At 32.4% G+C, this 288,358-nt stretch overlaps 11 protein-coding genes across 19 annotated transcripts; 7 read left to right on the top strand and 4 right to left on the bottom strand.

Moving 5' to 3' along the window:
* Positions 1 to 51,221: 51,221 nt before the first annotated feature.
* LOC134714615 (secretory carrier-associated membrane protein 1-like) lies at positions 51,222 to 71,740 on the top strand. 5 transcript variants are annotated; one of them, XM_063576003.1, is made up of 10 exons: positions 51,222 to 51,429; positions 56,085 to 56,192; positions 56,750 to 56,776; positions 58,057 to 58,194; positions 58,763 to 58,829; positions 60,637 to 60,765; positions 61,843 to 62,002; positions 63,245 to 63,343; positions 66,728 to 66,845; positions 68,803 to 71,740. In XM_063576003.1, the coding sequence occupies exons 1-10, from the start codon at positions 51,370 to 51,372 to the stop codon at positions 68,965 to 68,967; spliced, it is 1,071 nt and encodes a 356-aa protein (XP_063432073.1). In that variant the 5' UTR covers positions 51,222 to 51,369; the 3' UTR covers positions 68,968 to 71,740. The 5 variants fall into 5 exon arrangements, with proteins under 5 accessions (XP_063432073.1, XP_063432072.1, XP_063432071.1 ...); XM_063576002.1 differs by lacking the exon at positions 66,728 to 66,845 and adding an exon at positions 66,561 to 66,678 and having other exon boundaries at positions 51,223 to 51,429; XM_063576001.1 differs by lacking the exons at positions 63,245 to 63,343; positions 66,728 to 66,845 and adding exons at positions 63,080 to 63,178; positions 66,561 to 66,678 and having other exon boundaries at positions 51,223 to 51,429.
* A 3,952-nt stretch (positions 71,741 to 75,692) lies between these two features.
* LOC134714614 (N-acetylgalactosamine kinase-like) lies at positions 75,693 to 86,080 on the bottom strand. Its single transcript, XM_063576000.1, has 9 exons — positions 85,922 to 86,080; positions 83,341 to 83,429; positions 82,635 to 82,758; positions 81,938 to 82,175; positions 81,146 to 81,244; positions 80,167 to 80,319; positions 79,631 to 79,841; positions 79,047 to 79,248; positions 75,693 to 76,699 (listed from the first exon to the last, which is right to left on the bottom strand). Exons 1-9 carry the CDS (start codon positions 85,966 to 85,968, stop codon positions 76,495 to 76,497), a joined length of 1,368 nt encoding a protein of 455 aa, XP_063432070.1. The 5' UTR covers positions 85,969 to 86,080; the 3' UTR covers positions 75,693 to 76,494.
* On the top strand, positions 86,038 to 91,371 carry LOC134714613 (large ribosomal subunit protein mL65-like). The gene is made up of 4 exons (XM_063575999.1): positions 86,038 to 86,890; positions 88,199 to 88,310; positions 89,988 to 90,161; positions 90,943 to 91,371. Exons 1-4 carry the CDS (start codon positions 86,081 to 86,083, stop codon positions 91,320 to 91,322), a joined length of 1,476 nt encoding a protein of 491 aa, XP_063432069.1. The 5' UTR covers positions 86,038 to 86,080; the 3' UTR covers positions 91,323 to 91,371.
* A 1,387-nt stretch (positions 91,372 to 92,758) lies between these two features.
* Positions 92,759 to 170,755, bottom strand: LOC134714612 (serine/threonine-protein kinase ATR-like). The gene is made up of 68 exons (XM_063575998.1): positions 170,733 to 170,755; positions 168,840 to 168,902; positions 168,306 to 168,385; positions 165,968 to 166,147; positions 165,277 to 165,450; positions 164,855 to 164,970; positions 164,172 to 164,263; positions 161,993 to 162,110; positions 161,423 to 161,556; positions 160,568 to 160,883; positions 160,022 to 160,161; positions 155,192 to 155,303; positions 154,517 to 154,620; positions 153,956 to 154,137; positions 153,374 to 153,441; positions 152,697 to 152,778; positions 152,359 to 152,453; positions 151,793 to 151,896; positions 139,381 to 139,476; positions 138,157 to 138,233; positions 137,534 to 137,641; positions 137,144 to 137,276; positions 136,084 to 136,233; positions 135,457 to 135,553; positions 134,752 to 134,826; positions 134,194 to 134,313; positions 130,442 to 130,537; positions 129,732 to 129,833; positions 128,383 to 128,478; positions 127,473 to 127,556; positions 126,937 to 127,029; positions 125,759 to 125,916; positions 124,817 to 124,936; positions 124,145 to 124,249; positions 123,572 to 123,686; positions 123,000 to 123,068; positions 122,752 to 122,840; positions 122,388 to 122,523; positions 121,868 to 121,989; positions 120,269 to 120,386; positions 119,662 to 119,799; positions 119,054 to 119,222; positions 118,498 to 118,679; positions 117,478 to 117,583; positions 117,116 to 117,266; positions 115,737 to 115,827; positions 115,338 to 115,400; positions 114,792 to 114,907; positions 111,231 to 111,372; positions 110,881 to 111,014; positions 109,426 to 109,648; positions 108,591 to 108,769; positions 105,017 to 105,221; positions 104,589 to 104,768; positions 103,810 to 103,862; positions 102,972 to 103,005; positions 102,475 to 102,590; positions 101,976 to 102,105; positions 101,376 to 101,465; positions 100,892 to 100,999; positions 100,229 to 100,386; positions 99,736 to 99,831; positions 97,630 to 97,783; positions 97,177 to 97,242; positions 96,757 to 96,842; positions 95,229 to 95,361; positions 94,697 to 94,828; positions 92,759 to 93,745 (listed from the first exon to the last, which is right to left on the bottom strand). Exons 2-68 carry the CDS (start codon positions 168,881 to 168,883, stop codon positions 93,686 to 93,688), a joined length of 7,995 nt encoding a protein of 2,664 aa, XP_063432068.1. The 5' UTR covers positions 168,884 to 168,902; positions 170,733 to 170,755; the 3' UTR covers positions 92,759 to 93,685.
* An 88-nt stretch (positions 170,756 to 170,843) lies between these two features.
* LOC134714611 (archaemetzincin-2-like) lies at positions 170,844 to 182,849 on the top strand. Its single transcript, XM_063575996.1, has 4 exons — positions 170,844 to 170,951; positions 178,109 to 179,061; positions 180,527 to 180,529; positions 182,561 to 182,849. The coding sequence occupies exons 2-4, from the start codon at positions 178,142 to 178,144 to the stop codon at positions 182,778 to 182,780; spliced, it is 1,143 nt and encodes a 380-aa protein (XP_063432066.1). The 5' UTR covers positions 170,844 to 170,951; positions 178,109 to 178,141; the 3' UTR covers positions 182,781 to 182,849.
* Positions 170,844 to 184,969, top strand: LOC134714610 (archaemetzincin-2-like). Its single transcript, XM_063575995.1, has 2 exons — positions 170,844 to 170,956; positions 183,529 to 184,969. The coding sequence occupies exon 2, from the start codon at positions 183,538 to 183,540 to the stop codon at positions 184,681 to 184,683; it is 1,146 nt and encodes a 381-aa protein (XP_063432065.1). The 5' UTR covers positions 170,844 to 170,956; positions 183,529 to 183,537; the 3' UTR covers positions 184,684 to 184,969.
* A 10,160-nt stretch (positions 184,970 to 195,129) lies between these two features.
* On the top strand, positions 195,130 to 198,360 carry LOC134714609 (uncharacterized). Its single transcript, XM_063575994.1, has 2 exons — positions 195,130 to 195,352; positions 196,244 to 198,360. Exon 2 carries the CDS (start codon positions 196,244 to 196,246, stop codon positions 198,281 to 198,283), a length of 2,040 nt encoding a protein of 679 aa, XP_063432064.1. The 5' UTR covers positions 195,130 to 195,352; the 3' UTR covers positions 198,284 to 198,360.
* Positions 198,361 to 209,558: 11,198 nt separating this feature from the next.
* Positions 209,559 to 222,012, top strand: LOC134714606 (putative ankyrin repeat protein RF_0381). Of its 2 annotated transcripts, none has more exons than XM_063575991.1 (5): positions 209,559 to 209,630; positions 215,724 to 215,853; positions 216,581 to 216,721; positions 217,673 to 218,350; positions 219,450 to 222,012. In XM_063575991.1, the coding sequence occupies exons 3-5, from the start codon at positions 216,595 to 216,597 to the stop codon at positions 220,463 to 220,465; spliced, it is 1,821 nt and encodes a 606-aa protein (XP_063432061.1). In that variant the 5' UTR covers positions 209,559 to 209,630; positions 215,724 to 215,853; positions 216,581 to 216,594; the 3' UTR covers positions 220,466 to 222,012. The 2 variants fall into 2 exon arrangements, with proteins under 2 accessions (XP_063432061.1, XP_063432062.1); XM_063575992.1 differs by lacking the exon at positions 209,559 to 209,630 and adding an exon at positions 209,635 to 209,696.
* Positions 222,013 to 222,234: 222 nt separating this feature from the next.
* Positions 222,235 to 236,771, bottom strand: LOC134714607 (N(4)-(Beta-N-acetylglucosaminyl)-L-asparaginase-like). Its single transcript, XM_063575993.1, has 8 exons — positions 236,590 to 236,771; positions 232,651 to 232,789; positions 231,739 to 231,871; positions 231,450 to 231,525; positions 230,916 to 230,996; positions 230,619 to 230,710; positions 223,066 to 223,164; positions 222,235 to 222,740 (listed from the first exon to the last, which is right to left on the bottom strand). Exons 1-8 carry the CDS (start codon positions 236,702 to 236,704, stop codon positions 222,681 to 222,683), a joined length of 795 nt encoding a protein of 264 aa, XP_063432063.1. The 5' UTR covers positions 236,705 to 236,771; the 3' UTR covers positions 222,235 to 222,680.
* LOC134714605 (peptidyl-glycine alpha-amidating monooxygenase-like) lies at positions 235,418 to 268,513 on the top strand. 4 transcript variants are annotated; one of them, XM_063575988.1, is made up of 24 exons: positions 235,418 to 235,586; positions 240,236 to 240,482; positions 242,034 to 242,088; positions 247,352 to 247,439; positions 248,530 to 248,612; positions 249,269 to 249,346; positions 250,617 to 250,668; positions 251,512 to 251,579; positions 252,243 to 252,326; positions 253,110 to 253,192; positions 253,738 to 253,788; positions 254,349 to 254,401; positions 254,634 to 254,914; positions 256,088 to 256,253; positions 257,065 to 257,175; positions 257,610 to 257,682; positions 258,103 to 258,242; positions 259,197 to 259,279; positions 259,798 to 259,998; positions 261,369 to 261,481; positions 261,763 to 261,889; positions 262,296 to 262,499; positions 263,248 to 263,313; positions 265,557 to 268,513. In XM_063575988.1, exons 2-24 carry the CDS (start codon positions 240,354 to 240,356, stop codon positions 265,733 to 265,735), a joined length of 2,568 nt encoding a protein of 855 aa, XP_063432058.1. In that variant the 5' UTR covers positions 235,418 to 235,586; positions 240,236 to 240,353; the 3' UTR covers positions 265,736 to 268,513. The 4 variants fall into 4 exon arrangements, with proteins under 4 accessions (XP_063432058.1, XP_063432060.1, XP_063432057.1 ...); XM_063575990.1 differs by lacking the exons at positions 235,418 to 235,586; positions 263,248 to 263,313 and adding exons at positions 236,739 to 236,857; positions 264,979 to 265,025; XM_063575987.1 differs by lacking the exon at positions 235,418 to 235,586 and adding an exon at positions 236,739 to 236,857.
* Positions 268,514 to 282,605: 14,092 nt separating this feature from the next.
* On the bottom strand, positions 282,606 to 286,280 carry LOC134713716 (uncharacterized). The gene is made up of 4 exons (XM_063575005.1): positions 286,195 to 286,280; positions 284,458 to 285,144; positions 283,682 to 283,786; positions 282,606 to 282,777 (listed from the first exon to the last, which is right to left on the bottom strand). Exons 2-4 carry the CDS (start codon positions 285,090 to 285,092, stop codon positions 282,624 to 282,626), a joined length of 894 nt encoding a protein of 297 aa, XP_063431075.1. The 5' UTR covers positions 285,093 to 285,144; positions 286,195 to 286,280; the 3' UTR covers positions 282,606 to 282,623.
* Between the last annotated feature and the right edge of the window lie 2,078 nt (positions 286,281 to 288,358).

Below are 288,358 nucleotides of genomic sequence, written 5' to 3'. Positions count from 1 at the left end.
CAACTATGTCCTTTACTATTGACAACGAGTAAATATTACATTTTCCCAGAGACATATAATACAATTATATGTCTCTGATTTTCCCAAATTAACCCTTGGAAAAAATACGTATATTTGTATATCTTCAATTTTTTTTTTGTATCATTTTTTTTTTTTATAAACAAGTGTGGACACAGATGAGTGTGGATAGTGTGTTTGGATGTTTGACAGTGTCTTATGACAATAAAGTTCTATGTTTTTCCTATATGGTGTTAATAACTGTGTTGCATGGTGACAACCGATCTGAGCATTAGGAGTGTTATTTATTTGATATTTTTTTATGTTCAATACAGACATGGGGAGACAGTAATTACATTAGTTACCAAATGATTATGATAGAACATGTTCTACATCTTTGGTTTTGGATACATTTTGTAGCTGGGAGAGCAATTGTTAATTTCTGTCTCGATTTGGTCTCTTGTGGAGAATTGTCTCATTGGCAATCATACCTCATCTTTTTTTATATGTATTTGCTTACTATTGGTATGGTTTTATTTACATTACTTTGTGGTGGATCGTCAGTATCATTAGTAATTTTTTTTGTTAAAATGTCGAATTTCTTCCTCAGATTAGAATACATTTATTGGTTTTAATTAATGACAATGGCTTATGTCTGACTTGATTATTGGGGCTAAATGAGATAGGAAGTAAACCTCTGTGCTGATTTATATAAATTCTTTATATCTCCTCCAAAGCTGGTCGAAGCAAAGACAAATTTTGACCAATATAAAAATGATTTCACCAAAAGAGCCTTTGTGAGCATGCTTCAAAGACTCATAACTGCTCCAAAAGTAATCTGATCGAATTTGAAGCATGTCAAGCAGATATCATCAACATCTACTTAATAAGTCTTAATATGTCTAAATACCTAAAAAGCTATTTAGTACTCAAAAGGTATTTTTCCTTTTCCTTTTTTGTTTTGTTGTACCAATACAGAATTTGTTGTGGTATGCAAGTATAGTAATTAACATTTACTGTAACAATGTTAATTCACACAAATTAAGAAATCACAAATGAATGGAACAGATACTCCGCAGGGTGCTGCTTTATACCACTGCAGAGTTGGAAACCTGAACGGTTGGGGCTAGTATGGACACAACATTCAAGCTGGATACAGCTCTGAATTTGGATTGTGGTTAAACAACACTAGAACACACCCGTGATATCGCGGGTCCGTGACTGAAATAAAGTATAGAACTATGCGCAAGCCTTATTTTAGTATAACATGTAGTATTGTCATCTGATAAAGTCATGCCGATTATAAGATACACAGTTTTCTCTGCTTTCAAATCTTTCTGTTTTAACCCGTCGAATCAATTATTGGTAATATTAATTATTTAGAAAACAAAAGGTCCTTGAATGGAGTATTTTTTTAATCAACAGCATTGTCCTAGTATTAGTTATAAATGAATTTGAATTCTCTGATTCGTTGTGTTACGTCATGCCTACTAACAAATTGAAAACTGTACCTATACGCCTTATTTTTAGTATTCGTATTGTTATCTTAGAAAGTCCCACTGATTAAAATACTACAATAGGTTACAATTTGACAATGTAGTAGTGTCAACCCCGTGATTATGGCTCGTGTATATAGCATATTAATAATGAATACACCGTTTGGTGGTGTGCCTTTCAGATGCGGAACGTACAGATAAGGTAATAGGTAACAGGTGAATATACTATTGGTATCGGTATCGGACTCGACCCGGAACTTCTTAATTATTGGCAATATTAGTTACATGGAAAACAAAAGGGCCAGGAGTGGTGTAATTTTTAATCTACACCTTTGTACTATATTAGTTATATATAAAGTTGAATTCGTTGATTCGTCGTGTTTACGTGATGACGGCTGACAAATTGGACCTCGTAATTTTAGTATTATAGATACGTTTCTGACACAGATTGAATGTGGTCCAAGGCCTAAATTAAAATAGTTTGTTTCCCCAACCCCGACCCTGCCAAGCCAGGTGTGGATAGGTAGGTAGGGAAATAATTTTATTTTTCCAAAAAGCTTGAATATTATCGGCAAGCCTGAAAATCCAAAATGAATGAAATAATATTTCACTTAGTTTTGACAATAAAATTTTATGAGTAGCACCAATTTTGAAGGGTCGGTCGGGATTGGGGAAACAAACAATATTTTATTTTAAGGCCTAAGAACTTCAACTTAAAAATTTTAAATTGGACATTTACCTATTTTGGTCCAATATCCAAAATCTAAATACATGGTTAAATTCAGAATATCATAGAACCCGAAGATTTCAATTTTTGATGAAATCAAATAATGTTTAATTCTAGACCCTTTAGTTTTATAAATAATATTCTTTACATCGTAAATTTTATTTATAAACAAGCGTATGAGTTAAGTAAAGACTAGTATATTATATCACGTTCGGACACGCAAGACAGAGATGTATATTATACATGCACCTGATAGTTCAAAATGGAAAGTTATAAGTTATCGGCCGTGTACACTGATCAATACCTACAGAAGTGAAACGATGCATGAACTTGCAAGCCCGACAGGAAATCGCTTGAATACCTGGACGTGTCACCTTACACCCCTCACAATACCTTTGGGAGTAATACCTTAAGCCATGCGGGTGATCAGTGGAGCGAAGATCCTAATTTATTTGAATAAAGTATATTACTTTAAAGAATTATGAACGAATTAGATTTTCGAAAACAATTTTCACGGAACACTTATTTATGATTTGAACTTTGACTTTTTAACTAATTCCAATATAAACAGTTTAAAAATAACAGACTAAATGGTTATTAAAAAAATAAGAACATTTTCCGTATCAAGTTAGTTAGTCAGATAAAACAACCGTACGATTGACAAGATATCGACACGTATATTAAGACTACATCGGTTACTGTAGTTTTGTTTCTTTGTGGTTTATAGACATATCGTGATTTTTATTTGGACAAGATAACAAAATGGCGGAAGGCAAAGAACTGATACTCAAAATTTAAAATCGATGGTGATCTCTTATCTAGCGGAATAAAACTTTAATATTTATAAATTTGAGCATTTTTATACAGAATGGACATAATATCAATTTTTGATTTTTTTGCGAAGTTTCCCTTTAAAAACAAATGTTGATGTATTTTTATATTAGGTAGCAATACACAGTTAGGAGTTTAGTTTCGCATTATGGCCCCTGTGGATTTTTCAAATAGGAAAGTTATTGTGAAATAAAATTCATTTTTAGACAGATGAGTGCTAATTTAGCCTTCAAAGGTGGTTTATAAGAGCATCAAGATTATTTTTTACATGTTTTATGGGCTGTTTTCTGTTTGACAGTCCGTATTTTCATAGCTAGACCGGCCATCGGTCCAGAAATTAATGTACTGTTTACAAACACTCTTTTTCTACACGAAGTTTTTGACGCAATTTTACCAAAAAATGAGATGAAAGACATATGATTTTCATTGGATTTGCTGAATGATATATGTACACAGTTTCAGAAAAGGTATTACTTCAAGCAATTGAAATGCTACTTTTAGTCAAATTTTGGGGAAATATGTGACATCTTTCCCCCCCTTTTTGCAATATTTTATAACAAATAAATGCAGATTGTTGCCATGGATACACCAAAAAGAAATTATATTTTACCATTTTATATACTGGAAATAAAATCTATGAAAGATTCTGATTACATACATATGCCCATATATGACACAAACAGTAAGCTTGATATTGCAAGAAAGCAATGAAAAGGGAATGGTAAAATTCATAAGGGCAAATTTTATTATTTTTTCCTAACTGTTTATTGCTACCTTATGGCATACTTACCAAGCTCAGAATTGTATAATTTAAGACTTTTCATGCCACAAATCTATTGCTATTTAGATTCAAAATCAACTTCTGAGTAAATTAAGTGTTTAACAATGACAATATGTGTCAATTTTATTGTTTACAGTCCTTAGCAACCAAAATTAGACATTTTGACACTAGGCTTATATTTGTACTCTATCGGCTTAACGCTTGCTTCTGATGGATTGGGCTGCATGTGGTAGCCCAAGTATTGAACGCGTTGGTTTTTTTCTTGCGAATATATCATATTATTGTTTTTATCAAGATTTCATGTTACATTTTGGCATATATTAGATGTATAGTTAAATCAGATGTAAGAAATTGATTCCCTATCACCAAGTTTTTAATCAAGTCTTTGGTATGCAATAAGCATAAAGATTAACATTTTTATGCTTAAAATTGCTCAATTTTGTACAATGGTGCATCATCAGAGATCTTATTATGATATTCAACATTAAAAAACTGACAAAAGAGGTACAATTTTTAAGATTTGGCTAAACATTGAGGTAGAGACAAGATTTTACACTTTGACTTGGCCCCTTTCTTAAAATCAGTTTTTGTCGCGTTTCAGTATCAAGTGCTAACCTTCATAAAATATTCATTACTCAACCAATTTTCAAAAATAAAAGGCCAATTTACTCGTTTTAGCTAGCAGAACTCAGAAAATAAGTTAAAAGGGAGAATTTGAAAAAAATATTTACTATTAAGGTAGCAATACACAGTTAGGAGTTTAGTTTCGCATTATGGCCCCTGTGGATTTTTCAAATAGGAAAGTTATTGTGAAATAAAATTCATTTTTAGACAGATGAGTGCTAATTTAGCCTTCAACGGTGGTTTATAAGAGCATCAAGATTATTTTTTACATGTTTTATGGGCTGTTTTCTGTTTGACAGTCCGTATTTTCATAGCTAGACCGGCCATCGGTCCAGAAATTAATGTACTGTTTACAAACACTCTTTTTCTACACGAAGTTTTTGACGCAATTTTACCAAAAAATGAGATGAAAGACATATGATTTTCATTGGATTTGCTGAATGATATATGTACACAGTTTCAGAAAAGGTATTACTTCAAGCAATTGAAATGCTACTTTTAGTCAAATTTTGGGGAAATATGTGACATCTTTCCCCCCCTTTTTGCAATATTTTATAACAAATAAATGCAGATTGTTGCCATGGATACACCAAAAAGAAATTATATTTTACCATTTTATATACTGGAAATAAAATCTATGAAAGATTCTGATTACATACATATGCCCATATATGACACAAACAGTAAGCTTGATATTGCAAGAAAGCAATGAAAAGGGAATGGTAAAATTCATAAGGGCAAATTTTATTATTTTTTCCTAACTGTTTATTGCTACCTTATTTACACAAAAAAAAGGTGCGGGAAATGGACATGATTACATTTCCGGATGCGGTGAGCGGGAATATTAAAAAAACATCAGTTTTGAGAAAAATAGGTGCGGGCGGGTCCGTCGAACAAGGAATCAAATTGGTGTGGCCTTACTGTCATATTTACAGTTTACATATCGTAAATTATGTGTGAGCCACAACGTCGATGTCTATAAACGTACGAAAAATGCAAAGACGTTTCGCACGATGTTCGTACCTCATTGGCAAATCGAGGTTGTTGGCAAGATGCAAGTCGAAAAATATATAATTTTGTGATATCATCTTCATTGCTATTTTACCAGCCCAGTAGTCAGCACTTCGGTGTTGACATGAATATCAATTGTATGGTAATTTTTTTGTAAATTTTCTGTTTACTAAACTTTGAATTTTTCGAAAACTAAGGATTTTCTTACCCCAGGAGTAGATTACCTTAGCCGTATTTGGCACAACTTTTTGGAATTTTGGATCCTCAATGCTCTTCAACTTTGTATTTATTTGGCTTTTTAACTATTTTGATCTGAGCGTCACTGATGAGTCTTATGTAGACGAAACGTGCGTCTGGCGTATAAAATTATAATCCTGGTAATTTTGATAACTATTTACACCACTGGGTCGATGCCACTGCTGGTGGACGTTTCGTCCCCGAGGGTATCACCAGCCCAGTAGTCAGCACTTCGGTGTTGACATGAATATCAATTATATGGTCATTTTTTTGTAAATTTTCTGTTTACTAAACTTTGAATTTTTCGAAAACTAAGGATTTTCTTACCCCAGGAGTAGATTACCTTAGCCGTATTTGGCACAACTTTTTGGAATTTTGGATCCTCAATGCTCTTCAACTTTGTATTTATTTGGCTTTTTAACTATTTTGATCTGAGCGTCACTGATGAGTCTTATGTAGACGAAACGTGCGTCTGGCGTATAAAATTATAATCCTGGTAATTTTGATAACTATTTACACCACTGGGTCGATGCCACTGCTGGTGGACGTTTCGTCCCCGAGGGTATCACCAGCCCAGTAGTCAGCACTTCGGTGTTGACATGAATATCAATTATATGGTCATTTTTTTGTAAATTTTCTGCTTACTAAACTTTGAATTTTTCGAAAACTAAGGATTTTCTTACCCCAGGAGTAGATTACCTTAGCCGTATTTGGCACAACTTTTTGGAATTTTGGATCCTCAATGCTCTTCAACTTTGTATTTATTTGGCTTTTTAACTATTTTGATCTGAGCGTCACTGATGAGTCTTATGTAGACGAAACGTGCGTCTGGCGTATAAAATTATAATCCTGGTAATTTTGATAACTATTAACGGATTAAAAAAATAATGTTTTTTTTTAAATCAAAATGAAAAAAATAATTGTTGAAACTATGTTTTACTGATGCTGCATGCGACAAGCTTCATTTTAACAGTTTTTAAGCTGTCCCGCGTAACATATTTCATTTATTGTAACCACTAAACTACGATTTTCTTCTAAACAATTAAATAATTTGAAAAACATTTTTTTTCCATTATCTAACAGAAAGGTTCTTCCAGTCTTTTATGCATTTTTTATGACGTTGTGATGACGTCATAGAAAATAAAGCATCCCATTCTACAAGGGCAAATCTGTCCCACGGGATTCCAGATTTGAGAATCAAAAACATTTATCTAAAATGAAAAGGTTAGTATTTGTATTTACTACATCAATGTTAATTTGCTTAATTCAATGAATTTAAAGACAAATATCCTAAAAAAATTATATATGGTAATTTATGAGCGTTTTTTCAAAGGCTTACAAGGTTGTCGCACCGCCATTTTTTGACGTAAAAACGAACTCAACTAAAATTTACGTCAATTGTTTGCTTATCAGTGCTTTTATAATGGTAGAATTTTATGATTATTTAAAATATTTATTTTTTTATTTTTCTTCAGCTTGAAATTTATTCGTATTTCGTTAATACTGCAAAGTTACAAAACTTGAATTTTTCGAAAAACTAATGATTTTCTTACCCAAGGCAAAGATTACCTTAGCCGTATTTGGCACACCGTTTTTAAATTTTGGATCTTAATTGCTCTTCAACTTTGTACTTGTTTGGCTTTATAAATATTTTGATATGAGCATAGCTGAGTAGTCTTATGTAGACGTAACGCGAAATATGCATACGGTCGGACTGTACGCCTACTCTCTTTCTGGTTTTATGAAGTTGGTCAAGATTATTAGATACAAATGTTATAAGAGAGGGACGAAAGATACTAGAGGGAGAGCTTAAACTCATAGATAGAAAATAAACTGACAACGCCATGGATAAAATTAAAAATTCGGTTTTAAAAGCTCTTCAGAGCTTATGTTTGTAATTGCTTGCTTATACAGACTCTAAATAAAGCTTTATGTCTGATGTCTAATGTCTTATGTCTAAAAAGATAGGCAAATAATAGTACAGAAGACACAACATCCAAAACTAAAGACTAAGCAACACGAACCCAGATCAACAGAACTGAAATCTTAAAATTATACAAAAAGTGCAATGACAATTGAAATAAAAGACATATTATATGAACACGCTGATTTTCTGACAAATCGATGATCACGAATATGACGGTAAATGTCCAATTAATCGTTATTAAGATTTGAACATAGGTGAACTACTGTTAGATTATTTTACAATACTTACACATTTTAGACAAACCAATTAGCCATGTTATTAAAGTAGCTCTCGATTCTTTGGTCATCGTCATTTTCTTCTTGATGTTTTCGAGGAAATTGAGTCTATTATCAGCCTTTGGAAATCCGTCATCAAAACATTGATTTTTTGCAAGGGCTTCTGCAAGGATTTTAACGTTATCGGGTGTAACCATATATCCTGAACGTGTTGATATCTCTAAAAAAATAAAATCTATAGTAGCTCGCAGCTGATTATTTGTACATTTTATAGACGACTTTGACTGAGTACCTTCACACCTTTCAGGTGACGCCATTGAATCCAAACTGAAATATTGCTTAAAGTTTTAAAGCAGGTCAAACATTAAATGTGGTATGCTCATCCTTGACAACAATGAATGTTTGAATATCGTAGTTATTACCTGTTTTACCGATTCAGTAAACATGTTAATAATGTGAAGAAGTAATCATTAAATCCCAAACTTGTCTTTGTACTTTCAAATTTAGGTGTATTCAATAATAAAAAAATAGGATGTTTTTGGAATAACGTAAGTAAAACTTTTGTATGCATTTCATTTGTTTTACATCATTATTTGTTTGTTATTTTTTCAACAAATCTAATACATTCCATGATTTTTTCAATTAATAATAAATTAATGAATGTGAGTTATTTTTTTTGATGGATCGAACAATCACACCATTCAAGTATATAATTTAGTGTCTGTGAGAATAGTCATTCATACAAAAGACTATCTAACCAATGCGTATGATTAAATTATTTAAAAAAAATAATCCGAAAACATATTTCAAATACTTATTATGAACCCCAGAGCACTTAAAAAAAGAAGGAAGTTAGTTAGTTTAGTTATGATTATATGTTGTTTCACATCATTTATTTTTGCAGAAGTACAGTATTGAATTAGTGAGTATCGCTAGATTCTGAACTAAACCCATTTATATTTTCTCCTCGATCGATCAATAATCTATTGATCAATTCATCGAGAGAGAGAAAATAGGGGGAAGAGAAAATAAATTGTCACAATAAGAATTGCTGGGTTTTTTCACTTAAAAATCTTAAAGATTAAGATACAATCAGAAATTTAAAATAGCTTGTTGACTGAATTTCAGTCCGTAATTTTTTTCTGATATAAACGCTAAAAACAGTACTAAAACAACCAAATGGACAATTTGTTTGTGTTGCACCAAATTGCATTCATCGGTTAACCTCGCAGAGACAACCCGACTCATTTCTAAATATAGCAGTTATGATAAGACCATTTTTTTACCCTTGAATTCGGAAAAAAACTTCATAAATCAAAGTATTCATAATTGTTTGAATTTTGTCTTGCATTTTCCATTAGTACTTTAAACATGTTTAACTGATTAAACTGAGGGAAAAGCCTCCTTTTCAGAACGTTTCCACTTAATAATCGTCTGCATCGACTCGATTACAGTTGAAATAGTGATGTATGATATTTTATTAAAATGTTCTGAAAAAAGAACAGGCATACAAGTCAACATTTAAATGAGTATTGTCCTCCTTTTAATATTCATCAATTAAATATATAATACAAACATGCATAGAAATGTTGGCATAGTCCTTTTTGTTGGTTCCACAAATAATAAATCCATTTTCGGAAAAATACAAATTTTATTTGTGGAAACTTAATGAATATTTTTCTTATTTATATGAAACTCCAATGATTTTTCAGGGATTTTACAGGATTTAAAAAAAGAAGTTTCCATAGCAAATGTGTATCCAACATGTATTGAGAGAGGCACAGATGATCAACACAGTCCTTCGGTTATAAGTACCATTCATAGAAATACGAGGAATAAAGACTTTGCAGTATCAAGATCTCGGAGCAATACCAGGGCAGATTTGGAAAAAGCATGTATCAATGTATTTATTACTTATTTGTGAATTATGGTAACTTACCTTTAAAACAAAACAACTGCAAAACAACAATTGTTTTGATATTTCGTACTTAAATTTATACTTTGACAATCATGATCCGACAACAAAACATAAATTGTCTTTCTGTTCCACCATAACACAAAAAGATATCAATAATAAAACTGAATTGCTTTGTTCTTTCGAACTGTGGGGAACAACGCTTTGTAAGATACTTATTTACAGTACATGGGATTAAATACATCTGTGATTCCATATCGTGTATCACACTGGTATGTGTAAAGATAGTATTGAACTGCCTTCAAACTTACGTACTAATGGTTAGGGGTTACGAAGGTCAGACAACATATAAGTGAGACTAAGCAGGTGACATGCTGTAAAACAACATTTTGTCGCTGGTCGAAATGGTCTTTTTACCAATGGCATTCAAACTTTCCCTTATTATATCAACCCTTATACGATACAAACATACCCAGTAATAATACATTTGTTATAAAGGACAATATTAACTATTACACACTATCTTACATAAAAGGCCATGGGCGAATGACATCACACAATTCCTTAACAATAATTCATATATAGTGGGAAATTGCCTAGCAACCATTTATTTATATTGGAAAACTGCCTAGCAGCAATAAAGTTTCTGTTTCATTGGAAGAAAGATCAGAAAAAAAAATGCAGGTTTCTTTTACATTGGTATCCCTTTTGGAGAACACCTGTATAATCCAGAATAGCACATTAAACGGTAAAATTGATTTCAAGTTTGAATAAAAAATAAGATTTTAATAACAAATCCACTTACAAGAATAAAAAGATGTTGCATGTGAGTTTTAAAATTGCCATTTAATTATGATTCTAATGACATAAAAAAAACCATGACATAGTTCGTTATTGAAATTTTATATTTTTAATACTTTTTCAACTACATAGTTATGTTGGTCCTCAAACTGTTTTTTTATAGAAAAGAAAGTAAGAAAAATTTTACACGATGCGTCTTATGTAGACAAACTCGCATACCATATAGTAAGCCAGGTGTATTTGATGAGATCACCACCCTAATGACTATCATGTACGATTTATTATTTTTTTTATTTTCATGAAAGGTCCATACACAATAAGGATTGAAGTTTCATATTTATTACTAAAACAAATTAAATTCAATGCGAGAAAACAAAACTTATGTTCAGTTTACTCCCCCTTCTTTTTTCACACAAGATATATATAATAGTTTACATTATTGTTTGATAGCTATGTACTTTTATGTCATGTAAGGGTCGTTGCTAATTTATGACATGACCTTGACATCTAATAATTTGCTTTATCGTCCTTCCCTACGCCTATATCACCCTGCTCTGTCGCTCAGTAATTCACGTATCAAGACTTCAAAACGAGACCAGGCATTATCAGCGACGTCACAATGTGAGAGGAGAAGTTATCAGCGACGTCACAATCCGCTCACTCGCCAAAAAGGTTCACATTGTGGCTCGCGGCTGATATTTTACGATATCAATGTGTAGAAAACCCGATAATCTATACTTATTACCAACTTAAAGCAAATATCGTTCAGAATACTTTTATGGGCATTATTTTTTCTGGTCTGTGTGTCCGTTCGCTCGTCCGTTCGTCTGTTTGTCCCGTTTCAGGTTAAAGTTTTTGGTTAATGTAGTTTTTGATGAAGTTGAAGTTCAATAAACATGTTCCCTATGATATGATCTTTCTTAATATGTTAATGCCAAATTAGAATTTATCCACATTTCATAGTCTACTGAACAAGGAAAATGTGCGAGTGGGACATCTGTGTACTATGGACACATTCGTGTTTCTACTTAATATATATGAGTCAATTAGTTCCATTTTTAAAATGAACTTAATGTAAAAGGTCAAGGTGATCAATAACATTTGACCTTTGGGTCAACACATAAAGATATTGTAAAAATGCGCAAAATTTTTCAATCGATGATTATCATTTATGTGTCACTGTTATGACATATTTTAGTAACATAGTCAATCAACAAAATTTCAAACAAATATGAGACAATGCGTGCCCAAACTGTGTTTATAGTTACAGAGATTTTTTATTAATTATTCTACTAGAACATGCATTGGCATTGTGTTATGTGTGTATTTGTTTACAGCGTCATAACATTTACAATTATTCAGACATATGGGAATTTAAGTGTAAAAATACCATTATCTTCCAAATGACTTGGGGTTCTCTAAAAAAATCTTTAACGAACATGTATTTTATTTAAATGGTCTAGTCTAGAAAATGACAAGTTGTGATTGCATGTACAGGATAACTTGTCCAATCTAAATGTAGTACTTTTCCTGACTGTTTTATAATATAAATAAATAAGACATGGTATGACGGCCTAATTACACTAATCAGATGGATACAAATAGAAATAAATCTAACAAAAACAGAGTGAACGTGGCCTGGTACTTTTTTTTATCCTTACAACAAGAAGACTCTTAGTACAAATTTGAGAGTACTCGCAGTTCTTACAGCTAGTTCGAAGCCGCTAACAACTATTTAAAAAAAACATGCATCTAAGACTAAATAAGCAGCCTTTCAACGTTTAGTCATTTAAGTGTAAACGGTTTACTAATTTAAAAGAAAAAAAGATTGCTTTCATACACATTTTACCTAATATGATGCATATGATTCAATCAAATGGAAATAAAACCTTTTTTTTCGAACTAACTTATTTTTGTAACTTATACAACCCAATAAGCGATCATAAACAGACATGTTCGGTGCCGCCATTTTGCATAGGAAACACATTCATTCCTTAATCATTTGCATTCAGTACAAAATAATAAGCTATGCAATTTTCTCATGGTTTATTCCTAATTACGCTAAATTAAGGATTTTTATTTTACACGTGTTCCTCCCTTCTAATATATTTGTTCTTCAGTTTTCGGTTTAAAAGAAAATCTCACCGAAATTAACATCAAAATTTGTCAGACATAAAGTTTTTACAATTTTATTTTTGTTAGACAGAAAATTAAATGGGTTTTATAAAGGTGTAATATTACTAGGTAATTTGACAATATGAATTTGATGATGAATGTCAACGACGCGTTATTTCAATTATTAAATAAAATTTATATAGGCCAACTTCATTATATAAACTCCAAAGAGATCTTTAAATTTTAACTACAACAGAAAACCATTAAATTTTAAATTGATCTTCATCAGAAATAAAATTTAATAATGTGAACTTACTTCTTACGTAAATTTAATTCTCAGAACCATCGACGGAAGTATATATCCATATGTTGTAAAATCAAAATATGTAAACCATGCATAGATAATGAGTTATTAAAAAAAATGGGGCAATTCCATAAAAGCAGATAATACCAAATACTAGACTATATCGAAGCAAAGGTGAAATTTATAGTTTACTTTAGTAAACACAACAAAGTCAAGGTTATCATACTCTTACTTCCAAAATACGTAAGGGTATAGTAGTATAATTGGGAAAGGGCGATACAGTATTTCAAGTACGTCGACAAGTAATGTGACAGAGGAGCAACCGTTAAAATGTGCAAATGTGCTTGTTATATTATGTAATATGTGCGTACTGTTTGGCAACAATCTTTAAGCACCAAACAGTCAATCAAACAGTTTGATTCTTCTTTTTCTTTAAACAACGAGAAGTACTAGTATAACTTTTTGTCTGTTCTACAGTTTTCATTTGCGCAAAAACTTAATTCCAAAACTGATCTTTACATCTAACAAATTGTTGTATGTGTCGATAGGTTGATGTCTGATTGACAAATAGCCCACATATATCTTTATTTGATTTAAATAAACAATAATTATTCCTCTCAGTCGAAAAAAGAAAAACGTAAAGATTCTATTTTGTAATGAGTAAATTGTATATACTTTTTACGTCATGTACCTCAAATTATTTCAATTGGGTTATAATGGTTAATTTTTTTTGGATAGGTTCAATCTACGAACGCTCAAGACAATGACTCTTTAACTAGTTTTATAATGCTGTATTTATACGACATAACAAATCTTTCTCATATTGTCCGTTTATAGATTTTGAAATTATACATAAAACTAAGATTTCAAATCCCTCAGATAACATTGGCCTTAGATGGATTTTGGCTTTTTTAATTTCCTGTTTCGAAGTGTGCCAACAGTTAATCGATTAAGTTAACCCTGGGAAGTACCGAATATCCCATACCAAAAAATAACCTAACCGGTTAACCAGTTCATTTTCAATTTTAATATTTATATATATTTTTTGGTTCTTCCCTCGCCGGGATTCGAACCCATGCTGCTGTGATATCGTGACACCAAATCGCCTGCACTGCATATATATATATAGAGGCAACAGTAGTATACTGCTGTTCGAAAGTCATAAATACATTGAGAGAAAACAAGTCCGGGTTACAAACTTAAGCTGAGAGAAACACATCAAATATAAGAGTAAAACAACAGAAACGATTAAGTCCAACAAAAAAACACATAAATCTATATTGAAAGCATTAATAAATTTTGTTCAATTCTGAAAGGATCGTCGTGGTAATTAATTTTAGAGATTAATTGTCCAGTATGTTGATTGTAATTGTTAATATTGAAAAGATAACACTAATCATCACAAAGAATCAGTATATATGTATTTGAACAGTGGTAAGCGGATTTAATTTAAAGGTTAATATAAAAATAAGAAGATGTTGTATGTTTGTCAATGAAACAACTCTCCCAAGAAACCAAATGACACAAAAATGTTTCTGTCACCACGCGGCCTTTACAATAAATTAATCCCATACCGCGTAATCAGCTGTTGCGTAAACATACACCTATAAATGTCATCTCTATCGTCCAAGGCTTTGTCATACTTTAGGTTGTGATTTGTAATTACCGCTGTTTTTCAAATCACGCCTCTTTTGTGAGATATATAATATTCATGATTTGTTGGTAGTTATCAAAGGTACCAGGATTCTAATTTAGTACGCCAGACGCGCGTTTCGTCTCTATAAGACTCATTAGTGACGCTCATATCAAAATATTTATAAAGCCAAACTAGTACAAAGTTGACATACTCGTTCCCAGATATGATCTCTATGTTTCATCTCATAGTCTAGAGATATACTTTGAAACTGTTACCAGTATATGAACATACTATTGCGGTGAAAATAAATTCTGAAGTAGGCACATCTTAAATGTAGGGTTAATATATAATTTTAGTATACGTTTAAAGTCTAACACATTCAGGGCCTATAAATGGTGAAAATATACCGTACAGTCCTATGTATTGACCTTTGAACAAAATAGTAGTGCATATCTGCTTTCCATTCTAGGATATAATTTGACATTATGTTCGTTCAATGCACAGACATACTAATAGTGAGTTGCTCATAGTGACTAATCTTGCAATCTCCGTGTTAATAATATGTTTCTTTCTCAACAATTTGCACAATTTAAAGAAAAACAATTAAAAGAGAAACTTCATTTTGATGTGCTATTTTACCTGTGTCTTCGTTAATATAGAATTCTTTACAAAATATTACATCTTTCAATCATAAAAGTTATATGTGTGTATATATTCATCAACAACAAATCATTTACAAATAAAAAAAAAACAGAATGCCTTTTGTTGTGTAAGGTCCTTCAATGTACCGGGTATTTGCGTTTAAACCTTTTAAACAGGGATAGTTTATACACCGTGGGTCTGCTCTTGAACATGAACATTCAGTGTAAAAAATATTGTCGTTTCATGGATAAAAATTTTAATGTCGAAAATTAAAGATACACATCATTATACAGTTGGAATCTTATTACTAGATTTTATACAATTCCGTTTCGATTGTTGAACTTCTCGTTCAATTCACATTTAATGTTACATCGGATAAATATTTGACTTTTACCGTTTGAATATGCTTAGTAATTCAACTTCGGAAGTGTTAATCTTTGCATTATGATTCCTTTAGAATTTTGGGCAATACATTTAAAATGGTGCTCCGGATTTTTTTTCGAAAAGCAACATATGAAACCAATTTAACATCAAGCTCCTACAGCATACAGCATATTCAAATTGTCGTCTGATTTTTAATGCGGGAAATGATAACATTTTAATTGTGTTTTCTTTTAATTTCAACTTACTTCTATTTTTCTATTTACAAGAATAATATGGGAGGTAATATCTTTACACTAGATTTCCCACTGTTTACTTTGCACCTAGCTAACAATGTGCTTGCAAGAAACATGTTAAAATGTATGAAATTCTAATCAATGCAATTTGGTTTTTAACAGTGAAACTTGGTTTTTATTACTAAGAAATAAATTAAGTCGTCATGAAATGTTTTTGAAACTTTTTGATTTTTTCCATGAATATCAATCATATTGTGGCTGTCAGCATAAGCTTATAGAAATCTGACAAATTGGGTGATGCAATATTCGTCATTTGAAGAAAAGATCGATAATAAACTGATTGTCCTTTTACATCAATTTATAAGCTAAGATGATAAGTAAAACAACAAAAACACTGAACTCCGAGGAAAATTCAAAACTAATTCCCTTATCAAATGCAAAATCAAACGCTCAAACACATCAAACTAATTGATAACAACTGTCATATTCCTGACTTGGTACGCAGATGGCAGTTAGGTCCGCTGCTGTATGCCCTGAGGTAATCGGTGCCCTCAGGTAATCTTGGCAATAGTGCCCATATGCGTAGTAATAACATGATCTAAAAATAGAATAAACTAAAAATACATCATTGTACTTTCTATTTCAACTGACAGTATAAGTGCGAAAAATAGGAGAAAACAGGAACACATACATTTTTTTACAATAAGTTACGACAAATAATTCACGAAAAAAATCCAAATATTTGGTTTATTTGTGATCATTGCAACGTGAACAGATATTTATTTAGTGAAACGTAAAAGACTTAAAATAATTAAAAAGAAAAGACTTTTTGAATGGCGATTTAAACTTTTATAATAATAGTTGTCAAAAACTGGTTTCATAGAGATTTATGTAAATAAATGTATATACAATTATTTAAACTAACTATGAAAGAATAAAAGTTATCCACACATGCCTAAGGCAGCAAAAATTTGATTTTCGGGGGGGCTATGGATTTTTTTCCTTCGGCGAAAGACAGTATTTTTTGGAGACAGGTCGAAAACATTTTTTTCTTTCATTTCAATTTTAGCATTACATATAGTGGCAGAACAATTAGAAACAAACTTTAAAAAAAAAAACATAGCCCCCCCCCCTAATGGACAGATTACGCATATATGACAGTGAGAGTATGGTAAAGAAAGCATACAATGAAAACTTAAACTTTCCTCATGGTTTTTTGTAGTAAATTAAAAGTGTTATTAAGTAAACTTGGTTTTCAACATGTCTGGGAAAATCAAAATACTATGTCAAAGAAAAAATTACTTTTTTCATTTCAAAAGAAATTAGAAGAGGAATTCATAAAATACTGGAAACAAGCTCTTTTTTTGTGACTCAAATAATGGTAATAGTCATAGTAATAAACTAAGAACATATCGCAAAGTTAAAAATAATTTTGAATTAGAAAAATATCTTCTACTGGACCAAGTGTTATTTCTAAAATGGTAAAAATCAGAATTAGTAATAGTAAATTACTAATAGAAGTTGGTAGATATACTAGAACACCTTTAGAACAGAGAATTTGTCCAATTTGTAAGGATGGAATTGAAGATCGAGTTCCATTTCCTCATTCAATGTAAAGCGCTAGAAATTAATAGAAATGTACTCTTTTGTAATTTAAGTGATATAGTTCCATCTTTTGCTAATATGTGAGAACAAGATAAGTTTAGTTTCATTTTAAAAAGTAATGATACAGACATTAGTACTGTAAGTGTAGCTGGAATAAGCGATATGTATGATTTGAACATTCATTTAAAGCAAACATAATGTTGTTAAGAACTTTTATAGTATTAAAGCTAATTGTTAATGGCTTGAATTAATAATTTTGTATGAATAACACCTCCACGCAATGTAAATATAAAATATGTATCTCTTATCATTGAGAAAATATGTTTGGTTTGTTTTTTTGTTTTTGTCTGTTTGTTTGTTTATTTTTGTATTTGTATTTGTATTTTGTAAATGTCGGCTGGTATCATTCCTGTATAGGAATTTACACCAATAAAATTATTTGATTTGATTTGATTTATATTGATTTTGGTTACTTCTTTTAAAGTAACATAAGTAGAACATGATAACATTTAATAGATAGGTTATTAAAATCAGTCCATCTTGTAAATATAACTCAATATGCAGACATCTTATACGTTCAGGTATTTCACATCCATTTTTTTATGGAAATATTCTATGTAAAGAACAAAAATGTCAGTATTCTCCTCAGAAACTAACAAAACCTTTAAATGGACTTATTGAAAAGGGATATAGTAACGATACTGTTGTCAGGTCATTAAAGATTGCATATTTTGGCTTTAATATTGATTCACTGATAGAGTCTTTGAATCGGAACTAAACACATCTATTTCTAAAAATCAGTTGTTGGCATGACACGGGTTATGTTCTTCTCATACATTTTATGATAGTATGATACTAAACCCCTAACGGGAGGGATTGTGCCTGATATTCATATGATGAACACATAATCTTTCAATCAGTTTAATTGAGGTCTGAAGCTGGCATGTAAGTTAACTGCTAGTAGTCTGTTGTTATTTATGTACTATTGTAATTTTATTTATTTTCTTTAGTTACATCTTTTGACATCGGACTCGGACTTCTCTTGAACTGAATTATAATGTGCGTATTGTTATGCTTTTACTTTTCTACACTGTCTTGATGTATAGGGGGAGGGTTGAGATCTCATAAACATGTTTAACCCGCCGCAATTTTGCGCATGTCCCAAGTCAGGAGCCTCTGGCCTTTGTTAGGCTTGTATGATTTTAATTTTAGTTTCTTTTGTATAATTCGGAGTTTAGTATGACGTCCATTATCACTGAACTATTATGCATATTTTTAGGGGCAAGCTAAAGGACACCTACAGCTGCGGGAATTCTCGCTACATTGGAGACCCATTGGTTGCCTTCGGCTGTTGTCTGCTCTGTGGTCGGGTGGTTGTCGCTTTGACATATTCACCATTTCCTTTCTCAATTTTAATAACTATGTTTCTGATCTAATTTTGTATTCTATAAACGGCATCTATATATTTACACTACAAATCTACAACTCTCAGTCTTATCATACGCGATGATGACCAGCCAGTACACACTGTAAGGATTTTATTCACCAGTATTAAAAAAGGGAAACATTGCAGTACGAACAGTAATCTTTTTTTTTTCATTTGACATTACTTTGAAAGTAACGTAGTTTCAAGCACAGGTTCTATAGTATATAACTGCTTTTTTAAAATGTTAATTGTCTTATTCAATCTTATTTGAGAGATGTTGGATATTTTCAAGGAAAAACCTCACATCTCCAGTGGACTTTTGTACATGGTCAGATAACCTTAGGTCATCTCTAAATTACTGTGTATTTCCTGTATCTCAGATCATATCTATGATTGCTCACATGGTGAGGTTACCTCAGGTCACCTCTGTATGATTGAACATTAAGCTGTGAGGTTACCTAATATTACCTCTGTATTGCTGTACATGGTGAGGTTACTCTGTATTACTGCACATACTCGTATTACTACACTTTGTATAAACTTTACAAAACACTATTTTTTTAGTTTTACTCAGGGCACTTCTGCATTTCTATACATGGCCAAGTGCACATGTTAACTAATGTCATTTCTTAACTACTGTATATAAATAAGTAACCTCAGAATACCTCTGTATGTTAGAATATGGTGAGGTTACCTAAGGTATCAACTTCATGGTCATTGTACCAGCTGCATGTTACCACAGACAAACTTTGCAAAACGCTAATTTTCTACAAACCTCAGGTTACCACAATTGAATGTTCATAACTCCCTTCGTCAGCTTAGTCAGTCCAGATTACATCTATGTTCTTTTTTCACGGACAGGTTACCTCAGGTCATCTGTAAATTACTGTAAATGACAAGGTTACCTCAGGTCATATGTAAACTACTATACATGACCAGGTTACCTCAGGTAACCACTATACTACTGTGCATGGTAAGGTTATCTCAGGGAACCATGGTACTACTATGCATAATCGAGTTACTTCAAGGAACCATTGTTCTACTGTGCATGGTCTGGTTACCTCAGGGATCCATTGTATTACTGTGCATGGTCATGTTACCGAGGGAACCATTGCACTACTGTGCATGGTCAGGTTACCTCAGGGAACCACTGTACTACTGTGTATGGTCAGGTTACCTCAGGGAACCATTGTACTACTGTGCATTGTCAGGTTTCATCAGGGAACCATTGCACTTCTGTACATTGTCATGTTACCTCAGGGAACCATTGCAATACTTTGCATTGTCATGTTACCTCAGGGAACCATTTTACTACTGTGCATGGTCAGGTGTCCCCAGGGAACCATTGTACTACTGTACATGGTCTGATTACGTCAGGGTGCCATTGTACTTCTGTGCATGTTCAACCATACCTCAGGGAACAATTGCACTACTGTGCCTGGTCAGATTACTTCAGGAACCATTGTACTACTGTGCATTGTAGGTATCCTCAGGGAACGATTGTACTTCTGTGCATAGTCAGGCTACCTCAGGGAACCATTGCACTACTGTGCATTGTAAGTTTATCTCAGGGAACCATTGTACTACTGTACATGGCCAGGTTACCTCAGGGTACCATTTTACTACTGTGCATGGTCAGGTTACCTCAGGGAACCATTGTACTTCTGTGTATGGCCATGTTACCTTAGGAAATCATTGTACTACTGTGCATGGTCAGATAACATCAGGAAAGCATTGTACTACTGTGCATGGTCAGATAACATCAGGAAAGCATTGTACTACTGTGCAGGGAACCTTTGTACTATTGTGCATGGTCAAGTCTCCTCAGGGAACCATTGTACTACTGTGCATTGTCAGGTTTCGTCAGGGAACCATTGCACTTCTGTACATTGTCATGTTACCTCAGGGAACCACTGTACTACTGTGCATGGCCAGGTTATCTCAGGGAACCATTGTAATACTGTGCTTTGTCATGTTACCTCAGGGAACCATTGTACTACTGTGCATGGTCAGGTTTCCCCAGGGAACCATTGTACTACTGTACATGGTCAGATTACTTCAGAGAACCATTGTACTTTTATGCTGTAATTACACAATTTTTTAATTAAAATGTAGGACTTCATAGATTTGTATTGTTTATGCGATTATATGTAAATGTTACATGAGTTCACTTGAGTTAAATTGTTTGTATTTGGTGTTATAATTGGGGTTACCTGAGGTAACCCTGTCATGGATGAATACTTCGTAGATACTTTGCTAGTCTTTACATTAATTGTAATAAACCAACTTATTCATTTTGAATGTAGGACTTCATTGAAGTTATATTGTTTATGGGATATATATGTAAAGGTGATCACAAATAACTTCAGTTTAGTGGGTTATTTTTGCAATTATATTTGGGGTTACCTCAGGTACCTCTGTTATGAAAGAATGCTTATTAGATACTTTGCTAGTGTAAACATTTATGTTGTAATCAAACAATTTCCTTATTTTACATGTAGGACTTCATAGATGTAAATTGATTACGCGATATTTAGAAAATGCGATCTGTCTTAACTCGATTTAAATGGATTATACTTGTAGCTATTTTATGGGTTACCTGAGGTAACCCTGTCATGACAGAATACTTAGTAGATACTTTGTAAGTATATGTATTTATGGTGTAATAAACCAACTTTTTTATTTTCAATGTAGGAATTCATTGAAGTTATATTGTTTATGTGATGTAAATGTAAAGGTGATCTGAATTAACTTAAGTTAAATTGGTTGTAATTGCTGTTATTGCATGGGTTACCACAGGTAACCCTGTTATGAAAAAAATATTAGTAGATACTATGCAAGTGTATACATTTGTATTTTAATCACACAATTTCTTAATTAAAAAATCTAGGACTTCATAGATTTTTTTTTATGTTATTGTTATGGTTACCCGAGGTTATCCTGTCATGTAAGAATACTTTGTAGATAGTTTTCAAGAATATACATTTAAGATGTAATAAACGATTTACTTTTTTATAAATTTGAACTTCATAGATGTGTATTGTTTATATGATATTTAGGAAAGGCAACTTAAGTTAACTTTATTTGAATTGATTATATTTATTATAACCCTGTTATGAAAGAATACTTTGTAGATACTTTGCTGGTATATGCATTGATGTTGTAATTACACAATTTCTTAATTTAAAATGTAGGACTTCATATATTTTGTATTGTTTATGCGATGTATAGATATATGTTACCTGAGTAAACTTGAGTTAAAAGGGTTGTATTTGTTGTTATTATTAGGTAACCTGAGGTAACCCTGTCTCTCAGGTAACCCGGTCTCTCAGGTAACCCTGTAATAAATGAATCCTTCGTAGACACTTTGCTGGTGCTTACATTAATTGTAATAAACAAACTTCTTTATTTTAAATGTAGGACTTCATTAAAGTTATATTGTTTATGTGATGTATATGTAAAGATAATTTGAATTAACCTGAGTTAAATAGGTTGTTTTTGTTGTTTTTGTATTGGTTATCTCAGGTAACCCTGCTATGAAAGAATTATTAGTAGATACTTTGTAAGTGTATACATTTATATTGTAATTCCACAATTTTTTAATTTGAAATGTAGGACTTCAGAGATTTGTATTGTTTATGTGATGCATATATATAAAGGTGACCTCAGTTTACTTGAGTTAGATGGGTTATCTTTGTAATTATTGTTATGGTTACCTGAGGTAACCCTGTAATGAATGAATCCTTCGTAGACACTTTGCTAGTGTTTACATTAATTGTCATAAACAAACTTCTTTATTTGAAATGTAGGACTTCATGCAAGTTGTATTGTTTATGTGATACACATGTAAATGGGACCTCAGTTTACTTCAGTTAAGTGGGTTATATTTGTAATTATGTCTGGGGTTACCTCAGGTACCCATGTTATGAAGAATCCTTTTGAGATAGTTTGCTAGTGTAAACATTTATATTGTAATCGGACAATGTCTTTATTTTAAATGTAGGACTTCATAGATGGGTATTGTTTATGTGATATTTCTGAAAGGCGACTTAAGTTAACTTGATATGAATGGATAATACTTGTTTCTATTTCATGGGTAACCTGAGGTAACCTGTCATGACAGAATATTTAGTAGATACTTTACTAGTATATCCATTTATGGTGTAATAAACCAACTTCTTCTTTTTAAATGTAGGAATTCATTAAAGTTATATTGTTTATGTGATGTATATGTAAAGATGATTTGAATTAACTTGAGTTAAATAGGTTGTTTTTGTTGTTTTTGTATTGGTTACCTCAGGTAACCCTGCTATGAAAGAATTCTTAGTAGATACTTTGTAAGTGTATACATTTATATTGTAATTCGACAATTTTTTAATTTGAAATGTAGGACTTCATAGATTTGTATTGTTTATGTGATGTATATATATAAAGTTGACCTCAGTTTACTTGAGTTAGATGGGTTATCTTTGTTATTATTGTTATGGTTACCTGAGGTAACCCTGTTTTGAATGAATCCTTTGTAGACACTTTGCTAGTGCTTACATTAAGTGTAATAAACAAACTTCTTTATTTTAAATGTAGGACTTCATTTAAGTTATATTGTTTATGGGATGTATATGTAAAGGTGATTTGAATTAACTTGAGTTAAATAGGTTGTATTGTTGTTATTGTATTGGTTACCTCAGGTAACCCTGCTATGAAAGAACTTAGTAGATACTTTGCTAGTGTATACCTTTGTATTGTAACTCCACAATTTTTTAATTTGAAATGTAGGACTTCATAGATTTGTATTGTTTATGTGATGTATATATATTAAAAGGTGACCTCAGTGAACTTGAGTTAGATGGGTTATCTTTGTTGTTATTGTTATGGTTACCTGAGGTAACCCTGTAATGAATGAATCCTTCGTAAACACTTTGCTAGTGTTTACATTAATTGTAATAAACAAACTTCTTTATTTTAAATGTAGGACTTCATGAAAGTTGTATTGTTTATGTGATGCACATGTAAAGGGGACCTCAGTTTACTTCAGTTAAGTGGGTTATATTTGTAATTATGTCACGGGTTACCTCAGGTACCCATGTTATGAAGAATCCTTTTGAGATAGTTTGCTAGTGTAAACATTTATATTGTAATCGGACAATTTCTTTATTTTAAATGTAGGACTTCATAGATGGGTATTGTTTATGTGATATTTCTGAAAGGCGACTTAAGTTAACTTGATATGAATGGAAAATACATGTTTCTATTTCATGGGTAACCTGAGGTAACCTGTCATGACAGAATATTTAGTAAATACTTTACTAGTATATCCATTTATGGTGTAATAAATCATCTTCTACATTTTTAATGTAGGAATTCATTAAAGTTATATTGTTTATGTGATGTATATGTAAAGGTGGTCTGAATTAACTTGAGTTAAATAGGTTGTATTTGCTGCTATTGTTTGGGTTACCGCAGGTTACCCTGTTATGAAAGAATTTTTAGTACATACTTTGCTAGTGTATACATTTATATTTTAATAACACATTTTTTTTAATTTAGAATGTAGGACTTCATAGATTTGTATTGTTTATGTGATGTATATAAAAAGTTACCTCAATTGACTAGAGATTAATGGTTGTATTTGTTGTTATAATTGGGGTTACCACAGGTAACCCTGTCATGAATGAATACTTCAGATCATTAATTGAACTTTTATAAAAAAAAAAAAAAAAAGTTTATAATTTTACAAGCCATCCCCACCCTACACGTACATACGAAATGAATGATCGGTGAATACAAATAATAAAATCATTTGGGAAGTTTGTTGACATCTTTGGTATTTGGTCACATTAAAATTTGGTATTAAGATCTATCTTAATAAGAACTATATTTTCGTGCGTATTTAATCAATGGCGCATTACCACGATTACCTCAGGGCATCGATTACCTCAGGGCATACAGCAGCGGACCTAACTGCCACCTGCACTTGGTACAGGTATTTTCATATGGAGGATATGGAGGATTTAACCTGGTTTTATAGCTAGATAAACTTCTCAGTTGTATGGCATTCGCATCAAATTCCACTGTATTGACAACGGTGTTTGAACAAAACAAGCAGACATAAATAGGCAAAGATTGTTTATATAGATTAGACCGTTGGTTTTCCCGTTTGAATGGCTTTACACTAGTAATTTTGGGGCCCTTTATAGCTTGTTGTTCGGTGTGAGCCAAGGCTCCGTGTTGAAGGCCGTACTTTAACCTATAATGGTTTACTTTTTAAATTGTAACTTGGATGGAGAGTTGTCTCATTGGCACTCACACCACATCTTCCTATATCTAAAGAAGCTACTTCATGATACTTTTAAAAAAGTTTCTGTTGGCGTACAATTTTAAGTTTCTGATTAAAAAAACACCATGTTTAAATATACTTTTATCTGCCAAAATGAAGAAGATAATTTGCAATTTCCGGTTTAATAAATGCCATTAAACTAATTCCGGTTTGTTCATGATCGCATCTGGCATAAAAAAAATATGCATATTAAAAAAAGAAAAATATGTATGGTTTTTATGTAGTTTTTTCTTTCAAAAAATGCAAAAATGGTTACTTCTGGTTTACTCAAGGTCACTTTCGGTTGGATTTTTCAAGGCAATTTTGCACCAAACAATTTGCAAAAGACCCTTTGGCTTTATAATGCACCAAATTGAAGTTATGATCAATAAACCTTAAATTATGACATTTTAGGGGCAATAAATCCAATAAGACATTACAAAAAAAGATGTGGTATGATTGCTTATAAAACACCTCTCCACAAGAGACCAAATGACACAGAAAATAACAACTATAGGTCACCGTACGGCCTTCAATCATAAACAAAGACCATACTAAAGGTCAGCTATAAAAGGCCCCGTAATGACAAATGTAAAACAATTCAAACCAAATAAAATAACGACTTTATTTATGAACACAAAATGAAGAAAATACAATTATGTGTACATCTCCTTCGTAACAAAAAAAAAGATATTGACAAAATTCTAGTTCTAAATTGTTCGTTACATTCTCAGAATTTTTTTAGCTGAATCATATCACAGCAATCTTGTGAAATCTCCTAGGAGCTATCTACGTTTACCAAATACATTTGTCGTTATGTTATTGTAACCGATAAACCGTATGCCGTATAAACCTAATTGTTTTGTTTGATGTCCTTGGTTCCTAACTTAAAAAATGTGGTCAAGGTCAAGTTCTCAAAAAGTAAAATCACAAAAATACTGAACTCAGAGGAAAAGTCCATAATCACATGGCAAAATCAAATGACAAAACACATCAAAAACGAATGGACGAGTACTGTCATATTCCTGACTTGGTACAGGCATTTTCAAATGCAGAAAATGGTGGATCAAACCTAGTTCTATAACGCTAACCCTCTCACTTTAATGGCAGTCTCATTAAATTCCGTTATATTTTCATTGATGCGTTAAATAAACAGACACAATAAATAAAAAAGTCAAAATATGGGTATATAAGTCATAATACACATCTGATCATGAAATTCACCCAAAGAAACTCATTATAAACGAATCACACATAAACGGAAATAAGTGTCCTTCCCTATATTTAGACATTTCATCCTTACACATGAAACTCAACAATAAAATTTATGATAAATCGGCCTATTGTTAATATTCCTATTTTGGATGATGATGTTCGTATGATTTCATTTTACGGTGTTTATATATTACAACTCGTTCGCTATGCAAGTGTCTGTTGTTTTATTTCGGATCTTAATGAACGTTATCAGTCTATGTATTACAAGAAATATATTCTTAAATCAGGGCGTTCGCTACCACAAATTACTTAAAACCTTAACTAAAGTATTCGATAGATATAAAGATTTTGTTTTGAAGTTTGGTTGTACCTAAAATTTATTTCAAACGGGATAGCACATTCTCATTTTACGGAGATTATATTTACCATGCCCGAAAATTTTAGAAACGATTCAGGTAACCTTACCGATCCTTAAATAAATTCATTCTAAAAGGCTGCCAATTAAACAGTGTAATTTGTTTATTGTTTGTACAGTTCTTGTCTTCTTCTGTTGCACCACTGTCCTAGAATAAAGGGAGGGTTGGGCGCCCACTACAACGATGAACCACGACACATAATGTATGTACCTGCGTCCTAAGCCTGTAATTCAGTGGTTATCGTTTTTTGCTTTGTTATATATTTGCTTTCGTTCATTATCTCGTACATATTTTAGGCCGTAAGTATTCTTGTTTGAATTGCTGTACATAAGTCATTTTGAAGTATTTATAGCTGAATATGCGATATGACTTTGCTCATGGTTGAAGGCCGTACGGTGACCTATAGTTGTTAATTTCTGTGTCATTTGGTCTCTTGTAAATAGTTATCTCATTGTCAATCATACCACATCTTTGTAATGAAATGAAATCTTGAAGCTTACTTAACCATTTTCGTTGTACCCAAATATATCATGTGAGGAACACATAATAACATTTATATTATTAGACATGATTGTCTTCATAATCGTTTTTTCTTTCTTTATTACTTTTTTATATTACAGAGTTAAACATAGCTGTAAATCTGTTAATATTTATGCCGAGGAGACCCACGTAGCCTCTGTTTTAAGGCAATCCCCCTTTGTTAACAAATATTTAAATAAATTCGATTATATTTTTATTTTCATATTTTGAATAAGTCTTTGACATATTTTCTAGTGTCAAATATTATTGGTGCTAAAGACAAAGAATCAGTATTGATGATCAAACTAAGACGGTTATTCCTACAAGAGCCAGACAAAATGAAAGAATTAAAACTGCTACTCCGTCATCATCTTCCAAGTGAGATACTACAACCGGAAAAGGAATTTCTAGATATTTTTGATGCTTTAACATTTCAAAGCAAAATAACACTTGGCGAATACAGCTTTCTCTGTGACATCTTTTCTGAAATTTGTTTTGAGGCTGAAAAGATAACTCGTGAATATCAGACAATAATTATCAATCTATTAGGTAAGCAACAGTTTCTTCGAATTATTTATGAAAATTTAACACTGCTAGCCATCCTATATATTTAAATTGATAGGATTTATAATTATGTAAGTTATATGTTCAGGATACTATTTAAAACAACCAAAAACATTGTTAAAGAGTCCAATGTAAAACACATGAAAATAAGTTATCAGCAATTCCTATATTAAATGTGGCATACTGTTGATTCATTTAATTTCGTTGGTTTTAAATTTAATAATTTGAGAAAAAGGTTGCATTTTCGAGGATATTTCATTTCCTGGTTTCGACAAGTGTGCATACAAGCAAAAAGAAAAATTGTAATTCGGGGAACATTGAAATTTAAGGTTCATCTGTATTCACGAATTCCTCGAAATTGTCCTACGAATAATTGTTAATCCACAGTAGCTTCCGTTACCCGATTTTTTTTTACAGTGACCAAATGATAAGGAACATTCGTGTATTTCATACCAGAATATGAAGAGATTTCTAATTATTTACCCTATATTTCAACTAACTATACACCTCTTATAATCGCTATTTTGTATTAGTTATCTGAGAAATATTTCCTTGATCATCCAGCTATATAATCCAGCTATACATCTTGACAAAATCATGAACGTATAAAGTTAGAATCAAGCTTATCTCACTTAAATATCACCAAAATTGTACAAGTTTCTTTGAGGTTAGCATGTATATTCTGCATGATTCTGTAAGTTTATTTTTGAATACACTTAGGTCACATTAAACTGCTTAATTGATTTACTTGTAATTGGCGGTGAAAAAATTGTATTCTTAATGAAAAATTACATTACAATTATGTTTCATAAGAATCCGAACCTTTGGTTTCGGGTATTAATTGAAAAGCATTCCAATATAAGATTTCATTTCCTAATTCCCAAATAAATGCTACATGCATAACAGCATTTGCTTCACTTCACAGCTTCACAAAACTGCATAGGGAAACAAACTGGAAAGTTGATATAATTATATACATTATTTAATGCATGGTTGTAGCATAAAAATATAGAATTGAACTCTTCTTTTTGTAATTACGTATATGATTAGTTACATGTATATACGATATTTTAACTATGCTTGGTTGAATCATTTCGAAAATTATAGTTTTATTGAATCATCTATGATGAAACGTGCTTTTTTTAGTTTCATCGTAGACGCATGAAATTATAATGACTAGTATATGAAGTTAAAATTTTTAGAATTGAAATTTTGTTTTCTAAACTATTCACCTTCATAAATCCATATATCAGTCCACTCGCCGCAGGCAACAAACCAGAAAAAATAATTATACCCCATTGACAACCTGACACATGCGCGCCATAAACCTTATCATGTATTCCTTGAAATTCCAGGCACAAAGGGGGCAAATAGGAGGGAGGCGGGACCTCTGAGCTATGAAAGTTAGTATTTTATTTTTAACTAAATTTGGATTAAAAACATTTAGATTCCATTTCATTAAATACCTCGTCTTTAAAATTTGGATAACAAAATTTAACGAATCGCTGAATCCGCCTCAATAGGAAGAGGAAAACAACCTCTTGAGCAGCAACTAAAGGCCCTAAAGAATAGAGGATGTCATAATAAAGATGCATAAAGCGTAAATAAAGGTTTTACAAAGGCACTTTCTGACCTCCAAAAACCAGCTGACATACATTCCAACATAGAGGAGGAATTAAAGGTTTTAATAAAAGAAGAAATGTGCTTTAACTTGATGGTTTGATAAAACTTCAGATGAAGCCAAATAAAAGGCCAACATGACGGTATTGCAAATTTAGATAAATATGGTTTAAGCAGAAATGTAACAAATTCCCTTTTTTAATATGAATGAACAACATAGAAGAACCAGCATGTCTTAATTTGCTCACGATACTAGGTTGCAAATTTCTTACCTGATTATCTGCAGAAGCAAGTAAGACAGGAATAGAAATCAACTCCGAACCTTTATCAGGAAATTGATTCTAAGCTATAAAAAAAAAAGAATCAGTGAGACGGATAACTTATGACTTATCAATCGGAAATCGGACACAAAAGTCAGAAATTGACAAGACATGAATATCAAATCTTCTACGACCAGAAGCAAAAACAATAAGAAAACAACATGTATACGATTAATATTTGTAGGAGGCTGGATGCAAAGATTCAGAAGGAGGAAACAGAAGAACCTTCAAGACTAAAATCCAAGCCCCAAGATGGAACCCAACCCCTTTGATAAGCTTCCCAAACCATCAAATACGCATCTGTGAACAGAGATAGACTGGGTTCTGGGGGATCCAACAAATCTCCCTTCAGAAGATGTTTTTCCTGAAGATGAGGTAACAATCAAGGAAGAATTAGAACAGGTGGTTCCAACATCTGAGAAATTGGGTGCAAAAACTACTATGACTGATACAACTGGATTGAACGAAAGTGTTGACGTCTTAGTTGAATGATTGAAACAAAGAAACCTACCAGCTGAAGAAATTGCCTCAGAGCACTGACTAACTGTCGTACCTTGATTACCTTTGTTTTTGGAGGAAGCACTAAACCCATATCTGTCCAAAAATGTTCTTCCAGGAAAATGAAACTCTGACCGGGGAATATCTCTGATTTATCCCATGAAATAAAAAACACAATCTCTGGAGTAAAAAGATAGAAAGATCGGTGTGTTTCACCAGCATAAATCGGCAATAATTCTTGATAAGAGAATCGTCTATGTAGAAGTGCGTGAGTACTGCATGAGTATGAAGATAAAACACCACAGCTGGGGAAAAAACTAGGAGTGCTATAGCAAGGCCAAAAGGCATGACCTTGAAACTGTACACTTTGTCCAAACCAGTCTCAGGAAATAACGAAACTTGTTTGAGAGGTTTTCCAGATTCCTGAAAGAGGAGTCGACCTCATTGACCTATTGGTTTCCATTTTGATATTTTGGACCACCAGGTGCTGATTAAAAACAGAAAGGTATAGAACCGGTCTCATATACAGTTCCTCTTGGGGACCAAAAACAACTGGGAATAAACTCTAGATGAAATGGAGAGGGAAGAGGGTGTTCTAAAACCTGAGGCTATAATCCCCTCCGTAAAATCTAAAGTACCTACTTTTCTAAAGTTATCAGAAACAATTGATCTAGAAAGTCCTAAAACATCCTGACCCCACTGGAAGATGAGGAATATGAAAAGTATACATTTCCTCTTCCAGTGGGGAAAGATTTAAAGGACGGGACAACACTTGCCATCGTCATCAATCTCCTGTGTTTGAGCACTATCTGCTCACACTGACGAACTGTCCGCTGGAAGTGAATGTTCCTTGCATAATATGTCTAAGTTTGTGGGTCATTACCGCATTTAATTTGACCAAAGCACGTTCATATTATCACGTGCCAATTGATTCCATAATCCGACTTCAAAAGTAGAATTAGCTTTTTCGGGCAAATGTCCTTATTGTCATACCATGGAAGTTTATATTGACAGGAAATACAACGATTAATCAGCATTTATTTATAACCCGGGTAGCCCTGTAGAAAAGATATGGAAACTGTCTAATTAGTACGCTGTCGTTAATTTCTTTTGTGACTATCTACGATGCCGCGGTCATAAACTGACCAGAGATACTTCTTATCAATCACGTGGTTTTAATCGAGAAAGCTTATCAATATTACCTGTCGGAATAAGGGCGCAGGACATTTGAGGGAAATAAATAAAACTAATAGAGGACATTTTAGCGCCAACATAAGAGCCCATTTAAGCGCCGGATTAATCCGCTCACCTGAATTTTCGATAGGACATTTTAGCGAAAATTTACCAAATTTATTCGGCATAGCATTTCTAGACGATCAAGATGTATCTGGTTGTTTTGTAGAGGAATTCATGTCCGTTGCACAAGCAGATAAGAGATGAGTCGAATTCGCTGATTATATTACCGAATATTATGATTCTGGAGATTCGATGTTCCCACCTAAGCTTTGGGTAGAAGTTCCGTGCAATTCAAAACGATCATTTAATGGTCCAGAGTCGTCCCATGCCCATTATAATGAGCAATTTTATAGTTTTAACCGAGCAATTAATGTTTTCCTGGAAACTATTATATAATTACAATCAACTGCAACATATATAAAGATACGAAGTATAGAGGAATATTCACCACAATCGAGACAAGATAAAGAGAAAGCGCAGTTCCTAAGGCAATTCTATGAACAGAATTGTACAGGGGGTATATCTAGAGCTTTGACAATTTTATTGTCGCTAAAATGGGTTAAAATTCTGGCGCTTAAATGGGTTCTACTTTGGCGCTCGATTGTCCTATTTTTTTCGCTAAAATGTCCTATCAATGCGCCCAAATGTCCTCCGCCGCGGAAAACACCTTTATTCTTTCAATCGCGTCGGTAGACCTTTAATTCGTGAACAACTTATTTAAACAAATCGACTGATGCATAAAAAATGAAAATTGGCCCAGAATTAATTATTCTACAACGATTTGAAATAGTGAGTGACATTATTTTATTAGTTTGTGGGTGAAGTTTAAATGGCGATTAAGGTGTGTTCCGGTTACCGCCGGTTAACAATAAATAGATTTGATAAATATTAAAACTGTGAAGCTTAGAGTAATATATATGGTTAAGTTACTGGATAATCCTGGAAAGTAGAAATTTCCAGTTTACAATACGAAAATTATTATAAATTAAGGAATGTATCTCCCTCATGCAAAGCTCTGATTCCTTTCACGGATTTGGCTTTACTTTTTTGACCTTTTGGATTATAGCTCTTCATCTTTTATATAAGTTTTGGATTTCAAATATTTTGGCCACGAGCATCACTGAAGAGACATGTATTGTCGAAATGCGCATCTGGTGCAAGAAAATTGGTACCGTTAATTTTATTAATCGAACAAGTATCAATCAACAAAATACAGCAGAAGAAAACAGATTTAACTTCGTTATATAGATATTTATATAATACATTTCTGTCCCCTAAAATATGTTATCACTATCCGACCAAATGAAACCGTCCAAATGACAGTGGTAAATATTATTGAACAGTCGCACAAGAATTTGTATAATGTCACTAATATCAGAACGCAGTACTAAAAAAAAACCAACACATCGTGGTTCAGCTGAACATTCGTATATACAAACCAATGATCTAATGACCCTGGATTTAGAGCGAAGCTTAATAATTCCTACATTTATTTTTGAAATCTCTTTGATCTTTGGATTTTATCAGAACGATCATTTACAATCGTCTTTAATATGCAGGAAAGGTGTGAAACTCATTGGAATTTATTATTAGAAGTTATTATATTCTCACAACTTGCGATATATATATTACATATACATGATATAGTGCAATTTCTACCAAAAAATAAATCAATTATAAAAGGAGAATTTATTCAATAAATTTGGTACAAATTTCCATCGTCAATATGTTTTTCTATAGAATTAATTATGACTCGCATTAATCCATCAATCACTCTATCGGCACAGTTAGGTAACGGAATTTGCCGATTGCTGTTTCCTAAGAAATTATCACAACTTTAGATTTCTTCGTTTATTTCCGTAAGCCCAAAAGCAACCAAGAATGATGATATTGTAGGGCACCACACGCTGGTATGTAAAGAACGTGCCATGTTTCAAGCTAATTAACATGTCATTTAATTGGGCGCGGCATCGCAGATGAAACGTTTGAAGTCGGGTCGTAGTAGTTCCTGTCAATATAATACTTCCATGTTCATACTAATTTATGTATTACTGAAAAATAATTACACCAGGGTTTACGATATCACAAACTGGTCAAAACATTTACTAAATTTTATCACCGGTATAAGGAAATAATTCGTAAATATAACTCAACATGCAGACATCTTATACGTTCAGGTATTTCACATCCAAAATTTTATGGAAATATTCTTTATAAAGCACAAAAATGTCAGTATTCTCCTCAGAAACTAACAAAACCTTTAAATATACTTATTAAAAGGGGATATAGTTACGATACTGTTGTCAGGTCATTAAAGATTGCATATTATGGCTTTAACATTGATTCACTGATAGGGTCTTTGCATCGGAACTAAACACATTTATTTCTAAAAAACAGTTGTTGGCATGACACGGGTTATGTTCTTCTCATATATTATATGATAGTATGATACTAAACCCCTAATGGGAGGGATTGTACCTGATATTCATATGATGAAGACATAATCTTTCAATCAGTTTAATTGAGGTCTGGAGCTGGCATGTCAGTTAACTGCTAGTAGTCTGATGTTATTTATGTATTATTGTCATTTTATTTATTTTCTTTTGTTACATCTTTTGACATCGGACTCGGACTTCTCTTGAACTGAATTTTAATGTGCGTATTGTTATTCTTTTTACTTTTCTACATTGGCTAGAGGTATAGGGGGAGGGGTGAGATCTCATAAACATGTTTAACCCCGCCGCAATTTAGCGCCTGTCCCAAGTCAGGAGCCTCTGGCCTTTGTTAGTCTTGTATGATTTTAAATTTTAGTTTCTTGTGTATAATTTGGAGTTTAGTATGACGTCCATTATCACTGTACTATTATGCATATTTTAGGGGCCAGCTGAAGGACACCTACGGGTGCGGGAATTCTCGCTACATTGAAGACCCATTGGTTGCCTTCGGCTGTTGTTTGCTCTATGGTCGGGTGGTTGTCGCTTTGACATATTCACCATTTCCTTTCTCAATTTTATAATATCAATAAGTGTGTCACCTGGTAGTTTGCTTGTTTGTTTTTATTTTAGTTTTATAGAACTGAGATTCAATGATAGTTTTAATTTCATTTCTTAGGTGGCAACTAAATTTTTCTTTACATCTTTCTTTATGTCGCTGTCAACCAATGTAACACTGTAACCATTACCAAAAGTTTTCTTCTGAATAACATTACACTAAACATATACAAGGGTCACAAGTGATAATATTCCTAATCAAAATATCCAACTAACGATTAAATACTACGCCTGCTGTCAAACACACTAAACTTTCGCATCAGTCTAGATCAATTTCTAATGTGTCTTATATATATCATTAGCCACATCAATGCAATTATTTGAATTGATTGTATTCGTTGTCCTTTAGTAAATACATGTGTTTTTATATTTTAGGACAACACAATTCTGGACAGAAACGTAATAGCTTAGTTGACAAAGAACAGAAACTGGATAGCTTAGTAGATAAGGAACAGAAACGTGATAGCTTAATAGATAAACGTGAAGTTGTAGGGGCAATGTCTAGTAAAAAGATTAATTGTTCTGAAATTGTTGGAGATGTTGCGAATAAATATATATATGAATTAGACAAAGAACTGAACGAAGAACTAGAATGCCGACAGAATATCAAAAAGATGGCACAGGTAGCAGTGCAGGAAGAAAAAAACATGAAAGCGAAACAACATTAAGCAAAAATTGTCATATATAAACAAAGTTGCTGAAAAGAACTTTACCAAACATAATAACTTATTGGTTAAGATACGTTTATAAAGTGAATGTTTAAATGTGTTCTTCAGTATTAAATCTCTTAAACGCACAAAACTTATCAATGTTTTAATCAATGCCATTTGTACAGTGAAAGCACATTAATCTTTACACAATAAATGACGGTATCATAAGGTGTGTGTACTTGAAAGTTAAAACAATGCAATTGGTGAAAAGATATTAACGCCTTAGTGACCTATTTTTTTTTGGTGTACCTAGTAAGATGCAAAGGAGGATCATTCTTAAACTAAACCAAAAAAATTTAAGGAAGTATTATTATAAAAATTTGGACTGATATAAGTTGGTTAATTTCTAGTAAAAAATGTCGATGTTATACATACGTAAATTCCTCATCTCCGATTTTAAAGAATGATAAGGATTAAACGCGTTTTTAAATTAATTTATTTGTATATAAACTGGACCAAGTCACTCACACACATTTTATAAAAGTCCTTCTGACTGGTAGTATTTGTTTGTGAGTGAATTGGTCGAGTTTAACCAATAAAGTCCTTTTTAAAGGCAAAATTCTTGCACTCAAAGTATATTATGTTAACTAACATTGCTATTGTTTTTTACTTGTTAAAGTATTCATAATTTGTTTGTGACTTCAGGAATTTATTGTAGTGCTATGCATTTGCGCCAATTGGCATTTTATGAACGTCAATCAAATCCAGAAGATAACAAAAATTTACAAAAAATTGTGAAAATTGACCTTATAGGGCAATAACTCCTTATTGGGTCATATGATAATTTTGGTAATGCTATTTTTGTAGAGTTTCCTTTGCTGAACAATTTTGCTGTTTACAGTATATCTTTATCTATTATGATATTCAAGATAATAACTAAAAGCTGCAAAGTTTCCTTAAAATTACAAGCTCAGAGGCAGCAACTAAACAACGGGTTGTCTGATGCATCTGGAAATTTCAGGGCAGATAGATATTGACCTGATTAGATATAGGAAGATGTGGTGTGAGTGCCAATGAGACAACTCTCCATCCAAATAACAATTTAAAAAGTAAACCATTATAGGTTAAAGTACGGCCTTCAACACAGAGCCTTGGCTCACACCGAACATCAAGCTATAAAGGGCCCCAAAATTACTAGTGTAAAACCATTCAAACGGGAAAACCACTGATTTGGAGCAAATCTGATAGCGTAAATATGTTTATCAGGTCAAGAACTGCATTTACTACTATGTTCTTTTTTTAGCCATTGCGGCCATCTTGTATAATTTGCGGAGCTACTGGATACCTTTTTTAAATCGGATGTCCTAAGGGTGATTAAGCTAAGTTTGGTCTGATTTGGGCCACTAGTTTCAGAGGAGAAGATCTTTGTATAAAGTTAACGGACGACGACGGCCAACGGACGACGACGTATAACGGACGACGGACGCCAAATAAGCTAGGTTAGCAAAAAAAAATTGTTTGTGCAAAAAAAATACTAAACCAGGTTGGTGCCATATCATTTTTTCAACTTTAAATGAAGTAATTATCACATAAAAGAATCGGAAAATGCCTTTAGTCACTGGGTTTAGGGTCAAAATCATATTAACTTAAATTTTATTTCTCTTACATATTCATGATATTATGACTGCTTGAAATGATAATCAATATTTACAATATATGATTCAAAGGACATTCAATGTACCGGTAAAGCATTAGACTGAGGTGTTACGAATCTGAGCCGATTCATTCTGTTTATTTGTTATTTAGTCAATAAAGTTACACTCTATGTTCATCCCAATTTACTCGTTTATTCCTGTTTATTCAGAATTCAACTGAATACACAGTGAACATTTTGCCAACAAAGGTCTCGATGGCGTCAACCTAGGCAATATCCTTCATCATAAATTAGTTCAATCCGAAATACCTCCTTTTCAAAGACCAGTCTGTACGGTACCAATAATTTCTTATACCTATACCAACCTATTGCAACTAAAATTTTCAATTACAAACGCGTTTTGCAGGATCTCGATATTGACGACTTCAAGTCTAAACCTCCTGATTGCACTTGTGCTAGTTCCCAATTCACATATAATCCTGCTGGCCACGTTATTACCGGTGACCTTAACATTGTTAATAACACTTCTCTACGAAACGTGTTATCGAAAGGTCCGAAATATCGTGAGCCTAAATCCATCAATTGGAAACACAACTTTAAAATTTTGATGGATTCAGTCGAGGATTATGCCAGGCAATGGGCTAAGCGCGAGAAGGAAGGCGTAGACACTCTATCCGAATGGATTAAGGCAGTGAAGTCGTTAATACAAATCAGAATTAAGAAACTGAATGGGTCCATCAATGCCCATGCTACGTCAATCTTCAAAGATCCAAATGTTGCTAAACACCTATCTGACCTCACTGATAAATATGTTGTTGTCCCCGCAGACAAAGCCCCAAATAACATCGTTTTTGTCTGTAAAAGTCATTACATTAATTGCTTGATAAACGAATTAGGTATAGACAATTCACTTGGAAACCCAACATATACCCTCACGATACTTACCAAAGAGGAAATCCTGGATAATCATAGGTCTGTTCTTTGTTCCTTTGGTATTTCAACCAAAGATGAAGAACTGGACCTTCCATCACTGTATTGGATACCTAAACTACATAAGTGTCCTTACAAACAACGGTATATTGCTGGGTCTTCTAAGTGCTCCACGAAACCCCTTTCTAAATTATTAACATCAATTTTATCAGCAATCAAAGATTGGCTTCAAAGTTATTGTGAAACTGCCTATTCTAGAGGTGGCGTGAATCAGATGTGGATACTTAAAAATTCCAAAGATCTTTTAGAGTACATACAATCTAACTCTCTTTCATCTTGTAACAGTATTAAAACATTTGACTTTTCTACTCTTTACACAAGTATTCCACATTCCAAACTAAAAGACAAATTAAAAAAGTTGGTATTACTTTGCTTCATAAAAAAGAATGGCCAACGTAGATACAAGTATCTTGTCTTAGGGAGGGATAAATCCTACTTTGTAAAGAATCATTCGGATTCAAACAAAAAATTCTCTGAAACCGATATTATCAAGATGCTTGATTTCTTGATTGACAACATATTTGTTACGTTCGGAGGGCGTGTTTTTCAACAGACTGTCGGCATCCCAATGGGAACAAACTGTCCCCCTCTACTTACTGACTTGTTTCTTTATTATTATGAGGCTGATTTCATGCAGGAACTTCTTAGGAAGAAAGATAAGAAGTAAGCAATATCCTTTAACTCTACTTTCCGCTATATAGATGACGTTCTTTCATTAAACAATTCAAAATTTGGTGACTTTGTGGATCGCATCTATCCCATCGAATTGGAGATAAAGGATACTACAGATACAGTTAAGTCGGCTTCATATCTTGACTTACATCTAGAAATTGACAATGAGGGTCGGTTGAAGACAAAACTTTACGACAAAAGAGATGATTTTAGCTTTCCAATTGTGAACTTTCCATTTCTAGGTAGCAACATTCCAGCAGCACCTGTATACGGGGTATATATCTCCCAATTGATACGATATTCCCGTGCTTGCATTTCCTATCATGATTTTCTTGATAGAGGGTTACTGCTCACAAAGAAGCTATTAAACCAAGAGTTCCAAATGGTGAAGTTGAAATCATCCCTTCGTAAATTTTACGGACGCCATCACGAGTTGGTTGACCGTTATGGAACAACCGTTTCACAAATGATATCGGATATGTTCCTTACGTCGTAACTACAATCCTTTTCCCTTTCATGAATTTGACCTACCGAATTAGAATATTTACCGAATTTGTAATCACATAAGCAACACGACGGGTGCCGCATGTGGAGCAGGATCTGCTTACCCTTCCGGAGCACCTGAGATCACCCCTGGTTTTTGGTGGGGTTCGTGTTGTTTATTCTTTAGTTTTCTATGTTGTGGCATGTGTACTATTGTTTTTCTGTTTGTCTTTTTCATTTTTAGCCATGGCGTTGTCAGTTTGTTTTAGATTTAAGAGTTTGACTGTCCCTTTGGTATCTTTCGTCCCACTTTTAAAGCGAAAACGATAGCAAACAATGTTTCTAGAACTGAAACAAGTAAGACATCCAATTTTCGCAGCATGTTGACAACATATGATACGCTTTTCTGACCAGCATTTAGTTCAAAACATCTCTCGTTAGGGGTCGATACTACGGCTGAGTTTTCTTACCCTAATAACTGTTTAATATATCAGGCCTGAAAGTCAGGATTCAGTTTTCTTTTGGAGTGTTCAAGTCCATACTGGTTTTTATTATTTGTTTACTTTACACCATCCATTACATGTTCATTTATATCATCAATTTTATATTTTTTATATCGTCCATCTCAGGTTTATTTAACATCATTCATTTCATGTAAAACACTGACTGGAAAAAGAGCTTCAGGCGACTGATGAATGTAGTTGAGACCTATGCTAGAGAATCGGTAAAGTACAAACCAGACGAACCAGAACTGTACACTTTGTCTGAATGGACCAAGCTATTCGATCGTGCATTCAGAAGCAAATTCAAAAACTACAATGTACTATGAGCACAAAGGTTTCTAACCCATTCAAGAACCCGGAGGTTGTTTATGATTTGCATGACAAATATGTCATTATTCCAATAATATTGTCTTCGTATCTTAAAATCGTTATTTACAATGTCACACAAAAGAGCTTGGAATAGACAGCACGAATGGTTATCCTTCATATTTTTTAACATCGTTAACAAGGAAGAAATTTAACAAAATCGAAAATTCGTCCTTCTTTCATTTTGTACTAATACCAAAGACAACTTAGAAAAGCTACCGTCATAGTACTGGATGACTTCACAAAACTCCATATAAAGAACGATATATTGTTGAATAATCATGATGTTCGACTAAACATATTTCTAAAGTGTTGACTGCTATTATTTCTAACGTAAAAGATAGCCTTTAAAAAATATTGTGATATATTCAACCAGTGGGGTAAATCAGATGTGAATTCTCCAAAATTCTTAAGATCTTCTGCTAAATCTCATATCTTTTTTACAATTTTGCAGCAACATTAACATGATTAAGACCTTTGACTTTTCTTCGCTTTACACCACAATTTCCAATGCTCAAATGAAAGATAGACTCCACCTCCTCATTGAACTGAGCTTTTTTTTTAATTATAAAATGATAATCGTTTTTTTAGTTTTGGGTTATAATAATTCTTATATTGTAAAGAATCACACTGATTCTATCAGAAAATACAGTGAACATGATTTTTATCAAAATGCTAGACTTTTTAATCGACATTATATTTGTTGAGTATGGAGGATTGATATTTCAACAGACAGTCAGTATTCCAATGGGTACTAATTGTGCACCCCTATTGGTCGACTTGTTTTTGTACTCGTATAGATCAGAATTCTTTCAGAATCTTCTAAAAGGTAAAAAGAAAAAGCACTTTGCAAAATTTTACTTTCAGATACCAGTATATGATGATGTCTAATCACTGGATAACCCATATTTCAGTTTGTACTTGAATCCCAAATATCCTAGTGAAATTGAAATAACGTATACTACTGATACAAGAAGAACTGGTTCATGATATTTTCTCAATATTGACACAGATGGACAACTTCACACTAAAATCTATCACAAACGAGGTGATTTCAACTTTCCAATTATTAATATACCATTTCTCAGCAGTAACATACCCTCTGCTCCGTCGTACGGTGCTCACATGAATCAATTGATACGTCATGGTCGTGCATGTTCACACTAGTCCACGGACTTCATATACAGGAGTGTGCTCCTTACGCAGATACTGCTCCATTGGAGTTTTGAGGAGGGAGATTAAAAATGACACTCTGTAAATTTTATGAACACCGTCACAAAATGGTTGATATATACTATGTATCTGTGCCTAAAATGCCCTGTACCAAGTCAGGAATATGGCCATTGTTGTATTATAGTTCGTTTCTGTGTGTATTACATTTTAACGTTGTGTCGTTTGTTTTCTCTTATTTTTGAGTGTAAATTCACATTGCGATCAGACGTGTCACGGTACTTGTTTATCCCAAATTCATGTATTTGTTTTGATGTTATATTTGTTATTCTCGTGGGATTTTGTCTGATGATCGGTCCGTTTTTGTGTGTGTAAAATTTTAGTGTTATGTCGTTGTTCTCCTCTTATATTTAATGCGTTTCCCTCGGTTTTAGTTTGCTACCCTGATTTTGTGTTTTGTCCATGGATTTATGAGTTTTTAACAGCGGTATACTACTGTTGCCTTTATCAATCCATAATTTTCTACATAAGAAAATGCCTGTACAAAGTCAGAATTTGACAGTTATTATCCACATGTTTTATGTGTTTGAGCTTTTGATTGTCCATAAGATAAGGGACTTTCTGTTTTGAATTTTCCTCGGAGTTCATTTTTTTGTGAAGTTACTTTTGATGTATTATTTATATCATCAGTGTTATGTTCATTTATATCATCCTTTACATGTTCATTTATATCACCCTTTACATGTTCATATATATTATTCAGTTCGTGTTTTTATTATCCCTTTTACTGTCAATTTATATCTTCTATTTCATGTTTTATTTCATATCATCCATTTAATGTTTATTTTTCATCATCACTTCCATGTTCATCTTATATCAACCATTTCATGTTCATTTTATATCATCCTTTTTATGTAATATTTCATATCATCTATTTAATGTTCATTTTTATTATCACTTCCATGTCCATTACCTATCAACCAATAGACCACTTTCGAGTTCATCCGTCACCGGCAAAAACTCGTCAATTATGCACGCCTTTATGACGTCATTTACCAGATATAGGGGTTCGCCTGTATCTCTGCACTATTTCCGTTCATCAAGCGTCTTAGTGATCGTCTTTGTGCAGGATAAACTAGAAATAATGGTTGCTCTGTGGGTACTTACTGACAATTCCCTAATGACATCAGTGTTGAATTTGCCGAATAATTCGTACAATATAGAATTATAGTTTTCCAACCACTCGCTCAACATTGGAAGGAAGTGACGACGCCCCTAAAGAAACAAATGACGGTGATAAAGGCGCGTATAATTGACGAGTTTTTTCCGGTGACGGATGAACTCGAAAGTGGTCTATTCATGTTCATATATCATTCACCTCATGTTTATTTGTTATCATCAATTTATGTTTCGTTTTATATCATCCATTTCATTTTCCGTTTCATATCATACATTTAATGTTCATTTATTTCATCAACTTCAGGTTGATTATCCATATTTTGTAAAAATCAATCCTAATTCTATCTTATTTTTTAGTCATTCAAATGTGACGTCATTTTGTGTGCTGTTTTAGAATTTCAAATGTAACGTCATTTTTGTGCTTTTTTACAATTTCAAATGTGACGTCACTTTTTACGTTTATGCTTTGGCTATAAACTCGGCTATGTATTTTTTGTGTTGGATTATGTTGGTTTATGTAATGTATCCGGGTTTTTTTCTGTAATTAGTTAATACTTCAGTTTTATCATATCTATTATATAGTCATTTTATAAAATTTACTGTTTGCAAAAGTATAAATTATTTTAAATAATAAGGATGTTATAATCCCAAGCAGAAAACCCTAGCCGTATTGGGTACAACTTATTTAAACTTTTGTTCCTCAGTGCTGTTCAACTTTGTACTTGTTTTGGCTTACTTACTTTTTGTATCTGTGCGTCACTAGTTAGTCTTGCGTGGACGAAACGCACTTCTGACGTATTCATTTTAAACCTGGTATCTTTTGTTAGCTATTATTCGTGTGTTTCCTTGTTGAATATGTTCTTCTATTTTTTTGTATTGTATTCAAGTAATGTTATGTTGTCATTTTAATGTTTTATTTAACTTTGCCATTAAAGCAGGAGGTTTGGCATGCCACAAAACAAGATTCAACCCACCATTTTTTTCTTTTTTTTTAAATTGTCCTGTGTCAAATCAGGAATATGGGAATTGTTATATTATAGTTAGGTTCTGTGTGTGTTACATTTTAACGCTGTGTTTCTGTTGTGTCGTTTGTTTCATCTTATATTTAAGTGTGAATACGCATGGCTATAAGACGTGGCATGGTACTTTTCTATCCAAAATTCATGTATTTAGTTTTGATGTTATATTTGTTATTCTCATCGGATTTTCGTCTACAAAAGACTCATCAGTGACGCACGAATCCCAAAAAGTTCAAAAAGGCCAAAAGAAGTAAGAAGTTGAAGAGCAATGAGAACCAAAATTTCCTAAAAGTTTTGCCCAAATACAGCTAAGGTGATCTATGCGTTTCCCTCAGTTTTTGTTTGTAACACTATTTGTTCTATCGATTTATGAGTTTCGAACAGCGGTATACTACTGTTGCATTTATTTATGTTCATATTATATCATCTATTTCAAGTTCAATTTTTGTCATCAGTTTCAGGTCCATTTTATCATCTTATTCATGTTCATTTTATATTCATAAAATTGTTTGGGCTGGTATTTTGAAAAATAAATTGTATAAATTTTGATATTGCATGTTCGTTACTTTAATTAAGTGCGTCACTTTTTGTGATGTACTGTTGAGACTGTCGTTGATGGAAGATGTTCGTTGTTGTTTTGCGGTTTGCGTGTTTGCATGTCGACTATGATGACCCTATGATGTTATTTGTTAGTTCGTTTCTCTGTGATGAATGTCCCTGCATGTGTATGTGCTGTATTTCTGTCAAGCAGTTTTGTCATTTTACCGATGATATGTTTTAACATTGTTACATAAACGGGAGGTTTGACTAGCCATGAAACCATGTTCACTCCATTATTTTTCTTTAAAGTTACTGTAACAAGACAGGAATATGGCAATTTTTATCATTTGTTAGTTTCTATGCATGTTTTGGCGTTTGTTTTGTTGCCGTTCAGTGTTCCTGTTGTTCCTTTGTTTTCTTTTTATAGTCGATGTGTTTCCCTCAGTTTAAGTATATAAACCGGATCTTTTTTCTCTCAATCGATTGGTGAATTTTGAACACCGGAATACTATTTTTGTCTTTTTTTTTATGATTTATTTCATATTAATTTTAAATCATTTATATTATGCTAATTGTACATAATTAATATTGCGTTCATTTTATATCATCCACTTCATGATCATTTCATTTGATAAGGATGAGATTTTGGCGAATCATAAGTGCCTTATAGCTCCAATGAACATCACGGCTCTGCTCATTGTTGAAAGCCGTACGGTGACCTATAGTTGTTAATTTCTGTGTCATTGTGGTTTCTTGTAGAGAGTTGTATCATCGGCAATCATACAACATCTTTTTTGTTTTATATTATATTGATAAGCAAATCTGAGAACTTAACTTGCATGTATGATTTTGATAACTAAACGTAACAAAATTCCTTACAATCAACGGTAATTAATTTTGCATTTTCTACAAAGGTATTGTCCATTGGATTGCCAAAAATCATTGTGTCCGCGTTGAAAGAGGATCGTCAGACAAAAAGTGAAACTGTTTACTCGCATAGTGGTACTAACTATATGTGGATTCTAAAAAAACAACACTAAAAGAATTTCTGGATAATTTTAAATCTCCATCTTTCTCTGAAATTAACTCTATCAAAACTTTTCAAACCTGTATACAACCATTCTCCATGTAAATTTGAAAAAAAAATTCACCAATGCTTTCCAATATAAAAATGGTAGCATAAGCAATGCATTTCATACCTTATTGGTTTACTTTTTTTTAAATTGTTATTTGGATGGAGAGTTGTCTCATTGGCACTCACACCACATCTTCCTTTATTTATTTAGGATACAATACGGCATATATTGTTAAAAGTTATTGAAAAAAGGTAATACACGCTACACAGAGAAACAAAAGATAGCATGCAGTATGCAACAACAAATGGAAGTTTTTAACGACCTTAGTATACAACATATTTGTTGAATTCGGAGGTATATTTTTCAACAAATTGTCGGTATCCTATGGAAACAAACTGTCGGATTTGCTTCCATTAGTATATCCTCTAGAAAAAAAAACAAAAAAAGAATCAACAGAAACGGCTACCTCTGCATCATTTCAAATTTATACCTCGGAATTTGACATAAACGGTCATCTCAGTATAATTTTTGACAAACGAGGCGAATTTAATTTTGAAATTAGCAACTTCCCCGACTTAAGTGGCAATGTATCAACTTAAACTGCGTATTGTATATATGATTCCCAACTTAATTAAGTACTCAAGTGCTAGCAGCTTCTACACAGACTTAATAAAACGTCACCAGTGTATAAGCAGAAAGTATTTTTACTTAAAAAAAGGTTCGTTGGAAAATACCAAGACCTTGTTGGTAAATATTCCTTGTCAACTTCACGCAAAATACATGATGGTCTTGAAATATAGAGTCGAAGTACTGACGCTGTTAATCAATTTTATTACATGTAAGTATTCATATTTCTTTTAGAATTGATTACCTTTCCTTTAAGCCCATTTTTGGTTATTGTATCCTTTTCGGTGTACTTATATATCCCGCAATTGTGTTATTGAGTTATGATATTATTTTTTTTTCAATTATTGCCTTTTTTTCAGTTTTTGCTTATGTGCATTTTCTGTATTAATTTTTTTTTTCACTTCATCCATTTTTTATATTCCTTTTATATCATTCATTTCGTGTTGATGTCTTATAAACTAATTCCTGTTTTATTTTATTAAATCCATTCTATGTTTTATTCTCTATCATCCATTTCATGTTCATTTTATATCGTCCCTTTCATGCTCATTTAATTTCATTCTTTTTAAGTTTTTAGACTATAACATCCATTTCATATTCACACTACATATTTTATGTTCATTTTATATTATTAATTTTACGTCCATTTTGTACCATTTATTTCATGTTCATTTTATATAATATATTTCTGTTAATTTTATATCATTTATTTCATGTTCATTTATATGATCCGTTTTATGTTTATTTTCATATCATCCATTTCATGTTCATCTTATATCATCCATTTCATGATGATTTATATCATCCATTTAATGTTCATTTTTATATCATCCATCAAATGTTCATTTTTATATCATCCATTTAATGTTCATTTATTATACGATCCATTTAATGTTCATTTTTATACCATCCATTTAATGTTCCTTTTCTATCATCACGTTAATTTTTATATCATTCGTTTTTATTCATTTTTTATCATCACTAACATGTTCAATTTATTTCATCCTGTTTATGTTAATTTCATATCATTCATTTCATGTTCATTGATATCATCATTTTCATGTTCATTTTATATCATCACTTCCATGTTCATTTTATCTCATCCATTTAATGTTCATTTTCTACCATCATTTCCATGTTCATTTTATTTCATCCTTTTCATGTGCATTTTTCTTTCATCCATTTCACTTTCATCTTTTTATCATCCATTTAATGTTCATTTTATATCATCACTTCCATGTTCATTTTATATCATCCATTTAACATTCATTTTCTTCCATCATTTCCATGTTCATTTTATTTCATCTTTTCGTGTTCATTTTTATATCATCCATTTCACTTTCATCTTTTTATCATCCATTTCACTTTCATCTTTTTATCATCCATTTAATGTTCATTTTATATCATCACTTCCATGTTCATTTTATATCATCCATTTAATGTTCATTTTCTACCATCATTTCCATGTTCATTTTATTTCATCCTTTTCATGTGCATTTTTCTTTCATCCATTTCACTTTCATCTTTTTATCATCCATTTAATGTTCATTTTATATCATCACTTCCATGTTCATTTTATATCATCCATTTAACATTCATTTTCTACCACCATTTCCATGTTCATTTTATTTCATCCTTTTCATGTTCGTTTTTATATCATCCATTTCACTTTCATCTTTTTATCATCCATTTCACTTTCATCTTTTTATCATCCATTTAATTTTCATTTTATATCATCACTTCCATGTTCATTTTATACCATCCATTTAATGTTTATTTTCTACCATCATTTCCATGTTCATTTTATTTCATCCATTTTATGTTAACTTTAAACCATTCATTTCATGTTCATTGATATCATCCTTTTTATGTTCATTGATATCATCCTTTTTATGTTCATTTTTATATCATCCATTTAATGTTAATTTTTATATCATCCATTTAATGTTCGTTTTTATATCATCCATTATATATCATCACTTCCATGTTCATTTCATCCTTTTCATGTTGATTTACTACAAGCTTCTAGTAAGTCTCTCACGATCAAATTATGTAAAAGTTACATGGAATGTTCGATCTTATATAGTCTCATAACTTAGTTTATATGTCATTGTGTTATACTATTGTTTTCTGTTGTCTATTCGTGTTTTGTATAATATGTAATATATGTTGTTAATTTTGCCATAGCATGTCTATGCTTTGCAATAAAGATTCATTCATTCATTTTCATTTTGAATATAGAATCATAGCATCTAATGTCTTTTGTTATTTATATGAAAAACTACACAAATAAATCAATCAATCATTGAAAAATTTCTTATCATGGAATCCAGGACAAAATTTTACTTGAAGATTTGTTATTATAGGGATTGATTTGAACATCATCAAGATCTTAAATTTGGATGTAACTATATGTTAAAATCTTACTAAAAATTTAACTTCAATAATCAAATTCTAACGGACAAGTTCCATGTGGTATTTCGTTTAATCTTTATTTTATAATGGACTTTTGATAAGGACATTCCGTTTTGAATTTTCCTAAGACTTCGTTTTTTTTTGTTATTCTACTTTTTACTTACAAAATTTGGCAACATTAGAAAGAAATAATCTCCTATAAATGAAGGCTCGCTAGAAACTGAAAGGAGAAGAAATTCAAACAGTTATAAAAAGAACGTGATACATCATTTAATATATAAAACTAAATTTTAAGACATTATTTAAGCGTAACTTTTGTCAAAACCTTTTGGAATTTTTGGCTCTATAATTTTATACTTTATTTTTGTTTTCGAGTGTCACTCGGATGAATCTTTTAAAGACGAATTACAAAACAGGGGCGGATCCAGCCATTCAAAAAAAAAGGGGTCCAGCTATATGTCCCCATTTTGCACGCATTGATCGGCTAAAAAAAAAAATTATTTATTTTTAGTTCTACTCCTTATTTCTATAAAGAAAAACATTTAATATGGAATATCAGATTTAAGAAATGTACAATTGAGAGAACATTGAGCAACAAATTAAGACACTGTCCGGGAAAGGTCTTTATAATTAAAACTCATTATAAATTGATGGACTTACCATTTTGGTTGAATTAATTAAATAATTCAAGAAAAGGTGTGGAACATATTGAAATACCACTATAGTTATTTCAAAGACAAAAGAAAATCATATTTTAAATATATATAATATTTATATATTTCGTAGCTTGTGCCCTTCAAACATGTTAAAACAAAGCTTGGACACAGGATCTGTATTTAGTCAGATTGTGAAAGATATCCGCCTCTCAACTATTTAGGAAACTTAAACTTAAAGATTAACCGACCACAAACAAAAATCATAAATTTGTAAATTATTTTTTTTTGTCTTTCAAGTGTTTGGCGTTAATCTTAACATTGTATTAATTAAGACACCACTCAGACGTTTGATAAGATATACGATAAAAAAAATAGGGAAATCATTAAAATAAAAATACACACAAAAAAAATATCGTATCGCATTATTTGTTTTATTTGATATGCATACACGTATATTCATAAATGTATAATGATCAGGCAAATGTTATGCTTACTGAAAAGTATATCTAGACATAAATAAATAAATTAAATGAAATAACGAAGGCGTTCGTATGAAAAGCTATTTATTTAAAGATGAAAAAAATGTCGTCAAATTATCCGGTTTTGACAATTAACAATAATTAAAAAAAAAATCGTCATTCAATGTCGTTCTCTGGACTTCTCAATCATCATTAATAATTTGGGAAATTCCACGGAGCACCCCAATGTTACCCTACCCTTTTTGTTTTCATAACGCATACTTTCCTTTTTTATTTATTTTTCTCAAAGTTGTTAGTTTCTTATTTAAATTTTTTTATTTGTCATATCGGTTTTGGTTTTGCTCGGTGCTGCGTCTGTTAGTATCAATCATGAGCAGCAAATTTGACACATGCTTGCCTGTTTATTTGGTTCTTGTTGTGGAGCGTAACTATTCAGTTTCTGATGAAATATCATTAAACACAATTAGTATTAGTTTTGTCAGAGACATATTATATATGTATATGTCTCTGGTTTTGTTGATGAATTTGCTACATGCTTCATCCAAATTCGATTGAAAAAAATATATATTGCATGCTAACTCATATTGAAGAGAGAAAAAACCTTAATGGTGACAAAGCTTTGATCAAATAAACAAATATACTTTAGAGTTTAGACGTTTCATCGTCTTCTATCAACACCTTGTTTGTTTTAAAAAAGTGAAAGATGCATGCGATAAGCACATTCAAACTGATAAGTGCACAATAAACTGACAATGCCTTGACAAAAAAAATTAAGGACAAGCAGTTAAATACAACATGCAGGAAACACAACATTTAGAAATCTAAAGACAGAGCAATACGAACCCCACCCAAAGCCAGGGTAATCTCAGGTGCTCCGAATAGTAAGATGATCCTGCTTAACATAAGGCAACCCGCCGTCTTTTGCTCATGCAAATACAAACCTGGTGATAAAATTAAGTCAATTTCGGTAGATAAGTTCACTTTATGGCGGAAGTGGGTGAAATGTAGATGCCCGGCAAAATTAGAACATATCCATCGTCATCTGCAACCGCAACTCTAATAATCATGGCGTCCGTAAAATTTACGAAGGGATGGTTTCAACCGCTTTAAATAACCACTTGGAACTCCTGAGCCGATGATAGTGTAAAAGCTCCCTTGTGGGCAGCAACCGTCTTTCAAGGAAATCTTGATAGGAAATACAAGCCAATGAGTTTGTATCAAATGGGAGACATATACCGGCCCCGTGTACATGTGTGCACTGTTAGAATGTTACTACCTTAAACAGAGAAAGGTTCAGAACTGCCGGGAACTGACCCAAATCATTGCATCTCATTTCGCGTAAAGTTTTACTTTTAGCTGAGAATCAATGTCAAGTTCTAGATGTAATTCAAAGTATGAGACAGACTCAAGTGTATCTGGTGTATCCTTTATCTTAAATTCGATAGCATTAGATGTGTCACAGTCAACATAGTCACCCGCCGAATTAAATCATCCTATTGAATTCAATGATTATTTAATGATATAACATCATATATATAGCCAAATTGACGTTAAATGATACTCCTAACTTGCTTTCTTTCTTTTTTTAAGAAGTTCTTATATGAATTCAGCCTCAGGTGAAAGGGGCAAATCGGAAAGAATTATTAGGGGGCACAGTTGGTTCCAATGGGAATGGCGATTGTTTCTGAACCGAAATCAAGTTCCCCAAATCGTAAAAAAAAAGTTGGCAATCAAGATATCAAGCCTTTTGATAATTTCAACTTCTGAGAAATTTTTTTTAAAGAATAATTGGAATGATAAAGTATGATGATTTCATGTAGTCTATCCACGACTGAGTCCACCTGTAATTTTTTTTTATTAAATGCCCAACATATAAAATAACCTTGCTTCAAAATTGCGAAATTAAAGATCAGCATTCAGACCTTCGTGAATCCTTTGTTTAGTTGTTGTCTATAATTTATTTAGGCTACTCAACATCACATGGCACGGTGTAATATAAATGTACAGGATGACGTCATATTTCATGTGATAGTGTCAACTGCGCATGTTTCACGGAAGCTGTCAATCGGCCATTATAATTTTCCACCTGTAAATAAAGTAATTTTTCGCAGATGACATCCGTATAGCAATCTCATTTGGCAATTAAAGTAGAAAACAGATACTGCGAAAATGTCAGATTTTGACAGCAATCCATTCGCTGATCCAGAAGCACAGGCAAATCCTTTTACTGTAAGTCGTTTTCACAGGAATTCTATGCCAACACACCGGAAAACAGACAGCACATCCCCTATTTACATTTTGTAACTTTACAAGGGTTAACACTATTCCTTGTGACATTTTGAGACATCTTGTGCTTCATTCATATAAGAATTTCAAAGTCTTGCACTCGTGGCTTTTTATAAACTGATCACAGTGTCAGTGACATCAGATTCAGTCATCACTTCACAACTAACATGACTAATAGTAATAGAAAAAAAAACACCTTACATGTAATTTTAAACTAGAAGTACTTAGAAGAATTTAATTGTTCAGTAGGCTTTAGTATGACCCACTCCCGTCCTCAACATGCTCAAAGGGAAGATAAATAGATAATCAATGACCTTACAGCCTCTTGTTCGAGTCTTGTCAACATCCACCAGACAACAACCTGATCGTGAATTTGATAGTCTTTTAAGAGCTGGTTGACCGTAATGAAATATCTGTTTTCACAGATGTTCTTACGTCATAACTACAATCTTCTTTCCTTTTCATTAATGTAACCTACCATTTAATACCTGGTTTATAATTATAACATGAGCACATGATGTCTGGGTGCCACATGGGGAGCAGGATCTGCTTACCCTTCCAGAGCACCTGAGATAACCCCCAGTTTTTGGTGGGGTTCATGTTTCTCAGTCTTTAGTTTTCTATGTTGTTTCTAAGTATTCTAATTTGTCTGTTTGTCTTTTCATTTTAGCCATGGCGTTGTCAGTTTATTTTTTTTATAATGTTGATTATTGCTTTGCGTTGTGTATTTGATTGTAAGCTAACTAAGGCTTTAAAGATAGAACTACGTCTGCCATTATATGTTTCTATTCAATACAACATTATTTTCAATTGATGAGTTTTGACTATTCCTCTGGTATCTTTCGCCCCTCTTTTATTTAAAGGGAAGAGTAAACCTGTATTTTTTTCAGATATGTCAGAGGTCACTCTTATCATTATTGGCTACACTTTACAGGCACCTTTTGTACTCTCTCTTAAAAAACATTGTACAGGATTATTTTCACGGAACATTTTCAGCCTTTTCATTTCACAAGTTTTTGTGATTTGATTTATTTCTCTTTTTCTGGTGTTTGGTTCCAAGTGCATGCTCCATGTTTCCCCTTATTTAGAGATGCAGCTAATGATCGAACCTGTCTACCCTAGGGAGCAGAATTTGCGCAGGTCCAGCAAATGGGGCTTTTGTGCAAGATCAAGTGACTGGAAGGTGTTTTGATAGCCTGGGTCTGGCAAAGTTAAATATCATCAGCCCTGAATAACATTATCAAGAAAGCAATTATCTTATCCAATTGTTTTTAAACTTTAGAAATTATCTGGTAAACATGGTAAACATTTCTGTTCCCATCTTGGTCGCTTTATCTGGGGATACAGTTTATATTTTGGATATTTATTTCATATCTTAGGTAAAAATATGTAGCATATTACTATTGTTGCTGGTAACATAGCTATCAGAAAGACTTTGCCTTTCTTAAGGTTGGCAAAAAAGCTATCAATACTAGTATTGACCATGCCAGGAAATACTGGTCGATTGACATTTTGAGTGGTCATTACTATAAAAGCCACTCTTTAACTGGTCAATTATAATTGCTATTGATAATGAAATATAGAAAGTGTTCAAATTATTTTTAATGCTTTCATTTCTATTGTAAATTCAAACAGGGATCTATTTTGATTTAATGAGTACATAATATTATAGTAAAAAATAAAAACTTTTTGTCCCTGTTTCAAAATTCCATTTCAAGGATGAAGAAGGTCTCAGTTAAATAGACAGGAAATAATTTATTGTTTAAAGGAGTCTTCATGTATCACTTTTTGTCGAGCCTTCGACTTTAGTCGAAAAAGAGAGACTAAGCGATCCTATATTCCGTTGGCGTCGTCCACAAATATTCACTCTGTGGTTAAAGTTTTTGAAATTTTAATAACTTTCTTAAACTATACTGGATTTCTGCCAAACTTGGACAGAAGCTTGTTTATGATCATATGATAGTATCCAGAAGAAAATTTTGTAAAAAAATAAATCCATTTTTTCCATGTTTTACTTTTAAATGGACTTAGTTTTTCTGCGGGGAAACATTACATTCACCCTGTGGTTAAAGTTTTTAAAATTTTAATAACTTTCTTAAACTATCCTGGAATTGTACCAAACTTGGACAGAAGCTTCTTACAGTCAGAAGATTATATCAAGAGGAATATTTTTATTGAGTTTTCTCCTCTTTTTTGTTGAGCCTGCGATTTACAGCAAAAGTAGGCGAGACACTGGGTTCCGCAGAACCCTTACAAATTTTATTACTTTCAACCCATGTATATTGTATTGTCAACATTTTTTCGAGGCTGTTGTTTTAGTAATTAAATTTTCACACCTACATGTAGCAGTGCTTTGCTTTTGCCCCAATTGGCATTTCATTTGTGCTAAAAAAAAATCTTTCATTTGCGCCACAAACCATATTTCATTTGCGCCAAATATAAAACCTTTCATTTGCGCCAATATTACAGGTAAATGCAGGTAATGGAATTAAAAAAGGTATATTACAGGGAAATGCAGGTAAAAGAATAAAAGAAAATATTAATAAAGGTAGTTTTTTTTTGCATAATTAAACATATTCCTCAGAAATCATTCGACCATACAAGTAATTTCGAAACTTGATAAAACACTGTTCTGTTATAAATCAACGCGATCACAAAACCTAAAGCTTTCTACTCGGTGTGTGCCAAGGCTCCGTTTTGAAGACCGTACCTTGACCTATATAATAATATATGAGCTGCGTCGGATAGAAATCGACCTTATGCAAGTGTACGACGTACGCACATGTAGATATGTAAATGCATAAGACTGGTTGGTTTTGGAACATTTATATACAAAATACAGTGAAAAAAAATAATGAAGTTTGGTCTGTTTTTAAGCATTCCATAAGTAATTCAACTATAGCACAAAGCCCTAGACTTTCTGTTGAACTTCTTTTAAAAACGGAATAGGTTAACCATGTATTGTGTAAAATTTTAAGGTCGATTTCTATCCGACGCAGCTCATGTAATGGTTTACTTTTACAAATTGTGACTTTGATAGAGAGTTATCTCATTGGCACTCATACCACATCTTCTTATATCTATGTGAACATTATATAGTTCTAAACCTAAGTGACTCTCAGCTTTGAATCAAACATTTGTATGAACTCACTCAATTATCTAGAAGGAATACTGTAGAAATTAAACTTTTAGAGCAATGAATATTTTGACTTGTCCGTTATATAGTACCTGTATTACCTGAAATATGGCTCAAATGAAGTTTTAAGTTTTTGGCGCAAATGAAATATAACCTTGTGGCGCAAATGAAACATTGTATTTTTCAAAAATTGGCGCAAATGCAATGCGCCTACATGTACATGTAGCAATGCCAGGTGATAGGTAAATAGACACATGTGACTTCATTTACCAGTAGTTTTATTTGCCTTTGATTTTATATAATTAATTAAAATGTACCTGTAAAATCATACATTTTGAATAAAAAATATATTGCTTTTTAAATATTGAAATAATATGTAAATTTTCATATATCTTTAGTATGCAATATCATAATACATAATAACTGAATTTTAAATCAGTAGGAATAAGTGTTATAAACATGATAAATGAATAAAACTTAAGTATATTTGACTTTTTATCAAGTTTTTATTTCCATTGATAACAGTAAAAACAACCATAAAAAATTAAATCGACCAGTATTTGCCAGTATTGAACACATGGGGAGTATTGTCCAGGGCAGTAAATACCACTGGTAAATACCGGGGATGATATTTACCGCCCAACCTTGGCCTTTCTAGTTCCATGAAGAAATGATGTTATTGTACTGTGAAGTGAGAATGGAAGAGTAGCAACAATTGGCCACTTAAATTTACAGATAGGTCTAAACCTGGTAAAAAACTAATATTGTTTTAATTGAGAAAAATAATAATGCAAGCAGGGGTGTGGAAATGCTAAATGTATGTCCTACTTGTAAATTATATCATCTGGACAAGTAACTTTTTTGTCTAGGTTGCCTGTGTACAAGTAAAAAATTATACTTGACAAAGTTCAATTCATACAAAAATATATCTTTGTTTTCAAAACTTATAAAGCAGTTTAATTTTAGGAAAAAGAAACCAATGATAAACAAGTAAAAAAGGTGTATTTAAGTCAATGAATACTTAATAACGCTGGAAATTAATCTGTAACCTAATTGAAAAAAATAAGAATGCAAATTTTTCTAGTTTCCACAGACAATAATTGGTGTTTAAGAGTATAGATATCTCTAAGGCTGGGATCGAGTATGGGGATAAATGCTCACAGGGGGGGTCCAATTTTTTAAATGGATTCCAAAAATTTTTTTTTTTTATCACAATCCAAATTCAGACAGGATCAAGCTTGAATATTGTGTCCAAATTTGCCCCATCAGCAGCTGTTCAGGGTTTAACCTCTTCGGTCATATAAGGCTACGCTCAGCGAAGCAATTAATTTTTTTTGCCTCATAATAATTAATATGATGCAGACCACTTGCTTGTAAATGACTACTAAAATGTACACAGATTCATGGTTCTTTAAATTTTCTGTGAGGTATTTTTATCTATGAAGTTTGGTTTATATTACAGGATCCTTCTGTACGTCAAGCTACTGGTGGAAATGTTGGTACAAACCAGGGTACCATGGATGAGTACAATCCATTTGAAGATGGTAATAAAACCCGTCCTGCAGCAGGAGTAAGTTTAACTTCAGTTCAAATTTAGATGGATTTGACATATTATAAATATATGACATAATTAACATAGTTATAATATACATGTAATTGATTAACAAAATTAAAATAATTTTAATATATTTCACACATGAACAGAATCAGTGCAAGTTAAACATTTGAATACGTAAGAATTTCAATGTCGATTAAGGTAATGGTAGGAGATAAATTTGGACTGCGTCTGGGCTGTGGATGAATATAATTTTATAATCATTAATGATACTTGTACATTTTATGTAGGTCGAATGATTGGTATTTTGGAAATGTTTATTTATATCCAGATTCCTCTTAAAAGGGGTTTAACTTTATTCCCATATCATTTAAATTTGGATTATTTCAGTTATGAGTTATAAATAGTGCATTGTGCAATGGAAAACCAAAGTACCATGCATCTGCATTTAGATATAATCTAACAAACATATTTACATAAATAGTACATTGGAAGAAGATAACATAATCTAGGTATATATTTTGTAGGGATTAAATTGTATAAATTGATAATATTCTATTTATAATTTGTAGTCAATGACTGAACAGCCACTGTTAGATGTAAATATATGCAACAGTCCCTGACTGTTACTATACCTTCTTTATATAAAGCACACAAAAATCCCTTATAATTATAGTTTTAATTACACGCTTTTGTTACTCTAAAATTAAATTGAGTTACACATGTTAAACATGCACTCTCTTGCAAAACCCTGCTTTAAACTTCATTTTTAAAGGACAGACCGACTGTCAAAAGTAATTTAAAACAAAGTTGGATAGAAATCTTTTATGTCTATGGGCTATTCCAGAAAAATGATTGTGGTAGAAATGTTAAGTGTATGGTAGGAATGTTAGAATACATCAACAAATTGTAGGAGTTAAGTTTTTTTGTATGGAAATTAGAAAAGATGAAATCTGTATGAATTTGTGAAGTTTAAAAATATGTATTTACATACTTAGAAAATTAAAACACATGCTATAGTGACTATCAACTTACACATGCTATACATTTGCTATAGTGGCTATGAGTGAAACCTTCATCAACTTATCATCTAACAGCTTTTTTTCTGGAATAGCTTTATGACAGTTTATGCAGCTTTTTAAGGTTATTGCCATATTTAAGTATAGAGTCTAATTTTATTATTGAGTACAGTACAATACAGTGAATACACTATATTTGTCATTTGCATTAGCAAGGTGAATCTGTATGGGGAGTGTTTACAATTCATTATATGTATATTGCTAGTATTTGATACAACTGATAGCTTAACATTTGAACTGTCAACTCATTCAAAACTTATTGGAAGCATCTGAAGAGATTCTGTACACAATTAATGTTTAATTTTTTTTTTAACATGCATCACATTAAGGTGGTACCCAACACCTTCACTAAAATTAATTTGGCTCGTTTAATTTTCATAAAATTTTGGCAAAGTATTTACTTTGACCAAAATATTAGAATTTTAAAAATTGAAACCAACCAATTTATCAGAAAAATTACACTGGTTATATAGCAGTTTGACAAACACTAATTTTGATCATTGAGAAGCTTAACATTCCCTTAACAACGCCACATAATTAAAATGCATATCTGATTTTACAGGGTTATCTCCCTGTAGTGTTAGGTACCACCTTAATATGAGATATCTGTATGTTTGTTTCAGTGCTTTTGCAGGTAAGTTATCTGTACAGTTTCCTAAATGTTTTTAAAATTCAAATTTTGACAATATTTACTTCTATTGTTCAGGAGTTAAATTCGTAGGTGATACAATGTCTACCTGATTCTAACATACATGTAAATGCGTTAAAAATGTTTACATCCATTATTTCCTAATTTGCAGGGAGCTGGGCGTGGCTCAGTACCTCCCCCACAACCAGCTACTCAGCCTGCTATAATGCAGCCATCAGAAGAACCTCCACCGTACGCTGCCTCAGGGGCACAGAAAATTGATACATCAGATCTACAGAAAAGACAAGAGGTTAGTATAAGTTGATTGATATAATGGAGAAGTTTAGTAAGAAATCAAAATTAACTTTTAACAAATATATGTGAGGACTTTTCTAAATGTTTAATTATTTCATCATGTTCATGTAGTTGTTATACTTTTTAAATGGAACAAATGAAAGTAATTAAAAAGAAATGTTTAGTATGACAGCACAAATTTTTGTAAAAATTCAACATGCAGACTTTTAAATTTAAGTTTCCTGCTGATGTACATATACCAGTACTTAGTCAAAACTTTCAACAGAAAGCTGTCTTTATGAATAACTTTTGGTAATTGTAGCTGATCTAGCCAGAATGTTTGTCTAAGACATGTAAGATATTTATAAATTGAAGGAAAAGAGTAACATTGGAACACTGTTCTTTTATTGTGACTTTCATTTACTTAAATTTTGAAAATGAATAAGCTAAAATTGCTTTCTTTGAATAAATGAATAATTCATTAATGATCATGTTTTTTAGTCATCTGACCTGTTCTACAACTGTTTATATTAAGATTCACCTAATAAAATGATAACATTGATTTATGTTAATATCTTTATTAGGAATTAGAGAGAAAAGCAGAAGAACTGTCAAGAAAAGAAAGAGAAATGAGAAACATGCAGTATAATGGTAAGTCTTTTAGTGGTAACTCTCATACAATAGAATAATTTTCCATGTGAGGCACATACCCGTAGCCAGGAATTTCCAAAGGGGGGTTCGTTCGATTCACAAACTCGACTTTAACAGTCACAATTCGAACAGAACATTGACTTTAACAGTGCTTATTTGTTTTCAAGAGGGGGTTCGTCCGAACCCCTCCTGGCTACGGGTATGAGGCTTTAAATTTTCAAGTAGAATATATATTTTTTTTATTTTGTAATTTTGTAATTGTATAATCAAAGGGTTGCAAAATAAAGCTATAAATAAGTTACAGTGAATGTGTGATGGACATTAAAATTTAAAGTCCAAGGAATTATCAGATCCAGGGGCGTAGCTAGAAAGAAACGATGTGGAAGCAAGTTCTGCCGAGCGGAGCGAGGCTAAAAAATTTTGGGACCCTATTTTGCAGATTTATTTTTTTTGGTCATAGGACGGCTAAACGAGGAGCTACATGTATATGTAGATAAAAATTTATGAATGTAAAACTATTAATAAATCTTCTGAATAGAGTAACAAATAAACAACTCATATTTTTTATAAGAATTTACTCAAAATTGTCCAAAATCTGCTCTTTGGGTCTTGAAAGAAAGAAACTTCTCTATATACTTTGTAAATATTCACACTGAAATCGCAATGAATATGCAGTAATGCTATGTAACTGTCGTTGTTCATTGTTGATCGTACATTTGTTTTCAATTACATATGTAGTACCGTGACTGAAAGATCTCCATCATGGTATGGTAGTACTCGCGAGATGTTATAAACAGCGTACGTGTCCGGCATCGAGCGACCTTCCCAATTGAATTCGTCAAAATTACATGACAGGTCAGTTTCGTATGTCATATTTCCTACATTATGATGAAGCAGATACAGCACAAAGAAGATAATACTTGAAGCGACTCCACCTTTCAGTTCCCTTATCATATGGTCTAAAAACGCAAAAAATAATAAGAATTTCCAATACTGTTTTGGCGTGGGTGCAGGGAGATTGGCTCCGGTAGTCTGTCGACCACTTCGCCTCGGCATATTTTCAACGATATCGAAGGGATCTAATAATTCTAATGCCGATTGGTACATCTCATTCCAAACGGATGAATTGTACACTGTGAAATATTCTCCAAAACTACATGTCTTAGACTGAATATAAATTCAAATCTTGTAAAAGATACAAGTGACCTCCTGATCTTGTCATTTTTTTAAATTTTGAAACCAAATGTCGTTATTTAATGATATTTCATTAATTAAAAAGGGGACAACATATATAGTTGTTTCCTTTAACATTCAATTTATAAATTTTGATTTTGCCATTTCTTTTTTGCATGTCGAATCAATGTACACGCAACTGAGTGTAAGTGTATATGGAGCCACGATCTTTTTCTGCATGACTCGAACAGCTTCATCAACACTTGTAACTATAGGTTGTCAAACTAATATCCGGGACACCAACAGTCTCCGACGTCAAACAAATATTATAATCATAATAGTCTAAGATAATACATGCATCACGCGTCACTGTCCGATTCCGATTGACAACTCATTTCTCTCTCTCTCTCTCTTTATTTTTTTGTTTTGTGAACACGACGTGGATGCACGTGCTGTCGTGCCTCCGGGTAGCTACGCCCCTGAGATCTGTTCCAGTCGGAAAAGATATGTTTGTAAAGATGATCATGTAGAAAGTTTTCATCACTTGGAAAAACAGTGTTCTCATGATTAACAAGTGTTAGTCTAGAAACTCCCAGAGTTCATCGTTTAATGTTTATGTATCTTTTTTTTCCAGACCGACAGAACAACTGGCCACCGTTACCTGGATTTTGTCCTGTTGGTCCATGTTTTTATCAAGATTTTAGTGTTGATATTCCTTTAGAATTCCAGAGGACTGTAAAATTTGTATACTACTTATGGTGGTGTAAGTGTATACTGTTATTTCATTACATATGAATTACATAAAAATATTGTTGAAGAGAAATGTGTATTTACAGTACATTGCATTCAACTGAATATAATGCCAATGATAATTTAAGCACCTATGGAAATGATGAGTCCAATCAACAAATCTCTGTTAAGTGGAAAAAATACTAAGTTAAAGAGGAAAAAACTCTTTAATTGATTGAATAGGATTGAATTCTACATTATTTTTGGTGATACATGTACCTGTTATTTTATTTTGTAGTTATAAGGATTAACATTATCATGTTTATATTTGGATTGTATAACTCAACTTATGTTCAAATCTGTGTTTACGTTTTTTCATGTCAATAGTTTAAAACTATGTCCTTTGAATATGAAACTTTTAGGCATTTTGAAATAGTAGTTCATAATACAATTTTCAACCTAATTTCATGCTTTTCCTTCTTTGGTGTATTTTTATGCCCCACCTACGATAGTAGAGGGGCATTATGTTTTCTGGTCTGTGCCTCCATTCATTCGTTTGTTCGTCTGTGCGTCCGTCTGTACGTCCGTTCGTCCCGCTTCAGGTTAAAGTTTTTGGTCGAGGTAGTTTTTGATGAAGTTGAAGTCCAATCAATTTGAAACTTAGTACACATGTTCCCCATGATATGATCTTTCTAATTTTAATGCCAAATTATAGTTTTGACCCCAATTACATGGTCCACTGAACATAGAAAATGATAGTGCGAAGTTCAGGTTAAAGTTTTTGGTCAAGGTAGTTTTTGATGAAGTTAAAGTTACATCAACTTGAAACTTAGTACACATGTTCCCTATGACATGATTTTTCTAATTTTAATTCCAAATTAAAGTTCTGACCCCAATTTTCACGGTCCACTGAACACAGAAAATGATAGTGCGAGTGGGGCATCCGTGTACTATGGACACATTCTTGTTTTTAATAAATGACATAAGGTTTTCATGACATTTTTTTTACAGAATTTTGAAAGGAAATGTAAAATTGTTGAAATTTATATTTACCAATATAATCCAGCTGAATTCTGACTTATCAATCTAATCCAATGTCTCTTTGTTTCAGTTTATGTATTAGTATTACTTCTAAATGTGTTGGCGAGTTTAGCTTTTTTCATTGTGGACGGTGATGGAGGAGTAACGTTTGGATTATCTATTGTTTGGTTTGTCTTATTTACACCATGTTCTTTCTTATGCTGGTATAGACCTGTCTACAAAGCTTTCAGGTAAGATTGATGGAAACATTACAATTATCTGACTTTAAAACACACTCACTCATTTTGTTAAATTACCAAATCTGTTATCTACAACAAGGAAAATTGAACAAATTCTATATTAGAATAGGAGATATAAGCACCTAAAAATAAAAAATAATCCAATTATCACATTTTAACTTCACATGAATATGAATGATGGCTGTTAAACTTCCAGTTGCAAGTTAAATGCATATTTAGATCGGAAGATTTGAATGTGATTTGAATGTGAATCCTGCTGTAGACACGTTTTTAAAAAGTCCAACAAGATCCTGTAAGACATGTCACCCTAACTAGACACAATATTCTAATAAGTCTTACTTTTTATTGGTACATGTTAACTGATGAAGTATGAGACTTTTTATCAGACCCACTGCCTCCTGCACTAAAGAGGAGCGCATGATCACATGGGCAATTTAAATTTCATTTCAGCCTATATATAATTTTTCACATATTTGTTGATTTGTACCTGAAACTATGTAAATGTCAACTATCAATAAAACAAGTGAATAAATATAAGAAGATGTGTTATGAGTGCCAATGAGAAAACTCTCCTTTAAAGTCACAAACTTTATTATATGAGAATTTAGAATGTATATTATCCATGTTATCTATAATGTGAAAACTTCAATTCTTATGCAAAAATATGGTTGTCGTGTAAATGATTTTAAAATGTACAATTTAATAGGTTTTTTTTTATCGTTTATTTTGAATAGAATTGAGAATTGTATTTGAAGATGAACAGCCATTTTACTATCATAATATTATGAATTGATGGTTTTGAATATCAGTTTTGTGTGTCACTTGTTAACTCCATTTGTGGCCATCAAATCATAAATTTGAACCAACAAATTTTAAAATATCCTTAATCATCACTACCAAAGAAGACAATTTCGATACTATAAGAAAAAAATTACAATAAGGTGTTAAAAACTTAGTTTCCCTAGCCTCTAATGAATATTGAAACTTTCAAAAAACATAAAAATATATAAAACACATATAGGAATTATTGATACAACCCTAATAGACTTATGATGTTTTATATTGCAGGAGTGATAGCTCGTTCAACTTCTTTGTATTTTTCTTCATATTCTTTTTCCAATTCCTTGTGTGTATAATCCAGGCTTTAGGAATTTCTACTGTTTCTGTGTAAGTATACATTATTTGATTGTTGTTTTAAGATTATTGCATGATATTTTTCTTTTTTGTTTTCAGGAGTGATAGTTCCTTCAACTTTTTTATTTTTTTCTTCATTTTCTTCTTCCAATTTCTTGTGTGTATATTGCAAGCATTGGGAGTAACTGATGTCACAGTGTAAGTATCTAATTACCAACAAAGCACTTGTATTGTCCTCACAAGCTAACACTGAGGCCACATTTGAGCATTATCTCAATGGTAACCATATCCATTGCATAAGACTTTCCAACACTGTTCTATGAAAACATTCAGGGGATCCATCAAAGGTGTCGTTGAATCAATCTGAACTTTTATTGTGTGTCAAATTTATTAAATGCAATTGCCACTAAGGGAGAGGACATTTACTGATATCACTTGACTGTCCAAACTTCTGTGCACCCTATTTTGTTAGTTTAAACATATTTATTTAGAGTGGATTGGGAAACAAGTTTTGCAACTTATATTAGTCCCTTTCCAATTTGCGGGTTCGAGTGCTGCCTTGTAGCGGCATTAGCCTACTCTTTTTTCGAAATCTACAAGGGTGTCTTTAACATGCAAGAGATATGGCTCTCTCTTAACACGGGTCAGCCATTTCTTGTCCCCTTCCGATGGACTATCATCGTTTCCTTAGACCATACTCGCAAATGGTGTCAAAATTCCCATTTTGTTTCCTCATTCTAACAAAAATATCTTCATCCAAATTTTATGAAAAACTCATAATGCCTAGAATCAAAACTTTAAAACAGAGTTCAAATTTCAGCAGTGATTCAGTTACCTTTATAGAGTTGTACCCCATGACAACTAAGAAATTTGCAAATTTTCATTCTGCATTCTTAAGTTTGACTTACAAACTTTATGAAACTCATATACAATTCTTAGAACCACAACAAGCAAACAGACTTCAAATTTGGGCTGTGTGTAATTGACCATTGTTAAGTAATGTCCAGTTATAGGTAACTTGAAAAATTGCATAGGTTGAGCGGGTGCATTGTTGTCCTGAAACAATCATCTTTCATTTTTTATGGTGAACCTCAAAATTTGACTTAGTAGATGGTAATACCATTGTAAAAGTCCCTTCCCTGTGCACCTTGAATGTTGGTGTGGAACAGTCATTGGTATAGTCACTCAAACCTTTTGCTGGATTTCAACTTTCAATATAAAAGCAAAATCCAAATTATATTCTTATTAACCCCCAAAAGATATGCTTACAAGACTTGTACAATAATGCTTAAACATTGCTTTTTCATGTTGGAAACATTAATTTGCACAGTTTAGCATGATTTATTATGAAATAATATTATATTTCAAAAGATTCTTATGATAATTTTTCTACATGTGTTAGACCTTTAAAAGTGAATCAAATTGAGATTGAGATTTATTCACTTCACATTTTTTTTATCAGTTTATCATTAGAACGAAAGTTAAATTTTCTATACAGTTTTTGAGGTTTTATTTTAATTTGAAAAAAAACATCACCATTTTATCTAAATTTTGGTATAAGAAAGGATTAAAGAAAATAACACCATTTCAATAAAGAAGCTACTGAAATTTAATGGAGATTATCAAATTCATTTAGTCTGAAAAAAAATTACCTATCTTGTTACCATGATATATCCAGAAATACTGTGAAGCCCATGTGATAAATTCTTTGGTTCATGAATAAGAATATAATTCTGATGTCTCTAAAATTATGTCTGTGCATAAAATGATTTAAAGTATTTAAGCAATTATATTTTTACATTTTATTTCATGGTGATGGGCTTAAAATAAGTATCTCAGGTTCCTTTTGTATTTTATTTGAATTAATTTTGTTTGGTGATGGATATTTTTGCTTGTTCTATAATAATTCAAACATAGATTGTAGTATATTTGAATGGTTTAACACTAGTAATTTTTGGGGCTGTTCATTTAATAAACACTAATTAATTTTAATGCCCCATTTATGGGCATTATGATTTTTTGGTCTGTGCATCCATCAGTCCGTTCGTCTGTCCATCTGTCCTGCTTCAGTTTAAAGTTTTTGGTGGGAGGTAGTTTTTGATGAAGTTGAAGTCCAATCAACTTAAAACTTAGTACACATGTTCCCTATGATATATATGATCTTTCTAATTTTAATGCCAAATTAGATATTTTACCCCATTGTCAAGGTCCACTAAACACAGAAAATGATAGTGCGGATGGGGCATTCGTGTACTGGGGACACATTCTTGTTTACATATATGCAAATATACATGTATAAGAAAGGAAAAAATACCAATATTTTATGTATTGATAATATATTTTGAAAAAAGGATTCTGTTTTTGAAGTTTTATTGTTTTGATAACAATGCTTTTCTGATGCCATTTTGACAGAGAAGTTTGTTTAATTTCAGTGGAATGATAAGTGGACTTAAGCTGATAGCCAATAATGTTGCAGCAGGACTAATGATGATCTTCGTTGGCATTTTATTTGGTTTTATTGCAGTTTCTAGTTTTATTGTCTTAATCAAGGTAGATGGTGCCACCTGGACAGTCCCTGCATCAAATGTTTTATTTTGTTATGCTTACAGAAAATACTACAAAACAAGCACTAATTTTTTTTTACAAATCTATGAAAAATTTGTGTATACTTTTAAGTCACATGTAATTTTAAAGTCTTGTTGAATTTGTAGTAGTTTCTACATTATTTTAGTTTATTTGCTTATTGAAATAGGAGGGAGGCCAACCTTTGCATGACATCAGATTTTGATATACTATGTATTACAGATATAACTTTTCAGTTGGCAGATTTCACTATATTTGTGATACTAACAGAAACATGAACAATTGTACTTGTGGAAATTAAATCTTTAGAAGAAAGCATATAATTCTCTAACGACTAAATAAAAAAATGTATAGATCTGAACTAGTTTGACTATTTAAAAAAAAATGAAATTTTATAAGAACAAATATGTGAAATCTGTTCGGACAGTGAAGTTGTAAAATAACAACTTTGTATTGACATCTGTACATCTAATCAGAATGTGACAACCTTGGAAAAAAGAAGTGTGTAATTTAAGACTAAGTCTTCGATAAGTTGTTATTTTACACTTACCTGTCTTCTAATGGTGACATTATACAGTAGATTCCTGGGATAACTAGGTTGATTTGAAGAATACCAAATTATTTTATGTTTTAAATTAACTTGGAGCCAGGTCATATTGATTTTAATCTCAATATATATATCAAAGTATTAACCACAATTTGGAAATGTAATACCAAAAGTACCATTATTATATACTATGACTGGCTCCAAGTTCCATTGGTAATAGGAAACCTCATCTTTTACATTTTTGTTTTCTCCTTAATTCTAGAACCTTTCCATATTATATTTTAGGGGCTGGATAAATGGTCTAGGAGTTGTGGGTAAAAAACCCGCTGCAGGGGCCATTATGCTATTTATAGCTTTATTCTTTTCCATATGTGCTGTTTTGCAGTTAGTTTTACTACTTAGGGTATGTACATATTAAAGACTTGTATAATTATGATTTGCTTTTCCAACAGTGGATGGATAAATGGTTTTAAAGTAGTTGGAAATCATACTGGTGCTGGTGTGATGATGCTATTTATAGCATTCTTCTTCTCCTTGGCAGCTGTGTTTGAAATTCTCTTACTGATCAGGGTAACGATGCCTCATCCAAATACCCTAAGCTTGTATACTTTTTGCTGCAGTGCATTCAACGACATGCACACTTCTTCAAACATTTCAAAGAAAAGCCATCTACACTGCATTCAATGACATGCACAATTCTCAATACATTTGATAGTAAAATAATCTACACTCCAATACTTCTTGCTGCAGTCCATTCAAAGACATGCACACTTCTCCAAACATTTCAAAGAAAAGCCATCTACACTGCATTCAAAGACGTGCACAATTCTCAATACATTTCAGCAATTTACACTCCAGCACTTAAAATAAACGCATTTGTAAGCTCCTCAACCTCAAATGAAATATTAGAAATAGTATTAAAGTGAATACTCTGTGAAAATAATGTCTTAAAATTATATCATTGTAATTTTGGTACGTGTTTGGGGATGCCTTTAGTTTTCCAAAAAACTATAGAGTTCGATCAAGGAGTGTTGAAAAGTTTTAATTAATCTTAAATTTCATGAATTTCAAATTGTTACCATAAAATTCACAGCAAATATAAGTTATGTGGTATAGAGAAGAAATGTCCATAAAAGTGATTGTAATAGTTATATGATGAATTTGAACGCTTGGGCACTTACACTACAGTGATCCTGCATGTTAGAGAAATATGTATATCAATCTTCCTGTTCACTATCAAATAATCTTGTAGCAATCACAATTTCAAACCTCTGTTCCGTTTTCCAAAAGTTCTTTTTATTGAAAAAGTGTTCAAGATCTGAACCAATGTTATCATATTTGACAGTTATAAGAGGAAATTGAATTTATATTACTTTTCAACAATATTTAATATGATATAACTATTTTATAAGAATGGTAAGAAACAGTGATGTGAGTTTTGTATTTGAAAAGTAATTTAAGTAAGTATTGGAGGTCAAAGTTTAGAATTGCTATAGTCAGGGTTTCCGCTGGCGGTCGCCATTTTCGCAATTTGCGAAAAAATAATAATTGTGGCGATTAAAATTCATCATTGGCGAAAGAATTTGGCGATAGAAATATATATAACGATTTATTTTCAGCCATCTTGTTTATTTACTTTTTTCTGGTTTCTCTGACTTTACCGATCAGACAATACTCGGAACTCACCTTGAACTCGTTAAGTTTTTGACAGAGAAAATCAATAATCAGCTGATTGCATTCATAGCTATCGACATCAAAGGACTAATTAATAAAGGTGTTGATTGTATGATATGACAAACTGATATGGTTAAATGGCTTCTGTCACATGTATGACCGTACAATTTGGACAGTGTAATGAAATAAGGTTTAAATTTGTACGCTTCCTCTCCTTCTATTTATGATAGTCCAGAAAAGATCATTGATTTGATTTTGTACTTCAAAGTCGTTCATTTACACACGTGTTTCAAGATAACTTTTGATAACTTTTTCGAGCATATAGTTTTACTTATTTACGATGGTCTAGAAAAGAAAACTGTCGTTATGAAGTGGTCTTTTCAAAAGGGTGATGAGAGTTACTCTTCAATATAATGACTACTCCTTACACCAAGGATCAATTCAAAGTGATAAGATGCTTCGTATTGTTGTAAAAACCACGTCTTATTTAGGGGGGGGCTGCAAAAAAGGAAAATTTTAAAAGAAATATAAATTTGTTTAACTTGCGAAAAAAATAATAAAGTGGCGAAAAATATATTGTTTTGGCGAAAGAGGTGGCGAAAAAAATAATTGACCCAGGGGAAACCCTGGCTATAGTAATATACTTCAATTTGAAATAAATGCCTTTGGCACAAAATGACAGATGATTTTTCTTTGTTTCAAGTAACTGCATATATTTTGAGAAAACAAATGGTCTACTTTCTGTTTACCATATAGTATAAAATTAATGTTTTCTTTGTATCACTTGATTGATTATGTTTACATTGATGTTATAGTTTACAATAATTTTGAACTTTGTCTGTTTCTTGTTTAGGTGCACAAAATATATAGAAGTACTGGAGCCAGTTTTGCCAAAGCTCAACAGGAATTCTCCACTGGAGTAATGAGGAATGAACATGTACAAAGTGCTGCGGCTAATGCAGCATCAGGGGCAGCTAAAGGAATGGCTAGTCAGTATGGATCAAATAATAAATACTGAACTCACTCAGAGTTGTTCCAGCCAAAGTTCCTCAATTAGAACGCTTGAAAGTCATGTGATAAAAAAAAAAGAAGTTGGATGGTGCAGTTGTGAGATTTTGTTATTTATTTGTTTTAATCATTTTGTTGTTAAGAACTTATTTAGTTTATAATGATATCATATCATGTTGCACATCATATTGTAGTACAGCTGTATGTATAACTACCTGGCAATTAATCTGGTCAGATCAGAACTATTATAAAATATAAAATTTACAAGTCTTACTTAGGCCATAGTAACAGTATTCCTATCTTTCACCCCAGTCTTGTGTAAATTTTTATTCCACATCTTTATCATACAAGAGAAACATTTTCATTGATAATTAATTTCTATATCAGAAACAGTTTCAATTTTTTTCCCAAAAGTCTCATCATGGAAGTAGAGGTATTAATGCACAAAAAGGCATAAGGTTTTATATAAATATTATAGATACTTTATGGTAATGTCTTATTAGGCATATTATTTCTTTTAAAGAAATAACATTTCAGTAGATTTTTATGTTGTATGTTTTTGTTAGAGCAATGTTGACTTTCATAGTTATAGTTAAAATAGTGACTTTTGCATAAACATTTGATTTCAAAATAAATTTTAATAGTTGTTTTAATTATAATCAATTCCATAAAAGTTCTCATCATAACATTGTTTCAAATTTCCTAAAAGGAAAGAAAATACACAAACCAAACTTCAGAGTATTACTGATGGAAAGTAATCAAAGAATGATATTATTTGGAATGAATCTCTGAGCAGCCATCTTGATTTTAAGAAAAAGTATTATCCTGGAAATGTTTTTTAACAGGTTGGTGACTTTTAAAAAGAAAAGGTTCAAATGAAGAACATGATTTATTAAGACCCAAGTCTTCATTTAGCATTATTGGCGAGGATTACATTGTAATGCATCTCAATATTGCATTAGTTTCATAAAGTCTTCAATGACTTGCTATAGAATATAAAAGTTCTTTAACAATAAAACACACATGTCATTACATCCTGATATACAAGCAAAATAATTGCATAACTTTGTTGCTGTGCAACTATTGAAAACCATTTTTATTTTTTCAAACTAAAAACTAATGGTATTATAAACTTAATATATTTAACATCATTGCATATATATTTAATGTGATATAACATGTATATCAGCATATTGACTTGAGGTTAGGGATAAAAGATATAAATAATGTGTAAATGACATGTTTTGCAGAAAACATATAACTATTTCAGATGTGACACTTTTTCTTTAATAAGTTCTTTCTAGTCAACTGTATTTGTGTAAATAAGATGGTAGGACATACATAATTACATATTTTCTTTGCACAATGGAAGGAAGAATTATTTTTGTTTCATTATATTTCCTCATTTTTATCATTTCACTTGTCCATTTCATATTAATCTTGATTGAAAGAACCAAAAAGTAAATAACTTGGTCATAATTAAACAAATATGATGATACATAATCGTGGATACATTTGTAAATTATTCTGGATTCATTTGATGTAATTATTAATGATTGTATAATCACGTTGCTCATGTGAATTGCTTCTAATAAGTACTTATAATATGTTAACTTCCAATTATCAACTAGGCTTTGTATTTTTTGCAGATACTTTATAAACTATTTCATGTGCAAAATGAATTGAAAGTGATATTGTCAAAAGCTTGCTTGTACAAAATGGCTGCCTGAGCAATCTGTTGTTTATTTTTCATGTTTAATTGGGAACAACTACAGTATATTTCTTAATTTTATGTATACATGTATTCAGTGTTTATATAAATCATTTTTTGTTACTTTGGGTATGTTGTTAATTCATATATATATATAGTTTATGTTCAATATTTCCTTTTTCTTTCTAATTTCAGTTGTCTTAGTATACTAATCTAAATTTGTTTCCAATATTCAAAAGTGAAAAATATGCAAGACCATTTCACAAAACTAAATTCAAAATACCAGTATAAATGAAAAAATGCAACAAAAACGATTGTAAAAATGAGAAACAAGATTTTTTTTGCACTGATTCAATGTTAATGAGTTGTTGTAATTGAAGGGTAGATATGTGTTATTTTCAGTATTAATATAGAATATGTTTTAGTGATTGTTAGGGATGATTAAAAGACTAGACACTTTTTCAAGAAATCCTGGAAGGAATTATACTGGAGGCAACATAATAATAAATTACTTATTGATCCGATGTAATAGATAAACCATTAATTAACAAGTTATGAATTTGTATAATTTATGTAGTATAGAAAAAAAAGTCCCTTTGTTGTGTTCTTGAATAAATAAGTTAGGAAGAGTACTGTCGTAACATTCCAACTACATTATAGTAAAAATCATAGAGATTGTAATATGAAAGGAAAATGTGGGGTTTCATGTATAAATGAAAAATGGGCAAACTATGAAAAAAATGTTATAATATATTCATACCTGGAAATTGAAAAATGCCGTATAAAGATGTATTTTAGCTTAATACAAGAAAATAACATTTAGATTTGATGTTTTCATGTTATGCACACATTTGATCAAAACTGTCATTGTACTGTGTTTGTTAATAGTTGTTTTTTGGAAAGCAATAAACAAAATTTTACTCCTATCTTTTAATAACATATGAGTATGTCTGTTATAGAAGATTATACTTGTTGTAAAGAGGGTTTATATGTATTCATTGTAAGATTGTAGTATAAATTATAATTGTTTTGCTGTACTAAGCCTCTTAATAAATGTAAATTAAGAAAACAATTGTCTTTTTCGTGATGCCAGTCAGAGAACATTGATTATATCACTATCTGAAAGACAGATGCAGTTTTATAATATAGAAGATTAAACACCTGGATGCCTAATACCTTGTATACAGATGCCTTACGTTCTAAAGTTCCAATTGTCATATGACCATTGTCCCTGATCTCATTTGACTGATTCAGCAACTGCTATGAGAAACTAGTTTACTTATTACATGAAGTTTTTACTTTAGAGTAATAGGAAAGCTTTGGTATATAGGATCTTTGAACAGTCTTCATGTCCATCAGACACACTTCATCTGAACTTGACCTATCTTGATTGATCAGTGAAAAAGTTGAAGTTTTTGTGGTCCATTCCATTTATTTAGATACTATAAGCAATAGGTTAATTATTATATCTGAATGAAATAATTGCAAGGTTCATCTGACTCTTACATCATTTTCATTGTTAATTGATGGATGTCAGGTTTAATCTGTTTCTCAGATACTAGAAGCAATAGGTGGTTTATAAATAAATGGGTCTGTTTGGCAGGGTTCATCTGATATTGTTCAATATTTAAAATTGACCACACATATCTCAAATATAGCCAAGAAAGCCAATTCGACACTTGGCTTTCTAAGAAGAAATCTACGCTTCTGCCCAAAAGATTCCAAAAAGACTGCACATATATCATTAGTACGATCAACTATGGAATATGGTGCCATAATATGGGACCCATATACACAACATAATATAAATCAATTGGAAAGAATACAACGCATAGCAGCTAGATTCATTACAGGTGACTACAGGTCTGGAGAAGAGGGGTTAGTCACTAAAATGCTAGCAGAGTAGAACTTAATCCTAAAACATTTGTAAGTGCCAATATAGTGACAAATTCATCGAAGAACAATACGAAGGCACTAGAAACTATTCCTAGCAACGCTGATCCGTATAAGAACTCTTTCTTTGTCAAGAGCATACTACACTGGAACCAACTGGAAGGCCGTATTGTATGCGCAGATACAGTTGAGAGCTTCAAGGCTGCTCTCAAACATTACCAATAGGTGTCTCTCTCTCCCATTAATTAAAAGCCAGAATTGGTGTCCTCAATGTATACATACAGATACAGATTTAGTTTTAATTCTTTGGTTAGTACATGTATATAAAAGAAGATGTGGTATGATTGCCAATGAGACAACTGAACTGTCCACAAGACGTAACAAGAGACCAAAATGACACAGACATTAACAATTATAGGTCTGTTTCTCAGATACTATATTAAGCAATTAACTTTCTGAGGACAGAGGAAGAAACTAGAGAGAATGGGTTGCTCACTTTGTTAAATGCATATTATCAACAGTTGCCACTTTGCAACATATTTGAATATATCAAACTACTTATTAATTAAGTTCCAAAGCATACAGCCAGTTGTATTCATGAATTTCAGAATTACTTTCTTTGCATTTCAACTTGATCACAATAAGAATTATGTCAGTGTGGTAAAATGCCCATTTCCAGCCAACATCAATATGCTGGTGGTAAGGTTCTTAATACAAAAAAGTAATTACATTTTACCCTGTTAGTCCTTCAAGAAAAACAATTTCACACTTTTTCATGGAAACCACTTTTAAAACAGAATCACTTATTATTTGGTCAGCACTTGTCAGTCTTGTTTCCTGCTAATCTGAATTTTTCTATTTGTTGAATGAAATTTAAAGTTTTCATCACATTTCTCCAATACTTCTTAACTTCATATTTTGACACCGCTCAGTAGGAAAGAATAGTATTGAGTGCACTTTGTTTACCTGTTGAGAAACTTTCCCCTATTTTTTTATACTTTTAATTGTTAGACCAAAACATTTTTTTTGTGTGTTAATATTTTCAGTATCATTGAAAGCAATGTTTAAAGGTTTTCCAGTCTTTGAATGCAATCACTTGTATTTCATGATTTTAATGTGATATAATTGTACATTTTGATGATGATTATGACTCTGAACCATAATCTAAAATGCTATGTCATGAGTCAATAGTTCATAGGAAGCCAAGTCATATCAGCAAAAGACAATCTGATTTTACTCCTACTGTAAATAAATATTACTGCAATGTCATGCATATTAACTGAGAGAGAAGCTTCTTTCAGTAAACCATAGCATCATCAATGAATCATAAGAAATTGGTTGAAGGTTAAGTACAATTCCTGGACAATATGGTATCCTTATGAACAACACTTAAACAAATCAATCTGTGGTTGACTCCCTCAAGTGGAGGTGGTTGGTTTTTTTTTTATCCAAATCTGGGTTAAAAAAGTTATGTTTAAAACTGTTTTTAGTTGTGTTTCTACCAGTAAATAAGCAGCATTTTGAAAAAAAGTCTCCCCAACTGCACTACATTTCTATGTAAGATGAAATTTTTCAACTCTTGCTTACAACATTTAGAGTAAATAGCTTATTCTCCTTTGCACTTAACAAATACACAACTGGTAAAGTTGACCCATTGATTGCTTCTTTAGTTCTGTTAAAACCATTTTGGTTTTATTATCAAGCCTCCATCTGTCACATGTCCATTATCCTTGACCTCGACCTCATTTCATGGACCAGTGAACAAGGTTAAGTTTTTGTGGTTAAGTCCATATCTCAGATACTATATGCAATAGGTCTACTATTTTTGGTGTATGGACTGATTATAAGGTGAACACATCTAGCTGGCAGATGTCATCCGACCTTATCCTCATTTTTATGGTTCATTGGTCAAAGTTATGTTGTTGAATTTTGGTCTTTTTTTCTAATACTATATGCAAAAGGTCAGCTATATCTGGTGCATATAAATATTTTATGATGAACATGTCATTATCACAGGTTTTATTTGACCTTGACCTGATTTTCATAGTTCATTGCTCAGTGTTATGTTTTGGTCTGTTTCTCTTAACCAATAGGTCAAACATATATTTGTTGTGTAACCGGAGAGCACGTATCTACTCTACAAATTCATATTGTCACCACCGGGATTCGAACCCCGGTCGTCTGCATGACAGTCAGTGCGTTAACCCACTGAGCCAAAGAATCGATTCCCTAGCTCAGTTGATTAAGACTGGCTTTATATGTTCTACCTGTACTGAGGGGAAGCAACCCCGCTACACTATTCCCCCACCACAAGAGTCATCATATCTTTATATATGACTCTAAACAACACAAACCCTGGCTATACTCCAGATAACCATCGTGGATTTTTTAGTCGGGCGCCAAATGTAACTGTAGAGCACGTGTCTACTCTACAAATTCATATTGTCACCACCGGGATTCGAACCCCGGTCGTCTGCGTGACAGTCAGTGCGTTAACCCACTGAGCCAAAGAATTGATTTCCTAGCTCAGTTGATTAAGACTGGCTTTATATGTTCTACCTGTACTGAGGGGAAGCAACCCCGCTACAGTTGTAAGGAAGGATTGAAAGGTGTAAATGTCTGTCTGGCATTGTTTATCTGACCTTGACCTCATTTTCATGGTTCATTGGTCAATGCTTAGTTTTCATGTTTGTCTGTTTCTAAGAAACTATAAGCAACAGGTCAACTATATTTAGTGTATTGAATGATTGTAAGATGTACATGTATTTATAGTTTGGTTTATATGAACTTGACCTCATTTTCTTGGATGATGTAAAGATTGCTGGATAGTTGTAGTAAAGCTTTATATTAAGGACTATCAATATAATATCTATGATTAGTAAAGAAGGCGAGACATTTCAGCGTGTGCACTGGGAAGATGTTTTTTTTTTCTTAATTGATTTAATGTTCTAAGGTGATTCAATGGGTTACATTTTTATTATTCAAATGAATATTGCTCTTGTTCCACAAAGTTTTTTCCCTTTGAACAACTATAATTTGAACTTCCAACCCACATTAGCTTCCAGACAAAAACACTATCCATTACATCACAAATGCAGAAAATAATTGAACAGGAAAACATTTTGAAAACAAAAATTAGAAACATTAATTTTAATATATAATATAAATGTTTATCATATAAATATATGGCATAAATCAAGTACATATAATTATTACAATTTACAGTACAAAGTCTAAAATCCATAAGTACATTCAACATCCACATCTAATTTCATAAAACATTTCAAGTTTATATGAAGATAAACAATACGAAATTGGTTTGTGCTGATAGACCTGTTGTTGACTGATTAAACAGTACAATCAATTTTAACGGCAAATTAAAAAAAATAAATTGTATTACTGTGGATTCATTAAAATTCGTTGGATACCAATTTTCGTGGATTTCGTGGGTAGAGGAGAACCACGAATTCAAATGTTCAACGAAATACAAATTTTGTAAAGGAATGAGTGTACTTTGCCAAAACCACGAAATTGAATATCCACGAATATGTAAGTTTTCCTCAAACCACGAAAATTGGTACCCACGAAAATAAATGAATCCACAGTAAATTGAAAACATATAAATAAACTTTAACAGAATAAAAGTATATAAAAAGTCAATATATGTGTATAATATGTTTATCTAAGTAGGTTAATTGTCCATCACCTTCTCATTAACACCATAGTTCCCTTGAAGTTTCAATCCAGTAACACAGACAAAACAAAACCCTCATGGGTTGTTATACACCACCTAGTAATAGCACTAACTTATAATGATCTTAGCATGTATAACCTCTAATAAATGAACCCACATTTTATTGTCCTTGCAATTTCAAAATTAGACTAGACACAATTGTTATCACAATGTTATAAGTAGTCAACTTCTTATTAATTTCATTCTACATAAATAGCAGCCCCTCCACCTGGTTGTGTAGCAAACAGATTTTCTGTAACTTTTTCCTTCAGTCTGTCATCCTTTCCATAATACTTTTCTGTAACTGACTTTATAAAAGAATCAACTTGATTGGCCGGAACCATGGAAACAGCACATCCTCCCCATCCTGCACCTGTAAGTCTTGATCCAAGAGCACCTGATTGGCTGAAAAAATACAGACATTAAAAGGTATATTGTGTCATAAAGATTTACAATAACTAAATTTCAAGATAAAAAATAAGGAAATGTATAATAAAATATCAATCAAACATATTGTATTTACTGTGGATTCATTCTTATTCGTTGAGTACAAATGTTCATGGGTTTCATGGGTACAGGTTAATAACAAATTCAAATGTCCAATGAAGAACAAATGTTCCATAGGCTTTGAAAGAAAAGATTGGCAAAATCCACGTAAATTGATACCAACAAAAATAAATGAATCCACAGTATCTAATAATGTGAGGCTGGCAATGGACAACTTGATTTTACCATGCAACACTTTGGGAATATATAACCATGCAGGATTTGCATTGAATTTTTACAGCATATTTTATAAGACAATGATTAAACAAAATGTGCATGGGTCCCCATGGTCAAGTCTAACAACGCTGGTCTTTTAAGTTTTATCCAAAAATAATGCTATTGCTAGCAGGAAGCCAAATATGTAACAAAATATAGGTTATACCAGCAACTTATCATGGCTTTAAAACACAATGGTAAACTCTTTGGAATCATATGTAGAAATATTGACAGTGATTTAAAGGTCTTGGTGGATGTTTCCTGTTCTGCTGACAAAACAATTCTGTTAATTAATAACTAGTGTTCATGGATAACCACTTGAGCCCTATTTTGAAGTTCTTTTAGAAAATAAAGTCAATTTCCCATAATAAGTGAAGTGCATCAAAACATGACAGAAGCATGCAAGTACTCATTTTAGACTAAAATGCACTATTAGTTTTTGTGATATTCAGAAAAATATTGTTTGATTCATAAAAAAAGTTCAAAATGCAAGTTTGAATTATTGCAATTATAAAACGGTGGCAATTTCGCAATAATAAAAATATTGCAATAATTTCTTAATTTTCAGTATTTCAGATTTAAACCAGATGCTCTGCAGGACACAGCTTTATACGACCCCAGAGGTGAACCCTGAACAGTTGGGGCAAGCATGGACACAACATTTAAGCTTGATACAGCTCTGAATTCGGATTGTGATTAAATAATTGACACAACATAGGTTTCTGACACAGAATGAATGTGGTCTAAGAACTTAACCTTAAAAACTTAAATTTTTTAAATTGAACATTTACCTATTATGGTCCAATATCCAAAATCTAAATAGATTCAGCATGTCATAGAAATCCAAGAATTCAATTTTTGATGAAATCAAATAATGTTCAATTTCAGACCCTTTAGACCAATTTGATATCCAGGCCCAAATATCAAAAATCTTAATACATGGTTAGATTCAGCATATTAAAGAACCCCACATATTCGGACCTTGTTTATGGCCCCTTATTCCAAAACTGTTCAGACCAACACTCCCAAAATCAATCCAAACCTTCCTTTTGTGGTCATAAACCTTATGTTAAAATTTCATAGATTTTGTTTACTAAAACTAAAGTTATTGAGCGAAAACCAAGAAAAATGCTTATTTGGGCCCTTTTTGGCCCCTAATTCTAAATTGTTGGGACCAAAACTCCCAAAATCAATCCCAACCTTCCTTTTATGGTCATAAACCTTGTGTTTATCATGAATCTACCAAGGTGACCCTCAAATAAATATTTTTCTCTGGATTCAACAATATATATATAATACACGATATTTTAAAGGAGAATTAAGTTGAACAGCATTGATTGAAAAAATAAAGCATCATCATATTTTGGAGAAGATATCAATTAAAAATAAATGTTTTGACAAGTTTAATCAAGCTTTTTTTTTTTTTTTTTTTTTTTTCCTTTCTTTTTCTTTATCATCTTTTATTTTTTTATTTATTAATTCTCTTTATTTTTTTGTATGTCCTTTTTAGAAGATACAATTATAAAATCCAAACAAAAAGTTATTTTCAAGTTCTATACATTTTCTAATAGGTTGTATTATATTACATTTATATATATGAACTTACTGTTTGATAACTGTACTGTTGTATATGTTGGATAAAAAAAAACCTTGTGTTTAAATTTCATAGATTTCTATTCACTTATACTAAAGTTATAGTGTGAAAACCAAATGTCTTCGGACCATGACGAATGTCATATCAATTTTTGCGGTCGTATAAAAATAACAACATGTTTAATAGTTTCTTGTGTCCGAAGTGATTTTCTGAATTTACCTTCATAAGGAACGCTCAAAGCCACTTGTTACATGTGTAGTAGTAATTTCAGTGAGATTGCTTAAATGCTATATTTTGCAATTTCTATGCTATTATTGATTGTGTTCATAATTGAGCTTTCTTTAATAAAATATTTCGTATTTAGTATTTCATAAGAGCCTGATAACTTATTCTCACCAACAAATATCCACCAATCTATCTAAATCGTCACAGCTACATTGGTACAAATCTCTACAGCTGGTATGGCTGTCATTCATTAGGTTACCAAGGACAACCGAAGCATCAGTTGGTTTCAAGTCACATGTTTTCTTGAACTGTAATACTCTGTTGGCCTCACTAAACACATGGGTGGCTCTGTCATGTAACTTAAATGTTTTAACTGTAATGTATAATTATATTCACTTCTTATAGTATAGTCAAATATATTTTAGCACAAGCTGTCATAATTTTGATTTAATCAATTATCAACCCTATCAAACAACTTTTAAACAAAAAATATATTTTGAACATCAAAGTTGAAGATTATTCATGAAGTATTTCAAGTTGCTTTAGCATATGTTTAATAACAGATATTGTTGGGTTACTGTACTAGGCAGACATTTTTGTTAATGGAGCTCAAAAGCTCATGATAGAAAATAATATTGTAAGAATTTTCAAAGTGGATTTTGGCAGAGGTTGAAATAAAGTAACTGGAAAAGTTTGTGAAAATAAATTCAACTGTTCTTCTCCCTCAAAATATAAAAAGCTTGTTTAGTTATTACCATCAAGTGTGTTTGCACTGAGACTAGTTTGAGCAAGTTCATCAGCAGTAACCTCTAGAATTCCACAAACTTCCTCTTTTGTGTATGGCTCTTGGTGTAGTATTTCCTTAACCACATTAACAGCTTCAGCTAAAGTTAATCCTAATGCTTTCTGTACATCAGCAAATCTTTTAAATTCCCTCCACTTTAATCCCTTTGTCTTTGCTATTATCTGCAAACCAATGCATATTAAATTTACATTTATATGTGAAAATAATTTTCTTGCAACTGGTCACTTCTATTTTGATTTTTTCAATATTTATTTTAAAAAAAATGTCAATTTGGAATCAATATTGCTCAGAAGAAACTTACAATTGTCTGAATATCTCTACATACAATTCAAACCGAACTGAACTATGGTAATCTATAGTTACTATAAACTTTTATGTCATTTGATCTAATTGCCTAATTCTAAATTTAACATATCAAACTATGAAGCCAGAAAACATTTCAAATTGTAACCTTGTCTAATTGTTACAAATAAGTAAAAAATGTACCTGTGAAGCCAGTCGACATTCCACAACTCTGATATTAAAATGTGATGTAGCTGCTTTGTTCAGTTCTACACAACAATTTGATATCACAAACACCACATCTTCTGGTAGTTCAACATCTGTAGATTTCAGTGGATTGAATTCTATTAACTTGGCCTATAAAGAGTAAATACTTTTTAGAAGAGGAATAATACAGAAAACCATCAGTGTTTTATGGTCAAATAATCATTACAATAAATTGGACTCTGTTCTCATTTAAAAACATAAATAGAGCTGATGTTCAATATCAACCGTTAATACAGTTTTCATTTATGTTTGTGGGATGTCAATTGTGACAGTCATGGATTTTATAGATACATATTAAAAATCTAAAAATTTAAATACTTTAAGTACCAATTTAATCCAATGAAATAGCAATTTTCTCTCCAACCACAAAAAATTGATATGAACTAAAATAAATGAATCTACAATTCTTCATCTCTTTCCAGGTTTATTAATAATTAGATTTTTAAGCACAAATCTCAGGAATTAAAAACACAAAAGAAAACGAAGTTACTCATTACTTTTAAGATGAGGATAAAGTGATAAGGAACAAACACTATGAACACAGACTGAAGGAAAGTTAAAAACAAGCATACCCTCCTTAGTTGGTGTCAGTTTTCAGTACTTACAGTTCCTTTGTTTTGCCATAAAAGATATTGCTTGATCCATCCCCACTCCTTCTGTGTACTTACAGTTCCTTTGTTTGCCATAAAAGATATTGCTTGATCCATCCCCACTCCTTCTGTGTACTTACAGTTCCTTTGTTTGCCATAAAAGATATTGCTTGATCCATCCCCACTCCTTCTGTGTACTTACAGTTCCTTTGTTTGCCATAAAAGATATTGCTTGATCCATCCCCACTCCTTCTGTGTACTTACAGTTCCTTTGTTTGCCATAAAAGATATTGCTTGATCCATCCCCCCTTCTTCTGTGTACTTACAGTGCCTTTGTTTGCCATAAACGATATTGCTTGGTCCATTCCCCCTCCTTCTGTTCCTATGAAGCGTTCACAGTGGGCACACATGTCAGACAGTTCTTTCTACAATATATAGGTAGTTCTGATAATATGTTATATATGTACTGTCAAATTTATTGTTAAAAACATTCTTATGTAAAACCAAAGCAAGAATGTGTATCTATAGTACATGCGCTGGTCACACTTTCATATTTATAACTATGTAACTACATGTATATAGTATATACATGAAAAATCCGCTCACTATATATTGTAAGAGAATGTTAAAGAAAGCAAACAACTGCTAGCAATTTCCAAACAAATTTATTCTAGTAGACTTAATTCTAAGTGTCATGATAAAAACTTTCAATGTTAATTTGTTATTTATTCTGTTTTTGATGATATCTTTTTATAACAATTTTTTGGTTGAAATAATTATTTACCTAAAGAATAAGATACAAAAGAAATTGTCTGCCATCGTATTACAATGTATCACATATCAAAATATGCAGAAAATTTCTTTCACAATTTTTTCATTTGACAAATGTCTTACAGTATAAATGCAAAAAATGAGGATTGACTTGTTTAGATGTTGAAAATATTACCTATGCAAGGTTAAGAAATTGAAATCACTTTTTCAGAAAAACTGTCTGAAGTTCATGTGTACAGAATTATTGCAAAACACATTTGCGCTAAAAGAAGGGACCAAACTCAGACGATACCACTTTCCAATAAACAAATACTTCAATCTCTCAGAATGGAATAATATTGCTATACCTTAGAAAGTGTTTGTCCATTTGCATGCATAGTCACTAGCGCAGCACAACATACTAATGCACTAGAACTAGACAGTCCGGCGCTTTTAGGAATAGTGCCATCTACAACACACTGTAGTCCTTTTGGACTGGTCACTTTACAATGTTCAAGTAGTCCTTTAAGTCCACACAGAAAGTAGTTATGCCATACTGGTTTCTCTTTGTTGATGGTAAAATTATTTATATCACATTCAAACATTCTGAATTAGATTAATTTTCAGATATTTCATTTGTTGATTCACACACATTTCGACTTTGTCATAAAATTGCAATCAAAATGAATGAGCTAAAATAAACAGTTGTATTATTTCATTACATAAAACTGATAAAATATTTCAGTTATGAGTTATTCCTAACCATCTTTTATCTTAAAGATCATTTAAAGTTTAAACCATTTTGTAAATCCTCACTTTTTAAGGTCCATTATCTGCTGTATAACTTTCTCATTGTTGCTTCATACTTGCAAACATAAACATAAATGTTTAAAACATCTTATGTAGGGTTTGTTACCTGTTTGAAACATGAAAAAATGACATTTTGTGATCATTTAAACATTAACCAAATCAATGTTTTTGAAAAACTTTTTTTTTTGTTTGACAAAAAAAAACTAATAAATAAAATAAAGGGTCAGATTTTGAAATAAGTATTAAAGAACTTGCCCATATTCAGGGTTGGTGTTAACCAACTGAAGACGACCACTGTCATTTGATGATACAGCACTTACAACATCTTGTTCTATTGCCATTGGCAACACAGAATATCCACAGTAATCTATATGTTCACCTGGAAATATAATTTAAACCATGACAATAATAAATAAATACTTGATGTAAACCAAGGCAAATTGTATAATATATCCATTAATTCATCCTTCTACTTCATTAAGAAGAGGGTCAGAGGAGTCCTGATCCCAAATCCTGGGCTTAAAAACATGAAATCCAGAGTTCCCCAATTTAAAGAAATTTAAATCCTGACATCCTGAAATTCGAAAAAAAATAATCCTTGATCCAAAAAGGATCAATCCCAAAATCTGGAGCTTTAAAAAAACACAATCCCGAGGTCCTGTCCCCTCTATCAAGACTATGAAGATTCAGAAATCCACCACCTCAATAGTCCTAATATTGTGGATGGGAGATAATTTGAATCCTGTTTTATTACCAAATTATCTCCCTTACATTATAAAAATGTGGACATAATGCAGGTGCCAAAACCTGAAATTGTCTGTGCAAGACACTCATGGGTAGTTAGGACTGTTAAACGTTACTGTACAGGTAGAAATCCAAAGCTTTAATTAAGATGTGCCTCTTTGTCAAATGAATCGGATGAAAATAAGTGAGTTTTTTGTTGACAAATTTAATCACACACCAATTAAATTGACTCTTCCTGATGCTCTGGCATAATAGTCTGGTTTCTTTCCATAACTTCCCATAAACTTGTCTGTAATTCTACCATATCTATAATACAAAAAAGGACAATAAGATGAGCTTGGATAATTATAATTCTCTAAATATAAGAACAGTGTAATAATTGCTCCAAATGTTAAATGGTCTATATTGAAGACCTGTTGGTGACCTTTTGCTGTTCATGCTGTTGTTTTTTCTATGGTCGGGTTGTTGTCTCTTTGACACATTCCCCATTTCCATTCTCAATTTTATCCATAAGAATAAGAATCAATATACACTTATGTCACATGCTGTTCATAAAACAACAAAATTAATTCAGGTAAAGGTATTGATCATGAGACTTAAAAAATAAGATACTCTGTTAGAATTATATCTCTCGTCTGATTTCTACACATACAATGACATAATCCCAATAATATTTTCCAAATATCAATCTAAATTAATCAAAATTTGCAGACTCAAGTTTTCCAAATTTAATGCAGTATTTTCTGATAAACATAATTGCCATTGTTAAACTTTGATTTACCATGGCAACAACAACAGAAATCAGATGGTATCATAGTGTGTAGTCATGGTAGTAGCACATCTTAGTTTGTCACTTATCTATAGTATCCATAAAGTTTGGTAGCAGTTCTCTTATGGATTTATGACAAACTTTTTTTTATTAAAGGGGCACACTAGCTTCAAGATATAGAAAAACAAGAATGTGTTCATACTCACTCCATAGTACATGCCCCACTCGCACTATCATTTTCTATGTTCAGTGGACCGTGTAATCGGGGTCAAAACTTTAATTTGGAATTAAGATTAGAAAGATCATATCATAGGGAACATGTGTACTTAGTTTCAAGTTGATGTAATTTTAACTTCATCAAAAACTACCCTGACCAACAACTTGAACTTGAACGTCGCACTATCATTTTCTATGTTCAGTGGACCATGAAATTGGAGTCAAAACTATAATTTGGCATTAAAATTAGAAAGATCATATAATGGGGAACATGTGTACTAAGTTTCAAGTTGATTGAACTTCAACTTCTTCAAAAACTACCTTGACCAAAAACTTTAACCTGATGTGAACGGACGCACAGACTGACTTACAAATAGACGGACGAACGGATGGATGAAGGGACCAACGAACAGAGTCACAGACCAGAAAACATAATGCCCCTCTACTATCGTAGGTGGAGCATACAAATAATATATGATTGGTTTTTGTTAAATCATTAATGAAAGTGAAAAAGTGAAATAAACATTTTCTTTTAGCAGTCTGAGTTTGGTTTATATTTGTCAAAATAAGTGTTAAGCAAATTTGGTTTGTCAATTTGGCACAATTTTAAAGATTTGAACATTGCGATATTAAGCAGTTAAATTACACAATAAGTTAGTTTACTGTCTGAATAACTGTAAAAATTCTTGCCATTTAATGTTAACAGTATTTTTTTGTGCATGATGATAACATGTACACTTTCTTCATGTTCTTTTAGACAAAAAAAAAATCAACTGCTTACAAAAATTATTTCTGACCGCTCATAAATTATAAGCATATTTTGACAAATCATAGTAAAATTTGAACCAATTTGTTGCTAAAACTGGCATAAAATGGATGTATGTTGACCAACAGTAAAGGCATTCCTACCCTCTTACGTTGCACCTTATCTGTAGGTATACAAAATGTATATGGAAATTTGACCTGAGAATCTGTCTATATTGAACTGTTGATATCATACAACAATCACTTTTCCAATTACAGAAGAAAAAATCAATAAAAAAAAAAAAAATCGAGCAAATTTCCTGAATTTCATTCTACTAATGAACTCAAAATCATTAACTTTTTTTTCAGATCTACTTTCTTTTCTGGTCTTGTTTGCATTCATGAGACTTTGAATAAAATGTATATATATTTATCAACATATCAACAAACATGACATATATAGGAAGGAATTCAACACCCAATTCATTTTTAACAATTGTTTGATATGAAAAAAACTTTATCTGATAACAGCGTTTCTTTGTTTACATTGAATAAGACGTCAAAACTTAAATAACGTCATAACTAAATCCCTAACAACAGAACCAATATCAGAAATGTAACAGTATTTCCTTTTATCAACATGTGGTAATTAAAAAAAATAATTTATACAGACTTCGTCCCCAATCACAGGTAATGCCTGCCTCATATTATATTTTGTACTATGACGTAAAGAAAATAAGGGAACCTTTGTGATGTCCAGTAATGCCAATGGCGGACACATAGCAATGTTAAAGTTGTACATTGACTTTACCATGTTCCAATTTGAGCTGGAGCAGATTAAGGTGCGGAAGTGACTAGAATTCGTTTAGCTCTTCAATGCAATGTTCATGAATCCTGATTCATGCCATCAATCATATGATCATCATCATTCATCACTCTATAATTATGGGCTCTAAATCAGATATAAAAGATTCTTGTTCAATTCTAAGTGGTTTGATGTAAATATAACTGATGGAAAATCTAATGACCAAACTTAAATGACATGACATAAGCTATGATAATAGTAAACCTTGAATTTATTTCCACAGATAACTTTCCAACCGGCACGTTCTCCATCTTTATGTCATGTGGCTTATCATCGTCATCCAAACGCTTGAATAAAATCGTCTGCTTTATGATTATTAATGTCTATCAATTAATCGCACTACCTACCAAGATCAGAACGAAGATGGCGACCTCCACAACAAGATCACGACTTTTTAATTTATTTGACAAAATTAGATATAGACGCTTTATTTCAAGGTCAAATCAATCATCTGCTTTACAGAAAGCAGAAGAACGAGACAATGAATCACACTATCCCCCCATTAAACCGAAATACCCACCTGGGGAATGGGGTGAAATGGACAGAGATATAGCATGGACTTGGCATGAAGAAGGAGAAAAATGGAAAAGTATGGCATCTGTTGAGGAGCGCCTTAGTTTTTTGGCGACCAAAGATTCAAAATATGGTTCTAAATTGTGGAAATACAATTCAATCCAGGCAAACACTGGCCTGTCAGATTATCAGCAAGACAAAACAAAAACTGTTATCATCAATGATGCCCCAGAAGTTATCAGTAACATAGAAATTGATATTGAAAATGAATTTAAAGACATTAAAACTATTCTCCAGGATAAACTTCTTGTGGAACAGGAGTATTTAGTTCAACATCTTGGCAAAATGTATGACCCTAAAAAGCCAGAGGCTCTAAATACTAAATTAATTAAATCTTTGGTTTTTGATTTGGTTACAGTACTCTCTACTAAATATGAACATTTATTTGATTTACAACTTGATCCAGAAGTAGAAATTGCAGCTTATTGGGATAGATATGGAGTTCCACCAATAAAACCATGGAGAAACTATGAAAAAGCAAAGACAGATTACTCGATTCCGACATGGCCTCTTCCCAAAAAGTTTTTTCAGAACTATTCAAAGTATCAGTCTCAAAGCAAGCTAAGCTGTCAGTTACGGACAGCAAATCCATTACCAGAGGTAAAATTGACAGGGTTTGAAACATATAAATGATACTTGTATATACAAAACACTTATTCCCACTTTCAACAAGTTTAAATAACCAAATTTGTATAGAGTTTGTTTATTTTGAATGCCCTAGTTGTGATGAACATGTCTATTTGTCTAAAGATCTATTATGAAATTATGAAATGGCAGTGGGTTTTAAAATGTAAATGTATGTATGTATTTTTTATAAGATTTCCTGAGAAGTGTACAAGAAATGGAAATATCTAGAAATAAAATAAAAAAATATTTAATATGTTTAAGTAAAGATACTTGCCATTTGAAATAATATTTGATAGAAGTAGGAATATATGGTATGAGTGCCAATGAGACAACTCTCCATTCAAATACAAATTTATAAAAGTAAACCATTATAGGTCAAGAAACGGCCTTCAACACGGAGCATTGGATCATGCAAAAATGATAGTATCATAGGTATTTATAAACCTTCAGTCCATATATTATCATTTAAAGCAGAAATTGAGCATTAAAACATACAATGTCGGAGTGATGTCCATATTCTGTTTGTTCGAATCAATGACATATCGCCGCACTTTCTAAAAATCGCCCTACTCTTGTTACCCAACTCACCCCACTTAACTGAAAGGGTAAAATATCCATTGAAAATAGGTTGGATAACTTGTCCCACTTACACTGTATGAAAAGGGTTGAAATCCAGCTAAAATAAGGTCTGCCAACTTGCCCAACTCAAGAAAAAGATGCTTTCCTGTTGTATATCTACATGTTACTGTTTCTTGTCAATCGATAAAACACAATGAATTTAGAAATGCCAACTCACCCCACTTATGAAAAAGATGCTATCCTGTTGTTGTTAATCTATATGTTCTATATTTATCAAAATTTCATAGTTTACTAAACATGGAACTGTCATAATGTGAGCAAGGCATGATAATAACAAATCGATTTCAAAGTTGCAAAGAACTAAATATAATAAGAATTTGAAAAAAAATAACCAAGAGACTATTGTTAAATGCATTGTTTAACATTTATACATTTGTTAAATAATTGTTTTTATAAGTTTTAAATTTTTATACATTTTTGTAATACAATGTATTAATCATGTAAATCATCCATAAAATATGTTGTTAAGGCATTTGGTATTCAGGTTTACCTCTTATCATGAGATTTTTTACATGTGTATTTCATGCTGTACTTAAAACCTAGTTCTTTATAAACATTGTGCTCTTCCCAAGTCAACAGTTTCTTATTTTATTTCATTTATAGCCTATTTATGTAATCTTTTAAATTTTCTCGTCTTTTCAGTTTCTACCGAGAGATGATGTTAAGTGTACAAGTGAACCCTATCCAGAATGTAGACTAAGGCCTAATGTGTTAGGAACCCCTAGTGGTTGGGTCCAACCAAAGTGTGATCCAGGTTGGTACTAGATATTGTATGTCTGTATGGAAGTCATACATGTGCATAAGAAATTATGTACTTTTCAAAACTGTTTTATTCATTTCTACCACAAAGTTGTATCTCTTAGAATAATGGTAATTGAACAGTCAACAGCAAGTTATTACAGTAGTTCTTCTAAATTCTACATGTACATGTATTAACCTGCAATTTGTATATTTGACTAGTAAGAAGCTGATTGTACTACACCTAACAGAAGATGAAATTGAGACATGCATTAACAATTGTTGATATAATTGACAAATGCAATTCGTCATTAAAAAAAAATAATAGTAAAAAAAATGCAAAAAAAATCCTCAAAGATACCAAGCTTGTACAGTAAATTGGTATGCTGAAAGATGCTTGCTATGGAATATTTTGAAAAGTTGTGAAAATAACTTATATATATAATGAATTGTAGAATGGTGCTATCTTTTAGTTATGTACATGTCACAGGAAATATTACACAAGAGTCTGATATTAGCTGGTGTAACATACATCTGCCTCAACAGTTTACTGGTGCAGTTTAAAAGTGAAGCAATAAAGTAAAAAGGTCAAAAGTTCAACAGCTGTGGGCACAGGACATGACTTGAGCTATTGGGGTCTAAGTGTCAGTTTCAATACTTGAATTTGAAAGCATTTAAAAAAAATCAATTGCACAGTATTGCCCAATGGCAAGAAATTTTCAATTGCACAGGATTGGCAATACCTAGAAATCTTCAATTGCATAGTATTGCCCCATAGCAAAAAACCTTCAATTGTGCAAAAGCCCATTATTGCGCAATAGCCAGAAATCTTAAATTGCACAGTATTGCACAGTATCAAGAAATCTTCAATCGAAAGTAAATACAAATCTTTTAACTAATTTTAATGGGATTAAATTAAAGTCTGTAGTATTTGGGGGCTCTAACCTTGTGTTACTATTTTGGATATTGGCCCCATTTTTGAATTGGTCTACATCAATGTCAAAAGGGTCCAAAGTTAAATTTTGTTTTGATTTAATGAAAAACTGAATTATTGTGGCTGTATAATATGCTGAATCCAATGTGGATTTAGATTTTTTATTTTGAGCCCTGTTTTCAATTAAGTCCATATTAAGGTTTGAAGGGACCTAAATTAAACTTTGTTTGATTTCATCTAAAATAAAAATATTGGTGTTTTTTATATGCTGAATCTAACCATGTTGTTAGAATTTGGATATCAGACCATTCTATGCAAATTCAATGTTCCATTTCAAATTTTTAAGATCTTTGACCACATTTTATTTTGTGTCAGAAACCAACATCCTGTCAAAATTTAGATCACAATTCATTTTCAGACAGTATCAAGCTTGAATATTTTTTCCAAACTTGACCCAACTGTTCAGGATCGACCTCTGCAGTGATATCAGCTGCTCTCAGCGAAGCATTTTATTTTTTTCTATATCAATGGAACAGTAGACATCAGGTTATAGTTAATTGAGTGTCAATAATGTAACTTTGTTTTGTTGAAAAATTCATTTCCATTCTCAGTTTTATTGAACATTGTTGATGGCAATGAATTATTCAGATTCATTGTATATTTTTCATTATAGGGTTCAACTCATATTGACTTGAACTGTCATAGTGAAGATATATCTGTGAACAAATTCATTAGTGTTTGTATTTCTATATTTTGTAGGCTATGTTCCACAAGATCCATACCAGTTTGTAAATCTCTCCTTCTTACCACGTAACTTATCCTACCTTCAATATTTAGAGAAGAATCTCGGACCTGAAAATGCTGCTGAATCACTGAAATACTTTGGAATGAACACTGCCTTTATATCCACTGTAGCTCAAGCTTACAACCAAGGTAGGATAGACAGTGCCATGATTCACTTCACTCCATATTTTACTTCAGTATGTTTACTTGCATGTATACAAAGAACAACAAAGTTCAGTTTTCCTGGTTTGACAGATTAACTTTAAACATTAACTTTAATAATTACATTTACATCTTTTGAAAGATTGATCGGATGTTGTTGGTAAGCACGATTGGCTTATTATTACAGCCAGTTTAAATGAGGAACCGAAAATTATGATAGAGACATTTCACTGCATATTTTACTGCAGTATCTTTACTTCATTGTGTAGAGAACAACGTTAACAAAGTTCAGTTTTCTTGTTTGATAAATGAACTGTAACATCAACATTAATGTTTTTTATTACATTTGTTCTTATTGAAATATTGAATAGTTGTTGGTTTTTACCGTAACATCATTAAGCACAATAAGCTTAATCATTGCAGCCAGTTTTAATTGAGACAAGGAACAAGAGTACCAAAGATAACCACAGACCTCTGGCTATCTAAGTTAATAAAGATCTGAGACCAACACAAACTTTATATTTGTGCAAAAATCATGTCTTCATCATCAGCATAGGGTGAATGAAACATTAAGAATATTTATGTGGGTAAGGGATATATGGTAATCACAAATTGTTCCATATAGTTCTGTGGTCTCCTTAAGGGTTTTGCATCACAGATTTGACAGACTTTATTTCATATAAACAAGAGTTACATGTACTAAATTTTAGTTTATACATGCACTGATAGTTTTTCTTTCAAGCTAATTATGATATATTTTATTTTGTAGGTTTCAGCACCTTTGTTGATATAACTTACCCATTTACAACACAAACAATAATGACAGATGGTAGATTGTTCTCTATCTATTCTTATCAATTAAATACACTTCATTTGTGGAAAGCTGACGAGGTGAATCCCCTCAGGAACATCTGCTTCTTACAGGACAGTCTACCTCTGTATGATGTTATTGAAAATGGAGAGATAAAAGGTTTTAATGACGATACCTTTAAAGCCTTAATGAGATGTTTCGTGTTAAAGCCTGTGGATCGGGGATGTATCCTAAGACCAACAATTCCACAAGACTCACCAAACAGAATGGAACCAGAAATTCCCAAATATGTGGAAGAAATAATTATCGAAAAAGAAGTTACTTATGATGAAAGCTAAATTGATCAAAATCCTGGCTTTATATGAAAAAAATAAATTATATCTGATATTTCTTGCATTTTACTCTTAGGTTCCATCAATATTCAGTGAAAGGCTACAAAAATAAGTATTTTATCTATATGCTTTAATAATCAATATAAAGTTTGACGTGAACTATAATGGTATAGTAACTTTAAAAATGATCTGAAAAGGTAACTGTTGCATATGATGGACAACAAGTGCGGCAATAGCTCATGTGACCCCTTTTGGCAAGATGAGCTAAAAACCAAGTTAAAAATTATCTTTTTGTTCAACATTTTTATGTTTTTTTTGTTACATACAAATTGTATGTTTTTACATCAAAAATGCATTTAAAAGTCAAATTGAAATACCTAAAAATAAAAAAAGTCAAGAAAGTTTGTTTTTTTTAAAAATGAGGAGATGGTGTAAGATTGCCAATGTGAAAAGTATCTATTAGAGACCCATAGAAGAGGATGAAAATAATCATAGCTTACTGTATGCACATACTGTACATAAAGTTATAAAGGCTCTATAAAAAAATGTGAAACAATTCAAAATTGAAAGCCAATGGTCTGATTTACAACATCAATAAACATGGCCGAGAGTTTACAGACAACTTCCTTACGAAGGAACAACAAGTAAAGAAGGGGGTAAGGGGTTAAACATGCTTTTGAGCACTAAACAAGTGGTACTGTATCAGCACAACATAAGCACAAATTAAAAGTCAGTTGGAAAAGGACTTTTTAACCCCGCCACATTATTATGTATGTGCCTGTCACACATCAGGAGCCTGTAATACAGTGGTTGTTTGTTTATGTGTTACATATTTGTTTTTGGTTCATATTTTTCATATAAACAAGGCCAATTGTTTTCTCGTTTGAATTGCTTTACATTGTCTTATCGGGGCCATTCATAGCTGACTTTGCGGTATGGGCTTTGCTCATTGTTGAAGGCCGTACAGTGACCTATAGTTGTTAATGTCTGTGTCATTTTGGTCTTTTGTGGATAGTTGTCTCATTGGCAATCATACCACATCTTCTTTTTTATATTACCCATTATATTAACATAAAGCACAAATAAAAACCTTACAAAAAGACAAAAAACATTAGGTGGTAACTAAATGAATACTCAGTTAATAATGAAAACAAATTTTCACCTTGTTTGCTTTACAAAAAATAAATACAGAAACAAAAGTGTGTTTTTTAACAACATGAAAAGCAGGAGTCTTCAGTGGTACGTTTGAAATGATTGCAGTTCTTCTAGATTTGATTTCTTTGTTCTAACAAAGTCTGCATTTTTTCAGACAACTTGTAATTCCTTGAATATTTAAATTTGTGGTTCTCCTGTATCCACCAAATCAACGAAAATTTGTTTCCAATGAATTATAATGAATCCACGACAACAGTCTTCATCTCTACAATGAGGAACAACACATGTCATGGTACATTTATTTATTAACAAAACAAATAGGAACAGTTTACATGTTATCAATTTAACAAATTTGAGACATTATAACAACAAAAAATAAGTGTTAATTACTTTAACATGATTTATGATTGAAACAGAATATAACAAGATATAAATTGTATTAAACCTGTATTGCTAGTACTCAACTGTTAAAAAAGTTGTTATTGGATAGAAGAGGTGAGCAGGATAGTGGTCCATTTATTACAGGGATTTCATAATTTTTGAAAAGGAGTTATTGCTAAATTATTCACAACATTTCAATGATCTTACAGTTTAAACATTTCACAAAGTTATCAGTCATATTTATTATAAATAATCTTTTATAAATTTTAATACTTCCAAGTTTTCTGCCAAAAAAGGGCCCTAGATCACCTACTTTAAAATATTAAAAAAAAATCATTTATGTGATGTAATGTCTAGTTGATTTTAGTGTAAACAAAAAATGTCTCAACATTTTGTGACAGATCCTGACCCTAATCTTTTTTACTGTATTCTAATTCTGCAGGAAGTGGCAGAACTGTCTTATTCCAAAACATAATCATTAGATGATGATTTTCAGTAGCACCATATATGAAATATCAACCTGCAAATTTTATTGAATTACATTCTTGATAAATAAACATAAATAATCAGATATAATGATGGATGTTTTATTACACTCTGGTGATCATGGTGTTTCTGCTAAGTCATAAGAGAGTCAAAGGTGGTGTTGCATGATGTTTTCAAGGCAGGTTTCATGATTATAACACATTTTCTCAAGTTGAATTAATGATTTGCTGCCCATTTTATTGAACAACCAAGCTGCTGGTTTGATTATTATGCATGCTGCCATTTAGAAGACTTCACGTTTATTACAGCTGCCATATACATCTGTCATTGATGACACTTCCCACCAACTACAGATATGCTGCCCATCCAATATACATCTGGCATTGATTCTTCTCATCTGTAGCATCCTGTAATAGTTTGAATAAATAGGTAAAAGTGAAACATGAGACCATTTGAGCACATATTCTATCATGCATAGCTATTTCTACCTATTAACCTATGTGCAGAATAACCCATAATCCTCAACATTCAAATAAATAGATTTCATAAAAAAATTCGTAAGGGTTCCGCGGAACCCAGTGTCTCGCCTACTTTTGCTGTAACTCCCAGGCTCAACAAAAATGAGGAAAACAATCAATAAAAATATTCCTACTGATATTATCTTTTGATTGTAAGATGCTTCTGTCCAAGTTTGGTATACATTTCAGGATAGTTTATGAATCGAATAAATGTTTTAAAAACTTAAAGTGCAGACTGTATATTATGTTAACTGGATTTATTTTTTTACAAAATTTACTTCTGGATACTTTTTATGATCATAAACAAGCTTCTGTCCAAGTTTGGTAAAAATCCAGTATAGTTTAAGAAAGATATTCAAATTTTAAAAACTTTAACCACAGAGTGAATGTAATGTTTCCCCGCAGAAAAACTAAGTCCATTTATAAGTAAAAAACAGAAAAAATGGAATTTTATTTTTGAAAAATTTACTTCTGGATACTATCTTATGATCATAAACAAGCTTCTGTCCAAGTTTGGTAGAAATCCAGTATAGTTTAAGAAAGTTATTAAAATTTCAAAAACTTTAACCACAGAGTGAATATTTGTGGACGCCGCCGCCGACGGAATGTAGGATCACTTAGTCTCGCTTTTTCGACTAAAGTCGAAGGCTCGACAAAAATTGTTCGGTAATATATATTCCATCTCAAAAATACCTTGTGCATGAAATTAATTTACAAAGGTATAACATTTTAAAACCATAATTACATAATGTAATATGAAAGATGAAAAATAACGAACAAACCAAACAATAGATGGAGCTACACTTTCTGGTCTACTTTTAAGGACATACTTGTACTTACATTTATAAGATGATTGACATGGCCCTCTATAGACAGGGCGACACTTTTTGGTTTAGCTTGTCCTCCCTGCTTAGGTTCATTTTTCAGAATTCCTTTTAATCTGTCTTCAATGTCTTGTACATGTTTCATTGCCTGAAATTTAGGTTTCAAAACGACATATAGATTATGTACAAATCATTTATGTACTGTGTGTACACACTGTAAAACATGTTAAAATGTCTGAATCCCATATTGAATTGACATTAGTGATACATATATTGTAAAATAAAACGAAATCAAAAACCAATGCAACACTAAAGTTAAGCTTTTGTTCTTCCTTTTTATCCTCAACATGAAAAAACTTCTATTTCAAAGTAATGGTAATTGACAATTTCATGCTAATATCAAGCAACCATTTCTTACTTCATGTTAGTATTATCATCTAACCCAATAACTAATTTGTACCAAGTTTGCAAGTTATATTCTTATACTGACCTTTCTTGTATAAAGATTATTGAGTTCTTATGATTAAAATCTTAACAAATCAAATTACCTGTTCGTTATTGATTTCTCCAGTATCAATAACAATTGACCTTTGACCAGGGACTAACGCTGACCTCTGACCTTGAGGTTTGACTGGTTTACTCCACTCTACTAAAGGATCATAGATAAAAGGCTTCAGTACACTGCAATGTAAACAACATGCAATTGGAGAGATTTTCTTAATGATGAACTTGAATGAATTTTAACCTAAATTTAGGATTAATGGTTTCAATATAACAAGGTTTGGATTATGTCATTGTTGCCAGCTTGTCTACATATATAAGTGATCATTGGTTCAAATTCCCTCTAAGTTATTCCAAATATTTCATAACTGTATCTGATCCTTTCATGAATCATATTACATAATTGTAATGGGTGTGCTCTTCTTTTTTTAAATTCTAAATTCTGCATGTCAATCTAGTGCACATCAGGGTATATTCAAATGACTGTTCAATGTTATTGTATTCAATATAGATTAGACAAGTCATTGTATGTCCCCACCATCATCTAACTAGTAGACAATTTTATCCCACATAAAAACAATGAAAACTACTTATCATAATTGTTTTTGCAAAGTCTTTTTCTTGATGTATAAACAATTAATATTTGAAATTTAAAGATCAATGTCCTTCTACCCGTCTCACAATCTGTGAAATATGTTTCAGGTGAGACAATATAAGTACTGCTATATGTTTGATATAGAGATTTATCATATACTTAGCATTGATATGATAGCTTTATCATATGTGTAATGAGCAGAAGTACACAAACCATAATTTCCCACTGGGCTGATAACCCATATAAGGAGCGTCTCGTGCAAAAAACCATAACAGTGCTTCTCGTGCAAGTTACTTCCGGTGTTTCTGGTATCGATTGTTTACTTTTCCATTGTGACGTCAGATAAGTTTTATGACGACGTCAAAATTTACATAATGATCATAAAACTCTTCCAAATTTTCAATGTTTCAAAATGCCTCTATTGGAAATGTTACCATAGATATATATGGAGGGGGTCTCATTGGGGGTTCTGATCACAGGTCCCGCTTTCTGTTTTGTCAGATTACCGTATCAAGTTAACGCTATGTACGTAAGCAATTTTCTTTTTTTTTTGTAATTTCCCGTGTCCCTCTAGACTTCATTTTCCGTTTTCACGGCACAATAATTCCACTTTCAAGTGTCACGCTTATAAAAAATCGGCAATCCCGCGTCACGCTTAGACCCCAATGAGAACCACTGTGGAGGTATTGATGCTGTTGTTGGACAAATATAGTATATTTGATTCATAATTGAGAAATGTATTGTCGAAATGTGCATCTGGTGCAAGAAAATAGGTACCGTTAATTTTATTAACTTCTTTATACAATTTTTGACTGTTTTAGTTATTGCATTTATTTATTTGCCTCACATAAAACTATTGTCGGAAGTATATGATAAAGCAATTAATACTCCGTCTCAGGCTGATATGGGGGTCTCGGGTGATACCCAGGCTGATATGGAAAAGGCCATGTATTAATCTCTATATATCTCAATCTTCATACCTCATCAACGGATCCATCTGTGTCCTCATTACCCTTAAGGTTACCTCACTGGCTTTTCTAAATATACCTTCATATCCCATAGGTCCCTGTAAATAATGTATATCAATTAACCTATATAATTTTCCATGTGATGCATTAGTTCTTAAGAATCTTCTGATAACTAAAGGCTACGAATTGTGTGGTTTGTTTAATGTAACACAAACAGACTTAGATAATGTGATTTTGAAAATACAATTTCTATAAACATAGTTAACATGAGCCCTTGTATGCATGTGTTTATGTTTGATTCTCTACAGCTAAAATTCATGGTCAACTGATGCTAAAAGTTTTTACAGTAAAGATTATAATGGTTATAAAAAAACATTGTTCTAACAATGCTCGAGTTCTAGCAATGTTTTGACCCACAAAAAAGGTACTAACCATAGCATCAATCATATTATGTGTTAATCTGAATGGTACTCTCTCTGGCCATTCAAAGGTGGTACCCTAAAATAAAAAAAATAAAATTAAAATTTCTTTTACAAAGCCCATATCTCTCACTTGTTTGTTATTCATATTAATGAATGCCTCAACCAGAAAAAAAATGTGAGCTTTGTTGCATTATTCATAACAGATATTTTAAAGTAAAACAAACGTTTTTGAAAATGTTCAATTCTAGCAAGATCTGTCTTTAATTATTACAAATAAGCACATTGCTCTGAAATCATCACATCCACACTGTAGTTACATTTTACTGTATGAAAACTGATCACAGACATATACCTAAACCTAGGTTAGAAAGCAAGATAAATAAATAATTTTCCAGTATCTATCACTGTCTTATAAAAACATATATTATTTAGAGTTAAAACTGACATGTTCAGTCTCCATTACCTTGTTAAACAGACAATTGAAATCTACATGTACACAATCTCCATTTGTAGAATCAAAGAGTATGTTTTCTCCATGTCTGTCTCCAAGTCCTAGGATATATCCAACCATACTCATAACAGCAGCAGTACGGGCGTAAGAAACACGAGCATTGTACCTATAAATAGAATAGTCTTAAGATGTACCCAACCGTACTCATAACAGCAGCAGTACGGGCATACGAAACACAAGCATTGTACCTATAAATAGAATAGTCTTAAGATGTACCCAACCGTACTCATAACAGCAGCAGTGCGAGCATACGAAACACGAGCATTGTACCTATAAATAGAATAGTCCTAAGATGTACCCAACCGTACTCATAACAGCAGCAGTGCGAGCATACGAAACACAAGCATTGTACCTATAAATAGAATAGTCTTAAGATGTACCCAACCGTACTCATAACAGCAGCAGTGCGAGCATACGAAACACGAGCATTGTACCTATAAATAGAATAGTCTTAAGATGTACCCAACCGTACTCATAACAGCAGCAGTACGGGCATACGAAACACAAGCATTGTACCTATAAATATAATAGTCTTAAGATGTACCCAACCGTACTCATAACAGCAGCAGTGCGAGCATACGAAACACGAGCATTGTACCTATAAATAGAATAGTCTTAAGATGTACCCAAACATACTCATAACAGCAGCAGTACGGGCATACGAAACACAAGCATTGTACCTATAAATAGAATAGTCTTAAGATGTACCCAAACATACTCATAACAGCAGCAGTGCGAGCATACGAAACACAAGTATTGTACCTATAAATAGAATAGTCTTAAGATGTACCCAAACATACTCATAACAGCAGCAGTACGGGCATACGAAACACGAGCATTGTACCTATAAATAGAATAGTCTTAAGATGTACCCAAACATACTCATAACAGCAGCAGTGCGAGCATACGAAACACAAGCATTGTACCTATAAATAGAATAGTCCTAAGATGTACCCAACTGTACTCATACAACAGCAGTGCGAGCATACGAAACACAAGCATTGTACCTATAAATAGAATAGTCTTAAGATGTACCCAAACATACTCATAACAGCACCAGTACGGGCATACGAAACACGAGCATTGTACCTATAAATAGAATAGTCTTAAGATGTACCCAAACATACTCATAACAGCAGCAGTGCGAGCATACGAAACACAAGCATTGTACCTATATATAGAATAGTCTTAAGATGTACCCAAACATACTCATAACAGCAGCAGTGCGAGCATACGAAACACAAGCATTGTACCTATAAATAGAATAGTCCTAAGATGTACCCAAACATACTCATAACAGCAGCAGTACGGGCATACAAAACACGAGCATTGTACCTATAAATAGAATAGTCTTAAGATGTACCCAAACATACTCATAACAGCAGCAGTGCGAGCATACGAAACACAAGCATTGTACTTATAAATAGAATAGTCCTAAGATGTACCCAAACATACTCATAACAGCAGCAGTGCGAGCATACGAAACACAAGAATTGTACCTATAAATAGAATAGTCCTAAGATGTACCCAAACATACTCATAACAGCAGCAGTACAGACATAAGAAACATGAGCATTGTACCTATAAATAGAATTGATATACATTATGTACCATGCACATTCAGCTATTAAAAAAATTGCTGTAGTTTATTTGTTTCACAACCTGTTGTCAATGTTAATTGGAAATTAAAATCTGTTCTTAGTAGAGAGAGAGTTGTGATCACTGAATGTTAAAACATCCATGTTTTATGAGATCAAACAGATTCTAATGAACAGGAACATGTAATCTGCTGAATCTGTGGCAATAAAAATCATCTTTTATTCTCTGAGTTGGAACACTATTGCTACTGAAGAGCATGATTGAAGAGCATGATTCTCCTTACAAAATCATCTTGGTCTCCAATCCAGGACTTCTGAGTTACAAGACAGCCTGTAAATCAACTTCCCTAGTTCAACCGCTTGTGGTTGGCTAAATATCTACTGTATATACAAAGGGAAGCAATCCAGTCAAACACTGTCAAATAAAGCTACTTTACATTCCATAGATAACACGTCTTACCAAGATGTTGGGTCTTGGAAGGTTCTCAGAAACCATTCTTTAAATACTGGAGGATGACGTGGTAATAACTTCTCCTTCAACACTTGAAGTTTTGTTCTGTAATCACAAAATCATTTAAAACATAATCTAACATAACAATAGTAATATCTGAACTTTCTTTTGAGATAAGTTATAGCTTTGTAATAATACATGTACACCTCTAATATAAAGGCACTGTATTGCCTTTATGACTTCTCATGTATAAATATAGCTAAGATGCTGTTTTGCTAAGGGAAACTTCAAAACACATGCCATAACAATTAAAATTAAAACCCATTCTTATGAAATTTGCAGGAAATTCTGCATTGTCAAACTGAGTTTTTTTTTAACCAAAATACTGTGAGTTCAGATGCTTTCTTATTTGTGAGGATAGTGAATTTTTTTTAGCAGCATTTATTTTAAGAAGTGATCAACAGAATGATCTAGGAAAGTACTATAATTACAACAAACTTACTCAAGAGAGGATTGTTTAGAGGGACAGGCATCCTTTAATTCCTTTCCAGTCATACCACACCCCCTTTCTCTGTAATACTTCAGTAATATATTCCTCAACCCATTTGTGTTATTAACCCATTCTATAAGTCCACATTCTTCATTCAGGGGAATCACTGACTATAAATAGATAGTGGAATTACAGACCATAAATAGACATCATGAAAAAGAATCTGACATCTGTTTAAATAAGATACAAAATTTATGTCTGATTCTTAATTGTTTTAGCATAGTACATGGTCTTCTGTTAAATAGGTATCAAGTATTTCTTCTATTCGTTCTGGAACTTATTTTATAAAAACTCAAAACTTAAACTGCAAATGCATTCAATCCAGTTAAAGCTCAAGTAGATTAATTCTCTACATCATAACATATAGCATACTTAGTTACTCATTTTTGAGAGACGAATAATTTGATGTTATAATTACATCATAACATATAGCATACTTGGTTGCTCATTTTTGAGAGATGAATAATTTGCTGTTATAATGAAATAACAGTTATGCTTATGCAATGCAGAATCACCAAGGGATTTAATGGGTTTTTATTTTTTTATTTGTGTTCATCTACAGTCAATTTTTTTTTTTATTGTACTTCAAATGTAGGTTGTTGTAAAAGAACATACATAAGTTCTGATATGAAGTTGTCGTCTTCTTGAATCTGGGTCCTTGTGCAAAAATTTATTTATAATTCCATTAAATTCCATCAGTCTGCAGTCCTTTCTTAAATCATCCTAAAATGTACAAATGCATCAAACTCAACTACCATGCTGGATTTTTTATTCACATTTTAAAAACATTTACAAATGTGTAGCACCTAAAGTAATTGTTAAAATCAAATATTTGAAAACAGAGGTGTGCCAATTTCATATTCAATACCAATTCTCATAAAAGAGATAAAAAAAGTTAGGAGATTCTGTAATGAAGTTGAATCAACAGGTTCTTTCTCATTTCAAAGTTTTGAAAAGAAAATAACTTTGAGCAGAAACTTCACTCAAGAATCTAGGTCTAATATTCTGAAAACACTTTCTGAGAGATTTGCAGGTCAGTTTTAGCAACTAAATTTATAAAATTGATATGTATAATAATAAATAAAAACATTTGACTAACCTTTGGTTTACACATCATGATATAGAGTTTACCATCACTCCCTGTTAAAGTTATCTTCTTTGGCCTTTGTAAGGAGGGCAACACTTCTATCTACAAAACCAATGTTTATAAGACTTAACTTTTAAACAAATTGGAATCATAATTAATACAGAAAATCAATGACCCCTAAGAAATATCATTACTGGTCACATAATTTTTCAGTCACTGTCTAATGTTTTAGCCCATAGATCAAATCTTTGCCTTTTAATTTAACATATTGATTTAGTTGACTTTTATGAAATATCTGCCTCACAGATTGCTTCAAATATTGTCATTTGTTGTTATGATTTCATTTAAATTGTTTTGCACTTATTTATGCTTAAACTTTAGTTTTCTGTTGAGTGTTTTGTGAACAATTGTTATTCCCCCCTTCCCCTATAGATATTGGCCAAGTGATGTCTCTGCCTTACTTGCCTTATATTTTAACTGGTACTGGCATTTGCTATGAATGTGATAGTCCATATTTTTCTATTATCTAGATGAGAAACGTTGTGTTATTAGATTTATGTTTCACTGATATTTACTTCAAATCTCCTTAATTCATATTTTTAATAAACTCACTGTGTCTTCAAAACCTTTAATAAATACTTCATTACAAGGGAAAGGGTTATGATCCTGATGTAATCCTGGTGTGTTGGGTAAGGTCACCGTCATGGAGGACTGTAATGGTACTAATATCTTACTGAAGTTACTGTGAAGAGAAGATGAATATCATTCTTTAAATATCCTGAAAATGTCTAAAAACTAATTGATACACACTGTCCTAGCTAAATTCCTTTACTTAAATTAACACATACAAATTTTTTTTATCAAACCTATTCAAATAATTTTTCAAGAATGCAAAAATCACTTTCATAAAAACACAAAGAATTTATTTTTAATAACAGTTTCTAACTAATAAGAATTGTGAAATATTATGTTTCACTTTTGTCTGCAATGTTTGTCACACACAATAAAGGCAATAAGATAAGAAATATATAGATAAAGTACCCATTTTTTTGCCAGACTTTGTTTGTAAGATGTTAGATAGTCACAAATCCCAGTACTCAATCAACCTTACCTGTCTTCCAGTAGTCTTTTCAATGGACGGAAGTGTTGGGTTACACTTATCGTTAATGCATTTTTAAAATCCTTGTTACATAATTCTAATAACCTCTCTGTTAACTTGGTGCCATCCTATAACAAAGTTAAATTCATTATAACACGGACATCTATAACATCAACTGACAATGTACTGTGGCCCTTTTTGGCTCTTTGAATTTGAACATCATAAAGAGACGAAAGTCTAATAGTAAACTTCATATTTGTGTTGTTCAGTCTTTAGTTTTCTTTGTTGTGTTTTGAATACTGTTTTGTCTTTGGTCTTTTTTTTTCATTTTTTTCAAGGCATCAGTTTGGTATTGGCTGAGTATTAATATCCTTTTGTGATTGCAAAAGCTGATGTGGCCCTATTGAAATTCAACTGCGAGTGTAAATTGAGGGTAACCAAATCCTATTCCTACTTCACAACAAGAAAAACGTGAAAGTTAAATGATTTATAATTGAAATTCATCTCACCTCTATAAACTTCTTCAATTCTGAGTTCCTGGACCTATTTTAGAAAGATATAAAATTAACTGACCATTTCTTTTTTAATGTGAAAAGGTAAACCTTCAAAATATTACTGTATTAAACATAATTGCACAATGGTATACATTAGAGATATGGTGGATTTTAAAATATTCATTAGAAATCCTTTTAAATTAATAAGCAAGTTTTATTTCTGGAATTGGATTATACCGTATAGCGGGTTATTTTCGCGGGGTGTAAATTTTCGCTTATTTTGGCGGATAGAACAAAATCGCCAAAATAAATTCCGCCAATTTAAAAGTGTACATGCATAGGTAATGTTAAAAATGTTGAATCCGCCAAAATAATAATCGCCAAAATATTTCGTATACCTTATTCAATGAAAATCGCGAAATTTTACACCCGCGAAAATAACCCGCTATACGGTATTACAAACAAAGCAACATTTGCCTCTGTACTAAAAAAACAAATGAAGGGAGAAATTTGAGGTCACAAAAAAACAAGAATGTGTCCCAAGTACACGGATGCCCCATCCGCAATATCATTTTCCATGTTCAGTGGAGCATGAAAATGGAATAAAATCTCTAATTTGGCACTAAAATTAGATAAATCATATCATAAGGAACATATTTACTTAGTTTCAAGTTCATTGGACTGCAACTTCATCAAAAACTATCTAGACCAAAAACTTTAACCTGAAGGGGGACAGACAGACGGACGGACAAACAGACGAACGAACAAATGAACGGACGAACGCACAGACCAGAAAACATAATGTCCATAAATGGGGCATAAAAACAGAAAAATAAACTACATTTAAACTTACTTAGCTTCTGCAAATATATCTTGACATCTCTTCACTCTCATAGAATAGGATGACTGAAAATATAAAGTAAAATAAAGAAAGAAAGTTTAAGACTTGAGGACAATTTCCATTATATTAAATATTTTTCATTAATAAAAGAATGTGGACAATTTCCGTTATATTAAATATTTTTCATTAAAAGAATTTGATTACACATTTACTTTCAAAAATTGTCTAAGACATAGCTGTTATATACCTGGCAAATATTTATCATGCGAGAGGGCTTAATTTCCATATCATTTATATTCCTAAGGGCCATAACTCTTTTGAAAATGATGATCAACACTGTTTTTCCAACTTTACCAAAACATTGCTGTTATAAACCTATTAATATGTAAGTTTCATAAAAATCGTGCCATAGATTGATTTAAGGGCCGTGATATTCATTAATTTTATCCCTCGCCAACGCTCAGGTTAAAATTTGAATATCACAGCCCAGGCCATGTTTAAATTTCCATCAATCTATGGCTTCCATGAACTATTTCTTGAATAAAAATATATGCTTGTTTTGTACTACTAGTGTTTAATAAATATTAGTTTTTTTTATTCGAGTAAAAATTCCTACAAGTGTCAAACTACTGTATGTTTTGAAGAATGGTACAGATGCATATGTACACTTAGAATAAAAAATCCTGATATAACACATATAAATTCTACCACTATGAATCAATTAGAAAACCAGAAAAATGTTATCTTTAAAACATATAATCTAAATCGAGACTATTATTTAATTCTATTACCTTGGAAACTGCCATCATCATCCACAAGGACTGTTTAGGGAAATGTACAAAGATTCTGGCAACAATATCTTTAAGATGTTGGAAAACATCACTCTGAGCATGGCAAATCCTTGATATCAATTGTGGATATGCTGTAAACAACTGGTATGGTGCTAACTCCCTCCCAAAGTTACTTATCAACTGAAACATGAGCAAAACAGAATAAGCTTAATATTAACTTGTAAACTTAAAAAAAAAATTTTTGCAACATTTAATAAAATTTATTTATTTACATAAATGGCAAATTGCCAACTATTTGATAAGAAATGTGCTTTGTTTCAGCAAATAACCAATTAAATGATGTTATGAGTTTGTTGAAAAAAACATCATAAAAAGATTGACTGTAAAAAGAATTTTAATAACTAAAACTTTTTAAAATAAGCTTGTACCCTATTCAACTTTCCAAGAGTGTTTCTCATGGTCTGTAGTCTTTGAGAAATCTGTGGTTTTTGTTTATCCTGCTTCTCATAATCTGCCACCTGTGTTCCATACTCTAACCACAGACTGAGGAGCCTAGGCATTGACTGGTATATATACTGGTTACCATGTAGAAGAGATTGTCCAAAATTCCTGATCACATGATAGATAAAGTCACTGCAAAATAAACATACACACATCATATTCTGTGTAAAAAATATCTTTTTATCAGTCAATAAATTCCTTTTTCTACTTGTTTTGTCTCTTACCTTTCACTTCAATTTATACCATTCAAGAAAATTAAAATGATTGAGTTAAAAATTATTCAAAGCTTGCATATTAATAAAACATCTGTTATCCTTGTTTCTTTACTCCAAAAATCACAATATGATCAAAAGAAATAATAAAAACATGGCTACACATGGTATAAAAAATTTTGTCCAGTTTAGTACCAGGAAGATAAGTTTGGTTGACAAACTCCATCCTATGCAGTTAAGTACTACAATGGGAAACCCCAAAAATCAATCAAACATAAAAACAGATAGAATTTTGTAAAAATAATAACACTTATCTCAAGAGATTAGCTACCTCTTATTAATATGACAACTGTTTATTTTGGGATTAAAAATATAAAACTGAGAGTTTAAGAAAAGGTGTCACATTAACATTATTTTTCCTTAACATGTCTCTAGTCCTTCATTATGAAAAGTGTGTTTAAACAGGTTGCATCAGTGATAGCTATAAATCAACACACAATTTGTAATGTATGCTTCTTAAACCTATTAAAAAAGATGCAAAACATGAATATCAAAATGATCTGACGTTGATAAATATTGGTAATAACTTGCCAGGTGAAAACTTACATAACAAGAATGTGTCCATAGTACAGGGATGGATGCCCCACTTGCACAATCTTTTTCAATGTTCAGTGGACCATGAAATTGGGGTCAAAATTAGAAAGATTATTTCATAGGGAACATGTGTACTAAGTTTCAAGTTGATTGAACTTCAACTTCATCAAAAACTAACTTGATCCTACGAAAGGACGCTCAAACCGAAAAACAATGATCATAAAATGGGCATAAAAAACCAAGAGTTAGATAAAAATATGAGTGATACCTATCTTCTTCGTCATCACTGATGGTTAAAATGTCAGAATCCACTGATACACTGTTTTCTTGAGGAGAAAATGTTATTGCTGCACTTTTAGCCATTCTACTGCTTGTTAGAAATGAAACTGGTTTATGTCAAAGTAATATGTGATTCATGCAACAAGGTATCCATGCTCATGCGATCACACACGGAAGAAAACAATGGGCATGCCAGATTTGATCACAAACTAGAACAATACTGGGTTTGGGTCTGCTTTGCTGCATGCAGTTGATTCGATGTAACATGCACACTGAAACTAAACTCTCTTCCATAGAAGCCACAGTGTAGTGGTTAGTGCATTGGACTACTAACACAAAGGTTCCTGATTCGATTCCCATTCTGGGATGAAAATTTCTCCCTTAGGCTGTTTTTATTAAATAAGTTGGTTTACGGATCCGCCGACCCGAATTTTCGCTAATTCAAATAAAAATAAACGCATATTTGTCCTTAAAAATTATTTCCGCCGACCTCATATTTATCGATTTACTAAGAAAATTTTAAACGGAATTTTTGTGTTTACGTTTCGTATTCTGTTTCCTATTACTGCACTAAAAAATCGTAAACCAGTGCACCGGAAACGTGACTGGTTAGCTTTCCCTGACACCCTAAAGCGAAAACAAGTCGCCTTGTTCTTGACGATACCAGTCGCATCCGTCATCGGAAATTTTCAATTTTTAACAAGTTGATGAAGCATCATTTTTTTAATGATAATTTAAGAAATTAAGACATAAACGGTTCATTATCTTAAGAAAAGAGGCTGAAGCATTGTATTTGCAGTGTGTAGCAGTTTATTTGATAAAAAATACAACTCATCACCTCGAACATTTTTGCAAGTTCCGGTGCTTGTCACTCGAAAACGTACATCAACCTAAATTTCGACGGCAAAATAAGTTTGTTACTTCATTTAAACGTGATAAAAATTGTCTCTAGTAAATGTTTAATCCATTTATTGCATTAAAAACGTCATGTTCCTTTCCAAATAACTTGTCAAACATCGTTTATTTTTGTAAATTTTCTTTTACCGATTTCTAAACTACGGATCTGAACCGGACCAGCTAAGACCGAAATCCGTACTTTTACAATAATTATTATGGACGCACGGACGAAACAGCTGACAGACGAATATTGACCACAAAGGGAAAAATTATGTATGTCACATGCATTAAGAGACTTTTAGTTACATCTAATTGATTGGTGTCTATAATTCCCTATATTTTTTTATGGATTGAATTTGTTTCAAACTTGATTAAAGTTGCTTAACTCTGAGACTATCACACTAGCTAATATCAATATATTATGGACCAGGTTAATAACTTATATATTTTTTGATGAGAAACACTGAATTTCATACTTAAGATAGTTTTGAATTAAATAGTAATTGATATATTATAATTTCTTTACATTTTTCAAAATAAAAAAAAGATATTAAATATTTAGATGGAAGTTTCTCACAAGAACCTAAGTAAACTTTTAATTTGAAATGTTACTTTAATTGTATACTCAGATATGAATTGAACAATATAAAAAGAACATTATTTACATATGACCCTTTATACTATAGTAAAATCCAAACATTGTAGGGCACCACACGAATGAGCACTTCTCTTTCAAATCTCACCACTTCTCCCTATCAGTTTCAAAAAGAGAAGTCACTTCTCCCTATAATTCTGAAGAAGTGTGAGCCCTACAGATATCCGTAAACCAATTAAAAAAAAACAACTGGAAAGATCTAGTTTAAATTTATTTTTTTTCCCTCCTCCTACCCTAAGTTTTTTGGGCTGATGTCCGTAAACCAACTTATTAAATAAAAACGGCCTTAACACCATTTGCAAGTATGGTCTTGAGAAACAATAATAGTCTGTCAGAAGAGGAAAATCAAAAGCTGACCTGTGTTACGAGAGAGCCATATCTCTTTGAGTAAAAAACACCCTTGTAGATTTTCCAAAAAGAGCAGGCTAATGCCGCTACAAGGCAGCACTCACACTCTTAAAGTATATGATTTACATAAGTTGCACTTACTTGTTTCTCAATTTACTATAAGCATTAATATGCTTATACTAAGAAAAGTGGGATTAAAAATTTTCCATGGACAATGTCAATTTCAAACTGTTGGCAAACAGAAGGTAGCTGTATGGCAGTTGGCAAACGTAAAAATTTTATGACAAAAAAATCATATCAAGGCTAAACTGGTATGAGGGTAGTGTGGAGTCATTTACCAGAACATTTTTTAATGGGGGGTGGAGACCTGAAACTTAAGAAATTTGTTTCCGTAAAAATCATGCAACAAACTGGCCTATATATGTCAGAAGTGAATTTTTAAAACTTGATACAAGTAAATAGACCGATTGGAAGGTAGAAAACATTTCATGGTAGAAAGCGTAACAAATACTATACCCTTTTGCAGTATTCTCTTCAAATAAGGTGGTCATAATTTTGTCGTAATACTGTGCCAGGTAAAAATGTCCTTCTTCCCAGTCATTGTAAATATCTATCACCTCACGATATTTCCTCAGAATTGAATTACTTTCCAAACTGGATGCTTCATCACTGTATCTTCCAAATAACAATAAAGCCTGTGATTTAGAAATAAAAATATACTTTCAGAATGCTTTATTAGAGAATCTGTATTCTGATACTAATATAGAATGTACAGATGCTCATTTATATAAAAGATACTGGTAGTTCACTAGGAATAATAATATTGAACTACTCTAAATGCAAGGTTTCTATGTTCCTTCTAGCAAACTAGCTAGTTGAAAGGACAGTTATTCCATCATCTGACGATTTCAATTTCTTTATATTTTATTCTATGATTTTAAACTAAAGAAGAAGAAGTTATACCACTTTCAATAATCCTTTATTTATTTTTTTACAAAGTTGACTTTGAATGTGTAATTTGGAACAATTGGTGTTTTTTATGATCTTTTATTTTTCATCTAAACTTCAGCCATGACATTTACATAGAATTATAAATCTCCTACATTCACACTTCTTAATCTAAGCATGTATTTCAAACTTTTATTCTTTTACCCGAGCATATATTTTCAGCCTAGCTTTAGCCTGTTCTATTTTATCATCCTTCATTACCTGAGCATATATTTTGAGTCTAGCTTTAGACTGATCAGTTATGTCAGATTTAAGAGCCTGTATATCATTACCTGAGCATATATTTTGAGCCTAGCTTTAGACTGATCAGTGGTGTCAGATTTAAGAGCCTGTATATCATTACCTGAGCATATATTTTAAGCCTAGCTTTAGACTGATCAGTGGTGTCAGATTTAAGAGCCTGTATATCAGGGAAGTGTACAGACATCCCTCTCTCTAGACAGGTAAGAGCCTGGTCCTTATCTCCCTTGCTCCAGAACCACTTGGCTTTCTCTACGAATACTTCAGGTAGGTTGTAGTCTCCAGCCTGTAACAATGAGCTGTAGGCCGTCTGGTTATAGCCTTCTCTGCAAAACAAAACAAATTTTTTTTTAATAATAAAACAAAAAAGAAGGAATTCATTGAAAAAGTCAAGTTGAATTGTCTAAATCCTCGCTTGATCATTCTAGGTTAAAGTGTTCATTGAAAACTTCGAACAGATAATCGTGAACAGAAACAACTAATTATTTGTTTGTTTTACAATTTACAATTTTTTTTTATGAGGCATTCACAACTCTATGATTGAAAGCTTATTTCCCTAATCACGGTATAATAAACAGTCATATAAGTAAAAGGTGTGAAAATAAATGTTCCTGTCATAAACAATATTACCTACAGGCAATATTCTCTTCTTAATCCTATTGATTTTTAATCACCAGTAATCCAAACTATGACATGGTAATTAACAAATTGCAGTTCTATTCCATGAACAATTTTAATTAATTTTAAAAAGTTATTTATCACTGATATTTTTTTTTATCATTGAATTAATCAAAATACTTTTATCTTCTTTCAATAAAAACATGTGTTGTGTTGCAATGTTTATCGACAGTCAACACTATACGAGAACTGCATAACATAACCGGAAATAAACAACTCCAAACAAATACTCGGGATTATTCTTCCTGGAATTCTTAAATTCGTGGTTTGAAGTGACCCACGAAAACCACGAAAATTGGTATACCACGAATAAAAATGAATCCACAGTATAAGGAAACCAAAATATTTTTCATAGGCTTTTTTTCCCGTAACTTTTGGAGTAGGCATATAACACAAAATAAATGTAAAGAGCTTTAAAAATCACAAAAATGAATACTTTTTTTAGCATTGTAAAATAAGGAAAATTCATTTCTTCAAAATCTTTTTATTTTAACCATTTCTTTAATTATGATTTTGTTTTTTGATTGATAAGTGCCTTTATTACACAGCTGTGTACATACTATGCACTTCTAAATATTGTAGTAATGAAGTTACCCTATGAAATAATTGAAGCAAAGAAAGGTTCAAAGGTTTGTTCTAAAATGACATTGATACTAACAGTGACTATCTCCTGTGATTCATTTCAATTTATTTTTCAGAATCTAAAGAACAATTGGTAATTTCATGTCTTTGAAAAGAAAATAATGTTACACCATGGGTTTAATTTCCAATAGCAATCAAAACATTTTGGCGAGAAAAAATATTAAAATGTTACCCAGAATGCAAAGCATTTCATTCTCAAATCTCAAAATAATATATAGTAGCAATAATGTTTCCATACTTTCTAGCAATCTTGGCACTCCATAACCACCAGTGACCAATCTCATGATCAACATCATGTCCAGTCATCTGTTGGGCTAGATTAAATAATGTTCTTCTTAAAGTCAACAATGGTTCCTGGGCTCTGAAGGACCACTGAAAAGACACATACATTGTACAAGTAGAAGTAAGAGATAAGACATTCATTAACACTGAATAGTGTTTTGACCAATAATTAAATTAGAGAATACAAATCAAATAAATTTCCTAAACATTAAGTAATGAACATTGGCAAAATATCATTGCTCAAGGATTTAAAGTACTGGACCTAGAAAATTAAATCAGGATGTAATAAACCAAATACACAAGTACCTGCATAACCTGTAGCCTCCTGTCCCAATTCTTCAGTAACTCCTGAGTAGAAATCCTTGGCCCATCACCAGTACCTCCCACCTCTGTCTTTAGATCTGCTAATACACGGAAACATTCCTCTATTTCTGTCAGTAAGTGTAGCCTAAAACAGATTTATATGTCATCAAATTAAATCTACATAAAGTGTAAAACATAAATAGGGCTTATAGTTAATAGAAATCAAAGAGCTGATAGCTCTGAAGTGGAAGAAGGTGAATAAAAGGTAACTTGAATTACCATAAAAGCAGCCCACTTACCCAGGCTGCTTTGTTCCATTATCGTTAAAATGTATTTTTTTTCTTCAAACAAGAAAAGGTCATAAGTACATGGATTTCCCATCCGTACAATCATTTTCTATGTTCAGTTGACTATGAAAATTAGGTAAAATCTTTAATTTGGCAGTAAAATTAAGAAGATCATTTCAATAGGAACACATGTGTACTAAGTTTCAAGTTGATTGGATTTCAACTTCATCAAAAACTACCTCGACCATAAACTTTATAACCAGAAGCAGGACGGACGGACAGACTAGAAAACATATTGCCCATAAATGGAGCATAAAAATAGTAAGACTTGTTACATACCCGCCAACTTTTGAAAGTTCCCATATGGGCTTTTACTGCACAACAACAATTTTAAAGGTTACAATTTTTAGCGACGTATTTTGCAAGATCTGGATTGTCTAGAAAAAGTGTCATATTTGTATGATGAACTTACATGCCTTTTCCTTAAGTCTGTTTGCATGATTCTAGTTATATATTAAATCGGTAGAAAAAATATACATGAAGCTAGCAGACCAGGGTTTATTTTCCAGATTAAGAATATTAGATGCTTGTTGAAATTTCCAATTTTGAATTATGCACAAAGATGGACCTTTAACAGGTTGGAAACAACACTCCAAATGAGGGTAACCTAACTGGAAGATCATCACAACCCACTGTAAAAAATGAGCACAAAAAAAGTCATTTATATTCATATTATTTGATGAAACTTTTCCCCACGAACTATGCATCTATTAAGTACTGAATGGTCAAAACATCATGTTTTTTTATCGACATAAATTTTGTCGTAAATGTAACCAAATGATGTAGAAATTGTGTTTTTTCTTCAAATTTCCATCAAATTGGAATGTTTATAGTTCCCTTATTGCCTCTCTATTTGAATAAAATAAAATAATAAGAAGAATCTGTTTCTTGTTTTGTTTTGTTTTTGACAAATGATTGTTCACTGCTTGCAAATGAATCATTATATTTATATATCTTATCTGTATATGTTTTTGTTCATGTCTCCATCTCCTTATCATTTGTAAATGTATAGACAAATAAGAAAGAAATAAGCTCTACATGTATATTTGCAACATCGTAAATTAATTAAAAAAATAACATACATTAACACTAGTACTGCATGGATTTTAAGCATTATGAAAGTCATATTTGTAGAAAGCTTAAAAAGACTTAAAAACAGTGTAAAATGTCTTGCTATTTCTTAGCTTACACAATAGTTACATTAGTGTTGAGAGCCGTGGTGTAGTGGTTAGTGCATCGGACTACTAACACAAAGGTTCCTGGTTCGATTCCCGTTTGGGTTGAAAATTTCAGGAACTCAATTTTCGGCTCTCCCTTGACACCATTTGCGAGTATGGTCTTGAGGAAACGATGATAGTCCGTCGGACGGGGACGATAAATGGCTGACCCGTGTTAAGAGAGAGCCATATCTCTTGCACGTTAAAGACACCCTTGTAGATTTCGAAAAAGAGTAGGCTAATGCCGCTACAAGGCAGCACTCGCACCCGCAAAGAGGAAAGGGATTAATATAAGTTGCAAAACTTGTTTCCCAATCCACCATAAATAAATATGTTTTTAACTAACTACATTAGATGTATGTTTCATTATAATACTTTATTCTGATTGGCTAACTGCACAGCATGCCTTATTCTGTAAGCAGTTGCATTGCTCAATACAACTTTTCATTCATGATAACACATGGTCCAACAATAAAGTGCACAGGTGAATTAAATAAAAAAAATACATAAAATTCGTGTTTTTATGATCATAGCTAAAAAATGTAATTATAAGTATTAAATGCTTCTTTTTGTAACTTTATAGGGTTGTAAAAGCATTGACCGTGCGCACATTTTCAGATGTACTTCGGTCAACGCTTTTACACCCCAATAAATTTACAAAAAGAAGCATTCAATTCTTAAATAAAATCTAATATATACTAACATTTACAAATTTAAATTTCAAGATTTAACTAGGAATTAATCTATCTACTAGACCTTTTATTAGTCTAGTTGCACATATTGTATGTTGAATACTATTCAGTAAAAAACAAATTTATGATATAAACTTCAATTTAATCCTTGAAAGGAGGTCTAGATTGCTAATATAATTTATAAATATTTAATTTTTTTATTTGTCCAAAATCATTTTAATTCATTTAATCAACATCCTTTTGTGATAATTTGATTAAATTATTAATCATTTACAGTCTTTTTACAGTTAACATTTTTAAAGGCAAAATATCTGAAAACAGGATAAAACAAAGGGAAGTAACAAAAAAGTATTTCAATATTCCCAATACACATCGTTTTGATAACACAACGGCAGTAAGCCGGAGGTAAACATCGTTGATTACCAGTATGTTTGACACCCAAGCTGTCAAGTGAAGCCATATAATTATACATCTTCTTTGATGTTCAGGTAAAATTTAACACAGGTGTCAATTACACCCGTACAGTAGTAAGAAATGATCAAATATGGCGTCTGAAAACTTTAATTCATGAAATATTTCATACACGGGAGTTTTTTCTCCTAAACTGGAGGACGGGAGGAGACCCCTGAAAACGGGAGTTTGTACTCCCGTCGGGAGGTTCACATGTATGTTACGAAGGGCATCTAATGCACATATGACAAAGGAAAACCATGAATAAAGACAACACTTTATATATCCTTTTTATTTATATAAAAACAAAATCTTCTTGTCTGCAGGATTGCAAATTCGTAACTTCAAGGGCGAACTTGTAAACAGGGCGAGTTGTCTCGATACCAAATTCACGCATGCGTAATACAAATATCTACAGTTAAAACATCCTGTTACAAGTAAACAAATAACGTTCATGTGGATGAGATGAAATCTAATAATTTACATAAATAAAAGGGTCATATTTACGATAGTGATTGTTTTACAATCATAATTTACAAATTAAATGATTCAGATGCCTAATCATGTATAAAAATCGGTGTCAGGAATCTTAAGTTGTTTTGAAATTGTAATACACGAAATGAATGCGACATACGGAGACTCAATGCCAAGGGTCAGCCCCTTAAGTCTTCAGAAGACTTGACGTCTTCTTCCACTAAAAATAAACAAATATTACTTAAAGGTCATCAATGGGGTAAAATGATGAGTAACAAATCCTCCTTTGCATTTTCTAGTTAAATTGGTTGCTAAATTCTAAACACCACAGAAGATTATCATCAAACCGAAAACTTGATTGCTGTAATTAGAAGAGATATGCACCTGACAATATGCTGGTAACCTCTCTGGTATGACCCACTCTCCATACTGGCAGCAGACAATGGGCCTATTTGTTCACGTCTGACAATCTGAAGGTGTTTCATAAACTTTTCTTCATTCTGAAATATGGATCATTGTAATGCATTATTAATCAATAAGTGTCTATATTATTCACAAATGCACACAACATGTATACTTAGAGAAAGGAGATTTCAAACCATGGTGTGTGTCGGCCACACCGTTTCTTCATATATCATACTCTGTACACTTAAGAAATGTCTAGGAATTGGTTAACAGGACAAACCCACATGTGGAATACAATACTGATTAATAGTATTTATTGGCTGGTTCTTTGAGCATGAGTTATGTTAATTAGTATGGTTGTCTTCTTTACCTAAAATGAAAGGATCAACCTCAAATGAATTAATGCGGGAAAAATTAATAACTACAATTTATGTACCACTATGTTCTAATGACCTTGTATATTTTAACATTTCCATTTAATAGGAAGATATCTTTTATAGATGATTACAATTTATTCAGACTTACCTTAGCTTTTGCTGAAAGAAGCAGCTCTCCAACTCCAACTGCCCAGTTCCTACCAGTTTTCTCCTGTAAAACATAGAATCTTATAGAATATGTATAACTTGTACATCAGCATATTTCTCATCCTAACCATAATTTTACTTTTCCTGTTCCAATTTTTTTAAATCAACTTATTATTTGTTTGATTGAAGTTCTTAATTGGTCAATTTTCAATAATGACATCAAATTATCTGGCTGTCCTTTGAAAATCCTATTTTGATATCATAAAAAAAGGTCGACCATGACATTTAAGTACCTATTTTTTGCAGATGAATGAAAAAGTTTGTCTAAATATTGTCTAAAATTTTAGTTTAACCTCTGTATTTCATGCAAAATTTTCTCTATTGTATAAAAGATGCTTACAGATTTGATACATTTTTCCAGTTTATCCCAGTTACCAAGCTTCCATGCAGCCTCCACCATGTAAGATCTGATATGTGGTGCCCACTCTGGTCTGTTATATTGAATTTATATTCTAATTATTAAACAAAGTCTGAAGATAATGAACTTTGGTGTGTACTCTTTTTGAAAATTTCTTTACTACAATAAAGACAGTTATTTCTTCTTTTTCTTGTAAATTATCAGGAAAACAAGAACAACTTTTTTTTAATGTATCCTGGAAAGGTAAGATTCACTTTATCTTCATTCAGTTTTACTCAACATAGAATTATTTCCCCATGTACAGTCTAAATCAATACTGTAAACCAACTTATTTTCGCGGATACTTTATTTCACGTTTTACCCTTTCTTGACCACTTCGCAGCTATTTAATTTGGCGATTATCTGATTGACTTGATGAAGTGATGAAGTTTATTAAGGAAAGATCAAAGATTGACATATTCTCAACAATTTTGATTCACATTATTTTGCTACTCGAGAAAGTCGCGAATAAAAATCATTCGCAAAAATAAGTTGGTTTACAGTAATTCTTAAGGGTATTCATATAGATTAGAATGTTGGTTTTCCTGTTTAAAACAAGTGAAACTGCGAGCTACTGCTCACTGATGATCCCCCCCCCCCGCAATAGGATAATATCAATAGTGTAAAAATATGCAAGTGTTTGGTAAACAGGAAGTTGTGGAGTGATGAATCTGAAAACGCATCACACGGTATAGCTGACTGATATAAATCCTGAAACCAAATTTCAGAAATCCTTGTATTGTAGTTCCTTCAAGAAAAATGTGAAGAAAATTTTCAACTTGGCTATTATGTGTAAAATCATACAAGTGTTCGGTAAACAGGAAGTTGTCAAGTGATCAATCTGAAAACGCATCACACGGTATAGCTGACTTAGATAAACCCTGAACCCAAATTTTAGAAATCCTTGTATTGTAGTTCCTGAGAAAAATGCGACGAAAAATATTCATGGGACGGACAGACTGACGAAAGGACAGACAGAGGTAAAACAGTATACCCCCCCTTTTTTAAAGCGGGGGTATAATAATTTGACGCGCTATTTTAAGGCTCTTTATAACTTGCTGGTTGGTGAGCCAAGTCTCTGTGTTGAAGGCTGTACTTTGACCTATAATTGTTCACTTTTTATACGTTCTAACTTGGATGGAAAGTTACAGTAGTCTTGGTACTCACACCACAACTTCTTATTAGATTCCTATATACAAAAAAATCAAAAATGTGTAGTGAGTACTTCTCATCAGGATGATTTCTGTGGCTAATAGCAGAACCTTACTCTACTGTTAAAACCGCTTCCAAATTTTATCAATGTTTTATGTGCTTTGACCTACCTCTCAGCAATGGCTCCTGTAGCATGCAGTAAGGCCTTGTTTTGTTGTCCTAACTCCATCAAACTTTGCAGTAGACCTTTATGATGTTCAACACTATCTACTTCACTGTCAATAGCCTTCTCATAACAAGCCTGAGCATCCTGATGTTGACCTAATTAATGAAGTAAGACTTAATTTACAAAGATTTCCACAAATTCTGAATAGAAGGTTGATATTCTATTAAACAATTAAACATTGTAAATCAAGGTCACAAATTGACCAACATTTGACAAGCTACAGAAATTAAACTGCTCTTTTTTTCAACAGATCACTTAAATAGATTTACTTATTTTATCAACAATTCTGGTTGCCACTTGACTTACCCAAACTTTCATGGATAAGAATTTGTTCAATCAATGTTGGCTGTGTCTGTCTAATGGCTGCTACTCCAATTACACCATCAGATTCATCCATGGCGACATACAATCTCTGGTAAAAACAAAATAATACATTGATGTCCCTATGTTAAGCCATTAGTCTCAATTTAACATTTGTTTAACCTATAATAGAAAATTCAGTTTTTGGATAGGGTATTAATTTTCAAAAATTTTGAGTTTACATAACAATAAAGGGCTGCACTTTAGCGCATGATACGCCCTTTGCTCACAGTTTCACCAAAGTTGCATAAAATCCCCCTTTTTTAAGTATAAAAATTCATTACTTAAGAAAACGTAAAATCTAAAATTTATAAAAATGGAAAGGAGGCTTATGTCAATAGATATAAACAATTTATCAAAGTTGCATAAAATTTTGTGAAAGTGTTAGTTGTCCCAAAATTGGAAAATCCCACCTTTTTTAAGCATAAAAATTCATAACACGGAAATGTAAAATATGAAATTTATAAAAATTGAAAGGGAGCGTACATCAATAGATATAAACAATTCACCAAAGTTTCATGGACATTGGTGAAAGCATTTTTGAGTTATTGTCCGAAGTGTTGAAAATCCCCCCTTTTTTATGAATAAAGCCCCATAAATCCAAAACTTAAAATCTGAAATTAAAAAAAAACAAAAAGGAGTTTACGTCAATAGATATAAACAATTCACTCAAGTTTCATGGAAATTGGTGAAAGCGTTTTCGAGTTATTGTCCGAAGTATGGACGACGGATGGACAACGGTATACCATAATACGTCCCGTCTAAAAGACTGGCGTATAAAAAGGAAACAATAGACTGTTGCCCATTGTCAATACTTTTAGTTGATTTTTTTTCACTGCCATATTGGCAACTAAAAATCCAATCAATTTTATTAGTATTGCATGAATTTCAAGGGGGAGGGACAACTTCGTTTCAGACACATTGGTGTTAATCCTTTGATTAGATAACATATTTGTAATTGCTAACCTGGAGAAAGTCAAGATGATCTTGAACATTCTGGTTTTTACTTGACAGGAACTGTTCAAAGTGCATCAATGCTCTAGTATAAGCTCCACAACTAAAACAAGCTTGAGCCAGTAGGTCTTGTGGAATCTTATTTAGAAAACTATCAATAGCCCTGTATCCTGAGTCAGATAAATAGGCAGGTCCTACAAAAGGGTATTTCAACAATATATTATGTGTTTCAAGAATGTCTCTTCTTCAGAACATTTGTCGTTTATTTTAAGGTTTTGTACTGTACCGTCTTCCTGTTAACACTTTTTTATTCAAGCATCACTGATTAATTTTATGTATACAAAACACAATTTTGTGACAAAAATTTGAAGCCTGGTATCATTGACAAGTATTTTCCGTCAGATAATCATATATGGAAATGCCAATACATATTCTTATTTAATTTTAAAATCATTACTGTCAGTAAGTTGCAATGTTTTAAAAGTGTATTCAAAAGCAGTTCATTAATTTACAAACTGAAAACAATTTGTAAAAATTCAATAAATTCTCATTTTTACTTTGATATTACCTTTGCCAGGAATGATACCACTTGTCTGAGCTTTCTGTCTCTTCCATTTGGTTAGATGATCCATTATAGAAAAGATTGTCTGAGCACTCATATGGTGGAAATTCCCATCTCTATGTTTAGTATCAGGTTTCTGTGTGTGACTAATAACTTCTAATATCTCAGTAAAAACCTAAAAATGTACCACACCATTCTGTACAATAGGTCTATTAAACAGACAAACATTAGATGCAGGAAAACTTTCCTCTGCCAAAATAAAGAAATTTTGCTCTTTCCTAGAGGGGTAAATAATAATAATCAAATGACAATTATCATCCATAAGACCTGAACTATTATTAAGGACCTTTAAGATTGATTTTGTTATGAAAACTCTGCCTTTTGTTTATCTGTAGAACTCTCAATCCATTCAAAATATAGCCCAATAAATTCAAAAGATTTGAGTGTAAATAATATCAACAATATGTCATTTTAACATGTGTTCATAATAAGCTCCAGTTAATAATTAAAACAAAATACTACTGTAGAAATTCTTATATTTACATATATTTAAAAAAAAAAAAACTTAAATAAACAGCATCTCTAAATAAGATTACATTGCCATGGTAACTAACCTCTTTAATATCATGTGGAGATCCATCTTGTAAGACTTGTGTTACTGCGTAGGGTAGAATATACAGAGCAATGTGTACATCATTCTTAATAGCTGCTGTACAGGATACAAATACACTTCTGGCATGATCTTGTTTAACCTGAAATGTTAAAGTGGAAATCATTATGATAACGATTTCATAGTAAGTTGTTTTGGATGTAGTTTCTTTAAAATGTGTTACATTATAAATGTATATTTTTTGACAAAACGGTATTAACAGTACCATTTCTGTTGCATTTTTCTAAAAAAAAATCTGGATAAACCTTCATTGAGAAAGCTCAAAACTTAATCTAAGTTTAAGAACCATAATGAATCTTAGCAGCTAATGAGTAGAACTTCAAATAAACACCACAATCCATTTAAGATAAACGTTTACTGACGAAAATTTATTCTTAGTTTGTTCAAATAAGACAGGATTTAAAAACTGAAAATTGATTACAATTCTCATACATGATTTCTACATGACCATATTTTTATCATGTCAGGTGTCTTCATAAGCATTAACTTATTAACTTGATATGGGCTTAGAATATCAAGTTTTCTGAAGAAATGCAGTTTATAAAATTTACCTTTGATAACAGGTATCCTGTCCATGTACTGACCCATTCAGCAAAGGTCTTTGATTTCTCACTTAGGAATATTGGTTTGGTTATCTTAGACCAGTCTTGTTGACTTGTTAATGTATACCTGTGAAATACATGTTGAACTAAAGTGACATTTTAATGATTTACATTCTTGGATGTTTAGAACAATTTGAATCTACAATTACATCTGATTTCATTGAGTGTGTAAGTAAAGTCAATATATTTGGTTAGCTGGATTGTTCACCAGGGCTTCCAAAATTTTTCTGAGCCAGCCGGACATTTTATATCTGATCTGAATTTTAATTCCTAAAACAAAGTCACAAAAGGCAATTATGGTAATCAGATGGCCATCCCAATGATTGACATTAAATTAAAATCGATATTAAACTTTACTTTGATATGAATTTGATGTTCTGACATAAACTGTTAAAATTGGCATTGCATCATTCAAAGTGTGCACATCAGCGTGCTCATATCTGCATTAGACTCTTTATTTGTGCAAAATGAAGTTGTCTAGAACTTTATTTTCGTTTTTAAAGTCACATTTTTCAAAACCGGATGTTGACTTGACAATGGTAAAACATGGACCATAAACGGATACGTAAAATCCGTGTACGTTAACATAGAACTACTGAGCGAAGAAGCTCTTTCCACGTTATTTCTTCAACAAAATACTTGAAAGGAACTTTAGATACAGGTATCAATGATACTTTTAGCATTTTTGAAGAAATGTAGGATGCATAATTGAATTTCCTACCTGTGCACATGCGCACACGTGTTCTTGTTCATACAACGTAGTGCTGACGATTTTTCATTTAAAACCTTTTTAAATGATTTATCAAATCATGTTTATAAATGTATTTATTATATATTTTAAATCAATTAGATACAAGCTGCTGAAATGTACGAAAATAAATGGGGATGGACCGATTAATTTCTACGATGTCCGGTACTGAAAATAGTTTACCTGTAACCTGAACAGGTAGTTTTCAGCTGTCCAACAACTAATTAGCCTTGATTAAAATTAGAAAGTATTGAAGTAGGGGTTGTTTTGATAGTAATTAATCATCATGTCACTTTTATGACCGGAAATGTATGGCTGTTAAAGGCAAAATGTTGGGTCAAAAAGATCTTGAATTTATATGTTAAAATGACCGAAAAAGCCTTTGAAACTAAAAAGTAGATGACCGTTTCATGCTTTGCCCAGCCGGTCTTTTACCGGACATTATACAAATGACCGGCATATATGACCGTTTTGGAAGCCTTGTTGTACACTCAATGAATTCAGCTTTAAAAAGGCAAATTTATACTGACTTCCTTTTTTTTCTAAATCATGGACCCGCAATGGTTAAGGTTTCCATAGACTTTTTAAAAACTTTCAATACACTAGGTTTAGCTAGGATTCATGTAATTTTCAATAATTTTTACAATCATAAACAGTTCAGTTAATCAAGTCATACATATCAAAGTTTTAATGTATCAAATTGGAACCCTCTGCAATCCCCTCCCATCTAATAGGTGTTTTGTGTTTGGCATAAAAATAATCCCATAATTCATAAACAATACTAAAATAATGACACTTACTTTGTGGTAAATAAAGGAAGGAGTATTTCCTTGACATGATCAGCAAATCGTTTCCATAGTTTAGACGTCTCTGTGATTTTAAAAATCTTTAACAATTCCTGTAATGCTAAAGCCGTACCATCCTGAAAATTCAATCATGTTATTCTCATGTAATACATCATAACTATAATCTTATAGCTTTGTAAAAATGAAATTAAGATTATCATTTCAGACATGATTGAAAATTCAAAACAATGAGGCAAGAAACAAATTTATTTCAATACCTGTTCCTGATTCCCACCAAGAAACAGTGCTTAGTTTTTTATTTTTGTCAGATAGCTCTCAGGAAAAATTCTACATATGTTCATAGGTACTCAAGACGAACTAAGAATCTCATTGGCAAAGACATTTGCTGCTATACACCACTTTGCTAACAACATTGGACAAGGTAAGTATGATATTTTTATGGTTTGCAACAGAGTTTAAAATTTTCAGCCAAGTGATCTAACAAGCCAAAACTTCTTAGATATGTTTTACAAACCTGAATTCTTGTTTCTGTTGCTGCCAGGAAACCTTTGACAACTTGGTTTATCAGATCAAATGCAAAATTATCTTCACAAATATTATGATGGAATTTAGCATTGTCTGCCTTGGGATCATTTGTAGTCAGCTCTAACCTAAAATCAAGTAAGTTGTAGTTACAATGCAAGTTTTTGTCATCATCTACACATATTTTCTATTACTACAAAACCAATGATTTTTTTTTTAAACCAATGACAATACACGCATTGATTACAAAAGGAAAATCAATTTTGAGGAAATTAAACAAAAACAAATGAGACTTTTATTAATCTATAGCTATATTGCTTTAAATTTAACAGAAATAACTTAAAAAGTATAAGTACCTTCCAGGATCTATGGCACCAAGTTCTCCAATACACTCAGCATACAGTATCTGTGCTCTGCTGTCAGAATCTCTAGAACCACTCAACAGCTGAAAAATAACATTAAAGTCATTCTAAATAAAATGTACACATACATCAATCAGTTATTTGACTGCTTTTCCTTGCAAGTGGAATTATAATTTCTTTTGCTACATGAGCTATTAAAAAAAAATGTTGTAATTGGCCTTCGAAAAATGTGCTGAACTTACCACAGAAACAATCTTTGATACAATAGGATCAGCAGTCTCATTACCTATCACAAACTGGTATAGTGCTTCCTGTAATACATAAAATATGAGAAATGACATTGTTTTACATTAAATACACTTTTCCATTAATAGTAATACAAATATATCATATCTATAAATTTTCAGATTTATGACTTCAAATCAAATAAAAATTCAACCAAACACTTTTCTTGCAATGGCATTATCAATAATTTTTAAATGGTTCAACATAACTGACCAAGTTCATTTCATTTAAAATAGCTTTGTTGAACTTGCTGTTAACATAGAGAGAAATGGTAAAGTGTACCTGTCTACACAAGTATGCAAGTTTTTATCAGAATTTGTTGATTTGTCTTAATTTTGTTACTTGCTTTATGGTTAACAAATTTCAACATCATTAAAAGCTTATTAATGACATATGCATAGACTTTTCTACGCATGTGTTGTTTGTTTGCTGCCTAATTCATGTTTACCTTTTAATTCCATTATATTTTAAAATTCAATTTACACATTTTTTTACAAGAAACACGTTGACATATAAGATGTATTCTTACTTTTTCATCACGAAGCAGGTTCTTCAATTTAGACAGAGCATGAAGTCTGACATCCAAGCTTTCATGTGTTATTCCCTTCATGGAATGATCCAGTCTGGTCCTCAAATCTGATTGACTAAAATAAGAAATAATATATTATAGAATGGCAGGGGAAAATTATTTTAAATTGTAAGATTCCTATGATAAAATATAATTTCATTCAGAAATAAGTTTGGCTTTATTACGTGTCTTTTTCAGAAAATTCAGCCTGCAAACATTGCCAATTACTATGTATTCTAACTTCTAACTTAGCTGCTACTCTATAGTAGGGAATTCTTTTTACACAAAGATTACACAAAGAATATCTAGGAATTCAAATATATCAAGTCATGGAGTTATCCATGCAAGAAATGAGATGGACATGAAATCTACTTATAATGTAAATATTTTATACAAACTAAAATGTGGGACTATTTCGAGAAACTGTGCATATACATATTGACATGTTGGTGTTAATGTGGATTTCAAAAAATCTTTAGTTCACATCTACTTCAATTTATTGAAATGGCTTACATGTGAAAATCTGATACCTACCTAGAAGATCCCTCTGTGTACTGTTTTAGTATATCATTAGCCACAGACAACTCTGGTATATCAGGCAGGAAGTAGACCTCATGAAAGTGAACTGATAACGTCTCCCTAAAGTAATCATATTCTTTAAAAAAACATTACATACAGAAATACTTCATTAATTAGGGGGTAACTGTATTGTATTTCAAGCTTTGATGGCATCAATTGGTGATTTGATGGTCACAAATTTACTGATATTGCTTTAGCAGCACTCTGTGGTATAAAAAATAAAAGCAGTTCAAATGATACTATCTAGTGTATAAGCATCATAAAACTATTGCAAATTCAAATTCCATGAAGACACTAACTTGTAAATTATGACATGTCTTTTTGTAGTTAACAATCATATGATGTATTATTAATATTGAAGGTTTAAACAAGGAACAATTTGACTATTTTGTTTGTTATATGAAGTGTTCTAGGACAGTTGTTTGTAGCCTTGAGCCTTGGCATTACATATACATATTTCAAACTCATATGTAACAGGCACATTAAAAAGGCAGTACTCATAATGCTTATCATAAATGTGCTTCAAGGCATTCATACTTTTTTCAGCAGAACACACCTTGAACAAATATACATCAACCCAAATATTGGGATGAGAGTGTAGACCACCATAAAACAATTCCCACTTACCTGTTTTCTACTATCATGAAGTTGAAAAGTTCTGACACCTGTTTTGGTAACGAGTTCAGCAAAGGGAGGAGTGTGGCAATGATCTGTGACATCATCTGTCCAAGAAACGGAGTTTCTAAACTGAAACAGAAATTAAAGTCAACATTAAACTGTGTTTTTAAATTTCTGTTTGATGAATTCATTATTATTCATTAGAAATCAATTTTCCTGGATTTTGTTGGTACAGGGAAAATACGAATGAATTGCAAATTTGCTCCTGTATGATTAAATGCAGATTATTGGAAAACCATGAAATCAAACTTCCATGAAAACGCAAGTTTTTCTCAATCCAAGAAAATTGGTATCTACGAAAATAAATGAATCAACAAATATTGTGCAGACAATGAAACCTATATTTTTGCAATCTTCATTTGCATATTCCATTATTTTTATGAACATATGAGAAAAAAAAGTCTTCACTACTTTATAATAAATTATCAACAACTCAATCTATAAAAAATTTCTATAAAGTATTCAGTACTAACAATTAATTGAATATTCTGGATAGTTACATTTGACATATAATTTTAAAGCAACAAATGAGTATAAAGCAAGAATGTGTCCCTAGTACAAGAATGCTCCATCCTCACTATCATTTTTTATGTTCAGTGGACCGTGCAATTGGAGTAAAAACTCAAATTTGGCTTTAAAATTCATAAGGCTCATGTGAACTAAATTTCAAGTTGATTGGACTTCAACTTCATCAAAAACTACCACGCCCAAAAACTTGAACCTGAAGTGGGACAGACAAACGGACGGACAAACGGAAGCACAGACCAGAAAACATAATGCCCATGAATGGGCCATTTCATTTCACATAATATCTTATTATAATATTTATGGTCAATTAAAGTTTTTCCGTTTTTATTAAAATTAAACCATTCTAACTAGCTTAACCCTAACCTTTTAACAAAACAATCCCAAGCTTTACATGATATCTCCTGTATATCTCTGTCTGTGATCTGTAATCCTATCCTCAGTGTGTTCACAATCTTATATCGTATCATACCAATGTGTTTTCTACCCATCAGTCTGATTATGGCTGTCAAGCTTTCTAATGTCTGAGAAATAAAACATAAAAAGAATAAAAGATCTTGCCTAAAATATCTAGATAAATCTATTTCAGAATACTTTTTATTTAAAAGAAATGGTCTATAGCTAGAATTACTAAGAGTAAAGCTCACAAAATGATAAATCACCCAGCCCTTCGTTTACATCTTACTATATGAAGTATTGAAGTCATTCTTGCAGACAGACATTGCGACATACCCACAGCATCATTAATATTGAGTCAGACATGACATTTGTACATTTTAATATGATGTTAAGGTGAATCTAAGTTATTGTTCTTGACCTTCAAGGCTTGTAGACAGATATTCATACTTTATTCACAAAACTCCTTCTGGTGGTCAACAACAATTATACCATATATTACGGATTACAAATGTGTCAAGGTTTGTGATTGGACAACAACACAGAGATGTCAGCATATATTAAGGAAACTGCCGGGGTATATACGACGTTTGTATCCCCAATTGGAACCTCAAAAACGTCATCATAACACCGGTTACTAAACCTATCAGACTGTTAGAGGCTCACAGAGGAAAAATAATGACGTGCTTCAGTCAACAATACGTTTTTGATACAAAATCACGCAATTCACACTTTTAATATATAAATTTAATGTTAAAAGTTTTATTATAAATTATAACATACACGATAAAATTATGTTCACAGCAAATTAAAAAATCCTTCACGTATGCCGAACATATCAGGTAAGGTTTTTCAATATATATGTGTTGTCAACAAATACCTGCACTGAAAAATAACATTAAGTCAGGGATAAACCGTAATATATGTGAAATTCAGGTCTCAGAAAGGGTATATACTGTGACATTCCCGGCTTAGGGCTTATATACCCTTCGCCTTCGCCTCAGGGAATATAAACTCTAAGCCGGGAATGTCACAGTATATACCCTGTCTGAGACCTGAATAACATATAATTTATCATTGATATCATAACAGTACCTAGTTCCATGTATAGACAATTATGCAACATAAAATGAAGTGTATTGATTTACCATTTTTTTATCTTCTAGAGGAATGTTGTTATTTAAAAGCTGTAAATCAAAGAATCCAATCACTCCAAGTAGTTTAGGCTGTAAATAGTCTGCCTGAAAGTATAATGTGGTAAATCTTTATAATATTCTAGAAAATATTCAATTGGAAAAGAATTTATTTCTTGCATAGTCTTTTACACACTAAAATATGCTTATTTAGTACTCTAAAAAAAAGTTTGCAAGATTTTTTTATATTCTGGGGTGACAGTCTCAATCTATGCATTCACATTATTATACAATTGATGTAATTAGAGTACCCATCTTAAACCATAATTAATTAGTATTCAGTGTACCTTGTCATTTTTTAAAATGCTTAAATTGAGATTTTATAAGGGGAATGCTTTCATTGGTGGATGTTGATCAACAAATTTTCTTGTTTTGTTATTTGTTTGAATAAGAAGCATAACTCAAAGTTTGCTATACCACCTGTGGAAAGATTTAGATGTGTACTTTTGCTAGCCTTTTTTAAGTAAGTGTTCTACTCAGCTTGTACTGACCATTTCTGCCGATGTCATTGTCTGTGGTTCTTCATATCCCTGAGTCTTTACACATTTAGATAACACAGTCAGACCACTGAACACCTGAAATTTATATAGGCCCAATAGTTATCAAAGGTACCAGGATTATAATTTAATACGCCAGACGCGCGTTTCGTCTACATAAGACTCATCAGTGACGCTCAGATCAAAACAGTTAAAATGCCAAACAAATACAAAGTTGAAGAGCATTGAGGACCCAAAAATTCCTAAAAGTTGTGCCAAATATGGCTAAGGTAATCTACTCCTGGGCCTAAGAAAATCCTTAGTTTTTCGAAAAATTAAAAGTTTAGTAAACAGAAAATTTATAGAAATGACCATATAATTGATATTCATGTCAACACCAAAGTGCTGACTACTGGGCTGGTGATACCCTCGGGGACGAAACGTCCACCAGCAGTGGCATCGACCCAGTGGTGTAAATGTGAATTATAGCTATCATGAAATACTGATTTTCTTCAGAAACTGTAAAAACAAAATTTTGCATTTATATTTCAAAAGTTTAAGTTGTAAATATGACAACCATAAATTTTTCTCCCAATTTCAAACATGCTTATCCTCAAAGTAACATAAACAGTTCAAACACATATATTTGAGTTATATCTTCATATTCATCACTTGAATGGAAAAGATTGAATATGGTGTACAGTAATTCATGACAAAATAATTTGAACACACACTATAAATTTATGAGGAAAGTAAAAGCTCTTGTTACATATTTATTCCATTAACCATTCAATAAAAAGTGTGTTCATATCACATTATTTTGCAAATTATTATTCAATTAAAAGAATCTTCTCTCTTTTATCATAATGTAAATGGTTTGCTCCTAGACTATTATTTGGTACATATAAATATCATCAATAAAAACCTTTTGATAATGTGTACCCAGATGTAGGAGTAACTCATTGTGTGTTGTCTGGAACTGACATCTTAGTAACTGTTCCATGTCAAATGCTGTCTCTTTCTGAAATAAAAAAGATTACCTTGCATGTAAACATTTTATTCAAAGGTTCATGTTAATTAATATCAAAATGATTATCAAATAATGTTTTTAAAAAAGAAGAATGTGTCTGAGGACATGAATGCCCCTGCTTCAGCTTAGCAATGTTCGAAGTTATAAACGGACATTACACTATAATCAAGTTATAAAGGGACATTACACTATAATGCTAAATGGCATACGGCCTAAATCTGAACTCTGTCCACAGGCCGTATGAGTTTGATAAAATTGCATGAGGAAACAAAATATGGGACGGATGGAAGAAAAGACAATTGGTCCAGAGTAACACTTAATAGCATAACAAGAGGCTGTCACGACGACAGCAAACCGGATTTATTAACATTTATTTGTGTCCCGGCAATATCACAAGAACCATTACTGATGAATGGTGAAAGTGAAAATCGTCAATATCAAATTTGACCTCCATTTTGTCATCAGTATCAACATATTAAAATTTGAAAAGCTTAGATTGAAAAGTTCATGAGTAAATGCAACAACGTGAATGGAAAAGCCATTTTGCGATCTTTCAAGAACCATAACTGCTGAACGGTAAAAATCAAAATCGTCATTATTGAACTTGACCTCGATTTTGTCATCAGTAACAACATATTAAAATTTGGGAAGCTTTGGTAGAACAGTTTATACGTAAATGCACGGACAGGACTGGAAACTCCATTTTTCAATCTTTCAAGAATCTTAACTCCTGAACAGTAAAAGTCAAAATCGCCATTATTGAACTTGACCTTCGTTTAGTTGTCAAAATTCTAAAAGCTTTGGTTGAACGGTTCATGAGTTAATGCAGGGACAACATTTGATTGCCGCCTGCCAGACCGAGTGCGAGTGTTGCCTTGTAGCGGCATTAGCCTACTCTTTTTGGAAATCTACAAGGGTGTCTTTAAAGTGCAAGAGATATGGCTCTCTCTCTTAACACAGGTCAGCCATTTATCGTCTCCTTCCGACGGACTCTCATTGTTTTTCTCAAGACCATACTCGCGAATGGTGTCAAGGGAGAGCCGGAAATTGAGTTCCTGAAATTACTAGATTTTTACCTGTAAGAACTTCATAGCTTTCCCCTGTTCTGCCTCTTGGAAGTAGATAGCTATACAAGTATTTAGTAATTACTAGATTTTTACCTGTAAGAACTTCATAGCTTTCCCCTGTTCTGCCTCTTGGAAGTAGATAGCTATATAAGTCTTTAGTAATTACTAGATTTTTACCTGTAAGAACTTCATAGCTTTCCCCTGTTCTGCCTCTTGGAAGTAGATAGCTATATAAGGAAATATATACTTTATATTCTCCATCATTATCTTCTTCCTGTTCTGAAATTAAACCAAACAACTATTCTAATGCAACATCATTTGTAACACTCATTTTGATTGGATAACAACACCAATTTTCATGGCATATGTTGAGAAACCCATGAATTTTAGCGTGACGTCTTGCGGACGTCAGTGAGGAACTTTCATTGCAACATCATTCTTTTGTTGTTACTTTATACCTGAATGTGGCTAATGCAGTACAAATATACTTTTGTTTCCTTCACAATAGCATCAAATCACTATTTTTCTTTGCTTATTTGGATGCAAATCAAAAAGAGATCTTTTCTGCATTGTATGCGCACTTAACAAAATAGACATTATTTCCACTCAAACCAGTTCTAAAGGTTGTCTTAAACTTACAGAGAGTTGAGTTTTTGATCAATGTTGATGACTCACTGTAACTTTGAAATGAAAAACAGATCTATGTGATTTTTTTTGCTGTGCATGTACTAATTTTGTGTCATGGATGGATACCCCATATCCTTTATTACTATAAGAAACCCCATTTTCAAACCCTAAAGGTTTTTGTTGTCCATCAAAAATACCCAATAATAACAAAGTTATTTCCATCCAACAATTATTTCAAAGATTCAAGTTATAACACTTACTGGGAGATCAACAAGCACTGATATCTTCTTCAATAAATTAGATGCCTCTGGTGTTGCTATGCTCACTAAGTGTGGTACTATAAATTTGTTGGCTGACTGTAAAAAAAATAACCATTTTTAAAGTATATTATTCATTATCAAAATTAAAAACAAGAATGCCAAGATTGTCATGCATAACCATCTTATAGTTCAAGATCTGGGAAAATAGGAAGTAGGTATTTGATAGGTCTGAAAAGCACTTACAACTTATCAGTGCCAAGCTGATGACTATATATAACCTCATTTTTGTTAGAAAAATGTGCTCATAATTTACTTGAGACATTTTTGCCACCCACTATCCCATGTATATCCACATTATTTGGTCTCTGGTTAATAATGTCTCATTGGCAACCATTATAAGCTGGTCCCTTGCGGATAGTTGTCCTATTAGCAGTCATTAAAAGCTGGTCCCTTGCAGATAGTTGTCCTATTGGCAGTCATTATAAGCTGGTCCCTTGTGGATAGTTGTCCTATTGGCAGTCATTATAAGCTGGTCCCTTGCGGATAGTTGTCCTATTGGCAGTCATTATAAGCTGGTCCCTTGCGGATAGTTGTCCTATTGGCAGTCATTATAAGCTGGTCCCTTGCAGATAGTTGTCCTATTGGCAGTCATTATAAGCTGGTCCCTTGCGGATAGTTGTCCTATTGGCAGTCATTATAAGCTGGTCCCTTGCGGATAGTAGTCCTATTGGCAGTCATTATAAGCTGGTCCCTTGGGGATGGTTGTCCTATTGGCAGTCATTATAAGCTGGTCCCTTGCAGATAGTTGTCCTATTGGCAGTCATTATAAGCTGGTCCCTTGCGGATAATTGTCCTATTGGCAGTCATAATAAGCTGGTCCCTTGCGGATAGTTGTCCTATTGGCAGTCATTATAAGCTGGTCCCTTGCGGAAAGTTGTCCTATTGGCAGTCATTATAAGCTGGTCCCTTGCTGATAGTTGTCCTATTGGCAGTCATTATAAGCTGGTCCCTTGCGGATAGTTGTCCTATTGGCAGTCATTATAAGCTGGTCCCTTGCGGATAGTTGTCCTATTGGCAGTCATTATAAGCTGGTCCCTTGTCGATAGTAGTCCTATTGGCAATCATTATAAGCTGTTCCCTTGCAGATAGTTGTCCTATTGGCAATCATTATAAGCTGGTCCCTTGCAGATAGTTGTCCTATTGGCAGTCATTATAAGATGGTCCCTTGCGGATAGTTGTCCTATTGGCAGTCATTATAAGCTGGTCCCTTGCGGATAGTTGTCCTATTGGCAGTCATTATAAGCTGGTCCCTTGCGGATAGTTGTCCTATTGGCAGTCATTATAAGCTGGTCCCTTGCAGATAGTTGTCCTATTGGCAGTCATTATAAGCTGGTCCCTTGCGGATAGTAGTCCTATTGGCAGTCATTATAAGCTGGTCCCTTGCGGATGTTTGTCCTATTGGCAGTCATTATAAGCTGGTCCCTTGCAGATAGTTGTCCTATTGGCAGTCATTATAAGCTGGTCCCTTGCGGATAGTTGTCCTATTGGCAGTCATTATTAGCTGGTCCCTTGCGGATAGTTGTCCTATTGGCAGTCATTATAAGCTGGTCCCTTGCGGATAGTTGTCCTATTGGCAGTCATTATAAGCTGGTCCCTTGCGGATAGTTGTCCTATTGGCAGTCATTATAAGCTGGTCCCTTGCGGATAGTTGTCCTATTGGCAGTCATTATAAGCTGGTCCCTTGCGGATAGTTGTCCTATTGGCAGTCATTATAAGCTGGTCCCTTGCCGATAGTTGTCCTATTGGCAGTCATTATAAGCTGGTCCCTTGCTGATAGTTCTCCTATTGGCAGTCATTATAAGCTGGTCCCTTGCGGATAGTTGTCCTATTGGCAGTCATTACACAAGCTGGTCCCTTGCGGATAGTTGTCCTATTGGCAGTCATTATAAGCTGGTCCCTTGCGGATAGTTGTCCTATTGGCAGTCATTATAAGCTGCTCCCTTGTGGATAGTTGTCCTATTGGCAGTCATTATAAGCTGGTCCCTTGCGGATAGTTGTCCTATTGGCAGTCATTATAAGCTGGTCCCTTGCGGATAGTTGTCCTATTGGCAGTCATTATAAGCTGGTCCCTTGTGGATAGTTGTCCTATTGGCAGTCATTATAAGCTGGTCCCTTGCGGATAGTTGTCCTTTTGGCAGTCATTATAAGCTGGCCTGTTGTGGATAGTTGTCCTATTGGCAGTCATTATAAGCTGCTCCCTTGTGGATAGTTGTCCTATTGGCAGTCATTATAAGATGGTCCCTTGTGGATAGTTGTCCTATTGGCAGTCATTATAAGCTGGTCCCTTGTGGATAGTTGTCCTATTGGCAATCATATCACATCTGTCTATTTTTATATAAAAAAAAACAACATGATAATAAAGAATGACCTGTACTAGAACTATACAGTCCGCCAAAAGTTAAGCACCATCTAATTTTATTGCATAGATTTTTTTTCAAATTTAAAAAAACAATTATTCCACGAAAAAAAGAAAACAATCACATAGCAATTGTGCTAATGTATACCATAAACAAACCAGAAATGTAATTTTAGTAACTTAGGAAGGTTCTATACATGTAGGTTTTCTGTTCATAGAAATAGTGTAAATTACACAATTCAGAAACAGAATTTAAGTTTCACTGTGATTTTATTTTTTTACAACAATTGATCACCCAATATTATTAAAATTTTCTACACATAAGCTTCGGTATGTTAGGCAAATTTAATGTCAATATTTGAGTCAATAGCATGTGTAACAACCTCACTTCCGGTACAGTTTCATAACACGACGTATCATTCTCGGTGCAAGCCTTCAAGCTTTAGTTTAGGAAAATCTGTTGCATTAAACAACAAATACCATTTTTAAATCGACAAAATATTATGAAGGTTGATCCTGTGATTGATATTTCCGCCAATGGCATCTCAGACATGTTTGATAGGGTTTATGTATGGGGACATGGAAGGCTAAAAAATAGTGTAAATGGCTTGTTACTCTCTGGACTCGGTTAAAATCCTTGCCCTGTGTGTTCTTGCGTTGTCGTCCATGTACAAGGGTCTTGGCAATGTAGACAAAAGTGGGGGATTATTTATATGAGGGACTACAATGTTTTAAGGCACCAAATCTCTGTATGTCTGTCCGTTTATGTTACCCTGGAGAATATGCGTACCCAGCTTATAAGGGTATAAGAAACAACCCCGTACTGGAACACCACCAACACTGAATGCAGTCCTTGTGCAAACATTGTTTTTGATCGTAGGCCGTTTTGTTTTCCCGCAAAATTCGTATTATGGCGTCTACTGGCAGTAAAAGAAAGTGAACAATGAATGTTTTCTGAGCTTCTTATGTTCAAGCATAGATAGTCATTATCTCATTAAAACCTGACGATAGAGTGCCTACCTGTAAGTACAGGTCTCTATACACCAAGACATGCTCTTCCGTTGCCTCTGAGAAGTCTACTGACCAATGTACGAACACTAACACGACCACCTGGGAAACAGTGTATTTGTAAACGTGCAGATGAGCTTTGATAAGAGGTTGTTTGACTGCTTTATCGGAGTTCAATCTTTTTGGTCGTAATGGATTTTCATAGGGTATGTTGAAGGTAATTCATAACACCAAGAATTAATATTTTTTCGCAATAGTTATAAAAATATTGCCAGTTATATTTCGGTGGTGCTTAACTTTTGGCGGACTGTATATAATATCACTTTACCTGTAAAAATCTTTTATCATCAGGGAAGTCTAGAACCTTGGTTACATCTTTTAGGATATCTGTAGCGGCATCAGCATCATTACAGGATAACATTTTCTGATGCATGGCTTCAGCCAAGAACTGTAAACCATGGTTAGAGGTAAAATTTCAATTGAAATAATTAGTTTCATGCTAAATGATAAATGAATACTCTGCAATATTTCTTTCCTCTCTAATCATGTTTACTAATGAAGGCTGGTAGCATGAAAAACATACAAAATTGAAAGAAATTGAATGATGAAAGATTCCTATAAAACAGTTTTTGTTTCTTGTATATATTCCAAGAACAAAGTTGTGTCTACAGTAAATTATTCACATATTATTTTCAATCATTATTAAACTTGCATTTACTTGTTCATTAACCAAATGCCTATGCAAGAACGTATGAATAAAACTGGCACAAAAAGTGCAGGTCGTTAAACACCACCAGTTAGTTTAATAGCTATTCTAAAAGTATTGTAGCAATACATTATAACATTAAAACTACAAGGTCAAATAAACAGTGAACTTTAACCTTACTTTACAGATAGGTAGCCTGGATCTCATGAAAAGATCTTGTGTCTTCATTTTCTTGTACTGGGCAACATACTTCAACTGAAATATATACCTAGTTAATGTCATACTGCAATATCAATATGTGGTTTCAATTAAACTTCAATTATGGTTTCAAATTATGCTCAACATTTAATCTAAATTGTACTTTGATAAATATCTTCACCTTTATTTAAATGAGCAGTTGTACTACATATTTGATTTCAATTAGATTACTAAAATGTCTGGTTTTAAAAATCCATATTTATCATAATTCAATCAATATCAAATATGAAAGTTCAAACCATATTCCCATGCGTTTTCAATTGTACTATAAGATATATCAAATACGTTTCAAAATAAATATATTCAACTTTTTATTTTATATTCCAATATTCGATATTTTATTCTGAATATTATACATTCCTATTGTATCCCAATGTACAAAAATATGCTTTTATTTACTATGTAAAACCTAGCAAGAATAAATAGTATCCTGCTTCTACAATATCTATTTAAAGTGGGATATCATAGATAAGAAAGATAAATTCTGCGTCATAATTTGTTCATCAGTTACACCGAGATGTTGAAGTTTATTGGTCCTGCCAGTAATATTGACTGGCAATGTTTTATAGAGATCATTAAGAACCTTGACCGATTTATAGAAAACTTGGTTAAAGCATCATTACACACCTGTTCAAAAGCCACAGCGGCAATCAGTGGTATAGGGGATATCATACTCTCCAGCAAATTCAGTATGACTACCAATAACTGCTCATTTTCTGCTATTCTGAAATTTACAACTTTAATTACATGTACAAGATCTGTAAATTATAATTTATCTAAACATCTATCTTTAATAAAATTATTTGAAAATATGTTTAGTAAAGGGAACCATAAAAACAATTATATATATTTGTAGATTTCAAGGTTTCAAAATCAATGGTATCATTTACTCCCACAAACTTCCAACTTACATAAAAGATTGAAGAATCCATGAGAATGATGTTCTGCTATGAGAAACACAGAAAAGTTATTCTGATGGAGAAGAAAAATTCAAATGGAAAAAAACTAAATTCAAACAGATAAAAAATAATCAAAAGATGCATAACTACACCCAGTATAAATTCTTTCATTCCTCAGTATACATTCAGTAGAACTTTTTGTGACACAAACTTTTGCTTTGCGCATACAGATGTAGGGAAACTAATTTGTTCAATCAATATATTTATTTCTTATGCTAAATGTGTATGATATTGTCTGTAAATATCTTTTCAAATCTGTATTTCACAAAATGCTATTATAAACTTAAATGCTTACCTTCCAAACTGAGCAAGTGTTAGAACAATAGTTTCCTGAAGCCTGATATTCTGTTCCATACATGCTGCATAGTAAGCTTCCTTCAGTTTGGTCACTATTCTTTGGTTTGTTTCATTACAGTTTTCACCAACTAAGTATGGCACAACTTTACTGAAAATAAAAACAAACAGATTCTTTCAGACATTATCAGAGTTAGCAATGAACCACATATTGATAAGGTCTACATACAATGGAAATATTTCATAAAATTTTGAAATTAAATCAATCATTAACATAATACAAATATGATGATCATTGGGCCCTTTATAGCTTACTATTAGGTGTGAGCCAAGGCTCTGTGTTGAAGACCTTGACCTTTAATGTTGGTTTTTTTACAAATTGTGACTTGGATGGCGAGTTGTCACCTTGGCACTCATACCGCATCTTCTGGTATGTATAATCCTCAATAGCTAGAGTGAGTAGATGATTAATGAACTAACCTAAAACTAACTCTGATATTATAATCAGGATCAACCAAAACATCTAGAACTGTATCTAACATACTGACTAATGTAGAACTTACCTAAAACTAACTCTGATATTATAATCAGGATCAACCAAAACATCTAGAGCTGTATCTAACATACTGACTATTGTAGAACTTACCTAAAACTAACTCTGATATTATAATCAGGATCAACCAAAACATCTAGAGCTGTATCTAACATACTGACTAATGTAGAACTTACCTAAAACTAACTCTGATATTATAATCAGGATCAACCAAAACATCTAGAGCTGTATCTAACATACTGACTATTGTAGAACTTACCTAAAACTAACTCTGATATTATAATCAGGATCAACCAAAACATCTAGAGCTGTATCTAACATACTGACTATTGTAGAACTTACCTAAAACTAACTCTGATATTATAATCAGGATCAACCAAAACATTTAGTGCTGTATCTAACATACTGACTATTGTAGAACTTACCTAAAACTAACTCTGATATTATAATCAGGATCAACCAAAACATTTAGTGCTGTATCTAACATACTGACTATTGTAGAACTTACCTAAAACTAACTCTGATATTATAATCAGGATCAACCAAAACATTTAGTGCTGTATCTAACATACTGACTATTGTAGAACTTTTGGCTCTCACTCCTATATGTCCAAACATTCTCTTCAAACTCCCTATAATACCTATAAAAATAAATATTTTAGGCATTTGAAAACAGGGGCTATGTGTCTACAAAATCTGAAATGTATTCATTTGTAATACCATTTTTCACAAACTGGATAAAAAATCACCTAAGAATATTAATTTCAAATTATAAAGCTTAAAAAATGATTTGAAGATTTGTATTGTTTTAAGGCAGTAATTTTACCAGTTAATCTTATTTAGACCTACAGCTTTAAAATTGTGCCTAAATTGAATAATAGGATGTTAAATCTCTCACTTTTCTTGATTGTTGTATCATCTGATGACAGCAATGTCAGATAAGGTACAAACATATTTGGATCCACAAGGTTTGGTCTGCTCTTAGAGGCATTGTTTGACTGCTCATCTGAAAATCAATAGCAAGATATTTTTAATCTTCATATTGAATATACATAATTATCAATTCATTACATTTAACTATATTCTTATGTGAAACAGGTTAAAAATACCACAAAATCAAGGTATGTACTGTAGCTATCCCAAAAACATTAAGTTTTCAATTCTTTTTTTTCTTTCAGAAATGTCTTCTTTATCATGTTCGTTTATAACCTTTCATTTTCCTTTTCTAACTGATGACATTTAAATCATAATCTTGCAAATATTCTATGTTACAGACCAGTACATTTCATATAAAAACAATGTGAAATCCAGAAAAGTCCATATGCTACAACACCCCATCATCAATCACATTTCAATGTTCAGTGAATGGTGAGAAGTAGGTCAAATACCCAAATTTGGAAAACATTTTAAAACTTCACAACAAAAATTTACATGTGTATTAAATTTCAAGACTTCATGGTGAATAAGCTTTCAATAACTTTTAACTTTAAAATTTTGACTATTTCTGCAATTTTTAAGTACCTTTCAAGTTGTCACAAGACAAACACTGTATTTCAAATGACTCATAAAAAGGATTTTTTAGCTCATCAGATTTGTACCTGAAACAGAAATCATTTATAACAACTAATAATTTTTTACAAGAATTCATGCCTAGAAACTTTGTAAGTGAATCTTTCTTTGTAAACAGTCAGGGGCATTACTTAAACAAGTAACAATTAAAATTACCTATACAAGTAATGTTGAAAACGAGGCTAATTTAAATATAACTTAAATAAGTTATTTTTCTGAATATTATTTTTATAGGTGTCTAAGAATACAGATTTTACTAGCTTTAAATAATTTTCACAGTTATCTGGTTATTTTTCCCTTAATATATAAAAACTAATTCTTCAGAAACACTAATTAACTTTCCAACCAATTATCTTTCATAACGACGCTTTTGGGTCAAAGATTGGTCTTTTGGGACTATTAAATTATCATTTTCCTCTAAAATCTTGAAGGTAGACTGATATAAATAGATAGATACTTGTGAAGTAATTAAGACCTGAAGTTATTTATAATTTGTAACCTAAATCAATTAAATATGTGCCTTAGATAAGTGTTATTGCTATTTTTTTCAAAAATGTTTAAAATAACTTATTCAAGTAATATTTTTGTCATTATTTTCAAAGTAACCCTTTATCTCTATACTCCTCTCAAATCTGATGAATTCTTTATTTTATGGTATAAAATATTGTTTAAACTGCATTTAATCTACGTTTCTATTGAAAATTAAAATAACTCTATTAAGTAATTTTATCATTTTTGAAATAAAAAAATACTTTACTATATAAGTAATTAAAAAAAATAACTTGTTTAAGTAACGCCCCTGACTGGTAAAAGCATTGTCATGATACTTGTAATTCAACTTATTTTTGCTTATGCTTTATTCCTGTACAGCCCTTTTGAAGAAGTCTTTGTTTCAATTTTTTTCAAGATTTACTTGATGTACTTATGCAAAAGAAGGTCAAAGTTTGACATGCAAGCAACTATTGTATTCTGCTAAACAAAATCAGAAAAATAAATCCCTCTCAAAATAAAGTCAGTTTACAGTACCTTATTTTGTTTCACTGCCTTCATAACTATACCCTCCTTTCATATGCTGAATATTTCTTTTTTTTTTCTCTGATCATTAAATTGAAAACAAAAACATCTTAAATTGCTAACAGCAAATACAATCTTAAATGTATCATAAAAAATAGTTACCTAAGGACAGCCTTCCTGCAAACTACACAGGCTAAAATCCCTACATTATTGGCCAATGATAACTGAACTTCTCTACTTTTATCGTCTATAACAGGACTGAAATAAACAAGTGAAATGCTGAGCAACTAATAATTAATGACACCCTTGTCCAGCTCAAAGTATAAGGTAAACAGGAAGTCGTTGAGTGATGAATCTTTCAAACTCATCACATGGTATAGCTAGCTAATATAAACCTTGAAACCAAATTTCAGAAATCCTTATGATGTAAAGTTACTGTGAAAAATGTGGCGAAAAAATAATCATAGGATGGAAGGACAGACAGGTCAAAACAGCATACCCCCTCTTTTTTTATAGCAGAGGTATAAAAATGCATTTTTGATTTATTTGATGTCATAGAAATAAATTTCAATTATCTTTTTAATAGATATAATATTTTATAAGTTTGACATGAAATAACTAAATGTTCTATTATTTTTTTAATAATAGTGTCAACATGATGAAATGCTTCACATACTAATTGAAGATTTCTAAAAAAAAAAAGTAGAACCTCTGTTAACTGGAAACCTCTGTAACTTAATGTATACCTTACCTGATAAGATCATGGACAAGATGGTTGGCATGAGGTCCTAGATGTAGAAGTAAGGTAGGAAAGGATGTTGTAACTTAATGTATACCTTACCTGATAAGATCATGGACAAGATGGTTGGCATTAGGTCCTAGATGTAGAAGTAAGGTAGGGAAGGATGTCATAGCCGTATTTCTGTAACTTAAGGTATACCTTACCTGATAAGATCATGGACAAGATGGTTGGCATTAGGTCCTAGATGTAGAAGTAAGGTAGGGAAGGATGTTGTAACTTAATGTATACCTTACCTGATAAGATCATGGACAAGATGGTTGGCATTAGGTCCTAGATGTAGAAGTAAGGTAGGGAAGGATGTCATGGCCGTATTTCTGTAACTTAATGTATACCTAACCTAATAAGATCATGGACAAGATGGTTGGCATTAGGTCCTAGATGTAGAAGGAAGGTAGGGAAGGATGTTGTAACTTAATGTACACCTTACCTGATAAGATCAAGGACAAGATGGTTGGCATTAGGTCCTAGATGTAGAAGTAAGGTAGGGAAGGATGTTGTACCTTACCTGATAAGATCATGGACAAGATGGTTGGCATTAGGTCCTAGATGTAGAAGTAAGGTAGGGAAGGATGTTGTAACTTAATGTATACCTTACCTAATAAGATCATGGACAAGATGGTTGGCATTAGGTCCTAGATGTAGAAGTAAGGTAGGGAAGGATGTTGCAACTTAATGTATACCATACCTGATAAGATCATGGACAAGATGGTTGGCATTAGGTCCTAGATGTAGAAGTAAGGTAGGGAAGGATGTTGTAACTTAATGTATACCATACCTGATAAGATCATGAACAAGATGGTTGGCATTAGGTCCTAGATGTAGAAGTAAGGTAGGGAAGGATGTTGTAACTTAATGTATACCATACCTGATAAGATCATGAACAAGATGGTTGGCATTAGGTCCTAGATGTAGAAGTAAGGTAGGGAAGGATGTTGTAACTTAATGTATACCATACCTGATAAGATCATGGACAAGATGGTTGGCATTAGGTCCTAGATGTAGAAGTAAGGTAGGGAAGGATGTTGTAACTTAATGTATACCATACCTGATAAGATCATGGACAAGATGGTTGGCATTAGGTCCTAGATGTAGAAGTAAGGTAGGGAAGGATGTTGTAACTTAATGTATACCTTACCTGATAAGATCATGGACAAGATGGTTGGCATTAGGTCCTAGATGTAGAAGTAAGGTAGGGAAGGATGTTGTAACTTAATGTATACCTTACCTGATAAGATCATGGACAAGATGGTTGGCATTAGGTCCTAGATGTAGAAGTAAGGTAGGGAAGGATGTTGTAACTTAATGTATACCTTACCTGATAAGATCATGGACAAGATGGTTGGCATTAGGTCCTAGATGTAGAAGTAAGGTAGGGAAGGATGTTGTAACTTAATGTATACCATACCTGATAAGATGATGGACAAGATGGTTGGCATTAGGTCCTAGATGTAGAAGTAAGGTAGGGAAGGATAATGTAACTTAATGTATACCTTACCTGATAAGATCATGGACAAGATGGTTGGCATTAGGTCCTAGATGTAGAAGTAAGGTAGGGAAGGATGTTGTAACTTAATGTATACCATACCTGATAAGATGATGGACAAGATGGTTGGCATTAGGTCCTAGATTTAGAAGTAAGGTAGGGAAGGATGTTGTAACTTAATGTATACCTTACCTGATAAGATCATGGACAAGATGGATGGCATTAGGTCCTAGATGTAGAAGCAAGGTAGGGAAGGATGTCATGGCCGTATTTCTGTAACTTAATGTATACCTTACCTAATAAGATCATGGACAAGATGGTTGGCATTAGGTCCTAGATGTAGAAGTAAGGTAGGGAAGGATGTCATGGCCGTATTTCTGTAACTTAATGTATACCTTACCTAATAAGATCATGGACAAGATGGTTGGCATTAGGTCCTAGATGTAGAAGTAAGGTAGGGAAGGATGTTGTAACTTGATGTATACCTTACCTGATAAGATCATGGACAAGATGGTTGGCATTAGGTCCTAGATGTAGAAGTAAGGTAGGGAAGGATGTTGTAACTTAATGTATACCTTACCTGATAAGATCATGGACAAGATGGTTGGCATTAGGTCCTAGATGTAGAAGTAAGGTAGGAAAGGATGTTGTAACTTAATGTATACCATACCTGATAAGATGATGGACAAGATGGTTGGCATTAGGTCCTAGATGTAGAAGTAAGGTAGGGAAGGATGTCATGGCCGTATTTCTGTAACTTAATGTATACCTTACCTAATAAGATCATGGACAAGATGGTTGGCATTAGGTCCTAGATGTAGAAGTAAGGTAGGAAAGGATGTTGTAACTTAATGTATACCATACCTGATAAGATGATGGACAAGATGGTTGGCATTAGGTCCTAGATGTAGAAGTAAGGTAGGGAAGGATGTTGTAACTTAATGTATACCTTACCTGATAAGATCATGGACAAGATGGTTGGCATTAGGTCCTAGATGTAGAAGTAAGGTAGGGAAGGATGTCATGGCCGTATTTCTGTAACTTAATGTATACCTTACCTAATAAGATCATGGACAAGATGGTTGGCATTAGGTCCTAGATGTAGAAGTAAGGTAGGGAAGGATGTCATGGCCGTATTTCTGTAACTTAATGTATACCTTACCTAATAAGATCATGGACAAGATGGTTGGCATTAGGTCCTAGATGTAGAAGTAAGGTAGGGAAGGATGTTGTAACTTAATGTATACCTTACCTGATAAGATCATGGACAAGATGGTTGGCATTAGGTCCTAGATGTAGAAGTAAGGTAGGGAAGGATGTTGTAACTTAATGTATACCATACCTAATAAGATCATGGACAAGATGGTTGGCATTAGGTCCTAGATGTAGAAGTAAGGTAGGGAAGGATGTCATGGCCGTATTTCTGTAACTTAATGTATACCTTACCTAATAAGATCATGGACAAGATGGTTGGCATTAGGTCCTAGATGTAGAAGTAAGGTAGGGAAGGATGTTGTAACTTAATGTATACCTTACCTGATAAGATCATGGACAAGATGGTTGGCATTAGGTCCTAGATGTAGAAGTAAGGTAGGGAAGGATGTTGTAACTTAATGTATACCATACCTGATAAGATCATGGACAAGATGGTTGGCATTAGGTCCTAGATGTAGAAGTAAGGTAGGGAAGGATGTCATGGCCGTATTTCTGTAACTTAATGTATACCTTACCTAATAAGATCATGGACAAGATGGTTGGCATTAGGTCCTAGATGTAGAAGTAAGGTAGGGAAGGATGTTGTAACTTAATGTATACCTTACCTGATAAGATCATGGACAAGATGGTTGGCATTAGGTCCTAGATGTAGAAGTAAGGTAGGGAAGGATGTTGTAACTTAATGTATACCTTACCTGATAAGATCATGGACAAGATGGTTGGCATTAGGTCCTAGATGTAGAAGTAAGGTAGGGAAGGATGTCATAGCCGTATTTCTGTAACTTAATGTATACCTTACCTAATAAGATCATGGACAAGATGGTTGGCATTAGGTCCTAGATGTAGAAGTAAGGTAGGGAAGGATGTTGTAACTTAATGTATACCTTACCTGATAAGATCATGGACAAGATGGTTGGCATTAGGTCCTAGATGTAGAAGTAAGGTAGGGAAGGATGTTGTAACTTAATGTATACCATACCTGATAAGATGATGGACAAGATGGTTGGCATTAGGTCCTAGATGTAGAAGTAAGGTAGGGAAGGATGTCATGGCCGTATTTCTGTAACTTAATGTATACCTTACCTAATAAGATCATGGACAAGATGGTTGGCATTAGGTCCTAGATGTAGAAGTAAGGTAGGGAAGGATGTCATGGCCGTATTTCTGTAACTTAATGTATACCTTACCTAATAAGATCATGGACAAGATGGTTGGCATTAGGTCCTAGATGTAGAAGTAAGGTAGGGAAGGATGTTGTAACTTTATGTTTACCTTACCTGATAAGATCATGAACAAGATGGTTGGCATTAGGTCCTAGATGTAGAAGTAAGGTAGGGAAGGATGTTGTAACTTAATGTATACGATAAGATCATGAACAAGATGGTTGGCATTAGGTCCTAGATGTAGAAGTAAGGTAGGGAAGGATGTTGTAACTTAATGTATACCTTACCTGATAAGATCATGGACAAGATGGTTGGCATTAGGTCCTAGATGTAGAAGTAAGGTAGGGAAGGATGTTGTAACTTAATGTATACCTTACCTAATAAGATCATGGACAAGATGGTTGGCATTAGGTCCTAGATGTAGAAGTAAGGTAGGGAAGGATGTTGTAACTTAATGTATACCTTACCTGATAAGATCATGGACAAGATGGTTGGCATTAGGTCCTAGATGTAGAAGTAAGGTAGGGAAGGATGTTGTAACTTAATGTATACCTTACCTGATAAGATCATGGACAAGATGGTTGGCATTAGGTCCTAGATGTAGAAGTAAGGTAGGAAAGGATGTTGTAACTTAATGTATACCTTACCTGATAAGATCATGGACAAGATGGTTGGCATTAGGTCCTAGATGTAGAAGTAAGGTAGGAAAGGATGTTGTAACTTAATGTATACCTTACCTGATAAGATCATGGACAAGATGGTTGGCATTAGGTCCTAGATGTAGAAGTAAGGTAGGGAAGGATGTTGTAACTTAATGTATACCTTACCTGATAAGATCATGGACAAGATGGTTGGCATTAGGTCCTAGATGTAGAAGTAAGGTAGGGAAGGATGTTGTAACTTAATGTATACCATACCTGATAAGATGATGGACAAGATGGTTGGCATTAGGTCCTAGATGTAGAAGTAAGGTAGGGAAGGATGTTGTAACTTAATGTATACCATACCTGATAAGATCATGGACAAGATGGTTGGCATTAGGTCCTAGATGTAGAAGTAAGGTAGGGAAGGATAATGTAACTTAATGTATACCATACCTGATAAGATCATGGACAAGATGGTTGGCATTAGGTCCTAGATGTAGAAGTAAGGTAGGGAAGGATGTTGTAACTTAATGTATACCATACCTGATAAGATCATGGACAAGATGGTTGGCATTAGGTCCTAGATGTAGAAGTAAGGTAGGGAAGGATAATGTAACTTAATGTATACCATACCTGATAAGATCATGGACAAGATGGTTGGCATTAGGTCCTAGATGTAGAAGTAAGGTAGGGAAGGATGTTGTAACTTAATGTATACCATACCTGATAAGATCATGGACAAGATGGTTGGCATTAGGTCCTAGATGTAGAAGTAAGGTAGGGAAGGATAATGTAACTTAATGTATACCATACCTGATAAGATCATGGACAAGATGGTTGGCATTAGGTCCTAGATGTAGAAGTAAGGTAGGGAAGGATGTTGTAACTTAATGTATACCATACCTGATAAGATCATGGACAAGATGGTTGGCATTAGGTCCTAGATGTAGAAGTAAGGTAGGAAAGGATGTTGTAACTTAATGTATACCTTACCTGATAAGATCATGGACAAGTTGGTTGGCATTAGGTCCTAGATGTAGAAGTAAGGTAGGAAAGGATGTTGTAACTTAATGTATACCTTACCTGATAAGATCATGGACAAGATGGTTGGCATTAGGTCCTAGATGTAGAAGTAAGGTAGGGAAGGATGTTGTAACTTAATGTATACCTTACCTGATAAGATCATGGACAAGATGGTTGGCATTAGGTCCTAGATGTAGAAGTAAGGTAGGGAAGGATGTTGTAACTTAATGTATACCATACCTGATAAGATGATGGACAAGATGGTTGGCATTAGGTCCTAGATGTAGAAGTAAGGTAGGGAAGGATGTTGTAACTTAATGTATACCATACCTGATAAGATCATGGACAAGATGGTTGGCATTAGGTCCTAGATGTAGAAGTAAGGTAGGGAAGGATAATGTAACTTAATGTATACCATACCTGATAAGATCATGGACAAGATGGTTGGCATTAGGTCCTAGATGTAGAAGTAAGGTAGGGAAGGATGTTGTAACTTAATGTATACCATACCTGATAAGATCATGGACAAGATGGTTGGCATTAGGTCCTAGATGTAGAAGTAAGGTAGGGAAGGATAATGTAACTTAATGTATACCATACCTGATAAGATCATGGACAAGATGGTTGGCATTAGGTCCTAGATGTAGAAGTAAGGTAGGGAAGGATGTTGTAACTTAATGTATACCATACCTGATAAGATCATGGACAAGATGGTTGGCATTAGGTCCTAGATGTAGAAGTAAGGTAGGGAAGGATAATGTAACTTAATGTATACCATACCTGATAAGATCATGGACAAGATGGTTGGCATTAGGTCCTAGATGTAGAAGTAAGGTAGGGAAGGATGTTGTAACTTAATGTATACCATACCTGATAAGATCATGGACAAGATGGTTGGCATTAGGTCCTAGATGTAGAAGTAAGGTAGGGAAGGATGTCATGGCCGTATTTCTGTAACTTAATGTATACCTTACCTAATAAGATCATGGACAAGATGGTTGGCATTAGGTCCTAGATGTAGAAGTAAGGTAGGGAAGGATGTTGTAACTTAATGTATACCTTACCTGATAAGATCATGGACAAGATGGTTGGCATTAGGTCCTAGATGTAGAAGTAAGGTAGGGAAGGATGTTGTAACTTAATGTATACCTTACCTGATAAGATCATGGACAAGATGGTTGGCATTAGGTCCTAGATGTAGAAGTAAGGTAGGGAAGGATGTTGTAACTTAATGTATACCTTACCTGATAAGATCATGGACAAGATGGTTGGCACTAGGTCCTAGATGTAGAAGTAAGGTAGGGAAGGATGTCATAGCCGTATTTCTGTAACTTAATGTATACCTTACCTAATAAGATCATGGACAAGATGGTTGGCATTAGGTCCTAGATGTAGAAGTAAGGTAGGGAAGGATGTTGTAACTTAATGTATACCTTACCCGATAAGATCATGGACAAGATGGTTGGCATTAGGTCCTAGATTTAGAAGTAAGGTAGGGAAGGATGTTGTAACTTAATGTATACCTTACCTGATAAGATCATGGACAAGATGGTTGGCATTAGGTCCTAGATGTAGAAGTAAGGTAGGGAAGGATGTCATGGCCGTATTTCTGTAACTTAATGTATACCTTACCTAATAAGATCATGGACAAGATGGTTGGCATTAGGTCCTAGATGTAGAAGTAAGGTAGGGAAGGATGTCATGGCCGTATTTCTGTAACTTAATGTATACCTTACCTAATAAGATCATGGACAAGATGGTTGGCATTAGGTCCTAGATGTAGAAGTAAGGTAGGGAAGGATGTTGTAACTTAATGTATACCTTACCTGATAAGATCATGGACAAGATGGTTGGCATTAGGTCCTAGATGTAGAAGTAAGGTAGGGAAGGATGTTGTAACTTAATGTATACCATACCTAATAAGATCATGGACAAGATGGTTGGCATTAGGTCCTAGATGTAGAAGTAAGGTAGGGAAGGATGTCATGGCCGTATTTCTGTAACTTAATGTATACCTTACCTAATAAGATCATGGACAAGATGGTTGGCATTAGGTCATAGATGTAGAAGTAAGGTAGGGAAGGATGTTGTAACACTTAATGTATACCTTACCTGATAAGATCATGGACAAGATGGTTGGCATTAGGTCCTAGATGTAGAAGTAAGGTAGGGAAGGATGTTGTAACTTAATGTATACCATACCTGATAAGATCATGGACAAGATGGTTGGCATTAGGTCCTAGATGTAGAAGTAAGGTAGGGAAGGATGTTGTAACTTAATGTATACCTTACCTGATAAGATCATGGACAAGATGGTTGGCATTAGGTCCTAGATGTAGAAGTAAGGTAGGGAAGGATGTTGTAACTTAATGTATACCATACCTGATAAGATCATGGACAAGATGGTTGGCATTAGGTCCTAGATGTAGAAGTAAGGTAGGGAAGGATGTCATGGCCGTATTTCTGTAACTTAATGTATACCTTACCTAATAAGATCATGGACAAGATGGTTGGCATTAGGTCCTAGATGTAGAAGTAAGGTAGGGAAGGATGTTGTAACTTAATGTATACCTTACCTGATAAGATCATGGACAAGATGGTTGGCATTAGGTCCTAGATGTAGAAGTAAGGTAGGAAAGGATGTTGTAACTTAATGTATACCTTACCTAATAAGATCATGGACAAGATGGTTGGCATTAGGTCCTAGATGTAGAAGTAAGGTAGGGAAGGATGTTGTAACTTAATGTATACCTTACCTGATAAGATCATGGACAAGATGGTTGGCATTAGGTCCTAGATGTAGAAGTAAGGTAGGAAAGGATGTTGTAACTTAATGTATACCTTACCTGATAAGATCATGGACAAGATGGTTGGCATTAGGTCCTAGATGTAGAAGTAAGGTAGGAAAGGATGTTGTAACTTAATGTATACCTTACCTGATAAGATCATGGACAAGATGGTTGGCATTAGGTCCTAGATGTAGAAGTAAGGTAGGGAAGGATGTTGTAACTTAATGTATACCTTACCCGATAAGATCATGGACAAGATGGTTGGCATTAGGTCCTAGATGTAGAAGTAAGGTAGGGAAGGATGTTGTAACTTAATGTATACCTTACCTGATAAGATCATGGACAAGATGGTTGGCATTAGGTCCTAGATGTAGAAGTAAGGTAGGGAAGGATGTTGTAACTTAATGTATACCTTACCTGATAAGATCATGGACAAGATGGTTGGCATTAGGTCCTAGATGTAGAAGTAAGGTAGGAAGGATGTTGTAACTTAATGTATACCTTACCTGATAAGATCATGGACAAGATGGTTGGCATTAGGTCCTAGATGTAGAAGTAAGGTAGGAAGGATGTTGTAACTTAATGTATACCTTACCTGATAAGATCATGGACAAGATGGTTGGCATTAGGTCCTAGATGTAGAAGTAAGGTAGGGAAGGATGTCATAGCTGTATTTCTGTAACTTAATGTATACTTTACCTGATAAGATCATGGACAAGATGGTTGGCATTAGGTCCTAGATGTAGAAGTAAGGTAGGGAAGGATGTCATAGCCGTATTTCTGTAACTTAATGTATACCTTACCTAATAAGATCATGGACAAGATGGTTGGCATTAGGTCCTAGATGTAGAAGTAAGGTAGGGAAGGATGTTGTAACTTAATGTATACCTTACCTGATAAGATCATGGACAAGATGGTTGGCATTAGGTCCTAGATGTAGAAGTAAGGTAGGGAAGGATGTTGTAACTTAATGTATACCTTACCTGATAAGATCATGGACAAGATGGTTGGCATTAGGTCCTAGATGTAGAAGTAAGGTAGGGAAGGATGTTGTAACTTAATGTATACCATACCTGATAAGATGATGGACAAGATGGTTGGCATTAGGTCCTAGATGTAGAAGTAAGGTAGGGAAGGATGTTGTAACTTAATGTATACCTTACCTGATAAGATCATGGACAAGATGGTTGGCATTAGGTCCTAGATGTAGAAGTAAGGTAGGGAAGGATGTTGTAACTTAATGTATACCTAACCTGATAAGATCATGGACAAGATGGTTGGCACTAGGTCCTAGATGTAGAAGTAAGGTAGGGAAGGATGTCATAGCCGTATTTCTGTAACTTAATGTATACCTTACCTAATAAGATCATGGACAAGATGGTTGGCATTAGGTCCAAGATGTAGAAGTAAGGTAGGGAAGGATGTTGTAACTTAATGTATACCTTACCCGATAAGATCATGGACAAGATGGTTGGCATTAGGTCCTAGATGTAGAAGTAAGGTAGGGAAGGATGTTGTAACTTAATGTATACCTTACCTGATAAGATCATGGACAAGATGGTTGGCATTAGGTCCTAGATGTAGAAGTAAGGTAGGGAAGGATGTCATGGCCGTATTTCTGTAACTTAATGTATACCTTACCTAATAAGATCATGGACAAGATGGTTGGCATTAGGTCCTAGATGTAGAAGTAAGGTAGGGAAGGATGTTGTAACTTAATGAATACCTTACCTGATAAGATCATGGACAAGATGGTTGGCATTAGGTCCTAGATGTAGAAGTAAGGTAGGGAAGGATGTTGTAACTTAATGTATACCTTACCTGATAAGATCATGGACAAGATGGTTGGCATTAGGTCCTAGATGTAGAAGTAAGGTAGGGAAGGATGTTGTAACTTAATGAATACCTTACCTGATAAGATCATGGACAAGATGGTTGGCATTAGGTCCTAGATGTAGAAGTAAGGTAGGGAAGGATGTTGTAACTTAATGTATACCTTACCTGATAAGATCATGGACAAGATGGTTGGCATTAGGTCCTAGATGTAGAAGTAAGGTAGGGAAGGATGTTGTAACTTAATGTATACCATACCTGATAAGATGATGGACAAGATGGTTGGCATTAGGTCCTAGATGTAGAAGTAAGGTAGGGAAGGATGTTGTAACTTAATGTATACCTTACCTGATAAGATCATGGACAAGATGGTTGGCATTAGGTCCTAGATGTAGAAGTAAGGTAGGAAAGGATGTTGTAACTTAATGTATACCTTACCTGATAAGATCATGGACAAGATGGTTGGCATTAGGTCCTAGATGTAGAAGTAAGGTAGGGAAGGATGTTGTAACTTAATGTATACCATACCTGATAAGATCATGGACAAGATGGTTGGCATTAGGTCCTAGATGTAGAAGTAAGGTAGGGAAGGATGTTGTAACTTAATGTATACCATACCTGATAAGATCATGGACAAGATGGTTGGCATAAGGTCCTAGATGTAGAAGTAAGGTAGGGAAGGATGTTGTAACTTAATGTATACCTTACCTGATAAGATCATGGACAAGATGGTTGGCATTAGGTCCTAGATGTAGAAGTAAGGTAGGGAAGGATGTTGTAACTTAATGTATACCATACCTGATAAGATCATGGACAAGATGGTTGGCATAAGGTCCTAGATGTAGAAGTAAGGTAGGGAAGGATGTTGTAACTTAATGTATACCTTACCTGATAAGATCATGGACAAGATGGTTGGCATTAGGTCCTAGATGTAGAAGTAAGGTAGGGAAGGATGTCATGGCCGTATTTCTGTAACTTAATGTATACCTTACCTAATAAGATCATGGACAAGATGGTTGGCATTAGGTCCTAGATGTAGAAGTAAGGTAGGGAAGGATGTTGTAACTTAATGTATACCTTACCTGATAAGATCATGGACAAGATGGTTGGCATTAGGTCCTAGATGTAGAAGTAAGGTAGGAAAGGATGTTGTAACTTAATGTATACCTTACCTGATAAGATCATGGACAAGATGGTTGGCATTAGGTCCTAGATGTAGAAGTAAGGTAGGGAAGGATGTTGTAACTTAATGTATACCATACCTGATAAGATCATGGACAAGATGGTTGGCATTAGGTCCTAGATGTAGAAGTAAGGTAGGGAAGGATGTTGTAACTTAATGTATACCATACCTGATAAGATCATGGACAAGATGGTTGGCATAAGGTCCTAGATGTAGAAGTAAGGTAGGGAAGGATGTTGTAACTTAATGTATACCTTACCTGATAAGATCATGGACAAGATGGTTGGCATTAGGTCCTAGATGTAGAAGTAAGGTAGGGAAGGATGTTGTAACTTAATGTATACCTTACCTGATAAGATCATGGACAAGATGGTTGGCATTAGGTCCTAGATGTAGAAGTAAGGTAGGGAAGGATGTTGTAACTTAATGTATACCTTACCTGATAAGATCATGGACAAGATGGTTGGCATTAGGTCCTAGATGTAGAAGTAAGGTAGGGAAAGATGTTATAGCTGTATTTCTAATCTGCCAATCTGTGTCAGACTAAAAGATTTACAAAACAATATTTTATTACATTTTTAGATTATCTATTCAAACAAAATCAGAAAATCTAAATTATGAGTTTCAAAATTTTTTAAAACTTTGGGAAACAAAATGCTTAGATTTAGAAATTCATTTCAGCTTTTATGGTCCATATTAAAGTTTAATAGTTATGTGAAAATATTAGAGTTAGTTATTTCCTTATTATACAAAACTGTAGTGAAAAATACTCCAGTAAAAATGATGGACTTAGGATCATCAAATGTATCTCTCTTGTTTTGGAATATTTTTCATACAAAATAAATTCTACTCTATCACATTCTGAAATCTATTTAATGGTTATTATATGCATAAAAGAGACAATATTTCATTTTAAAAAGTTTAATGACCTATCTAGGGATATTAATTGACACATCTGCAATAAAATGGTGTTCATCAAAAAAACTTAAATATTAACAAACTTACAAATGCTTGCTTGAAGACATGAACTCTCCATTTAGGTGACATGTCTTTTGGAAACAATGCCAATCCTTCAAGCAATCTGCATTTCACTGATAATTCTATAAAAAAATTAAAATGTATATGTAGTGACAGCAAACAAGCTGCAGAAACAGGAGCTAAACGTGGAAACTGATTCAACTAATGCTTAATAAAAAGCCACAGAAAATGAAATGGGTATGGAGAGACCCTGTTGTGTTTTCTACTTTTTTTCTCTTTTTTTGTAACCACTAGTTGTTTCATCAAAATGCAGGATAATATTTTCCTATCAAAATAAAACAAAACTTTCTTCAACACTTTCATACCTATTTTGTCTGACAAGTTCCTTGCTACATTGGCTATTTCCTTAGCATGGTCTGGTTTCAAGTCATACCAAGAGGGATCATTCTAAAACAAATATTTCAAAATTTCAGTATCTACAAATATTGCATGTCTCTTGCTTCTGAATTCAACAATTGCAGGAAAATGTTATTACTATAAGGTCTACAAAAAAGACTTTAGATGAATCTATTTTATTGCCATTTTTTATCATTTTTACGTTAAATGTATCAACAATCAAATTTACACTTATCTAAGACATGTTCTTACATATGAATCTAATCAGAAAATAACATAGGACAGCATTGACTTAAAGTTTGTTGTCCCATTTCAGTGTTTGGTGAACCACCAATTTTGAACTCGGGATATATTCTGATAAGTTCACATCATGATAAATGTGTGAACTAGGTTTCAAGTTGATGTGACTACCACTGTATGTTTGACTACCTTAAATCAACATTTAAGCCAGATATAGGACAGACAAATAGACAGACAGACACACATTCAAGCCTAAAAAACATTATTCTCCTAAAAATCATTTTATGATTGGAATACATTCTTATATTGCCAGACAATTAAGAAGTTCCTTTCAGATCAAGAAAACATTACCATGTGATTAAATTTTACAATGGAACTGGACAAAGTTACAAAGTTTTTTACTCACAGGTAACCATGGCAAAGATAGGATCCATAGAAAATTCTGTAACATTTCTGTAACAAGATCACATGTGTCTGAAACAAAATGCTATGATGTTAAGTTTAATTAATCACTGAATATTATTTCTTATAACAATGCTTCCTTACAAATCATAAAGTTCTTTGTAATGTTTGAATTGAATAGAGGCACACAAAAAAGGCTTTCTTAGTTGAGATTTATGATTTTTATTGTTTTCCTTGTATCTGTATTTCATTTGAATGCATACATGATACTTAAAAGTTAAAAGCAGATGTTGACCTTTTTACATTATAAATGCATGTAAATTTTAAAGAAAAATATAAACTGAGAAGGAGTCTATGGTTCACAGATGCCCTGCTGGTAAATATGAATGAGTCAACTTTAACATATATACAGATGCAGGATTCACATAGTTAAAACTGTAAGGTGATTACAAGCATTGTGTATAAGATTCATTACGTTGAGGTAAACTAAAATTTGAGTAACTGAAACTTCAGACTTATCAATTTTTCAAAGGAAATACTTAATGCCCTCTCTGCTACTGCAGGGGCATGAAATTATATAACAAACCTTTCAGTCTAAGAAAATTTGAACAAATAGCAAGGATGTTGAACAAACAGGAAGTAACTGCTGACTGTTGCCATTGGTTACATTTGACTACTATGGACTGTATACATCCCTCATTTAATTGTTGAAGCATTTTCTGTTGTATCCACCAATCAATGGACTGCATGTCCTCTGTTACTTGGTAACTAAAAAATCATAACATATCATATTGTCACGGAAGACAGAACAAGCAATAATGCTTATTTTTTTAGCATATGTTATGTTACCAAGTATTTCTTTTTTAAAAAATTTCTATAAAAAAATTTGCAATCCATAGTATGTTCACAAACTGTTCTCTTAAGTAAACATAATGTTAATACCATTTACTATACCAATACATTAATTCAGAAATTATTTTATGAACATGGTCTTTCAGCTCATTGTTTGTTCATAGCTATTGCCTAAATCTTTTAACTCTAATTTGATCTCTGTTAAACAAACTTATAAAAAGAATGCATATCACAGCCAGCCATAAACATAAAGGTTGTTATAGGTGACTTATAATGACAGAACAATAAGATATACCTGAAATCTGTCTTTGTTTTATCTTGACATACACACAGATTATAACATGTTAATACAGTCTCCAATCCAACTTGTATTCCCTCTAGTAATGGTATGGCTAACTCCTATACAACAGAAAATAAACAATCATCAATTGTCTAAACATGAACAATGAAGAATACTTATGTGAATTCCTAAACCATGGTGAAGAACTTGTTACAAATGTACTAAAATAACAACTACATTGCTGACTTTTTATCGAACTAAAAGAATGTTGTTAATTTCATTAGAAAACCACTAAAAACAAACTTTTTTTTTTTTGCCTCAACCTATGAAATTTTTAATCAAACTAATTCATAGGAGAAAAAAAAAAAAAAGAATTTTAAGACATGTGAAACATAAACGTTGCATCCTCATCTTTTCGACTCAGACAGTTATTTCATTGGTATTCAGAGCACATCTTTTAATTTATTAAGGACTATTCCAGAAAAAAAAATGTAGGGGGGTTTGAAGGCACATTATATTAATAATACATGGTTGATGGGTATCAGAGCAACTTTTCACACAGTAATGCACTATAATTCTCAATTACAATTGTCTGGGTGACAGAGGCTGACAAAAACTGCCTTCCAACCCCCCCTATACATTTTTTTCTGGAATAGCCCTAAGGTAACCTTTCTGAATATAAAACACTACCTGATTAAGAGGTTTATCAAGTTGATTAATTTGAATCTGTATCTTTTGACATAGTAACCTTAATGTTTTGGGCACTTTCCTCCTTTTTGGCTTTTCATCCATGTCTAATTTCCTATTAAAAAATAATATTTAAACAATTGTATTGAAATAACAAATACTACACAGTCTGTTAGTCATAGAATTTGTTCTATTCTGTGAGAACTTGAGCGTTGAATTAGAATTCATGTACAACGTCCAGTATCGAATAAATATGCACTAACAAAAGACTTTTCCAAATTCATTTTAGCAAAAAATAAAGGTCACAGTGGCAAATGTTTTGATGAACAACAATTTTCAAGAAAAAAAACATACTGAAATATCATGGCTTTATATTTCACAATGAATTTATAATCAAAGCGCGAAAGCGCTGTAAAGGCAGTTAATTACAGGTTGTGTGTATTTCTAGTCCAGTTATATCATTATCTTCCATAGAACAGAGGTGGTTTGTAGAATTTAAGATTAAGAGTTCTTTTGTACCTAGTTCACCTATATCTAGTCTACTGTTTACAGTATATTTTCTGTGCCTCCCATGAAATGCATTTTTAGCCATGGCCTTGTCAGTTTGCTTTAAATTTATGAGTTTGACTGTCCCTTTGGTGTCTTTCGTCCCTCTTCTTTAGACATATAAGAACTTTTCCTTTTCAATATAAATAGACTATTTTTAATTATTGATTGTATACACATATTTTATGACTCCCATAAAAAATAGTTCACAAAGATTGACTAGTCTCTGTACTGTGTGTATAGCAAGGACATCAAGTAACATAATGGTAAATGTACATAGTAACATGTCAACTTTTTTGATGACCATACCTGTCAACTGTCAGTATTTGCAGAGTATTTCCCCCATCGAGCTCAAGGCTCCCAAATGGAAATTTTGTGAGAGCAATTTTGTCGACTATTTTAAGGAAAACAATTAATTCAACAATGGCTATGAGCTTGTTAATGCACGAAGAAGCCAAAAACCACATTGGAATATATTTGAAGGGAATCCATGACAAATCGCCCCACTTTTTCACTAACTCGCCTCACTTTAAAAACAAGAGTGCACACACTGAAATGTCTTGCCTTCTTTACTAATCATTGATATTCTGTTGATAGTCCTAATAAAAAATTACAACTGTCACATAATCTTAACATAAACCAAGAAAACTAAACATTGACCTTTGAACCATGAAAATGAGGTCAAGGTCAGATAAACCATGCCAGGTAGGGATGTACAGCTTACAATTCTTCCATACAACAAATAATATTGACTAATTGCTTATAGTTTAAGAAAAACAGACCAAAACACAAAAGCTTAACACTGAGCAATGAACTGTAAAAAATGAGATCAAGGTCAAATAAAACCTGTGCGACTGACATGTAAATCATGAAATATTTCCATACACCAAATATAGTTGACCTATTGCATAAAGTATTAGAAAAAAAGGCCAAAACTCAAGAACTTAACTTAAACCACTGAACCATGAAAATGAGGTCAAGGTCATATGACACCTACCAGGTAGACCTGTACACCTTACAACCATGCCATACACAAAATATAGGAGACCTATTGCAAACAGTATAAGAAAAACAGACCAAAACACAAATCTCAACTATAACCACTAAACCATGAAAATGAGGTCAAGGTCAGATGACACCTGCCAGTTGGACATGTACACCTTACAGTGCTTCCATACACCGAATATACTAGACCTATTGCTTATAGTATCTCAGATATGGACTTGACCACCAAAACTTAACCTTGTTCGCTGATCCATGAAATGAGGTCGAGGTCAAGTGAAAACTTGCAAGGTACGCACATACCAAATATAGTTATCCAATTACTTACATGTATAATAAGAGAGAATTTAACATTACAAAAAATTTCAACTTTTTTTTCAAGTAGTCACTGAACCATGAAAATGAGGTCAAGGACATTGGACATGTGACTGACGGAATCTTCGTAACATGAGGCAACCATATACAAAGTATGAAGCATCCAGGTCTCCCACCTTCTAAAATATAAAGCTTTTAAGAACTGAGCTAACATCGCCGCAGCCGTATCCCTATCCCTGTCGAGCTTTCTGCGACAAAAAAACTGCCCCAACCTGGATTACCAAATCACCCCACTTGTGAACTGTGTTAAATCCCTTTAATATTACTCCTGTCAACTGGTCCTATCTAATGGAAATGGGTGAAATCTAGATAAATATATTATTAACCAGGATGAATTAAGTAATGCCAACTCGCCCCACTTATGGAAAAAGATGTTATTCCATTGAATATAAGTTAAATTCCTTATATTGCATTTTGATACATTTAACTGGTTACTTTTCAATTGTTATGCAAATAACTAAGCTTCAAAACTTAGTTATTCTTCAACAATCAGTTTTTTTTTAGAATTATAATCTCAGTATATATCAATAATAGTAATTAAATTAATTTTCGGTTTGTTTGTATTCTGTGTAGATTAGTTTTCATTAAAGTGGTGTGAGTTTTTATTTTTAATTGTATATATATTAATCTAAATATTACTGTTTTTTTATAAGTAGGGCGAGTTGGCAGGAGTAATATTAAACATGATTTGACCAATTTCACATGTGGGGCGATTTGATAAATCAATTTGTGGCGGTTTTTTAAAAAGTGGGGCGATTAGCCAGTGGGGCAACTTGTCCTGCTTCCATTTGAAGGCCCCCTTGAAGGTTTCGTATGACTATATGGACCATCTTTCACGTAAAACCCCATGTGCATTTTGAAAAGTTGGCAGATATGTTTCTAACTCCAGGCAAAATCTACCGGTATGAATGAAAAAGAAAATTTCAATTAAGGCTATGTGGCCATAACAGCTGTCTCATTAGCATTTTAACCACTTCCCATATTTGCAATTAAAACAATAGAAGAAAATTATTTAACGCAAAAACAAAACTTGCTTGTAAATATGAAATTCTCTTTTATACGGTATGAGTTTTTCTCATTGTTTGAGATTGTACAGTAGTACCTGTAACTGCTTATACCTATTTCTTATTCACTTTTGCTTGATAAACTCACTAAATATCAAATACATTGTACCACATCTCCTTATTTTTATAAGCATTCCAATAACATGAACAATTGTAATTCAATTCTATATACCAAAGCAAAATGAACTGCACCACTTTCATTCACTAGTATGCATCTTTTGGCAAAATACAAGTTCTTAAATGACACAATATATATTTATTGATAAAAGAATATATTTATTGATAAAAGAATAAAATTTAGTATACAACTCTTTAACAAGTATAAAAAAGCAAAGCTGTGTCATAACTTGTGAAATCTGTGCTGAAAACATAGACATTGGTTTTTGAGTAATTCCATATGTGAAGCTCAACATTAGCTTGTCAGTTGGTGGTGGACAGTTAAATATATAGTTCCTTTCTGTAGGCTAGGATGAATGACTTTTCAGGAAAACCAATTTCACAAATCAAAACTTTCCTCTAGATTTCTCCTACAATATTCATCCAGTTTAGTTCTTTTGTTTTAATTGGACACCGTCCTGATTTTTAATTTTGCAAACCATTCAGTCTCTTGCTTGCAAATGGTGCATGAAAATAGGATGGGTATGGCAGTAGAAAGTCTCTTTAAAGTGGGTTTGTGCCCTGAAAAAAAAGTTTTATAACCAGGGGTGTGGAAATGCTATGCCCGACTCGTACATTTGAACAACCGGACAAGTAATTATTTTTGTCTTGGTTGCCCGTGGACAAGTAAAAAAATACACAAGACAAAGTTCAAATCCAACAAAAACATAAAATTAATTTCAAAACGTATAGAGATGTTTAATTTATGTAAGAGAAACAAATGTTCAGCAAGTAAAAACATCAATGTTCATGACGATAAATATTACATGATACCGGAAATAGATCTATTACCAAAATAAATAAAATAAGTATGCGAACCCGAGTCGCGTAACATTGCATTGGCTTGTCCATTGACCCGGGATCGTCGATTAGGTTTTATCCGTCATTTGCCGGAAGTGTCATTTTGGCGGGAAATCATGTACACATACACACGTAGATTGGCTGGTACCCGATCGTAATGTTACACATCACATATATCAAATAGCTAATACCCGGAACGTAGTACCGGGAACCAGGATAAAACGTGGACAACATACATAACTAGAACCGAAATTGAAAACGCTTTACGGTTTCTCGTTCATAAACCGAATTCCGCTTTGAATTATAGAAGATGCAATATTAATCATGTTCAGTCGACTTTTCATTGTTATATCAACGTCTGAACTAATTAAAGAATCTTTAGATGTCAGATAACACTCGAAATTGACCCGACCTCTTTCCACACGGAATACACATAATGATAGTTTGTAGTCAGGTTGACTGCTTATAATGCAAAATACACACTAATAACAAGTTCTAAAAAACGAACAATACACACTGATCGTTTCTTTAGTCCCCAATGTAAATGAAAGAAACAAAAACCATATTATACCATAAAAAGAAGAGGAGAAATTCGAACATTTCCGGATCTATTTCTGGCCAAAAGACCCCCTGCAAAGATTGCGTATGAAAAGATGAACCTCATGACTTAAAAGTCAGGCCTTAAAGCACTGCCTTTAAAAATTAACCTAATTAATGTAGGTCATAGTGGTTCAATCAAGACAAGTCTACAAAATGACTGCTGTGTTTTAAAAAAATATGAAAGGTGCTTTAAAGACATTTTCGTTTTTTTTTTTATCTTTTTACTTTTACTGTACAATAATTTCACCTGCCATTACAATTTAAAATAAGAATTATTTCATTTGCCCACCTTTTTCTTTTGAACTGAGATAAAGCAAGTTTACTGGATCCCTGTGTAGCACTGGTTTCCTGTTCTGGAGTAGATTCTATTTTAACATTGACTGTTCCCATCTCAATAAGAACTAACTTAACTAGTGGAGCAACAAGGTACTGTAAAGTATTATATATATATTTACATTATTACTTCTTTAAATGATTAGAACATATATTTACAATAATGAACATTTAAATTTAAAATGCTTGTTTATACTATCTGTTACCATTTTTGATGGCAAGAGAGGTGTCTGATAGAAATTCAAACCCCAAGTAAAATCATTGTCTGCTTTATTTCTGTTTAGAAGATCTATAAGGAATCATTAAATTTCATTGTAATTATACAAACCTCAAAAGTTTTTAATTGTAAATAGGGAGAGTACGGCCAAAAACAAAAGTCAATATAGGTGTTACCCCATTGTTAAATTTTCATTTAACTATGAGACCTGGTAAGTTGATTTCCACTTTGTCAAATTTTACTTAAAAAAAAACCATTCAAAATTATAAGGCATATTTTCATTACCTGGCAATTGTCTGAAGTTCCTAAAATTTTGATCAAAGCTGTTGTCAAGGACTCCATTACTGGTTTCAAAACTGTTCCTTGAAGCTGTGAACTATTTAACCTATTGATACAGTGAACAATCAACTTCATTACAGAATTTTTCATATTGATTGTAGCTAGTTTTTTCATCTGGTATGTAACTATGACAACAGTCATCTGCTGTAACATGTGTTGTATCTGTGATATTGACAGGTGGTTCTGGTTGAGTTCTTTCTGGTCAGCTTTGATTAAGTTGTCTATAAGCTGACTTGTCTTCTCTTCCAGGTCTATTATCTCGCTGTTAAATATAATCAATGTTAATGTTCTCAATGCAGTCTTCACGATGAACTATTAAATCTACAGGCCCAGAACTCAAATTTTGAAATTTTTTAGTTATATTCTGTTGACCTGTAGATATGATTTTACAGGCCCGAGAGCAATTTTACAAGCCTGGGCTGCCACTCAGCGTGATGTCTGCTCAATGTAACTTTGCAAGCAAGTGTATCAATGGTCTATCCAAAATGAAAAATATACTGTAGGATTAAGTTATGTTGCTTTCTATCAGACATGACTTGCTATTGAAATGTAACATTTTCTATTTATCAAACACTCAGATATTTAATCTAGAAGGTCAAAGATGTATATAATATAGAAAGCATGGTTAACAAATCTGGCCTTGAAAATGGAAGCAACTGTAAACTTTAAGATTATATTCAACTTCTGACTAAAAGTGTACATTATGTTTAGATAATTCAATGTAGGTCATAATCTCTATTTTCATTTCTACGAAGAAGGTAATGTGCTATTTGACATGCTAATAATACAATACACTTTTACCTTTTGTTTCCACCTTCACAGCCTGAACATAGAAGTTCTATCAGTGCTGTGACACATGACAGGAAATATTTAGTTATATCAAGGGTAGGTAATCCAGAATGTATCAATAGACGATCCAATACTGTCAATGATTCCTAAAATATACAACATAAAATGGTTAACAATTATGGGGAGAAGGAAGTTTTTAGTTTCTTTTTAGATCAAGATTACAATTAAAAGTTTCAAAGTATCAATATACATTCTATTTCATTTTGACACATAACAAAGATAAAACGTTCAATCTTAGACAATTCACTACTTTAACATATACATAATACTAAAAAGTTTAGCTGAATCAAATCAGAAATCAAAGTTTAGCACAACTGCCATTGAATTTATTCTATAAAAAGCTTATAAAATGTGTTAACACAGTGTTAACACAAAGATGTGTCATGTGTGTCTTCCCTGTGTAACATAATCACAAATTTTAACAATTGATGAAGCCACTGCAATCACAAGCACTGACACACAAAAACAAAATTTAAGCTTGACTTAGCAAACTTGAAATTTAAAATGGATAAATAAAATAACCTTTTTGATGACAAGATCTCCCATTTCCACATGACAACACATAGAGCCCCATGCTACATGACATGTACTCTTAGCAATCACATGGGAGACATCATCTGAAGCTAACTGCAAAATCTTCCTACAATGAAAGTCGACATTTATGGTGAGTTGAATAACACCTGTATCACTCAGATTACAATTCTACCTTCACATCTAAGTTTGTATTTAGCCTATTAAATACTTATTTAGCCTTGAGAATTGAAAGGTCAGTTTCCCATTCATACAATAGAAGTTGATAAATTTGGCTTCATGCCATTTACCTTGTCCAAAATTAAGGTCACTTTATTGTTATTGTGATATTGTTAAAGTACAAAAGAACCCTATATTCTGACCAATACTTAAAATTTTGTGCATCTTGATTTAATTCTTAAAAATCTATTAATGTTGAGTTTTAGGGGTTATATAAGGTTATATTAAATTGCATATTTCTTTACATGGTAGTTTTTTTTTTCAGATATAAAAAAAAACCTATCTGCTTGACTGTTATAAAAATAGACTATGCTTGCAGGTTATCTATTACACTGTCTTGTCTTTAGTTTACACCAAATCTGACAAATTATTATTTAGTTGCAAAATATTTTAAATGAGACCTGAAATTTTAAAAGTGCATTGAACAATGTTGAAGGTTAAAATAATCATATAAACTAGAATGAAGAAACATCTTGGTCCCAAAAAAACATCATCAACCAGGATATAAAATTCCAAATATTAATTTATCATTGTTTCTTATACTAATATCAGTTGAAATCTCAAGCCACTGTTTTTTATGTTTACAATTTAGGTCATGTCCCAACAGAAAATCAATAAATATGACATTACAATGTACTCTTAGCACAAACACATAAGTTCACTGTGAAATATACAACTAGGGCAAGAAACATTCAGTTATACCAAACCAGTTTGACCAGATGTTTAGTTTAAAACCAGTTTTACTAGATGTGTCCTATATATTGACAATGTAAATGACATGAGGACCTGCATGGGTTTTTTAATATCTGTATTCTTTAAATTTTTATGGCATTTTCCTTTTAACATGTTTAATAGCCTTGAAAATAACTCTCATTCTGTAAAATGTTCATGAAAATGATTTTATTATATAGTCTTTTTGTTACAAGATTATTTATCAATTATGTACATTGATCATTATATTATCAGCATTGCATTACAGTTACTAAAGTTACCTTTTCAAGTTATTTTGCACATTTATTATTTATACTTTTGCACCACAGTATTCTCTTTATTTTATTTTATTGTTCATTTTCTATTTTCTCTATTTTTTGTTGCTATTACATGTATTCTCTATACTGTAAACCCCATTCTGACCCTCATAGGTAAACTTCTATTGTATGAATGGGATAAACTGACCTTTCAATTCTCAAGGCTAAATAAGTATTTCATAGGCTAAATACAAACTTACCTGTCAAGGTAGAAATGTAATCTGAGTGATATCGGTGTTTTTCAAGTGACCATAAAGATAAAATCAAATAAATTAAAATAGGCTTTTTAAACAATAGCTCCAAATTGCGCTTTGTTTTTCCATGGGCAATACATTAGCATATCTAAAGTTTTATATTACATATAAAGTAAGTGATTATAAACAAGAATGTGTCCATAGTACATGGATGCCCCTCTAACACTATCATTTAACATGTTCAGTGGACCGTGAAATTTGGGTCAATACCTTAATTTGGCAGTAAAATTAGAACGATCATATCATAAGGAACATGCGTACTAAGTTTCAAGTTGATTGGGCTACAACTTCATCAAAAACTATCTTAACCAAAAACTTTAACCTGAGCTTCGCACTATCTTTTTCTTTGTTGAGTGGACCATGAAATTGGGGTCAAAACTTTAATTTGACATTAAAATGAGAAAGATCATATCATGGGGAACATGTGTACTAAGTTTCAAGTTGATTGGATTCAACTTTATCAAAAACTACCTTGAACAAAAACTTTTACCTGAAGCAGGACGAACAGGCGCAAGGACCAATGAATGGACAAACGAACAGAGGCACAGACCAGAAAACATAATGCCCCTCTACTATGGTAGGTGGGGCATAAAAATTGAGCACTTCACAAAACATCTATAATTTGAACTGCAATAATAATATGAAAATTGAAATTTGTTTAATACTCACACTGCATTTAGCTGAAGACATTCACAAATCTTTATACTATTAATTGTTAATGTCACTTGGCTTTTAATAGTTTGTGGTATACCCTCTTCTCTCTGAAAAAAATGTACAACAGTTCATCTGCTAATTACTGAACAAAAAATTGGGGAAAAAAACATACAGTGTAAGTAAAGTCAGCTATAAAAGGCATAGACATAAAAGTTTTGAAACCAAACAACTTATTTACAACAATTTTACACAAATTTTGGACAAATTATCAAAACAAATACACCTCATCACTATTCGTCCCCTATTACATCACAAAGGTTCTGGTAGAAATATATCTGACGCCACAATGGAAAAGTGTTTATTGTATGATGTCAATAGTTGAAATGGTGCATATTCTTGGGTATCCAGGAGCAGATTTCCAAATAGCAATAAGGCATATTGTATAACAGGCATGAACAAACAACCAGTTAATTGCAGGCTACTGACTTATTTACCATTTCTATTCTTAAAGCTTTGGGGAAATAAAGACTATTTACAATTTCCTTTAACGATGATCAAATTAAGGAGTTGTATCTGTTGAGTTTGATATTATCTGATTTTTTAATTCAACAGATCTTATAAATCTGGAGACCGTAATAACTTTACACATGCATCATTGATAACACTTATTTACATGATTCAATATATAAATTCATTACCTTATCAGGTGGTACAAGACTTGAATTCACTGTTTGTAAGTCAACAACAAATCTTTTCAAGTCTACGCTGTAATGGTTGTTACTCTCGTACAGTCTATCGTTAGCTTTAACCAAATCTAAAATATAAGACATACCAGTACTTTTTTGCACTATACACATTTCGTTTTGGTCATCTCTTTTACAAGAAATTAATACCATGTTTTTAATTCTGAAAAAAGGACATTAAAAAAAAGAAATCTGACCATTCATTTTATAACAGTAGCCTGTAAATCTCATTAACATCTGTGAAATATAGTGTTTAATATAAATTAATATTTAAGTCACAACTATAAATTTCTAATCCACAATATTTGATATCAGTAACACTAAGACAGAGTAAAATGAAGCTTTCTTGTTCATACTAAACCTAAGATGATTTTTACCTGCAATTATATGTACGATTTCAGTTAACATGGTGCAGTAGAAGTAACCGTTTCTCCATTTCAAAATAAGGAACAGCTGTTTTATTATGTCAATACATAAGTTCTGATATGTAGCCTCAAATTCTACTTCACTCAGGAAACCAATCAATGTACACATAAACCATCTGGAAAACTCTAAAATAACGAAATAAAATGAAAATCCTTACTATAGAAACAATATATCCTTTTATGATGATGCATTCAATAAGATCTTTAGAAAATGTGCTGTTTATTTAGCCATAGTTTTCAGAAAATGTAAGAAATTTAAATACATTTACTATATTATTTTTTTTAGTATTTTATGTTTAGCAGCTTGGTGAGAGTAGATCTTCAACAGTCTCTTTATTCACAACCTGTCTGGTAACTTCTTTGAAGATGGAATTGAGACCTCTGGGTGTGTTTTTTATTTGATTCTGGTGTGGGGTTGTTGTCTTATTGATTTCTTTAACAAAGTCTTTTACTTTTATTGTAGTGTAAGATTCCATCACATTATTTTTTCTACGCTTGAATCACTTATAATCATAAACAAAACATGAGTAACACTTCAACAGACTAACTACTCATCAAATACATCTAGCGCAACCCATGTTTTGAAGCACTTTTTAACATCTTCTAAAATTCATTTTATAAATGATTTTAAAATAGTACTTACCAAACGATATTTTCTCTTCCTCTGAATCAGTCCTGACTTGTGATAGAACTGGAGTTTCATCTCCTTGATGCTGAGGTGTAGCAAGGAATACCTCACTCCTATTCTTAGTTAGAATGAGAAACCATTGCAGGATGGTACAACACTCACTCTTATCCTGGTTTTCCTTCAGGGATTGTGCAACTAAAATCAAGAAGAAACATACAAAACATGGCTGACAATCAAGTCTGACTGTATGAGACCCTCATTAGTAGTCTAGGTCTAGAGTGGGGTTTATTTCAGCATGATCATCATAATATAATCAAAGAATGGTTATACCTAAGAAGCAGACCTAAACAAGAATGTGTCCAAAGTACACAGATGCCCCACTCGCATTATCATTTTCCATGTCCAATGGACCATGAAATTAGATAAAAATATAATTAGGCATTAAAATTGGAACGATAATATCATAGGGAACATGTGTACTAAGTTTCAAGTTGATTGGACTTCAATTTCATCATTAACTACCTTGACCAAAAACTTTAACCTGAAGTGGGACAGACGGATGAACGGACGGACAGACAGACGAACGGACGCACAGACCAGAAAACATAATGCCCCTCTACTATCGTAGGTGGTATCATAGAGGGGGGCATAAAAACATTCTTATAAGACAGACATTTTGATATGATGAACCAAAATGTTATAGAAAATCAAGTATTTAAACTCACTTTTATCTAATTTCCTAGCGAGGAACACCAACAAAAATGTCCATTTCATGCGCTGGTGTGATTCATGTGCAGCCCATGTTATATTGTAATTAGAACATGGCTTTGTTTTTAAAGCGAAAAAAGAATGTCATATTAGAATACCTTATATATTTCATATTCATTATATCAATATTTCCATCCAATTTGTAGTTGTTAACCAAAATAATTTATTTTTAAATGAATCACTTTCTTCACATTGCAATATTTGATTAATCTTAAAGTCATAACATTTTTATGTTTCACAGATAAAATCTATAGTATAGCATATTTATCTATTGCAATAAAAATTCATAATTTCAAATAAAATTTGTAGATTTAGCTAACTAAGTCCTTATATTTGTATAAAATAACATTCGTTTATAGTGGAACATTGTTTTAACAATGAATTAGCTGCAATCAAAATTTGCTTGATAGTCCCTTTACAAATAGATAACTCTGGCTCATTTCCCAATCAATTCATCATGAACGAAAGTAATTTCATGCAATTTTTATTCATAGTCTATTTCAAAAATGATAAAAAGTTCTTTATATTGGTATGTAAAAATTTTAAACGTTTCAAATTTATGAAATTATATTCGTACATCAATTGTTTTGATACATCAATAACAAAAACTGAAATATATTGCATTGATTCATTTTGTAATTATTCAAAATTATATCAGAAACCTAAACATAATTATAAAAAAAATGAACCTGTTAAGGGGAGACAATTCTCGTATAACTTTTTCCAATTGGCACATAATACCACGGAATGTCACTCATCATACAAATTGCACATCCATATAATTAATTAAATGCGCAATCGCGCTCCACCTTCAACTATGATTCTGAATTATATATATAACCAAAAGTTGTTAATCTATAGATAGTGAAGACTAATGAAAGCTAGCCCAATGTAAAAATATTTTTTTGCACTTTTTTAAAACTTCCTCAGGAAAAATTCTCTAGCCACTTGACTTTCATAGCTCAAAATTAACGTTTTTACAGAATATTTGAATAAAGTAGTTACAGATTATTCCCTTCTCAAAGTGTAAGACGCAATAAAAATCGTATGCTTGCACAATCTTACCGAAATATGGATTTAATTAAGTCATAAACATTTTGACATTTATTCGTATATTTTTATCGAAAACCGGTTTAAACAAATGACACGTCCGTGTTAAGATCCGACTAAATACCTATTTCCCGATATGGTCAGGTAAAATTGCTATATAGTATTCAGTTTTCATGGCAATTCCTATGGCACAATAAAAGCCTGAAATAGCTCTAAACTGTCACATAATTTATAGATAGTATACTGTTATAGCTATATGAGGGGCCTGATGGGTTTATTTCATTCTTCGTGATCGGCGAAATTTCGCCATCATGATCTGTTTTTCTACAGATTTCTTTTTTTTTATATATTTTCGTGATCCGTGATCATGGAAATTTATTTTCTGTGAATCGTGATTGACAAAAAAATCAACTCGTGAATCATGATGAGACCCACCAATCAGGCCCTCCTATATCAAATGCTCAAAATACAGCCCATATTTGAACATGAAGTGAAATAATTGACAACAAAACAATCAATAATATACAAACTTTACCTTTTACTGTGTTTGTGAAGAATGTCTCCCATAAAATGTATATCTTTTGCCTGCATTCATACGATGTAAATTCATTGAAACTGAAACAATAATAATAATCTAGCCATATGGTTACAATTCTTAGATGTTATGTGTCAAACAATGTTCCATAATCATCAAATGTAATGTATGATACAGTGTCCCATAATCAGCAAATACATTTGTTTCACTCACCTTTAACAAGACTTCTTTCTTGACAGAATCTAAACATTTCTGTATAATAATATTGTCAGGAGTAGTTTGTATTGCATGATCTCAAAAACTTTCTAAATTCTAATATAAAGTTCTTATAATCAAACTGTATGTTGCTAAACTTTTTTTGCTCAGTATATATTTTATGAGACTAAATAAATACCAATTCAATGACCTTTTTATTCTATAGTAAAGCTTGAAAACTGACTCATATTGCACAGGTAAGTAAAGGAAATCTTAGTTTCTGACTTTTATAAAAGTTTTTAAAAGTATTAAGAAAAGAAAAAAAAAAAATCTACCTACGTTTGTAATATTTCTACAACAAAATTTATATCTTCTCTGGACATGATGAATTCTCATTCATTCCTGAAAATAAATATAAACAATGAGCTTTAACATATTAATGATATTATCTGAGTTGATGTGAGTTTCAAACTATATAATAATCTAGTCCCATATACATGTAGATATTGACCATAATTTGGTATTCAGCCTTTGGTTTCTTTTTGTATCCTTTTTTATAAGTTCTAAAACTTTAACTTTTATTCTGTGGGTTGTGTTGGTGTTAGAATAGTATTAATGGAACAATTGAGTTTTTTGAGAAAAAATTAATACATTTTGATTCCCCGTTTATGTGACAGGAAACCAAACAGAAAACCAATCTTTATTTTCTTTATTTTGCACAATATATTTCAAAAGATATAAATGAACACCATCTAAAGTTTGCGTTACGAAATCGGAAACCAAAGTTACGCTAGTGTTCTTACACCTGCTACAGAAATACTTATAGTTCTCTGCATTTTCTTCAGACTTTTCTTATTGGTGGATGTTCTTTATTATTTGAAAGCAAAAGTTACAATTTTGCAGGCAACGATTATCTTTAAATTGGCCAGCGTTACACACTTCGGAAGCGAAAATAACGCTAAGAAACAACACAGAAAAGCGGCCGGATAATCTGTAACATTTGTTTGTTTCAAATTCTCTCTAGGGGAGAGTAGAAAGCACCTTTATTTTAATAAAAATAATAGCATTTGATGGTGGAGCAACAACTTCTCTCACCAAAATACTATATTTTATCACTTTTCCTTCGTTATCGGAAACAGTCCCAATACCAAATTATGGTCCATATATACTCTTGCATGAACTATACACATGTGTATGTGCATGCACATACTAGGTAGGCCACCTGGGGTTTCAGTATATTTTAGGGAAAAAGGACCCCGGCTAGTTTTGGAAAATTTTTACGTGATTTACAATGAAAAAGGGAAGAAAACATATAAACCAGAAATGATATTTGTGTCTTTAGTTCAATGAAAATTATCATTTTCATGCAATTTTGTTAAGTGTAGATGATTGCTATTAACAATTTTATTTTCAATTCTTTATGTTTTAAACAAGGCAATATAATAAAGTATAATGTAACAAATGAACTTATAGGATTACTTTAGTGTATATACAACAACAACCAGTCTGCTTGTACGATTCTGTGTCAGTGATTTTATAGCTGTGAAACATTAGCTCTTATGTCCTTATATTATTTTTTGACTATTTGCAGGCTTAGATCTTAGGTCCTTCCATGGGCTGAAAATAAAAAAAAGGACCAAAGAGCAGTTACCATTTCACACCCTAAACTAATTAACAAGTAATCTGAAGTTATCACAGACACAGATGAAACATTTGAAATTTCAGGATGTCAAATGGATGTCGGGATTTAAATTTAATCAAATTTAGGACATCTGGTATTCATGTTTTTAAGCCCAGGATTTCAGTATAAGGACCACTCCAACCAACCCCCAACCCCCTTTTCTTAGGAAATTGTGCTGCCGAATCAGGGACTTACTATTAGCACCAGGCCTTGTTACAATTGCCGGGTTTACTATCCATACGCACCCCTAAAAAACAGGTGCGTATGGATAGTAAACCCGGCAATTGTAACAAGCCCCTGTGCTATTAGTATAGAAGATAGAAAGTCTATGAACAAATCAATGTGAAATGAATAATTAGTGAAAACTTTAATTTGAAAGGAGTTATGAATAAGTTTAATGTTTTACTCGTTTATAATCCTATTACGTTGTCTCACCCCCTTTGTTCAATAAGTTTCCATTATATCTATAAAATTCCCACTATTAAAGTGTAAGAAAGCTATAGTGTAAACAAAATCTCTGATAATATTTTGGCTGAATCTGAAAAATTTACTTTCCCGCCGTATTCGGTAGTCTGGTATCTGAATTTATATTACGGTATAGAGCCAAGGGGTAGCGAAATATGGTACCAGTTCTGACACTATTTCTACCTCTACAGTGGAAACTTGATTGCACAACAACACAAGAAAACAGCTGACAGTGTCAGTAACAGTACATGAGTACAGTTAACATGATATTGAAAGAAAGAACAACAGTTTTAAACCATTGATACGTAAGGTTGTTTCCAATTAATTTGTTTTCAATCTTGAAAGGTTTTCTTTTTTGTGTCATTCATGAAAATATCTTTGTTTAGTTGGTAATTTATATGAGGGTGGTGAAAGGCCAAAGGGTTACCTTTTTGAAAAATCACAGTAAAATTTCTTGCCAATTGACGTTAATGGCGGTTTATGATGCATGACAATAAAACTTAGTTTCTTTTAGACGATAAGAAAATTAACTGATTTTGACAGATCAAATTTTACCAATTTGACACTACAATGTATAAACACAGTTGAAAATGACCGTTTGACGCCTGACCATAAAGGGTATTACTACCCTCTTATATACATCATATGTTGATGATATGATGTCATTGGATGTACACAGTTTGAAATCTTAGCAATAAAGGTGTATAAATAGGCCAAACTCAACTATCATAGAGGCTTTCTCGAAGATATTATCTGTTTTTGGAGCTTTTTAGAGAGAAAGATAGTCGAGTTTGGCATATTAATACAACTAATTGCTAAGATTTCAAACTCCTGTATGTGGTAACATGCCAATTTCTTTAGTTTAAACAAATTTATTAATAGTGGATTGGGAAACAAGTTATTACAACTTTTTATTTTATGAGGGTGGTATTACCTTTTACTGTCAGTCATTTTCAGCATCAAATTGGTTAAAATATTACAGTGATTCGTCAAAATCTCCTTATCATGATTCTTCAGATGTCTCAAATAATGATTTTTACTGTTATTTTTGAGGGAAAAAAAGCGTGAGGCCACACCTTAAAAATATTTTGGTTTGCCCAAACCCTACCCAAAGGTTGAGAACTTGAGACAGTGGGTAGGTAGGTAGGCATTTTCTTTTTTTTTCAAAAAAATTGAGGTATCAGATGTTTATTAGTCTTCAAACCAATTTGTTTAAAAAAAAACTTCTTCAAATCAGGACAATAAAAGAATTTGAGTAGGCAGCTTTTTTCTCGGTAGGTACAAATGTAGCGTTTGGGCAAACACACCTATTATTTATTATGGCCTGATTCATCAAATTCAGCTGATTTTTTCATCGTCTAAAGGAAAGTGTCCATTTTATCGTCATGCACTTAAAATTACCATTTACTTACCATTTGGCACTAGTTTTTACTGCTATACTTCATGAAAGTACCTCCATTACTTTTATCAATCACTTTGTGAGTGCTGCCTTGTAGTGTTAGTGGCATATAAGCCTGCTTTTTTTCTGAAATCTACAAGGGTGTTTTTTACATACCAGAGATATTGCTCTCTCATAACACAGGTCCACTATTTATTGTCCCCTTCCAATGGAGTACATTTGTGTATCATTCTTTCTCAATATTATCCTCTCAATTTTCTAGTTTTCAGACAATTACTCAAAACACTTTCACCAATTTGCTAGAAAGTTTGGCAAAATTTTTAATATCTATTGATACATGCTCCCTTTCAATTTTTATGAATTTTAGATATTACATTTTGAAGTTACAAATGTATGAGGTTTTATTAATGTTACAAAAAGTGGGATTTTCCAGTATTCAGACAATAAATTAAAAATGCTTCGAGCATTTTTAATGAAACATTGGTGAATAGTTTATTGTAAGCTTCCATTTGATTTTGATAAATTTTAGATTAATTTTACGCTTCCGAGTTATGAGGTTTTGTTCTGATTTGAGTTGATTTTCCAGTTTTAGACAACAACTCAAAAGTGCTTTGAGCAGTTTTCATGAAACTTTGGTTTACATCTATTAAAATAACTTTCCTAAAGCTTTACAGGTTGCACTTTGTAAATACAGCTGTTTCTGAAAACACGCCTCTTTTGGGGAGAAATTGAATATTCATAGAAAATTAATTTTGTTTTCATACTGGCTCCCAGTTATGCTCTCTGTGTTCCAAATCGCAGAGACAGAACTTGGGAATCTTACCAGTAAATAAACACGTGCATATTGTTTACATTGAAATCTGTGGTAACCTTTCATTCGAGGTAGGGGTAGTTAAGAAAATTAGTGTAAGTTTAAACTCCGGGAAGTTCAGGGCATATAAACGTTGAAAATATGCCACACAGCCCTATATTTTAACCTTTGAAAAAAATTGTGGTGCAAATGAACTTTCAATTCTAGGATAAGATTTGTTTACTTCATAGTAAAAGTGGTACAGTTTTAGCAGTAAAAGGAGTTCCTATGGGAAATTGCATTGTCAATATTTACAGAAATGCAACCTATAATTCATTGTTATTAAATTTTTTGTAATTTTTCTTCAAGTTTTATTTTATAAATTCTGATATGACATTGAGATGTTATTGAACTTTTTTCTTTGAAAAATCCAGGGATGTATCATGCTCTGATGGTGCAGCTGTTTATTCATCTTTTCCAAGAATTAAATTTTTGATGAAATACTTATTGATTTCTAGATTTCTGTTCAAAGGGAAATAACTCATCAAATCTCTAAATAACTTATAGGTTTGTAAAAGACATTATTTAAGGAATGACTGTAATATTTTTTTCTCTCTATGAAGAAATAACATAAAAAAATTGGTGCACACTAAATAAAGTGCGTAGCTGGTTATTTAAAAGTGTGCACCACATTTTTATACGACCGCAAAAATTTTTCGTTGTATATTGCTATTGCGTTGGCGTCGTCGTCTGCATCTTTGACATCCGAATACTTTTAGTTTTCACACTCTAACTTTAGTAAAAGGGAATAGAAATCTATGAAATTTTAACACAAGGTTTATGACCACAAAAGGAAGGTTGCAATTGATTTTGGGAGTTTTTATCCCAACATTTTAGGAATAAGGTGCCAAAAAGGGCCCAAATAAGCATTTTCTTGGTTTTCGCACAATAACTTAAGTTTAAGTAAATAGAAATCTATGAAATTTTGACACAAGGTTTATGACCACAAAAGGAAGGTTGGTATTGATTTAGGGAGTTGAGATCGCAACAGTTTAGGAATTTGGGGCCAAAAAGGGGCCCAAATAAGTATTTTTCTTGGTTTTCACATTATAACTTTAGTATAAGTGAATAGAAATCTATCAAAATTAAACACAAGGTTTTTGACCATAAATAGAAGATTTTGGGAGTTTTGGTCCCAACAGTTTAGGAATTTGGGGCCCAAAGGGTCCAAAATTAAACTTTGTTTGATTTCATCAAAAATTGAATAATTGGGGTTCTTTGATATGCCGAATCTAACTGTGTATGTAGATTCTTAATTTTTGGTCCCGTTTTCAAATTGGTTTACATTAAGGTCCAAAGGGTCCAAACTTACACTTTGTTTGATTTTGACAAAAATTGAATCCTTGGGGTTCTTTGATATGCTGAATCTAAAAATGTACTTAGATTTTTAATTATTGGCCCAGTTTTCAAGTTGGTCCAAATCGGGGTCCAAAATCAGACTTAGTTTGATTTCATCAAAAACTGAATAAATGGGGTTCTTTGATATGCCAAACCTAACTGTGTATGTAGATTCTAAATTTTTGGTCCTGTGTTCAAATTGGTCTACATTAAAGTCCAAATGGTCCAAAATTAAACTTAGTTTGATTTTAACAAAAATTGAATTCTTGGGGTTCTTTGATATGCTGAATCCAAACATGTACTTAAATTTTTGATTATGGGTCCAGTTTTCAAGTTGGTCCAAATCAGGATCTAAAATTATTATATTAAGTATTGTGCAATAGCAAGAAATTGTCAATTGCACAGTACTCAGCAATAACAAGAAATCTTCAATTGCGCAGTATTGTGCAATTGCAAGAAATTTTCAATTGCACAGTATTGCGCAATAGCAAAAAATCTTCAATTGCACAGTATTGTGCAATAGCAAGTATTTTCAATTGCACATAATTGCGCAATAGCAAGAAATATCTAATTGAAAATTTCAATTGGAGTTATCTTTCTTTGTCCAGTATAGTAGTTGAATCAACTTAAATCATTGTCTAATACAATATACAATGTATATTCACTTTTACTACCAACTCATAAATTAAAACAATCTTTACCATTAAGTGATAACAAGCACTTTTTTACATTTAAATATTTGATGATGTATTTAAATGAGTAATTATTGTTGCAAACTCCATTATAAGTTTGAATTGAGATCAGTTTTGGAATAAAGGAAAGAGGGATGTGAAAAAAAGGGGGGGTAAATTTTTTCATTTGAAATTTCATAAATAAAAGAAAATTTCTTCAAAAATTATTTTGAGAGGATTAATATTCAACAGTATAGTGAATTGCTCAAAGGCAAAACAAAAATTTTAAGTTTATTAGACCAAATTCACACTGTGTCAGAAACATATGCTGTGTCAACTATTTAATCACAATCCAAATTTAGAGCTGAATTTAGCTTGAATGGTGTGTCCATACTTGCCCCAACCGTTCAGGGTTCAACCTCTGGGGTCGTATAAAGCTGCACCCTGCGGAGCATCTGGTTTATGTTATTTCGAATACACAGAAAAAATATTACAGTCCCTTCTTATAATTTAATTCTAAATTCCATTTTAAACCATAGAAAACCATGAAAAAACTTGATGTCAGGATCACATGACTAAATTATGTCTATGGGCTCATAACAAAATAACGTCAGCCAATCAGAAGATGTGTCACATCCAAAATTAAATTATATAAAGATAAATGACATTTTGGACTTTTTCCCTTTTCCTTAGTAAGTTGATTGAAGAATTGTCAATGTCGAATTGTTAGGTTTGTTTGCTATTTTATGTAGTTTACACCATGACATGTTATAGATCAAGTACAATGCAATATTCTCTCTACTACCAACTGATAAATTAAAGCAATCTTTACCATTCAGTGATTATAAGCACTTTAATTACCATTCTAGGGTTATTCCCCTTAACAATCAGAAAATTGAAGAATTTTTTAGTTACTGTTCCCTTAACTTAACTTTGTCTCAACTAAATTTAATGAAATGTCTATATAATGCTTATTACCTCTAAACTCAGTTTAAGTTCACTTTTGGCAGCTTCACTTTTACAGTTCTTGAGTTATGTCCCTTTATAACATTATATTGTAGCGGGGGCATCATCTGTGTCCTTTTGGACACATTCCCCATTTATTTTTATATGACCACAAAAATTGAAAAAATTTTGGTGGTATATTGATATGACGTTGGGGTTGTCGTTGTTGTCGTCGTCTGAAGACATTTGGTTTTTGCACTATAACTTTAGTATAAGTAAATAGAAATCAATGATATTTAAACACAAGATTTATGACCTTACAAGAAAGTTTGGGACTGATTTTGGGAGTTTTGGTCCCTACTCCCTACAGTTTAGGAATAGGGGACCAAAAGGGTCCAAAATTAAACTTTGTTTGATTTCATCAAAAAATGAATTATTGGGGTTCTTTGATATGCTGAAGCTAACAATGTATTTATATTTTGGATTTTTTTTTGCATCTTTATTAAAAGTTATAAAATTCTTCCACATTGATGTACATGTAATACGCGTCTAAGGGTCTTAAAAAAAATTTAAATTAAAAAAAATAATAAATTAATGGATTTCTTGATATGCTGGAGCAATTCGTGTATTTTGCTTTTAATAGGAAATTTGGCCAGGATAGGTAAAAGTCTAGTAATTTCATCTTTTTCATATTTTTTACCACATTTATTTTGTTTCAGAAACCTATGATGTTTCAAATATTTGAACACAACCAAAATTAAGAGCTGTATATCAAGCTTAAATGAAGTATCCATTCTGTTCAGTGTTCCATCTCTGCGGTTCTTTTCAGATACACCCGTATTAATTAGGGCCCCGACTAAAAGTCGGATCGCCCTATAGTGATCAGTCTGTCTGTCCGTCCGTCCGTCCGTCCGTCCGTCCGTCCGTATTACTTTCGTGTCCGCTCCATATCTAGAGAACCATTATGATTTCATACTTAATACTTAACATGATTATCAACCAACACCAGAGGGTGTGTCATGTTGTATGTACAACTTTCTAGGTCAAAGGTCAAGGTCAAAAACTTTGATTTTAGTTGACAACCCCCTGTCCTGTGGTGAAGATCGTGTCCGCTCCATATCTAGATAACCATTATGATTTCAAAGTTTATACTTGACATCCATTTTAACAACCACCAGAGGGCGTGTCATGATGTATGTAAAACTTCCTAGGTCAAAGGTCAACGTCAAAAATACTTTGGTTTCAGTTGACAATCCTGTGTCCTGTGGTGAAGATTGTGTCCGCTCTATATCTTGAGAACCATTATGATTTCAAATATTATACTTGACATCCATTTTAACCAACACCAGAGGGTGTGTCATGATGTATGTACCACTTCCTAGGTCAAAGGTCTGTCTGTCTGTTGGTCTGTCCATCGCTAACAAATTTGATCCACACTATATTTTGAGAGGACAGCTGTTATTATTTCATACTTTATACCTGACAAACATTTTCAACTTAACATATATATAAACCAACACCAGAGAATGTGTCATAATGTATGCATCCTAGGTCTAAGGTCAGTCTGTCGGTCTGTCCATCCGTTCGTTGTTCTTAACAAATTGTGTCCGCTTTACCTCTCGAGAACTGTTAATATTTCATACTTTATACTTGGTGGGTCATAATATATTGATGCATAATTCTAAAAATATGTGACAAATATCAATTGGGCAGCACCTTTAAACATATTGTTCAAACATCAATCCATATATCCAGAAGTCACCTTAGAGTAGTCAACAATTAGTTCACATCATGCAGTCATATCACTATTATACTATGAAAGTAAGATGAGAATATTTATCAGTTTTAACTTAAAATCTTAGATTGAAATCACACATGAGACTATGTAATAACTTCAAATAATGCTTCATATCAGATTATCCATACAACTTATTTACCCCACGTTATTGACAGCGGGGCCCACAGAGATGGCTTCCATCTCAATGATATCTAGTTTATTCAAGGGGATAAACAGTAAAAATGATTATCAATACAATACATGTACACTTGTACAATCAAGAATACCACCTATAAAAAATAATTTCTACAAATGAACAAGCATACATGATTTCAATAGAGGGAAAAAATTTATCAAATTGAAATGTTTCACTAGGTGAGTAAATTAGGCTCTTTGGAACACTTAGTTTATATAAAAGTTTATGTCAATCATAAAAAATGTTGTTATGGTCGGATTTCTAATTTGATAAATTTTGTTTGTAGTGGCTTATATATGGATATCTGAAGTCAATAGATATGCCAAAAGTAAGAACAAAGAGGACTAAAACTGTGAAGTATATACCTTATGCCTCTGGCTATATTCCTCCTTCCAATGGAGAACAAATTGAAGCTGTGGGGTATGATGGTATTATACCACCTGAATATAATTTTCAGCCTGATAAAGATTTTATATTTTTCAATCCAATCCCAACACCAACAAGTATTGATGATTGGTTAGCACAGTATGTAGATCCTGGTCAGACCTATGCTGATTATTTATCGACATGCTCATGGTTATCACCAAGTCCAGTCAGTGGTATTAATCAAAAGTTTGTTCCAACTGGTACTAATCTAGGTGACAAATATCCTGACGGGAAAATATATCTTTTACCGATTGGGAAGTTTAGTGGCAAAGGCTTTGTCCACTTCAATGAACTAGCAAAGTTTGCTGAAATATATTTAGGAATAACTGTTGTTATTCTAAATGGAATTGATATTGATGTGAATTTCACAGATAAAAAAGTTTATTGGACAAACAGTGTTTCAGAAAGCTCATCTAATGGTGAGAGATCAATATCTCCTAACAAAATGGCTTTGGAAAGTAGATTCTATGGCAAACATCACCAGATAGGAATAGCCAGTTTGTTATATATGCTCCGTCAAAACATTCCCAAAGATGCCTTGTCAGTGATAGGATTAACAATGAGTGATTTATACAGAGAACAATCAGACTTATTTGTTGCTGGTTGGGCTGCTGGTGGAGATCATGTGGCAGTATTCAGTTTCTTCCGTTATGATCCGTCACTCACTTTTTCCAATGCTGATTGGTATAATATTCGTAGAAATCAGCGTATGTCTCAGGAACATATTCAGAAGCTAACATTCCAAAGAAGTTGTAAATTACTTGTGCATGAGATAGGGCACTTATTGGGTATAGGACATTGTATATTCTTTGAGTGTTGTGTCACCAAGGTTCCTCCAGAGCACTGTTAGATAAGGGGGAGCTAACTCGTTTGTGCTGGAACCAAGGGACAGGGGGTCAGTCTATCGCTAGACTTAATGTTCTGATAGGCATAGCTAAAAGGCAAGGAAGGTTTTCATAATTTAATTACTGTAACAATTTAAACGAATGATGATAACAAATCAATTAGTAAACAATTCCAAATAATAATAATAATCTAATTAAAGTACAAAGTATCAAATCTAAATATCAAATCCAAAGTAAAACTATTTCTCCTTAAAACGTAAGATATAAACTAAATGCCAAAATTACTAAATCATAAAATATACTTAATCTCAAATTCAAAATGTAAAGTCTTAAAATAAAAGATTCTCAAAAGTATTTCCAAAGTTAAATTATGAGTCAGAGATAAATTTTGTCTCACACTACACAGTCAACTGGTAGACTGGTAGACAGTCTTATAGGGCCAGTATAATGACGTGAGTAGTGTGAGGTTACGCTTCTGAAACACTGACTAAGATCTTAAAAATTCTCAAAAATAAAATGTGAGTCAAAAAATACATTTTTGTCTAAACACTACAAAGTCAACTGGTGGACTGATCGACAGTCCTACAGTACCAGTATAATAGACTTAAGAAGTGAAAGGTTTGGTTTCCGAAAGGTGACTGATTTTCCTAAATTTCACTTCGCTATTTATATTAAAACCAAATATAAATCAATATGACTCGACATGTAGATATTACTCTCATTAACAAAAAATAGACATTAATTAACAAAGCCTAATCCTATAATGTTTTGATTACAGCTTTGATAAAAAAACGTAAACTTTCCAAGTGACATATGCTAATTACAATTAGTCTTTCAAAATTAAGTGCTTTGAGCAAACTGTGACATTTCAAGTACTAATGCCACAGCATAGGTAAAATTAATTAAACAGATTAATTAAAACTTTTACAAAATACAAACATTAAATTTTCTTTCATAAATTAAAACATTTTTTTATCCAAAATAACACTAACACAAATTTAAGCCAAATAACACACCATGACATATTCCCCCCTACTCCAATATGTTTGTCCCCAAACATGATATATACATTCACATATTAACATCTTAAAAATAGTCTTTATACACTCCAATAAACTATATATAACCTGGCGCCAAAATATATACTTATAATATATAGCAATTAACAACTATGTATTTCAACTTGCTAGCTCCCAGCAACTTATATTCCATGTGTTTAACAGATGAAAAATAAAATAACATTCTAGTAATCCAAAATTCAAATTGATGTAGTGAAAAGAACCAACAGGCGTGCACTCCTACTAATTCCTAGAACCACAAAAAAATAAAGATAGAAACTGATTGTTTTTCTAAATCCTGCTGTCTTGGAAGGTTGCTATGGTATTACATAATAAGCACCATCATGATATTCACAAATTTCTAAATGATCTGAGTTGGTAATGTCAAAGTTCTGTTCTTGTAAACTGTTTTTGCTTTGTTGTTTCACAAAAGTTCAATCCTATAAATAAGCTCTAGCAAGTAATGTTCAAAATTATTAATTTCTGGTAAGATGTCCAAAAGTTAAAGCACTTTTTCTCCGATTATTGCAAACACCTGTCGAAGGACACCTATTGCATCCTTGCTCGTTGATCCGTGCACTGCTGCAGTGGCGCCTAGATGACGCAACTGACGTCGACCGATACAGCTCCAAGATGGTCTACTGTCAAATAAACAGCTCACTCTATGATTCTCCAGTCCAATCTACACAAAGCTCCTCTCCACGATTGTAGTAAACTGGAAACCCGCTGTTCCTGGTATTACACTGGATAGCCTGGCACATCTGTCTTTTTGGCAGCACCATCCTTTTGAAATCCTTTTTCTACCCATGATGATATTTCTATTCCAATTACCAAACTGAAACTTAAAGTATTTTTGTCAGTTTATTGTTTATGTTCTATTCTCTACCTTAAGTTACTCATCATATTCTATTAATTACGCAAATAAAATCTCTCCTGAACTAAATGTTAAATTCTCTCTACTATGAGTCAAATTTCCAGATCGTATAAAATTATTTGCACAAGTACAGTTTCTCCTGAACTGAATTTTAACTCCTGTAAAGTTTTTGCACAAACAAATATATATATATAAAGTTAACAGATTCACACCAAGAATCAACATACATCTATACTTTTCACTTAAAAGTTATTAAAGTGTATTATAATAGGCAAAATGTACTTATCTTTTAGTTATGTGTTGTTTAATCTGCAACTTGTCTCTCCTGCTACTGGTTCTCTCTTCCTCTCATAGTCTCTCCTGCTGTTGTCTCAATTTTGAAATTTTTAAGTTTTAAATAATTTTGAATGAATTTTGCCAACCTACATTCTAGCTATGCAGTTTCAGAATCTAATTTGAATCATGCCCGGGTCCTCCACCATATCTGTCACCAAGGTTCCTCCAGAGCACTGTTAGATAAGGGGGAGCTAACTCGTTTGTGCTGGAACCAAGGGACAGGGGGTCAGTCTATCGCTAGACTTAATGTTCTGATAGGCATAGCTAAAAGGCAAGGAAGGTTTTCATAATTTAATTACTGTAACAATTTAAACGAATGATGATAACAAATCAATTAGTAAACAATTCCAAATAATAATAATAATCTAATTAAAGTACAAAGTATCAAATCTAAATATCAAATCCAAAGTAAAACTATTTCTCCTTAAAACGTAAGATATAAACTAAATGCCAAAATTACTAAATCATAAAATATACTTAATCTCAAATTCAAAATGTAAAGTCTTAAAATAAAAGATTCTCAAAAGTATTTCCAAAGTTAAATTATGAGTCAGAGATAAATTTTGTCTCACACTACACAGTCAACTGGTAGACTGGTAGACAGTCTTATAGGGCCAGTATAATGACGTGAGTAGTGTGAGGTTACGCTTCTGAAACACTGACTAAGATCTTAAAAATTCTCAAAAATAAAATGTGAGTCAAAAAATACATTTTTGTCTAAACACTACAAAGTCAACTGGTGGACTGATCGACAGTCCTACAGTACCAGTATAATAGACTTAAGAAGTGAAAGGTTTGGTTTCCGAAAGGTGACTGATTTTCCTAAATTTCACTTCGCTATTTATATTAAAACCAAATATAAATCAATATGACTCGACATGTAGATATTACTCTCATTAACAAAAAATAGACATTAATTAACAAAGCCTAATCCTATAATGTTTTGATTACAGCTTTGATAAAAAAACGTAAACTTTCCAAGTGACATATGCTAATTACAATTAGTCTTTCAAAATTAAGTGCTTTGAGCAAACTGTGACATTTCAAGTACTAATGCCACAGCATAGGTAAAATTAATTAAACAGATTAATTAAAACTTTTACAAAATACAAACATTAAATTTTCTTTCATAAATTAAAACATTTTTTTATCCAAAATAACACTAACACAAATTTAAGCCAAATAACACACCATGACAGTTGTATGAATGGTTCAGGACATTTAGCAGAAGATTTTCGTCAGCCTATGCATCTTTGTCCAGTGGACTTACATAAACTGCAAACACTTGTGGGATTTAATGTTTTAACAAGATATGAAAATCTCCTCAAATTTTATCAGCATCATGGTATGAAAGATGAGGCTGAATGGATATCCAGACGTATTGACTTTATAAGAAATGCACCAATAGAAATAATTTAAAACCTTGAGTTCTTGACAGTTCTATTCTCCATTATAATCACTTTCATTGACATTGTTTTAGTTTGATAAAATAATAAGAGAGAATTAACACTCTTTTTTTTCTATTCTGAAAGAAATAGCAGTATACCATCTTTTGTGTCAAATATAGCATTGCAAATGATACTGTTAGTGATAGAGAGAACTTTAGTGTTAGTTCGAACTAAAGATTTCAAATAATAAGAACATAGAAAAAGTTTTTTTTATATCAAACCTATCTCATCCATGTGAAGTAAATAATTGGAAGTTCTTATATTTTTTCAACAAGACTGGAGAAGATTTAGGTAAAAGATGCATCAGTGTTTTAACAACATTACATGGGAGATAACTCAATCTTATTCTGGTTTACATTTTAGTAGCACTGAAAAGGTAAACTTTAGAAAATCATAGGCTGATCCAGGGCGGGTGACACTGAGGGGCCAGGCCCCCCCCCCCCTTTTTGTGGTAAAAATTTGGTTGATTATATAGGGAATCACTGAAGCATGACTGGAATGGCCCCCCTTATGTTTTTTATAGGACAGTCAGCAGGCCCCTCCTTAATTAGGAAAAGTTCTGGATCCGCTACTGAAAAGTGTTATCATGGTTATGACAAACCAGATTTTACCAATGGATATACATGTAAAATGATGTAAATTATGTAATGCATATATTTTGAAATGCCATATTTCTGTAAAACATTAAACATAAGAAATTTCTCCCATTTCAATTCCAGAAACTGAAGATGCCTAAAATAAAGAAAACAAAGGTGAACAGTAAATATGTACCATATGCATCAGGATTTCGACCTCCAAACAAAGATAAACAACTTAAGGCTATTGGCTTTGATGGTGGAGTCCCACTAGAATATCATGCATCAAAACATGAGAATTTTGAATTCTTCAAGTCAGTTCCAAAACCTACAACTATAGATGACTGGTTAGCACAATACAATGAGGAAGGACAAACATACAAACAATTTCTACAGGAATGTCCATGGATATCATCTAGGAAGAGAAAGAGTGTGAAACAGAGGTTTGTTCCTGGAGGGACCAACATACTGGAGAAATATCCAGATGGTAAAATTTATATTGTACCTGTGGGAGAATTTGATGGCCATCATTACTTCTATTTTGATGAGCTCGCCAAGTTTGCTGAGATCTATTTAGGAATTCCTGTTTCTACACTGCCTGGTGTGGATCTTGAAGTGAAAAGTAAAGAGAGAAAAGCATTATGGGTAGAACATCCATCAGAGACAAGTCAGTTGAAAAGCGACACAAGAAGAAGTAGTTCAAGAACAAAACAACGCACATTAGAAAGTAGATTTAAAGGCACTCAATATCAGTTGGGTGTTAAAGATTTACTAAAAATGCTTCATCTCAAGATTCCTGATGATGCACTTTGTTTTATTGGGTTGACTATGAGTGATTTGTTTTGTGATGATACTGATCTCTTTGTGGCAGGAATGGCTGCTGGAAATCATCGTGTGGCTATTTTCAGCTTTTATCGTTACAATCCAACCCTTTCATTTTCACAAGCTGATTGGTTTGATGTAACCATGGACAAAAAACAGACGCAAGAAAACGTTGGAAAGATTATGTTTCAAAGGAGTTGTAAACTTTTGGTTCATGAAATTAATCATCTTTTAGGCATTGATCATTGTATATTTTATGATTGTTGCATGAATGGGTCGGGTCATCTTTCAGAAGATTTTCGTCAGCCTATGCACCTTTGTCCTGTAGATCTACACAAACTTCAGAAATTAGTTGGCTTTGATACTCTTATAAGATATAACAAACTATTGAAATTCTATGAGAAACATGACATGGAAGAAGAAAGAGAGTGGGTTTCCAAGAGAATCAAAATGATTGGACAGATTTCCAAATCATAAAATCAAGAGCAGTAAGTGTTAGGTAAAAGCAGTTGGAGTTGTCTCACCTTGTTTATATATATTTACAAAAGTGTTGAGATGTTGACCTTATTTGTATTTTTAAAAGTAACATTTCCTTGGATTCTTTAAATTATAATCAATAAAAGTTATGTACATAAAAGTCAATGTTTTGGGAAATCAAAGAAGCACAATTTTTATCAACATATTTTATTTTAAAAAAAAAGACCAGTTATTAATAATTATATGATCTATATTATGGTTATTAATTTTTAAAAAATAAACAGATTATATGGCAAGTTCAGATTCAAATCTTTGTAAATAATTGGTGTTCTTGATTTCAGCACTTTGAGGAAGAATAAATCTAGATATATAGTATCATAACAGGTTTGTGTTTAAAATTGTATAAATAAGATACTAGGAAATGAATTTGTTTTATTTAAGAAATCAAAGGCTTTGTAATTTGTTTTATTTAGTTACATCGATTTATTACATTTACTGAATTAAATTCATTTGTATTTATTTTTGGGATTTTTTATTAATGGACAAAAATTTGAGATTGTGATATCATGAAATATCTGCAAACAGATACTAGTATATATATACTTGTATGTATAGAAATTCATCAAGAAATTCAGAATGCACGTTTTAATTCATAGGATTATTGCTGAGTTGCATTATAAGTAATAGTTTCTGAATTTACAGTTTTATTTTCAACTCTGAATGTTTCAAATATTACCTTCTAATACTTTATATCATATTTCTTAAATGAAATTTGTGGATGTAAAATGTATATGAGTTATCTCCTATCTTTTTTTTTCTGCCTTCTTACATCGACTCACAACAATGATATGTTTCTACAACTGTTTATGTTAGATGTTAGATGTAACTTATATTTATTCTGTATTTAAAGATTCTGTGATTTTTTAAGCAAATATCAAATTGCATATTTTAAGATATATATGTTGTCTGCTCTATGGTCAGGTTGTTGTCGCTTTGACACATTCCCCATTTCCTTTCTCAATTTTATTTAGAGAAAAAAATGTCTTACCATATTTTTTTTTCTAATTTCATAATTTGTATATTATAATATTTTGTTTTTGTATGAAGTCTTGTTGAATAAAACTACATGTAATAGTTTTATAATTATGTTAACACATTTTTTATTTAGAAGTGCAGCAGTTCAGTTCAGTTTCTTGTATATTCCTCCATTAAATGTGGAGCACTTCCCAAAGGGTATAGTTTGAGCAACTATTTACACCTTAAAACATAGGGAAACAATTAATTATATTATATGCAGCTTTAATACTTATTTTTTTTAAAGGATATTTTTGAAAGTTATATGTAGTTACAATTAACAATTGGTATAAACTTGTCAAAAAATCAATCTCGAAATCTAACTGATTGACTGTCCTATCATAAAGACAAATTTCAAACATTAAATGGCAAAGACAATGGGCAGTCAAATTGTGCAAGAGCACATATACATGTACATGTATAAGATATAGATTGATTTTGGGACATTCGAATATGCAATAAAAATGCATGTTGGTCTGTTTTGTTAAGTTTTGTTCCAACAGTTACACAGACATTCTGTAGAAATATTTTCAACAGAATATATATAACCTGAAATAAGTTAGACGATTAATATTCATGTGTATAGCGTTGATTTTCTTTTTTCACATCATATATATTAAGTTTAAATAATGGCATTGTGATGTAAAAAAAAACTATATTTGAAGATTTTATTAAAGATTAATTGACTTCATATGCAAATAAGGACTTCAGAAAAAATTGAACAAAAATAAAAATCAAATTTCTTAAAAGTTACATTGTATGAAAAGTAAGAACTAAATGGATTACTAGAAGGCCATCAAACATCAGGATTAACAAAAATACCAGAAAGATCTATCATCAACACAGGAACATATATATTAACTAGTTAGATATACTGTTCCCAGATCAACAGTAGTCCACCAAATATTGTACTGAAAACTGAATAAAGTCTTTAGAAAACCCACTAACTATAGAAGATAGAAGCAGGTGTACAGAAAGGGTAACAATTTCCTGCATATTTTGTGTAATACATAAAAAAAAAATGTAAATTTTATTTTACCAGGTTTGGAATCCTCTTACAAAAACTGCTTTTTATGAAAGTAACTAAAAAATTTAAAAGGGAAATGGTTAAATGTTTGTCACATTCTCCAATTTAAAAGACATATTTTAAATGGTCATGTACCTATAATTTGTTGTTAAAGTGTTGATATGTTAAGCATCTCTCAATATTGAATATGATATGTGCAACCTTTTATTAAACTATCTACAAATGTATATTGAAAAACCGTAATATACTGTGCATGCTCAGGGATTATTATATTCAATAAATTGTTAAAATAAAAACATCTTTATATTTTTTCCGATACAGTTAATGGTCTTGTCATATATATTGGAAATTGTTGTGAGAAACTCTCAATATGATTTGTGACTTTCCTGTAACATAAGTGATAGAAGGCTAGAAATAGGGATAACTATCTTGTGGCGGTTTAAACCATTCATATAAATCTTTTTATTGCAGAAGGTTGAAGTCCTAGATGCTTCATACCTTGTTTGGAGATTCTTCATGAGACAAAGTGTCAAGTGCTAAATGTCCATTGCATTTGACCTCATTTTCAAGGTTCATCAACTGCTTAAAAGAATGAAACTTCTTTTGTCATGTGAATTTATAATGAGTAAAAGGATAACTATGTTTGGTATATCGGTTCCTCGCAAGGTCTACATTTCCATCATACAAGGTTCACCTAAGCAGAGATCAGTGATCTAATGTATAGTTACTTGATAAGGTCCGTTTTGCAGATAACAGTAGGTTTACTTCATGTGGTGTATATAATATTAATATTATGCCAGACTGGCAGGTTTCATTTGTCATTTTGATGGATGCTGATATTTGGCCTCATGTTCATGATTCATGCTTTAATATTAATTTTTAACCAGATTTTCAAAAAAAATAATCAGTTATTTATTTGGGGATGTGTGACAGACAGGTGACTGCAAAACAGTGTCTGTTCATCAACATGCATGTCCTTATGTGTTCTCACTGTTGAGTTTTAGAATGTTCAGTAACAAAATTCATTTTTATTATGCCCCTGCCCAAGCAGATGGGCCATTAAGTTTTACCCTTGTCTGTAAGTCCCAAAATTCATTAGCTGGATTTTGCCTCAACCAAATGTTATGAAACTTACACACAATGCTTATAACCACAAAACACAGATCAAGTTTGAATTTTGGTGGCGTCACTTTAACCATTCTAGAGTTATGCTCCTTTATAAATGAAAAAATTGCAAAGTTTTTAGTTTCCATTCTCTAACTTATGTTGGTCTCAACCAATGGTTAAGTCTGTCTCTTGAAAACTAAAAGCAATTGGTTATATACATATAAGGTGTATGCAATAGTTTGAAGTATGAATAAGAAGATGCGGTATGAGACTACTCTGCACCCAAGTCACTATGTGTGAAAAGTTAACCATTGTAGGTCAAAGTATGGCCTTCAAGACAAAGCTGGCTCACAACGAACAGCAAGCTATAAAAGGAATACAACTGACTATTGTAAAACAACTCAAATGGAAAACCCAACTGTCTAATCTGTATAACTAGAAACAAGAAACACGTATAAACCACACCAACAAACAATAACCACTGGACAACAGGTGCATACAAATGCAGCTGATTTAAATGTTTTAAAGTGGCACCAACCTTCACCCTTACTTGAAACAGTAGTGTCATATTACACCATAAAAGGACACACAATAAAATATTAATGGAAATGGCTTAAATCGATCAAAAACTATAAACTATATAAGATATCTCATATAAGATATCTTTTAAAGTTTATTGGATATCTTAAAGTTAAAATAAATAGTAAAATAGCTTTCCATATAAACCTCTTAAACATAAAAAAAATATATATATATTTTGCTGCTTAACAGTAATGTATGACAATCATGAGGAAAACCCATACCATATAGTCTTGATACTTTTGTGTGGTCTCTAAAGACTGCCACATCAAATATGAATTATTTATAAACTTAGATGGTTTTTCAAAGTTCGATTTGTTTATATAAGTCAGTGTAAATTATAAAAATTCTGTGGTATCAGGCAATCTCTTTTTATACAACCGCAAAATTTGAAAAAATTTCGTCGTATATTGCTATCACGTTGGCGTCGTCGTCGTCCGAATACTTTTAGTTTTTCGCACTCTAACTTTAGTAAAAGTGAATAGAAATCTATGAAATTTTAACACAAGGTTTATAACCACAAAAAGGAAGGTTGGGATTGATTTTGGGAGTTTTTATCCCAACATTTTAGGAATTAAGGGCCAAAAAGGGCCCAAATAAGCATTTTCTTGGTTTTTGCACAATAACTTTAGTTTAAGTTAATAGAAATCTATGAAATTTTGACACAAGTTTAATGACCACAAAAGAAAGGTTGGGATTGATTTTGGGAGTTTTTATCCCAACATTTTAGGAATTAAGGGCCAAAAAGGGCCCAAATAAGCATTTTCTTGGTTTTTGCACAATAACTTTAGTTTAAGTTAATAGAAATCTATGAAATTTTGACACAAGTTTAATGACCACAAAAGAAAGGTTGGGATTGATTTTGGGAGTTTTGGTTCCAACAGTTTAGGAATGAGGGGCCAAAACAGGGCCGAAATAAGCCAAAATTAAACTTTGTTTGATTTCATCAAAAATTTAATAACTGGGGTTCTTTGATATGCCGAATCTAACTGTGTATGTAGAATCTTTATTTTTGGTCCCGTTTTCAAATTGATCTACATTAAGGTCCAAAGGGTCCAAAATTAAACTAAAGTTTGATTTTGACAAAAATTAAATGCTTGGTTTTCTTTGATATGCTGAATCTAAAAATGTACTTAGATTTTTTATTATTTGCGCAGTTTTCAAGTTGGTCCAAATTGGGTCCAAAATTAAACTTTGTTAGATTTCATCAAAAATTGAAAAAAATAGGGTTCTTTGATATGCCAAATCCAACTGTGTATGTAGAGTCTTAATTTTTGGTCCTGTTTTCAAATTGGTTTACATTAAAGTCCAAAGGGTCCAAAATTAAACTAAGTTTGATTTTTACAAAAATTGAATTCTTGGGGTTCTTTGATATGCTGAATCCAAACATGTAGTACTTAGATTTTTGATTATGGGCCCAGTTTTCAAGTTGGTTCAAATCAGGATCCAAAATTATTATATTAAGTATTGTGCAATAGCATGAAATTTTCAATTGCACAGTACTCAGCAATAACAAGAAATCTTCAATTGCACAGTATTGTGCAAAAGCAAGAAATTTTCAATTGCACAGTATTGCACAATAGCAAGAAATCTTCAATTGCACAGTATTGTGCAATAGCAAGTATTTTCCATTGCACAGTATTGCGCAATAGCAAGAAATATCTAATTGCACAATATTGTGCAAAAGCAAGAAATTTCAATTGGAGTTATCTTTCTTTGTCTAGAATAGTAGTTGAATCAACTTAGATCATTGTTTTATACAATATACAATGTATATTCACTTTTACTGCCAACTGATAAATTAAAACAACGTTAAACATGTATTTAAAATCTGTTATATGCCGTCTGCGCTTGCGCGTACGTCCCATAGCATCAATTGTCAATTGATGCCATGTAAGAAAGTGACGTTATCCAATCAAAATGAACGTTACAAACGTTGTTGCATTAGAATGAGTAATTATTGTTGCAAACTCCATTGGAAATTTGAATTGAGATCGGTTTTGGAATAAAGGAAAGGGGGTGTGAAAAGAAATTGAGTGGGGGGTTCAATTTTTATACGACTGCATATTTTGAAAAAAAATTTCGTCGTATATTGCTTTCACGTTGGCGTCGTCATCTGCGTCGTCATCGTCGTCTGCGTCGTCGTCGTCGTCTGAATACTTTTAGTTTTCGCACTCTAACTTTAGTAAAAGTGAATAGAAATCTATGAAATTTTAACACAAGGTTTATGACCATTAAAGGAAGGTTGGTATTGATTTTGGGAGTTTTGGTCCCAACATTTTAGGAATAAGGGGCCAAAAAGGGCCCAAATAAGCATTTCCTTGGTTTTCGCACTATAACTTTAGTTTAAGTTAATAGAAATCTATGAAATTTTGACACAAGGTTTATGACCACAAAAGAAAGGTTGGGATTGATTTTGGGAGTTTTGGTTTCAACAGTTTAGGAATAAGGGGCCAAAAAAGGGCCCAAATAAGCATTATTCTTGGTTTTCGCACAATAACTTTAGTTTAAGTAAATAAAAATCAATGAAATTTAAACACAATGTTTATGACCACAAAAGGAAGATTGGTATTGATTTTGGGAGTTTTGGTCCCAACATTTTAGGAATTAGGGGCCAAAAAGGGCCCAAATAAGCATTTTCTTGGTTTTCGCACTATAACTTTAGTTTAAGTTAATAGAAATCTATGAAATTTTGACACAAGGTTGATGACCACAAAAGAAAGGTTGGGATTGATTTTGGGAGTTTTGGTTTCAACAATGTAGGAATTAGGGGCCAAAAAAGGGCCCAAATAAGCATTATTCTTGGTTTTCGCACAATAACTTTAGTTTAAGTAAATAGAAAATAATGAAATTTAAACACAATGTTTATCACCACAAAAGGAAGGTTGGTATTGATTTTGGGAGTTTAGGTCCCAACAGTTTAGGAATTAGGGGCCAAAAAGGGACCCAAAATACATTTTCTTGGTTTTCGCACCATAACTTTAGTATAAGTAAATAGAAATCTATGAAATTTAAACACAAGGTTTATGACCATAAAAGGAAGGTTGGTAATGATTTTGGGAGTTTTGGTCCCAACAGTTTAGGAATAAGGGGCCCAAAAGGTCCAAAATTAAACTTTGTTTGATTTCATAAAAAATTGAATAATTGGGGTTCTTTGATATGCCGAATCTAACTGTGTATGTAGATTTTTAACTATTGGTCTACATTAAGGTCCAAAGGGTCCAAAATTAAACTTCGTTTGATTTTGACAAAAAATTAATCGGTTGGGTTCTTTGATATGCTGGATCTAAAAATGTACTTAGATTCTTGATTATCGGCCTAGTTTTCAAGTTGGTCCAAATCCGGGGTCCAAAATAAAACTTTGTTTGATTTCATCAAAAATTGAATAAATGGGGTTCTTTGATATGCCAAATCTAACTGTGTATGTAGATTCCTCATTTTTGGTCTTGTTTTCAAATTGGTCTACATAAAAGTCCAAAGGGTCCAAAATTAAACTTAGTTTGATTTTAACAAAAATTGAAATCTTGGGGTTCTTTGAAATGCTGAATCCAAACATGTACTTATATTTTTGATTATGGGCCCAGTTTTCAAGTTGGTCCAAATCAGGATCTAAAATTATCATATTAAGTTTTGTGCAATAGCAAGTCTTTTCAATTGCACAGTATTGCGCAATGGCAAGAAATATCTTATTGCAAAATATTGTGAAATAGCAATTTTGTTTTTAATTAGAGTTATCTTTCTTTGTCCAGAATAGTAAGCAAGAAATATCTAATTGTAAGAATTTTTTTTATTTGGAGTTATCTTTCTTTGTCCAGAATCAACTTAAATCTTTGTTATATATACAATATACAATGTATATTCACTTTTTACTACCAACTGATAAATTAAAATAATCTTTACCATTCAGTGATAACAAGCAGTTTTTTTACATCTTAATATTTTATGATGTATTTAAATGAGTAGTAATTGTTGCAAACTCCATTAGAAATTTTAATTGAGATTAGTTTTGGAATAAGGGAAAGGGGGATGTGATTAAAAAAAATGGGTTAAATTTTCTCATTTGAAATTTCATAAATAAAAAGAAAATTTCTTCAAACATTTTTTTGAGAGGAATAATATTCAACAGCATAGTGAATTGCTCTAAGAGAAAACAAAAATTTTAATTTCATTAGAACACATTCATTCTGTGTCAGAAACCTATGCTGTGTCAACTATTTTATCACAATCCAAATTTAGAGCTGAATCCAGCTTGAATGTTATGTCCATACTTGCCCCAACCGTTCAGGGTTCAACCTCTGCGGTTGTATAAAGCTACGCCCTGCGGAGCATCTGGTTTTAATTGGAGTTATCTTTCTTTGTCCAGAATCAACTTAAATCTTTGTTATATACAATATACAATGTATATTCACTTTTTACTACCAACTGATAAATTTAAATAATCTTTACCATTCAGTGATAACAAGCAGTTTTTTTACATCTTAATATTTTATGATGTATTTAAATGAGTAGTTATTGTTGCAAACTCCATTAGAATATTTTAATTGAGATTAGTTTTGGAATAAGGGAAAGGGGGATGTGATTAAAAAATTGGGTTCAATTTTTCTCATTTGAAATTTCATAAATAAAAAGAAAATTTCTTCAAACATTTTTTTGAGAGGATTAATATTCAACAGCATAGTGAATTGCTCTAAGAGAAAACAAAAATTTTAAGTTCATTAGAACACATTCATTCTGTGTCAGAAACCTATGCTGTGACAACTATTTAATCACAATCCAAATTTAGAGCTGAATCCAGCTTGAATGTTGTGTCCATACTTGCCCCAACCGTTCAGGGTTCAACCTCTGCGGTCGTATAAAGCTACGCCCTGCGGAGCATCTGGTTCTCATTTGAAATTTCATAAATAAAAAGATAGAAAATTTCTTCAAACATTTTTTGGAGAGGATTAATATTCAAATGCATAGTGAATTGCTCAAAAGCAAAACAAAAATTTTAAGTTCATTAGACCACATTCATTCTGTGTCAGAAACCTATGCTGTGTCAACTATTTAATCACAATCAAAATTTAGAGCTGAATCAAGCTTGAATGTTGTGTCCATACTTGCCCCAACCGTTCATGGTTTAACCTCTGCGGTCGTATAAAGCTGCGCCCTACGGAGCATCTGGTTCCAGTTTGTATTGGTCGTATTTTATATTTGTTTTTTTTTTCTTTTTTTTTCTCCTTATACAGACTGTTGTCCTCCTTTAAAAACCAACTGTTAGATTTATTAACTTTTGTTGCCTGTTTTCTAATTCCTGTTTTATGTCCATTTGAGTATATCTTACGATATTTAAATTACGTTTTGTGAATTTTGTTCAACATATTCTGGTCCAAGTAAGATATAAACTGCAGCATCAGCAGATAGTTGTGGTAGTGACAGTAGTCTTTTGAGCGTGTTTTGTTGTTTGCTTTTGTGATGGGGTTGGTTTTTTTTTGGGGGGGGGAGGGTATGTCTGGTTTTAAAAGTGTTGTTGGGAATTTCAATTTCATAAAGCATTCTAGGTGCCACAGATGTTCTTAAAAGTTTGTATTCTATCAATGTATTCATACAATCATAATTCAAAACCTACATTTAGTATTTATTCGAATTATTTTATATTCACTAGCTATTTACTCGGATTATGTTCCAACATTGCAATATCTTGCAGTCGCTTTTGGTTCAAGATTTCAAGATTTTATTAGGAAACTCTCAGACACATTTACAATGTGTTACAAGAGGTCATTTTTGATAACATATTATAAATATGACAAAAACGAACATGGGATTAAATACAAATAAATATGATTTGATAATGCGTCTTGATTTGGTTGAGGAGTATTCTAAAGTTTCTTCTAGGATTATACTCATGGATAAAGCTGAGAATCGAACACATTCAGTTTTGATATTCTTTTAATATTACCAAACCTTAAATAAATAGAGGCATTAACATTTTGGAAGTGGATTAATCATTAATCCTTCTAACATTTGATCTAGGATTAATTTACACCTGACCAATTCCATTAGTTTTTGTTCTTGTAAAATCCGTTTTGGAAAAATTCAACGTTTTAATTTAATTTAATTAAAACGGGATTATTTAATCAGTGAATAGGTGCAATAAACACGTAAAATAGTTTTACACTTCGGGGTTAACGACACTTTTAAATAATGGTTAATTGGATGGAGGGACAGTTATCTTATATAATTTATGTGTCAAATTAGTCAGATAATAGAGGTATAAAAATTGCATTGTATTTTCGGCGGACATGACCCCTGAGCCAGACTTTTATTACACATAGAATACTGAAACACCATTTCAAGACCGAACCAACATGTTTAAGACCTTCCTACGATAGTATATCTCTTTAAACGTTTATTTTGTACAGTTATATTGAATTATGTAAATTTATGCAACTGTCAAAATGTTTCTCTAATTACAGTACTTAAAATCTTGATTGAAAACATAGAGACCTTAAATGCAAAATATTAAATATTCTGAATTCATTTCCGATATAGATTAATATATACCTTATGTTTCAAGTTGGTTTCATTACCAACTACAAATTCTAATTAACAAAACAATTATTTCTTCAAATAATTATTTTGTTATTTTAAATTTACAAGTAAGGTCTTAATTTTAAATTTGATATCTGTTATTGGAAGAAAATTCTTCACACGACTATGAATACTTAATTATTTTATAAAAATAATCTTCTGTATACAATGGCCATTTAAGTTGGGTTAATCTCTATTAATCCATAATAAACCGTAATCCACAATAAATCTATTTGCTGTCGTCATTTAACAACAAGTTTGGTCGGAGATGTGTCAAATTAATTTTATAGGAAATATTACTAAAAGTTAGAGGTAAGAATATTTTTATTTTTATTTACCATTTAGACTAGAAAGTGAATTTCGGTAGGAGTTTCATATATGGCACTACATCATTATACTAAAGAACACCATAAAGTATTGTAGTTTATTCCGTGGAGTGTTATATGAAACTCTTTCCGAATTCCGTTGACTTTGGTTTCATGAACTATCAGATAAAAAAACCCAAATGACTTCAAAATGAAAGACTTCGAAGCAAAACAATGAAATGAGAAATTATACATTTATTAAAATAAAAATATGCTTTACGAATCAATCAATTGGAAGACTTTGAAACTTTGAAACAACACAATGAAATAAGTAATTATACATTTATTCAAATAAAGATATGTTTTACGAAACATAAGACGTGGCTATGTATGATTGCCAATGAAACGAATAACATAGAAATGTGCTTTCGAGACTAAGAAGTAAATAGAATCAAAATGTCATCAACCTATCCCTGTCTGTATACCACAGATCTACTGTTTTGTTTTGTCATAGAGCAAACCGAAGTAAGAGGGACAGTGTTCTTATCAAATAGCTGTTTTATTTTGTCAAAAAGAAAACAGTAGGCGGTAGAGCGCCAGCATTTTCCACCAAAAAACATGTTTAAATTATAGCCATATACTATTCAGAAACCTATAGACAAAAAGTTGTTACAAAAATAACCAACCTTATTAAAGGTTTCAAAAAGTCCATAAACTTTAACAAAATCAAACGTAAGTCTATGCACTAACGGATCAAATGGAACACAACTGTCATATTCCTGACTTGGTCCGTTTGAAAAAACAAATGATATTCGATTCACGTTTAAACTTTACTGTATTCTTGACTATTCTCGGTTTTAGAAACGAACATTTTGTGGACACTTTTTTTTACTTTCAGATGTCTAAACTGGTAAATAGAATATTGAATAGCGACAAAGAGGTTGCGGCTGTCAAGTACAATATAAAAGAACAACGATGTCTAAAGAAGAATCTAGTGACCTTGGATGCCGAAGCACAATATTCTGTAAAACTAATCGACATGGAAAACAGAGGGATGAAGGTTTTCTACAGACGATTTAGAGACAAAGTGTCCAAAATCAAAACTCATTTGAAAGTGAACGAGGTCACAAGACTTAAAGATCTCGAGGCAACCGGCCGACTAAGTCCTCCTCAGAACACAGTAAATACAACTTCTATGTTACGTATAGCAGACGCAGAAAAACGTTTGAAATTACAAGGTCGAGAACATCTTCGGAAAACTAAAAGTGCTTTTACAAGCAGGAGTGTGGACGCTATTCAGGAAAGTAAGAGCAATTCTGTTATGTCAGGAACTTTTGATAGCCATTTCAATGAAAGCGATTCTGTTCTTCGACCTTTAACATCTCATCGACCTTCAACATCTGCATTGGATAGTAAATTAAACGGTTCCCGTGAAAGCATATCTAAAAAGCGTCAGAGTATTGAATCCTTAGATAGACCACAGTTTTACAAATCTAAAACATGTGATGCAATTATACAAGAGTCTGATTTCGTAGAAAAAGTTGAGAGCAAGGAAATTCTAACTTCCCCGCCCGAACAAACTACAGAAAAATATGAACCATCGAAATGTTCGGGAATATGTATTGTTTATGGAGAAACGCCTACCGAAACTTACAAACCTGTAGACAAGGAACCAGAAAAAGAAGACACCCCGAACAAAAAAATGAGCTTGACTTTTAATTTCATAGAAACAGGAAATGTTAATTCGCCACGTATTATGAACAAAACAAGTAGTGTTGAGAATGAAATGCCAAAGAAAGAAGAGGATACCGTTAGTCAAAGTCCACGTCGATGTAGCGTCGTAAACAATACCCCCCTTACCGTGAATCCTATAGAGGACATGCTGGATGTAACCAATGGAACAAAACATGAAATACACGATACTAATGATAACAAAGAACAGAAAAGTGATGCAGTAAATCCTGATTCAAATAATAATGCAACTCCAAGGAAAACTTCACAACACAATCCTGATTCAAATAATAATGCAACTCCAAGGAAAACTTCACAACACAAGACGACTAATCAGTTTTCCAGAATATGTCGTCACCAGAAGCACCAAGGCGAAGCACGAGGTAAAGATGACACAACCAAGCTTAGGAAAACGGAACAAAAACCCAAACCACAGGAAAACAAACAGGACAGTGATATTAAAAATAATAGTCAAAAGGACAAAACTTTACATACAAATACCGGTCGTGATTCGCCCTTATCTATAAAAAGTTACAATAAAGTTGCCGTCCCTCGAACTCGAAACGGCCAATCGAAAAGTGCACGATCCAATTTCGAGAGGCAGTCAAGAAAAAAGTCGTGTAATAGTAGCCCGGAACGACGAAGTTTCTCCGCTACGGGAAAATCTGCGAATTTCGCCCAAATGACCAAACAGTACTCATGCCATAGCAGTATTGATAAAGAGGCAATGAAAATCCAGGAATCCAGGGTGTCTTTCAGCATCTCTGATGGTTTGTTTAGTTTGGGTGATGACCCGTACGAAGAGCGCAGACAACTTCTTCTGATGGACGAACACAACAGATTTGTAATTTTGTTACATAAGAAGGAAGACTATCTGGAAAGAATAGAAGAGTATATCAAGAAACAGTTGGAGGAGTCCCTATACGGATGTCCTGATGGGGCTGTTGGCGGGAAGAAGAAGACTAAATCACCAAAGGATATCTGGGACGAAATAAAACATTGTCGGTATCTTAGAACCGATGACGACGAGGATATTGATTTGTCGCAGGTTGTGACTCTCGCTTCGGAACAAATTAAAAGTAAACAAGGACTTAAGTACAAACCACTGTTTGGTAGACAAAAGAGCAAGAAAACAGTTACAGTGGAAACAAAAAAGACAGAGGACAATAAAAGTAAAGATCCGGTTAACTCGGATTCTCTAAGTTAGAGATGATGTTACTTTACATTATTATAGTACTATTTTTTTCATGTTAGCTCTTTAAAATAAATCTGTTAATAATAATACATGTTCTTGTTCAAAATTGTGTGGATTTTTTCCCAGCCTGTGTCATGTATGTCACGGAAGCGAGACATAGTTGTTGTTGGTTCAAGTCCGTCAACTTTGTTTTTTTGTAAATTGTCATGTTATAAATTAGGCCGTTGGTATTCCGTTTTGGCATGTTTGCCTTTTTTTTCAAATGATCTCGAGGGCCTTAAAATAGCCGGGCGACTAAACGGTACGGGTTTTTCTCATAGTTTACGTCCGTTCGATGTCCTATAATAACTTAGATCAACCTCTTTTGAACAATGGCTGATATTAACTATTGTCTCATTGGCAAACCTTTCACATCTTCTTATCTTCAAAATGATCCTATATTATGTCATCATCGATGGTGGCGTCGTCAACATTAAAAGTTCAGTCTATTGTTAAAGTTTTTCAGACATCGATAACTTTTTCAAACCTTTAATGAATTTCATGAAAGTTGGACAGAATCTTTTTTTTTTTCATTACCAATAGACAATAGATATACAGAACAAAAAAAAATGAAACTGTTTTCCCGATAAAAAGCTTAATTTTTATCGCAGTTTACACGTTAAAGTTTGTTACACATCAAATACTTATGTAAACCATCGCTAATGAAAAGGAGGTTGTTGTTCGGTGTGAGCAAATGCTCTGTGTTGAAGACCATACATACACCTATATTTGTTTGATATTTACATTTTGTGACTTGGATGGAGATTTATCTCTTTTGCACTCATATACCACATCTTATTTCTATAAATTTTTTGTTGTTTAATATTTTCATGTCCCTGGTTTTTATTATTTAAATGACATGACTGATAGATGGAACATTTTTGACAGTTAACATTTACGAACAGTATGCGATTACTTTTTTTTTACATGATACATTGTAAACCTTCATGGATCGTTATGAACTTGGACTGAATCTAATCTTCAAGATCAAGCAACAACATATAGTTATAGAATAAGTTTTATTTTATTATTTACATCTGTATGTTGCTGAAAAATTGACTCAACCTTTAACTGTCGATATGACACAACTGACAACAACAAATACAGGCGACATGAAAATTACCAGTTAGGAGTAATATAACACTCAGCGACATGAAGACTTTCAACGCGTAAAGATTCGTCATCTGTTTGAATATCAAATGTAATAACCCAGGCTTTGAGTGGAGTGTGTGTTGCTCATTTTTCTAGTTTTTTTCTATGCTGTGTGTTTTAATGTCAAGTTGTCTTTTCGTCGTTTTAGATTTTTGCCATGGCGTTATCTGTTGACTATATGAACTTATGAGTTAAAATATCCGTTTGGTATCAGCAGCCTCTCTTTCACCACTTTTTTTTTACTTTAAACAATTGCTATAAAAAGTACTTTTCCAATTTTATGTGTAAATCTTAATTTGAATCTCTTTGTGTGAATATCGTGTACAGCGGTTATGAAATCTCAGCAGTACGCGTTCAAAAAGGTTAATAGACCCAAAAGGGAAAATTCACTAAAGGGATAGTTCATTCTTCAAAAGTTAGATAATTTTGCATCTAAGACGCCTTGGCATATTTTCACTTTAAAACAAAGAAGAAAAAAAGGGTTCAACACTTTAAACACTTTTCTGGCCCTGATTGATTTACTGTACCAATCACAATATTGCCGGCATGATTCTTCACATGTTATTGAATTTTAAATGTACGTATTGTTATGCATTTACTTTTCTACATTGGCTAGAGGTATAGGGGGAGGGTTAAGATCTCATAAACATGTTTAACCCCGCCGCATTTTTGCGCCTGTCCCAAGTCAGGAGCCTCTGGTCTTTGTTAGTCTTGTATTATTTTAATTTTAGTTTCTTGTGTACAATTTGGAAATAAGTATGGCGTTCATTATCACTGAACTAGTATATATTTGTTTAGGGGCCAGCTGAAGGACACCTCCCGGTGCGGGAATTTCTCGTTACATTGAAGACCTGTTGGTGGCCTTCCGCTGTTGTTGTTTGTTTTTTCTATGGTCGGGTTGTTGTCTCTTTGATACATTCCCCATTTCCATTCTCAATTTTATCTATGTCTTTGGTTTACAACTGACTAGCTGTAGTCATAATGTAACTTTAATTCATTGGTCCATTAAAAAGTGCTTTAATACCGAGGGTAACGACTTGATTTTATATCACCAGGTTCAGTATTTTAAGCAATTGCACTGAAGCATTCGTTAATACGGGATTGTTAATTAAGAATTAAAGGGGACAAAATAGAAAGGACCATCAATCACAAATTTTAGTCGAAGATAAACAGAAAGTACAATTGCCAAAAGGTAAAACATTGGAAAGACAGTCAACAAAACACTACAAAGTTAAAGACTGAACACTGACAACACCAACTCCTCCACCAAAACTGAATGTTCACTCAGATGCTCAGGATGAACAGCATTTCATGCTCAACCATTGGCACCAGATGTGCTGCTCATGGCAAGTAAAATACCAATGATAAGTTTAGTCGTTGATACCACATCCGGAAAAAAAACATTGGTATTATGGGTATACGATAAATGAAATTCATATTGACATCTTTTATATTCCGTAACGACCAAACACATCACAAACATTCGAAGAACTTACCACAACTGTATTTCCTTTGGTGCTGTATTGGTTAACTAAAGTCATGAGGCAGCAGTCCCCATCAAGGATATTATGATAGGAAAACGAAAAACCTGGAAGATCGTATCAACTGGGGGAAAAATATGCATTGTCCTATTTCTATTCTAGCTCCTGGTCGACGGTTAAAAGAAAAAGGTTGAGATTTATTATAATAGATTAAATTATATATTTTTAGTCATTTTGTCGTGTGGTCGCTGATCTGTAGACGTTTACTCCCTACGAATCATTCATGTGTTTAAGGTTTTTTTTAATTATCGACTAACTGACAAGAATCCTATACACTTAATATAACACAAGGTCTGAAATCCTCGAAGACAAAAACATGGAGATCTGACACACACCGTGTATCCTTATCTGAAATCCTCAAAGACAAAAACATGAAGATCTGACACACACCGTGTATCCTAAGACCTTATCTGAAATCCTCAAAGACAAAAGCATGGAGATCTGACACACACCGTTTATCCTTATCTGAAATCCTCAAAGACAAAAACATGGAGATCTGACACACACCGTGTATCCTTATCTGAAATCCTCAAAGACAAAAACATAGAGATCTGACACACACCGTGTATCCTTATCTGAAATCCTCAAAGACAAAAACAAGGAGATCTGACACACACCGTGTATCCTTATCTGAAATCCTCAAAGACAAAAACATGGAGATCTGACACACACCGTGTATCCTTATCTGAAATCCTCAAAGACAAAAACATGGAGATCTGACACACACCGTGTATCCTTATCTAAAATCCTCATAGACAAAAACATGGAGATCTGACACACACCGTGTATCCTTATCTGAAATCCTCAAAGACAAAAACATGGAGATCTGACACACACCGTGTATCCTTAAATCTAAAATCCTCAAAGACAAAAACATGGAGATCTGACACACACCGTATCCTTATCTGAAATCCTCAAAGAAAAAAAACATGAGATCTGACACACACCGTGCATCCTTATCTGAAATCCTCAAAGACAAAAACATGGAGATCTGACACACACCGTGTATCCTTATCTGAAATCCTCAAAGACAAAAACATGGAGATGTGACACACACCGTGTATCCTTATCTAAAATCCTCAAAGACAAAAACATGGAGATCTGACACACACCGTGTATCCTTATCTAAAATCCTCAAAGACAAAAACATGAGATCTGACACACACCGTGTATCCTTATCTGAAATCCTCAAAGACAAAAACATGGAGATCTGACACACCGTACATATCCTTATCTGAAATCCTCAAAGACAAAAACATGAGATCTGACACACACCGTGTATCCTTATCTGAAATCCTCAAAGACAAAAACATGAGATCTGACACACACCATGTATCCTAATCTGAAATCCTCAAAGACAAAAACATGGAGATCTGACACACACCGTGTATCCTTATCTGAAATCCTCAAAGACAAAAACATGGAGATCTGACACACACCGTGTAATTGACAACTAATAGTGTTTGGCGAAAGGTGCTTTATTATAGTAATGCATATATAGTTATACCAAGCATGGTATCAATAAGCTACAATGAACAAAATGTCAATTTGAAGCACCTGAACCCCAATGTGGGTAATAATAAAAGTAATTAGAAAAAATTAACAATAAAAAGAAAAAGAAAAAAAAATGTTTTATATCAATTACATAATAAAGTGGCCTGGAACATGCTCTTTCGCTTAAAACCACATGGTAATATAAACCCGGATGAAGTATCAAAGGGAAGCATTCTCTTACAAGGTGTTATCAATTAGGTACAATGAGAGTTGCCTCCCATTGTACGCAATTGACAACTAATAGTGTTTGGCGAAAGGTGCTTTATTATAGTAATGCATATATAGTTATACCAAGCATGGTATCAATAAGCTACAATGAACAAAATGTCAATTTGAAGCACCTGAACCCAAAACGAAGTCGCCAAACACAGGGGTTAATAATATACATAAAAAAAAAAAAAAAAAAAAAAAAAAAAAAAAAAACAACATCAAATCAAGAATATAATAATACACCGGCAAAATACCCTAAAACTAACTACCAATCAAATAATTCATAGCTGACGTGACCCGATACATATCAACACTTGCTTGTTTAATGTAAGTCTGAAAACAATCAGATCTCCAGTCTCCGTGATGTTTCAATAAAATCTCAGGAATGCCAGCCTTGGTGGCTAAAGTAGCCCCTCCGTGTCTCAGCGAATGAAAAGAATAAACTGAAGGGTCTAAACCAACAAGAACAATTAACTCTCTAAAACGGTTCAACAAAACGGATCTAGATAAGGGCAATAATTTACCATGAACAGGTAAAGCAAAAACGGGAGCATTCTTATCACCAGGTATTAAAGACACAAGATGCTTATAAGCTCGAACAGGACATATTGAAGGCTCAACTGAGCAACACAGAGAAACCTGATGGGTGTAATCATGATTTTGTCTAGTCTTTGACCATTTCAATAAAAGGAGGATACCCTTTTCACTAACAACAACATCATCTCTGATCAATTGTTCACGGGAATTAAAAGATGTAGAGCTTCTGCTGACCAGGTTTGACGCCCTAAGCATACCAAAAAAGGCAAACGTTAGAAAACACCATAAACAAGCATCTAAATAATCATAAATATTCAACAACCTAACAATATCAATTAAATGTGTAGGTAACAATGGTAATTTTGAAACAGCCACATGCTGATTCTTATGACTCAATCCTCTTAAAGTCAATTTGAATTCTGTAGATAAAAAAGGTTCCACAGTAAAACCAAAAAGTTGACTCCAGGTCTTAATGCCAGAAATATAATTCTTAACAGATGAAAAACTGCTTAAACTCTTGGATAGAAAACATGCATAAGCACACACTATGTCCTTAATACAAGGAAATGGTCGAAATTTATAATAAACACAAAAAATGTGGTACGCATTGAGTTGACTCTTCAAATTAGAATAAGTACCAGGCCGAAAGGCTGCACCCTTAGCAAGTTTGACCTCTTTCTGCAAAACTGCTCTTCTGGACTTAAGACCTGGAAGTCATAAACAACAGTAATTAGATAAACAACAATGTCATATTAATTATCAAAGTTAGTCTTATCTGACACTAAATATGCGCAAAAAGAATGTCAATGTATCATGTATGAAAACCTAAATGTTTATAATATCATTAAACATATGACTAAACACCTCTTTCTCAATAAAATCTGAATTTTAAAGTTTAGATTCTATAAAAAAAAAAATGTGATCTGTTCTTCTCCGAAAGATTCCAACGGGATAGCAAATCCGATAACGAAATAAAAGCCAACTTCCCATGCTTGTTGTAACTGACGTTTGGTGCAATGTTTTTTTTTTTTTTTTTCTTTTCAAATCTTTGTAATAACTTATAAGTATCTTGTAGTGACTGTAGATAACCGTCACGGCTTCATGAACACGTGAAAAATTATTTATATTCATTTCACAAAATTTGGTTGATACATCTTTCAAAATATTGCCACTCATATCTGGTGAATACTCAAAATCAATAGACCCTGCTGTTTTTGTAAACCAAGGACAAATACTTGAAGCTAAAAGTGCATTAATTATTAGTTTCATCAACAACATTGTAATTCATGTAATTGTTATCTTTGACAACAGTGTCAAAATCAGTGCTACAAAATAAAGATTGCAATAAATATGAATCATTTTCATAAATAGACACACCTGTAAACGCAGGGGACGTTTTTTCACTCAAAGCATTGTCACAATAAAGCCTCAGTCACACTGTCACGTTTCGACAGCTAGGTTTCAGTACGTGTAGAAATGCTACGTTTCATGGAATTTTTTTGTCATTTTTAACGGTCCGTACGTTTAACTAGGTTTACGCCACGTTTTGATACGTTCCTCTACGTATTGTTTCGTTTTGTTACGATTTGCTAGGTTTTTTTTATAACTACAAGGGGTACGTTCTACTAGGTTTTAATACGCTTCAGTACGTATAAACTACGTTTCACTACGGTTTACTACGTTTCACTACGTATTACTAGGGTTTGGTACGTTTCTAAATCGGTTCAAGTACGCTTTTGCACGATTTCCTACGATTTAGCAAGTTTATTGCACGCAGTATCACGTGTCACTACGCTGTGATCACTTATCATGAAACGGCATCATTATTCAATAAAATTTAGAAAGGACAGAGATGCAAAGAGGGAGCAGAGTAACTAAAACAAATCTGGAGACATTAATAGAGGTACACTTTATAATTATTAATACATCTGTCATTGTAATTAAATTATTTTGTTCCCATTTTATGGTCTAAAAATTTAGAGACTGAAACAACTAATACACAAGAAACAAATGAGCAAACACAAAATAGTGATACTGAACAGCCAGCTAATACCAATAAAGAGAAGCGCAAACGAAGCAAGCCATTAGAAATACCACAAGAAAAGCAGGATGAGTTGGCAGATTGGTATAGAGAAAACGAACCTCTATACAACAAAGGTACATGTATTTATTTGCTATAATTTAAAATATTAATACGGAGAATAAATGTCAAAAGATGTTAACCCCACCAGTAGACATAGATAAACTTACAGCATGGTCTTTATATTTAAAAATCAATGTGACCGATTTTTTTCTTCTCTTTCAGCTCATTTTCAGTACAAAGATACTGCTCTCAAAAATACACGATGGCAAACAAAAGCTAATGAGCTAGGGGTAGAGGATTGGAAGACTCTCAGGACATGGGTTGAGTCAATGAGATCTCAGCTCGGAAGACTGACACGAGAAGGCAATAAATCTGGTTCAGGCAGAAAAGATGATACTCAAAGAGACAAATGGATCAAAGAAATATTTGGCTTCTTGGGTCCACATATTGCCAGAATAGAAACCAGAGGAGGAATAAACGTGTGCAATACAGTTTTCTATTACTTAATATTTCAGTTCACTTTTTTTACCTTTTGTTGTTATTTCCTTTGTTGAATTCCCGTACCTTTTTTCTTTTTCTAAATGATACTTAATGTTCTGATTCTACGAAATTCATTTTACAGCTGTTTCATTTCAAACGTTTGACTTTATCTCGATATATCTTGTACGAATACATAAATAATGTTCCGATTATGTCTGAATATTTCAGCTGAAAGAGAAACTCAAGGCAAAATACGGAACAGATGCTTGCGTCGATTCTCCCAGTGAACATGAGGACAAAGAGGAAAGTCAAGAAGACGATGAAAGAAGGTCAGTAACCATTTACTTCTTTGTATAATTAGTTAAATTGAAACTATATCTTCACATCAGGACTTTTTATAATGTTTTGGTCCGTCCGTCCGTCCATCACACTCACATTTGTAAATACTTTTCAGTTAAAAGTAATTGTATCGGATTGATTGTGCTCCCGGCATTTCTTGTTTTCTTGTTATGAGATAGGGTGTTGACGACAGATTGTGGGGAAGGTATGCTATGCTTTTGTATGTTAATGTTTTGTTACTTGATGAATGTGTACCATACACGGCCGAATACGCTATATATAAAAACATAACTCCATGGGTGCAGTGCAACAACTTTTTGATGTACTGTAGCAGCTTTAAAATTGAACACCATACAAATCGTTTAAGCCTGGTACCAACATCCTGTGTCCGATGATACGCTATGGTAATGACATTAGTTTTTATACCCCGCCACACGAAGTCGCAAGGCATTGTGTAATACCCTTCGTAAAAAACGTTTGGTTGAGTGTCCGTTCGTCAAAATATGATTGTGTATCAATAATCCATAATTTGTCATTTCCATCCGTTGTCTGTCCATCTTGCTGTAAGACTGACAAACTATTTTAACAAATGGCGAGAAATATAGATACCCGTGGTTTGATTATACGTAGAAGAAGCTAGGTAATCATGCGTAGTAATACGCATCGATACGTAATAATGCCTAGAATAACGTGATGAAACCTATTAATGCGTACCATGAAGCGTAATATACCGTACAAAAACCTAATGCAACGTGGCAGATACGTACTTAAACGTAATAACACCTAGTGATTATAATCAAATACGTTTTAGAACGTATCAGGTCATTTCTAATACGCATTTCTACGTTCCTTCTACGTTTTACTGCGCTTTTCTACGTTAGTACTACGTTTTCATTTTTAGTCACGTTTGTATTGTGCAGACCAATACAAACGGCACCGATCACGTATCAATCTACGCATAACTACGTATATAGCCGTTTTAAGTACGGATCGATACGATTCACTACGGATATTGCCGTTTCGCTACGTTTTGAAAACGTAGCAAAACGGGATAGCCGAAACGTGACAGTGTGACTGGGGCTTAATCAACGCCTGTTAAATTAAAACCTACGGAGCTTGACTCGCCTATAGATTCACATGACGAAACATCACAAATAATACTCAAAACATCTGGCTCATATGCAGAGGATATTCCTAATGAATTTTGTGAATAATCACACAACACACCTATATTTGCAGGGGAATAAGATTTCGTTAACTCATCATACACACCTGAATAATCAGGGGAAGCAATCGCACCTGACACAATTACAGGGGGTTTCACAACATCATTTTCGTAATTATCACACAATAACACACCTGTAATTACAGGGGAATATAATTTCCTTTGAATAACACTATTAATTTATTGATCATTTTAGTAGATTCACAATGTAGCACTGAAGTTGAACATCATTGATGATGTTGGCAATCCTTCGAAGGGTGTAGCACAGACGCATCACTCGAATCTTTTCCTTTACGGACGCACTTTCTGCAAACATGCAATAGTTTTTTGTCCCCATAGGCTCCAAAATGATCTCCGGATCGACTACAGTTTCCCGCTTGATATGCGCCGCAAATTGGATTGCGATCAACCGGCTTATCCTTGAAACCTGTTTTAGTCGGGGTAGACGAAAACGAAGTGAGGGGGGTGACGAGAGAACGGCCTTGTTCTTCAACAAATGCATGCGACCAATTTTTGTGACCTCTTTCTATGGAACGCAAAACTTCGGCGTGAAAATCCTTTATCTCCGCAAAGGGGTATTTTTCAACGAGATAAAGCAAATTAATTAGATGTTTTTGTCTGTGCACAGAAATGGCTTGTTTTTCTATGTTATGCATAAATGAATGTTTCACCTCTGACTAGTTGTGCTAGACCGAAATCTTTATCAGAATAATTGACCGATTTGGTTTGTGCATGCTCATGTGGCCATGGCACATCATATTTAACTCTATCCTTAGCAGCTCTTGCTTCACCGGAAACTGCTGTTCTTTTTTGTTTATCTTTGAATATAACATATGGTAAATCATTACCTTTGATTTGAGCTTTGTCCTTATCCTCGTCGTTATCATTTGAAAAATCAGAATCATCGGAAGAGGACGAAGATTGATTAAGCAGCTGTCGAGTAAGCTCTTTAGCCTGTTTTCCAACTTTATCTTGATCCCGTATCTCATTAAGCGATGGAAGCTTTAATGTTTTAACTTTTTTACCATTGTCCTTCGTTTTAGTTCTTGAAGATTTACCACCGGATGTTTTCTTGGCTACAAGGAGCTCATGTTGTTTCGCCAACAAATCACGTTCCAAAATTTTGTTTTGTATTGTCAATTCTTGAATTGTTTTATCAAGTTCACTCACAATGTTCGTAGATGAAGGTAATTTTGAACGAACGCTAGCACTTGCCTCGTCTGATTTCGGTGTTGATGTCTGACGATGAACCACGTTTTCAGAATTAATTATATCTCCTAGTCCAGCTTCTGTAACTGAATCAAAATCCTTCTGCATTTCAAAAGATGATAGAATAAAGTCTTTTAAGTACGCTGGAGGTTTTCTTGTTCTATTGTTTTCCATCGGATGTAAAAATAAAATGTTTTATATCAATTACATAATAAAGTGGCCTGGAACATGCTCTTTCGCTTAAAACCACATGGTAATATAAACCCGGATGAAGTATCAAAGGGAAGCAATCTCTTACAAGGTGTTATCAATTAGGTACAATGAGAGTTGCCTCCCATTGTACGCAATCTTATCTGAAATCCTCAAAGACAAAAACATGAGATCTGACACACACCGTGTATCCTTATCTGAAATCCTCAAAGACAAAAACATGAGATCTGACACACACCATGTATCCTTATCTGAAATCCTCAAAGACAAAAACATGGAGATCTGACACACCGTACATATCCTTATCTGAAATCCTCAAAGACAAAAACATGAGATCTGACACACACCGTGTATCCTTATCTGAAATCCTCAAATACAAAAACATTTTATAATCATATACTAGTATACTGATGTGTGAATTTGGATAAAACTATTTTCGTGACTTTTAATCGCTCCTACTTGATCATGTACACAAATTCAGTTAAACACAAGGTCGAGTCTAACTGAATTAAAAAAACAATTAAACCAAATGAAATTTTTCATATGTTAAGCATTGAATCAACACAAGGATACATAATCTTTAACTATAACAAAAGCTGTATAGATAAAGAGGTCCGTTGTTTAATATAGTTTGGGTATTTAGCTGTATAAAAAAGAAGTTCGTTGTCTGTTGTAGATATATTTCGTTGGTATTTAGCTGTAGACATTCATGTAGTCGGTAACGCGTTTTAAAAATGAGAGTCCTTCACAGTTTTAAAAAAGATGTAAAAGACAAAAATGGTAGGCAAGAACAACAAATTCTTATTTTGTGGCACACATTTATCCTTAAAACATTGTACAAATAATGTAATTCGGAGAAAAAATTACTTAAATATTGTGTGTGGTGTAAAAACAAAGTTGCATAAATTATATGCATAAGAATTAACAAGTTACAAAGATAGTTTATTGAATATCGGCTCTAAATAAAACTTTGAATCTTGAGAGGGGGTGGTAAAGGGTTATTTTCGTGCAACGTTTTCGGCCTTTTTATTTCACGTGTTTTTGGTGTTTTATTTCGTGTTTAGTTTCGACGTGCGTGCTTCATGTTCTCCGTTATTTATTTTCCGTGTTTCGTGTCGGAACCGTTAATTTCTCCTGCTTGTCGCGCATTTGATTAAAAAAGTAAACCGGCACTAATTCAAAGGCAGTCCGGAGATTGTTTTAAGTTATGAGTTCACAGAATATTAAATTGATATCCAATTATATTTATGAATAATATTTTTCTTTCAAATCAGTTGTAACTAGCGGAGGCTAAAAGGTGACTGAAGGGTCATCATGTCCATTTTATAATGACAAGATGGTATCCAAGAACGGCAGCATGATTACTAAATTATTTTACTTTTTCCGTTAATATGTACGATTTCATTTCTCGTGCTTCGTTTTTTCCGATTTTTATTTTCCGTGCAACGTTTTTGCGATTTTTATTTCACGTGTTTCCGTGTTCAGGGCCCCCCTTTACCACCCTCTTGAGACTGAGTGCAGATAAATGTTCCAGAGTCAGAGATCTATATCTTGAATCCTTTGTTTTTCAAGGAATAACGGCAACGTCGGAACATGATGACAATTGGCATTACCTATCAGCATGTGCCCTCAAGCCAAATTAACATTCCTGTTTGAGATCAGTCCGAGATTACTCTGACGTCCAACGACTGTTATGCCAGACAAGCTGGGGCCCAGCTTGTCTGGCATAACAGCCGTTGGACGTCAGAGTAATCTCGCACTAATTAGCAACATGCCCTGACTATGAGAGAATATAAACCTTATTGCTATAAAAGACTATTTGTCCGCCATTGCTGGATATCACACAGGTTCCTGTAAAATGTTTACATCATAAAACAAAATATTTGACACCACAAGTTGTTGACGTCAAAAGTTCAAGCGGCCGGGTTAGCCGGGATTAGCGATAAGTAAGTAAGTAAGTAAGTAAGTAATTTTTATTGGTTTAAAATCCAAAATTACAGGATTGATACCAAGACAATACAAATTTGTTATACACAAACATACAAACATATATATATATCATACCAAATTTATAAACATTATATGAGGAGGTGGTACCACAAAGTTATTTAGTGCTTAATAGAGCATTTCTAGAAATGTACATGTCGCTTATAAATTTAACAATAATTCTAATTATATCAGTCTCAACACACGTATACAAAAATTTAAATCTTGCTTCATTAGTCATATTGAAAAAAGAGGGAACTATTTCACTAATTCTGGAAAACAGTTGGTCTCTAATTATATTTAATTTTGTACATTTTAAAGTGAAATGAAATTCATCTTCTACTTCTAAGAGACACAAAGGACAAATTCTTTCTTCTACAGGGGTTTTAGTGTGACGCCCTTGTTCAATTCTAAGAACACTATTACTAATACGAATTTTAGCAAAATGCCCTATTACTTTTCTGTCTATATTTAACAATAAATAGGTTTCCAATTTATAATTTTCTTTAAGCTGTCTATATGTTCTCAGCTTATTACCATGCACTGATTTATTATCACAAAATATATTTTCTTTCCAATAATTAAGATATCTATCATTAAGTTTGGTATGAATTGCATATAATAAACGCTTTTTTGAAATAGTATCATGATTTTTCCAAACATGTGAAAAATTTAATGTAGCAAGTAACTGTTCAATCTTTTTAGCAAATCCATTGGTTAATTGCAGGTTGGAACAATATACATCTTTTAGTAAACAATTGTTATCAGATTTTATGACATGCAACCAGAAGCCAATTGACAGTTTTAGAGCTTCTATAAAAACTTGATACATACCAAGTTCAGCTAGTACTGCTAAATTGACAGCTGATTTATTTACTCCAATTAAAGTTTTTGCAAATTTAATTTGGACTTTGATGGTATCCAATGACCAATATTTTGACTCTAGATTTGTAATATCTTTTATCATATACAGAGACCAAACTTCGCTACAATAAAGAAGTATAGGTTTAACACAAGCATCAAAAAGCTTTAAGTGAGGTAATACATTGATATTTTCAGAAAATAACAGTTTTCTAATACAAAATATAGCTTTTGAGGCTTTTTTACAAAGAAGTCTCACTGCCTCTGTAAAACTACCAGATGGTTTAAACAGTATACCCAAATATTTATATTCTGTACAGTGTTCCAAAATATTATCACTAAAAACAAACTTGTCTTTTATAAGTTTTTTACCTGATTTGTTAAAAATCATAACTTTGGTTTTGTCAAGATTTACTGTTAAATCCCAACTAGTGCAATATAAACTAAGCTTGTCAAGGCATTTTTGTAAGCCATTAGCCGATTCAGAAATAAGAACTAAATCATCAGCATATAACAGACATGATATATCATCATCATTTAACTTGGGTGGTTCACATGTTGAGTCAAAAATAGATGGTAAATCATTAATATATAAAGAAAATAATGTAGGGCTTAAAATACACCCTTGTTTTACCTCAACTGAGGAATTAAAAAAATCAGTGATACCTTCCGAGATCTTTACCGAGTACAAAACCTCTTTATACATATCTTTCATTATACTAAAAAAGGGACCATCTATGTTGTAAAAAGACAATTTGTAAAAGAGGGCATCTCTATTAATAGTATCAAATGCCTTCCTGAAATCAATGAAACAGGCATATATCTTTTTTGATGATTTAAATGCTTTATCAATTATAGTTTTTAGAGTTAAAACATGATCACTTGTTCGACTTCCCTTTCTGAATCCAATTTGCTCACGACATATAAGTTCATTTCCTTCAAGATACTTTTCTAATCTGTTATGTAAAACTTTTAGAAAAAAATTTCCCAAACAACTTGAAAGGGCTATACCTCGATAATTAGATGGATCATTAAAACACCCACCCTTCAAAAAATGGGCTTAATAAAAATTTTTCTCCATAAAGTTGGGTAGATACCAGACTTAAGAATAAGATTAAACAATTTTACATACACATCAATATTCATATAACAAGATATTTGTAACATTTCATTCGTAATACAATCTGAACCACTTGCTTTATTATTCTTTAAAGATTTTGCTGCAATAACCACCTCCTCAGTTGTAATAGAACTGTTTAACATCTTAGTACATGTGTTACAATCTTTAAAAGAAGTATACTCTTTCTTATCATTACATACATTTTTATCATAATCAATATTTATTAATTTATTAAAATATTTAAACCATTCTTTAGGTTGTATGTTAGAACTAGGATCCTTGAAGTTCTCCTTTTTCAGTTTCTTAATTGTTTTCCAAAAATCATTTGGACAGCTATTATTTGAATCTATAATCTGGTTTATCATTTTATGTCTAAATTGTCTATATTTTTTCCTTATAAGTTTATTCAGTTCCTTTTTATGATTTAATACATTGTGTCTAAGACTGTCATTCCAGGGCTCAGTACATAATTTTCTAGTCAGACTCTTTAGGGACCTATATTTAGATTCACATTCATTATCATAATATGGCTTTTTTATTTTTCTTCTTTTACTTCTCTTGTCTTTACCAGGGGTCTTATTAGTATTACTTAAAAAAGCAGCATTGTATAATATTGATGATATACTGGAGACGGTGTCATTAACACTTTGAGTTACATTGGAATTACATGTATTATTCGCATCTATATTTTGGGTTAAATTATCTACATCAGAATTTATGGTTCTAAAGTTCACTTTCAACATATTGGACTTAAAAATTTCTTCTCGTTTAGTAGTCCATTTAACTCTTCTAAGAGTTGGATTAACATAATCATCACATGACTTATTCACTAATTGAGAATGTAAAGTTATTGAAATTGGACAGTGATCAGATATTGTTGGTTCAAATTGTCCTACACTAAAATTGACAATACTTGGTAAAAATTTAGATGAACATAAACAATAGTCATCAATTGACACACCATTATGATTATAGAAAGTGATTTTACCTTTTGAATCACCAAGAGTTCTTCCATTAAGGATTCTTAATTGAGATTCTGTGCATAAGTCAAGTATTAATTTTCCATAGTTATTAGTTTTTTGGTGTACTTGAGTATTTCTAACTTTGCATACATTATCTGCCACATAATTAGTGGGAAGAAAGTTGTCCAAATTGTCATCTACTTCATTTGTTATGAAATCTAACTCTTTACAGTTTATATGTGCATTTAGATCTCCCATAAGGATTATATCCCCTAATATACTATATTTCGCAATATCTGCTTCAAGTTTCTCAATAAGGTGTATTGCATCCAACATGACACCTATAGAATCCATGATAAATATGTGATAATATCTCTGTCTTAAAGGCAGATTTCTTTTTCCATGGTACTTGTGAGATGAAATAACAATTTAAAATGCAATAATTTGATAAAATAAATAATTGATGTATTGAAAAAGTAATGGGCTATTTTGTTAGGTCCGGCCTTAGGGTGCTATTTTCCCAGCTCAGGCGAAATAGTGATTTATTTTGAGTTTGGCTATTTTGCCGGCCCAAATTAAGATTTTCAGTATATAAGAATAGAAAAATATAGAAAAATAAACTTTTAATAATAAGAATATCTCTAAACAAGTATGTCTTCTTTATAACTTTAGACAGAACCTGCATATTAAAATTGATACTCTCTATGTATTAAGAAGTCTCTAAAACTATATGTATTTTTTAAAACACTTATACAAAACATAAATATTAAAATTGATAGTTAAAAAAATATATAACACATTTAATAGACAAATCATGCAAACCCATATAGAAAAAAACGACATTCTAATTAAAACTTTAAAATAAAACATCCTATAGGTTCTAAAACAATTTAACCAGCTCATAATGTTTAACAAGTGTAATAAAACAAGTGCCTTGCTTTTGGTGCATTCTTTACTCTTTAGTCTTGCACACGAAAGATGCTGCCACTGAAGACATCAACTGCTGACTTTGCTATTTCTTTTCCAACAAACCATTCTAATACAATCACATCAGTCTCCTTAGACGCTTTTTGATCAAAAGGAATATATTTTGTCTTTGGTGCCCACCTTTTAGGTAATCCTATTACAGTTTGTAATTCCCTTAAGTCTCTAGTGCTTTTTCATTGTAGGTGGTAAAACTATACTTGAAATCGTTCCAGCAGAGTTCAATAAATCATGTTCAAATTGAATGTCATCTCTCGCTGATTTGATTTCACCACTTTCATTACATTGACTATCGATTCTACTTTCTGCTTGTTCATTCAGATCTGCAACTTCCCTTTGTGATTCCATTTGATCAGATGTTTCTACTTTCTGCTTGTTCATTCAGATCTGCAACTTCCCTTTGTGATTCCATTTGATCAGATGTTTCCAATTTAAGAAATTCCACCACTTATCAATGCTTTCCATCATTCCAATGTTTTAATATATTTTGTAAAGTAAATGTTTTTGTCTAAATAATTGTTTTCTGTATCTTCTGAAACCAAAGTTGCAATCTGCTGGGTAGGAAACTGTGTTTGTCTATATTTTTCACTTTGTGACAATTTACAGCTACGTTTTGGAGTGCTAATAATAGAAGATCGTGATTTTAATTCTTCAGAGGGAAGCATATTGACATTTAGCCCTATATCTGATTTGTATATAAATAATTTCATAGAAATATTTTTTATTTCAAATAGTCTGATTAAAAATCTGAAATAAGACCAGCAAAATAGCAAAACTCTATATAGATAGCTATTTTGACTGAGCTGACAAAATAGCCCCTAGGAGACTATTTTGCAGCAGCCGTCAAAATAGCCACTGCCTTTTTAAAATACACAAATGTACATTTTTATCAGTATGTATTATATACCTGAAAACTTACAAAAAATGTACCAAAAATGTATTTGTATATATATGTTTCAGAATTATCCTCCAATATCTAATTTCTTTAGTGTAATATGAAGTATGCGTAGGTTTGAGCATGGGAATTTTCCAGGAAGAAGACTGGCTATAAATATGTAGATCTACAAGTGTTATGTAACCTGAAGTAAAGGTATGAATCATTGTTATGTTGTTTATTTCAAAAATTTTGTACCCGCGAGCCTCCTTACAGCTGTTTATGATAGCATTGTTTCTAATTTGAAGGCTTACAATTTGACAATATTTCAATTCATGGTTGAAGTTTTGAAATTCAGATGCATAAAGTTTTGATTTGTTTTATTTTATGTCTAGAGATGACTTTTTTTGTTTATTTGGCCATGGGAAACAACAAAACTCCATCCAAAATTTGATATGGCTGAGTTATCTCCCATTGTAAAAATTGATTTGATAATGCTTGAAATCAACAGTTTCTGACTGGATTCATTATTATTATATTGGTTTGTTGCTGATTTCATCAAGAGACATATTACTTGAAAGGTTATTTGCACATTGCTTTCTTGTAGGACTCAAGCATTTATGGTGTATTTTGAATGTATGGATGAAAATTTGTCCTTTTTCCAGAGTTTATCAAATTGAAACATTTCAACAGTCAAGAACATATTTCCTAAACAAATATGTCAAAAAATATATCTGCTCTTAACACCATATTTCAATAGGACAAAAATATTTAAATGATAACAAAGACAAACTCTGATGAGGACATGCATCAAATTTTCAAGACAATCATCTTTTTCACTTTTTTCTATCCACCATTGCTTGTTTTTTTACATGTCTTTATAAAGAACATTTATTTGGCAATGAAATGTTCTGAAAATGTTTAATTTATAGCATATTTTAAGGTGATCCTTGAAAGATGGATGAAAACTCAGAAAAGACCCGGATTGTAGAGGTGTTGAGGTTATTATTCAGGTCATCAGAAGAGGAGGTTATAACCAAGCTTACAAACAACCTTGACCTGTTGGATGTACAGTTTGGATATGGTAATAATAAATCTTTTATACGTTTATTATGGTGGAGCATTAGAAGTTGTTAGGGGTAACAAAATTAAAATGTACTCCACAGTGCCATTGAAATTGGGGATAAAACCATCTTCGTTAGCCAAGGGTTACAATCCATTCCCGCTCTCTCAATATATTGAAGATAAAATGTAAAATTGTTTCAGTTAATTAATTTATTTTAGTTGCTGATGGTTGTTTGAGTGTTTTATGACCAATGATACTTTTTGGAGAAACATAGTTTATGATAAGTTAACTATTTTCATCCTGTTTAAAAAACATATTCTCAAGGTTGATATTCTTGTGTAGTGTTGACAATTTTATCCATAAACAATTTTTAAATGATTTTTTTTGTCATAAAAATTAAATTTCACACATACTTTCTTTCAAACGTTTACTTATTATTGTAGTCAATCATAATATTTCAATTTTGCTGAAACTTTTTATGCCCCACCTACGATAGTAGAGGGGCATTATGTTTTCTGGTCTGTGCCTCCGTTCGTTCGTCCATCTGTCCGTCCGTCTGTGCATCCGTTCGTCCCGCTTCAGGTTAAAGTTTTTGGTCGAGGTAGTTTTTGATGAAGTTGAAGTCCAATCAATTTGAAACTTAGTACACATGTTCCCCATGATATGATCTTTCTAATTTTAATGCCAAATTATAGTTTTGACCCCAATTACATGTTCCACTGAACATAGAAAATGATAGTGCAAAGTTCAGGTTAAAGTTTTTGGTCAAGGTAGTTTTTGATGAAGTTAAAGTTACATCAACTTGAAACTTAGTACACATGTTCCCTATGACATGATTTTTCTAATTTTAATTCCAAATTAAAGTTCTGACCTCACGGTCCACTGAACACAGAAAATGATAGTGCGAGTGGGGCATCCATGTACTATGGACACATTCTTGTTTCATAAATGTTTTTATTATTTTTTTAGAATATCTATCAGATTTACCGTGTGTATGTATGAAGATGTTAGAACAAGTCAAACATAATGGGCATATATTTCATCCAGAAAAAGTCGTGGAATTCATACTTCACGGAAAATGTAGTCATGTGACAAACCAAAGTAATCCCAGATTTATTCGTCAAGCAAGGACAACATTCCTTATCGTATCTTGTATTTTACAAAAATTTGACATCATTAAATTTTTAACAGACAATGGTGTATCATTAAATCAGAAGACTGGATCTATGAGTCTAAATCCGCTTCATGCCGCTATTTTAAGTAAAAACTTGAACATTTTCAATTTTATCGTTTCGTCAGGCGTTGATGTCAATGCTACCTGTACTCCATGTACGAATAAAGTTTCTAGTCTAATGTTAGCTGTGTTAGAAGGTGCTGAAGATATGGTGGAAATTCTACTTGATCATTCCAATATAAACAAATCTTACATTAACACTCAGAGTAAAACAGCTTTGTGTTGTGCTGCGGAAATTAACTCAGTACTACTTGTTGATAAGTTGATTAAAGCAGGACTAAAAGCTACTAACATGACAATATGTAAAGCTGTTCAAACAAATAATGCTGAGTTGTTACAACTAGTGGTCAGTTCTAGAAGATACTTTGTTCCACAGTTTCAAACATATGCTTTACATACTGCTGTCAAACTAAGTAAGTTGTTTCTACATTTTGTCAAATATTGATGTAACATGTGAGCTGTTACGAATAGAAATTGACCATTTGCAAATGAATATCAATACATCTGTAAACTTATTTCATGTTGAAAAATCTCTTACAAAGATTGTAACTGTTTGAAAATTGAGTAAAAATAAGAACCATACAAAACAGACCAACATTCATCTTTATTTTTTAAATCAACAAAAGTCTTAAGCTTTATACATGTACATGATTGTATAAAGTCTTAAGCTTATACATGTACATGATTGTATAAGTGAACTTGCTTTAATAAGGAGGATTTCTATCAGACACAGCTCATGTATAAATTGTGAAACATAGTCGACTAGTACTAACTAAAACACATTACTCCATGGCAATCAATGAAAAAAAAAGATATAAAAAAAAGGAAGTTTGGACTTGGACCTATTATGTAATGCTTTAAAAAGATTAGAGTGCAGTGTAAACAATAATAAAATTTCATGCACCTCTAATAGTAAAAAAAACCATGTGAACGTAGCAATGAAATAAGTTGTGTCCACAAAATCAACAAAAACACAAGTTGAGAGTAAAATGACATGTTTGAAAATAAGCTGTTGACACAAATGTTCTGTACAACTCTTGATCCTAGTTTGCTGTTATCTAATAAATAAAAAAATACATAAGAAACTTTACTGAAATAGTAGCACAGCCCTGATGTATAACTAGGAATGTTAAATTAAGGTATAGATTTTCCAATTATCTTAATCTTCCAAGTTAAAGAATTGTGTTTGGATGTATGTTTTTTTTTAATGTTGTTTGGTTGCTGACTCAATGGTGTTTTTACAGTTTTTTCTGTTTTTGGTTTGGATTAAAACTGGTAGTTATGTTTTCTCATTATATAAGAATCTTACATTTGGTAGGAATATGCCATTACCCATAAAATATAGTCTGAATGATTTTATTCACATTGATAATTAGATGCTCAATGATCATTTGAAAGTTCTGGATCTTAAATTTTATTTTTAAGTAATCTTCCTCAAAACAATTTATGTCAAAATTAAGATATATCACTAGTGAGGGAGATAAATCAGTAATTATTTTACATCTGTTTCAGGTAACAAAAAGATGCTGAAGCTTCTACTTGATAGAGGCTTTCATTTCAATCATGGGACAGACAAACTATATGATCAGGAATCTTTACATTTAGCTGTCCTAAGAAACGATGAAGATATGGTTAAAATTCTGCTGAATCATCAAATAAAACTTGACAATGAACTAAACGGCTATACAGCTTTGGATTGGGCAGAATTGATGGATTATGATGGTATTATTGAAATGATCAAAAACGAATATAGACTGAGATGTATAAAGCCACAAGATAAGAAAGACAGGAAGTGTATTATTGATGCACTCTTTGAAAGAGATGGAATAAATCGATCTGGTGTTATCAGAAAAATGGTGTCAAAAGGGTTTGATATCAACAGTCACAGTAATGAAGGTCTGACAATGCTGCATGAAGCTGTATTTGATCATGATTCTGATTCTCTGAAGGTGCTCCTAGAACTAGGAGCAAATCCAGATATAAATTCTACATCTTTACCAATAAGAACACCATTGTATGATGCTGTTTCAAACGGAAACATCATGGCAGCAAGATTACTTTTAGATGCTAATGCCTCTATGGATTTTATAGTAAAATATGAAGAGAATGTTATAGGAAATGACATTAATGACGATGATAATGGCTACATAGTACCTCCAGAAGAACTCCCGTTAGAACGATCTGTGTTATGTGCTGCAATCTGCAGAAATTTAACTGACATGGTCTGGTTGTTGTTATCTTCAGGGTATAATATACAGCAAGAGAAAAAGACATCTTTACAGTGGATGATTGAGAAAAGTAAAAGTGATAATATTCGACAATGGTTATCATGTAATGTAGAAAGTCCTCAAAATCTCTTGATCTGTTGTAGAGACTTTATTAGAAAACTCTACAAATATGATTTGAAATTGTTTGTTGAAAATCAGTGTATACCACAGCATTTAAAAGACAAACTTTTGTTAAAGGATATATTGTTTAGAGATGTAAGAAGCACACAGAGATTTTGCCACTGGAAAAATATTTATTAAGGTTTAACATGTACACATGATCAGGGACAAAAAGGTCCATTTGTATTAGATGTATAAACTCTTGCTTCAGTACCTTTTTTTAAAAGATCAGTTTGTATTCAGAGCTTCCACTTCAGTCTTCACTATTCAGTATTATAACAGCTTTTAAAGAAGATTATAATTTTAGACAATCAAAGTTTATAGAAATAATTGTTTCCTATTTTTGTTCTTTTAAATGTCCTTTAATCATGTTAATATGGCAGGTGAATTTAGGTTTACAATTAAATTTTGTTTTTGTGTTTACTTGAAAGTTTCTTTCACAGAGACCAGTATTGTCACACCACTAATATTTAACCGCTAAACTCTTTATCTGTTGAAATTCTTATCAACCTAGTCCTAAGATGATATTTTTAGTATATTTCCATTTTAAGGTTGATTTCAATAGACTATTTTCACAATGTTAAGGAGTTTGTGTTCCATAAATTACTTTAAATCATTGTTTGATATTTACTGGTACTTGGAATTTCTTAAAATAACATGCCAGATGTTTCAAGTGAACTGTTTACTTATCCCTAACCCCAATTGAGATTTTGTTGTTTTACATAAAGAATTCTTTCAATATCGACCAGTACTGAAATCATGAAGTTAAGTATTTTTTTTTCTAATTTTTTAATATGTTTCAGTTCATTTATCTAAAATGGGCCTATTGCATTTATAACTCAAACACCAAACTTGTAATAGTGCTCATAAAGAAGGCGCAATCAAAATGGTAATATAAATAAGGATTCATTATGACCTAATTTGATCTTAGTATATAGGAGTTGCAATGTTTAAATTCCTGTTGAAACCATCAGATGTAGCATTTATGCTGAAAAAAAAAATACACCAGGTATTTATTCATAACTTTTTAGAACATGCATTTATGTCAGGTATTCGTATATATCCTTTCATATACTGGTAACTATTTTTAATGACATTGTTTACATACAATATGTTTTGTTTAATCTTTTGTTATTTTTTTAATACCATACATGTATTTTCTTTTACATGATTTTATAGTTATCTAGAATGAAGTTTTTGAATTTCTTATTATATGATCTTTACATGTGTGTCTTTTCTGATTTTTTGCCATCTCTGTCTCACCTTAACAAAGTCACAAAGGCAATGCTGAGATGTTTTATTTCCAGCAGCATCAACACATTGGTACAGATACTGTCAATTCAGAATTTTTTGTGTACTTTTATTTTTGTAAATTTCAAAGAAGTGATAAAGATGTGAGATGGCTTATTGTGGTTTAAGAATTAAAATACTTTGCATACAAATAGTGCTAGCAAATTTTAAAATGAGAGTTTTTATTACCGGCCACCTATTGAGTTTCCTATTCTGACACAATTTTTCTGGATTTACAGTGCTTATCATGCCTTCATTTAATTTTTGTATTTTTTTGCTTTGCATAATACCTTTTTATTTTTACTCTATCAGTGTACTGATTAATATTGATTAATGTTTTGTGTGATACTGGTGAAAGTATTTGTTATTTTGATATGACTTTTTGTTTTCTATTTTGATATGTTTTATATTAAGATTCACTATGCAAGAATGTTAAAGAAGTAGACTGATGAAATAAATACTTTAGGATCTGTAAAGTGTTGGTTTTTTTTTGGAAATCACATCAATAAGATTAATCTTAACACTCATTGGCAGATCCAGGGGGGTTCCAGGGGTTGGAACCCCACCTTTTTTGGCTGATCAATGCATTTGAATGGGGACATATAGTTGAAATCCTGTCATGATTATTAGAAAACTAAATTGTGGATTGAAGTCCCAATCTGTTTTCCTGAAGGTATTTACAATTCAGCACTTGTTTTTAACATCTTTTAATTGTCTTGTAACAACTGTACAATATTTTTCTATTCCTGAATACGTTTTCCTAAGGTTTCTACATTTCTAATTTATACATGTCAGTCCATGCAGCCATTGCACATTACACCCTCTGTTGTTGAAGTACAAATGTACATCACTTCATGATATGTATAATTGCATCCTTTGTCCTACACTCAACCACTGAGCAGAACTAGTCGCCATGAGTAAACCTGTAACTCATTGATCGGTAATTTTAAGTGCTGTTGTCTATTATGAATTAATTGTATCTTTATTATGTGATAATTTCTTGACACATACAAATTGGTTCATCCATTTCACTTGTCCAAACAACATAAGGAAATCCATTAAATGTCTAATCCTTATCTAAAAGATCTTTCCAGCTTGCAACAGTGGTACCTGCACCATACTCACCCTGTAAAAATCAAAAATGGTGTGGGGAATATTCAGTAAGAAATCTTAATTATGTCCAACATTTTTGGCATTTGAAAGTAGCATCATGGAGGTTATATAGGATGATATAACCTCCTTGGTAGGCTAGCATATATTTATATTGAATTGAGAAATGTTCAATTTAAAATAAAAATTCAAAGAATTTTAAAGTTATTTAATACAATATTTTGATGAATTTGTAGTTATATGAGTTCGAAACTTTTCAACAAATTAAAGATTAACTTGTGAATAAAACAGCTGCATGGTTTATGATCGTTTGTGTTTACATTATTAACTGATTTAAATACCTTCATGTTAACTGCTATTATAGAACAATCAAAACAATCTCTACATCGATTTTTCATATCACTGATGACAATACTACATGCTTCTTTAGGGTCCTTTCCCTAAAATAAAAATAAAAATATCAATTTATTTCAAATGTACTATACCCACATTTAAAAACAGAATTATAAAAAAAGCTAACATACCATTTAGATGAACCACGTGGAATGCTGGACAGAACTTTAGAATGAAATCTCCATTACCAATACAACATGCTGCACTACCTACCTGTTTAAGTAACTGAACCACGCCGTAAGTTGGACAGAACTTGAGAATGAAATCTCCATCACCACTACAACATGATGCACCACTTACCTGTTTGAGTAACTGACCCACGTGAAATGCTGGACAGAACTTTAGAATGATTCTCCATTACCAATACAACATGCTGCACTACCTACCTGTTTGAGTAACTGACCCACGTTGAATGCTGGACAGAACTTTAGAATGAAATCTCCATCACCACTACAACATGATGCACCACCTACCGATTTGAGTAACTGAACCACGTTGAATGCTGGACAGAACTTTAGAATGAATTCTCCATTGCCACTACAGCATGCTGCACCACCTACCTGTTTGAGTAACTGAACCACGTGGAATGCTGGACAGAACTTTAGAATGAAATCTCCATCGCCACTACAACATGCTGCACTATCTACCTGTTTGAGTAACTGGCCCACGTTGAATGATGGACAGAACTTTAGAATAAAATCTCCATCGCCACTACAACATGCTGTACTCCCTACCTTTTTGAGTAACTGAACCACTTGGAATGCTGGACAGAACTTTAGAATGAATTCTCCATCGCCACTACAGCATGCTGCACCACCTACCTGTTTGAGTAACTGAACCACGTTGAATGATGAACAGAACTTTAGAATGAAATCTCTATCGCCACTACAACATGCTGTACTCCCTACCTGTTTGAGTAACTGAACCACGTGGAATGCTGGACAGAACTAGAATAAATTCTCCATCGCCACTACAGCATGCTGCACCACCTACCTGTTTGAGTAACTGAACCACGTTGAATGATGAACAGAACTTTAGAATGAATTCTCCATCGCCACTACAGCATGCTGCACCACCTACCTGTTTGAGTAACTGAACCACGTTGAATGATGAACAGAACTTTAGAATGAAATCTCTATCGCCACTACAACATGCTGTACTCCCTACCTGTTTGAGTAACTGAACCACGTGGAATGCTGGACAGAACTAGAATAAATTCTCCATCGCCACTACAGCATGCTGCACCACCTACCTGTTTGAGTAACTGAACCACGTTGAATGATGAACAGAACTTTAGAATGAATTCTCCATCGCCACTACAGCATGCTGCACCACCTACCTGTTTGAGTAACTGAACGGTGTTGAATGATGGACAGAACGTTAGAATGAAATCTCCATCGCCACTACAACATTCTGCACCACTTACCTGTTTGAGTAACTGAACCACGTTAAATGCTGGACAGAACTTTAGAATGAAATCTCCATCGCCACTACAACATTCTGCACCACCTACCTGTTTGAGTGACTGAACCACGTTGAATGCTGGACAGAACTTTAGAATGAAATCTCCATCGCCACTACAACATGCTGTACTCCCTACCTGTTTGAGTAACTGAACCACGTGGAATGCTGGACAGAACTTTAGAATGAATTCTCCATCGCCACTACAGCATGCTACACTACCTACCTGTTTGAGTAACTGAACCACGTTGAATGATGAACAGAACTTTAGAATGAAATCTCCATCGCCACTACAACATGCTGTACTCCCTACCTGTTTGAGTAACTGAACCACGTGGAATGCTGGACAGAACTTTAGAATGAATTCTCCATCGCCACTACAGCATGCTGCACCACCTACCTGTTTGAGCAACTGACCCACGTGAAATGCTGGACAGAACTTTAGAATGCAATCTCCATTACCAATACAACATGCTGCACTACCTACCTGTTTGAGTAACTGACCCACGTTGAATGCTGGACAGAACTTTAGAATGAAATCTCCATCGCCACTACAACATGATGCACCACCTACCGATTTGAGTAACTGAACCACGTTGAATGCTGGACAGAACTTTAGAATGAATTCTCCATTGCCACTACAGCATGCTGCACCACCTACCTGTTTGAGTAACTGAACCACGTGGAATGCTGGACAGAACTTTAGAATGAAATCTCCATCGCCACTACAACATGCTGCACTACCTACCTGTTTGAGTAACTGGCCCACGTTGAATGATGGACATAACTTTAGAATGAAATCTCCATCGCCACTACAACATGTTGTACTCCCTACCTGTTTGAGTAACTGAACCACGTGGAATGCTGGACAGAACTTTAGAATGAATTCTCCATCGCCACTACAGCATGCTGCACCACCTACCTGTTTGAGTAACTGAACCACGTTGAATGATGAACAGAACTTGAGAATGAAATCTCCATCGCCACTACAACATGCTGTACTCCCTACCTGTTTGAGTAACTGAACCACGTGGAATGCTGGACAGAACTAGAATGAATTCTCCATCGCCACTACAGCATGCTGCACCACCTACCTGTTTGAGTAACTGAACCACGTTGAATGATGAACAGAACTTTAGAATGAATTCTCCATCGCCACTACAGCATGCTGCACCACCTACCTGTTTGAGTAACTGAACGATGTTGAATGATGGACAGAACGTTAGAATGAAATCTCCATCGCCACTACAACATTCTGCACCACTTACCTGTTTGAGTAACTGAACCACGTTAAATGCTGGATAGAACTTTAGAATGAAATCTCCATCGCCACTACAACATTCTGCACCACCTACCTGTTTGAGTAACTGAACCACGTTGAATGCTGGACAGAACTTTAGAATGAAATCTCCATCGCCACTACAACATGCTGTACTCCCTACCTGTTTGAGTAACTGAACCACGTGGAATGCTGGACAGAACTTTAGAATGAATTCTCCATCGCCACTACAGCATGCTACACTACCTACCTGTTTGAGTAACTGAACCACGTTGAATGATGAACAGAACTTTAGAATGAAATCTCCATCGCCACTACAACATGCTGTACTCCCTACCTGTTTGAGTAACTGAACCACGTGGAATGCTGGACAGAACTTTAGAATGAATTCTCCATCGCCACTACAGCATGCTGCACCACCACCTGTTTGAGTAACTGAACCACGTGGAATGCTGGACAGAACTTTAGAATGAAATCTCCATCGCCACTACAACATGCAGCACCACCTACTTGTTTGAGTAACTGTACCACATGGAATGCTGGACAGAAATTAAGAATAAAATCTTTAATCCCCACAACAACATGCTGCACCACCTACCTGTTTGAGTAACTGAACCACGTGAAATGCTGGACAGAACTTCAGAATGAAATCTCCATCACCACTACAACATGCTGCACCACTTACCTGTTTGAGTTACTGAACCACGTGAAATGCTGGACAGAACTTCAGAATGAAATCTCCATCACCACTACAACATGCTGCACCACTTAAATGTTTGAGTTACTGAACCACGTGAAATGTTGGACAGAACTTCAGAATGAAATATCCATCACCACTACAACATGCTGCACCACGTACCTGTTTGAGTAACTGAACCACGTGGAATGCTGGACAGAACTTCAGAATGAAATCTCCATCACCACTACAACATGCTGCACCACGTACCTGTTTGAGTAACTGAACCACGTGGAATACTGGACAGAACTTTAGAATGAAATCTCCATCACTACTACAACATGCTGCACCTCTTACCTGTTTGAGTAACTGAACCACGTGGAATGCTGGACAGAACTATAGAATGAAATATCCAACGCCACTACAACATGCTGCACTACCGACCTGATTGAGTAACTGAACCACGTGGGATGCTGGACAGAACTATAGAATGAAATATCCAACGCCACTACAACATGCTGCACTACCTACCTGATTGAGTAACTGAACCGCGTGGGATGCTGGTCAAAACTATAGAATGAAATATCCAACGCTACTACAACATGCTGCACTACCTACCTGTTTGAGTAACTGAACTATGTGGAATGCTGGACAGAACTTTAGAATGAAATATCCATCACCACTACAACATGCTGACCACCTACCTGTTTGGGTTACTGAACCACGTGGAATGCTGGACAGAAATTAAGAATAAAATCTTTAATCGCCACAACAACATGCTGCACCACCTACCTGTTTGAGTAACTGAACCACGTGGAATGCTGGACAGAAATTAAGAATAAAATTTCCATCACTACTACAACATGCTGCACCACTTACCTGTTTGAGTTACTGAACCATGTGAAATGCTGGACAGAACTTTAGAATGAAATATTTATCGCCACTACAACATGCTGCACCACTTAACTGTTTGAGTTACTGAACCACGTGAAATGCTGGACTGAACTTCAGAATGAAATCTGCATCACCACTACAACATGCTGCACCACTTAACTGTTTGAGTTACTGAACCACGTGAAATGCTGGACAGAAGTTTAGAATGAAATATTTATCGCCACTACAACAAGCTGAACCACGTACCTGTTTGAGTAACTGAACCACGTGGAATACTGGACAGAACTTTAGAATGAATTCTCCATCACCACTACAACCTGATGCACCACCTACCTGTCTGAGTAACTGAACCACGTGGAATGCTGGACAGAACTATAGAATGAAATATCCAACGCCACTACAACATGCTGCACTACCGACCTGATTGAGTAACTGAACCACGTGGGATGCTGGACAGAACTATAGAATGAAATATCCAACGCCACTACAACATGCTGCACTACCTACTTGATTGAGTAACTGAACCGCGTGGGATGCTGGACAAAACTATAGAATGAAATATCCAACGCTACTACAACATGCTACACTACCTACCTGATTGAGTAACTGAACCACGTGGGATGCTGGACAAAACTATAGAATGAAATATCCAACGCTTCTACAACATGCTGTACTACCTACCTGTTTGAGTAACTGAACTATGTGGAATGCTGGACAGAACTTTAGAATGAAATACCCATCACCACTACAACATGCTGACCACCTACCTGTTTGGGTTACTGTACCACGTGGAATGCTGGACAGAAATTAAGAATAAAATCTTGAATCGCCACAACAACATGCTGCACCACCTACCTGTTTGAGTAACTGAACCACGTGGAATGCTGGACAGAAATTAAGAATAAAATCTCCATCACTACTACAACATGCTGCACCACTTACCTGTTTGAGTTACTGAATCATGTGAAATGCTGGACAGAAGTTTAGAATGAAATATTTATCGCCACTACAACAAGCTGAACCACGTACCTGTTTGAGTAACTGAACCACGTGGAATACTGGATAGAACTTTAGAATGAATTCTCCATCAACACTACAACCTGATGCACCACCTACCTGTTTGAGTAACTGAACCACGTGGAATGCTGGACAGAAATTAAGAATAAAATCTTCAATCTTCACAACAACATGCTGCACTACCGACCTGTTTGAGTAACAGACCTACGTTGAAAGCTGGACAGAACTTTAAAATGAAATCTCCATCACAACTACAAGATGCTGCAATGCATACCTGTTTGAGCAACTTAACTACATTGAATACTGGACATAACTTTAAAAGGAAATCTCCATCACTACTACAACATGCTGCACCACCTACCTGTTTAAGTAACAGAATAGATGGAAATATTTATATAAATAAGAGATGAAATCTCCATCCCCACTACCATATGCGGCATCACCTACCTGTTTGAGTAACTAAACCACGTAGAATGCTGGACAGATCTTGAGAATGAAATCTCCATAGCCACTACGACATGATGCCTCATCTACCTGTTCGAGTAACTGAACCACGTGGAATGCTGGACAGAACGTTAGAAGAAAATCCTCATCACTACTACAACATGATGCACCACCTACCTGGTTGAGTAACTGAATCACGTGGAATGCTTGACAGATCTTGAGATTGAAACCTCCATCACTACTACAACATGCTGCACCACCTACCTGTTTAAGTAAAAATACTTGGAAATATTGATATAAATAAGGGATGAAATCTCCATCGCCACTACAACATGCTGACCACCTACCTGTTTGTGTAACTGTTCCACGTGGATTACTGGACATAACTTTAGAATGAAATCTCCATCGCCACTACAACATGCTGACCACCTACCTGTTTGGGTAACTGTACCACGTGGATCACTGGACATAACTTAAGAATGAAATCTCCATCACCACTACAACATGATGTTAAACCTACCTGGTTTAGTAACTGAACCACGTGGAATGCCGGACAAAACTTTAGAATGAAATCTCCATCGCCACTACAACATGCTGCACCACCTACCTGTTTGAGTAACTGAACCACGTGAAATGCTGGACAAAACTTTAGAATGAAATCTTCATCGCAACTACAACATGCTGCACCACCTTCCTGTTTGAGTAACAGAATAGATGGAAATATTTATATAAATAAGAGATGAAATCTCCATCCCCACTACAATATGCGGCATCACCTACCTGTTTGAGTAACTAAACCACGTAGAATGCTGGACAGATCTTGAGAATGAAATCTCCATAGCCACTACGACATGATGCCTCATCTACCTGTTCGAGTAACTGAACCACGTGGAATGCTGGACAGAACGTTAGAAGAAAATCCTCATCACTACTACAACATGATGCACCACCTACCTGTTTGAGTAACTGAATCACGTGGAATGCTTGACAGATCTTGAGATTGAAACCTCCATCACTACTACAACATGCTGCACCACCTACCTGTTTAAGTAAAAATACTTGGAAATATTGATATAAATAAGGGATGAAATCTCCATCGCCACTACAACATGCTGACCACCTACCTGTTTGTGTAACTGTTCCACGTGGATTACTGGACATAACTTTAGAATGAAATCTCCATCGCCACTACAACATGCTGACCACCTACCTGTTTGGGTAACTGTACCACGTGGATCACTGGACATAACTTAAGAATGAAATCTCCATCACCACTACAACATGATGTTAAACCTACCTGTTTGAGTAACTGAACCACGTGGAATGCTGGACAAAACTTTAGAATGAAATCTCCATCGCCACTACAACATGCTGCACCACCTACCTGTTTGAGTAACTGAACCACGTGAAATGCTGGATAAAACTTTAGAATGAAATCTTCATCGCAACTACAACATGCTGCACCACCTTCCTGTTTGAGTTATTGGACCACGTCGAATGCTAGACAGATCTTGAGAATGAAATCTCTATCGCCACTGCAACATGCTGGACCACCTACCTGTTTGAGAAACTGAACCCCGTTGAACGCTGGACAGAACTTTGAAATGAAACTCCATCGCCACTGCAACATGCCGGACCACCTACCTGTTTGAGTAACTGAACCGCGCGGAACACTCGACAGAACTCTAAAATGAAACTCTATCGCCACTACAACATGCTGCACCACCTACCTGTTTGAGTAACTGAACCACGTGGAATGCTGGACAGAACTTTAGAATAAAATCTCCATCACCACTACAACATGCTGCCCCACCAGAAACATCTGAAACCAGACAAAAACCAATGGAATAATAGGCTTTTTAAATAGGACATAAAAAGTCTTGAAATCGGATTTTGCAAATGCAGAATACCTCTAATGAATTGTGAGTAATGTCAAGCCTTAGATTATCATTACATGTTAGATAAAAGCACAATGCGCCCTTTATATCTGTATTGAAACTTTTAAAAGTTATATTTTTCCGACTTACCAGCATACAGACCATTGCCTGGCAGTGCACTGTCTCCAACTCTACCAGGATGTTTATTTGGCATGCCACTAGTTGATACACCTAAACATATGAAAATAATGGTAATCAATGCAGTGAATCTGGTGTCGACATGTCTGTACTACAGTATAAACTTCATACTACATTTAATCTAGACAGGAACTCAAAGATCGAAAATGAACTGACAACGCCATGGCTAAAAATAAAAAGACAAACAGACAAATAATAGTACAGAAGACACAACATAGAAAACTAAAGACTTAGCAACACGAATCCCGCCAAAAACTGGAGGTGATCTCAGAACATGTATTATCTCATATAAATTTGATAATAAATCCTTCACTTTCAAAATGATATAATGTCATATTTTGCTATACGAAAAAAATATATAAAAAATTCGCATTGTAACTTATGCTTAATAAATCTGTGTCAAAATTTTAACATGCCTGTATATATAGTTTGAATGACGAATGAATAATTCAATCTTAGCGTTAACATAAAACTAATGATACTAACCACAAGAAATGTCATCACCATCCAAAACAATCAGTCCTAGTGTATCATGACATTGGGGTGGCATTTCTCCATTAGTCTGAAAGTGATATTCTTTTATATTAAGGGTTTGGTCAATTAGAAAAGTAAAAGTGAAGAATAAAACAAAAACAAATTTCAAACGCATTTCAGTTTAAAATTATAAAAACAACAACATGTTTACTGAAGGACCTTTTTATGACTACCGGTACTTAAATTTTTTTTCAACTAAGTTAAAATCTATAAGAGGAATAGTATCAGATAATATATTTACATCTTCACTGGCAAGCTCGGGATTGAAATCAAATCCTTCTTTTTCTGCAAATATTTTCGCCCCATCTGCTGTCAACATACTGTGAGTACAACGTTCCATAACACTTCTGGCCACAGAGATCGGTTTTGAAAATCTAAATAAAAAAGAAACTATAGACGAGGAGGTCCCTGATATCCACTTCCCTCCTATGCCATTTTCCCTGATTTCAGTCAAAAGTGTGAAAAAAAATTCGCTGGAACCACGGAGGGCGAAATATATATAACACTGAGATATTGTTGCACCCTGCGTATTGTAAATTCAAAAAAAATGGCCCATATTTCAAGCCCTCGCAATATAAACCGCAGGGCGCAGCATTATACGACCGCACAGTTCGAACCCTGAACAGTTGGGGCAAGTATTGACACAACATTCAAGCTTGATACAGCTCTGAATTTGGATTTTGATTAAATAGTTGACACAACATAGGTTACTGACACAGAATGAATGTGGTCTAAGAACTTAAACTTAAAAACTCAAAATTTTAAATTGGACCTTTCCCTATTGTGGTCCAATTTCCAAACTCTAAAGGACGCATAACTTTATCATACTGAACGGTGACTGAAAATAATTCAAAAGGTTGAGAGAGTCTTACAGATATATACTTCAAATTATTTCAACTTAATGAAACAGGACTTCCAAATTATTTTTACTTAAGGAAACGTGCAGAAGATGTACAATTACATTAAAAAGCGTGTCAGATATTGATTGCCTTTTTTGAAAATGGTTATATATAGATAAGATTAGATTGCAGATGTGTTTGGTTCGATGGACACGCAGATACATATAAATATATATATATTGCAAGAAATCGCAGAATATATTGATTAGATATGGAAGTCTATTGTTCGTATTACATCAAAAAACTAAACCGACCCTTTCAGTGCAGTTACAGCTCCAAATTGCAAATGTCGTCCATTCATTACAGCGGCGTCCATTTCCAAAAATCCATGTGAATTTCTCGGTCCGCCAACGCCAACAATGCAGGGACCGTACTTCATGTTTTCTTCAATGCCTATTTAAATAAAGAAAATTGTTTTATGAATCACGAAACCCTTATCACACCACCTTCTCCAAACAAACACAATTATTCATATCATTGTATCACATGTTGTATCTCAAAACGGTCAAATTGGATTACCAGCAATCACGCCGACATGATGTGGTGACTTACAGAATTACAATTCAAAAGACAGGTGTCAGACTACCAACAAAATCCTTATTTATTCAGCCAAATTTTGCAGTTTTAACAGCTTTCTAAAAATAATCGTAAGTTTAACTTCATAGAAACTAGGTATATCACAAGACTTTTTAAAAGATAGGTTGAAAATAAGCATGTAGAAAGGTGGTATAAATGCTATTCAGGATACATGTCTTGTTTCTATCCATGTGAACGTCAACTATCCATAGCTTCAATTACATATGGATAGTAGACTTTACCATGGTTAGAAACAAATGCCAGTAAAAAATATCCTGAATTGCACATGTAACACCTTTCTATACATGCCAATTTCCAACCTATGTTTAAAGTCTTGTAGTTAGGAACTGTATATCGGAAGTCAAGAACTCCTAACAATCACCCCTGGTTTTCTGGAAATAAACTAGTATACTAAAGAGTACATCAATCCTCAATTTTTAATGCCAACTCATACACAAGTAAATTTAAGGGATTGAATTGGTGGTATGACACCTACAATTAAAGATACGCTTATTTATTTTTTCATGTTATTTTCATATTTTCACATTGTTCACAAGAATTGCTTATCCTTGAAAAAAATCGACAACTCACTTTATGTGTTTACTGCTAAGTAAATACACTTTTTTCGGTAATGTTCTTTACATGAATTCTGTATGCAGACATAAGAATATATTGTATGAGTGGCGATGAAACAACTATCCATCCAAGTCACAATTTGCAAAAGTAAACCATTATAGGTAACTGTACGGTCTTCAACACTGTGCTGTAGCTCCCACTGAACAGCAAGCCTATAAATGGCCCAAGATGGGCGGATCCAAGGGGGACAGGCTTTTTGTCCGACACCTACACAGATACGCTTTGGCTCACACAGAAGAGGAAAATTTTGGTTGATTATATAGGAAATCACCGGGAAGTATGACTGGAGCCGGTCCCTCTTATGCATAAAAATTTCTGGATCCGCCACTGCAACAAATGACTAGTGTAAAACCATTCAAACAGGGAAACCAACGGTCTAATCTGTATAAGTTTCCATTTTTTTTTTAAATTTTAGTCTACTAATTGAATAGAAATGACATCTTAATGTGTTCAATATGTAGTTCCGTTAGTCCTATAATATAAGACTCTGCAGGTTCAAATCATTTACATTCAACGTTTTTTATCGGAGATTTTTTTTCTATCAATGATGAACCGCAGATCTGATTTTTGCGTTCTGTCTGAACCCGAGACCTGAATGCACGGTTCCTTCTTTTCTCTTTAGTTTAGTCACAAGTTTTGCGTTTATATTTTTAAAATCAATCTTCTTAGTTTCCATTATTTTATGGGTTTTTGTTTTAGCCATATAATCTTACAATAATTACAGTGTTTGCGTACTGTCCTCTACTTGAAAATGATACCATTAAAATGGCAACAGATATAAAATTAAAGTTCGATAAAAAAAATATTAAAAGGGGGAGGGACTGAGTTCCATGACCCAAACGCTTTTAGTTAAATGTTTCAACAATGGATGACTTTAGAAAAATAAGGACTCACGGAAGATTAACATGTAACTGTTAAATGTGTTAGCTTCGTAAAATAAAGAATTTTATTATTATTTACAGGTACAATTGCATTTTTAAAAGAAACAAGGAACAAATATTGCCAATATATAAACTCAGTCTGTCAACATACGCAGAAGGAAATAAGTATCTCGTCATTAGTCTCATTTTCACTATACACGATTAGAAGTGACATGTCACATTTTTGTCGAATTGGAATTGGATTTTTTTCATTTACAATTAAAGGCTCAGAAGGACTACACACCTGACATGAAAATAACATTAATGATTGTTAAATAAATCATATTTAACAAAATGTGATATAAATGTATTTATACATATGGGGGTTTTAATCAATTTCGTACATATTTTTAAAAAATGGCTTGGAGTTATAGAAATAAACTCATCATAGAAACCAGCTAGGACTGAACTTGAATTTTGTATCATTTGCGCCAGACGTCTACAAAAGAATCTAAAAAAAAGGTTTAATAGGCCAAATAGAGAACAAGTTGAGGGGCACTGACGACCAAAATATTTGCCGAATACATTATAATTATAGCATTTCATCTTTTATGTTAACTAGATATAAAACTAAGAATATGCGGCAGACCTATGATGGCCACTGAGACATATATTAATCAGAGACCAAATGATCGACATAAATGTCTTTAGTTTATTTTCGGGTAAAATTTAGTCCTTCATAAATTTCAATTTAAAAAAACCCATCCAATACCGCAATTATCAGGCTGAGGTAAAAAAAAAAAGAAAGAAAAAAGTCCTTGTCCCTTGTTGTCTCAGTTACATAAATAGGTTGTTTACATGTTTACATCGTGAAGGGGTAACAGGTACTCGACAGGCAAACATTTAGCTCCGAGGTGTTTATATGTCCCGAATGTCTTCCTGGATCTGTCATTTCATACCACACACTTTATACTAATAGAAGGAAGCTAAATTAATGACACTTAGACAGTTGTTCTTTTAAATATCTAAATCGTGCTTTTTATTTATGGAAAATATCAAGTTTTTGTGAATATTTTAATCATGGAATAATTTGGAACGAAAATACTGTAATAAGCACAGTAAGTAGAAAACAATAACAACACACAATAAAATACTCAGACCATCACTCAAATCCCGCTACGTGAATTCTTATTTCGCAAGCACAGCTAAATCGTTCTTTTACCGATTCATATGATATTTTTGCAGGGACAGATCGAGACTCGTAAAACCATATATATATAGCTTGTTGTTCGGTGTGAGCCAAGACTCCGTGTTGAAGGCCATACTTTAACCTATAATGGTTTACTTTTTAAATTGCTACTTGGATGGAGAGTTGTCTCATTGGCACTCACGCCACATCTTCCTATATCTATATACACCATAATATTTTCTGCTTATGATTTTTTTAAGACAGTTTTCTGTAATCGAGTATTCAACTATATGAACTTTAAAGAAACTAATATCTCAAATATGTTTATGAATAATAAGCTGTGGCAATACAATCTAACGTTACGGTACTAGCTAATTCTTACTTAGATACACCAATACACGTTTATTTAATTTTTGGTTTATATCAATCTTGCGGATGACTAGAGGGACACATAGCATCGTTGCCAATTTGATATTATACCGTCGTCTCTGGTCTGAACAATTATAATCTGGAACAGTCCCAGCCCCAGCAATAGTTGTATCAAGGATTTGTATAGTTAGACTAACTATACAAATCCTTGGTTGTATTATATAGTAAAAAAACAAACTTGATTTATTGTTTACATCATACTGAAATTATATCTTTAATACCGGCAATAAACTAAATCATAAATATATACCCAATAAAGCAATGATAAGCTTTTTTTTGAATGTGTTCAAGTTTGAAGTTCATTTGTCTAAGGTTTTGCCGGGCGGCTGGGCCGGACAATGCTGATGAAAATACTTAAATGTAAACATGGTAAACTGCACAGGGAATGATACATTCCGGTCATGAAATAAATTTGGTTAGTCTTCAAAAAAAAAGAAGAAGACTCAAGTGCTATTTGAAGAGCTTTATTAGTTGTTAAACTAGATAACGAAAACGAAACTCACTGTTAATCCCCTTTTCTATTGAATCAATCGACGACTGACTTGATAAAAGTGCATCCCTAGCTGTAATTACCGCTTCATATGAAAAACTCCAAGTTCCTAATATTACTTTGTGCATTTCGTTTGTCAAGATCGCGAAGGTACATTGAGTTACTTCCCCTACAGGAAGTAGTATTGACCAGAATGTTTACAGATACAGAATTATTTCAGGAATGTTTACATAGGGTGTTTTACATTGAATGAGCCCTTTCGATCTAATTATGTTTTTCATGTAAGTCATTTTAATCACGAATTTAATGTTCTTTTTCTAAATAATTAAAACAGCGCTGTGGATAACTCAAAATATAGTGTCATATGGTTACGTGACCTAGGATCTTGGGGTACAAGTCAAATCGGCACCTATAGAAAAAGTCAGATCGGCACCTGGTCAAATCGGCACACATTTAAAGTCAATTTAAAAGAGGATTTAACCAGGTTCCGTACTACATTGTACTGTTTCCAGGTTACAATTGAATTAAACCCCAATTTTAAAATTATTGTTTTTATTTAGTATGTAGTCCAAATAATTATGACGTATGGAAAGGCTATTATAATTTTGTCGAGCCTGTGACTTTAGTCAAAAAAGTGAGAGTAAGCGATCCTACATTCTGTCGTTGGGGGCGTCCACAAATATTCACTTTAGTGGTTAAAGTTTTTGAAATTTTAATAACTTTCTTAAACTATACTGGATTTCTACCAAACTTGGACAGAAACTTGTTTGTAATCATAAGATAGTATCCAAAAGTAAATTTTGTAAAAATAAAATTCCATTTTTTCCATATTTTACTTATTAATGGACTTAGTTTTTCTGCGGAAAAACATTACATTTACTCTGTGGTTGAAGTTTTTAAAATCTTAATAACGTTCTTAAACTATCCTGGGTTTGTACTTAACTTGGACAGAAGCTTATTTATGATCATAAGATAGTATCCAGAAGTAAATTTTGTAAAAAGATAACTCCATTTTTTCTGTATTTTACTTTTAAATGGACTTAGATTTTCTTCCAGTTAACATTACATACAGTCTGCAGTTTTCAAAACATTTATTAGATCCATTAACTATCCTAGATTTTTACCAACTTGGACAGAAGCTTCTTACAATCAAAAGATAGTATCAAGAGGAATATTTTTATTGATTTTTATCCTCATTTTTGTTGAGCCTGCGATTTACAGCAAAAGTAGGCGAGACACTGGGTTCTGCGGAACCCTTACAAATTTTTTTTCTGACGTCTTGAAAAGGCTATTATATTTTTTTTCTTTGACGCCTTACTTCGACGTTCAAGACGTCATAATTATTTGGACTATTTAGCATGCAGATCTCTCCAGTGCATTTTAATGTTTTATATAACTTCTTCATTGACACCTCTATTGTGAGTTGTTTTTCATTTTAAATTAAAAGTTTGATCACATGAAGATAAGAACTAAACATTCAACAGTTCAATGGTTTAAGAACATAATTTTTTTTGTGTATAAACCATTCATCCATTACAGCCTTTTTGATATACTCGGCCTGTAAATCTTCCCTTCAATTGTTACAAAAAAATCTTTTTGTTTCTACATCTACAGGATAATTGACTATAACCAATCATTTGCCAATCTTGGCATTGAATGATCTCAGCTGTAAGTGTGGATCAATGTCCAGGAGTGTAAAATGACATAACCCCAACAAAGATACTCTTTGATACATTCCCCTATTTCCATTCTCAATTTTAATTTGAGACAATATTACCTGCTCATAGAACTTTATATGTTCATGATCAAATGATGATATTCAATCATCAAATCAAATCAATCAAATAAATCTTCTTTACAAAAATGAAACTTGAAAAAATCTCTTATTATTTTATACCAACCATACATCATTGTACATGTATATTTATGTAAGGCCTAAAATTAACAGTCTGCACCAAAAATATTTTTCAACTACTAGTCTGAAGACCATTATTCTGACATTTTTCTTATTGGGCCAATCAAAGTATATTGTTTGTTTCCCCAATACCGACCCTGTCAAGCCATGTTGAGGAAAAAGTTTTATTTTTTTCAAAAAATCTAGAACAATTATTAGTAGATTCAGAAAGCCTTAAAATTGGAAATGAATAAAATAATATTTGACTTAGTTTTGACAATAAAATTGGTGAAACAAACAATATGTTATTTTAGGCCTTAATTTCAGAAAAGGTCGTTATAGTAGCTATAGAGGCATTTTGAAGTGTCATTATATTTACATCAGATCGTATGGAAATCAATTAACTAGGATTAAGATTCCCTTGCATCAGATCTTATTCATAAAATTATCTTTTATGATAAATTTTTCACACCAAAAAGAAATCAGACTAGCATGAATATGTAAGCTTCAATTAAACTATACAGATTTGAGGATGTACATGTACATTACATGTCCGTGAACTGTCTTAATTTAATGGTTTGTATATAATTATATAAAAAATATCAGGAGTTTAAGTTGAGTATTTTGGATAAATGTCTGCCTCCACTGAAGAAGACATAATGCCAATGACTAACAAATTTTAGTTGAAAATATGATATATGTACATGTACCTGACTGATTGTGTGTTGAGAAAGTGTATATATACATGTAGGAATGCATGAGATGTCATGAGATCATATCATATGCTCCCAACCCCTTTTGAGAGTGGTAACTTTATACAGACACAGTTTCCCTAAATTTTTCATAATTAGAAACAATCCCTACATACAATCATGCAGGGTTTGAAATTAGCAGGGGCCCACTCGCCAATGGCCCCTAAAATTTTGTGTGGGCTCCCAAAGTTTTTGCTTTTCTTGTTTAGAACTATATAAATTGGCTACAAGTTTTAAGTTGTGGGCTACCATTGTCAAAATCTTAAGTTCAATCCCTTCAATGTATATATTTGAGTGTTACAAATTACAATGTTGAATAAAATTTGAAAATGAAAAACACATGATGCTAATAAAATGTTATATGTAATTCAACAGCTTGTTGCATGTAGAAGGATATTATTGAATACAAGAAGAACAATGCATTCTAACTAAATTGTAATGTGCGTATTGTTATGCGTTTACGTTTCTACATTGGCTAGAGGTATAGGGGAGGGTTGAGATCTCATAAACATGTTTAACCCCGCCGCATTTTTGCTTTTTTATACCTTTTTTTTTTTAATTTGCTTTCAGTACATATCACTGACAAATACATTTGTATAAATTAAGAAGAAATATGTAGGGATTAAGTTTTAAAAAAAAAAAAATGAGGGATTAATCATATTTATATGATACAGCTCCATTATAATATGTATTTAATTTATCTATGTCTTTAAACTGTTGTTATATATCCTGTTTCCCTGTTTACATTAAAACTGACACGTAACAGGTTTATTATTTCTTGTTGTATGTTACGAAGTTCCACATTTGTATCTTTATCTAATAGATAGCACAGCACAGTTTATATGAAAACTGTAATTGCATCAATTAATTACCAAAGAAAACAATAGTGTTAGGTTACACATGACTACACATGCACATTTGTTACATTGTCTGCTTCACAGTTAATTTGTAATTCTTTGAACAAAATCTAAGGTTATTTTATCTTAAAGAAATTTAATCTTATTTTATTACAGAAATGGCTCTTGAAGTATTTTGATACAGTTAATCACTAAAGAACAGAACATACTATCTGGAATTAAGTGAACAGCTTATTTTGCAACTTATATATTCAAGTGAATTACACAAGACTGAATGATGGCTTCTGTGGACTTATTTCTTTATGTTTTAGTGACGTTATTTTGTTTTTTTGACTTTGGATTTACACAAGCAGTTATTTCACAGTCAATAGATATCACAATGAAGGGAGCAAATGTCACAAAGGTAATTAGAAAGAATTTGTAGCAGAGTTCAAGGTCAAATTTGAACTTTTGCTTATAAATGTAATTAGAAACATTCCATCATGTATTCTTTAGTAAGTCATGGGTAGTTGGGATTTTATTCCATAAATTTCCTCAATAATTTGCATCTGCATGAATATATAAAGATTTTGTTATGATACAAAGTTATTTTTCAGCTGATTATACAGATTTTTTGGTCTGTGCGTCCGTCTGTCTTGCTTCAGGTTGTTTTAGGTAGTTTTTGATGGGGTTGAAGTCCAACCATCTTGAAACTTATAATTACATTGTACATGTACACATGATTATGATCTTTCTTCTAATTTTAATGCCAAATTAGAGTTTTGACCCCAATTTCACAGTTCCCTGAACATAGAATATAATAGTGCAAGTGGGGCATCCATGTACTATGGACACATTCTTTTATTAAATATGTAACAAATGATTATTGCATGTACATGTATATCCCTGCTTTTCACAGATGCTCCTGCACTGCTCTTCAAATCTTAATCACATTAATTTGTAAAGTACTTTTAAATGATTTTGGGGGTTGCTTTGACAAAATGCTTTCAGATATCATGAATTATGTTATACATGTACATGTATATGCACACTGTAGTACACTATTGGGAGGTTACAGTACCCTTTATCCCTTGCTCTGTTTTATCCCCGTACTATAATTTAATTGGAAGTTTCTCACATTTTTGGACTGCATAATGCAATTGTGACCCCCTATTTTGATTTTGATCCAAATCAGTATTTTGGGGTAACAGTTACATGTAGTTACCCTTAGTTGCCAAAGCTTAAGCTTAGCCATTGCTTTATTTAGTGGGTATATGTACAGCAACTTTTCCTGATCCCTTAAGCTTTATTACAATTAATCAAAGCTCTTGTAATTTGATTTTAAAAGTCTGTCTTAAAAAAATAATCTCTATCTACATGTACATTTACATTTGTACACATACAGTGTTAGTAACATACGGTATATATACATGTACCACACTGTTAAATTTCAAGGGTTATAGTTTGTTTTAAGTGTTCATGGTTCTGTTAGTCATTATAACTTTGTCCTGCCTTGGATAATGTCCCTAATGTCATGTCAAATATCCTGCAGTTCAAGATTTTCTTTGTCTCTTAGAAGATTTATCAGCTTTATATGCCAATTGCAATTTATCAGTAAAATCAGGGTGGATCTTTATCTATTTTGGAATGTTTGTGGTCTTGGACCATATCAATTTCTTTCAGGTGCCTGTTAATTTGCCTAATTTGAAAAAAGGTTAACATTATAAACATGATAAACTTTTAGTTTGATTGTTGTAAACATTTTGAATAGGAAACGACTTCTTTTTGTATACATTATGTAGGAAGTTGTGCATGTACATACATGTACATGTATGTACAGTAAGTCTTAAACTGAAGATTACATATTTTTGAAGAACCTTAACTTTACTACAAATGTACATGAAGTTTCTAACTTGAGTTTCCTCTGTTATTTTCTTTTAAATATATTTTATATTTTAATGTTATAATTTTTCAGCATGATGAATATTTATGCAGCGGACATCGATTACCTAGAGGAGATACATATATAGGTAGGTACTGGTCAACTACACATGTGCAAATTAAATACATCTCATCGACACTTGATTTGCAGTAAACACAATATTTATGTTATACTTGTTTAATTACCATTACACAGGAGATATTCACAAAATAGCTCATTCTTAAATATTTGTATTAATGTAATAACACCACTGCCCAAGGTTAGGGAGATGGTTGACAGTTTATTATAAAGTAGCAATCTAAGATGAAGTTTTAACCTCTTAAATTAGATGTATACAATGATTTGTAGAGTTATTTGACTGCTATGATTTTCCAATACAAAAAAACAACTGTCGTAAAATTTCAGTTCATTGCTTATCTTGCGGTGGATTTATAACTATGAGATAATGTAATGGTCTTTTTGCACGTATTCTATAATTGATTTCCATTTCTGTTGAATTTTATGAAAATAAGACATATACGAATTCTTTATACAATGTATCTCAAACACCACGAAGTTACAATGGTACAAAGAAATTCATTAAAATGTATAACATAACATAAACACTCATCATAACATGATTTATAAAGGTTAAAAATAATTTTATTACTATAAGTTTTTGTTAAAGAAATTGTAGCGGGTTTGTTAGGAATCTCAATCAGTTTTCTCCGTCTAATCAATACTTCATTATCATAAATTGGTTACAGAGACGAAGGTGATGTAAATGACAATTTCACAATGGTAATTAAATTCATCAGATATTTGACTCATATTGATAGCTAACCAGATGCTATTGATGAGAGTAAGATAAATGTTGACAGAAATAGAAACTAATGTTTTCTGCATTAAAAAATTAAATTATATTTATTTTATCATTCTGTTATACATTATTTGATCAAATCTGTTAGATTGGTCCAGAAAACGATAAAATGATCTATTCACCTGGAAAAATTGTTAAAGTCAACAATGTGGTAAAAAAAATCTGATCAATTCTACAAATGTCAGGTGTTAATTTCCAAGATACAGGAAATGGTGTTTTCTTTTGGAAATGATTTTAGAGCATATGGTCCTTCCTTTTAGGAAAGTTGTCACGATTCCGGCTATTTTATTGATTAAGTATTGGAAAGTCAGGCGTTCTGTCTCTATAGACATGAATAATGGTGATAGATGCTGGAATAATCTGTCGTAGCTCATTTCACTTAAATCTGCAGAGTTCAGATTGCTCAGAACATTTTTGTAATGTGCAATATATTTTAGTCACGTTCTTCGAATTCTTCATCTTTAGTCCTTTTTTATACGACCGCAAATTTTGAAAAAAATTTCGTCGAATATTGCTATCACGTTGGCGTCGTCGTCGTCGTCGTCGTCGTCGTCGTCGTCGTCGTCCGAATACTTTTAGTTTTCGCACTCTAACTTTAGTAAAAGTGAATAGAAATCTATGAAATTTTAACACAAGGTTTATGACCATAAAAGGAAGGCTGGTATTGATTTTGGGAGTTTTGGTCCCAACATTTTAGGAATTAGGGGCCAAAAAGGGCCCAAATAAGCATTTTCTTGGTTTTCGCACTATAACTTTAGTTTAAGTTAATAGAAATCAATGAAATTTGACACAAGGTTTATGACCACAAAAGAAAGGTTGGGATTAATTTTGGGAGTTTTGGTTTCAACAGTTTAGGAATAAGGGGCAAAAAAAGGGCCCAAATAAGCATTATTCTTGGTTTATGCACAATAACTTTAGTTTAAGTAAATAGAAAATAATGAAATTTATACACAATGTTTATGACCACAAAAGGAAGGTTGGTATTGATTTTGGGAGTTTAGGTCCCAACAGTTTAGGAATTAGGGGCCAAAAAGGGACCCAAATAAGCATTTTTTTTGGTTTTCGCACCATAATGTTAGTATAAGTAAATAGAAATCTATGAAATTTAAACACAAGGTTTATGACCATTAAAGGAAGGTTGGTATTGATTTTGGGAGTTTTGGTCCCAACAGTTTAGAAAAAAGGGGCCCAAAGGGTCCAAAATTAAACTTTGTTTGATTTCATCAAAATTGAATAATTGGGGTTATTTGATATGCCGAATCTAACTGTGTATGTAGATTCTTAACTTTTGGTCATGTTTTCAAATTGGTCTACATTAAGGTCCAAAGGGTCCAAAATTAAACTTAGTTTGATTTTGACAAAAAATGAATCGGTTGGGTTCTTTGATATGTTGAATCTAAAAATGTACTTAGATTCTTGATTATTGGCCCAGTTTTCAAGTTGGTCCAAATCTGGGTCCAAAATTAAACTTTATTTGATTTCATCAAAAATTGAATAAATGGGGTTCTTTGAAATGCCAAATCTAACTGTGTATGTAGATTCTTCATTTTTGGTCCTGTTTTCAAATTGGCCTACATTAAGGTCCAAAGGGTCCAAAATTAAACTAAGTTTGATTTTAACAAAAATTAAATTCTTGGGCCTCTTTGAAATGCTGAATCTAAACATGTACTTAGATTTTTGATTATGGGCCCAGTTTTCAAGTTGGTCCAAATCAGGATCTAAAATTATTTTATTAAGTATTGTGCAATAGCAAGTCTTTTCAATTGCACAGTATTGTGCAATGGCAAGAAATATCTAATTTCACAATATTGTGAAATAGCAATTTTTTTTTTAATTAGAGTTATCTTTCTTTGTCCAGAATAGGAAGCAAGAAATATCTTATTGCAAGAATTTTGTTATTTAGAGTTATCTTTCTTTGTCCAGAATCAACTTAAATCTTTGTTATATACAATATACAATGTATATTCACTTTTTACTACCAACTGATAAATTTAAATAATCTTTACCATTCAGTGATAACAAGCAGTTTTTTTACATCTTAATATTTTATGATGTATTTAGATGAGTAGTTATTGTTGCAAACTCCATTAGAATATTTAAATTGAGATTAGTTTTGGAATAAGGGAAAGAAGGATGTGATTAAAAATTGGGTTCAATTTTTCTCATTTGAAATTTCATAAATAAAAAGAAAATTTCTTCAAACATTTTTTTGAGAGGATTAATATTCAACATCATAGTGAATTGCTCTAAGAGAAAACAAAAGTTTAAGTTCATTAGAACACATTCATTCTGTGTCAGAAACCTATGCTGTGTCAACTATTAAATCACAATCCAAATTTAGAGCTGAATCCAGCTTGAATGTTGTGTCCATACTTGCCCCAACCGTTCAGGGTTCAACCTCTGCGGTCGTATAAAGCTACGCCCTGCGGAGCATCTGGTTTACTATGTTTTTTAATTTTTGGTAAATTTTAACTTGTATTCCAAGAAAGCAAAGATTCTTTTAAAAAATCAATAAAAAATAAAAACTTCTGTTAAAAAATAAATTTCCAAATTACCAATAAATCTGAAAAAGTTGAGTGATGTACATGTACATGTTTCTTGAGATGTTTTTCAAAATCTGTGGCAATCTTTTACTGATAATTTAACTCATTCATATATACATTTGTGAGTTTAATATTCCATCCACTTAATATTTTTGAGGAACTAGTAGAAATGTAATACACTATGGCTACTCTAGTCTCTTTACATTTTTATGAAGTAGTTTCCTGTCAGTAACTGAGACATCTTTGGGCGATGTCTTTCTTCTGTTTATTAGATTAAAAATACATCTTCTAGTAAAACCAGATACTCTAATCATGTTTTATTGTTAATGAAATAAACCGAGGCTGCATGTACAAATGAACCATACATTTAAACAGAACAGCTTTCCTTCTTCAACCCTAATGTAGAAACTAGATCAGAAAACATATACATGTTCATTTTGATGTGACTATTTTTTAACCAATACATTGACCACCTAAAAAAACCACATACATACCGGTATATGGGGAGGTTTTTTTATAAGAATTTCTCTTATATTTTTATGAACTTACTAGATTGTTTACAAAAATCAAAATAAAGAATAAGATGTTCAGAACTATGTAACAAGATCATGACTAGGGGACTGGCTAGTTTGGTAACATACATTTTGTACTTTGTAAAAAATTCAATAAAAAACTACTTTTCAATTTTGCTTATCTGCTATTAGAATAATTAGATGTATTTTAAAAACATTTGTTTTCCTCCTTAATTACAAATTAATCTCAAATTGTTTTTCAACTTTGATAAAATCCCCTTGTTTTTACCTAATTTTTACATGGTTTGTTTTTTCCCGTGATTATTGAACTTTTAATGCGATTCTGGATAGATATGCTAGAGTCATATAGATTGTAATTACGTGCAGGAAAATAATCATGTTAATAACATGGACTAAAAGATTGATGATGCATAATGTTATGTATATTGGAAATCATAGATTGTAGAGATATAAATAATAACTTTGTGTCAATATCTTCACTTCCTTAACCAGAGAACATGGTAATTCATTGCATGATTTTGTGGTATTCACAGTTATGAAACTTTCTTGCCTAAGGAGATGTTTGCCAATTTGCGTAAACATATTTATTGGAGAGAAAAAAACAAAAATATATATACATATTTTCCAATTGAAATGACAAGATTAATGGGTAGCATTATTATTCAACAGCACAAACCCCATTCATTGTATATATAGTGTTATATAAACAGAGTAAAATGGAGGTCACAATAGACTCCAAATCATATTCATGTAAATGAACTTAAACTTAAAATTTCAAAAAAACATACAAGACTTACAAAATCTTGACTTGGGACGGACGCAAAAATGCAGCCGGTTAAACATGTTTTGTGAGATCTCAACCCATGACCCAACAGTTTTTTTTTATCCTGACTTTCATATCTAAACACTTGTATGCCTACATGTATATGCTACAAATAGAATTGAAACTTATGATTTGGACAAACAAGAATCTAAGAAAAAAACTGATTTTCTAATGCATGGAGAGTAAGACTTTGGTTAGCTTGCTTGCTTTGTTTGTCATGTTTGTATATTGTACAATTGTAATTGGGATACCATTCAACTAAATTTGAATATAAATATATAATAAAAAACAGGTTTAACTATGCCTGTCTATATTGCTTTCAGATGTCAATCTTTATTACAATGCTTTAGTTAACTGTTTTACAAACAAAGCAAGCAATCCAACCAAAGTCTTACTCTACAAGCATTAAGAAATTAGCCCTAATGAAAATACTTAATATGTTTCTAGATTACACATATCCATACAAAAGTACAAGAACAAAAGAATTAGAGGATATTGCTTAGTAAAGCTTAAGTTTAGCATAAATTCATTATTGTATAAACTACAATGTATATGTAATGTTTTAAAACTAAATTTATTTTATTTAATTTTAGTCCAATTTGAAGCAATACAAGATATTGGTCAAGCTCATCATATTTTATTATTTGGATGTGCAGAGCCAGCTAAAACTGATCCTACATGGTAAAGTTTGTCTTTATAATATATAAGCTTTTAAAAGACAATTAAAACGCATGAAAAGATACATGAAAGATACCAGATTTATAATTTGTACAACATTTTAGTATATTATACAGTTGACTGGTTGATAATTGTAACATTGTTTATATTAATGATTATCTCCTGTGGCAAACATTTGATGAATCTTCAGGACAAGAACCCACGGGGGGGTCTCAACATGGGATTTTGGGTACAGGTGTGCAGCTGAGATTTTAAAAACACCCCCCATTCATATATATTGAATAATTGTGAAATCCCTACCTATACATATATTTCACAGCGAAATCATAACCCATTCATATATTTATCAGCTCAAATAGTATCACAATCGGTCAATTACTACCTATTGATATATTTCCTCGGTAAAATTACACCCCATTGATATATTTGACGGATCAAAAAAGGGACCCATTCCAGCGGCACATATGTATATACCTTTATATAGGAAGAGACCCCCCCGTGCAAGAACCATTTATACAACAAATCAATTCAGCAGGTTTTGTAGTTCTGTATGTGGTACCAGTAGGATAAGAAATGTTGTCTTTCAATATTCATCTCTCTGTAAAGCTATTGAATGCCTGTCCCATGGTAAGACATCAGATAAACACCACATATCCCAAATAGCACTATAAACTTCTTGACAAATCATGTAAAAGAATTCACATAATAATTTAATGCTTTCATGAGGTGGGATAGGACCTTTATTGGGACTCAGAGATCAGGTGTTTTTTAGCTCGGGATTTCACATAGAATTATCATGAAATTAGAAGGAGACACATGGCATTATGAAATGTGAAGGAGGTATATAATATTATTATGAGATAGGAAGACACATTACTTTGTCACAAGAATAACTAAGACACATTATATTATCATTTAATTTATATATGGTCATGACTCATGACTCTTTTCTTCATTGGATTCTCATGATAGTTTACGTTATATAAGTATGTATAGTTGATACTAAACACTGTATTACATTTAAAAAACAATGAATTACCAAAATATTGTTTGTGTACATTTATAATTATGTTTTGTACCATTTATAATACAGGCATTGTGGCCAGATTTGCAAGTCCACAGAACAAATTTTATTTGCCTGGGCAAAGAATGCCCCACCACTTACTTTGCCTAAAGGTTAGCTTTTTTTTGTTAATAAGTATTTAAGAGTTACATGTATTGTTTTAATGAAGAGCTTATAATATTTAGATTTAATACAGAGGCAACCATTATTTACATGTCAAGGTTTAAAGTTAAGTTTTCGTTGAAAAAAGATGATGTGATATGGGGTATCAATAAAACTGAGAAAGGAAATGGAGAATGTGTCAAAGAGAACCTGACCATAGAAAAAACAACAGTAAAAGGTCACCAACAGGTCTTCAATGTGGTGAGAAATTCCCGAACATAAAACATCTGTACATAGACGGATAACATGAATAATTCATGTATAGCACTAAAAGGCTGTTGAAAAAGGTAGCTCATGATCCAAAATATCTTTCCTATAAATCCAGAATTATAAGAAGCTCTTTCCTCAAAGCAATTTCTAATAGGTTCCTGTTAAAGGTCTGAAACTTTAAGTTATTTTCAAACTATGGATCATTTACATTTTAAAAATAAACAAAGAATTTTTTATTAATTTTGTTGCTAAAATTTGTTTAAAGCTGCAAGGTTAGGCTTTGTGACAAAGATTTTGCTTTTGATATGTATTAATATTAATTAATTTAGCTGTAGTATTCAAATCGTGACTAAGACAAACTACAATGTATTAAAATTATATTTTTTGAATATTTCAGATGTTGGATTCCATGTCTCAGGAAGTTCTAATATTGCCTATATAGTGGTGCAAATACATTATGCTAAGCCTCTTTTAAGTAAGTCAATTTTATCATTATAGATTATCATTTGGTTAACAAAACCTTATAATCTGTTTTTCATAGAAAACTTTTATATTTTGTACCTTTTAAAGTCTACTTTATACATGAATGGTATTATGATAACAAATTGCACTGCTGATATTGGTAAAGGTTTCAAAATGTCATTTAAAAAAATATTTTTTATCAATTTTAGTATAAAATAAGTCGATCGAGCTGTTCCATTAAAATATACATGGAGCCTTTGGAAATCTCGACTTTGGGTGTGTGTCAAGTACAGTGAAAATGTAATTGAAATATTAAGTTTGCCTCTAAAGGTGGTAAGAATGTTTTGAATGTGTCTTCCCCAGATTTATACATTTATGCTTAAACGAATGGCGCTGAGTTAAATCTATAAGAATATCCTCTTAATATGTTGCATTATGAATAAAAGGAGAACCAAGATAAACGAGACAGCTACCCAATCAAAACAAAATGTAAAAATTGTTATAAAGGTTAAGCAATATATGTTTTATATAAGTGTGCCTTAAAGAATAATTGTGGCCAAGTTGATTTGAAAAATGAAGCTTGGAGTCTTTAACACATTTGAAGTTACACAGCACTTGCTCTGATGATTGATAATTGATGGGTGCATACAAGACTGACATGTTAGGTAGGATTGTTTACTGTGCTAGTTCACAAGGTAACAATCAGCAGGAATATATGACAAACATTGACTCAGCCTACCTGGACACTTTGTTCTGACTCAATGCCAACTTGTTTTGCTCTAACCATGTAAATGCAGTATGCTTAGTGGAGAAGCAGTCAATACAAATTTTAAAGTCGATGGTTTTATGTGATAGGGGATCAACTCCAGTACTCTGGGCATGTGCTATACCACTGTGGTCACTTGCTTTGACAAAATCTGTATGAACTAATATATAATAAGTATCGGTATATACATTTTGTGTATAAATACATATGACAAATAGTAGATATGAAAATGTATAAGTAATGAATTGTGGTAGTGAGAGTTAATTTGACACAATGTTTTTGCATATTTTGGTTGTAGAAATTGGTGACCTTCTGCTGTTGTTTTTTTTTTTTTTTTTTTTTTATTTGGTCGGGTTGTTGTGTTGTCTCTTTGACACATTCCCCATTTCCATTCTCAATTTTATTAATTAGAAATATTCTTATAACTCAAATGAATTTGATGGTGAGCTATTCTAGGCATATAATAAAAATTAGATTTAGGTTACACATATTACAATATAACTTTCTGTATTTGTAGAAGGTGATAGACCAGACCGTTCAGGGATTAAATTACATGTTACAAATCAGAAGTAAGTCCATCATTATATTATAGTTGCCATCAGCTGAAATTCGTAGCAGTAATCGGTAAAAATAATCTAAACTATCAACCACGTTCACTCGTGACAGTTTTTCACTTTCCATTCTTAAATCGCAAAAAGAAACCCACTACTGACCTACCTCTTAAGTGATTGCACTGTGATAATCCTGATTTTCACATTTTCCAAGATGATTTTGAATGGTGGAATCTGCCAATGTTTTTTACCGGAAGTGTTTCTGTGGAGTTCAAGTTCGGAAAATTTGCACAAAGGGCGGGAAACTTTATCACATCAATGACAAGAATGTTACAGGAAACTCTGAAAGTGACGAATTTCACATGTAAACAAAGGATCCTTATAGAAACAAAGATGGCAGAATATCAATGGAAAACGTTCTGGAAAATGTGAAGGTCAGGATTATTACAGTGCGTTCACTTAAAAGGTAGGACAGTAGTGGTTTTCCTTTTGACGATTTATGGATGAAATGTGAAAAACTAGATCTCTAGTGAACGATATTGATAGTTTAGATTATTTTTACTGATAACGGCAATGAATTTCAGGTGACTGCGACTGTAGATAAATTTATACCTGCCACAGTTTTTGCTACATAGTTTGCAGTTGCATATAGATTTACATAAAGAATAGAAAGGGTCATTTTACATACTTAAAACTTAATTGAAGAAAGATGTCAACTTTTCCAACTATTGTTTAGTTATTTATTGGAAGCAAGTAGTGTAGTGTTAACAGAGGGGAAAAATTGTTTCTTTCATAATTTTGATGTTCTTGTTGACATGGAATTCAAAATATGATTTACTTAATTGATATTTTGTGTTTCAGACAATTTTTTGAAGCAGGGATTTATTTATTGCTATCATATAGTACAATTATTAGACCTCAACAGAAAAGTAAGTTGATTATTGTCAGTTATGTCAGATTTATAGTGCTGTGGTGATGTGTTTACTATTCCTTTGTTTACTGGGAAATGTTGTAGTTTGATTGCAAGTGGGACAACTTTACACCAAAGACCTACTGCAAATGATGTAGAAGTTAACATCTGTAGGTCAAAGTTCAAACTTCAAAAATTAGCAAAGCCCATACTGCTATGAAAGGCCCCAATTGACAAATGTATAACAATTGAAATGATAAAACTAACGGCCTCACTTATATGCAAAGCAAGAAATGTAAAAAAATTATTATTTACTGCAACAATCTGGCATAATGGTCAATCTAGCTAGAAGTGAACTGACTTAGTATATTAATCATAAAGCATGCATACAAACCAAAAGTTTTGTGTTTCATGGTTGCGAGTTCAACAACTTTCAACCACTACAAAAGATTGCATTGTTGTTAGCATGGCAGTAATCAGGTGAAATGCTATAAAATACCCCCACAGGAGTTGTTTGTAGAAATGAGCAACATTGAGGAAGTACAGTCATACTTATTGCATTAAAGGGCAGTTAACTGTTCAACAATGCATTGAAACCTGACACGTCCACATTTACAGTATCAGAGGTAATCATTTTCATGGCAGATTCATGAAATAAAATTTAATTATTTTATTATTTCAGAAGTTCATTCAGACATTTCTTGTGAATTTAAAGCCTCTGGTAATATTTACCCATTTGGATACCGAACACATGCACATAGTTTGAGTAAGTAATTGTATATGTTGGAAGATATTTCAAGGTATGGACTCACTCTTCATTTGATTTAAAACAGTGAAATGGGATATTAAGTGAAAAAAATGCTTTGTACATTTATAATGAAAATAGATAAAGGAATTTTGAATATTCATTTTAAAACTAGAATTTCTCTTTTACTATTGGCGGACTAAGAATAAATGCAGATTATATGACTTTTCTGTATATTCTTTTGTCTGATGATTATTGTCGAGCCTGTGACTTTTGTCAGTTGATTATTTTTGAGCCTGTGACTTTTGTCACAAAACAGAGACATAATGATCCTGCAATCTGTCACTGTTGTTGTAGTCTGCGGCTTCCACAATTATTCACTCTGTGGTTAAAAGTTTTTGAAATTTTAACAACTTTCTTCAACTATCCGAACAAACTTGGACGAGCTTGTTATGATCATAAGATAGTATCCAGAAGAAAATTAAAAAAAAATATTCTCTAACGTCAAGTGAATAAATGAATGTTAGATAGCAATAAGGTGTTACAGATCAATAATTAAAATTATGAGTTGTGTACATGAAGGTGAAGATAATTTAAATGCGTTGAAACTTGTCATTTCAGTAAAAGATATTTCTGACAAAAGTTTTGGACCATTCTAACTGTGAATGAAGAAGATTATATCTCAGAAAAAGAAAAAAATAGTTATGATAAACAAAAATTCATCAGTCAAACTTTTTGCCCCAAAAAAGTAAAAGTTTAAAAAAAGTATCATTAAATATTTATTGTATTTGTTAAATGTTATAGGTCGAGTGATCTCTGGTTACCAAGTAAACAGAACAACCAATGGATATAACATGATTGGTAAAGGAAATCCACAATGGCCACAGGTTTGTGTTCTGTAGAGGAATCTTCTAGAATTTGTAATGTGACATGAATTTTCCTTTTGGTGACAAATCTTACAATTTGATGGATAGTAAATTTAACTTACCTCATATGATACGTTGTCTGTAACCCATATATTTCCTTTTATATTATTGAGTGTCTTTCAAGATATAAACCTTCTCCATGATCTCATAGTATCATTGTGCCTTGATGTGTGGGGTTATGGGTTTATTTAAATTTTATGATGAAGCTGATTTTGTTTATACATTCCTATTAAGAGAACATGGCTGAAATTCAAAAAAAGTTTTTGCTGCTTATCCACTAAGTATGCAGCATTACGGAGTAGCAGCAAAGAAGGGTTGACCCATATATAGTAAGAATAATGTGTCTTGGTACAGTGACATGCAAACGGCTGCCATGTAAATTTGCACATCTTGAAATGTATTATACATGTTAGTTATTTAGATTTATTTGCTTGCCAGTAAGCAATACAAAATATGATTGTGAGTTTACAACTCATCTTTTAATTGTTTGTAATTATCTGTTTTAGTCATTTTATCCAGTTCAAAGTAAAGTAGTTATAAAACCTGGTGACTATTTGGTAAGTATTATATAATGCTTTCGTGTTATTTTCTTATTTAAAGTTTTGAATGATTGTTATGTTAAAGACTTTTTATGATACATGTATAATGTAATGATTAAAATGTTTAATCCAAAATTCTTACAAAGTAATAGTTTATACTTAATTTTCAATGATATTCTGTCAGAATAGGGTGTTCACTAAATTTGACAATTGAAACCTTAAAAAGGTAACTATGTTATAAGGTTTACAGAAAGAGTTATATTCTAATATTTAGGATTGGTTTATTTTTATTGGTTCCAACTTTCATGGATTGAGAGAATATGTAATTTCATGTTTATTTGATTCTGGTTTTGCTGAGTCTGCTTTTAAGCCTTAGAAACTCTGTACTTTGTTTAACATGAGGATTAGTGGTTCACCTATCCCTCATGGATTCATTATCTGAATTCTACAAATAATAATGAATCCACATTACCTCAGATAACAGGTATTAGACAATTGCCTATCAATTAACAATGTGTAATTTTACTTTATAAAGTTAAATTGCATTGACGTCAAATTGAATTTTATTTGTATTTCAGGTTGGAAGATGTACTTATAACTCAATGTCAAGAAATAGGAATACATATATTGGGTAAGTATATTTAGTTTTAAAGTATGTTTGAAAAATTGCTACCTCACATTGTAAATAAATATAGAGACACGGATACATTTTTAATTTTGTATTTAATTTGCAATTTGATAGTAAAAGTCAAAAAGGATAAAATAATACATTCTACATTGAGGCAAGTACTTGTATGTTCAGATATTTTGAAACTGCAAATTCTTTTATGCCTGTTCTTAATTTAACAATATCTATTCTACAGATCGACTGCTGACGATGAAATGTGTAACTTTTACATAATGTACTATACACCAGCAGGGACCAGATTATCATCTCGCACATGTGCAGGAAATAACATTCCAAACCTGGTCAATAACCTCCCTATTGGTTCTGATGAAGAGCTGCCACCAAATCCTAAGCTAGAGGCTGTGGCTCATTCTCATCATGGTCACATGGGTAATCCTGAGGGCCACGAGGGACCATCAACAACAACAACAACTACTACCACTACGACGACCACTCCGGTACCAACAGCCAAACAAGGTAATGATGGTAAATTATATCAATTAAAAAATAGAGACAGTTACGATCGACGGAAAAATCATAGGACCAATCAAAATGTTTATCCTCGGGAGTATCATCCAGACTATAATGACTATTATGATAATGTTGAAATGTTAAGAAATCGTAAACGGCCTCATCAATCGTATGATTATTACAATGACGATAATGATGCAGACATGGATAGATATCGCTACTTGGGTAACAGTGATAATATTGATCTGCCGCTAGAGTCTTCTAGGAATAGAAATCGTCAGAAATCTTTTGATGAACAAAGTTCTAATCATAGAGGACCATATAAATCACAAGAAGCTGCTGGTAATTCTGGTTACTCTAACAATGATGCCCATAGAGTTAGTGGAAAGAAAGGGGCACATAATCGACATTATGCTTTCGGTGATAGTATGGGTTACAAGACAACAAGTAGTCCTAATTTAATAAAATCGTCAAAACATCGTAAGTCAAAGATGTTAAGTGTTGTCTTGTAGTCTTGTGTTTTTTATTTTTAATTAAATTTCATGTATGTGAATAAGTTTGACTCAATTTTTTTTTATTATCATCAGATTAATGTGGTGTATTTGTTTCAAAGTCATCCCTACTTTCATGTTGTTTAAGTAAATAATTGCCCTTGATATACCCTGATTTATGAATTATACCTATTTTCATCTTCTTACATTTTTTTAATTCAATTGCATGTATCTTTGTGTTGCTATTTACATATATGTTTATAGTACATTAACTGTATTCTCATACTTTTATGTTGTACTCTATGAATGCTGTTGAAGAAAAAAACAAGGACTTACTTTCATAGGTGATACCATAAATAATAATTTTAAAAATCCATCAATAATGACCTTACCATATGTCTACTGTTATCTGTAAAAGGATTCTTTTACAGAATTAATGATTTATCAACCTACTAAAACAATATGTAATTTAATTTTAAAAGTTTTATTACTTTTTATGTTGTGAAATAGAATTGTCTGGATAAAACTTGGACAAATTTAGGGTAAAGTCACTTGAATAATACATAGCTCAGATTGAACTCTTAGACAAATCTATGGTAAAATCACATGAATCACACAGCACTGTTTTACACCAACTATATTGAAATATGTTTTACCCATGATTATATTGTAATGTTATATTCTACAGGTACTCACTACTTGGGTCAGTCATCAGAGTTTGGCATACCATTACCACAAGTCCAAGGTGTATCATTTGATAGTACTGCATTAATGGGACAAATAGCTGGAGTGACTACTGATAAACAGGGCAATGTTTATGTGTTCCATAGGGCGGAGAGAGTTTGGGATTATAAGTAAGTTAATTATCACTGATAAACAGGGCAATGTTTATGTGTTTCATAGGGCGGAGAGAGTTTGGGATTACAAGTAAGTAAATCATCAGCAGTTATTTAAGAATTGGAACATTTGATCATGGTTAACATGGAGAAAAGACAGTAATATCCATCAATAAACTGGACAATGATTATCCTTGATATGAGCAGGTGAAATTATGATCAGTAATTGTCTTTTTGTAAAAATACTTGTAGTTAGAGACCACTAATATAAGCATCCACTTGTAGTTAGAGACCACTTATATAAGCATCCACTTGTAGTTAGAGACCACTTATATAAGCATCCACTGGTAGTTAGAGACCACTTATATAAGCATCCACTGGTAGTTAGAGACCACTTATATAAGCATCCACTGGTCCTTGGTGAACTCTGAAGTTGTTAGTTTTAACATGGATCATGGCAAAGTGTATACAACTCAGAACTGAATTAACTATGACTTCCAGTTGCCTGCTAAATATTGTTGTTCTCTCCAGTAACTTCAGCTTCCTCCACCAATAAAAACTAGCCACCATAACAGAAAAGTTACAGTTGCTGAAAGTGTCATTAAACAACACCACAAAAGACAAGCATATGAGGACCTACAAAAATGAACGAATCAACAGTACTTGTAAAACCAAATAAAGCTTGCTTAAAATATTACCATTTCAAAATTCAGGCATTCAACAAAGTTAGGTATAGTTTTCTATAAACATATTGATGTTTAGTAAAAACAATAATAATTTTGCTTTAATTTTTTAGTTGATAAAATGAAGCTTGTATTTTTAATTTTAGTGCATTTAAATTTGACAATACAATTACCAACCAAGACAGACCCATATCTACTAATACAATTGTGATATATAACAAAGATGGGCAGATCATACGACAGCTGGGGAAAAATATGTAAGTTTGGAAGCAAATTAATACAATTAATGTGAAACATAACAAAAATGTTCAAAGACATTTTTGTTTCCATTTGTTTGTTCGAAAGGAATGCATGATTCAAGATTAGTTATAGTGACAAGCATAGCATTTAAACTTTCACTTATAAAAATCATAATGTTTAAGGAGATGTCAAACCTTATAGTGAAAATCTGTATTTTAAAGAACTGTTCACAGAATTCATCAAATTTTAATGGTTTTATGATCGTGAAGAAGGTTAAAATTTTTACAATTTCAATCATTTTATGAAATAAAATTGTATTTTTATGAAAAATGATATCATTCCAAGTCAGATAAGTTGTTAAGTTATAATTTGAAAGGCAGCATTTACCAAACACAAATGATTTAAATTTTATTTCTTTTTGTAATAATTGTTTTCCAAAATAATTGTTTAGGTTTTTCATGCCTCATGGGATAGAAGTAGATGACAATAACAACATATGGGTAACAGATGTTGGACTCCATCAGGTTAGAATTGACAATATACTTCTTTTCAATTTTATTTTTAGTTCTTTTTTATTCTGCCTCACCAAATTTAACAAATGATGTTGTTTATTTAGAAAACATTTCACTTTATTTTATTTGCAAAATAATTAAATAGCACATATTTTCATACTTTAAAAAAAATATGGTAAAAAGTGTATTTGTTCCTTTGATGCATGTTTTATTTAAATTTCTTAAGCTGAATTGTATATTTTAATTTGAATTATCAAATCTGGTATCATGTTTTACATTTTTTTTTATTTAGAAATTTCAGAAAAAAAAGAAAAAAAAAGAAAAAAATATTAACATACTTTTGCTCATGACAAAGAATTTTTTGTCCTCCTTAAATTTTGAGTCAAACATTTTTCTTGACAGAGTTATAGAACTTATTTACACTTTTGACAGGTTTTAAGGATACCAGCTGGTAAAGACACCCCAGATTTTGTCTTGGGTGAGAAGTTTGTACCAGGATCAGACCTGACACATTTCTGTAAACCCACTGATGTTGTGGTGCTTAAGACAGGAGAATTCTTCGTCAGTGACGGGTTAGTATTACAGTGATCAGTGAGAAAAATTAAAATAACAAAAATACTGAACTCCTAGGATATTAAAAATGGAAAGTCTGTAATCAAATGCCAAAATCCAAAAGCTCAAGCATCAAATGAATGGATAACAACTTTCCTATTCCTGACTTAGGACAGGTATTTCCTTATTTAGAAAATATTGAATTAAACCTGAATTTATAGCTAGCTTAACTTCTCACTTCTATGACAGTTGCATTAAATTCCATTATATTGACAACGATGTATGAAGAAAACAGACAGACATAAAGTGGAACAATTCAAAACATGATTTTATTATTCAATTAGCAGTAATTAAAATGTGAATTAGCTACTGCCTTTAATTAAATCTTTTATAATTAAATCTTGTAAATAAATAAGAGTTTTGTCAGTTATTTGAATTAAAACAAATCATCATACATACAAAATGTTGTTATTTAAGAATTTAAAGAGACAATAAAATTGTTTTTATCACCATATCTCAATTATTTTGATACAGTTAAAAATTTTTGTGGTTACTCATAGATATATAAACATCAAATCATAATGTACAATTATCCAGCACTGCAACGAAAAGTTGCCACTATCAATTTTGGATTCGCCTGTTGCAAATGTTATTACTTGCAATAGTGAAGCTGATATTTGCAATGTCAAATAAAAAATTGATGATTACAAGTTTCCAAAAATGGTTATGTTATTCTTATCCCAAGATATATACTTAAAAATTATGAAATATTCCAGATATATCAATTGTCATTGGACAACATTCTTGCCACTCATCAAGGAAGGAATTCATAGTTTACGTCCAATCAAAAGGGGTGTTACATGTCATATTGCATTACAAACATTATTAATTTATGTTTTTTGTTTAAAAAGTTATAGGTGAGTGACAGTATAATAAGAAACCTAATTTACAGAAAATATTTTATTATTTTATAGGTACTGCAATGCCAGAGTTATTAAATTTGATAAAGATGGAAATGTAATTAAAACATTTGGTACAATGAACATGGGTCAACGTGGTATGTTATACATTAATACAGTAACATTAGATATATAAAGGAATGATTCATGCTTAAAATGAGACTTTTCAAAGCAAATTGAAATAAGAAATAATGGAAAAATTTTACTCACCAAAAAAATGACAAAATTTAAAAAATATTTCAGGTATTGTATTCAATTAAAGTTGAAGTGATATTTTTTTTGCAACTTTACTTTTGAAAACAAATGCATTCTTAAAGTGTGGTTTAAATATAACTGGAGAAAACATGCAAAAATAATCAGATTTCAATTTGATAAATATATGAAAACTCGTGACATACTTACATATAATCTGTAGTAAAATAATCATTATAGAAAATCTAAATAAATCAGTGTCACCAAACTGACATCATTTGTCTAATAGAATTTTACTCTGAAACTCAAAGATGCTATATATGAAACCCTCACATACTATTTCTAGAATATAATAGTTCACTTACTAACAATTGTAAAATAAATACACAATAACATGTAAGTTTGATGGCATATTTACTTACAGGTGATGATGGTTATCCTCTCCCTGGCCAGTTCAACATACCTCATGCTATGACCTTGGTAGAGGACAAACAATGGATATGTGTAGCAGACAGAGAAAATGGCAGGATTCAGTGCTTTGACTTGGATGGAAACTTCCAGAGGCAGTATCATCCTAAAGAATTTGGATCCAGATTATTTGCTGTGGAGTTCTGTCCCCTTCATGGTAAATCACTGATTGTTTATAACAGAAGTTTGTTGATGGTTTACTGTAAAGTCATTTTGCTCAAATTATAACAATGATCATCAAGATTTTTATAAAAAAATATTTATTTGTAACATCATAGATATTTCTATTTATCATATATTTAGTACAAAATACAGCTATTTTGTATATCTAATAAAGGTTGTTTTTCCAGTCTGTATCACCTACCCTGTATCGCATACCCCGTATCGCATAGCTAAACCCGTATCGCATACCCCGTATCCCATGGTAAAACCCGTATCGCATACCTGTTTTTTTTTTAATTTTTTTTTTTACATAAAGTAAGTTTTTTGTGTTTTTTTTGCTTAAGAAAAAATTTCCTCAAAATAGGTCAATTTTTTTTAATGACGTCATTGTTTGGTATGTAACGTCACGAACGTCAAGTTTTCATATTGTATGTTACGTCACGAACATCTAGTGTGCATATTTTTTGGCACACTAAATGCAACTATAAAAAATACAAAACACTCAAATAAATACAATAATAAACAAAATATTTTTTAAACATCAGCAGGCAAATGGTTAAGGTAACCAAGATGCTTTGTATAAGCAGTTATTTTAAGGCTTTGAAACAAGACAAAAGCAGAACTGAAGGTAACCCAGTGCTAATCTATGGATCAGAAAACAGTTCATATAATATATAATACTCTTCTGTTGAAATATATGATAAAGCGTATAATACATGGCAAAATCCGTATCACATGCCGTATCACCCTCGACCAATATCATCCCTCGGGCCTAAAGGCCCTTGGGCTGATATTGATGTCTCGGGATGATACGACATATGATACGGATTTTGCCATGTATTATTCTCTATTTATCGGTTGTCCCACTGTCTATATCACTCTGTTCAGCTCTTAATATTATTCCGTATCATGTCTTTGTGACGTCAAATACGTTGACCTGGCTTAATAACTTTGACCAGGACATATCAGTGATGTCATAATGTTTGAACTGACGTTAATAACTTTGACCCGAACTTATCGAGTCATCTTTTGTGTGCTGGTGAAACAAAGAAAGCACTTCTGAAACACGCAAATATAGCCCGATAAATCGATTATCAGATTATCTGCATATTGATATTGTAAAATATCAGCTGCTTGACATTATATGAAGGCTTTTTGATCTCATTCACTAAGCTCACTCGACAAAAAGCTTCATATTTTGTCTCGCAGCTGATATTTTATGATATCAACATGCAGATAACCTGATAAACGGTACATATCCAACAAGAATTTAGTGTTTTACAATTCTTATCTACTTAGCTCATAGGACCTTTGTAATTCTTTGCTAATTTGATTATGTGTAAACTTTTATTGTAATGTTTAAAGGTGGCATGTTATTTGCTGTGAATGGTCCTGCAGGTCCTAATGGAGCACCAGTTCAGGGTATTATTGTTGACATGGAAACTGGAAACACTCTTGAAACATTCAACAATCAACAGGTAAGATTTTCTATGCATTTATTTCGATAAGTCAGGAGTAATTTTTCACTTATTTTTATAAAAAAAACCTTGCACATGTTTTAGAAAATTTATAAGTACCCTGTTTGTGTATATGATATGGTCTGCTAGAACCAACAAAGGGATTAGTAGCTAATGATCAGAACATAAAAATTGAAATCAGGTTCTTGTCACAAAAGTACTAATGTACCTGATGTTCAAGAGGAATATATTGGACTTATTAATTGAACTGCTTCTTTCATACAAACTAATTTCTTTTTTAGGGTTTAAAGAATCCACATGATGTAGCTGTTGATTCCACTAATTTGAGAGTTTATGTTGTGGAATTGAATCCAAATAAACTATGGAAGTTTGACATGAATCCACAGTTCACAAAAGCTGTTCCTTCAAGTATGTACGACCCAACTTATAACTATCTTTTGAGGAAATAAAGCTCATAAAGCTCATAAATTGTATAAATATTTATAAATCAAAATAAAACATACAAAAAATATTCATTTCACAGGACTTGCTCAAAGTAAAGCACTGTACAACAGATGACAACAACCACTAGTTCACTGACTGAATATTTAATAATTCTTGGTTATTAAACAAAAAATATTGAGTAAAGCCATTAATGATTAATCAGATTTCTGTCAATATGGAAGTTCCCTAAATTAAAAAAAAAACTTTTATTTTTCAATGTGACTGTTTGAAACAAAAAATTTGCCACATCTTATGAATTTTTAATCCAAATCAAAATGCAGACTGTCTTATAATATATAAATTATAAATCATAAACTCTATTTATGTTTAGGTACTACCTCAAGCTCTTCGTCCAGCTCAACAACAACAACTACAACAACAACGGTGACGCCCACAACAACAACACCAATCCTACCAGAGAAAAAAGTTTTACCCAAAAAAGATGATTTAATGCCTGCATTAATCATTGGTGGACTGCTGGTTATACCTGTAATCATCATTATCATCATTATCATTATTGTTAGAATGAGAAAAGGTAAGCATGGTTATCATAAGTTTTAATTGGTTGGTGTCTGTTTAATCACATCAAAGTTTGTTTTCAATTTTTTTCATAACTCAATGCAGTTGAATAGAATAATTTAGATGGATTTGACACTATTAAATTATTTACCATAAAATGAAGGTAATTAATATGACAGATTAAGGATTGAAAAATGAATTGTTATGAAGAATGTGGAACTGTCGGGAAATTGGAAAAGTTTTGCTAGGGACTTTTTTTCTATTTTTTTGTTGTCCAGATGAAATCCTCACCATATCCCATCTCATCATTTTGATTTTGTCTGAGAATTGAGGACAAGATTTTTTTTTTATAAGATTCTCACACAAACAGATAACTTTAAACCAATGAAATTAATCCACTATGTATAGCTATATTAACATAAAATAAAATTTTATGGATACACTTTGGTGTCCACATTGTTTTACTATCTATCATATCAAGGGAATATATTTTGTTGTTGTTTTCGATTTTGAAAAGATCATCATTTTATGTCCAACCTAAGAACTCAGAAACAGTGTAATTTTAAATAGCCTCCTACATATAAACTGTCAAAAGTTCCAGACCATCACATTAACTTCCTTTAAATTTCATCATATTCTTCATTTACTGTAAGTGGTATAACCTTGGGTAATACGTGACAATAATATTATGCAACATGCACATCTGAAAAAAAATGTAAACACATTTATACCAGCAGAAATGAAACAGTCCGATTTAATTTCAGCTGATAAGTTTCGCAGAAGTGAGAACATTTATTCTATATTGAGGGGTGAAATAGCCACAAGTAAAGGTTAGGAACACCACAAATAAGCCTCATTTGTATATGTGTGTATTGGTGTGACTACCACAGCTTAGCCTCAGTATATGTGTGTAGTGGTGTTACTACCACAGCTAAGCCTTATAAGTATTTGTGTGCAGAGCTGTTACTCCACCAATAAGCCTCATTAGTATCCATGTGCAGTGCTAGTTATGTTTAGTTACTAACAACTTGTCTTTTGAGCTGTATGAATTAATAGTTTCGATACAATAAGATGATAAAGTGCCTACATTGATAACAAGCTGGATTCTAAATATGAAAGGTTGGGGGGCTTTATGTTATGATAACATCCTTTCTTACCAAAGAATTCATTAATCAACATCTTTAAACTCTAGTATATAAGGGAAGATTACTCTCATTATTGATTTTACTAAGGAATTTTTCTGTGAGCACATTATAAGATCTGAATATATTTTGTCATTTTGAATTTTTTATACGACTGCAAAACATTTTGCGGTTGTATATTGGTATCACATCGGCATCAGTGTTTTCCGTAGATATTTGGTTCCCAAACAATAACTTTTGTATCAGTAAATATGTTAACTAATAATTAAGTGACATTTCCATGTACTGTGGATTCAATTTCCTTCAAAAGGAATGAATGTACAATACTATAATAAATGGTTCTCAATTTTGTTATTTAGCAAGAAAACAAGAATGGTGACCCCATTTTTTCATTTTTCTTTTCCAGAATCTTTTGATGAGAGCTATCATCTCATATTTTATTTCAAATTTCTTTCATTTAGTTTTCTTTCCAATCACATTACAATATTTTGCTGAAACATGATTTCTTACAAAAAAATGTCAATTTGCAATTTTATGACAAGCTCTGTTGCAATTACTTTTGAACATGTTTTGAAAATAGCATGATTCAAACTATATTATTGCAGACTTTTTTTGTATATTTTGTATATACATACCTCATAGTATCAGATTGTTGTCCTAATCATGCATAGAATGATTTAATACTATCAGAAAATTCAAATTTCTGCAAAAGAAAATAATAACTATATGAACATATCACTTGCAGACATCTGGTGTAAATATGTAGCTCTTACATTTACTTTATACTTTCACTTTTCTTTTTCTTTATTCTCTTTCTAATAATAGATTTTTACAATGGAGGTACAAAGTTCTTATTATATTGCTTTGATTGTCAGAAAGATTTGTTCAGTTTCAGTTCTATGTTTACACAACTTGACCAGTTCTTTCTGAATGTCTGATGGCCATTGCATAGCTTCAATCATATGCTTTGAATATACCATAAATAAACATATAATTGTATTGCACTATGTTAGTACAAATGTATTAAGAGAGGTCAATTGTAGTCTTTACAAAGATATTATAATTTAAGAAAGCTTTAACTTATATATTTTTTTCTTTCATCTTTATCATTAAATAAATTTATACAGAATCAGTAAGCAAGGATAAAAAACCAATCAAAATATAACAGAATTACATAAATCATAACAGTTATAAAACTTGCATTCTATTATAGACAGTAAATGAAATAAGCAATAAAAAAAACAAAAACACACCTGATTCATCTCTATGTTGTTACCGGTAGACTATTTAAAACAAAAAATATGATAAAGTATATTTTATACTTCAATTTAGTTTCCATTTATAATAATTCAGGAAAAAAGAAAGCTCATCATAATATTTATCCTGCTGATCAGATAGAGGTAGCTTTATCAGGGGTTACAGGGAATTTTATTTCATCATGGAAAAGGGGCAAATGTTCATTTGTCAAATTAAACAACTAATCAAACTAGCATGAACATATATACTAACAAACTTAACATGTTACTATATTTTTGTCTTTCAATATTTGAAATATATTCTATTTTACACATAATCATTTATTGATCAACATAAGGGGATTTTTTTTTTTTTTTTTTTTTTTTTATTAAAAAGATACTTTTTTCTCAAATTTTTTATTTACTAGAAGATAAAGGATGATAAAAATTTTACATTATGTTTTGTAAATTAAATAGAAATCAAATGTAAGATTTCCCCAAACAGAAAATGGTATATTTTGTTTCAGAGTAGATTATACTAATATTTTCCTTTTAATTTAGTTTAATCATAAGAAAAACTAAATATTTAAAACAAATATTCAAATGTTAGTTATTTGTAATTCTTAGACCAATAAAATTATTTACATTTATATTTTTTTTTACCATTACAATTGTTGTATTTTTTATATTTTCCAGGCCAATACAATTGTTGCAGACAACATAAGTCAAGGGGATCAAGGAAAAAATTTAACCTTGGTAACTTCCTCAGTCCCCACAAAGGATTTGACCGGCTAAGTATGGAGGAAAGTGATACAGAATTCGATCCACTCAACGATTTTGAGGAAGAAGAATATTCAGCCCCAAGAAAAGCATAATGAGAACTTACAGGAGATGACCTTGAGGATGACCTTCATAGCTGTATATAGCTTATATTCACATAATCATTATTTGCACTGCTAGTCCTGTCATGGAAAACTTATAAACTATAGTGTATAGATTATTATTCTAACAGCTAAAGTTCTGTTTTATAATAATGACATTCATTCATCAAATATTGCCAGAAATGCAAAATTATTGCCGCTGTCTATAAATTAAAAATGCTTTGTACAAAGAGCAAATCTGTGCTGTTATACTGCATGGATCTTTTGTTATTAATTGTTGGTATTTTTATAAACATAAATTTATTTTCAAATTATACACAACTTTGCAAAGATTTTATCATCTTTAATCTTCTGTACTTAAATTGAAGCAAAAATGAAATACGTTTTGATTTTATAGAATTTATAAAACATTTCCCACCCCTGGTTTTTCATCTCAGGATTGTGTTTATGAATAGAAGTTATATTTGTATATACTATAAACAGTTGTATTGATAGTTTCATCAAATGGTGATATTTTTCTAAACTCTGTGCAATAATTAGTGATATACATGAGTTCAATTCTTGTGCAATGAAGTGTAAAATAAGGAGGACATTTTTGTTTCTTAAACACACACTTGGAAAAAATAAGTCTAAGTGAAATGGGTTTTATTTTAGCAAATGGTCTTTTATTTCTTATGTTAAGTATTTACCGAGGTCCATTGAAGCTTGTGATAGACATCTGTTTGTGATAGGGTTTGTACTTAGATATCCTGATTGAACAATTTATTATTTTATAATAGAAGAAACTCAGAACAGAAAGTGAGTGCTATTTTATTAAGGATTCAGGGGAAGTTTAAGTAGCGCATGAAAAGTGCATTATTCATGCATATGGAAAAGATAAGACGATAAATTCATGGTATGACAACATGTAGATTTGGCTTATTATAATCAGTAGATGTATATCATATATCAAACACTGCTTTATTATAATTCAAAAGTGCATTTGTAATTGATGTTTTTTTATTAGGGTTAAAATTACACATTATTTTTTTGGGATCAAAATTTAGACATGCAATTGCTCTTCTAAAAACACAGGCATTAAACATGTTGTAGATATTTATTGTCACAATAATTTGATGTTGTAATGATGTTTTAATTTTCATCGTGATCATTATTAACATATTTTATTCATATGTACATATCACATGATTCTGTTTTGTTCAGCATTATCAAGGTCATATATGGCATTCCGAAAGACATGTGTGTTAAAATGCTGGACTAAAATAGATAAGAATTTCTACCATTTATTGTGATAAATTGTTGTAGAATTAATAAATCATTGAAAAGGATTAACTATAGAGTAAGTAAGAGATTTACTAGTACATGATTCAGCAACCCATGACAATATCAATATCAGTCACAGTTTCATAGACTCTATCAAACCATTACTTGATAGACTATATGAAAAAATCTTTTTTTAAGTATATATAACAGTGTATTTTATATGTCTTTTACAATATAGCATACTGTTGCAACCATTTACCAATGGCATTCCTAAAGGTGTGGCGTTGAAGTCTTGTTATATTCTTTAATATCAGACAATAGTAGAAGTTGTTTAAAAAAAAATGAGAAACAATCTTTACAAAATATGTTAAACTCGACTGCTTATTTTTAGATCTCAGTGTTTTTAAGTGAAAATTTTGGATAAAAAATAGGTTGATATAAAGGTTTTCTTTTCAAATATAACATATATATTTAATAGATTTCATTTCTTTATTTTTCATTATTAATTGAGAAGTGGTTATGAGAAAACTATGATTATACCTGCTGCTAGAGATTATTTTAGTTCATCTGATAAGAAGTTGATGACAAAGTTATAATTCAAGAACTGCATTTTTTTTAACTTTAGTTTTCTAGTCATTATTTAATTTTTGGACATAGAGAAGAGATGTTTGTGTATATTTAACTTTTGTTTCTATGTAAATCCAAAACTATTTGAACAAAATTGATCTGATAACAGATCATAAGAGTGTTTTCTTTACGAAATTAAATGTGCACATCTTACTTCAATGGCATTGTTCATTAGGCCAAATATTTTTTTGTATGCTGGTCGATTCTGTGAGGCTTAACAAGATATTGAAGTATTGATACAAAATATTAGTATTACTGTGTACTTAAAACAAATCTGTGAGATATGATTGTTGTCTATGTATAAATAATATGTATGAAATTGTATATATTATATTTTTGTTAAGAATTTGTTGTTATTGTTGTATGAAATGTTAAGTTATTTTTAGTTATAATTTTGAGATCCTCATATTTCAATGATCTTAGTCAATTGAATTAAAAAGATAAGGTTTTATTTTGTCTTCTGAAAAAAACATGATCTCTTTAAGATCTCAGAAAAACCTACTGAAAATTTTTAGTGCATGAATTTTTTTTTTATCCCTTGCTGATTTTTGCAAGTGAGAAAAATGTTTGATTAATTAATGTTTTTTATTTTCTAAAGAAATTTCTATTTATTCTGTAAGTTTCAGTATGTATTTCATTTTGAACAGTTTTTAATGTTCAACTATCTTCTAAACAGTCAAATTACAAAATTACATTAGTTTTACTTTGAAATATGTGATTTTTGTAATGTTAACATTTATTTCTACATTCAATTTCCCTCCAATATCCAACTAAGTGTAAAAAGGATATGATTGCTAAGGGTTTTATTTCCCCTGTGATACTATTATATATTTATGTCTTGTAAACTGTGGAGATAATGTAAAAATAAACATGTCCAAAATAGCAATGTGTTTTTGATGCCCCATCTATGAGCATTATGTTTTCAGGTTGTCCCTTTATTTTTCTGTTTGTTCTTTTTATTTTCATCCCAGTCTGTCTGACTTATTTCGGGTTAAAGTTTTTGGTCAAGGTAGTTTTTGAATTCCAACTTAGTACACATGATTTCTATGATTTGATCTTTGTAAATGTAATGCCAAATTAGAGTTTGGACCCCAATTTTATGGTGCATGGTTTCATGGACGGACATCTGTGTACTGTGGACACATTTTTTTTAATTTTTCTTTTTTTTTGGGGGGGAGGGGATAATGAAGTGCATTTAAAGGCACTATGGTATAGACAGTCAAATGTCTAATGAAATATTTGTGAATATAATGAGCAAGGACTCTAACTTATGGATGCATATATAATTCTAAACTAATTCTATTTGTCTGTTATTTTAGGGTAACTATGACATTCATACAATCGAATCCTAGTGGGGCTGACTCGCTAGTTATCAATCATGTAGTCTTTATTGCTATCTTTGAGATAAAAAGAGTGTAGTGTGCAAATCATTTTATACATTCCCTATCTGAACATTCCAAGAAATGTATTAATGAAATATATAGTCAGATATTTAAGTTACAAAATTCAGTATGTGTATAACCATACTTGTCAAGAAAATACCATAACTTGTACATGCTGTATGCATCTAGTTTCTGTCAGGAAATTTCAATGATATTATTGTTGAAAAAAATTAAAAACAAAGTAACCTTCCTTTGTAAAATTCTTATGTCTCAATTTTAAGAAATATTCAACCCTGCGTCCATCATCATATGCTCCAGTTCATATGGATATATACAGATTTGCAATGACTAAAAAAATGAAATGAAAGCATTTAGTTTGATTATTATATATGCTTATAGTAGATTCTTTTAGGATTTGTTACATTGTATTTATCCATGCATTTCAGTTTCAATCAAAGTAAAACAATTCTCTCAGTAAGTCATCAATGTGTTATTGGTAAGGTGTGGTGATGAAGAAGGACAGTATGTGTATAACCATACTTGTCAAGAAAATACCATAACTTGTACATGCTGTATGCATATAGTTTCTGTCAGGAAATTTCAATGATATTATTGTTGAAAAAATTTAATAGGCCACTTCTAACTGTCAATCAGTTGCATTAGTTGTTTATATTTTTGCATTAGTGTTTTTAACGAGACATTTAATATTTTTTTTAAATTGGTACCGTTCATGTGTTTTAAGTAAGATCAGCATCCAGGAAAACTTTGATCAAATTAGATTGTCATTTGTTGAATACCTTGCTTCATTCACACCTTTTGATAATTTCACAGTACTACATGATTTATAGTGAATAAGTAAATTATTTGATTATCTTTTGGGAAAACAGGGTAACACCTAAACCACAAAAAAAAACATTTTTTGTGTCTTTTTAGTTAGTTTATTCTGTGATCTTTACACTTAGTTTAATTTTCAACTTGAGGATTTTTTTATTGCAGTCCTTACTTTTAAGTGCATTCATGATACATGTTATGCCAGCATTTGTAGTGTGCCTGTAACATATACTATACCATACATGTCTATGTATACTTTACAATCTAATGGTTTGTTTGTTGACAGAACGGTTTGATGTTTTGCTTTTTAATTAAAAGATAAGGATAATTCTTTCAACGGAACCCTGATCATCATTCCATCTATAAATATGTATTTACAACATGTCCTGGTAACTTTGACGTTCTGCACGTGCTTATTTGAGGTTTACCCTTTAATGCATGACGACGACGATCAGTACTCCAATACATAACGAAACATCAGTCACAGATATATCCTGGTTGAACTAAGTGTCAGGCAATATGTACTTAATGTACCCTTCTCCTGTCAAATCGTGGGGAACATTACAAAACATTTAGGGACGCACATTTGTGAATTCACCTTTTTATGTAGATTTCGATCCTGAATTATGTTATGATAAAAACCATGTTACAAATCTGCACAATAATGATGCGTTAATTTGATAACTAATAATCATCAATGAGTATTAACATGAGGAATATGTAACTAAAAAGTGTTCATTTCGTATATTTCTTTGTATCAATATATAATTTGTCAAATCCGAAATTAGTATAAATTCAACTTGAGCTTTTTCCCAAATGAAACTGACTCTCAACTAGGTAAAGGCGACAGTAGAATACCGCTGTTCAAAAGTCCATACTCGATTGAGAGAAACCCAATCCGGGTTTCAAACTAAAATCGAGGGAAACACATCAACTATAAGTGGTAAACAACAAAACTACAGAACAATGAAGTGCAACAACAACAAAAAAACGACAATGCACTCTTTTATCACATTAACTCTTATATAATAATCTCCTATGCCAAACAATATAACGACGATGTCTTCAAGAGGGGCGAAAGATATCAGAGGAACATTCAAACTCGTAAATCGAAAATAAACTGACAATGCCATGGCTTAAGAAGAAAAAGATAAACAGACACACAATAGTACACAAAACATAGAACACTAAAGACTGAGCAACACGAACCCCACTTACAATTTGGGGTGATCTCATGTGCTACTGCAGGGTAATCAGATCATGTTCCTCACAGGCCTTGGTACATACTACATGCGAGTATCGTTTAGCTCGAAAAGCAAGAAGCAAAGAAAACTTATTAATATTTTGATTTTAAGTCAAAGTTTAGTGATCTTGATATTGATAAACAATCCACAAAGTGAGAGGTTTAGCGCTATTAAAACAGGTTTAATCCGCCATGTTCTACATTTGAAAATGCCTGAACCAAGTCAGGAATATGACAGTTCTTGTCCATTCGATTTTTTTTATGTGCTTTGCTATTTGATTGTACCATGTGATTATGGACTTTTCGATTAGATTTTCCTCTGAGTTCAGTATTTATATAATCTATAAAGCAACTGTGTCTTGGATTTGGGTTGACATACTGTCAAGATTGGGTTTTATCAGCTCTCCAAAGTTTGATTAAGGTTTTGGACCTTCAAACAAGCAAAGAAATACATCAGACGGCCATTCTTTGATTACCTTGCTTAAATGTCCCTTTTTACGTTTTGGTCAATAATCTCTTCAACTGATATGGTTCTTATACCCCCTTGGCCCTCGAGTTTGGCTTTGGGCTTCCCGATGGAGGTTAGTCAAGAAAAGACCTTCGGGTGCATGCCATTTTGTTACGTTTTGCCCTTCATTATCTAATTTCAAATGATTTGATGATATTAAAATGTTGTAGGTTTTATATCAATTTAGCATATACTAGTAGTTTATTGAACGATACAAATGTCATTTCGATGAATCTGAGTAAACTTGAACCACAATACATGTTTTGGTCACTTCTAATTAGTTATACGGTGATCTTTTGCGTAAAAAAAAATGTTATGTTATTAGACCAACGAACTCACTAGTTAGATTATATTGCTACGTTCATCTTACTCCAAAGGTTTTATTTTTTTACTTCTTTTTAGCGAAATCATGATATATGCAACGTCAGCATTGCTCGTGTGACGTCCACATTTACGATGTAAGTTTGTCATAATTAAATGGTTTCATTAAGAAAAAATGATATGTTGTTTTGATGTTTGAGCTAAATATAGCTCATAAAATAGTACGATTATCATCATTTCTTTCATATATGGATATTTATAACACATTGTGGTTGTAATTTTGTCATAAGGTTTATTTAAGGTTGAACCTTACAATGAGTACTTCTTTATTCAAATTAAAATAGGTTACAGAAATATCCTGTTTGAGGTATGTATCAGTCTATATGTACTGAATGCACCAAGAACCATTCTACTGTCAAATCTAAGGGACGATGTAATTTATTTATGTTGTGTTTTGTGTCTTTTTATTTTTTAACCATGACGTTTTTCGTTAATGTTCGACTTATGAGTTTGAATGTCACTCTGGAATCTTTCGTTTCCCTTTCCAATTTTTCAGAATTTGACGCTGAAATTATTAAATAATAACATAATGCATTGCGCACAACATTCTGAATATCCATTATATGATCATTTCAAGTTCAATGAATTGTTTACTCAGATATCATATATAAGTGATGAAGTGATGTGCATGTGTCCAACTGTACTTTCAAAGAGTGCATACTATATTATCTGTTTTAAAAGTATCAACGGTATCAATTTATATGTAGTATTTACACTTGGAGTTATCTTCCTTTATTCATTTCATATATGTATAGCATTGCCTCCAAATTCATGTTACTGTATACCTGACTTATTTAAATTTAGATTTAATCGTGGAAAGATAGTTTTTTGCGAATATAATCTGTATATCAACTTTGCCTCTCTTTTTTGGCTTGACTTACTGCCCTGATTGGTTTTTATCAGCCTTTCAAAGTTTGATAAAGGTTTTGAACTTTCAAAAAAACAAAGGAATACAATTAAATGTTCATTCTTTGATTACCTTGATTAATTATTTTGTTAACCTTTTGGTCTTATATCTCTTCAACTATTTTGGATCTGTTATACCCTTGATATTTATGTATTTGGCTTTGAACTTCCTGATGAAGGTAAATCCAGAAAAGCGCATTTGACGCATGCAATGTGCATGTTGTTTTTATTTTGAACTCGCATATTTGGATGATATGACAGTATTGTAGAATTAAAATAAAGTTGAGATATAGTTTATCTACTGATCAAATTATCATTTCTGTAAAACTGAGTAAACCCGAACCACCACATATGATTCAGTGGCTTCTTAATTAGTTTATACGGCGATCTATATTCTTAAATTTTGCAATCTAGTTGAGTGAAGAGGTATCGTATTTAATCTCTGAGCAAAGAATATGATTTACTAATTAGATTATAATTCTACGCTATAATCAATTTACTGAAAAAGTTTTATCATTTTGACTTTCAGTACAATATTTAAAGCGAATTCATAATGCACTATTACATGTAAATTGAAAAGTTAAAAGTTTTCATTCAAGAATATTGATTTCTTGTTTGATGTTTAACAGCTAACGAAAATTCTTTATTTAGAACCAGTATCATCATTTCTATTAAACATTGATATTAATAACATTTTGTGGTTGCTTCTTTGTCATTTCAAGATTTAATTGAGGTTAACCCTTATGACGAGTACTATTTTAATCCATGGTTGAAATTAAAATATGTTACAGAAATATCCTGTTGGAGCTAGGTATCAGTATATATGTACTGAATGCACTAAGCACCCTTCTCTTGTTTAATCCAAGGAACGCTATACTTCATTTAGGGAAGTTATTTTAACTTTTCTCGACTATGTATACTCAAATCCCGAATTTTTAGATCTAAAGTTGGTTCAACTGTTAAGACATTAACTTCCCCGTTTATATTACAACTAGATTTAAGTTTTGATTCGAGCCTCAATGATGAGTCTTTTTAAGAAGACGCGCGTGTGGCGTATAACAATATATACTGAGTTAATCTACATCCAATTCATCCATTTCAATGGTGAAAGTTTCCTCCCCGAGGATATCACCAGGCCAATAGCCAGTATTTCTGTATTGACTCGACATATTATTTATATGTTCATAACTTTTAATCAACTGTTTACACATATTTGAGTTTTTTCAAAATACTTAAGATTTTCTACCGTAGAAATAAATTATGTTTCCTGAATTTGGAAAAGCTTTTGGACGTTTTGATTCTCAATGTTGTCACATTCGTACTTTATTTGGATTTTCCCCTTTTTTTAATATAATATGTCACTGACGAGCCCTTTTGAGACGAAATAATCGTCTGGCTTGTACAATTTTAATACTGGTATTTATAATGGGTATATCTACAGTGATCTCATCAGGTTGACTGGTTGTGTATAAATAGTTATCAAAGATACCAGGCTTATTATTCGATACACTAGAACTCTGTTTCGTCTACGTAAGAATCATCAGTGACACTCAGATCGAAATAGTTAGAAAAAAACAAGTTTTAAGTTGAAGAGCATTGAGGACCCAAAATTCAAAAAAATAAAATATTGTGCTAAATACGGCAAACGTAATCTATGTCTGGAGTAGGCAAATCATGAGTATTTCTAATAATTCATACTATTGCAAACAGTTAGTTCATTAAAATGACATTATAATTGAAATTCATGTCATGATATAAGTCGTGCTGATGATATATGTATAACTAGATATAACTTTATCTAAATATGATTATGAACTTTATTTTCAATCGCAAATTTCGATGAATATATTCCCTTTCCTTTTCTCGTATTTTTTTTGTCCAAGCAGATAAATACTTTACGAATATTGTTTGGAAACATATCATTATGTGTAATTTCTAACCACAGAAATTAATAGCAATCCGATAATCCCACAAATACACCAATGAGATTCAAAAATCTCACCATGAACTGTCTTCCCTTAAGCTTGGAATCAATAATAATAAAAAAAAAAACAATAAAAAAAACCCAATGAAAATCCACAATTTTGATACGAAATACCTATATCTTACAAAATCCTATGGCAAACTTGATTATTTCAACTTTTCAGATGTCAGATTCACATTTCTCACCTCTACTCACTAGCGCCATGCTATCGCGATCTTGATTATATATATGTTACAGGCATTTGCTAAATTTAGGCATTTTGTAGAATGCCTGAAAAATTTAGGCATTTTCTAAAATGCCTGCAAGATTCAGTCATTATACATAATGACTAAATTTTGTAGGCATTTTACAAAATGCCTGAAATTGTTTTATAGAATGAAATGTTAAGAAAAACAATGTAAAGCTTTTAACACCAGAGTAGTTTTATTGATGATAATTACTGAAATAAAAAAAGAAGAGCTCAAATAGTCAAGAATACATTTTACTGAATTATTCCAATTCACACAAGTTCAAAACTTGACATTTTTTTTTTAATTTCTCAAAATGTTAGGGTGACAGAACTGTTTACAATGATTCTCCTAATTTTTTGCAAATATATTTTTTGCCGCTAAATCTGATTAAGAACACCGAGCACATTTGCAAACTTTATGTTGCCTTACATTACGGGGCGCCGAATGGGACTCTTGTGGTTTTGTACAAAATTCAATTCTGTCATAACAAAATCATTTTTGTCTTACAAAACTATGTGCTACAGACTTGTTTTGCGAGAACTTCAATTTTGTGATGACAAAATTCATTTGTGTAGACAAAATTCATTTTTGTCATGACAAAATTCATTTTTGTAGACAAAATTCATATTTGTCATGACAAAAGTCAATTTTGTCTAAAAGGTATGCAAATATAAACATATTTGCATACAAAATTTACTTTTGTTACCTGATATGGAAATTAAATCACAAAATTGACTTTTGTGAGACAAAATTCAATTTTGTCAATTTTGTTGAGACAAAATTCAATTTTGTCAATTTTGTTGAGACAAAAGTCAATTTTGATAATTTTGTTGAGACAAAAGTCAATTTTGTTAATTTTGTTGAGACAAAAGTCAATTTTGTTATTTTTGTTGAACAAAAGTCACTTTTGTCCGTACAAAATTGAATTTTGAATACAAAACCACATGAGTCCCATTCGGCGTCCCGTATACATTACGTATTTCATCTCTAGATCTTAACATTTTTAGCTCTATTATTACCGTTACTGATAAAATACGTAACGTAGGGCAACATAAGGTTTGCAATAAGCACACACATCACACATGCATATCTTCTTTTTCATAATGTTCCCCAAAAAAGTATATCATCATGATTTGTTTAAATTACATCTTTTGACTCATGGCTTTAAATGAACCGAAGCAGATCTGTCCATGACGGGTGATCACTCTTTGACTGGAGACGCTTCACCTGTCAATGCACTGTTATTTTTCTTTTCTTTTTCAATTTCCAGCTGTTCTTGCCAAAGGGGCCTAGTAAGCTTTTCTCATCAGTTGGCGGCTATCGTCCGTCTTCGTCTGTTAACTTTCACAAACATGTTCTCCTCTGGAACTACTAAGTCAAATTTAACCAAACTTGGCCACAATCATCGTTAGAGTATCTTGTTTAAAAATATCTGTCCCATTAATCCGTCATTGCCAACATGGCTATAAATGGAACATAGGGGTAAAATAGTTTTTGGCTTAATACATACAGAGAGAAAGAGAGAGAGAGAGAGATTAACAGCTAGGTTCAGCAAAGTAAGATCAACAATTTAAAAATCGATTGTTAAGCAACCCCTGATTGAGATATTGCTCTGTCAATCAACACGTTCTGCACGGTTAAGAACTATATGGTGGTTCTGCAGTGGGGATTTTCTGTTCCTGTCCTAAATACCTTCATTTCAATTGCAAGCTGCAGTCTAAATTTCTGTCCTTTACTCAGGTCAAACGAATATAACGAATTATAACCAAATTGTTCATGTCTTAAACATGCATCACATATTTGTGAAGCAAAAAAAAGCAATTAGTCAATTAAAAACGATTTTTTTGTCTCTACTTCATTTGTTTCACTTTACCGTTTTCAATCTAGATTTTCTAAAATTTTGATTGCATATTTTGTTCTTATGACAGAACACTTTGTTTTTCTGCTATTTTGACAAAGTAATCATAAATTCACTATTGGTATCTAAAATACAGATTGAGTATGTACCTAACGTAGTTTCACTAAAAAGAACATATCATAAGACATAAAAACCTTCCCATCTGTATTTTGGATAATCAATTAATTCTAACAAACCATTAGTTGTTTTCTGCAAGATATTTTTTGTCCATTTTTGTCAATTATATGCATTTCAATGATATTCTACAAATTGAAACTCAACAGGCAATTCGTGGAATTTTGCCACAAAATTTCAGGCATTTTACAAAATGACTAGGTATTTTTAGTCATTTTGTATATTGCCTGTTAAGTTTAGGCATTTTCTAAATTGCCGGAAAATTCAGTCATTTTACAAAATGCCTAAATTTAGAAAATGCCTGTAACATATATATTCGCACGGCGAGCGATAAATGCATAGCAGCGCAGTTTTATTCTGTCGACAACCCAGTCTCTCTTCTTTGAGAGTCAATGCAATTCCCTTAGTCCTGACATAGAAAAGACTGTACCTCGATGAGTAACAGTCTTCCAGGTAAATAATGCCGCTACTCTTATTCCACTTGCATTAAGTTCAAATTATATAACATCCTTAGGTTTAAATTATTTTGGATCACTTTATTTTATAAAAAGGTAATCATTCAGTGATTTAAAAACAATCCGCATTAAAAAGAAAATCACCAAGTTTGTTTTATGCAGTTCCAAAGTTAATCATACTAGTTTAACAGCTCAAGTTGAGGTTACCAGCAACCATCCCCTTTCCGCTCAAACAAAATTTCTAGGGTTGTGTCTAGTAAATCTTAAATCCTGGATAGACATGTTGGACATACAGGCAAATTTAAACATGGACAAGAACTGTATCAATTTAATCTTAAACTGCGATTAGTGACCAGGTCTGATAAAAAATATTGATTAATATGATAGTTTTGCGCATTCTTCAATAAAATTGAGATTGGAAATGGGGAATATGCCAAAGAAACAACAACCCAACCAAAGAACAGACAACAAACTTTCATTGAAACGTATCCATCAGTACATATTAAGACGAAGGAAAATTGTCATTTTGTAACAAATTTGTAATTCTTTGCTACATTCAGAAGAACATAAACAAACTAGTACATATAGTGATTAGATTATCAATAATGTAAAACCAGCTGACATTGAATTTGTATGCACGTCTTTAGTCATTTTGTGGTTAGTTTATCCACGTACTAATGTGTGTCTATCTCTATGTGTCCTAAATTTATCACGTTGTTTAGTTTTCGTGTGGCAGATCTAGATATTTTTTGGTTTGAAATGGAGTCGTATATATAAGCACGTCAAAAACGTTTGATTTGACGTAAACAATTAACAACATATTTACAAATACTTTAAACATTTTTAAATGTTTTGATGTTTGACATTGATAATAATTTCTTAATCGCGACCTTAATCATCTTGACTTTCATATCTAAATATTTGTAATCTATTGCGGTTGTGTTTTTATCCTTCTCATGTTTTTATGAGGTTTACCCTTGAACGCATGTCGATGACGATTAATAATACAATGCATGATGCAAAAATAGGTCACAGAAATATCCTGTTTAAAGTAGATGTTGTCAGGATATACGTACTTAATGTGCTCACTTGTCTTCAAACCTCAGAGACATTACATTTTTCCTGTTAAAAAAATTACATTTTTTTTTATAACAAATAAATATTCCTCATTCTTCAAATTGCTTGTTACAACTTTACTTCATTGTCCAAGCTTCAATAAAGTACCCATGTGAAATACCTTCTGAGTTCAGGAAAAAACACAGAATATAATAAAATATAAACATTAGTTTTCCCCATCAATTATATCATAATATCAGCAACAACAAAAATCACAAAAATACTGAAGTCGGAGGAAAATTCAAAATGGAAGGTCCCAAATCAAATGACAAAACCAAAAGCACAAACACATCAAACGAATGAGTAACAACTGTCATAATCCTGACTTGGTATAGGTATTTTCTTATGTAGAAAATGGTGGATATAAGTTAATATGTCAACTTATCAATTATTATACTTTTTACTTGATGAATGATTTCTTGTCAATTTATATTATAACAACTGATTTTCTTTGAATTAAAAGGCTTAGAGTTTTGATTTGAGTAAGGGTATTTAAGACGACAACAGAAACTTATTTGGTTTTTAGCTAGGAAGACGTTTACACGAAAAATCCAAATTTTGACATACCAAAATGAAAAAGAAGACAGTTATAATAAATTGTGGTAGTTTTATTGTCCATTTAATGTCAATAGAGGTTAACCCTTTCGCACCTTGTATTTTTATATTATTTATCTATCAAGACAGGATTATTACCTAAAATTTTGGTAAATTGACATCCAAAATTGAGATGTTCGCTTCAATATTCATATACAATTATAACATAGGAGCCTTGATTGCAACGTGACGCAAATAGCCCTCAAACTAAATGACCTACCCCAATTTTGTCCCGATAAATATTGTAAATAAAAGATGACTAAAAGACAGGCGAAAGGTATTAGAGGGATATTCAAACTCATAAGTCGAAAATAAAATCATAACGACTAAAAAAGAAAAACAACAACAAATAAACAAAAGTACTCAAAAACAACATAGATAACTTTCACTAAGTAACACAAACCCCAACAAAATCTAGGGGGGATTTCAGGTGCTCCAGAAGGATATGCAGATCCTGCTCCATATGTGACAAACTTAGATTATTATGATTTCGAAAAAAAACCGATCCTTCAACGCAATCGATTTGTTTTTTAATCCAATCATTAAAAGTGTAATATACAGTTGGCAAACAGTACAACTTCTTACCTTTCTGTAGCACTTGAGTTCACAACCGGTTTTTAAGAGGTTCATGTTGCTAAACTTTTAGCCTTCTATGTATGGTTTGAAGATTTTTTTTGTCCGTTTATTAATTTTCGAGTATATGCTATGACCTGCTAGTATGTAGTTGTCAGTTTTTCCTCCACTTGAATATTTCAAATGTTTTGAATGTTCCTTTTGTTTATTTGATAAGAGACGATCATTGGTATTCTATATACAGTGAAGTTGTAAGACTTATTGGTAGAAACTTAATCGTGATACAGTTATAGGGTCTTTTGTATAACGTCATTTTAAAAAAAGTCAAAAGTAAATCCAGGTGAAACCGAAGAAGTTTTTTTTGGCACTAATATTAATAAATAATTAGCTAAGAACCATATATTTATCAGTGTTAAATAAGCACATACACCGAAATTGACCTTCCGTAAACCAGAAGATGCAAATTATCTTCAAATTTTTTAGGCAAATTATTTTGGGATCAAACAGAATATAATAATCTTCCATTTAAAGTTAAAGATTCCTTCATTAAACTTATTCTCAAAGATTATCAAATGAAAAATTAACTTTATTGGTAATGTAACAATTGTTATTCTTTTTGAAAGTAAAAACAAAACAAAACTTTGTATGAAGATGAAACAACAAATGTACATAACTTCAATGAAAATTCTTATATCAAATTTGAAAATCAAAAGCGCAAACACATCAAATGAATGGAAATCAACTGTAATATCCCCGACCTGTCACATACATTATTAATATAAGTAGAAAACAGAAGATTAAACCTAGTTTTATAGCTAGCTAAACCGTCCACTTTTATACTTAGAATTTTTCGAAAAAATAAGGATTTTCTTTTCCGCGGAATAGATTACTTTATCCGTATGTGGCACAACTTGTTGAAATTTTGGGTCCTCAATGCTCTTCAACTTTGTACTTGCTTGGCTTATGGAAGTACACCACTAATTCATGGTCCCATTACTTTCTATGTTAAATTCCTGCATTTCAACCAGGCACACCTCTTTCATTTTAAGTTCAAATAAAGTGGCAATCATTGCTTGTCAAAGCAACACTTTATGGTGTCTTCTACTGAAAAAATCAGCATACCTTACATTGCATATAAGAAAGAACTGGTTTCCGGAACTTCGGATGTACCAAAACAGGTACTTCAGATCTGACAAACAGACCAAATTTACCCTCTTTTTAAAAGTTGCTGCAGTTTTTTAAATATTTAAAATTAGTCCAAAAGTGTTCTACAATGATCACCAGTCCTTCAGCTTTCATTTGATGCCAAAAATACCTAAATATCTTACATATTTTGAAAGTTACACTCATGCGTAGGAACTATTTTGCGTTAAATATGTACTACTTTCTGGTATGTGCTTTCTGGCCGGGGCCGAATTAGTGGTGTTACACCTTATGACTATTTTGATCTGGCGTCACGGTGGAGTCTAATGTATACGAAACGCGCGTCTGGCGTATTAAATCATAATCCTGTTACCTTTGTTTTTAGTTCCACTATACTAACAACATTGAATGATCAAGACAAAGATACATAATAGGCTAATGCGATCCCTAACAAACACTGCGTTAACATTATTATGGACTTTTAGTTTTGAATTTTTCTCGGAATTCGGTATATTTTTTTTTTTTAATTTTATACATCACAGATATACAACACAAATCATTAAAAACAAATCTGACAGAGACCCCAACAAAAATGATATTAAAATTGATAGTACGTTTGACGAAAGCGTCAGCAAAAAAAGTGTTTGTTTGTAAGAGTACTAACAGTATATAGTATTTACTTTCTATTTACTTTCTACTTATTTATATATTATTTAGGTTGTCATTTTACAATTTGATGCTGGTTATGACAACTTTTCACTAAATTCATTGAAGGTGCAGTTATATATTTAAAACCATCCTAGATACCAGGATTAAAACTGTGTATGTCAAATGAGAATTCGTATAAAAAAGACTCATAAGGTAACAAATATAGTACCAAGTTGAATGGCATTGAGGAACCAAATATCCGACAGGTTTTTCCAAACATTGCTCGGGTAATCTTTGCCTGGTATAACAATCACTTTACCCAGTTTATGTGCTGTTATTGACATTTTGATATTGAAAAGCATGAATGATATATAAGTGAATCTGTTTTAAATTTGCTTTTAGTTAATACGAAAACTATTACATCGCGGCTCCGTGTCTTTTTTGTCTTTTAATTATTTGTTGTTGTGGCATTTGATTGCTACGGAGACCAATATCTATAAGACACCAAAATATGTTGATGTGAACACTCTTGGGGCACTGTAATTTGTACAACCTTGTTCCTTTCTTATGCTGTTAAACCACTGTATTCAGTTAGAAGAGTGTGGGCCGTTTACAAAGGCGGTAAATCCAACAAAATTATTTGAATCCTTGTCCAATACAAGGAGCATATGATCATGGGGGGTCATATGTTTCTGTCCGTCATCATCGTTTAAGAACAAATTAGACCATTCGTAGTCTCTAATTGTTTTCACATTTTGTCATCTTGGGACATTTTAAAGCCTTTTTATTGTGTGGGTTTACTCATTGGTATTGGCCGTCGGGTAACCAATGGTTATCATTATTTTTTGTTGTTAGTTTTTGGTGAATTGTCTTATTGTAAATCATAACTCTACTTCTTAATTTTGTATAGTTATCTTTCAAAGGCTACTAAAATATATTAATATAAAATATTTATCAGATTTTTTTTTATTGTCCAATATTCTCCCATGTACAATGTGTTGGATATTCAACTAAAGCGAAATCAAATGGCGGATAGTATGGTACTGTATTATTCCATATTAAAACATGATGGACACTATAATGCTGTACACAATCTCCATACAAACAAAGGTTGCTAACACTGAAATGAAAAAAAAAGAAAGGTAAAAAATCTGTTATATATTCTTACACCACATTATTATTATAGTTTGTGTACCTGCGTATCCTGTTAGACCGGTTGCTGTATACAGGAACATATATAGTTAGATATACTGTTCCCAGCTGTATACCATTTTAGTTTTTAGTTTATTGTTTAACTTTATGTGTACCATTTTGCTTTAATGTATTGTTTGATTTCGTAGTTGTCATTGGTTGCTGTTTTTTGTAATTATTTCTTAAATAAATCAGGTCATTAGATTTATTTTAAATTTCAAGTTTGTTAAAAGCCATTTATTAACATTTCCTCTCGTCTTTGGTCAGATTAGTGGCAATCATCTCATTATTTTAGTGTAAAAACAGCTTGACCATTATTGACATCAGGGACCAAATTAGGTATATTATTTTTCTTAGTATCTTAAAACATTTAATGAATTACAATGGTAGGTGTAAATTATATTGTATAACTACAGGAAACAGTTAATACACGTATGATGTAAATGCACTAAACCGTTTGGAGAAACATCGGAACATCACATTGACGTCAAAATCTCTTTTTTTTCTTTTATTTAAAAATTCACATTTACGTCTCAAATTCTTGGTGTTTCGCACACGAACAGTTAAGGGAATAAACCATATCTGTTCTTGTTATGATACATCATGCTCATTTTGTTGTCCGCTATACATTTTACGTGTAAATGTATCTATATATAATGTCATATTATGAACTGAACGTGTGCATTTTCGTTTGACTTTCAAAAAATAGATAGGGCTTGCTTCATAACCAGTTTCGATGGTTCTTTTTTTTATCATATCAGTTCAAACATATAAAATACCAATAAAATTATACATGAACAAGAACAAGTAATTAAATATTAAATATTACGTACGGGCATCGTCCAACTGGGATGGCCTGAAACTTTCCTGGTAACTGTATTACTTGGTAATTTGTTTCATCTACAGTGATATTTTGGTATACTTCGTGTCTCGAAATTCTACAACAGTAAATAAAAAAAATAAAAGCTATAATAATTAATATGGAGAAAAAATACCTCAAAAACGACACATATAAAAAAAACCAGGGGTTTTCCAAAGTAAAATTATTTGATTTTTCTAAATTTACTAGTTTGTTCTTGTTTTACAATATGTAGTAACATATTCTTATCAATGCAGAACTCTCAGTTTAATAAAAATGTCTGTCTTTAGAATCCAACACCTATATATAAAAAATGTTGATATCAAGATAAATTATTCATTTTTATGTTATTTGTTGCTAAAATGCTTCATCACGAACAGGTTGATCTAGATACCATTTTTGGTATAGTGTTGTCCTTTATAACTTTCTACAGCAATGTTTGTACATATTATTTTGTTTTCACTTTAAATCCAATGTTTACTTATTGCTGCTTAAATAAAGGCAACAGTAGTATACCGCTGTTCAAAACTCATAAATCCCATATTTTTTGTCTTTCGTTTTACACAATGAAGATTATTTCAAAAACATAAACTAAATGTCAAATATTGTGTTATTTGTAGTTCTGAAATAGATGTAAAGGTATGGGTTAACCTCGGTTATATAATAGTACCAATCAAATGACGAACTATTTGACAATATCTTGTGAATGATCAGTGGGGACATAGACATCTATTTATAGTTTACACTTACGTTTGACAACATGAACAAACTTCAGAATTACGACCTGATGGAGGTCTTGTGCGGTCACGTATTTCTGAATTATTATTCGTTCGAGCAAATCTCTGTGTTGTTGTTTCCACTACTTTTGGGACTACTTCTGGGACTATTTGGGGGACTTTATTTTTTGGTTGGCTGTATGTCCGCACGGCATCGCCATGCCACCTTTCCTTTTTAATAACTTTTGACGTTTCACTAAGGATTTCTGTTTCTGATTGAAAAATTCCTGGAAATAAATCATCCAGGTCTTCGTCATTTCCGATATCACAATGACCGAACACCTTGCCCTTCTGATTGTACTGTGTTCGCTTAGCTCTTCGTGTTGTTTGTCTTATCGGGACTATATCTGGAATATTTGTTTCTTTGTTTGTGTATGCCCATGCAACATGTTCATTCAAAAAGCTTGGAATATTTTGAGAATTTCTAAGTCTTTCATTAATCAATTGTCTGTTTGCTAATCTTCTTGGATTTCTTTGTCTTGGATTGAAAAATCTTCTATTCTTTTGTTCATTTCGATTTAAAAACAAGTTTCTTGTTTGTCCATTTGAATAGTTTATAATTTGTAGAAATAACACGAACATTGTAACACACATATAAGTTATATCCATTTTTATAATTACGAAAGAGAATATTCAAGTAACGTAAAGTAACCTCTTTCACCTGTAAAATAATAATAATATAAAGTATATTAATAAAAAGACAAATGTAATTTTCTATTACAGGTTAAGTGTTTCATCTATGCAAAATGTATCTGATAAGCAATATGCTCAGTTGTATATATGTAAAATGAAAGATAGAATAAACCCTAAAGAAAACTTCAGGAAACAAAGCATAAAATTACACTGTGAAGTGAATGTTCATTTTATATCTCTCATAACTGTCAAGTGTATATGTTCATTCTATTTTAATAAACTATTTTCTTTATTGTTTTTTTTATAAAAGCTGATGTGAAATACATGTCAGTCTGTGACACCTTCTTAATTCCAGAAATTGTCCCTAATGCAACTGTTATATCAATAATATAACAAGGACGACCAACGGCTGGTCATTTACACAAAATTATAAGTGGATTAGAGAGGCTTTTTTTTTGTTTATTTGGCCATGATATCATTCATGCTCTTTTTAATTTTCTAACGAGGTGAACAGAAAATAAAATATTTCTTGAAAAGTTTGCTATGTATTCTAACCAAATCAAATCATAAAAATTTGTGTTTAACCAATCAGATACACAAAAAAATCATGAAAATTATGGCAAAACAAACAATAAAACTTTAGACATTTCTTCATCTTATGATATCTATTTTATAAAAACCGCTCATAAAATGACTTGGAACTGTTTAATTTTTTTTATTTATTTTGATTGAAATGATCATATTTAGAGTGAGAACTCATTTTTGTCCCATAACTGTATGTACTGTCGCTTTTACAGCGGACACAACCACAAGTTCACTAAAAAGAGTGTTAGATAACACTGTAAAAATGCTTGCAGAAGGTTAAATGAAAATGGAACTATTTTTCTTGTGATTAATGAATATTGCAAGGATGCCCTTTTTCTCCAATAATTAAGAGTTTTTTCGAATTAAAATTATGCGAAGAAAGTTTTATAAATTTTTGCTTGCAGTTGGGTTGCAGATTAACATACTTATAGCAATCAATACACTAGTAATTTATTTACTGAAGGCTGAATAAATTCGAACTTTCTTTTCTTACCAGAACAGTACTTGGACAAACTGAATCCGTTTCTTCATTAAATTTCCTAATTCTCGTCTAGTTTTATATATCTATGTGTATTTACCTGACTTGTGTGTCATACAATGATGGACATTAATTACATGAGACTGACATCAGGTGAACACACAGACAGTATTGTTGATCATTTCCGATTTGCCTTGGGAAATCCAATCAAAATTTCTATTTCATCGTGACAATTACATAAGACAAATTCAAAAATGTAAAAAAGTGTTCAATTGTAAAAGTTGAATCATCAGTAGGCGCTCAAACATCAGCCTGGACATTGGACAAAGGTAATGGGAAGGTTGTGGTTGGCTAATTATGCAGTGCATGCAAATTAATAATTTTGTTAATTTCAAAAACAAGCTACATGAAAACTCATAATGGTATACATTTCTCCTTGCTCACTTCTAAGTGCCATTATAGCTGCATTGAAATTCAGATTTCCCCTGAGAAGCCCTTAACTCTTGAAAGACAAACAGAGAACAACTTGCGGGGGTGATGCTGGAATTAATCCAACGTTGCACTTCTTTTCAGTTAGTGGCTAAATTTAACCATGGACAAGCCTTCATCGCTCGAACAATACACAATTGCTTCCCGGCCAAACAATCCACCCACATAACTTACATAATTATTCAATTGCCACGAACATTTTAGGTGGACATTGGATTATTTTTGCTCGGTTAATACACTTAATCTAAACAAAGCAGTATTCATTCCTTTCCGGAAGCCTGCATTCCTTTTATTAGATCGAGTTTTGTGATTTAAGAGGTTCGATTTGAGGATAAGTAGGGTATACGTCAATGAGAAAGCAACTGTGGTACATATTTCACAATGACTGCATATTCGATAATGTAGGCAGATTTCATCCTACTATTTCTATATAACGCCCAAAACCTGTAAATATGAAAGCCAATAATGTCTCATTTGGAGGCAGGGGTAGAGTTCTGCAAGTCAAATAAACAAAAATCAGTTAAGTTAATCATTAAAACCAATTGAGACTATATAAACAAAACTCTGTCACTTAATCGTTTATTTTGTAAAGTGTTCAACTGTAAAAAAAGAAAAAAAAAAAAAAAAGGAGAAAAAGAAAAAAGAAAAAAGAAACCAAGAGGACATTCAAACCACTGAAGCCGAAGAACAACAGACAAAGCCATTGTTAAACTGAAAACGACGAAAAGACAATACTAATATTTCACGAAACACTACATATATGGAAAACTAAAGATAGAGCAACAGGAATCCCATAAAAAGTGGGCCGAATTCTTGTGCTCTTGAAGAGTGAGCAGATCCTTTGTTGTCTTTTGTCCGTGTTGCTTAATCTTTGTTTTTATGTCGTGTTTTGTGTACTATTGTTTGTCAATTGATCTTTTTCGTTTTAGCATTGACGTTGTCCGTTTGTTTTTGACTTAATTCGTCGCTGGGCTTCTAAAATGTTGTACATTGCAAATTTTTCAAGAAAAAAAAATCTCACAAACAGGCTTTGGAAATTTTGGCAAAATGCATGCTTCCAAAATGTCGTATGTCAACTTGAACATTTTTGTAAAAAGCAGTGAAATAAAAACTTTGACATTTCTGGATTATCCAAGGACTTAAATGATTTTCACAGAAATAAAGAAATGTACAATTATTTTTTTCCCAAAGCCATTCTACAACGATTTTCAAGCTTTCATACAACATTTTGGAGGCAAACATTACAAACAACTGACATTGGCAATTTTGTAATATGTCTTATTTCACACATTTTGATTGGTCTAACTGCATGCTATTTTTTAATACCAAAGATTTCCTCCCGCCCAGACCATTGGTGTCAAAAAGTATTTTTAGCCAAAAAAGTCATATACGACATTTTAGAAGCCCAGCGACGTTATGAGTTTGAATGTCCTTCTGGCATCTTTCATCTCAGTCTCTTTTATTCCACGAGTGGTCTTATCAAAAGTCCACATTCTAATAAAGGCAGTGAATGTTAAATTGCTGTAAGTAATAGACAGACACCAGTGCGATTCGTGTTAAATTTATTATCTGGATACTCTAACAGAGCACATACACCAATCACAAACTCTGGTTTAGTGTATCAAAATTAACGTATCTGTATGCTGTTGTTTGTTTTTTTTTAAATAAAAGAATACTAATTTGCAATGAC

This window comes from Mytilus trossulus, chromosome 4 (genome assembly GCF_036588685.1).
Source record: "Mytilus trossulus isolate FHL-02 chromosome 4, PNRI_Mtr1.1.1.hap1, whole genome shotgun sequence".
Classification (NCBI taxonomy): Eukaryota; Metazoa; Mollusca; class Bivalvia; order Mytilida; family Mytilidae; genus Mytilus; species Mytilus trossulus.
The sequence above is the reverse complement of the archived record's forward strand: the minus strand, read 5'-3'. Positions and strand labels throughout refer to the sequence as shown.

Bases quoted from the DNA above. Each gene is read 5' to 3' on its own strand.
- LOC134714615 (XM_063576003.1), top strand. From the start codon at position 51,370: ATGTCAGATTTTGACAGCAATCCATTCGCTGATCCAGAAGCACAGGCA. The intron at 51,430-56,084 runs GTAAGTCGTTTT...TTTATATTACAG, and splicing joins CACAGGCAAATCCTTTTACT to GATCCTTCTGTACGTCAAGC. The intron at 56,777-58,056 runs GTAAATATATGC...CCTAATTTGCAG, and splicing joins CTGAACAGCCACTGTTAGAT to GGAGCTGGGCGTGGCTCAGT.
- LOC134714614 (XM_063576000.1), bottom strand. From the start codon at position 85,968: ATGGAGAACGTGCCGGTTGGAAAGTTATCTGTGGAAATAAATTCAAG. The intron at 81,245-81,937 runs GTATAGCAATAT...TATATATTGTAG, and splicing joins ATGGACAAACACTTTCTAAG to AAAGAACTGTCTGACATGTG. The intron at 76,700-79,046 runs GTGAGAATAAGT...GTATTTTTTCAG, and splicing joins AGATTGGTGGATATTTGTTG to CCAATCAGGTGCTCTTGGAT.
- LOC134714613 (XM_063575999.1), top strand. From the start codon at position 86,081: ATGGCGACCTCCACAACAAGATCACGACTTTTTAATTTATTTGACAAA. The intron at 86,891-88,198 runs GTAAAATTGACA...TCGTCTTTTCAG, and splicing joins CAGCAAATCCATTACCAGAG to TTTCTACCGAGAGATGATGT. The intron at 88,311-89,987 runs GTTGGTACTAGA...TATATTTTGTAG, and splicing joins CCAACCAAAGTGTGATCCAG to GCTATGTTCCACAAGATCCA.
- LOC134714612 (XM_063575998.1), bottom strand. From the start codon at position 168,883: ATGTCCAGAGAAGATATAAATTTTGTTGTAGAAATATTACAAAC. The intron at 154,621-155,191 runs GTAGTGTTTTAT...TCTGTTGTATAG, and splicing joins TTGATAAACCTCTTAATCAG to GAGTTAGCCATACCATTACT. The intron at 111,373-114,791 runs GTGCATATCTCT...AATCTGTTTTAG, and splicing joins GGTTACCAGCATATTGTCAG to GCTACACTTACTGACAGAAA.
- LOC134714611 (XM_063575996.1), top strand. From the start codon at position 178,142: ATGCCAAAAGTAAGAACAAAGAGGACTAAAACTGTGAAGTATATACCT.
- LOC134714610 (XM_063575995.1), top strand. From the start codon at position 183,538: ATGCCTAAAATAAAGAAAACAAAGGTGAACAGTAAATATGTACCATAT.
- LOC134714609 (XM_063575994.1), top strand. From the start codon at position 196,244: ATGTCTAAACTGGTAAATAGAATATTGAATAGCGACAAAGAGGTTGCG.
- LOC134714606 (XM_063575991.1), top strand. From the start codon at position 216,595: ATGGATGAAAACTCAGAAAAGACCCGGATTGTAGAGGTGTTGAGGTTA. The intron at 216,722-217,672 runs GTAATAATAAAT...TTATTTTTTTAG, and splicing joins GGATGTACAGTTTGGATATG to AATATCTATCAGATTTACCG. The intron at 218,351-219,449 runs GTAAGTTGTTTC...CATCTGTTTCAG, and splicing joins ACATACTGCTGTCAAACTAA to GTAACAAAAAGATGCTGAAG.
- LOC134714607 (XM_063575993.1), bottom strand. From the start codon at position 236,704: ATGCACAAAGTAATATTAGGAACTTGGAGTTTTTCATATGAAGCGGTA. The intron at 231,872-232,650 runs GTCGGTTTAGTT...TTTTTTATTTAG, and splicing joins GCTGTAACTGCACTGAAAGG to ATTTTCAAAACCGATCTCTG. The intron at 231,526-231,738 runs GTAAATATATTA...TATCACTTTCAG, and splicing joins CCGAGCTTGCCAGTGAAGAT to ACTAATGGAGAAATGCCACC.
- LOC134714605 (XM_063575988.1), top strand. From the start codon at position 240,354: ATGATGGCTTCTGTGGACTTATTTCTTTATGTTTTAGTGACGTTATTT. The intron at 250,669-251,511 runs GTAAGTCCATCA...TTTGTGTTTCAG, and splicing joins TTACATGTTACAAATCAGAA to ACAATTTTTTGAAGCAGGGA. The intron at 254,915-256,087 runs GTAATGATGGTA...TATATTCTACAG, and splicing joins GGTACCAACAGCCAAACAAG to GTACTCACTACTTGGGTCAG.
- LOC134713716 (XM_063575005.1), bottom strand. From the start codon at position 285,092: ATGGATATAACTTATATGTGTGTTACAATGTTCGTGTTATTTCTACAA. The intron at 283,787-284,457 runs GTAAGTGTAAAC...TTACTGTTGTAG, and splicing joins GTTTGTTCATGTTGTCAAAC to AATTTCGAGACACGAAGTAT. The intron at 282,778-283,681 runs GTACGTAATATT...TTTTCATTTCAG, and splicing joins ATCCCAGTTGGACGATGCCC to TGTTAGCAACCTTTGTTTGT.